Below are 268,576 nucleotides of genomic sequence, written 5' to 3'. Positions count from 1 at the left end.
AAAAACTGGTTATCACGGCCAAGCCAAGTTGACACATAAAATTAACCATCACAGTCAATAAATTGTTTTGACCCTTAAATATTTCCCAGATTGGTTCTTTTCTTTCTGCTACCATTGCCTGACTTTAGGCTTGTGTTCTCATTTAATTAATTCATAAAATATTTACTTTATGGTATTAGATACTGTGCCAAATGGTGGAAATACAACTGTGAATGAAAGATTATTGCACCCTAGGGACCTTGCATTCCAGCCTTTCCCTGCCTTCTGCTAGCCTCCCTCTAATTTAGCTTTATAAAAGGATGACTGTATATCATTGCCTCTCATACTTTAACATGGAGAGTCATCTGAGGACCTTGTTAAAAAGGCAGATTTTGATTCAGTAGGTCTGGGATGGGGTCTGAGATTCTGTACTTCTAACAAGCTCTCCAGATATGGCTGTAGATGAGGAATAAACTAAGAGTAACTGGGCTGTACAAAATCTCTTTAAAGACCATGTTTATAAAATATGTATTTGTAGGGGCGTCTGGCTGGCTCAGTTGTAAAAGTAAGCAACTCTTGGTCTCCAGGTAGTCAGTTGGAGCCCCACATGGGGTGTAGAGATTGCTTATGTAAATAAACTTAAAAAATAAAATAAAATGTGTATTTTTAGACTCCCTGAAAAGATACACAAGAAATAGATAACAACTGTTGCTCCTAGAAAGAACAGAATGGCTGATCATTGTATATACCCTTTTATAACTTGGATTTTATACCAAGTACGTGTATTACATATTCGAAAATAAATTAACCACAAAAGTAAAATAAAAACACCTGAAACTGCTCCTCTTAATACTCTGCAGTGGAGCCCAGTGGCCCAAAGGGCAGAGTGCAGTTTAGCCCATCTTAAACCCTTTATTATGATCAGTTTACTTATTCAGCTTATGTCGAATGTTGCCAGTCAGGTCAGGGACCACAGGCATTCTTTCCACCGGAAATGCAAGTGAGCAAATTTCACTTGGTCTTTCAAACCCCAGGTTCTGCAGAACTTACCCCAGGAAGCCTTTCATGCATCCTCCCGCCCCCCGCCTCCGCCGTTAAATTTACCTTTTTACATTTAACCTCATAATGCTTCTTTTTGTTGCAGTCATCACACTGTGTCGAAATTTTGTTTACATGTCTATCTTTGCTACTTGATTGTGCGCTCCTTGAGGACAAGGCTAGAGAGGACAAGGCCTAGCGCAGACCGACTTCCGAAATTATTCTGCGAAAGAATCATGTACTGGCTGGCCTCAAGGGGCTCACAGGAAGGGACAATCCTCGAGTTCTGGGGCTCTCTTCGATCCCTTCGTGAATAACTCAAGGCAAACGCGCCAAGGGCTGAATTCGAGTACCTTGGCTGAGAAGGCTGCCAAGAATGCGGCCCTGTCCACTTGCTCCTTCCCGGGCGCCCGGTCCACGCCGGCGTCCAGAGCAATCTCCCCTTGTCCAGCGCGCGACGCCTCCTCCGGGGGTCGGGGCCGCGGGTCCGCCGCCCCCACTGGCGGGCGCGGCTTGGAAAGCTTGGGGGTCTCCTTGGTATCCGCCAACAGCTCCGGGCGGTGGCCACAGTGAAGATAGGGAGGGCGCACCCGGCCGGTCGGGGCGGGGCTGCAGTTGTCAGGGAAAGGGTAGCAACGACAGGCGAGCACCAAGCGCCAAGAAAGGCGCCCTTCTAACTTCCTCGCACGTATGTTTCCTCGCCGGGACCCACGCTGGGGCAGCCGTCTCCTGTGCGCTTCCTCTCTCCCCGCCCCACTACCTCCAGGACCACTACCTCCACGCTGTGGGGTAAGGAACACTCAGTCTCACTCTCCCGCCGACTCCCGCGCTGTCGGCCGCATTCCACGCCCCCTTCTCGCCCGCGCGCGCGTCGCCGCTGCCGCCGCCGCCAGAAGAGGCGGGGCCTGGGCCCCGGCGCAGAGTCAGCCACGGTCCCAGCCTGCCCCGCGCCGGCCAACGAGAGCAAAGTCAGTGACTCACCTCCGCCGCGCTAACTCCTCGCTAGCTCTCCCCTCACACACGCTCACACCCGGTTCGAGATGGCGGCGGCAGCAGCGGGGGACTCTGACTCCTGGGGTGAGGGGAAGTTACGAGGGGCAGGGGCTGGGCCGGCGCTGGCCCCAAGCTGAATCGGGCACTAACGCGGCTCGCTCTCTTCCGTAGACGCTGACACGTTCTCCGTGGAAGACCCGGTGCGGAAGGTGGGGGGCGGCGGCACCGCCGGCGGGGACCGCTGGGAAGGCGAGGACGAGGACGAGGACGTCAAGGTGGGTGCGGGCCGGTACTCCGGGCCGCGCGGGAGCGAACTGGCGCTGTCTCGGGCGGGGATGCCCGCCGAGGGGCGAGCTGGTGGACTCTGGGCCCAGGGGCGCCGCCCGAGCCTGCGGTCTACGGGTCCAGACGCGAGCGTAGGGCCCCCCGGTGCCCTCCTCCCCTACGCTCGCCGGCCATTTGGGCCGGAGTCGAGCAGCGTGGCCTTTTGGATTTCCTTGGCGAGGGCGGTGGCGGCCTCGGCCCCAACCCTTCTTTAAGGGTCTGCGTCCCGGCCCGGATCCCACCCACCAATTGGCGACGGGAGGTGACAGCAGCGGCCGGGCCCGGCCCACGTGCAAACTTCGCGGTCTGGAGCCACTCGCCAGAATGATCTGGGAAGTTGGGCATTGAGCCCAATGGTTTATCCCATATGGAAAGTCTTACAACCACCTGCCTGTTTGAGCTCAGGTATCCCTAGGGGCAGTAACTCATTTTTGTTTCTGAAGGCCCATTTGTAGAGTTTGTTAGACCAGTTTGATGAATGAAATATTGTGCTTTAATTTTAGCCTCCCCCCCCCCCCACAAGACAAGTAGAAACAGTAAAGTTTACAAAATAACTTTAGACTACCCTCTCCCCACCCTGTTGTAAAAATATTAACCGAGTACTGAGATAGCCAGCAGTTAAGTTGTCAGAAACCTAGGTAGTCCTGGGAAAACGGAGAGTTGACGGAGTGAGTTATTTATTCGCATACGAACGACGCCTAAGAAAATATTGGCTAGAATAGAGGAGGGGGCCAGTGTTTTTTTCCTATGCCTTGTTGATCTGAACCAGATTTACCCTTGTCGTTTGTTGTTGAAAACTCCTGGGGACTCATATTGGTCCAGATGACATTATGACTAGTACATTCATTTTTTTTGTTTGTTTTTGGTAGTTAACAAACATCTCAAGCCCAGAATGTTAAGATTCTTTCTAACAGAACTCTCAAAATCTTTTTACATTTGTGCAGAGTTTTGTATGAATTGAGAAGATGGTTTCTCTTGGTTTTGATTCACTTAGTGTTTTACTTTCCTGACTTATACCCTTCAACACATATTGGGAGTCCTGTTAAGTCCTTCTGCTTGAGCTGAAAAAATTTAAGCTAGGTATCACTATGAACTTAATACTACTTATGTTTGGATTTTTTTTTTTTTCTCCTGAGTCTGATGAGGTGGATATCTACTTTATTGAACAGCTTGAGGTCCAGAAATAATGTGAGCTTTGCACACATTGGGGTTAATAAATGAGTAGTGCTATTGTGCATAAACTTAGATGCTTCATTTACTTGTTGTATAGACATGGGAATGGATTGTGTATCATTCTCATTGCAAGATATTAGTTACCTTACTACATTGTAACAGATTTTCTATTTTGAGCATTTAGTTCACATTTGTCCTTTCACTTTTTCTGTGCTTACTGGATGCAGCAGTTAGGACATCTGTTCTGACTATTGGGAATAATTCAGCAAATGAGAAGAGAGAGAAATCAGGAAAGAAGTACCAGAAAATGAAGCTTGAAGGGAGTAGTCGGGACTAATGCCATGAAGTAACCTGCCTGTGATTATTGGATCTAAATGGTGTCATTCCTGATAAATATAATTCTCACCACTTGGAACTAATTTTGGAGATTTACAGGTTGTAAGGGACCATAAAGGTCATCTTGTCCAGTCACTCTTTTAGTGCAGAATTTTTCTTTTATGCAAATATCTTATTTCTTTTACATAAACATTGAAGTTGATCTTGGAGAAAAAAGCTGAACTTGTCCATTTTATTTCTCACTTGAAATGTTGGTTTATTTCTATTGAATTTCTTCAAGATTCCCAAGGTATGTTATTCATGGAGTAATTTGATTCCTCTGCTTTAGAATCAGACAGACCTAGGTGTATATTATTGCCTTGACATTTTCTATATTTGTGGCCATAAACAAGTTTTTTTTTCAACGTTTTTTATTTATTTTTGGGACAGAGAGAGACAGAGCATGAACTGGGGAGGGGCAGAGAGAGAGGGAGACACAGAATCGGAAACAGGCTCCAGGCTCTGAGCCATCAGCCCAGAGCCCGACGCGGGGCTCGAACCCACGGACCGCGAGATCGTGACCTGGCTGAAGTCGGACGCTTAACTGACTGCGCCACCCAGGCGCCCCACAAGTTTTTTTACTCTTTCCTTTTAGTTCCCCAATCTAAATTGTCCTTACAGGAGATAACTTCAGGGGGTTGTTTTGCATTTTAAATGATCTAATATGTCTAGCATTAGGCAGAGTTGCCTAGCACTTGGGAGGCACGCAAACGTTAATACTCTCTTACTTCAGGATGTTGCCTTAATTTTTCTGGCTTGTGGGAAATACCCTGTTTAGATCCAGTATCTGGGTTTATTTTGTGCCACATTTTGTGATTTCCTGAGCTCCAGGGGACCCTCCACGATGGCTCTTTACTGTGAATTTTGTGTTTTGAATGGAATGATTAACAAGCAAGTTTTTGCTTGTTCAGTTTACCAGTCTAGAGTTGAATTTTGTCACTTTGGATGGTAATGAGTAGTACCAAATTTCTGAATTTTGATGTTTTAATACATAATCCTTTTGTAAATATATGAAAACAAAGCTTAGTTTTCACAAGATCAAATAATCATAGCCTTTAAATAGTATAATATATGCATTTTTTTAAGTCTTCAAAAGTAAGATGTAGAAACAGAGTAAGTTCTTAGCTTTGTGTTGTCATCTAGTGTTTAACTTTTAAGAATATAGATTTAGTGTCATTTGTAATATCCTGAGAAATGAAAGGAAAACTGAGGTCTTTGTTGCAGTAATTTGCTTCAGTAGTTTACTGTTCTTCAGTAGACATTATAACATTTTGCTGTCCTTGACTTAGTTGTCTGGCAGTGACAGAAATGGATTTAGGAGAAACTATAGAATTGTTAATCATGAGGAGAGAAGCTGTGCTTCTTCCCAATTAAAAACAAGAGAACTAGGTGTGCCTGCTTGGCTCAGTCAGTAGAGCATGAGCCTCTTGATCTCTGGGTTGTAAATTTGAGTCAACTGTTGGGTATAGAGATTACTTAAAAATAAAATCTTAAAAAAAAAAAAAGAAAACAAAAGATGAGAACTAGGAAAATAGTCTCATGTCACGGGCTGGCTTTATTTTACCTTTCTTGCTATCCTGATGTTATGCAGAGGTAGGGAGGAAGTGTTCACTTGGCATATGTCACTGGGCTCCTTCCCCATTGCTGGAGTGATGTGTAGGTTGTGTTAAGGCAATGAGTGCATATCCCCTGCAAGCAGGGACAGTACAACTTTTACTTTATTTTACTAGCCTCCTAGTATTTCAATAGAATAGATTAAAAACCGGATTTATTCAAGTTGTATAGAATTGTTTTGAGAAAACTGGCTGTGTTCAAGCATCTCTGGCATTTGCACATCAAATGTTATTATACAATTCTTTTTAAAAGATCCGAGAATGAACTTAGTTGAAAACTGCCTGACTCATCCTACCCATTCAACTATCTGTTAGGATCGTATCCTGCTTAATAGCTTAAATCTACCAGAGTAAGGACATTTTTCAAGCATTAGAAATAGCATTTCTGAAGAAGAGGAGATTTTTGGGAAATACTCAGAAGGTGGGCATTTTGCCAGGAAATGGGTATCTTGAAGTGTGTAACTTCTCATGAAAAATTCCAAACATAAACAGAACTAAAGAGAAATTTAAATCCATGAGCAATCTTATTTCTTCTGTATCTCCACTTAACTATTCTCCCCTAACCAGATTATTTTGAGGAAAATCTCAATTATATCATTATTTTGAGGAAATCTCAATTATATCAAACTACCCTGGCAGGTTTTATAAACTAGTAAGTTTTTGGTTAGGAAGTGTTTTGTTTTGTTTTGTTTTGTTTTTAACGTTTATTTTTGAGAGAGAGAGGGAGACAGAGGATCCAAAACAGGCTCTGTGCTGTCAGCACAGAGCCCAGTGCGGGGCTCGAATCCACAAACCATGAGATCATGGCCTGAGCCGAAGTGTAACGCTTAACCGACTGAGTCACCCAGGTGCCTCTGTTAGGAAGCATGTTTGGTGTTGAAAATGTGTTTGTCATGCTGGATGACTGAAAATAAATAAGCCATTTGTTTAGTGTTCATTGTCTTGATATTGCTTTAGCCAGGCATTTGAAGTAGGATTGATTAATAATAGTTCCACATGTGAAACTGGTAGGCATTGAGATGGAATTCAACGGAGTGCTTAGCCATAATACATAGTAGGATGTTAAAAACTTAATGAATTGAATGAAATGAAGTAGACTTTAGAGGCAGGTACCTTAGCTTCCAGAAACCAGCATAGTTTTGAGATGATGGAAGAACATTTAGGCTTCTTTTAAGAACTGAACTTTGCTGGGAAGTCTAGACTTGCCAGAAGCCTATTACACAGTTCTGAAGCCTCTTAGAGCACGTCAGTACAGCTTACAGAACATCAGTAAAAGACTCTTTTTCTGCAAAAGGTTATTTATCTAAACCAAATTACTTAAAGGGAAGTAAAAGAGTATATGTTAATTAATGGACTCTTGCTATGGGGCAGAAGAATTTTACTGCTCCTTTGAAGCTACGTCTGTTTGATGATCTATAAATACATCTTGCTTAAGTTGGAAAGCATTTTCAGCCCTAAATGTGTTCTCTGATTGCATGTGACATTCTGTAGTTGTGCATTGTAAAAATGACAGATCAGGCAACTACTGGCTGTATTATTAGAAATGTTTAAAAAGCAGGGTTTAAAAATTTTGTTTTCAGTTCTCAGTCATGTTCAATTGGGAAGTAGGTTTTAAACTTGAAAAGCAGCCATCTCTTTCAGAGCAAAGTATCAAATGATGTTGGGTGTGTATCTGTAGAAGAGTGTAGATTAGCAAGAGATTTATAAACTGCCTGTGTTCTTTTTTTTCTTTTAATTTTTTTTAATGTTTATTTTTGAGAGAGAGAGAGAGAGAGAGAGAGAGAAAGAGAAAGCACAGGTGGGGGAGGGGCAGAAAGGGAGGGAGACAGATTCCAAAGCAGGCTTCAGGCTCTGAGCTGTCAGCACTGTGCCGGATATGGGGCTCGAATCCACAAACCATGAGATCATGACCTGAGACGAAGTTGGACGCTTAACTGACCAAGCCACCCAGGTGCCCCTAAACTGCCTCTGTTCTAAGGAAGGTAGCTAGCCATTTTAGGAGAGCAGCCTGGGTGGCTCAGCCAGTTGGGTGTCCAACTTCAGCTCGGGTCATGATCTCCTGGCTCGTGAGTTCAAGCCCCATGTCAGGCTCCGTGCTGACAGCTCAGAGCCTGGGGCCTGCTTCGGATTCTGTGTCTCCCTCTTTCTCTGCCCCTCCCCTGCTCACGCTCTGTCTCTGTCTCTCCTTCAAGAATAAATAAACATCAGAAAAAAATTTTTTAATTGAATATTACGGTTGGATGATCTATTAGCTACCAAAAATTGGGTAAGGAATTTACTTGGTTATTGATAAGTATTCTCTGGAACCAAATAACCATTTAGAGCTTACTAAATTACAGACTTACTCTCTGTTTAAACGTGTTAAATTTTAGGTGTTTCTCTAAGAACGTTTTTTAAATTTTATCTGAACTTACTGTCAGCATTTACAAAGTCCTAGTGTTTACAGCAAATTGGGCAGATTTTGACCTTACATTTACTTTTTAGGCGCTGGCAAATTTTATAACTAAGGAAACAAAAACTCTAGTTCTTGGGGAAAACTACCTGGCCTTATGCTGTGGGAATTACGTCTATTTGGAAGTCTCTCTGTTGACTTCACTATGCTCCCTTCTTTAGGGACTTGTCCCCAGTCAGGGCAGCCTTGTTTCAAGCACTTTGGGGTGAGGGTGACAGGCAGAGCTTCCCTTCCATGGTCCTTTTATGAACGCAGGAGCAGGTGCCATAGCTGTTCCCAGGACTTGTTGATAGGAACCACTGCTGTTGCTACTAAAATCCATTCTGTGGTGGAATCTAGGTAGCCTCATTATGTCAGCCCTGATGGGACAGTTTAACTTGAGTGTCTGGAATAAGATTTATACTTTGATTTAGGGAAACCAGGAACTGGGATAGGGGTGGTACATAGAGTTGGTATAAATGAGATATTGAGGGCACAGGGATATGGATGGGGGTGGGGTGATGTTTTTACTGGGAAAGGGAACTGAGAAATGCTCCTGATGTATCTGTTTCTCCATGTTGGAGGTATTGGGATGAAGCTGCTCATTTTTAGCTATACCTCTCCCCTCTTGGCCTCCTGGTACCAGAGGCTGCTAGACTTGTTTCTTAAAATTAATAGAAAACCATCACAGGCAATTTGAGGTAGGTAACTGGTATAGTTGTAGCTGGACACATCACTCTGTGCCATACCCTTCCTTTGATGAGCTTTCCTGCAATTCCAGGGGAGCTCATTCCAGAACTGATTGATGGAATGAATTTTAGTGGGGAGGGACCTAGTTCTCAGATAGTTATGGTATACTCCAGGACTCCAGTAAGAAGTTGTTTACTATGACACTTTAAACCTGGTTCCTTCATTGTTTTGTTTTGTTTTGTTTTGTTTTGTTTTTGTTGGTTGGTTTGGTTCATTCATTACTTTTCACTGAGATTTTAGGATAGCTATCTGAGGGCCTAATGTTCTTACCTATAAAATGGAGAAACCACCATCTTACTTACAGGACTTCGTGAGGGTTAACTTCGTGAGGGTTACTACATGTAAGGCCCTTTGCACAGTGTTTGGTGCAAAGTAAACACTTAGTAAATGCTTTATTATCATCATCATCATCATCATCATCACTATTATTAATAGAGAGTGGTGAATATGTACCCCTTTGAAGTAAGCAAATGGTCTTCCTGTCTGGAGCACCACCTAAGCAGGATATCACTCACAGACCCAGCTTTCTATATTATGTGAAGATTAAAACAATAACAAAAAACTCCTAGTAGTTAATTTTTATTTTCAACTCTAGGGTTCCTTTTGTACTGTGGTGTATTGATAACAAGCACTTAAGCAAACCAGTCAGATTATACAAACATTTGCTTTTTAATTTCTAACTCTTGTATCTTAGATGTCCAAATAATGACTAGCAGGTTTGTTTTCAGTCTGTTAACCTTGACCTGTGAGTTAAATTGCCAAGGTGAGGTGATTATAAAAATGTTTTACTTTTATCCAAATTTCTTTCTACTCTGCTTGCAGAGCCTATGATAGCCTTAATCAGGATTTTTTAGTTCTCTGGTGGACTTAGAGAATTTTATTAAAATCGAGGCTTGGTTAGTTTAAATACCTAGACTGATTCATTATGAGCTGTCTTGTTATAAAACAGAAGCTTGGTGTCATAGTTATGGCACATTAGTCAGCCTCTACATCTTCCAGCAGCAGCAGAGCCTCTTGCAATCCTGTGGTTCAGCTTCAAATGGCTGTCCCTATTAAACTTAAACATTCTAAAGTCTCTGGAACCTTTAGAAAATTGTCTGATAATCAGTTTATATTTAGTTCAGTGACTGTGTTAGGTGTAGAAAAGACAAGAGTATAGATGAACCTTAAAGTGCCCTACCCAAGTTAGGGAGTGGGTTCAATAAGCTATTGATCAGCTCTTGACTGCTCTTAAATACTGGGCTTAAATATTATATAGATTTAATTCATTAATCAGGGTTGTGTTGTATACCAATAATTGTGTTGTATAGGTTGTGTTGTATATCAATAATTGAGCCATTGGCTAGAATGTTGGATGCTTTCACATTTGGGAAAGTAAGAAATATAAGGTCCTTTTAATTTTTTATTTAAAACAACTGCAAATTACTTTAAGAGAAGTAGTTTTGGCTTGGTTGTCTTGTGTTAACAGACAAGTTGATATAAAATTTCATACGGAAAAACAAACATGCAAGAATGGCCAGGAGAACACTAAAAAGCCTGAAAACCTATAAGAGAGGGAACCAGCCTTGACCTACATAAAAACATACTATAATTAATTAAAGTAATGAAAGCAGTGTGGTATTGGTGCATGAAGAGACAGTAGACCTGTGGGAAAGCAGAAGTAGACCAAGTACCTGTGAAAATTTAGTATGTGGCAAATCACAGGGCTCAGGTATAGTTTTTAATAACTGATGCTATGACAATTAGGTAACCATTTAGAAAAAGAGTTAGATCCATACTTCATACCACACAAAAGAAAAAACTCCATATGGACTAGAGATCTAAATAAAAAACAATGAAAGCATACATGTTTTAGAAGAAACTGACTTGATGAAATTCACAGGCAATAAAAAGAAAAGACTGATAAATTTTACTGCATAAATGTGGTGGGGTGCATATGCTTCGTAGGGAAACACTAGAAATATTTCCATTAAGAACAACAAGGCAGGGGTGCCTGAGTGGCTCAGTTGGTTAAGCTTCTGACTCTTGGTTTTGGTTCAGGTCATGATCTCAAGTTTTGTGAGTTCAAGCCCTGCATTAGGCTCTGTGCTGACATCCCTGGAGCCTGCTTGGGATTCTGTCTCCCTCTCTCTCTCTGCCCCTCCCCCACTTGCTCTCTATCTCTCAAAAAACAAAAAACAAAATAATGATGCCCATTATCTCTGCCATTATTCACAGTGTACTAGAGGTTTAGCCAGTGCAGTTAGATAAATCAGTTGTGGAAGCATAAGAATTGGTAAAGAAGTAAAGCCATTTTCATTTACAGATGATGTTATAGTACACCTGGAAAACCCTAGAGAATCAATGAAAATGACAAATTAATTAACATGTAAAAACCAATTGTATACACAAATAATAACCAGTTAGAGGACATAACAGGGAAGGAAAAAAAAACCCTCCAATTTACAATGGGAACACATAAGAGAAATACTTAGGAACAAACTTGAAGAGAAATTCACAAAATCTCCAAGAGGGAAACTTTAAAACATTCCTTGAAAGATACAGAAATAGACTTGAACAAATGGAAAAACAGCCCTTTTCCTTGGCTAGGGTGGCTCAACATTATGAAGATGTGCATTTTCCTAACATTAATTTACAGTTTTAATGCAGTACAAAAAAAAATACTTTTTTCTGTGGAGTTAGATAAGTTGCACATGGAAAAGTAAACAGGCAAGAATTATTAATAGAAGTCCTTTTCTTTAGGATAACTGGGATGATGATGATGATGAAAAAAAAGAGGAAGCAGAAGTAAAACCAGGTGAGCCACTGGGGTTCCTTCATTTTTGGTTTTATATCTTGTGAGCATGTAATACTTCTGTTAAGACAAATGACAAAATGCTTGCAAAATTGAAAATTTTTGTGTTGAGAAACCAAACACCCTTCCATTCTCACTTTATTCTCTTCTCCTCCCATCTCTTCTCTCCCCTCAAAACATAATCAGATTGGATACTGCCTGCCACTTTCTGTTTGAGTGCTGCTGTTAGGAGACAGTAGAGGAGGGTGTGATCTCATATTTTAATAATCTAAATCCTGCTGAAAGCACTGGGGAAATATGAAGGGAGATGTTTGGGTCCTAGGGGTCAGATCAGAGAAGAGAAAGGAAGAGTCCCAGAACTTTCCCATTGTTATTCACGAGTAAATCACCATATGAAATTGGAGCTAGGAGAAGTTTGGTCTTTTGAAGTATATTATTGTTATGTCTGTCTCATCCACAAACTGGAAAATATTCAAGGTAACTGTGATTAAAACATTTCTTTCAGAAGTAAAAATTTCAGAAAAGAAAAAAATAGCAGAGAAAATAAAAGAGAAAGAACGGCAGCAGAAAAAAAGGCAAGAAGAAATTAAAAAGAGGGTAAGTAATACTCATTTCCTGAAATACAGAATTCTCACATCAGTAATGCTACATTGTCTTAATAGACAGCAAGTATTACCTAGCAGTCTGACGGGCTTTGTAAAGACTATAAATGGACACTATTAGAGAAGTAAATCCCCAAACTGAATTCTGTGTCTCCCTCTCTCTTTGCCCCTCTGCCTCTTGCGCGTGCTCTCTCTTTCAAAAATAAATATTTAAAAAAGCCCCTCAAAATAAAAGATAAATTATCATAATAATCATGTATGTCACCTAAATTTAACAGTTGCTAATATTTTGCCATATTTGCTTCATCTTTTTTTGTTAAAATCAAGTAAATAAAATGTGCATTTTATCTTTACTTCAGTATGCATCTTTGAAAAATCAAAGCTGTTTCTCACATGATTACGTATCTAATAGAATGAACAGTAATTTTTTAATGTCATTTAATATTCAGTTTATATGGGTTGGTTTTTTTGTTTGTTGTTTTGTTTTATTTTGTTTTTTGAGAGAGAGAGAGTGCACAGACAGGGAAGGGGCAGAGGAAGACAGAATCTCAAGCAGGCTCCACGCTCAGTGTGGAGTCTAATGTTGGGCTTGATCTCATGACCGTGAGTTCGTGACCTGAGCTGAGATTAAGAGTCGTACCCTTAACGAACTGAGCCACCCAGGTACCCCTGTATGTGCCCAATTTCTAATTGTCCCAAGATATCTTTTACATATGGTTTGTTTAAACAAGGACCTTAGATTCATTGCATTAGGTTGTTAACATATCCTAAGTCTCCTAGAGTATCTTTCTCTCTGTCTTAAAATGATAGTAAGGGCACCTGGGTGGCTCAGTTGGTTAAGCATCCAAGTCTTGATCTTGGCTCAGGTCATGATCTCAGGGTTCATGAGTTCAAGGCCTGCATCAGGCTCTGGGCTGATAGCTCAGAACCTGCCTGGAGTTCTGTTTCTTCTTCTGTCTGCCCCTCCCTTGCTTATGCACATGCATGTGCTCTCTCTCTCAAATAAACTTGAAAAAAAAAAGTAAAATGACATTCACTTATTGAACAGAGGAGCCCATTTGTCGTGTAGAATATCCCACCTTTTTGATTTGTCTGATTACTTACAGTTGCAATTTCCTGTAACTTGGCCGGTAAGTCTAAAAGTTTGATTGGATTCAGATTAAACCTTTTTAATTGGAATACTTTAGAGGTCATGCTATGTGCTTCATATTGCATCATATCACATCAAGAGTCACGTAATATCTGTCCTATTATTAGTGATGCTAAAATTGATGACTGGGTTAAGGTGGTAACAGTCTGATCCTTCTATTATAAAATTACATATTCTTGTAAGTAATCCAATTTCACGTCAAGCTCCCACCCATTAGTTTAGTGTTAGTAATGATTGTTGCCTAATTATTTTATTAGGGATTGCAGAATGGTGATTTTTCTCATCCAGTGACTTCTCTTCCATTTGTTACTGGCTGGCTTTTCTTCCTCCTCTTCTACTTGCTTTGCTGTTTGATTACTTTGATATGGTTTGTGCTAGAAAAGCAGAGTAAAAGCTTAGTTGTTTTCTTGTAATCACTAATTTCCAGAGTAAGGAGGGAGTGTAATAGTAACTTCAAAGGGTTGAAAAATGAGGGGGTTGTGGGTTTTTTTCTTTTGAGTAAATTTGTACATGTACAGGTTTTTATAAATTTTACTCAGATACAGTAATTATTCTTTTGACGCTCAAATTTTCCCAACTTTGGCCAGTAGGAAACCCTTTCAGTTGTTCTAATGTTCATCCTTTTGACAGAACCCTATTAGTCTTTGAAAACTTCTGCTTTCTGGCACAATAAGTGCCGGGCTCACCTGGTAAACTCTCTTCTTTAAGCCTGGAATGTGCTACTTCCCTGAGGTTTTTAGTGGAAATGATGTTTAGAAGCCAAATCTAGTTGCTAGTAGTACTCAGCATTATTGAGGTGGCCTTGCCTTCTAGACCCATTTTTATAGGTGAAGCTAGGAAAGAAATAAATGCATGAGTATATGTGTTGTGTATGTCAGCGTTAGTTCATGGATTCTAATAACGTTAACATAATTGTTTATTTGCTTTTCTACAATACCAGTAATACTAACAATGTTTGTAGGATTTCTTTGCAATTCTTTTTGCATTGAGAATATATCCTCTAAGGATGTATAATTATGTTCTGGGTTCTAAAGTCATTTGTATTATTTTGTGTCAGTATGTCTTTTGATACACATTTTAGAGTCATTTGTTACCGTTTCCATTTTTAAAGTTTTATTTTTTATGTAACTTTATTTTTTAAACATGAAATAATGTTCAGAAGGCAAAACCATACAAAAATGGTACACTCAGAAAAGTCTCAAACATCCATTCCTGTCCTGTCCTCTCCGTCCTGTTCCCTGTCACCCCCTATAAGAAAGCATTTTCACTAGTTTTTGGTTTATTCTTTTTTATTTTTTGTTTTTTGTAGCTGTATGGTATTCTGTTGCTACAAATATGTACCATATTTTATTTTACCAGTCTTCTAGTCATGGGCAGCTGGATCTTTTTTCCCCATTCCTGTACTTGAACTAACAGTGCTTCCATGAATAGCCGTATCTGTGTGTCATTTTTAATGGGTATAGTCATATTTGTAGGATAGATTGTCAAATGAGAGATTGATGGGTCAGAGGGCAAATTACATTTGTAGTCTTGCCAAGGGTTCTCAAATTGCCCTCTGTATGGGGTTGTACCAGTTTGCATTTGCCAACAATGTATCAGAGTGTGTTTCCCCAGTCAGGGACATTTTAGATACTTTTAAAATAATTTATACTTGCATATCAAAAATATTTACATGTGTGTTTCTATGATCAGAACAAGCAATAGAAACTTAGACCTCAGTCTAAGAAGCCATCTTGGTTAGATCTTTCTTGGTCATTGAAGTTAGAATTTGTACTTCCTTTGTTGTGTCTTGGTATTTATATCCAACATAAAGAAACCTTATTAGAGTGTGCTCAGTTTGTCTTAAGTAAAATATTGAGTTAAGATGAGTTCAGTTTTGATGCAGGAAATAATAATGTCCAGGTCTACAAAGACAGTTAAGTCAAGATATTTCCTTTTTTCTTTCTAGAAAGTGTTCTGAGATTTCCTAACTTGGCATAATGACATTTCTCATTTTATCCTCTCCATGAGAAACAAAATATGATGTATTTCAGAAGTGGACTTGTGAGTCAGAATCTGCAAGCTGCATAGACATAGTTAACTATGAATAGCACAAGTTCCCTTTACTTTTTTCCCACTTTAATGAATACTGTCATAGATTCTCCTTCATAGTAAAAGTGATACATTTGTTGTAGGAAGTATCACAGTATAAAGAAATGATATTCACTAAACTGTTGACTGTCAGAGAAGTAGAACTGGAAAATAACTGACAACTTCTGTTGTGTGCCTTTAAAATTTGTTAACAATGATAATGTGTTACTTTTATAATAATAATATAAAAATGTAAATAAGAGGAAAACTTTTTTTAAAATTTTTTTATTGTTTATTTACTTTTGAAAGACAGAAATGGAGCATGAGTAGGGGAGGGGCAGAGAGAGAGAGAGACACAGAATCTGAAGCGGGTTCCAGGCTCTGAGCTGTCAGCATAGAGCCCGACATGGGGCTTGACCTCATGAACTGTGAAATCATGACCTGAGCTGGAGTGGGGTGCTTAACCTACTGAGCCACGCAGGTGCCCCAAGAGGAAAACGTTTTTTGGTGGTTTGTTTTGTTTTGTTTTGTTTTACATTTTTATTTATTTTTGAGAGACAGAGACAGAGCACACCTGGGGGACGGGCAGAGAGAATGAGACACAGAATCCGAAGCAGGCTCCAGGCTCCAAGCTGTCAGCACAGAGCCCGATGCAGGGCTCGAACTCACAAACTGTGAGATCATGACCTGAGCCAAAGTCGGACTGAGCCACCCAGGCGCCCCCAATTTTTTTTTTTTTTTTTAATTAGAACGTGTGTGTGCACAAGTGAGGGATGGACAGAGGAAGAGAGAGAGAATATTAAGCAGGCTCCTCACTCAGCATGTAGCCTGATGTGGGGCCCCATCCCATGACCCTGGGGGATCATGACCTGGATGGAAATCAACAAGAGTTGGATGCTCAACTGACTGAGCCACCTGTGTGCCCCCAAAACATTTTTTTTATGTTTGCATAGTACAGTTGGCCTTTGAACAATGTGAGGGCTAGGGGTGCTGACCCCTGCACAGTCAAAAAGCTACATACAACTTTTGACTTCCCCCAAACTTAACTATTAATAGCCTACTATTGACTGGAAACCTTACTGCTAACACAGTCAACACATAATTTTGTAGTTGTGTGTATTATATATCATATTCTTCCAGTAAAGTAAACTAGAGAAAAGAAAATCATGAAGAGAAAAATGCATTTGCTGTACTGTAAATACCAGAAAAAGTCTGAATAAGCGGACCCATGCTTTTCAGACCTGTTTTATTCAAGGGCCATCTGTATTGTCATATGGCTGTGCCATGTTTTATTTATTCTTTTGTTGAACATTTGGGTTATCTCTAAATTTATTGGAAATTATAAGTAATACTCCAATGGACATCCTTGTGGCTAAATGTTAGTGTGCATCTTTGGTTTCTTAAGATAAATACCTCGAAGTGGAATTGAGTCCACATAAAGCATATAAAAGTTATTTTAAGACTTGATGCACATTACCAAGTTGCCCTAGAAAGGTTGTTTCAATCAATATACAGTCTTTAGCAGCAGAATGTGAGTGTGATTTTTCCCTTGTCTACAATCTCAATTCCATATTTTTTAAAAAGGCTGTGGAAATAAACTCAGTCTTCTTGGGTTCTTAACTCAGCTCTCTCACATTAGCAGCTGTGTTAACCTTCTGTTACCATGGACAGGTTGCTTAACCTCTCTGTGCCTCAAATTTTTTTGTGTAAAATCAGGATAAGAACATCTGAGGTGTTTAGAAGGATGCCTGAAATAAAACACTTTATAAGTATTTGCTATTATTTATAATTTTGTGTTTATTAAAAAAAGTTCACAATTCAAAAATGTACTGGTCATTCATAATCCCAGCCGTTTTAAAATTTTCTTTCTGTCTCATTTTAGTTAGAAGAACCTGAAGAACCTAAAGTGCTAACACCAGAAGAACAATTAGCAGATAAACTGCGGCTAAAGAAATTACAGGAAGAGTCAGACCTTGAATTAGCAAAAGAAACTTTTGGTAAGGTGCAGGGAGGGGGTGATTGCATTGAAGTATTGAAGTTCCAAGTGCATGCGGTGGAAGTCTTACTAGTTATGAAAGTTTAGAAAACATCTCCATTTTTGGCATAACAATACTGGCTAACTTAGATATTAGAAAGTAGTTTTTACTTTATATTTGAGGTTTCATTGCTTAAGGCAGAGTGAAATACATTTTCAGATTTTTTAATGATTATGTTCCGAGTATCACATAAAAGGTTATTAAGATAAATCTTTGGACCTTTTCAAATAAAGTTTCCTGCTCCTTTAAATATATCAGCTGGATGAAATTTGGATGAAATGTGAGGTCTGTAGCTTTGAGGTTTAAATATTGAACTGACTATAGGGCTGTCCTATTGTCTTAAATCTGGATAAGAATGTTCCTGTGGGGCATTCACCTTCAGCTGTGCCTCTGCTCAGGATCATTCCTTTCTGTGACCCTTCTTGGCCCTCGCCATACCCAGTCTTTAGAGGGCTTCCATTTCTGTGTGCCATGCTACAGTTGTGAGTGGTACATGAGATAAAAAACATATTCAGGATCCTGTATGTATGGAAGTTCAGAGTGTTCTAGGGGGAGAGTAACATGACATGAAGGGGAAAGTAAGAAACATGGCCAAAGAAATAGTTAAAAGTTCTCCCTTTGTTTAATTAAGCTCATTGTTGTCATTACCTATTGTGTACTTTTCAGAGTAGAAGATTATGTTGAAAGAGTTAAAGAGCTTTGAAACCCATAGCTAATTGTATCCCCATCCTTCCTGTTCTTTAAGGAAGGCTGACAAGTGATCATTGTCCTTTCTGTGGGAGATGTGATTTTCTCACTCCAGGAGTTGCTGGCAACCTGAGGAGTTACTTTGGGTGCTCCTGTGCACTGGCGTGTGCTTGGCAGATCTTAACCTGCAGAGGGCACGCAGCCATTATCCAGTGTCTTCATAGCATGGTAACAGCCAGCCAAGTGTTTATTAAAGAAAAGAGTTTACATGCTACTTAAAAATTCTAAAATGGGACAATTGTGGATTGCAAGGCAAAAACATGGATTCATACAGCCATCATTTAGTTAATAGGGTTTTAATGTTGTATTTCTCATACTAAAATACTAAATCAGTGATACTGTTAACTCAGTTTGCTATTGAGGAAGATACAAAGTGTACTGTCTCTTAGCCTAGAATCCTTTTAGGCCAGATTCTTTCTGTTGGGATTTTTTTTTAATTTTTTTAAATGTTTATTTACTTTTGAGAGCGAGACAGAGCATGAATGGGGGAAGGGCAGAGAAGGAGGGAGACACAGGATCGGAAGCTGGCTTCAGGCTCTGAGCCGTCAGCACAGAGCCTAGCCTGATGGCGGGGCTTGTACCCACAAACTGTGAGACCATGACCTGAGTCGAAGTCAGATGCTTAACCAACTGAGCCACCCAGGTGCCCCTCTGTTGGGATTTTAATACATGGCTTACCCCTCTTAGCTTCTGGAGTCAGCTGCATACTTTGACAGGAGCCATCTGGGTTTTTGTTTTGTTTGCTTTTTCCTTCTCTCCCCATTTTACTGTGGCCTATTTTTTTTTTTTTAAGTTTATTTATTTTGAGAAAGGAACAGGGGAAGAGGGGCAGAGAGAGAGAATCCCAAGCAGGTTCCATGCTCAGCATGGAGCCCGACGTAGGGCTTGATCCCATGACAGTGGGATCATGACCTGATCCAAAAGCAAGAGTCAGCCGCTTAGCTGATCCACCCAGGCCCAGGCTATTCTTAGACATAAACTTTAAAAACATCCTTTTTGTGCCAGGGACGCTTTTGGTGCTGTGGTGAAAACTACAGGTTTCCTCTTAATATGATTTTTTAAATGCAGAAAATAAAATTCATAGAATTTTACTTACTAAGTAAGTCTGTTATATTGAAATAGGTATAATGTTAAAAAGACGAGATACAGTAATAATGTGTTTCATTATTAATGCAGTAAATAAGATCTAGTGGCAGGTCTATCTAATAAGTAATGTAATTTGAAAGTAATGATGACCGAAACAATATTTTAAGAGAACTACAACTGTAATGTGATATGAAAATATCTGATCTTTACTAGTAACAGGTTTTTGCTAGTTATAACCACTGTGATTTATTGCCTATAATCAAAATGGAAGGAAATGCTAAATTAGAGGTTAATGAAAATAAAGTTGTAATCTTTGATCCAAATTTGCAGACCTGCTGAATTCTGTCCAAGAACTCCAGTGGACCCAGGTTAAGAAACTCTGCTTTAGCATGAAATAACAGCGTTGTTCAGATACCGAATTGGTTTATAAACCTAAAAAAAAATCTTTCTGATATTTTTAGTGCTCCCTCTTCTCCTGCAGGTGTTAATAATACAGTTTATGGAATAGATGCTATGAACCCATCTTCAAGAGATGACTTCACAGAGTTTGGAAAGTTACTAAAAGATAAAATTACACAATATGAAAAGTCACTATATTATGCCAGTTTTTTGGAAGCCTTAGTTCGAGATGTGTGTATTTCATGTAAGTAATTCTAATCTCTACTTCTGTAGGTGGATTTTAGTAACAGCCCATCATAGGAGGATGGAGGTTGACTTTTTTTGGGATGCTATAACAGACTTAGGATTTCCTTTTCAGAAGTTACCTTGGGAATGTTCTGCAAATACCCAGTGAGTTTGAGTGGTTTTGTTTTTTGAGGCTTTCTTCTTAATGTTTTTAAAATGGCTTCCCAAAGGGACATCTGGACTTTGCTGATACAAAGCTGATAAAACACTAGCTTATTCTTTTATCTAATTATATCTTAAAAAAAATTTTTTTTTAACGTTTCTTTTGAGACAGAGAGTGCAAGCAGGGTTGGGGCAGAGAGAGAGGGAGACACAGAATCCGATGCAGGCTCTGAGCTGTTGGCTCCCCTTATCTAATTATATCTTAAATGGACGAGGAAGTATCTTTTGGGGAAAACTGTCTCTCACCATACGGAATTTTAGAGCTGAGTGCAACCATAGTAAGTGTTCATTTTACAAACAAAGAAGCCTGTGACTATAGGTTTAAGTTGCTCAACGGAACAGGTACCTATATTCTGGGTCTGTGGGTGTGGTGCCATGCCCTGAAAGGAGTCATACATTTCAGAGACAGGGTGTGTGGGAGTAAAAACCAGGGGTGGTGTGGCACTAATGTGGAAGGGACTGTTTTTGCTAGCACTGCTGTTTTTAAGATCGAGAAAAAGGAATCCTACACGATGAACTTTCAATTGGGATTTCCTTGAGAAATCATTACTAATTTGGGTGTTCTGAATTTGATTAGTGATATACCCATAGTTGGTATTTTATTTACATATACTTTTTTTCTTCTTTTTGAAGGTGCTCTCTAACCAAAACTGAAACTCTTTTTTGGTAGCTAAAAACTGCTGTGTTTCAGCTTGGTATTTTTATAAGGACCAAAGGATGTGTTGTCCACTAATCAGACTTGTCTCCTAGTAGGATACTGAGATTTCTGAGATAACCTGTTTTCATTCTGGTTCCCGTGGTAGAAGTGGTAGGAAATAGAGACCCTAAAGGGTGGGGAGTTGTAATTTGTAGTTTTAAGAATGGTTGTCTCGTGTTCATTCAGCCACTCCTCAGTGTGCATCGAGGATGTGTTGTGGAAAGGCATGGTGATCCTCCATGTGTTTATTTTTTTTTGCCCCCTCACATGTTTAGATTGAGTTAAGGAGGTATGGTAGGGGACAGTATGAGCTCTAAAGACACTTCGGGCTTCTTTTTGAACAATGGTGTCTTGGTTATTTCAGGTCATTATAAAATTTTTGTTGCTGAGTTTTCTATTTTACGTTAAATAGTTCTGATTTGTGAGCCTAGCCATAGACTGAATCGTGATTCTTTACCATCTTATGTTTAACAGGACAAATTCATAGCCTTTTTAAAGTTACTGAAGCTAATGATGGACAAAGTAGAGGTGGTAATTCCTTTTTCTTTTTTTTTTTAGTGGAAATTGATGACTTGAAAAAGATTACCAATTCATTGACTGTGCTTTGCAGTGAAAAACAAAAGCAAGAAAAGGTAAGGGCAAACATGCAAGGGAGATGCCTATCACATTAGGATGGGGGTGTAGGCATAATATTCTCAGTGTACTGGGAGCCTGAACTAAAATTTAAATTGGAAGAGAGCTGGAGCCTGAGTGCCATTACTGTCCTTTTGTTCACAGACATGGTCAGAGTTTTCTTTTGGAACAGAAATTGCTTTGGGTTAGGTCTGAGATCTCCCCTAAAGTTTTTTTGTTGCCAGAGGCTTTAGTGTCTCTGTGAGGGTTTCTGTACCAGAAAAAGGTGCCCACAGTGGACAGTCTCATGAATTAACTCTCTTTTGTCTTTAGCAAAGCAAAGCCAAAAAGAAGAAGAAAGGCGTGGTTCCTGGAGGGGGATTAAAGGCCACCATGAAAGACGATCTGGCAGATTATGGTGGTTATGATGGAGGATATGTACAAGACTATGAAGACTTCATGTGACATTTTATCTTCTCCTGGTGTCTTCTTTCTGTTGCCCACAATCCCTTCAACATGTAGCACAACTTCCTTTCCTTTCAGTTCTGCCAAATGCTACAATCAGAAGTGCAGTATCTTTTGTGCTGGTTATTTAACCCCTTGACACTTAGGTGCTAATGTGCGAATGAGGGAACTTGGATCTTGCTGCCAAGGGGTTAAAATTGGGAACCTCAGTTGCTACTAAATCATAGTTTAAAAAAAACAAGCGTAATAATGTTGTCATTGTTGCTCTCTGATTCCATAGCAGCAGTCACTGAATTGGAAACAAAGGTTGCAACATGACAAAAATTGTGTAGTATTTACCAGCACCATTCAGTAATACAGCCTTAACCATACCTCCTTGAACTACTTCATAACTTGTCAAGAAAAGCAGTTTGCAGCAAGGGCATGCCGTGTGCACCTAGTATTAAAATTGCTTTGTCTTAAAATTGAGCGTGAGGATATTAAAAATATATTGTGAAGAAGACTGCTTATCTCAGAGTGAAGATACAACGGCTGAAAAGCACTAGCTTGATACTTAAAAATCAAATGACCAAAACCCTCCAACTTTGAAGCTGAAGAAGGTAGACCTCCATTATTGTGTTGCATTACAAGTTGTGGAATCTCTTGAATGCATAGACTGTCTAGTTTCTATTTATCAGACTGTTCTGCTGACGGAGTGCTTCAGACGGGGGAGGGAAGCTCTTTACCTGTTTCATTTCCCTGATTTAAGTGTCTGAACAATCCTCCTTTGTTCTCCTGGGCTGCAATGGAACAACTTTAACAGGGTTTTGGCATTTCCTTTCCTTTATAAAACATGCTCAGCAAACTGCACCAGTTGACTACAGTTTGGTAAATTGTTATGTTAACAATTATGACATCTGCAATGTTTTATAAAGCAACTAATTTAATAAAATCACTATTGTGAGGACTTAAATTTTGTGTTAACTCCCAAGAGATATTTTTGGAGAGTATAGAACAACAGCTCTTGGGACTAGAGTTCTCTGTATACTTACAAAGCTATTAATAAATGCCTGATGAGCAGTTAACAGCTTTAAGACAAAAATGATGTGCCAGGCCTGATTAGTGTCACCCTAGAGCGACAAAGGTATAGGGCTGCCTTCCTCTCCTTATTTATTTGGGCAAATTATTTGCTTGTTTAGATAGTAAGGCCTAACTCAGTACGGAGAAGAGCTTATTTATTTGGAGTAATTGAGCTTATTACTCAGGTTACAGCTGTAAAAGCATAGATTGGGTGATCCTCTTTATTATATATTTTAAGCAATTTAACCAAATTTGTGGTTGGAGTCTTTTTGAAACTGTCAGAGAATCAAAAGTAGGGACAACAAAACATGTTTTAAGTTTCTCTTAAATAGGAAATAGGAACCTCAATCAAAGCTCTGTAGACTACTAAGTGTAAGAACTGTCTAGATGATTGGAGGAATTAACAGAAAGCAATGACTACACAGCAATAATTACAGTAAATAAAGATTGTTTTAGGGCAGACAAGGGCTAAGATTTCCTTGGCAGTAATGATGACATACAATGAATTTAAAATCTATTTTATTATAGAGATCAGTTTCTAACAAATGGAAATGTATCATCTGTTCCTTAACTGTGTAAATAATATTAAATTCCTTTGAAACTGGAATCTGCAGGCACAGATATTCTTTAATCAATATTGCATATCTAAATAGAAGCCATCTTCAGGAAGATGGAGCTTTTGATCTTAATACTATACTATCTGAAGTGGTATAGATGAACAATCACTTTTAAGTAAGAATTTCCTTGTGAAAATTCTCTCATTTACCCACTATTCACAGAGGACTGGTTATGGTCAGTCCTGGGGTTTTACAACTTGACAACACATACCCCACCGCATTATTCTGAACAAACATCTGTCAGTACCTCACTTCAGTACAAGAAAACAGGCATCTATGACATCTCGGCAGTAACCACCCTCCTATCATCTGCATCCACCTAACCTGCTAGCATGTCCTTTAGACAGCAGCCAGTTTGAGGGTCCTTCAGAAGCATATTTACAATGTCATAAAATTTGTGTTCATATGCAAGTTTGTAATACAAGTAGACATCTTCACAATAAGTGAGTAACTTCTTCAGGTTTTTCACAGCTGTGTCAGTAGGCTGATGCTGTTTGTATCTAGAAAAGAAACAGAAGAATGTACAGGTTAAGATACTGTATCTTGAGCGAGAGCTGTCTACTCTGACACGGCTACTTACATAGGAGACGATGCTGGAATCTGAGAAATTCTATCTATGGTATTAGGGGTCCTGGATAAACATGAAATTATTTCATTAAAAATGTTATCTTAATGCTCACTTTAATTGCACTAAGTTCAGTACTCCAAAGGAGGCCTCTGAGGTTTAGAGTGTTTGGCACCTTGGGCAAGCTGAACAGCTGTCCTCCCATTTTAAATTCAGCGTGCTGTAAGTAAACTGTTCTCATTCATCTATTTGCATACGTTTGTTAAAAAAAACATCCAGAAGCAAGAGATCTTTTAAGTTGATTTATTTTGAGGGGAAGAGAGAATCACACGCAGGCTCTGCGCTGTCAGTGCAGAGTCTGACGCAGGGCTCTACCTCATGAACTGCGAGATCATGACCTGAGCCGAAACCAAAAGTTCTGATCCTCAACCGGCTGAGCCACCCAGGTGCCCCTGGGGATTCTTGACATCTGTTTGCCATCTCAGAGAGGCAGCTACAGACATGTTCTATTTAGCCATAGCATTCTTAACCCATGCCTTATCTCAAAGCAGAGTCATTTTAATACTTACTTTTTTGAAATCTCTTCGAATACACTAGATCTTAATAACCTTTGCTGCTTAAATTCTTCCAAGTAATTAAAGTCTCCTTTAACAATCACTTGTTGGTATAGAATTTCAGCCCAATCAGGAACAAAGTCATAGGCCTCAGCTACAATAGAAGCCTTATAAAAGGATGGAGGGGAAGAAGGATACCATTAGAACCCTATCTGATATAAAATTGAAGGCAAGGGGTTCTAAAAAACAACTTCCTACTGTTACATTCATGGTGAATGTGACCATCACCAACATGCGGAAAGACTATTAGCATTAGCATTGGGAAGTTTGGTGTTCGTTTGACATTTCTCTTCCCTTAAACCCCAAACATTTTCCTGCGGTATTTTTAATCTTCACAATGAGTTAGTAAAACTACTGAGAAATGGTATTTTTCCCACTAACTCAACTGTGTAAGGAACAGGGAAGGGGCTGATTCCCTGGTAACCTAAGTGCTAAAGCCAGCCTCCCAGCAGCCCTGACTCCCTATGCTAACCCAGGTGTACCATCCTAGAAACAGTGGGGCTAAGAGATACTCAGCCCATTAGCAGGAATGTTTCTCCAAAGGTTGTCTGCCTTTCTGCTGGCCTAACAGCAAGCTCCAACCTCTGTCCAAACAATATGCTAACAAATCCTGCCATGAAAAGCAATTTGGTGTATCGGACAGCTAAAAGTAAAAGCTTACAATTACCCTGATTCTGTCTCTAGTTCTGACATTCCAGGCAAGTGACTCAACCTGTGGGCCCCAGGAGAGGGGTGGCAGGAAGGGGTGCGCTGGCAACAAAGCTGACTTCTAGAGTTTCCTTCCTTGCTTACCTGGTAGAACCGAGGTAGAGCAGTGATGCAGTCCATCAGCCTGTGGCGGCCCAGGTTGATGAGCATTGTGTTCTGGCCAGTGTTCAGAAAGTGAATCTGCAGTGTTATCAACTTGGTGAGCCGGTGACAGTGCAGGGCCTGTCGCACACAGGAGTCCTGAGAGACAAGGGTAGAGGGAGGCACAGGGGACATGTTGGCATGTCCCCTGGGAACCTTCCAGCAACTGAACTCACCCCTTCTGCCCCCCGTTGGCCCAAGACTCCGTCTCCTTTCACTTGGAAGAGCCCAGGGAGATAATTCCTACTGCAGACACCAAGCTCTAAGGCCGTTCTGGAATGAGACTCCACTGTTACCTTGGCATAACTCTCTGCTGCATCCAACATCAGAGTCAGGGCTTTCAGCAGCAGCTGCTTCAGGTGGTGCCCATCCTTGAGGCGGTCCTCTGCAGGAGAGAAGGGGAAACCTGTGGGGTGTGTCTGACTCCGGAGGCTGGCTGCTCCCATCCCACTCAGTGATGGTGGGCTGGACTAGAAACATCCAGCTCACATTCGCTAGGAGGCAGGCATGTCTTACTCAGCTAAAGGCTACTGGACCAGAAGCACACACTTTGGAGCAGGGTTCATCTAGTTCTCAGAAGCATCAAGGCAGGCTTGCCCAGCCTCAGTGTACACATTGCTTCCGGATGGATGTCACCCCGGGTGCATGGGCTACAAGAGGGGCAAATGCCTTCCAAATCCCCTTCCGTCTCTTGTCTGCCCAGCTGGGGCCCCACTGAGTGGCAGTTAATAGCTGAAGTGGGTATTAATCCCCTTCTTAGTCCCAAAAACCTCTCCTGGCTGGCAGCACTGGCCTGAGGGCACTGCTGTGACCTTTCTCACCCCAGGGCTGAGACTCGATCAATTTCAGTTGGATGCAGGCAGCTGCCTCGTGGTTCTCCCCGATCTCCCGGCACATGCTGAAGCACAGAGCAATCATGTTGTGCTTCTCACTGTCTCCTGGGCGACAGCGTTTGATGTAGTCCAGCAGTGCTGTCTTCAGGGTACCACTCTGCCCAGGGAAAAAGGGGAGTACCAAGGTCAACCAGTGACTGCGAGGGGGCATGACTGGCTGAGTCCCTTGGTTCTGAAAGTTCCTTGACAACTCCCAAGAAAAAGGAAAAGATAAGCAAAAATGAACACAAAAGTTTATGCTACCCCAAGAAAACAGGCACATTCTCTCTGCTGGTACAAATGTGAACGGTGAAACCTGTCAGAAGGGAGAAGCCTCAAAAATGTGCACATGTGCATTACTCTAACAGTTCCATTTTTTAGGAATCTATCCCTTAAGAAGCAGAGAAACGTGCTGAGATGGATGTACCACAGGTATTCGATAGCAAACAACTGGAAAGAATCCAGATGTCCAGAATAAGGACGAAGAGAATACCATGTAGCCATTACAGCCAATGTTGGTTTGGGAAATATTCATGACATGCTTATTAAGTGAGAAAAGCAGGCTATTTTATATCTACACACCATGATAAAAGTTTTGCTAAAAAATACGTAACTACGTATGTATATATGTTTCTGGCCACATGTGCAGAGAAAGGGCCTACACCAGACTGTTAGCAGTGGCTGTCTCCTGGTGAGGACTTTTTTCTGTGCATTGTTGTTTTCCAAGTGTCTCTATAGTGAATATGCGTTACTTTTGTTATCAGGAAAAAAACTTACTAAAAGAATATTTCCGTGCACAAACCAAAAGGCCTTGGAAACAATTTTAAAAAAACCCTCTGGGGTATCCTGCAGGTGTACCTCGGCCCAGGACTTGCTCCTCTCCTCACAATTGGACTGGTTTGTCCTGAAACTGGCCCAGCACTGGGGAGAGTTTTTCTGCTTTATCTCTTAGTCCTGATTCGCTGAGCTCAAGTTCCCAGAAGCCAAAAATGTGCCTTGGTTTTCAAATCTTCAGAGGTTAAAGAGGCTGAAGCAATCAATCAGCCAAATGAATGATTTGGGAACAGAGCCTCCGTAAGTGACATGCCTGGGGTCACATGGCATGCCGAAGACAGAGAAGTGCCCGGAGCCTAGAGGGCTGACAGGTCAGGCCTTGGCTTCCAGGCCTCCTTCCTGGTCATCACTGTAAGCTGCCCCACAGCCTTCCAAGCCCAGGCCTGGGCATTCCATTCACTTCCTAGTGGCTCTTGGAAACACGCATTCTCATGGTCCCTTGAAAACTCTCCACTCAAAGCCATCAGACACAGCATTCTGAGCTGGCTAATCTACTTCCACATGGCTCCCAGGAAGGGTTTTTGCTTCCCCGGAGCCAGCATTCAGACAGCCGAGGCAGGTGACAGGCTGACAGGAAGTGCACAAACTTGTTTTCCTCATTATTTAACATCTATTGGGATAATTGCTACCTAGTCTGAACTCTGTAACTTAAAGCTACTGGTTACGGTGTGTGTCCTAGGAAGTTCTTTAATTCTCTCCCTTTGATCCCAGGGGGCCACCCTGATGGGATTGTTCCTGAGAAGTCAGCTGTAAAGTCAACAATATATGCCGTCCTGGAGCTCAAAATACTGTACACCTACCGGATCCAACTTCTTCCTCATCAGCACTTCAAAGTAGTGCTTTTTATGCAGCAAATCAAATATGTAGGTCATCTCATTGTACCTTCCAATGCCAGTGAGCAGGCGCACCTGGAAAGGGTGAGGGCAGCTTGCATCAGTGTCAGCTAGATCGCCACTGCTCTCATCATTTCGGTTGCTTTCAGATGCCAACCTCCAGGGAGCAGAAGGGCTAATGGCAAGGCTGCCATTCTTAGCTCCCTCCCTCCCTTCCCATGTACCCAATGGGACCTCCTCTGGAGGATTCAGAAATGCTCGCCATTGGGCCACCACTGGCTGTTGCCTCCTCAGTCGTCTATAAACCTAAGTGTTGACGTGACATGGTAGGCAGGCACGCTTCCTCTTCCCACCACGCCTTATTACAGGGCCCGGTGGCTTGCTCACCCACACGGGTCAGTTTCAAGCCTGGGGAGATTGGGGAGGCACAGGAGGTGTGAGCTGTCAGCTCATTTCAGTTCAGAGACAACACTGAACCTTGTTTTGGGGGGAAACAGAGCTGTCTCAGCCCTCTAGATAAATGAACTGCCCTGGCAAGGGGGTAGGACAGCCCTGGAGCATGGCACAGACCCTCTTGATATCTGCTCCTTTGGGGCAGTCTCTGCTCTGATTTTGACAGTAAGCCTAACCTACAGCAGAGGGTTGAGCTGCCCAGCCAGCTCCCAAGTAGGCAGTGGTATCCAGAGGAGCAAATGTCCTAAGACCATGTCAGCTCTGAACTGGTCCCCGGACTATCTGTTCTCTCAAAGGTAGCCTCAGAATGGAGGGTGGGGGTTCAGGGGTGACTTACCATCAGCCCATACTCCTCACTGGGGGCCAAGTGTTTGTCTGTAAGCAGCCGGGCAGCCTGCAGGACTCGGCTGATGCCCTCCATGTGGCATGTCAGCGTGAAGCAATGATGGGCCAGGATCAGCAGCTCCGTGGCTGGGTAGTTAAGGCAGTCAGGGTAAGAAAGGATTGCGAACCCTGGCAGCAGGGTGGAGGGGCCTATATAGACAGCCTGTCTGGAGAAGACTCTGAGATCCCTGACCTCACCAGCTTTGGAGTAAAGTGTGGCAATGGACATATAAAGCTTTAAAAATAGGCATACTTTTGAATCAGGAATTTATCTTAGGGAGATAATCATGAATGTGCATATAAATGTGCCTATAAGGATGCTTGTCACGGTGTTGGAAACAGAAAGTTGGAAGCAATCTTATACCAAAGTAAGGTATAAAATGTTTTAATTACATGAGAAATACTGTGTAACCAGTGACAATGATATAGAAGAATATGGTCATGGAAAGATGTTAATGACAGCATGTTCATAAAGTAATTATAAACAGTATACACAGGATAATGCCATTTTTGAAAAAATGCCTATAGACTTCCATAGAGAAAGATCAGATGGACACATACTACCGAATGCCTAGAATGAACTAGATATTGTGGAAAGCGAGCAGGCTTTCAAGTCACAGGGATTGGGTTCAAGTAACACTTCTGACACGTAACAGTTACAAATCAATCAACTTCTCTCAGCTTCAGTTACCTTCTAAAATGGGGACTGTAATATCCCCATTTTAGGGGATAACGTGAGAGTAAGGTAAGGTAAATGTTATATAAATGTTATAAGGTTACCTTCTTGTGTAAATTTTACATTTTGGGCAGCATTCCCATATTTATTTTCTGAATTTTCTTCAATGACTGATGGCTCTCCACCAAGAACTTATAAACTATGCTGGAAGGGAAGGGATCCAGAGCAGGAACAAGGATCCAAGTTGAGTTTTGGAAAGACTAACTTGGGGAGACTTCTTGGAGACCGGCTTGGGCCCAAACATGTAAGAAAACGGCCAAGAACTTACTGCAAGACAACTCCCCATGGGGAACGGAGGAAATCTTGTCTAATAGCTTCATGCCTACCAACGTGCGGTCTTGACACAGAGTGGTCAGCTGAAGAAATGTCTGGCTTTCCTCTGCTGGGGTGAACATCTGCTTAAGTCCTGTATAAAAAGGCGGTGAGAAAGGGGCTGCTTTTAGCCTTGAGAGTTGAGAGAAAGCTAAGAACCCCATGCCAGGCACTCTGCCCAGTAATGCGGAAGGAGCTCCCAGTGCAGCTGTCTGCTTCGCTGAGCTCAGACACGTTGGCCTAGTGGTCACCTTATAGGTCAGCAGGAGTTCGTTAGCTCCGAGAAAGACATAGCTACTCTAAGCATAATCATAAAATAATAAACAAAAAGCAACAATAACAAAATAAATGCAGTGTGTTCTCTCCTCTGACAAGTGCAGCCTGGTAGTCTCAGAGGCAGCATGCACGATGCACATGAACATGACATGCAGATTCCTTATGCTGGCAATGTGGGAATGTGGTCTGAAAGACGTGGAGGCATGTAGGGTGGAGCACCTGTTCCCTCCGATGGGGTCAGCAGCTCCCGGGTTACCTCTTCGGCCACAAGTTCAGCCACTGTGTCTGGCTCGAGGCCCTGGGTGCTGATGAAAGCCTGGGCCCGCTTGCATCGGTCGGGCCGCTGAGAGGCCAAGATCGTCCTGAGCATGGCCTCACCGTCCCGAGCGGCCACATCTGCGTAGGAACAGCCCAACTCCTGAGAGGAAGGCAAAGTTGGTCAAAGCTACTGTTAGGAGCCAGGAAAAAAGCTAGCAAAAGGCATCCCTTTCTGAAATCCCATGTGGACAGACGCCACTATTTTTTCTGAGGTTAAAGATCCCTCACCCTGGGCAGAAACCTTAGAAGAAGGAAGCACTGTTTTCTAGCCCTTTCTTTCTCTTCACCAATGAGCTGAATCCAAGCAAGAGAAAGAAAGGCTTGTCTTCAGAAACCATCAGGTGACTCACCTCTTGTTGAACACTGAGCTTTTCAAATGTTATGAAATGTAAGAAAGTTGAATAAAAGGCAAGAGCCTCCACTCTGCTGTTCCCACAGCAGCAGCAAAACCCTCAATCTCCAAAGAAGCTCTTCCAAAGGGCTTTAGTGCCTGCCATTATTTCTCCTGTGTTCTTCCACTTCTCAGTGTCTATTATTTTCTCCCCTCGATCAGCACAAAGCCACAAACAATTTCTGGCTGCTCTGGTTCCTGTCTTTACAGTCATCACATTCCATTTTATTTTATAACTTATTTTGGGCTCTCCCGCATATGGAGACCTCCAAACAATCCTGAAGCTAACTAAGATATTAGGGCTAGAAGGGACCTTCATGATTAAGTCATTTATAGATGGAGAATCAGGAGCCCAGAAAAGTAAAATTTCTTGCCCTCGCTTCTGGTTGGCTGGGGCACAGCCAGGACTCAAAAGGCCTGGCACTTGGCCTGGAGTCCCCGGTATTCCCAGGGATGGATTTACAGGGGCCGACATCTTGACGAGCCATCTGCTCTCGTGTCATGGTTATCACGTGAAGGGCCAACTTGGCAGCATCCAAAATCTATCTCCATCTTCCTGCTTCCCTCCCTCAGCTGCCCCAGAGGCCCCACCATTGGGCACATACCTTGGCAAGTTCATACAGACACAGGACCTGCCGACAGTAGTTCTTCCCATGGAGGCATTTGCTTGTCAGAGTTTCCAGATTAGTCACTACTTCATCCCTGGGGGGCAGCATCACAAGTGACTGACTATCCAAACTTGAAGCTGGAAGCAGATACAGGTTTGAGGGGGCTTTAAGCTGGCAAGTAAAGGCCTCTCCCAAGCCCCCTATGGCACAATCTGTTTGCTCACACTTTCCTCCCGTTACACCTCCATGACTCCCCCTGGGTCTGGGACCACTTGTGACTGGGCCCACACCCCACTATTTCATTGCCTTCTTCCAGGAAATCCCGGCCAGGAGACTTCCAAGGCCTCGAGAGGCTACACAAGACTCCAAGCCACCCAATGAACACTCTAGGTAATAACCAAAGATGTCTGCTGAACCCTCCTCCACACACCCTCCCAATTTCCTCTCGTACCACCTAAGTCACCAGATCTAGCTGACTGTGTCTCTAAAACATCTCCCTGGTCACTGCCTGAGGTACAGTCTTCACAACCCTGCATCTACGAGGCTGGCACCAGCCCCTGCCGCCAGCCTCCCCCTCCCCAACTCAATCTTCTATGGACTCTGAAGGATTTTTCCAAATCGGAAATGAGAAAAACCAAGGGTCAACCAGATAGAGGCCTGAAGCGCATGATAAAAATTAAAATCCATTCCTGACTTAAAAAAGAAAAAAATCAAAACAACCTCTCAGCCAAAAATAGAAGAAAGTGGTCTTGAATTGAGAAAGGGTTTCTATTAGGAAAAAAAGTAGAAGGGAGAATTTAGATCACAGTGTTCCTAACAGCAAAAACAAAATTGAAGAATTTAAGTATGTATCAATACAGTACTATTGGGGCACCTGGGTGGCTCAGTCGGTTGAGCAGCTGACTTCAGCTCAGGTCATGATCTTGCGGTCCGTGAGTTCAACCCTGTGTCGGGCTCTGTGCTGACAGCTCAGAGCCTGGAGCCTGTTTCAGATTCTGTGTCTCCCTCTCTCTGACCCTCCCCCGTTCATGCTTTGTCTCTCTCTCTCTCAAAAATAAACGTTAAAAAAAAAATTAAAACAAACAAAAATACAGTACTATTAAACAAGAAAGTCTTAAGCAAAATTAGTGTATTCATATAGAATGCTCTGCAGCCATTAAAAAGAATGAGGTCCAGAGGTGCTGGGCGGCTCAATCAGTTAAGTGTCCAACTCTTGATTTTTGGCTCAGGTCATGATCTTGCAGTTGTGGGATCGGGCCCCGTGACAGGCTCTGCACTGACAGCTCAGAGCCTGCTTGGGTTCTCTCTTTGCCCCTCCCCTGCTTTCTAAATACACAAAAATACACCCGGTACTAAAGTGACAAAATATTGGAATTACCATTTACTGAACAAACTATCTTTCAAAGTAGCTATCATACAAATTGTTCCAACAAGCAATTGTAAGTGTTCTTGAGACAAAAAGAAAAACAGAGTCTCAAAGAAACAAGGTATAAAGGATAAAATAGAAATTCTGGAAGTGAAAAATAACTGAAAATTTAAAATCACAGAAATAAACTCAAGAGCAGCATGCAAATGCCAGAGAAAAGAGTCCGTGAAATTGAAAATGGACAGACAGAAATGATCCAATCTGAAAACAAGGAAAGAAAAATGATCCAATCTGAATTGAGACGAAAAAAAATGAAAAAAAATTGAATAAAGTCACAAGAACTTGTGAGACAGTAACAAAAGTTCTATGATTTGCATCACTGGAGTCCCAAAAGGAGAGGACTACGAGGACAGTGTTGAAAAAATATCTGAAAACATAAGGTCTGAAAACTACCTACATTTGGTGAAACACATACACCTAAATGTTCAAGTAATTTCAAGTTGCATCCTGGACATTTTGAATAGTATGAGACTCTGATTCTTGTTTAAATCTTATGAAGAATGTTGGTTTTGTTTTAAGCAGGCAGTTGACCTGGTTAGGTTTCGGCTACGATATCCAACCCACGTTCTGTAGACTGTGTCGGTTTGTTTTTTTTTTTTTTTTTTTTTTAAGGACCATTTTTTTTTAAATGTTATTTATTTATTTATTTTTAATGTTTATTTTTTGAGAGAGAGAGTGTGAGCAGGGGAGGGGCAGAGAGAGAGGGAAACAGAGAATCTGGAGCAGGCTTCAGGCTCCGAGCTGTCACCACAGAGCCGACGCAGGGCTTGAACCCATGAACCGTGAGATCATGACCTGAGCCTAAGTTGGATGCTTAACCAACTGAGCCACCCAGGCACCCCATGTTTTTTACTTATTTTTGAGAGAGAGTGAGAGTGTGAGCAGGGGAGAGGCAGAGAGTGAGGGAGGCAGAAGATCCAAAGCAAGCTCTGCCCTGACAGCAGACAGCCCAATTCAGGGCTTGACCTCAGAACTGCGAGATCATGACCTGAGCCAAAGTCGGATGCTTAACTGACTGAGCCACCCAATGGCTGTGATTTTAATATCAGTTTTCAAATCCTTTGCAGTGCCATTCAGATCTAGCCTGCATGTGTGTAACATCCTATGCTCAGTCTGCAGCCTGGGTAGTGTAGTTGTTAATTCAGTTCTCAGAGTCTTGATATGCTGATTAGGAGCAGGTCTATATAAGCAAAGCCCAGGATTGAGCCCTGGAGTTCATAAACAATTTTATTGTTGGGTTTCCTGAATCTCTCTCCCAAGTATTTTCCGGTTCCCTGAGGCTTCACTTTTCAACCTTCTGGCCAACAGCTGGAATTTTAGCAGCCTCATTCTATCCTGCACTTTCCCTGACTGTGCCTGCATCCTGGGCCAGCAGACAGGATAATGCAAAAGAGAACAGGGGTTCACTGCATTGTCTTGAGACCAGGACACCTCGAATCCAAAAAATAAAGTTCCTCTCTGAGTTTTGGATCTTACCAGCTGCGGCTCCAGCCTCTACTACCACAGCCAAAGGGCTTCTTAGGAGCTGAGATTAGAGAGAAAGGGTGTTAGGAGTTCCCTTTCCTGCTCCTTGAGCCCGTTCTACAGGGCTTCTCCTGGAACACATGTTCTGTCAGGCTTAGTGCTTAGTTTTGGGTTTCAGGCAGCATCACACTCAGGCTGGAGGTGATGGGAGGTGGGGGCGGGGAGGGGGAATCATAATTTGTGTCACTCAGTGCTGCCTGCTGTGTGCCAGGTTTTACGTTGATTTCAACAGGTAGAGCGAGCTCGTTCTGCTTTACCTACAACCACAACCCCAGGGAAGGGTTTTAAGCAGGGGATAACATGGTCTGAGTTGCTATTTACTTTTTTCTTTTTCAGGCATATTTTTAATGTGTAGTATCTTAAATGCAAAAGTATTACATGCTTAGTGTAATGAATCACAGTAGAGAAGTGCATAAAGTAACAAGAGAAAGTCATTTATCCATTCAATACCACCCCCACCAAATTTGCCAGAATAATGTCTCTTACTTGCTTGGTATGCATTATTTTCTGTGGGTGGGTTTGCACAGGTACATGGGCACATGCACACCATTTATTTTTTACAAAAATAAAGTTACGTTGTTGTACATTTTTTCCTGTCAGTACACATATATTGACCTCATTTAAAGAGAGAGAGAGAGAGAGAAAGCATACACACACAAAAAATTCAAAATGGATTAGGGGCGCCTGGGTGGCGCAGTCGGTTGGGCGTCCGACTTCAGCCAGGTCACGATCTCGCGGTCCTTGAGTTCGAGCCCCGCGTCGGGCTCTGGGCTGATGGCTCAGAGCCTGGAGCCTGTTTCCGATTCTGTGTCTCCCTCTCTCTCTGCCCCTCCCCCGTTCATGCTCTGTCTCTCTCTGTCCCAAAAATAAATAAACATTGAAAAAAAAAATTAAAAAAAAAAAGGATTAAAGACTTAAATGTCAGACCTGAAACCATAAAATTCCTAAAAGAAAACATAGGCAGTAATCTCTCTGACATCAGCTGTAGAAACCTCTTTCTACATATGCCTCCTCAGGCAAGGGGAAAAAAAAAGCAAAATTAAACTATTGAGACTAACACCAAAATAAAAAGCTTTTACACAGCAAAAGAAACCACCAACAAACAAAAAAAAAGCCTACTGAATGGGAGAAGATATTTGTGAATAAAATATCCCATTAGGGGGTTAATCTCCAAAATATATAAACAACTCAACACCAAAAAACACAATCCAACTAAAAATATGTAAGACGTGAATAGACATTTTCCCAAAGACATCCAGATGGCCAACAGACACATGAAAAGATGCTCAACATCCCCCTCATCACCAGGGAAATTCAAATCAAAACCACAATGAGATATCACTTTACACCTGTCAGAATGGCTAAAATAAAAAACATAAGAAATAGCAAGTGTTGGTGAGGAAAAGGAACCCTAGTGCACTCCTGCTGGGAATGCAAGGTGATGCAGCCACTGTGGAAGACAGTATGGAGGTTCCTCAAAAAATTAAAAATAGACCTACCATATGATCTAGTATTCCACTATTGGGTATTTACCCAAAGAATACAAAAACACTAATTTGAAAAGATATACGACCCCTATGTTTATAGAAGCATTATGTATAATAACCAAGATATAGAACCAAGCCAAGTGTCCATTCATAGATGGATGGATAAAGAAGATGAGGTATATACACACAATGGAATATTACTCAGCCATAAAAAAAGAACACAATTGGGGTGCCTGGGTGGCTCAGTCGGTTGAGTGCCCGACTTCGACTCAGGTCATGATCTCACAGTTTGTGAGTTCGAGCCTCGCCTCGGGCTCTGTGCTGACGGCTCAGAGCCTGGAGCCTGCTTCAGATTCTGCGTCTCCCTCTCTCTCTGCCCCTTCCCCGCTCATGCTCTGTCTCTGTCTCTCAAAAATGAATAAACATTAAAAAAAAAAAAAACACAATCTGCCCATTTGCAACAATATGGATGGATGTAGAGGGTATAATGCTAAGTAAGTCAGTGAAAGAAATACAATTTCACTCACGTGGAATTTAAGAAACAAAGAATAAAAGAGGCAAAAAAAAAAGACTCTTAACTATAGAGAACAGGGGAGCCTGGGTGGTTCAGTCAGTTAAGCGTCCGAGTCTTGATTTCGGCTCAGGTCATGATCTCACAGTTTGGGGGTCTGAGCCCCAGATTGGGTTCTGTGCTGACAGTGCAGAGCTTATTTGAGATTCTCTCTTTCTCTCTCTCTGCCCCTCCCCAACTTGAACTGTCTCTCTCCAAATAAATAAGTAAACTTAAAAACAAAGTAGAAAAAGAAAAAAACTATAGAGCAAACTGGTAGTTACCACAGGTGAGGTGGGGAGGGGGGATGGGTGAAATAGGTGAAGAGGATTAGGAGTACATTTATTGTGATGAGCACTGAATAACGTATAGAACCGCTGAATCATATTATATACCTGAAACCATGTAACACTGTATATTAATTATATTTGAATTAAAAATAAAAAGACTGAACGCTTTCTCCCCAAGATCAGTAACAAGGCAAGTATGTCCACTCTTACCATTCTTCCCCAATATCACACTGGAAGTCCTAGCCAGTGCAATAAAACAAGAAAAAGAAATAATAGTCATTCAGATTGGAGAGGAAGAAATAAAATGGTCTCTATTCACAGAGATTATTGTCTGTAGAAAATTCCAAGGAATCTATAAGAAATCCACTGGGATGAGCAAGTTTAGCAAGGGCACAGGATACAAGATTAACACAAAAATCAGCCTATGTCTATATACTATCAATGTATAATTAGAAACATGATTACTGGTACAGAAAAATTTCAATGGACTAGCTACAAGTCAGATAGATTCCAACTTTGATACACAGCTAGTTAAAAGACACAAGTGTTGCTATTTCATTGACTAGTTAATTACCTAGTTTATGGATTACCCTGAACTTATGTAACTAGGATGCCAATAGGGACCCTTTCTTTCTGGGAAAGAGTGCCAACAGCTCCATTCAGGACTCAGGGAGGTTTCATCTCTTTCACTTACTGCTCCGGGCTTTCCTTAGTGGCATGCCAGGTTCTTCCTCCTCAGGCAGCTCAGCACTTTGCAGGACAGCATGGACTTCTGGGTGCAGGTCACCCACACTAGCTTCCCCTGAAGCCAGTGCTCTGCAGTGCAACACCAAGGCAACATCTTGGTTATAGAAATGAAAATACCGACATATTCTACTTGCTTCATGCACACAGCCGTCGTCCAATAGGCGCCCGATCAGGAAGTTCAGCGATTCCTGCTCCTTCCGGCCCAGTGTGTTATCACAAGTCTCTTTGGATGGAAGGCCATTAAGTTCTAAGTATTTTGATGTGTTCAGAGTGGCCAACATGGAGATTGAAAACTCACTCGCTACGCTTTCAAAGGAAAGTTCCCCACTAGTTGAGATCTGTTGAGAAAACCTGGGCTCTGTTTCCTCTGGGTTTTCCCTGAGGGTGTGCTGGGCGATGCGGCAGAGCCAGATCCGCTTCTCCAGCTCCTCCAGCTCGTCCACGGGCACCAGGCCCTCCTGAGCAAGCCAGTGTGCAGCCAGTGTCAGCAGCAGATGGGCCTCCTCAATGCTGCTCAGTGCCCCCTCAGCTGGGCACTCACATGCCTCAGGGGCCTGGGCTGAGAAAAAGGAGGAAGCTGCTTTGCTTGAAATGGAATTTCTCTTAAAATTCTCGTGACATTTTTTCCAGAAGCCAATTCTTGCTTGTTTCAGGGACCACTGGTCAATGTGTTTTAAGGTCTGCATTTCCTGTGTTATCTGTGAAATTTAACAAAGCAATTTTTAGTCTTTCCTAGATACAAAAGTGTCATGAATGCGAATGCTCCCAAGAATGCCATACTTGTCAAAACCAAATCAAGTCAGAGAACATGAGACTTGGCTACAGATGATCCTGAATATTTTATCTGGAAAGTTAAAGTATGAAAAGCAATTCTAAATTTACGTAATTGAAGGGGGGTTCAAGATGAAGCCACCCTGTATTTAATTCTATTCAAAGCACAACAGTTGCAGCATATCCTATAAGCTGACCTGAATTTAAAACACACACTCTTTGCTAATGGGCATCCTAGGCTCATCCATTTCTGAAAGTAAGGTGTGTGTCAAAAGTAAAAAAGCCTCTTCTCCTATAAATCATCTATCTCATTTGATTCTGTTTAATGCACGTGTAAAAAGCTAACATTTTAAGTAACTTAAGAGACTAATGATACCTCTTCAATAACCAAGTTGTCCACAGGTAGCTCAGCTAATTCTGCTACCCTCCTGGCCAAAGCAAACTGTCCCTCTGTCTCCAGTTTTTCCAAAATAGATCTGCATTCATGCTGAAAATTCTCAGGGCTGTAGCTGCTAATAACTACAGGATTAATGGCTATGGATGTATCCTTCAAAATTTTGCTAAGGACACAGAGCTTCTTCACATCTGGACCTGTGCCAAAGAGAAAAGGATATATACATTTAATCAGGAAAATGCTGCCATGGCCTTTCCAGAGTAAATATCAGGGGGAAAGCATGTATGTTTAACACAATTATGTAATCAAAGGAAAAACACAAACCTATTTTTCTTCTCTGGTTTGCTAGCAAATGAAGCTATAAGGGCACCTCTTACATCGTAAGAACCACTAAAGATTCGCACAGGGACTCCATCTACACATGTGGCTTTATATACACGGCAGAAGTTGGTGGCCTGCTCTGTAGTAGCAACTCGTCAACCTTGGGAAGATCTGACCAGTCATTCAGGCTAATCCCACCTCTTTCTGGATTCTTCTCCTACCTTGAACAAATCTGTTACTATGATTGCTCACTTGCTCATTCGGTGCAGGCATCATGTGGATTAAGACACAGAACTGGCAGGACAGTTGAAACTGTAGCTGACCAATAGCCAAGCCCCTTAATGCAGCACACCGTATCCAGAATGGAGCGTCACTTTCTCCTTCGCACAACTGTTTAACCCAGGGAAACCCAGCTGAGTTCTTCTTCATATCCCTGGGAAGTCCTTTTCCTCAGTGACATTTGGAATTCTCTGCCCACAACCTATGTGGCTGGGTCTGCTCCCATTCCCACATAGTCTGTGTAGAGCTGATGTGTGCCCTACCATAAAAGAGGGGCATGAAAAATATTCTGTAGGGGCCATCTGCTGGGCTGCGGTCTGATTTAGGTGGTTCTGGGGACAGTGAGACACCTTGCATAATAACCACCAGTATGGGGATGCTGGGTTTCTTTTCTTCATATAAAACACAGGTTTTTTATAAAAACAATTTCTAGGGGCACGTGGGTGGCTTAGTCAGTTAAGCATCTGACTCTTGATTTTGGCTCAGGTCATGATCTCATGGTTCATGAGTTCGAGCCCCGTGTTGGGCTCTGTGCTGGCAGTGAGGAGCCTGCTTGGGATTCTCTCTCCCCGCCACGCCCCATTCTCTCTCTCTGCCCCTCCCCCACTGACACTCTTTCTCTCAAAAATAAACTTAAAAAACATAATTTCTTTTCTCTAAGCACATACATGTTATACACAGAGCACAAATGTTCTATAAAAACAGAAAATGTTTATATGAATCAAAGCATAATAATAGTTAACAACACAATCCTTATAATTTCTCAAGGATACAGTAATTCTGGCAAGAAAACCAGAAATTCATTTCTGAAAAAAATTAAGATTACTACAGATCAATAAAAACACCTATATGTAAAAAGGATCTATTTGGTGTACAAAGTAACTGACAAGTCCCATGTGACATACACTGCATTTTGGAAACACCCCTCTTTATTTCCAGTCGTCAGCCCTGACAGCCTACAATCCAGGCATTGAGCCCAGTATTCTGTCAGTGTTTGGTACAGATGTGAGTTCTCCAGATGAATATCTATGATTTTAAATGTGATAAAATAACCCTAGTAGTGAAAATGTCAGAATCTAGTATAAAAACTTGAAATTATCAAATAGAAAAGAGGGTAAGGCAGTAACTGGTTTCTTTCAATCCATAACAACCTTAGAGACTGCCCGTGTCTGGAGGAGTCTGCAAAAAATAAGCATAATTTGTCTGAAAACTTCAAAATGAATTAGACATTCCTGAAACAGTTTGTGACCCTGAGCAATGATGACATGTTAAGGTGACTTGTCAGAAAAAAGAATGACGGTGACAGGGTGCAGACTAGCCAAGGGGAACGTAGCTGACAAGGACTCAGAAGGAGCAGACAGCTGTATTATTTAGGTTATATCTTGTGCTATGTTTTGAATGCTTTCACCATGATTGAAGATTCCTGCAACCTCTTCTTCATACCTCATTATGGACTATAAATGTAATGTTATATGTATTTTATTTTCCTGAATGCCCTTCTAAAATATTTTCAAGATTAAGAAAGCTAATTTGGGGGTGCCTGGGTGGCTCAGTCGGTTAAGTGTCTGACTCTGTTTTGGCTCCTGTCATAATCTCATGGTTTGTGGGTCCAAGCCCCACATGGGGCTCTACGCTGACAGTGCAGAGCCTGCTTGGAATTCTTGCACTCTCTGCCCCTCCTCTGCTTGCTCTTTCTCTCTCTCAAAATAAATAAACTAAAAAAAAAAAAAAAAAAAAAAAGAAAGCTAATTTCCTAACAACTTTAGTTTAAGGACTGTCTCTTACCATCACAGAAGAGATGTTCTATTCCAACAAATAGCTGTAAAAGCTTCCCCAGTTCATACTGGGTCCCACACTGCTGCAGCATAAGCTTCAAAAGAAAACACACCTGCTCCTTCAGCCATGCAGCAGGGATGGTAGCATGGACCCTTGTGGCTGTTGTTTCAACCTATGAAAATAAAAGGGGGTCAGGAAAGGTGATTTCACAGCAAATCAAAACCTCCAAATTTGGGAACGTCTAAGAAAGCCAAGGTACTACCAAAAGTCATTTCCTGTCACAAAGGGGGACACTTATTCAGGTCCTTTCCACATGACAGGAAATGGAAGTATGCCTCAGAGGAGTGCAAAAATAAGCCCTCCTTGGCAGCTTTGCAGATACTTTCTTTGTGAGATGTTCTGCTGTAGAGAGCTGTGTGTGTTAAAGTCAAAGATGGACTAGAGACCTAAAGACTGAACGCTAACCATGGAGTGAACTGATGCGAATACCCGCAAGTCAGTGACAGCCAAACTAACAATACTGTGAGTGGCTGTGAAATTAACCTGTTTCACCTAACAGCTTTGGAGAGGGATCTAGGGCTGCCCTGGAGTCCAGAAGATCTGAAATTCATATATCAAGACCTCTTAGAAAGATTTAACATTGCCCAACTTGTTCTACCACTTTGCATGTAGTTTATATTATCATTAGAAAAGGATCTCAATTAAGAAGCCTAGACTTATGTCATTACAATCAAATGCTGGCAATATTAATAGGAAGATGATCCCAAGTAGCAGGCTACATTAGTTTGAATCAGAGAACTAGTTCTTAGTCTTTATTTACTTGTTTACCTACTCCTGCTGCTGTTAGAAGAGAGTCTATAGCAGGCAGGTGATGGAACTGGTCAGAAGAAAAGATACATGAAAGTAAAGGGCTGAGGCAAGGATGGAACAGGTGCACTGCCCCTCCACAGGAAACTGGAGCAGGGGCAGTCAAACAAGAATAAGAACCACCTGGGAGGACATAAATATGAAATGAAAAACTATAAAACTCCTAAAAGATTATACAAGAGAAAACTTAGATGACCTTGGATGATAATCTATAAAAACATAATTACCCAGATTGACTTAATTAAAATTAAAAACTTCTGCTCTACAAAACACAATGTCAAGAGCATTAGAAGACTAGCCACAGACTGCAAGAATTTGCAAAAGACAAATCTGATAATGGGATATTATCCAAATACACAAAGAACTCTTAAAATGAAACAATAAAAAAACAACGCCATTAAAAAAATAGGCTGGGGGCACTTGGATGGATCAGTAGGTAGAGCATGCAACTTTTTTTTTAAATGTTTATTTACTTACTTTTGAGAGAGAAAGAGAGAGAGTGAACAGCAGGGGAGGGGCAGAGAGAGAGAGGAGGCACAGAATCTGAAGCAGGTTCCAGGCTCTGAGCTGTGAGCAGACAGCCTGATGCAGGGCTTCAAAACATCAACCGTCATCATGGCCTGAGCCAAAGTTGGACGCTTAACTGACTGAGACACCTAGGTGCCCCATGCATGCAACTCTTGATCTTGGGATTGTGAGTTGAGCCCCATGTTGGACATAGAGTTTACTTAAAAAAAAAAAAAAAAAAAAAAGGCTGAAGACCTTAACAGATACCTCACCAAAGAAGATATATAAATGGCAAATAAACATAGGAAAAGATGCTCTGCATCATATATCAGGGAAATGCAAATTAAAACAGTGACATATCACAACATACCCATTAGAACGGCCAGAATCTGGAACACTGACAACACCAAAGGCTGGCAAGGATGTGGACTCACAAGAACCAGCATACATTGCTAGTGGGAATGCAAAGGATACAGCCACTTCGGAAGAAAGTTTGATGGTTTCTTACAAAACAAAACACACGCTTACCATTTGATCGAGCAATTATGCTCCTTGGTATTTACCCAAAGGAGTTGAAAATTTTGTTTAGAGCACCTCTATTCATAATGGCTAAAACTTGGAAGCAATCAAGATGTCCTTTAGTAGGTGAATGAATAAATGGACTGTGGTATATCCAGACAAGGTAATATTCAGCACTAAAAAAAAATGAGCTATTAAGCCATGAAAAGACATGAAGGAAACTTAAATGTATATTACTAAATGAAAGAAGCCAATCCTAAAAGTCTACATTCTATACAATTCCAATTATACCACATTTTGAAAAAGGCAAAACTATGAAGATAGTAGAAAGATCAGTGGGTGCCTGGGGTTGGGAGTGGGGAGGGATGAATAGGTAGAGAAGATTTTTTAGGGCAATGAGACTTCTATGTAGGATACTGTAACACATATATGTCATTATGCATATCTCCAAATGTATACCTGAGGAATGTATAACACTAAGAGTAAACCCCAAGGTAAACAATTGATTTGGGGTGTTATGTGTCAGTATAGGTTCATCCTTGGTAACAAATGGACCATGCTGGTGTTGTGATGTTGATAATGTGGAGAGTCTAGACAGGTGTGGGGCAGAGGGTATATGGAAAATCTCTGAAACTTCCTCTTAATTTTATGATGAACTAAAACTGCTCTAAAAAATAAATTCCTTTTGAAAAGGTGGTGTGAAGGGAAGAAGCAGAAAGCACCAGCATCTCTCTCTTCACCTAGACAACAACTGCACTGGCAAATCGGTTCAATACAATCATTTTGGAACTCTGCAGTCTGTTGAAGGCTTGCGAGTTTCAGAGGAAGGCCTAATGGCAGGTAAATTGCTGACAATTTTGATCAATTTCAGTCCTTACCACAGTAGCTGCAACCCACTCCTCACCCCTAGCCACAGGGGAGGCAGTTGTGTATGCACATGCTCCTAGAGCAGCTTGCACACAGCTTGCAGGAGTTGTGGGGGCAAAAAGGACCCTGTCCTCCAAATACCAGAAATTGGTGCTCTGATCCCCAGTTGCTGCTTCCAGCCACAGAGGTGTAGACAAAGAGGGGGGCAGTCATTGTTGTTTCACCTCACCCACTGTTGCAAGCTCCACCGAACTCCTCCCCTGACTTCCAGGAGATTTAAAGGGCTAGCACCCTTTTCCTCCCCACTCCCTTCATTTTTTGCTTTTTTCCCTTTTGGGAGCCAGACATAAAGACTGAGACATTTAAAAACAACTGCATATATGAGGAAATTAGAAACTTACTGTGTATGTGCAGGGAAAGGCTAGAAAAGACCCAAGAAGACCTTACTTAGATTTACACTTCGTGCTGATCCTTGGCACAGAAATGACTTCTGGCCACCCAAAACCCAAAATAATAAAACAATAACAAAAAATAACAAACCCTGGGGAAGGGGGAGAATCTGACTTCTAGGGTTACCACATCATTAGATTCAAATGTCCAGAGTTCAACAGAGAATCACAGGGCACACACATAAGCAGGAAAGTAGGGCCCAAAAAGAAAAAAATTTTGACATAACCAGTCCCTAAAATAGACCTAATGGCAGATACACCATTAAAACAACTGTTTTAACTGAGGAAGGTGTGGAGAAAGTCAAGAAAATGATGTGTGAACAAAATGGAAATACCAAGAAAGAGAAAACCTAAAAGGAAACAAATTCTGGAGCTGACAAGGAAAATAACAAATTCACTACATGGATTCAAAGGTAGATGTGAGCAGACAGAAGAAAGAATCAGCAAACTTAAAGGCAGGACAATAGAAATTATCAAGTTTGAGGAAGAGAAAGAAGATTAAAGAAAACCAAACAGAGCCTAAGAGACTGATGGGACATCATCAAGTGGACCAATGTAAGCATCATGTGAGTCCCAGAAGACGACAGAAAGGTGTAGAGAGAATATTTGAAGACACAATGGGTGAAAACTTCCCAAACTTGAGGGAAGACATGAATATAAATATCCAAGAAGCTCAGCAAACTCTAAGCAAGGTGAACTGAAAGAAACCCATAATGAGACACATAATAATTGAACTGTCTTAAGGCAAACAACAACAACAACAACAACAACAACAACAACAACGACAACGACAAGAATCTTGGAAGTAACAGGAGAGAAGGGACTGGTCACATATAAGGGATCCTCAAGAAGATTATCTGCAAGGTTCTTATCAGAAACTGTGGAGGCCAGAGACAGTGGGGTGAGATATACATAGACACACACACACACACACACACACTTAAATGGGTGTTCCTTTTTAAATTTTTCTAATTTTTTTTTAGTTTTATTGTTTTATTAAATTCCTTTGTTTATTTTGAGAGAGAAAGAGAATGACACAGGGGCAGAGAGAGAAGAGGACAGAAAATCCCAAGCAGGCTTCACACTGTCAGTGCAGAGCCCAATGTGGGGCTCGATCCCATGACCTGTGAGATCATGACCTGAGCCAAAGTCAGACACTTAACCGACTGAGCTACCCAGGCACCTCATGGGCTGATATATCCAGCAAAACTATCCTTCAAAAATGAGGGGGAAATTAAGACATTCCCAGGGAAACAAAAGCTGAGGGAGTCTTTGACTAGTAGGCTGTTCCTATAAGTGATGCTCAGGGGAGTCCTGTAAGGTAAATGAAAGGACACTAGACGATACCTCAAAGTAATATGGAGAAATAAAGAACTCAATAAACATAAACACATGGGCCATTATACAAGCCTGTATTACTGTAGCAAGGGGTTTTTACTTTCCATATGATTTAAGAGACTAATGCATTTAAAGAAAAAAAGAACAATTATTAGTATAAAAGCTGGTATTACTGTAACTTTGGTTTGTAACTCCAACTATTGTTTTCTTCATAATTTAAGAGACTAAATGCCCTTAAAGGAATTATTTATGTCTTTGGGCATATAATCTATAAAGACGTAATTTGGTGACATGAACAACTAAAAGGGGTGAGGTTGGAGCTGCAGGCATACTTTTTGTATGTTATTGAAGTTAAGCTGACATAAACTCATTGTAACCACAAAGAAAACAGCTACAGGATAGGCACAAAATGAAATCAGAAAGGAATTTAAACATTTCACTACAAAAATCAACTAAACACAAAAGAAAACAGTAATGAAGGAAATGAGAAACGATAAAGCTACAAATTATAAAGAAAACCAACAGCACAATGGCAGAAGTAAGTTCTTCCTGGTCAGTAATTATTTCAAATATAAATGGATTAAGCTCTCCAATTAAAAGACAGAGATCAGAATAGACAAAAACACACGGTCCAACTATGTGCTGTCTACAAGAGACTCACTTGAGATCCAAAGACATAAACAGGTTGAAAGTGGAAGGATGGAAGAAGGTATTCCATGCAAATAGTAACCAAAAAAGAGTGGAGGTGGCTATACTAATATCAAACTTTTAATCAAAAAAGTTTACAGAGAAGGAGAAGGAGTGTAGATACTCATAAATGGTTTAATACAGCAAGAAAATGTAACAATTATAAACATTTACACACCTAATGATGGATTTCCAAAATACATGAAGCAAAAGCTGATGGAAGTGAATCAAGAAATAATAATAGTTGGAGACTGCAATACCTCACTCACACTAATGGACAGAATAATCAGACAAAAACAATACAGGGCTTGACACAATAAACTGAATAGATTTAACAGACAGGTGCAGAACATTTTACCTAATAACAATAGAAAACATATTCTTCTCAAGTGCACATGAGGTATTTTGGAGGACAGACCATACATTAAGCCACAAGTTTCAAGAGATTTCAAAAGGCAGAGATAATACAAAGTATCTTCTCTGACCACAATAGGATAAAGTTAGAAGTCACTATCAAAAGGAAGACTGAAAAAATAAAATTGTGGTTTTATTATTGAAATTAAACATTTTTTATAGAGAGAGGTCTCAAATTACTAAAATCAGAAATGAACGTGGGGTCATTCTACAGATAAAAAGGAATATTTATTTCTTGAGTGGGGCTCGAGCTCACCCAAAGCGGGGCTCACGCTCTCCCAATGTGGGACTCAAACTCACCAACTGTGAGATCATGACCTGAGCTGAAGTCAGATGCTTAATGACTGGGCCAACCAGCACCCTCAAAATAAATAAACTTAAAAAAAAAAAAAAAAAAGGATTAGAACAGAGTACTATGAACAAAGAAAAGCCCTGGACACGATGGCTTCACTGGTGAGGTCTAAAAACATTTAAAGAAGAACTACTACCAATCTTTTGCAAACTTTTCTAAAAAACTGAAGTAGAAGGAACACTTCCCAATTCATCTTATGAAACCAGCATAATCTTAATACTAAAGACAGATGAAGACACTATAAGAAAATTATAGACCACATCCCTTACAAACACTGATGTAAAAAAAAAATCCTCAAAAAAATACTGGCAAACTGAGGGGCGCCTGGGTGGCTCTGTCGGTTAGGTGTCCGACTTTCACTCAGGTCATGATCTCACAGCTTTTGAGTTTGAGCCCCACACTGGGCTCTGTGCTGACAGTGTGAAGCCTGGAGCCTGTTTCGAATTCTGTACTTCCCTCTCTCTGTCCCTCTCCTGACTTGTGCTCTGTCTCTGTCTCTCTCAAAAATAAGTATTAAAAAACATTTAAAAAAATACTGGCAAACTGAATTCAGCAGCATATTAAAAGGATTATTCACCATTACCAAACAGGATTTATTCCTGGGATGCAAGGATGGTTCGACATACAAAAAACTAATCAATGTATACATCGTATCAACAGAAGATAGGAAAAAAAACCCCACACGACCATTTCAATTGATGTAAAAAAAAGTATTTGGCAAAATTCAACACCATTTCAAGGTTAAAAAAATAAACAACAAACTGGGGATAGGAAGAAACTACCCCACATAATAAAAGCCACATGTGACAAACCCACAGTGAACATTTTACTCAAAGGTGGAAGACTGAAACCATTCTTCTAAGATCAGAAACAAGGCAAGGATGTCTGCTTTCATCACTTCTATTCCACCCAGCACTGACTGAAGGTTCTAGCCAGAACCTTTAGGCAAGGGAAAAAAATGCACCAAATTGGAAAAGAAGAAAATAAAATGATCTTTTCAGAAAGTATGATCTTACATGTAAGAAAACCCTAACAATCACTCACACACACACACACACACACACACACACACACACACACACAACTCGGAATAAGTGAATTCAGCAAAGTAGCAGGATAAAAAGTCAACACCCAAAAATCAGTTGCATTTCTAAACACAAACAACAAACAACCCGGAAAGGAAATTACAGAAACAACTCCATTTCCAAAAGCATCAAAAAGGATAAGTTACTTAGGAATTAACTTAACCAATGAGGTAAAAGCCTTGTACAATGAAAACTACAAAACACTGCTGAAATTAAAGACATAAATAAATGGAAACACATGCCATGCTCATGGGTTGGAAGCCTTAATATTGCTAAAACATCTATACTCTCCAAAGTGATCTTTGGATTCAGTGCAATCCCTATTAAAATCCCAAAGATGCGTTTTGACAGAAATAGAAAAACCATCCTAAAATCATATGGAATTTTAAGAGACCCTCAATAGCCAAAATAATCTTGAAAAAGAACAAAACTGGAGACCTCATTCTCCCTGATTTCAAAACTTACTACAAAGCTATAATAATCAAAACAGTGTGCTACTGGCATAGAGACAGACATAAAGACCAATAGGATAGAACAGAAGGCCCAGAAATACACCCTCACATATATGGTCTAATGATTTTTGACAAGGGTGCCAAGCCATTCAATGAGGAAAGGACAGTATTTTCAACAAATGGTGCTGGGAAAACTGAATATCCACATGCAAAGAACGAAGTTGGATCCTTATACCAGAATTAACTCAAAATGGGCCAAGGACCTAAATATTAGACCTAAACACAATAAAAACTCTTAGAAGAAAACATAGGGCAAAAGTTTCACAACTCTAGATCTGGCAATAATTTCTTGGATAGGACACTAAAGGCACAAGTAACAAGGGAAAAATTAGGCAAATTGAACTTTGTGAAAACTTAAGGAAAGACACTATCGACAGTAAAAAGGCGACCCAGAGAATGGGAGAAAATATTTGCAAATCATATGTCTGATATGGGATTAATATCTCAATTATATACAGGATTCCTAAAACTCAACAACAAAAATAAGCCAATTCAAAAATGGGCCAAAGGCTTAAATAGACATTTTTCCAAAGATGCTATACAGCCAGTAAGCATGAGAAGATGCTCAACATCATTAATCATTAGGGAAATGCAAAAAAACTACAATGAGATACCACCTCACACCCATTAGGATGACTACTATCAGAAAAAACAATAATCCGGGGCGCCTGGGTGGCTCGGTCAGTTAAGCGTCTGACTTTGGCTCAGGTTATGATCTCACAGTTCGTGGGTTCGAGCCCCATGTCGGGCTCTGTGCTGACAGCTCAGATCCTGGAGCCTGCTTTGGATTCTGTGTCTCTCTCTCTCTGGCCCACCCCCACTAATGCTCTCTCTCTCTCTCGCTCTCTCAAAAATAAACGTTAAAAAATAAAAAAAAAGAAAAAAAGAAAAAAAAGAAAAAAACAGAAAACAATGGAGAGGCTGGCTGGCTCAGTTGGTACAGCATGCAGCTCTTGATCTTGGGGTCTCCAGACTGGGCGTAGAGCTTACTTAAAAACAAAAAGGAACAAAAAACAGCTAACAAGCATTGGAGAGGAAGGATGTGGAGAAATTGGAACCCTTGTGCATTGTTGCAGCGATGTAAAATAGTGCAGCTGCTATGGAAAGCAGTATGACAATTCCTCAAAATATTAAAAACAGAGTTACCATATTGTCTGGCAATTCCACTTCTGGGAGGATTCCTCAAAGACTTGAAAGTGGGGTCTCCAAGAGCTATTTGTATACCATGTTCATAGCAGCACAGTGAAAACATAGAAGCCACCCAAATATTCATGGGTAGATGAACAGAGAAGCAAAATGTGGCATATAAAACACAATGGAATTTTATTGCAATTAAAAGGAAGGAAATTCTGCAGTATGCTACAACATGGAGGAACCCTGAGAACGTCATGCTAAGGAAAATAAACCTGTCACAAAAGGGACAAATACTGTATGATTCAAGTTACATGAGGTACTTAAAGTAATCAAATCATAAATACAAAACGTAGAATCATGGTTGCCAGAGGCTGGGGATAAAGGAGAATGGGGAGTTATTGTTTACTGAGTACAGAGTTTCAGTTTCACAACATGAAAAGTGTGATGAGGATGGATGGTGGTGACGGTCGCGCAATAATGGGAATGTATTTAATACCACTAACTATATACTCAATGGTTAAAATCGTAAGTGGTATGTGTATTTTGCTAAAATAAAAAATAATGTCAAAAAAAGAAAAGGAAAGAAAGAAAAGAAAAGAAAAGAAAAGAAAAGAAAAGAAAAGAAAAGAAAAGAAAAGAAAAGATATCTAGCAGAGCCCCAGCCATGGAAAAGTGCTAGACTTGAGGACATTAATGTTCCTATTTGCTGTGATTTTGTAACCTCATGGCATATTTCAATAATTTATTCAATATTTTCAAATAATTTAACTTTTAAATCTTCATTACAGTTATTGATTTAGAGCAAAAGCCTATACTGGTTTCACTGTGATATATTTGTTGGGTAGAATCAGTATATAGTTTTGTGTCGTTTATCATCGAGTTCTTTTGGGGTTAGAGAAAGCAAAAGCGCTAAAACCCCACGGAGGACTAAGGCACATCTCTTTTCCTTCCTTATAACTTCCTCTTTCTTCCATAGGGTTAATTAGCTCCACAGGCCTGAAACAAGTACTGAAACGGTGAATCCTGAAATGGACCACAAGGCTCAGCATCATTTGGACCGGGACTACGAGGACTCTGGATGGAAAAGGCCATTATTTTCTGCCACAGCAAATACAGCAGTATTATGCACCCTTCACGCTCAGTGCTGTTGGCAGTTCTGTTAGAGTGGCAAAGTGTGGCTCACCCACCACCATACTCCTCTCAAGCATCCATAGCAGATCCTGTTAATCCCTTTCCCACTGAGCTTGGCTGCAGCTCGAGACCTTGATTAGAATTAACACATTAGATGAAACCTCTCTGTCATGCCTGGCAACTGAGGTGCTGTAAGCAAGGCCGCTGTGACTCCTGTCCTACCCACCCCCCCCCCCCACCTCTGGAACAGTACAAATGAGCTGGTATGAATTATGACACATACCAGCCATTCGCCTGTCATATCCTGACTACTAACAGATGATGGGCCACGCTACCCAATTGCAGATCAGCCACAAAGAGCAGTATGATTCCAACTTACAGTCTCAAAGCTTTTTTCGAACTCCAGAAGTTTAACTTCAGCTTCCTTATAATTCTTAAAGAACATACATAGTTCATATATCTCCATCATCAACAGTAGTGGGGAATCCTTTAAGACAGAGTTTGAATGAAATTACAAAATCGTGAATTCAATAAATGCTATTTTCTCAATGAACAGTGCCAATCAATATAAGAGGTTAAAGTAAAAACTTAAGTACTAGTAGTAACAGTTTCATCGTAGAATTAAGCCATATATGTTAAAAAGAAAGATTAAATTTATATTTCTTTTACCTTTTAGAAAAAAGATATTCAGGCCAGGTACACCTACTCAACAGTCCACTGCACACGAGCTGGAGATGTTCCACTAGATGGCGCTAGGACACCTCTACATACACTCCTGGAAAATGGGCTCCAGAGAGCTGCCAACCTACAGCTGTCTGGGGCATTTCTATCACTTTGGTGAAAGCTTTTCAGTCAGAAGACAGGAGTTTTGGAATGAGAAAGTATAGATCTGAACTATAAATATACTAATTACTAAAACACTTTGAGACCCTGGGGAAAGATACCTAAGTTCTACAAGCCCAAGCTTGTTACTGTATAAAATGAGGATAATACCATTTCATAACATCTTCATATAATACTGTCTTTGTATTGGATTATTTTGAGAACTGGCTAAAATAAATTTAAAGCTCTTTGCTAAATAAATGGTAGTTCTATTATCATTATTTGTTGTTGGCTAAAAAACCCCAAAAAACCCAGGGTTACAACAATTGAAAAATCCAATGGGAATATTCTGAAGTAACCTTTTTAAACTCAGGAAAGAAATGAAGTGACTATCACTACCTTCAAGAAAAGGTGGAAACCTCTGATGAGAGTTTTGCTCTTCCGCCTTGTTAATAATGTTTTCCAGATGACTGAGAGGTCTTGAAGCTCCCACGTGTGGCCCTCCACTGAGCCCTGAATGTGTCCTGTTGCTTCGGCTGCAACACTCTCCTCCACAGATGTGATGATCCAAACACAGAGACAAGGAATAGTACTGGCACCCTGCCATTGGATAAAAACTTTTCAAAATAAAATAACAATTGTGTCTGAATTACCTGACAGAGGGAGTTGGGAATTGCCAGCAATGCTACAACCATGGATGGATATGTCCTGTTTAGAACAAGTCACCTCACCAACAATAAATTGGTTAAAATAGCTTGAAAAGCCTTCAAACATGAAATAAACACTAATAAACAACAAGGGATTATTATAAACTATTCTGCAGAGTGTAACATGTCAAAGGACCAAGAGACTGAGCAGGTATACATGGAAGTTGTGGAAATACAAAGTATAAGAAAACAAGACAGCCTTCCACAGAAAGGCTGATCAAGGGGCTGGCTACAGCATCCCACTTCTTTGCTCAAGAGGCAGGGTCCCTTCTCTTTGCCAACCAGGAAGCAAGGCTCTGATCACCCGAGTTATTGAGTATCAACGTACAAGAAAGTGTACTATTAGATGGCCTGGAGCCTAAGCTGGAAAAGCACAAAAGTGACAGTGGCCTTGAAAACACAGGCTGGAGCCTCACATCATCACCCCACTTCCTCTCTGATTATCAGCCTTCCCAGTCCCTCTCCACTGTTCCTCTTGCTCTCTGGGTCCTTAATTTAGGTGTTTCATTATCCTCACCTGGAGACATGAGGCCAAGACACTAAGGATAGGGGCCTGTTGTTTCACAGCTTCAGCTAGGAGCCAGGACCCGGAGTTTGGCTCCTCCGAGCACTGGAGCAGAACTTCAAAGAGATCAGTCATCTCTTCTTTGTTTCCCTGGAATTCCTGGGGGGACCTGTTGCAGACTTGATCACTGTCCATCCTGGAGTTGGACACTAAGGGCAAGTTCTCAAAAGCCAATCTTAAGTGGTCTTCAAGGACAGGACTGAAATACTGAAGAAGAGATTTCACCTAGAAAACAGACAATTAAAAAAGACAACTGTCAATTTCACCTGGAGCTGAAAAATGTTAGAGAAAAGCAGAGGCAAATTGTTCTTTCTCACCCTGAACTGCGTGCAGGGGAAGTGACCATGAATTTTACAAAGTAATTTATTGCTTTGGAGTGAATTTCCATATTCAATCTGGAGTCGCAAAAACCTCTTCCTTCAGCTCTTTAATACTAATGATTAGTCCGTTTTTTTTAAAAAAAATTTTAATGTTTATTTATTTTTGAGATAGAGCATGAGGGGGTGGGGCTGCAGAGAGAAAGAGAGAGAGACACAGAATCTGAAGCAGACTCTAAGGTCTGAGCTGTCCGCACAGAGCCCGACGCGGGGCTCGAACCCACGAACCGTGAGATCACAACCTGAGCCGAAGTCGAACACTTAACTGACTGAGTCACCCAGGCACCCCTAATGACTAGTCCTTTAACTGAAGCCAATCCACTGAAATCTTAGTAAAAATAGTAGCATCATATAAAACAAAAGCCTAGGTATACACAACAGAAAGAACACTACTTTTCTTTCCAGAAGTCTTCTAATTTCCTCTTCTTGAATAGTTGGGAACAAATGGTGGCTTACCTCCTCTGGGTGATAGTTATGGAGTTGACTGTGAATAATGAACTGTAACCAATCATTTGCTTTGGCACATTCTCTGAGGTAAGATGTGCTCAGTTTCACATTGTGGATCCTGCAGAACTGTACCGCTAATGCCCACTGGCTGCTAGATTCACTAGATATCCTGTAATTGGGCAGTAGAGGAAAAAACAAACTTGTTAAGATATAGCTTTAATTTTAAACTGGAAAATTAGTAAACACTAAATAAATTTAACCATAGCATATGTTCTAAAAAGCCTTTCAACAAGTATCAATGTTTAGTAGGCTGTTCTGGAAAACAGTGGTGGAAAAAAGAGGACTCCTGTACCCATAACACAAAAGCTTTCTTAGTATACTAGCAGAATTCATTTCTTTTATCAGCCAAGTATCTATCAGTAGATATAGTAGCTATATACCATCTTAAGGAGAACTGCATAAACAGTCAGTCAAGACACTTCCTGAGTGCTTAACTGTTTTTGTATGATTTACAGTATCAGAGTGCAGACAAGTGCATGGGCTTCCTAAGTGGGGAGTACCTGTTCTTAGATCAGGTGCATTCAGAGTGGTATGGCTATAGACAGGGAGTACCTGTTCCTACTGGCAGCAGGAAACTGCAGATAACAGAGCCATTGACAGCAGGTATAGGAGAATAGTGTGCCTCCCCACAGTCTGGGGTCACCCCAGGGTTACCCCAGGTGGCGTAGCACAGAGGAAAGATGGCATAAATGTGTATGTAGAGGGGTTTTTGTGGATAGATGGTCACCTCAACTTTCATTATCAACTAACATACATTAGGAAGAAAAAATTAAGGACATCACTTAGAGTCAAATTTTGTGAGATCCATCCCACATCTTCTTAAATGATTTCAATATGTGACACTTAAGAGATTCCTCTGACCAGCAGGACAGTGGAGGAGACAGAGCACTTTTGCATCTCTTGGAAACTCTATCTCTAAAGAGTGAATAATTATCTTCACCCTCCTTTTACTAATGGCAAGAAGAAATTAAAATCCTTGTCCATTTACCAAGTATCTACTATACGCTGGCTGAGTAAGAAGACTTGAAAGGATTGATAAAAATATGTGAGGCGTTAGAAGAAAGACTAGGCAAACACAGCTTGGAAGATTAAAGTTTGCTGGAAAAAAGACTGAGGTTGCAATTCAACAAACCTATTTATTTCCTGCTGCTGAATGCTGCTCCATATACCTTCTTCTAAAAGAGTAAGCAATTCTTCTATGGTTGCCTTTTCACCCATAGCCAGTTTAGATAGTTTTTCAGCTGTAAGAAATATAAACAATAAAATATGGTGAAGAGAAAGGGTCAGGCACTGGGAATTTCTGTTTGAAGAGTGTGGCCTTGGGCCATTTCAGAACCTAATTAAAAGGCCCAAAAAAGTGAGATAAAGTGCAAACATTCTGCCGGAAAAGAATGAGACAGGAAGGTAACTGTTTCTCCCCCAACCACTCATAATCCAGTGCCTCAGACCTATTCATCCCTTGTCCCCTGAACAAAACAAACCCCAGATAGAAAAGGTGCTGTACCTAGAGACTCTCTGACACAGCTGTACTGAGCATCTTCATTTCTACACTTGTAGCTCAAAATTATATTGGCCACTTTCATATCAACTCTGAGCTTTAGGCTGTCGAGGCCAAGCAGTTCTAAGAAACAAACACACGCAGCTGCTATTGAAGGTATGTAGAAGGAGGAGAGTCCTAAAACATAGGCCTCATCGCCTACTTGCTGGACCCTGAAAAAGGAAGAAATCAGAATCACATCATGATTGAAACAATGAAAATTGTTTCTCAACAGGAAGAGCAGCCAGAATTACACAGTGATACATGGAGCGTCAGACACCTATGATTTTTGCCCCCTGCACACACCCATTTAAGTTCTTGGCAGTTTTTAGTTGTCTCCATAGCTCCCCATTCCTGTACATTTCACCTTCTCCTAAAACACCTGTTTATAAGCCAAATTATTCTTGCTTCCAACTTCATCCAAGGAACACAGAACTTCTGAAAGACTGTCAACTTGTGATCTTATCAATTATGAATATATATACATACTACCAAGAAAATTAATGCCAATTAAACTTGACATATTAGGTTTTAAAATTTCTTTTTAATGTTTATTTTTAGATAGAGAGCACACACACATGGGAGGAGCAGAGAGAGAGGGAGAATCCTAGGCAGGCTCCATGCTGTCAGTACAGACCCTCATACGGGGCTCGATATTAGAACTGTGAGATCATGACCTGAGTTGAAATCAAGAGACACTTAACTGACTGAACCACCCAAGTGTCCCCATTTATATTAGTTTTACAAGCGTAGACAAATTTCAAGGACAGATGCACACAAAAATAACCGTATTAATTTACTATGTAGGATGAAGACAGGAGACTCGGACTTTTATCTTTCATTTTTCACCATTCTGAATTACTTGAACATTTTACCATAAAAATGCATTACTTTGTTAGCTATAAGACAAATCAATAAATAAAGTAAATCTATATTTAGCTGATTATATAAAATACTTCTCCAAATTCTGTACTTTATAAAAGTGAATTATAAAAAATGAAGATCATAAATACAGAATTCACATCTTATTATATATACAATTCCCTCTTTAGAGGAACCACTAATATTTGGCAAGCTCCTGGGTCATTTTTCTGTTTTAAACAGAATTTTAAAAGACATAAAAAGAATCTTTTAATATTATCTTTATTATCTTTTTTCCTATTAACAAAGATACACTAAATTCCCCACACTTGGGATATACAGAAAAGCACAAAGGGGAAAAAAAAGAACACTAAATTACTAGCCAGATATAATTATTTAACTGTGATATATTTTCAGAATTTTTTTTCAAATACATGTGAAAAATACTCAGATATGCCTTTTATTAAGAGTACAAATTATGTTTTAAATACTCACAGCTGCTTGGGAGTCTTGCTCTTGGTTAATTCCTGGACCAGAAAAGTACCAAATGCAAACGAAGGCCGTCCATGTTGTAAATAATAAGCAAAATTCAGACGTTCCACTATAGCATACTTATTAACCAGGTCAGGGCTAGAAAAATGCGGGAGATGACTCCCTGCATCTGGGGGGAAAATAAAGCAATGTTAATCCTCTTCACTTCACCATGATCAATTCCAAATTTGTACGTGGGAAACTTAACTCTGCAATGGTAAAAGAAAACCAGTCGTTATTGTCATTTTGTACCACCGTGTATTACTGTGAACCACCAAAATGTAATAGTTTATTTTATTGTGAAGAAGTAGCCCTCCATTTTACACAAAAATATGTACCTGAGAAGCTGCATAAAAAACTTATAATTTATACTTTTCCTCACAGAACTTATTTTATATGCCGTAATTCTATATTTGATGATCATTTAAGTTCACAATGGCAATAATCCTTTAGCCTGTAAAATCTCTGCCGATGATCTGCAAAAAGAGCTTTACAATTCATTCATGCAGCTCGTAACACAATGAAATCCCTTCATAACGTATTTATATGAGTCCTCTATTCACCAAGGCCAACTCACTATACCTTCCTCCAGTAAACAGTTTTAAGAACATCCTTTTCTTCATATTAATACCGTTCTACAATTTCCGTTTATCACTAGCTATAGTTTCTGATGATGTTTTCATAGAGGACCTTATTAGCTATATGATGATACCATCTTTCTAAGATTAGCAGAGTAGCTCAGTTTAAAGTTACTCTGTGCCCATGAAAATAACAGAAAAAACATTTTTTCCTCTCTAGAGAAATCTGAAGTCAGAAGATGTTTGCGTGTGACAAGTTAGTATGAAATAACCGCTTCTGTCAAGCCCTAATCTTTAATTGCCTCTTAGGCCACTCACTACCTATAAAAAAAAATGAAATAACATTTTTGTTTTCTTCTAAATGTATATTTTTAACATTTATTTATATTTTTGAGAGAGAGAGAGAGATAGAGAGAGAGAGAGAGAACACCTGTGCGTGCAAGCAGGGGAGGGGAGGAGAGAGAGGGAGACAGAGAATCCCAAGGACTCCGTGCTTTCAGTGCAGAGCCAGATGCGGGGTTCAAGCTCATGAACTGTGAGATCATGACCTGAGACAAAATTGACTTGAATGCTCAACTGACTGAGACACCCAGGCACCCCTGAAACCACATTTTGAACTGTTAAGGAGCAAGTTCTTGGAAAACTTCATCTGCTCTTATTTTCAAAGTTCAAAGCCTATTTCTGAAAAAAAAAAAAAATTATCCTGTAAAAAAAATGATTTTTTTATACTGTGACTTGGTTCTTAAAAAAAAGACAGACAGAAAGACTTGAAGCGAGGTGTCTGTCATCTAACAAAGCTATTACTTAAAAGTCTACCACCTTTGAGATTAAAAAATTGTCACATGCCTTATCTATATTCTTTGTGAGAACACAGTGACTTTGGTAACTTGTAATTACACATAAAACTGTTCATTCACTCATTAAATATTTGCTGAATACATGTGAAGTATATAGCACTGCCTGGCACCAAATCAGCTAACTTCAGTTTTTGTTTTTTTTTTTTTTTCAACGTTTTATTTTATTTTTGGGACAGAGAGAGACAGAGCATGAACGGGGTAGGGGCAGAGAGAGAGGGAGACACAGAATCGGAAACAGGCTCCAGGCTCTGAGCCATCAGCCCAGAGCCCGATGCGGGGCTCGAACTCACGGACCGCGAGATTGTGACCTGGCTGAAGTCGGACGCTTAACCGACTGCGCCACCCAGGCGCCCCAACTTCAGTTTTTAATTCAAGTAAGACCGTGATCTTTTAGCAGCTGAGGGCTAGTATGGAGAGGGTACACAAGAAAAAATTCTACCCAAAAGGTAATTTTCTCTGGCCTGACACAGAAGCCAAGTCACCTCGCAGTCACTCTACATCTCTTTTCAGTGGTAAGACCATATGAAAAAAAAAGTATAAACATTCTAATTAAATACAATTCTCCAATCTCATAAATCCACATTATGTTTTTATAATTGTTTCATTTACTTTATGCTTTATTTCTTCAAATATTTCCCAACACCAGGCAGGGAATATGCCTTTAACTTCCTCTCTTTTCCCCAAGTGTACCCAGTACGGTGCTCAGTCTCCAAAAGGGGGTCAGGATTCTGGTGAAGTTGTTGGAATTGGAGGCATTAGAACAGCACAGGGGAATCAGTCTACACTCTAGTAGTAACTTCACTGAGATTAAGTATTTTCATTTGAGAATGCAATACGCACTACTATATTCAGCCATCAACAAATATTTATTGAACATCTATTACAGGTCTGGCACTGCACGAGCTCTGGGCACTAGGTGAGTTAAATATATTGAAATTTGAAATTACAAAATGGACACATTAGAAAATTCATTTTTATGCATGTCCATAAATATTTACAGGGTATACATTATGTGCAAAGTGCTAATCTGAAGCCTAGAGTAATATCGGCAGAGACACCACAAGTACCATGACATTAAAGGCTAACCCTAAATTTAAAAGTAAAAAAGAAAAAGTAGAGTTTAAGCATGGCACCAAAAAAAAAAGAAAAAAAAAAAAATCAGAGAAGTGCTTCTGGTCTAAAAAGAACAACAATGTGTATGCCTCTGGTGCTTACCATGAGCTAGGAGCTCCAAGAGCTTTTTAAATACTTTGTCTCCTGTCATTCTCATGTAATACGTGAGGTGGGCACTGTTATTAACCTTATTTTGTAGGGAACTGAAGAAAGCTTACATCACTTACCCAAGATCGAGCCAGGATTTGTCTAAAGCCAACACCTATGCTCTTAATCTTATTTATAATACTATACTGCAAACAGGGATTTTTGGAAAGGGAGAAATTTAAGCAGATAATACAGATACACTTTAGGATAATATATCTTATATTTCTCGGCAAGAATAGCACTAGTGATGTATTACAATTACTTTTAACTCACGAAATGTTTTCAGTTCAGTCTCCTAGAAAATGTTTTCCATCAGAATGCATCTTTATTTTTGAAATGGAAAGCAGTGAGGGGTGCCTGGCAGCCGTCAGTTAAGCAACCAACTCTTGATTTCACCTCAGGTCATGATCTCATGATGGGTCATGAGATCGAGCTCTACGCTGGGCTCCACACTGGGCATGGTGCCTACTTAAGAGTCTCTCTCTTCCTCTCCATTGTCCCTCCCCCAATTACCCACTCACTCATGCACATGTGCTCTGTCTCAAAAAACAAAACAAAAAAGCAGAGAAAAAAACTGGATTGGCCTTACATAAATTAACTTCTACTGTCAACACTGCTGAAATACTTAACTTCTAAAGCCCTAAATACCTATAATGACTTACCTCCTATAGCCAGTGTGTTGGCAGATTGCCAGCCAAACAATCTGCTAGGATCAAAGGGCAATAATGACTGAAAAAGGGGAGAAGTCAGAATTAAAAGTTAATCGACTCTAAAATAAGTAAACAAAACTGTATGAAAAGACTTCACAGGTAGTCTGCTTCCCTTCTTCAACCTTATCTTTCTGAACATAAATTCTCTGAGCCCAACTTACAAAAAACAAAAAAAAAAGAATGCATGAGACACTTTCCTATGTTAATAAAAAAAGAACTGGCTGTGTTCCTTTTACAGACTCCCCTCACTTCAAACTACATCTGCAAAGTGTACTCTCTTTCGTTTCAAACAACATCAATCATAATGTAAATGGATTTTTGAAATACTTTTGGAATCCAAAAGCAAGAGAAGAGGCTAGAAAATGTTACCATGTAAACAAGACAATGTAAGCTAAGGCAGGACTAGAAAGGAAAGAGGAAAAGTAGATCAAAGGTTAGAGGAATGTGGTGAACGAACCACCACTGCCATCAAAGAAAAAAGAGGGCAGGAAGTTGTTAAGCCAGTCAGAAAAGGTTTGAAAGCTGGGAGCCATAGCTGTTTGAAATTTGTCTAAGCCAAAGATTTAGCAAAGATGATCAACAGATGGTAGAAAAGATAAAGGAGAAAATAAAACTTTTAAGTCAAGATGTGAGTGGCTAAGGAAAAAGCAGCTTTGATTTAAAATTAAATAAGAATTTGTGGTCTGTTAAGGAAGGGCTACTTTTCATAAAGTAATATGACTAAAAAACTGCATCAGTCAACTTGAGAACAGAACAAAGAACAACCTGAATCACTTATGTTCTAGGCTGATTGAATCCACTTTAGGCAGTGCAACTGCTTTGGTATAATCCACTTAAAGTTTATACCAGTGCTACTGGTCTGCAATAAGATAAGAAACTTGCAATAACTTTAAATCCAGCTAAATGCTTCCTGCTTCAAGAGTGTCTTGCTACACAGACCAAACAACAACAAAACAAAAAAACACAACAAAAGCCTGCTGAACTGAACCGTGTACTTAATAACATAGATTTATATAATAGTTCAAGATCCTAATCTCATCACATCCCAGCAACAAGCAGTTCATGGAGTGGCACCCACATGGGGAGTGAGCATTCTGAGCAGGACTACTCTATAAATTAAGGACTGTTGACACTGGAGAAATTTTGTACCTTTATAGATTATAGCATTTATGTTGAATTAAAGACCCTAATGGGAAATATGCGCACCTCAAGAAAAAAAGCAAAAGCCCTCTGAAATGAGAAATGAACAAAAGAATGTGTTCGTAACAGAAGATCCCTGAATAGGTTTCAGGGTATATGAATTCCTCGAAAATATATGCAAACTTATACATATATGTGCAGTTTTTCTGGGTAGAGGACTCCCATTCTTAAAGAGGTTTTGTCCTGAGAATGGTTAAGAAGCACTGATTTAAATAAACAAATAACTCGATTCACTGAGAAGAGAGAGACACAAGTTATCTGTGTAGAATGCTTTCGATGAAAGCAGCAGACAAGTATGCTGGCCAACTATCCGCTCTCAGATCCATTTCCACCTTTCCCCTACAGAGAACTGCATTGCCCAAGCTCACTTGCCCTTTGGCTACCAGTAGGGTTAGCCCAGAGAACAAGATGGATACTAAAGGTGGGAAGAGGGGAGAAACCAGGTATTTTTTTCCTTCTTTGTTTTCTGGGGTATCTCCTCCAAGGTTCCAGCTCCACCTTCTGTTTCCAGCTCTCATTAGACAGCCAGGTTGTCAGATTAGCTCCCAGAGACAGCTCCAGCTTCTGGGTTCTGGTAACACCACTTTCTTGCACTGTTCTTGCAGCCTTAGGAGTGTTGACGGCTTCCTTCTTCATCAGTTTTTGGGTTGTCTCACCAGGGCAAGTTTGGATTCTCCTTTCTGCTGTTACCGTGTAATTTCCTATTTGAAAGACCCAGGGTAGGGGCAGCTGGGTGGCTCAGTCGGTTAAGTGTCTGACTTTGGCTCAGGTCACGATTTTGCGGTTGAGGAGTTTGGGCCCCACATGGGATCTGTGCTTACAGCTCAGAGCCTGGAGCCTGCTTTATTCTGTGTCTCCCTGTCTCTCTGCCCCTCCCCTGCTTGCACTCTGTTTCTCTCAAAAAGAAGTAATAAACATTGAAAGACCTAGAGTAGGTTTCTGTGTTCCTGGCTGAACCTTGACTGATACCCCTCAATACTATCCACCTAAATACTGTACCTGCATAAGGTGGTAAAGTGTAATATCAGGTGGCAGGACATTAGAGGCGGTATACTGTGGGAATAGAGCAGTTTTTAGCTTGGGATAAGGAGTTAATGCCATCTTCAGTAACTGGGGATCTACTTTCTTCAAACAGGTCTCATTTTCATCATTCTGAACAACCTAAATAAAAAGATCACATGGTACAGAGTAAGGGTTTTCTCTTTCCCAAATTTAAGTTTTTTTTTTCACAAGAATGAAACAAGGTTAGCTTGAAAAAATACATGGAAGTGAAAAAACCAATGGTCAAGGAGTTAGAAGCCAAGAGTTCTCATTCTGGTTCTAGGAAAAACTAGCTGGTGACCCTGGGCCAGATATTCAACATCAGGCCTCTGTTTCCTCATCTATAAGATTAGGAAGTTCAACTAGATCAGTGGTTTTCAAATTGTATGTGAAAAAACTGTTTGAAAAAAGGCTCTGCTACTAAAATGTTTAGAGTATTTTTTATTTTTTAAAATTTTATTTAATTTATTTAGAGAGCACATGTGTGAGCAGGGAAGAGGAGCAGAGGAAAAGGGAGTGAGAGAGAGACCATCTTAAGCAGGCTCCACACTCAGCATGGAGCCTGACATGAGGCTCAATCTTATGACCCTGGGATCATGACCTGAAATGAAATCAAGAGTCAGATGCTCAACCAGCTGAGCCACCCTGGCACCCCTTAAAATAGTTAAAGAATAAATAGTAAATATTTTTAAAGGAAAAAGAAAACCACTTGACTAGATGACTCCTACCTAGGTTTTTCTCCCTCAGTGCTCAAGTTATTCTAGGACTATTTTTTGACAGGTGATTATAAACAGAGGAATAGATAACCATATGAATTAAAATACATTGCAATAATCTGGAGGATGTAGTATTATATTAAATTAGCATCAGTAAGAAGCTTTTAAGGATTAGATGTTAAACAGCATCCTTAATTCAGTTCCCTCTAACCAGGCATACTATACTTACAAAGAAGCAGAGATGGGCAAATTTCCACCGGGTCCCTTAAGAGTTTATATGGATAGCTAAAAATTATGATTTCCTTTTTGCTTAAGAGTACAAATAGTAGACAGTAATTCCTAAGCCACATCTAAAATACAGTTACTCCCAGGAGCAATCAGAAACTGACACGCTATCCTTAAAACAAACCTGGAGTTTAAAAAACAAAGGTAGGGGTACCTAGGTGGCTCAGTCAGTTTAGAGTCTGACTCTTGATCGCGGCTCAGGTCATGATCTCACAGTTCATGAGTTGGAGCCCCTCCTAGGGCTCTGCACTGGTGGTGCGGAGCCTGCTTCTGTCTCTCCTTCTCTCTGCTCCTCCCTTGCCTGTGCTCTCTCTCAAAAAAATAAATAAACTTAAAAAAAATAAATAAATACCAGATATACACACACACACACAATTGATTCTGTTTCTCTGGAGAACCCTGACTAATACAAGGCTTCTGAAATCCATAGAGGGAGGGAGGGAGGGAGGGAGGGAGGGAGGGATGGAGGGGGGAAGGAAGGAAGGAAAGAAAAGAAAAAAGAAAAGAAAAGAAAAGAAAAAAAGAAAGAAAGAAAGAAAGAAAGAAAGAAAGAAAGAAAGAAAGAAAGAAAGAAAGAAAGAAAGAAAAGAAAGAAAAGAAAGAAAAGAAAAGAAAGAAAAGAAAGAAAGAAAGAAAGAAGAAAAGAAAGAAAGAAAAGAAAGAAAGAAAAGAAAGAAAGAAAAGAAAGAGAAAAGAAAGAGAAAAGAAAAAGAAAGAGAAAAGAAAGAGAAAAGAAAGAGAAAAGAAAGAAAAGAAAGAAAAGAAAGAAAGAAAGAAAGAAAGAAGAAAGAAAGAAAGAAAGAAAGAAAGAAAGAAAGAAAGAAAGAATGAATGAATCTCTACACCACATATTAGTTCCCTTTCAACTTAAGAGGATATAATATAAAATATAAAACTTCATCCTTTGTTTTATGCTCTTTAATATGAGATACTTATAAGTAGTTATACTTGAATATCACAGGAGGTCTAGAAAATCCATAGATATTTCTGCTAAATTTAAAATCAGTCCTATTTTGCAAGAACAGGTAAAAGTGTTATCCGTACCTGGCTGACACCCCCAGGGGCATACATTGTAGTAGCAAGGGCCAGGAGAGTATGTCCTTCCAACAGCATACTGCTTACACTGGCCTGGTTGCTGGGAATCAGTATCTGAGCATTTGCAAGGCTAGCCTGGAAGATCAATTTGGGATCTGGAAAACAAAAGAGTAGGTTTTTTTCCTTAAGAGAGTTACATAATTCTGAGAAGAAAATTTTCCCTATCCACAGTATGAAGGACTTTCTAAGTTTAAAAGCAATAAGAAAACATCAAAAGGGAAAATGAGAGATTTGTCCAAATAAAAATAAACTTCTATTTAAACAACTGAGACAAACAACTGTTCAAACAAGTGAGATAAACAAAAGAAAACTAAAAGGAAGTAATGAACTGGGGGGGGGGGGGGCGGGGTGTGGAATTTTAACAACAAATTAACAACAAATGATAACCTAAAATTAATGTCTTCAGCAAAGAGCTCATACAAATCAATGCCTGAAATACTGACTCTCACAGATAGACTGTCACGATGTGGGAGCTTAATAAACATTTGTTGGATGAATGCAGGCTATAAAGAAAAAAAAGGATACAGAAAATAACCAGAACAAAATACATGAAGACAGATCAAGAGTTGCCTGTGGATGATTATCTACCTAGGCTATCTACCTGCAGAGTTTTACCTTTTGATAGTTGTCTGTGGCGTCCAATTTTTCTTTACAATAAACATATTATCAACATCAAAAACAAACAAAACAAAACAAAAACCCCAATCCACATTATGAAAAAATTCTTTATATTGGAAAAAAAAAACCCAGAATTACATAAAAGTGAAAGATTGGCTGTTGACATTCCTTGTCTGTGTTAGTGGCTTTGCCTGTCCCCTTTCCCAAGTGGAGTCTCTGGAATAATACCAGCTAAACCCTCAAGGGGGGCGGGGGTTACAGGGCTTTTCTGATTATAACCAGAGCAAAGCTCTCCTTCAGCAGCTCCACTACATAAGACAGAACAATCCAGACATAGTGTGGTTTGTTTTTTTTAAATTCCATCTGGAGTTACTTACTAAAAAATTCAGGGCAGACACCTGGAAGACAGACCACTTCTTCATAGAAAAAGGGTGTCATTACCAGAGAGCAGGAATTCACCCTGTGATAAACTGGTAAGATGAGACATATCCAGAAAGAACAAGCCTGAGGCTGAGGGGGAAGGGAACACTAGCACACATGCTGTCTGGCTTTTCTTGGCTGGCAAGAGGGCAACATTTTTGGTCTTCTGCTTTTTAAACAAAGCTTGAACCTAGGTTATAGTCAGATGTTTGTCTATAGACAAATGATTTATTTAGAGAACACAAATTATGTGCCATTTAACAGACCATTTAGCCAGACCTTATTTTTTTTTTTTGTTAAGAGACAGCATGAGCAAGGAAAGGGCAAAGAGAGAAGGGGACATAGAATCCAAAGCAGGGTCCAGGCTCTGAGCTGTCAGCACAGAGCCCAAAGAGGGGCTTGAACTCATGAACCACGAGATCATGACCTGAACCAAAGTTGGATGCTTGACCGACTGACCCACCCAGGCACCCCGACATTTTTGTATTTAATACGGTACACCCATACCTGTTAAATTACTGGAAACTTGTCGACACTGAACTAAAAATTCAAACCAAGGGTGAGCTTCATATAATTCACTTTTTTCCAAAAAGGGACAATTTGAAGGATTAAGTCTGTATATAAAACAAAGGAACAAACTCTGGTTAGCACACAAAATAAGACGGTTACAATCATGTTTGCCCCAGATGATAACTAGCATTTAAAAAGGAATTTCAGAATTAAAAGTAAATATAATATACTCCAATCTTGCGTTGTGTTTTACTTATTTATCGTCTAGAAATAGAGAAAAATTTAGAGACAGGTAATTTTATTTATAATGTGTTTACTTCCATGATGAAATTTTACCAATTCTGTAAGATTAACAGATACCTTGTCCTGTCATATTTTATTATTTTAAACAACAAAAACTTGTCAGCATTTTCAAACTTCAGAGGCTTTTAAAAACTTCCACAACTACAGAGAAGCTAGGACCGAGGAATTCAGTCTCAGGATAGATCCTTTGAATATATGACTTCTAAATCTTCTCTTACCAGCAGCTTTGGGGAAAACATTTCTGTGTCTAAATAAGCTTCAATGATACGAACCAGAAAAATACCATCTATTTGAATTCTTAGTCTTTAATACACAAAATAAAATAAAAAGGTTCTCATTAGCACCTAAGGGTGGACTCTGGAATCAAATCTAAGTAAATTAAATCTGGCTGTGCCATTTATGAGAGCCATGTGCTGTAAGTAAGGCACTCGGCCTCTCTCAATGCTTCAGTTTCCTCATCTGTGTAATGGAGATTGGAATAACCACCCGATAGGCCTTTTGTGAAAATTAGATGAGATAATGCACGTAAAGTACTTAGTCTAGTGCCAGGAACACTGTAAGTACTCCTATATTAGAGACATAGTCTTGTTAGCACTGACCCAACAGTAATTCAGAGCAGCCAGAGTGATCTTGGGCGGTACACATAGATGTATATCTATCTAAGTATCAATTTAAGAGTATACCTAACATACCTTGCAGTGGTTATGAACTCATAACCTTCTGTTAATCTTACAGAATTGTTTAGCATTCATTTGCCTGGTAATGAAGGTATCAAGTAACTCCAAGTTAACTTTCGGAATCTTCCTCTCTTTTAAACTTTTAAGGCATTTCTTTCATTTTATTCTTTGTAGTTATCTTATAGGTTAACAGACATGTTACAGGATTAACATCACCAAAAAACACATGATAAGCAGTTAGCTGAATGCAGCACTGAACTAAGGTACCAAGTACTGGAGTGAAGGGGCACTATTTCAAAAAGATCAGTATTCCTCAAGGGAGTGTTTAATATTTTCCTAAACGCCACATTCAGAAGTAGTATGGAAAGAGGAAACTGATTTGTGCTGCTCAAGGACAAATCAATTCTCAATACTCACTTGTAATGGTCAAGATAGACATAGAGAAGATACTGCAGACTGTGTTCCAAACAATAGAGAATGAAGTGAGAATGGAAATCCCAACCTTCTTTGGACCTGTAGTTTTGAACAGGTAGAGTATCTTGCATCACACCTCCAATTCGGTTCAGTCTTAGGAGGAAGAGTTCAAAGTCTTCTAGTTCAGACTGAAGAAAAATCCCACTCCTGTTGGGCAGGTTTCAGAGGTGGCAAGTTACCAAGTTGCTAGACTCAGGGCAGACCAAACCACTTCCATTGTGGAAGTCTCAGCTACTTAAAAATAAGGATTTACAAATTAAGACTGACAAGTCTTGTGGTAGGGTCCCCTTCCTAATGTAAGAAAAAACAAACCTCAAAGCAACCTGGCTATATGTGTATGTGACAACATCCCTCACAACCTTGTAACAGGAGACCACTTAACCAGACTACATGTTTGTGTGTTACCATATATAGGAGACAAAGAAGTAAAAAGTATATAGAAAACTACACCACGTGGCATTCAGGGCTCAGTTCTCCAGGTACGAACCCAACTGAGCAATGCTGGCAGGAATAAAGTTACTTCCTGGAAAGAAAAGCCTCAGCGTCACGACTATCTGTCTGAGAATCCTGCTACAGTCTCACTCTATAAATCTGTTCTGACACATATATATTTTGCTAGTTTCTGATGAAGACTGGTGCACCATCTTAGTATTTAAATCACAGTCTAGAGTTATCTTCATTATTTCAAAAACCTAATCTAAGCTATCTCCATTTTCTTTTTTTTTTAATTTTTTTTTTAACGTTTATTTATTTTTGAGACAGAGAGAGACAGAGCATGAACGGGGGAGGGTCAGAGAGAGGGAGACACAGAACCTGAAACAGGCTCCAGGCTCTGAGCTGTCAGCACAGAGCCTGATGCGGGGCTCGAACTCACGGACCGCGAGATCATGACCTGAGCCGAAGTCGGCCGCTTAACCGACTGAGCCACCCAGGCGCCCCGCTATCTCCATTTTCTTATGATTTTAACTAGAATTGCACAATCCACTATGGCAACAGTGGTTAGCTCTTGAAATTAGATGTTTTAAGCACTGGGAATTTCCAAAATTCCCAAACAAAACCATTTAGAAGCTAAAGCAGAATAATTTAAATAGGCCAACAACTAAACAAGAATAGAAATTTGCATTTAAATATTACTTTTTACAAATTTACTGTTAAATTTATATACTATACAGAGGACAATAGGAAATATATAATGTGGCATGTACAGAAACACTATGTAACCATCACCCAAATAATAGAATATTATACCTTGGTGTATTCTTCCCCCATGCATGTCTTTTGCTACCCCCAGAGGTAACCACTATCCTAACTTTGTAATAATTATTTTTAAAAAAAATTTTTGTAATGTTTATTTTTGAGAGAGAGACAGAGACAGAGACAGAGTGCAGGTAGGGGAGGGCAGAGAAAGAGGGAGATAGAGAATCTGGAAGTAGGCTCTAGGCTCTGAGCTGTCCACCCAGAGCCTGATGCTGGCTCAAACTCATGAACCATGAGATCATGACCTGAGCTGAAGTTGGATGCTCAACTGACTGAGTCATCCAGGTGGCCCCCTGCCCATTCCCAACTTTAAAAAAAATTTTTTTTGAAGTTTATCTATTTTTGAGAGAGAGAGAGAGACAGAGTGCAAGCAGGCAAGGGGCAGAGAGAGAGAGGGAGACACAGAATCTGAAGCAGGTTCCAGGCTCCCAGCTGTCAGCACAGAGCCCGATGCGGGGCTTGAACTCACAGACCATGAGACCTGAGCTGAAGTTGGACGCTTAACTGACTGAGCCATCTGGGCACTCTTGGATTTGCCTATTTTAAACTTTATGCATAAATGGTACTATCTGGATATATTATTCTTAGTCTCATTTCTTTTATTGAACATTGTGTGATTTACCCATGTTAATACCTGTGAGTACAGTTTGTTTTCATTATTTTTTTTTAATTTTATTTTTTAAAATTTACATCCAAATTAGTTAGCATATAGTGCAACAATGATTTCAGGAGTGGATTCCTTAGTGCCCCTTACCCATTTAGCCCATCCCCCCTCCCACACCCCCTCCAGTAACCCTCTGTTTATTCTCCATATTTAAGAGTCTCTTCTGTTTTATCCCCCTCCCTGTTTTTATATTATTTTTGTTTCCCTTCCCTTATGTTCATCTGTTTTGTCTCTTAAAGTCCTCATGAGTGAAGTCCTATGATTTTTGTCTTTCTCTAATTTCACTTAGCATAATACCCTCAGTTTGTTTGTTTTCATTGTTATATAGTACTCCACTGTAGGACTGTAACTACATTTTATTTATCTACTCTCTACCTTTGATGGTCAGTGCAGCACTCCTAGATTTTTGGTAAAATAATTTTATATTTCCATGACTACAAATGAGGAAGACCATCTTTTTGTATGTTTATTGGCCATTTGTGTTTCCTCTTTTGTGAAATGCCTATGTATGCTGTTATCTTCCCCTCCAGATCCAAGCTCTACTCTTCTCCTATCCCTGGAGGCTCACCTGCACAGAAGACTCTAGTACCCTCAGGCTTCCATTTTGTTTTGCCTATGGAAGACCCCCATAAGAAGAGAAGAGTCAGAAAGAAGAGAAGATGAGGATACCTCGGCTCTTTCTGTGCTGGGTGACTGCAGGTTGCCTGACACTCTCCACTAAGGGACACAACTCTTGCCAGGCAGCTCTCTAGGTCCCAGTAACCATTCTCCTTGACCCCTTAGGCCGTTTAGAAAGCATACCCTACTCCCAAGGTCATGAAAATATTCTTCCATATCTTCTAAAAGTTTTATAGTTTTACATTTATCATTTGGGTTTTGAAATCTACTTGGAATTGACTGTATGCATGAGAGAAGGCAGAAAGTCCAATTAAAAATAAAAGTCCAATTTAAATCCAACCCCCCCCCCCCACAGCTATCTTGTTACCCCAGCACCCATTTGTCAAAAAAAATGTTCTTTGCCCGCTATTCAGTGCCACCTCTGTCATATACAAAGTGAGCATGCATGTAGAAGTTTGTTTCTATGCTCATTATTCTGTTCTCTGGTCTACTTGTCTATCCTTGAACCAATACTCTCACTGTCTTGGTTGCTAGAGCTTTAGAATAAACTTTTATATCTGGGAGGACAAGTTCTTTTTCAGGGCTATTCTTGACCCTCTGCATTTTCATATAAATATTTATAATCAGCTTGTTAAAATCCACAAGAAAACCTGCTGGGATTTTTATTGAGATTGCATTATATCTAAAGATCAACTTGGGAAGAATCGACAACAGGCTTGTCTTGCTCCAAATCTAAATAGAACGTTTGTGGTGTTTCACCATCAAGCATAACGTTAGCTATAAGATTTCTTTAGATACCCCTTTCACATTAAGGAAATTTGCATCCACTCTTAGTTTGCTAATATGTAGCTTTTATGATAAATAGATGCTGAATTTTATCAAATGCTCTTCTGTATCTAACAGGGTGGTGTGAGTTTTTCCTTTTAATCTCTTACTGTAGACCTAATTCACTAGTGTCATATTCCTGTTGAATCACACACATACTAGCTTTTTAAATAAATAAATATTAAGCCAAATATTTGACAACCATGGAAGTTATATGCAATTTTACTTCTAGTAAATAAGGAAAGGATTTAGTGCAATAGAAGGAACAGCAAATAGAAAGTCAGAGGTAAAAGAATTGAAGTCTGTAAGTAACTGGCTTGGGCAAAGCTCCTAACTTCTCTAGATTTCACTCTCCACATCTTCAAATTGATTAGGACAATACAGCTACACTTCCCTAAAAGTATAAATATAAAATAAAATACATGGGGAATAAGCTTCAGAAACTTAAAAATTAATATATATGTTATTGTCTCATTATATTATTTTTATAGCCTTAGGAAGATAGATTAGGTTTAGCCTGTGAAATTGCTGATATTCAACCATTTTTGACCCACACAAATGGCAAGTTCACATGGTTCAATCTAACAGAATTGTTTTTAGCAATTAATTAAAAATTTCAAGTCTTCACATCACTTCAAGAGCTACTTACCCTTCACTAATTTTTTTCTTTTTTTAAGTTTATTTATTTTGAGAGAGAGAGACAGAGAGAGTGCAGGGCAGAGAGAGAGAGAGAGAGAGAGAGAGAGAGAGAGAGAGAGAGAGAGAATCCCAAACAGGCTCTGCACCATCAGCACAGAGACTGATGCAGGGCTTGAACTCACGAACCACAAGATCATAACCTCAATTGAAATGAAGAGTTAGACACTTAACTAAGCCACCCAGGCATCCCCTCACTGATTTTTTTTTTTAATTTTTAAAATTATTTTCTTAATGTTTGTTTATTTTTGAGAGAGAGAGAGAGAGAGAGAGACAGAACACAAACGAGGTAGAGGCAGAGAAAGAGGGAGACACAGAACCCAAAGCAGGCTTCAGGCTCTGAGCTGTCCACACAGAGCCCGATGCAGGGCTGGAATTCACCAACTGTGAGATTATGACCTGAGCCAAAATCGGGTGCACCCCTCCCCCTCACTAATTTCTTAACAGAACAGTCCTCTTTAGTTAAAATCCACAGGCAGCACACAGGTGCAGTGACAGTAATGAGAAGAGTGGGAGACATTACATGACACTAAGGCATCCTCTTCTCAGCTCTTGCCACTTGGTCCTTGTAGCTCCAATGACAGCTGACCATGTCAGCTACAGTGTGAGAACCTATTCACTAATGCATGGTGTTAAATGCATGTGATCTTAAATATTTTTTTAAAAATTATTTATTTTGAGAGCGAGAGCGAGTGAGCGACCATGAGCAGGGGAGAGGAAGAGAGAGAGAGGGAGAGAGAGAGAATTCCAAACAGGCTCTGCACTGACAGCGTGAAGCCTGACATGGGGCTCAATATCTCACAAACCATTAGACAGATCATGACCTGAGCCAAAATCAAGAGTTAGACACTCAACTGAGCCACCCAGGCACTCCAAAATGCATGTGATTTTAAAACCTCAATATATGGTAACACTTTATAATTTTAAAATACTATGAAACAACATTGCATTGGATTTATGGCATTTCAGAGCAAAATTTACACCATTAGTTTTTTATTGCCCTTCCTTGTATTCATCTCCAGTTACAATACCTGGCCAGCTTATCTAAAATTTCATTCCTCATGTAGTTGTTGCAGCAAGTATTCTGATCAATAACATCAACAGTCAGAAGGGGCCATCTGTTCTGCTGAAGTGAAGCACAACTGTTCTGGGTCTGAAATTCTCCAATCCACAAGATAATGCTTGACCAATCATGGCGAGCTGTGAGGTATCTCCAGAGGGCTTCGGGAGAATATGATTTGTACTCTGCATTAAGAATAAAATACATTTTAAAACAGCAATGAATTATGATTATTGACACAAAACTCAACAATAATTAACTTAATAGATTCTTCTTCCCTTTTCTTAATATAAATAAAAACTTTGGAGGCACATGGGTGGCTCAGTCAGTTAAGTGTCCGACTTCTGATTTCGGCTCAGGGCATGATCTCATGGTTCATGGGATCAAGTCCTATGTTGGGCTCTGCACTAACAGCACAGAGCCTGCTTGGGATTCTTTCTTCCTTTCCCTCTCTCTCTGCCTCTCTCTGGCTCATGCTCTCTCTCTCTCTCTCAAATTAAATAAACAAAATAACTTTGGCTGTAATAGTTAACATGAATTTAACATTCTATACATAACTACTATTACTTGTTCCCCAGAGCCCTCATGTGATACAGATCCTTAGTTTACACAAGAAGAAACTCAAAGACTATTGGAAAAACACAGATGTCACTTTGAGGCTGGCTAGAGAATTCTTAGCCTTGAAATTTCAATTCACTAAACCATATGGCTTTTCTCTTTCACTGTCACATTATAATCTCTTACAAAAACCTTGAGATATCCCAGAGTCGTGGGATTGAGCCCCATGTCGGGCTCCTTGCTGAGCATGGAGCCTGCCTAAGATTCTCATTCTCATTCTCTCTCTCTCCCCCTCTCTCCCCTCTGCCCCTCCCCAGCTCATGCACACACTCTCTAAAAATTAAAATAAAAACCTTGAGATAAGAGGTCTTCATGCAATGACTTGCATTTTAAAGGAACTGAGTATTCTTCCTCCAAAAGGAATTCCAAAATGGAGACTCACCAAAATATTCAAATGCCTAATTTAATTCTCATACAATATGTTTAAATTTTAGGTTCTTTCACACTTGCCTTCTGGACTTATCCTGGGGAGAAGGATGGATTCTTGTGTTAGTTGATTCCACCACTGAGCCCAATTTAACACAACTCTGTGGTCCTGTTTGTTAAATTTATCTTTAGGATCATGTTTCAGGAGTGAGTCCAAAACAGATTTGTGCTTGAAAAAATCCTGTTCCTTCATCCTATACCTGAAACAGTGGTATAAATTTTTTTAATTTTGGAGGGAAAATCTGCTCATGAACTTTAACTCTTTTAGGAAACACATAATTCAATACTATCATTTTTGTATTTATTATCTTAAAAATATGTATGTAATTATACAAATATTGAAATGAGAGGAAATTCCCTGAGTCCCTTCTGGATGATACAAGTTTTATCTTCATAGAGAATGTAAGCTCAGTTCCACATAAAAAAACCTGTGCTCACTAACAATTATAAACAATGTCCACAATATTTTTTCCGTATTATCGAAAGCAGGCTAATAAGACTACCTGGCAAAGGACTGGATCTGCACATTTTCTTGAAAATGTCCTGAATAAAACTTCTCAACTTGATGCACGAAGTCTATAGTTCTCTTTTCATTTTCAGAAAAATAATTTTTTTCTTTTAAAATTTCAACCTTGAATAAAAAGTAATTAAGCAGTGACCTCACAAAAATCCATCACAATTGCAAAACAAATGTCATGAGATTAAATGCCATTTAAGAATTGTACTTTGAATTTTTGAAGTGTATATATATTCACACAAATTTTCTTTTACCACAAATGCAAAATGATCATTAAAAATAAAAGGAATTCTAATACTTTTACTTACTAGACATTAGTTGAATATTAAAATAATTCATTTTGAATTTTCACCAAGGTTTACTAGAAGATGTAAACTACATAGCCTCACCTTTACCTACCAAAAAGTCCCGTATATCTTTATCAGTTGTATAGAAGCAGATCTTGAGCAACTGGTCTTTTACATCAAAGCCCTGTAATAAACAGAAAAATTGAAAAACCTTTACATTTTGTAAAAGGACTATTTTAAACACAAATATATGTTGGATAAAGAAATACTCTATTACAGACATGTACCCTGTTAGAATTCTACAGCTTTTCTGCTCTTGTGAACACTCATACTCTAGATTTACCTTACGTATACACTGCCTATCCCTAAAGTCCTTAGCCATTTTGCCAGAACAAAAGCAGCAGATAGAACAATTTAAGGTAATGCTAGGCTACCATGACCGAAACTGCAGGTATCTGCTATAATGATTCACTTGAAAACAAATGTCAATGCAAATCACAAGGCTTGCATGGTTTCACTCTGTACCTCTAGAAAGTTACCATGGACAAACCACGACCATGCAGATTAGGGCCAGGTCTCAGCTTAGTCCAGGAGGCCTACCTCAGGGACTTCCCCTTCTCAAATGAAGTAAAACCACAGAGCACGAAGTAGAAGTATAAGCCATTAGCTCAAACGGAGACGTAAGGGGTCACACGAACAACCCAGAATGTTTCCCAACAAATGAGGTTCTGTGCACACTTTGACATGTGTGAAGCCTTCTAGGAGAAGCACTGTCTCCTTCTAGTCAAAGTGCCCAGTATAACAGAGAATAAATGATGGAAACTCCCAATAAAAAATTTTCTTCAAAAAAGTTCTCAGTACCAAAGAACATTTCTGACTATTTCCCAGTAAAGGCTATATAAATTTCTTAGTTTCTGACACAACTATGAATACAAATCAATTTTTATATCAACCAGAAATTGCATTCAATATAGAGAACTTTTCTTCCATTAGAGACTTTAAGATCAGACAGTTTATGCAACTCACCATGTTCTTCAAAAGTTCAGAGGCTTCCTTTATGTTGTTCTTTTTCAAATTGTCAAAGACCAAATTTAGGCCTATTCTAATAAGCTCCTCAAGTCTTTGAGCAGAATGACTGTTAATCCTGAAGAAAGCCTGTGCCTCTGGTATTCTGTTGTTCAAAATAGCATCGGCAATAACTTCCTAAGAAAATGAGGAAACATATTTGCCTTTTAAGTTCCTTTTTATTTCCTTATTATGATTATCAACATGGGACTTATATATTTATTGAGCACCTAATAGACTTTTATTGAAAATCAACCACTAGATTTGGTGCTTTGCACAGGAGAGATGAAGTTGACCAAAATACAGGCTATTAGACTAGTGGAAAATATACAAATAAAGTATTGAGTATAGTCCTGTATGATAAAGGCAACGATGCAGGTATCCCAGGGTGCTAGAGAGGAGGGTCCAGAAGAGGAGCATCTAAATAAAAGAGGTAACAACAAAAGAAAAGTCTTCCTAGTAGAGAGGACTAATGAGGTGAAATTTAAAAGGCAAGTAAGCATTACATACATATATTGAGGAAACAGGACAAGTGTCCCAAAAAGAGGGAATATATACCGAGGAATAAAGGCAAGAAACAGTATCACTCTTTAGGAAACTCCAAATTACTCAATTTAACTGGAGAAAAAACTGGACATAGTAGCAGATGAGATTTGAAAGAAAAGCAGAGGTTCCATCATGAAGGGTGTTATATGTAGGAGATGGATTGTATCCTGAAATTTATGTGGAAACACTGAAAGATCTTAAAAGCTAAGGGTGACATAACCAGATACATATTTTAGGAAGAATGTTCAGGTAGCAATGGAGAATAGACTACAAGGGATTCAAGCTCAAGACAGTAAGGCATTAGAAGGTTACAACAAAAATCCTAGTAAGAAGGAATAAAGACCTACACTGAAGACCTATACCCTAGACAGAACAGAAGAGGGACTTTTTTTTTTTTTTTTTGAGAGTGCGCACGTGCACAAGTTGGGAAGGGACAAAGAGAGAGGGAGAGAGAAAGAATCCCAGGCAGGTTCCACACCATTAGTACAAATCCCAATGCCAGGCTCAAACTCACAAACCAGGAGATCATGACCTGAGTTGAAGTTGGATACTTTACCAACTGAGTCACCCAGGTGGCCCAAATAGGGGCATTCTTAACCCGGGGCTTTCAAGGAGTAGGTAAATCCCATGAAGCCTTATGCAAAATTGTATGCATGTGTACATGCACACAATCACATGTATATTTTTGGAGACAGAGTCCACAGCTTTCATCAAAATAGGCTATAACCTTTCAAAAAGTTAAAAATCAATTATTTTGAGCAAAAAGACCAGAGGACCAGGGATGGTACCTTGGAGCATATTAAAGGGTGAAAAATAGGAAGTGAAACCTGCAAAGGAGACTGTAAAAGAGAAGCCAAAAACAACAGAGGGAAAATCAATCAACTTTCGGATACAGAATAAGAGATACAGAAAAAGCAGTCACACCAGCTACTTCCCTGTTCCTCCACCCCAAGAACAGCAGTCTTGCGAACCTGACAGTATGTCAAACTTATCACTTTCACTCCCTACTGAGTTTGATCATCTATCTGGGTTAAGCTATTTTGGTCTTTGTCTTTCCAAAGCCAATACTCGACAGATGGGTGGAGGGATTCTTCCAGTCCCCAGTCATAAAGAGGGCAGCAGCACAGTTTGGTTGTACTAACTTCTATAAAAAGAAAGTCAAGGGGCGCCTGGGTGGCTCAGTCGGTTAAGCGGCCGACTTCGGCTCAGTTCATGATCTCACCATTTGTGAGTTCGAGCCCCGCGTCGGTCTCTGTGCTGACAGCTCGGAGCCTGGAGCCTGTTTCAGATTCTGTGTCTCCCTCTTTCTCTGACCCTCCCCCCGTTCATGCTCTGTCTCTGTCTCAAAAATAAATAAACATTAAAAAAAAAAATTAAAAAAAAAAAAGTCAAGCAGGTGAGGTAGAAAATTTAACTGGCAAGATATCTTAACTGGAATCTGAGCTAGGACTCAAACTGAGTATATGTCCAAGAAATAATGCCATAAAATAAAAGTTTCCTAAGATCAAACTACCAGCAGCAATGCAATTTACCCAAAGGTCAGGCAGAATGCTTAAGTCCAAAGTGCCAGGCCCTAGCCATTGAAGAAATATCGTGAAGAGTGTGCCACTTCACATAGGTTTGGGGTTAGGTGCTTGTCACTGGATCTAAGTGGGCAGATCTGGCATTAAGAATTCAGAGGGAGGGGCGCCTGGGTGGCGCAGTCGGTTAAGCGTCTGACTTCAGCCAGGTCACGATCTCGCGGTCCGTGAGTTCGAGCCCTGCGTCAGGCTCTGGGCGGATTGCTCAGAGCCTGGAGCCTGTTTCCGATTCATGCTCTGTCTCTCTCTGTCCCAAAAAATAAATAAACGTTGAAAAAAAAATTAAAAAAAAAAAAAAAAAGAATTCAGAGGGAACCTCTCTGTGTTCTCAATTACATACACAAGCCTGTAGACATAAATTTGAAGTCATGCCCAGAGATCTCCAAATCTATAAAACCTAAATTCCAAATGTATAAAACCTTGCTAAAGATTCTGAATCACAAATGTACAGATTCTAAATTCTGGTTTTCAAATTGTTTTCTCAGATCCTCTAAATCTGGCAAATAAAAGAAGTAGTAATTACTCATATTTACCTCAACACTGAGTTTCTTCCATATATCGCTTTCTCTTACTTTGGGGACATTTTCATTTACATCATATTCATCTACGGTATCTATTATCTTCCAAGGAAACTTTATCATGAAGGTTCGAAGTTCATTAATGTAGCTGGTCAAAATGTTCACTCCCTGCTGTAGATGTTCATCTAGTTCTGTGGAAAACACCAATTTGCCAATTTCATATATATAAAAATGTACGTGTGCATATACATATAGAGAGAGCAAGAACTAGAGAAAAGGAATAAACCCTAAGCTGTTATAAAGAATTCTAGATAAATGCCAACAATTAAACTCGGTGTTTTCAAATTTCAAACAAAAAAATCTGAGCTTCTTCGTATTTACCAGTAACTCTGTGTTTTAACATAACCCTTTTCACAATAATTAGTCCTTTCTGTCAACTTGGCCAGTATTGGAGCCTATTTCACTCAATCAATTATATACACTGACTCTTCTCAGCTTTAGGAAATAGCAGTCTCTTGGCTTATATTTTCTCGGGCAATAGGACCACTGGGATCTCTGTCCTGACACACGGATAGGGCAGTTGCACCCCTCTTTGCTGCTATCTTACCTTCATTGTGAAGAAAAAGCTCCTTTATTTGTTTGTTAAGAAAAGACAGTGTAAGATTAAGCAACTGTTCTGAAAAGTGTTTGCTTTGGGTTTCAGAATCACTTTCTCTAATTGCTGAGCAAAGTAAATCCAAGGCTGGTGTCAGCTTTTCCACATCTGAGAAAGAACCAAAGAAATTAACATGAACACCAGTATTCTTCTAATAAAACTAACAATCAAAAATATGTTAAAATTTTTTAGGAACATAACAGATATATGTCTATTGGACTACCTGATATAGAGGATAGTGCAGTATGAATGGATACTATGAAAGACACATAATACAAATATATTTATTTTTATTTGAGAGAGAGGGAGTGCATGCGCGCACTCATGCAGCAGAGGAAGGATGGGGGTTGGGGGGGGGGAAGGAGATAGATGGGGGGGGAGTGAGAGAGAGGGAGGGAGAGAGAGAAAAGAATGAATCCTAAGCGGGCTCCACACCCAGCTTAGAATTAACTCAGGGCTCAATCCCACAACGCTGGGATCATGAGCTGAGCCAAAATCAAGAGTTGGAAGCTCAGCCTACTAAGCCACCCAGGCACCCCACAAATATATTTTATTTGAAATAAAAATTCTTCCACAGCTCAACAGCTAACTTAGAAACAAGCTTGTTTGACTGTATTACTGAGCAAAAACAAAGCTGAAGCACAAACACCCTTCTGTTTTGACATGTATTTGGAAATCGGTAGGAAGACACTACTTATTTTAAGAACTGACCTTCCCTTAAGGCCTGGTCATGGAAGTGTAAACAATGTAAATGAATCCACCATTATCAGTTGTCATATCGTATCTATGTCATTCTGAGATCACACATATACCAGCCAGTATACTAGGGAAGGGTTGCTATATCACAGTTACATTTGAGTTCTTGGCAGGCAGGAATGAGAAAGAGGAATCTGCAACAAATTATACATCCTATTTAGAACAAATCAGTAGCATTCCCTTAAATAACAGGTTACAAGAGAAAGATATTGCCTGGAACGTTATCCTTTTTCACTTTGGTTCATTTTTATTTTTTGTTTGTGATTTACATAGTTGTCTGATTCATCTGCTTATAGTATAATCCTGCCACAAAGTATTAAAACACAAGATAACTATTATTCCTTCAACATCTGCATTTTTCAAGTTTTATACCCTACTACATCCCTATTATGTCAGCAGTTCTTGAACAAAAAACAGTAAGTGGGTAAAACTCATCTAAACACACAGATGTTAGGGTGCCTGGGTGGCTCAGTGGGTTAAGCATCCGACTTTGGCTCAGGTCATGATCTTGCAGTCCATAAGTTCGAGCCCTGCATCGGGCTCTGTGCTGACAGCTCAGAGCCTGGAGCCTGCTTCAGATCCTGTGTCTCCCTGTCTCTCTGCCCCTTCCCCACTCATGCTCTGTCTCTGGGTCTCAAAAAATGAATAAATTTTTAAAAATAAAAATAAAAATGCAGATGTCTAGAACTGTATAATGGTGGTAGAGGGGAAGGAGATAATGAGGGAGGAGAAAAACACATTCATGTGCCAATACATTAATGTGCAGGGAATGTGGTTCAACTCTTTGCACTTAAAAACAACTTCCCCAGGGAAGCTGATTATAATGGTATTTCCAGAAAACTTCCTTTGCCCCCAGAAAAGGATCTGAAAAGCCCAATCCAAACTTTTGAACACTACATTTATGAGATGCAGTAAATGATGATCAAAGCAGTCAGAGGGAGAAGGATAAACATGTCTTCCATTCAGCTAGTTTGTAGCATAGCCTCTTTGGCTGCTGGTGCATCAGTAAAAACCACTCAAGTACCGGAAGTGCTTTGAAGGACAGGGGTAGAAAAGTACCGAGCATATTACCTTTCTTTATCAGTAACAGGGCTTCCTGGCTAGGAAAATTTTCTAAACTGTAAAATGACTCCAGGATAGATCTCCTTCTCCATCATTAAATGTGGCAGAATTAAAAAAAATTTTTTTTTACAAGTAGATATAGTGAAAACAAAATTAAAAGGCAGAGAACACAAAAGGATGAAGACAATGCTATAGGTTCAACAGTACTCTATAAGGTTAGAAACCTGCTAACTTTCAAAGCCCTAGCAAAATACCACTTTAAAATTTTTTATTTTTATTCTTAAGTAATCTCTATATTCAACATAGGGCTCCAACTCACAACTGCAAGATCGAGAGTTGTAGGCTCTACTGACTGAGCCAGCCGGGCACCCCAAAACACCACTCTTGTTTAGAAATCACTTATTCATCATATGATCACATGTTGAATCCTTTCTCTCCACATACTGAAAAATCCTACATTCGGCCTTTAAGCATTCCTCATTTCTTAGCCACTCTTGTAGCTGAGTATCTTGTTCCAGTAGATTTTGGTGTGGGTAACTGGAAGCTGCTGGCACAAGGCCTTGAATGTGATGTTTGACACTGTTTGATAGTTTTCACTAATTGCGGTATGATAATTACTTTCTGCATGCTCAATGACTTGGCAATCTGGACTTCGTTTGAAACAATTACTGAATCCTATACATCTTTATGACTAGGCAACTGAACATTGTCATCTTAATAATAGTGAAAATGATTTTTTTTAATTTTTTAAACTTTTTAAAGTTTATTTTGAGAGAGAGAGAGAGAGAGAGAGAGAGAGAGAGAGAGAGAGAGAAAGCAGGGGGAGGGACAGAGAGAGACGGAGAGAATCCCAAGCATGCTCCCTGCCATCAGCACACAGCCTGATGCAGGGCTCGAACCCACAAACTGTGAGATCAGGACTGGGGCCAAAATCAAGAGTTGGATGCTTAACTGAATGAAGCACCCAGGCACCCCATGAACCTGAATCTTAAGTACTCCAATCACCTGGGCTGTAGGTGGTGTGATGGTGAACTTCCACTCTGATCTCTACCATTCCAGAAGTTTTTAGGCTGAAACTGATGGCTTCAATGCATACACTAATGGTCTGTTGCCTGTCTATAGTTTTAGCATAAATCATACAGAAGCCACTGGAATAAAGATCTTTCACATTGGCCCTTAAAGCACTGTCACATGGTTCTGTCCAAGACTTCAGACTTCCATCTACATCCTCTGGCTGGGGGTCACTTGCTTCTTTCCATAAATGATCAGACTTAAAATTTTGTTTCTTGGATCTAAAAATCTATTACCCAGGTGACTGTTCTGTAATGAAGACCCAATCTTCTACCTTCTATCTTCACAGGTGTGAACTGACGCGTGTTATTCTAGGCAAATGCATGTGCTACCCCTTCCCTGAGGAGATCATCAATTAAGTAGTAGCCAGACGTTGTTGAACACCTCATTAAATTCCCCTGGGGGTGCATGAGTGATGAATTTAGCAGCTATGCGTACCTTCTCCTCATCCGACACCCAATCCTCGAAGTTGGGCATCTTGGGCTGCTTGGACAAGCAAAAAACAAGGCCAGTATCCTCCTCTCAAAAAGTTCACAAAAATTTTATGAAGTCTTACCTGCAAACATTAGTGATTCTACTTACTATTAGTCATTGTTTACTGGTATTATTAGTAACCACCATTTTACTGACCACCTATGCTATATCTTAAGTATCAGGCTTGGTGTTTTATAAGTGCTATCTCATTTTTTTTTCATTTTCAACAATGCTGAGAGGTAGGTGCTGCAGCCGTTTTCCCATAGATGAGGAAACTGAGGTTAAGAGGGATTAAAATAATTTGCCCATGCTAATTTGGTAAGTAAATGGCAGAGCCAAAATTTGAACTTCAGCCTGTTTCCAAAACCATTCTCTTCAACATGCAGGTGAAAGCAGGAAGTGCAGGCACCTGAAGCCTCCATTTGCCAGCTGCAGGCCCTAATAAAGGGATTCCTGTTTATCTCAGCATTGGCCCCACCTGCAGAATCGCATGAGCATGATGAGAAACCTAAGATTGCCTTTGAGACAGCTGGTAAGCTATTCCCATGCTGGTTTCCAGACTCATCCCCACCATTTAGGGCAGAGCAGTGCAGGCGAGAGGGGAAGGAGGAGGAATCACTGACCAAGACCAAATGGTAGAAGTGAATAATGACCAGACAACCGCTGAGGGAATTCCACTTACCACAAACCAGGCCTTTTTCTGTAAATTCAAGCAGACTTAAAAAAAGAAATCAGGGGCGCCTGGGTGGCGCAGTCGGTTAAGCGTCCGACTTCGGCCAGGTCACGATCTCGCGGTCCGTGAGTTCGAGCCCCGCGTCGGGCTCTGGGCTGATGATGGCTCAGAGCCTGGAGCCTGTTTCCGATTCTGTGTCTCCCTCTCTCTCTGCCCCTCCCCCGTTCATGCTCTGTCTCTCTCTGTCCCAAAAATAAATAAACGTTGGAAAAAAAAATTAAAAAAAAAAAAAAGAAATCAGATGGGTGCCTGGATGGCTTAGTTGGTTAAGCGTCCAATTTCCACTCAGTTCATGATTTTCCTGCTTGTTTTGTTCAAGCCCCACGTTGGGCTCTTGCTGACCGCTCAGAGCCTGGAGCCTGCTTCAAATTCTGTCTCTGTCTCTCTACCCCTCCCCTGCTCACACTCTCTCTTTCTCTCAAAATTAAACATTAAAAATTGGAAAAAAAAGGGGCGCCTGGGTGGCTCAGTCGGTTAAGCGTCCGACTTCAGCTCAGGTCACGATCTCGCGGTCTGTGAGTTTGAGCCCCGCGACGGGCTCTGGGCTGATGGCTCAGAGCCTGGAGCCTGTTTCCCATTCTGTGTCTCCCTCTCTCTCTGCCCCTCCCCCGTTCATGCTCTGTCTCTGTCTCAAAAATAAATAAACGTTAAAAAAAAATTGGAAAAAAAATTGGAAAAAAAAAAGAAATTGGAGTATTAAAAAAAAACAACAAGTTAGCAATGCAAAAGGAAAGGGCAAACTGGGCAAGCAAGATGAAAGAAAATGTTTTTTAAAAAAGAAAATTTCGAATCCACAGTGTCCGTGAGAACACTACATTGATGGAAAAAAAGCAGGCTGTTGTTTTCTCCATGTAACTAGAGTACAAGTTGATAAAACTTTTCTGGGGGACAATTTCTCAAAGCATTTAAGAATATAAATCATGTGTTTCTTTGACCTGGAAATTTCACATTTACACATTTATCCCAGTAATTGTACATATGTGAAATTATACACACACACACACACACACACACACACACACACACACACACACAGCATTTATAGCACACTACCAACAACAGTAAAAATTGGAATCAATCTAAATGTCTAATAGGAATATGGTTGGGAAAATTATGGCATAGCCCACAGAATGAAATTCTATGCCACCACAATTAAAAGGGGATCTATTAACAAGAAAGAGATCTATACCAGCAAGAGACAAAAAAAAAAAAAAAAAAAAAAAAAAAAAAAAAAGATTATAAAACTGTAAGTGTAAGGAAAAACATACTTTATTACCCTGTACCTCTAAGGAGAGGATGTGCATGGCTACCTGGTTGAAGACTAACAACTAGGTTTCCTGTTTATTAAACACGAAAGCCAAATCTTGAAAAGAAGCGTTGGTAAAGCAGCAAATAAGCAGAAGAGTTAAGCTGAAAAATTTATATATAACAAGTCTCAATCCAAAACTCAGGCATCACTAAATATTTCAGACAGTTGCAAGAGTGAGCAATTTTGCAAATGAATTTTGTTCTCTTTTGAATGAAATTCTCTTGAATTTGAAAGGCCACTTCTTCCTTGTATACTAAAAATACAAAGCATAGCACAGGATATGAACAATAAACAATCCACTTAGAATGAGAACATTTACAGATTCTTACAAGTCTCTCAAAATTCCACGAAATACATAAAATGTCATGATTGACTTTTGGCAAGTCAGTCACCAAAAAGCACAATAATTTGAAAATGACTAAAAAGGTAAAATGATAAATACAAATGCAGAAGACTTTTCTACTTACTTTTTAAATATAAATGAGATGGAAAATGATCCAACTGATCAGGTACAGAAGATTTTGAGGATGGATTCAAAAGATTTTCTTTGCTCTTCAAAAAGAAATCTACTGTGTCCAGCTGACGATTTTCTATCCCAGCCTGAAACAGGAGAAAATCGGGAAAAGTTACAATAGGAAAAAATTAAGGATATAGATTTTTTTTTCAACTTTATAACTTAACATACTGAGACTGCAAGAGACACAAGGCGCTCTACCCTGCAGCAGTACCCCGGTTCTGGTGAGGATTCTGACAATGACTAATCATGCAATCTGCCCAAGTCTCCAACTTTGCTGAACATCAGTTTCTGCTTTGGTAGAAACAGGAGGTTAGATTAGAAAACACTTCCAGCTCTACCGTCTGTAATTCTAATTCCATTCAAAGCCAGGTTCTTGGGGACTATTATTACAGTTCATTTACAGTCCATTTGAATTAAAATGTTAAAGCATTTTATGATATAAACTTTATGATATAAAGTTTACTGAAAAAGCAGGCTAAAGACAGACTCCCAAGGTGCCTGGATGGCTCAGTTGGTTGAGGGTTCAACTCTTGATTTCAGCTCAAGCCATGATCCCAGGGTGATGGGATCAAGCCCCATGTCGGGCCCTGCCCTGAGCATGGAGCCTGCTTAATTAATATATTCTCTCTCTCTCTCTCTCTCTCTCTCTCTCTCTCTGTCCCTCTCCTCTGCTCATGCTCTCTTTATAAAAATAAAAAGATTTTTTTACTAAAAAAATAAAAACAGACTCCCATTTCTGATAAGGCATATTAAGGAAGCTTTCCATACAGTACACTTAAAAATCACAGATTAAAACACACACACACACACACACACACACATTTAAATGCTCAGTTGAACTGCAAACAAAAAAATTTTCCCGGGATAACAATGAGGGGAAAGACAAATCCAGAAAACTGAATGCTCTAAAACCAACTGCTGTCTGAAAGATTCTGCAAATTTCTTTTTCTTTTTTTTCTCGCTAGTGTGCTTTTTCTTTTTTTCTTTTTCAATGTTTATTTATTTTTGAGAAAGAGAGAGAGCATATGCACAGCAGAGGCAGAGAAAGAATGGGAGACACAGAATCTGAAGCAGGCTGTAGGCTCTGAGCTGTCAGCACAGAGCCCAACATGGGGCTTGAACTCACAAACTGAGATCATGACCTGAGCCAAAGTCAGACACTTAACCAACTAAGCCACCCAGGCACCCCAATTCTGCAAATTTCTAACAGCCTAAAGCAGGGATTGGACAACTAAGACCCACCAACCAAATTTAGCCCTTGCCAGTTTTTGTAACTAAAGTTTTATGGGAACATAGCCACAACCATTCACCCATTCATTTACATATTGTCAATGGCTACCAATGGCACCTCTGAGTAGTTGCAATAGAATCCTACCAGCAAACCCTAAAATACTTGCTATCTGGCTCTCTGCAGAAAGTTTGCCACTCTTACCCTAAAGCACTGTGCTTAAGAATGACCCAGAGTAAATTGCTAAACCCTACCCGCAGAGTTTCTGATTCATTAAGTCTGGGGTAGGGCTTGAAAATTTGCACTTCAATAAATCCCTAGGTGATGGTGATGCTGTTAGTCTGGAGACTAACTTTGAAGCTCTGGGTGTAACAGACCAGGCAGGTTGAGTGAGAGGTATTGGTAGAAGTTACACATCCAGGAAAAGAGGATAAACCTAGGGCTCATGACACTGTCCAAAAGTGGATGGACTAGAAAAACAAGTGCCTCCAAAGAGAGACCATAAAAAACTGTCTTTGGTCTGGGTGGTGGGAGGGAAAACTGAATTGTGTACGATTAAATAAGAGAATATTCTTGTTCTTAGAAGATATACGCCAAAGAACTTAAAAAGTTACAAAGTTAGTAACTTTTAAATAGTTTGGCAAAAATAAAAAGTACACAACCAGTCAAGACATATGTGGCAAAATGTTAACAGCTGGTGAATGATGAAGGGTAAATGGATGCTCATTTTACTATTTTATTCAATTTTTCTGTAAATTTGAAAATTCTCTAAATAACATATTTTAAAACAATGACCAAATAGTAATTCTAGGAATAAAAAAATAAAAATTGAAATTAGATACTCGAAGGATGTGTTTAGAACAGATTAGACACAGCTGGCAAGAAAATTGGTGAGCTGGGAGATATAAAGAAATTATCCACAATGTAATAAACACTCATAAAGGTAAAAGAGAAATTGAGGAAAGTATGCAAATTATAATTACTTTTGATTGAACTACCACTGTGATGTCACAGGATGTGGGGGTAAAATGCACATTCAATGTTCAAGTACATGGAACAGTTATGAAAACTGAGTACTTACTAGGCTAGAAAGGAAGTCTCAACAAATTTTAAAGAATTGGTATCAGATAGACCAGTATTTTGGTCTATGATTCATTAGTGAGACATAAAATTGGTCAAACTGCAGAACACTAAAAACAAAAAGATCACAAAAGTAGCCTGAAGGGAGAAAAATAAACTATCCTCAAAGAAACTGATTTCTCAATGACAATGGAATCCAGAATATAGGAGAAAGTGATCAGGAATGTTCTGAAGGAAAACTGCCTACCTAGAATTCCACACCTTCCAAAAATATCTTCCAAAAATGACAGCAAAACAGATGTTATTAGTTAGATAAAAACGGAGAATTTAGCACCAGTCAGATCCTCACTAAAAGAGATTCTTAATGATACACTCCAGGCAGAGTGAAGGCCTAAAATGGGAGAAGAAATGAAGAGCAAAGAAAATATATCATATCTGTGCAAAAAGAGAACTTTGAAGGGCACCTGGTTGGTGCAGTCAGTTAAGCATCTGACTTCGGCTCAGGGCATGATCTCACGGTTTTTGAGTTCGAGCCCCTCGTTGGGCTCTGTGCGGACAGCTCAGAGCCTGGAGCCTGCTTCAGATTCTGTGTCTCCCTCTTTCTCTGTTCCTTCCCCACTCATGCTCGTTCTCTCTCTCTCTCTCAAAAATAAATAAACATTAAAAAAAAATTTTTTAAAGAAATGAACCTAAATACATAATAATGATGTCTACTTTGGTTTAAAAAAATAAAAACAATAGTAACTTAAGTAGGGAGAAAAAGTAAATAAAATTAAAGCATTCAGTGGACCTGTATTATCAAGAAGGGTAAAGTTACTAACTTTAGTTTTGATCATGTAAATATGTACATTTCCTAGAATATCCTCTAAAAGAACATAAACTTAATATTTAATAACCAAACTACTAGAGGTCACAGGAGCTTCTACAGTGCTAGTGATGTTCTATCTTTTGCACTTGGTGGTGGTTACAAGACTTTTTGCTTTGTAATTATTTGTTAAACTGTATGTGTATTCTGTATACTTTTTTATACATGTTATATTTCACAATAAAAGTAAAATTGATTAATGTAGTTTACAGTAAATGAAAGGGGATGACTCATGATTATATCAAGAGATTCAGAACAAATATTCAATAAAATTTCAATACCCATTCATGATTTAAAAAACAAAACAACATCCGGGGTGCCTGGGTGGCTTAGTCAGTTAAACGTCAAACTCTTGGTTTCAGCTCAGGTCATGATCTCATGGTTTGGTGGATTTCAGCCCTGTGTCCAGCTCTACACTATCAGTGCAAAGATTCTCTGTCTCCCTCTCTCGCTGCACCCCCCAACTCACGCTGTCTCAGTCTCTCTCAAAATAAACTTAAAAAAAAAAAAACTCATAGGAAAGAAAAGTCAATCTTATAAAGGTTTTCTTGATATACATGTGTGTGCACAGACTCATGTATATCAATATGGATAGATATTACAGGTATTCTTTTTTAAAATCAGGAATAAATAAGGATGCCCACTGTTACTTCTGAGTGATACTATGCTAGAGGTCCCAGCAACAAAATAAGGAAAAAAAGTTAGAAGAATAAGGATTTGAAGAGAAGAAACAAAACTGTATTATTCTGATGTTATTGTAGCTAAGTATATAAAAAGTTCAATAAAATCTAACAAATTATTAGGATAAGAAAACTTAGCAAATTCACTGGATACAAAACTCAGTATCTACCAGTTAAGAAACGAGAAGATATGAACAGACATTTTTCCAAAGAATACATACAGATGGCTAACAGACACATGAAAAGATGCTCAACATCACTCATCAGGGAAATACAAATCAAACCCACAATGAGATACCACCTCACACCTGTCAGAATGGCTAACATTAACAACACAGGAAACAACATCTGTTGTTGTTGGCAAGGATGTGGAGAAAGGGGAACCTTCTTACACTATAGGTGGGAATGCAAACTGGTGCAGCCACTCTGGAGAATAGTATGGAGGTTCCTCAAAATGTTATAGAACCCAGCAATTGTAAAGATACAACCCAGCAATTACACTATTTACCCAAAGGATACAAAAATACAGATTTGAAAGGGCACATGCACCCCACTGTTTATAGCTGCATCATCAACAATAGCCAAACTACGGAAAGAGCCCAAATGTCCACTAACTGATGAATGGATAAAGAAGATGTGGCATACACACACACACACACACACACACACACACACACACACACACATACAATGGAGTATTACTCAGCAATCAAAAAGAATGAAATCTTGCCATTTGCAACTATGTGGATGGAGCTATAGTGTATTATGCTAAGCAAAATAAGTCAGAGAAAGACAATACCAAGATTTCACTCTTATGTGGAACTTAAGAAACAAAATACATGAACATACAGGAAGGGGGAGGGAAGAGGAGAGAGGGAAACAAACCACAAGAGACTCTAACAATAGAACACAAACTGAGGGTTGATGGAGGGAGGTGAGAGGGAATGGGTTAAATGGGTGATGGGTATTAAGGAGGGCACTTGCTGGGATGCGCGCTGGGTGTTATACCTAAGTGATGAATCACTAAATTCTACACCAGAAACCAACTTTACCATATATGTTAACATATAAATAAAAGATTTAAATAAAAACTTGAAAAAAACCACTATATTAGTGAAAATTATGGAAATCTCTGCACTCTCACCTATTTCCTGTAAGTCATGGAAATTGGAAACGTATTGATTTTCTCCAAGTAACATAAAAGGTACAGAAATAAAGAAAAATTAACATATAAAAGCTCAATGTATTTCTTTATACTGGTAACACAATATAACTTAAAAATATACCATTTACAATATCAATATATAAAAGTTTTTAAATATATGTAAAGATATACTACATTTAAACATACAGTATTTACATATGTATACACATAAATTTAAATATAAGTACATCCAGACCAAAAATAAAGCTAACAAAAGATGTCAAGCTCTTAATGGAAAAATTGCACAAATGATAATGTTTCATTGAAAGACATTAAAGAAGACATGAAAAAATGGGAAAAGAGACTATGTTTATGGATAGGAATATTAAATATCCTAAAGATGTCAATTCTTCCCAACCTGATATACAGATTTAACAGATGGAAAGAGACAGATGGAAGAGGGTTAAGGAAGAAAGAACAATGAATACATCCTGAAAAATAATAAAGTGAGGGATTTACAATTAAGACTAGGTAGAATTGGCCTCGGATAGGCAAAGACCAATGTAACAAAATAGACCCCAGAAACAAACTCATGCATATATGGAGACCTGACACACAGAGATTTTGGGTAGTGGTAAAAGGAAGGAGTTTAGAAAAAAAATGGTTCTGAGACAAATGGTTATCAATACACAGGGGGTAGAAATAGGTCCCCACCTCACACCATGAATAAATACAAGTTCCAAATGATAAAGGACTTAAATGTGAAAATCATAATTTTAACACTTAGGAAAAAATACAAAAACATCTTTATGACTTCAGGATAGGAGAAGGCACAAATTACATGCAAAAAAGACTGATTAATATAAAAATACACTAAAATTTAGAACTACATTAAAGACCCCCACAGAACATAAAAAGTCAAGCCACGCATTAGAATATATTCACCCCACTTAGAAAAAAAGATTAGTATGTAGAATATATCCAACATACAAACTACAAACCAGTAAGAAAAAGACAAACGCCCCAAGAGACAATAGACAAAAGACTTGAACAGTCACTTTACAAAAGAAATCCAAATGTCATATATTTATCAACCTGAATCATCAGGAAAATGCAAATTAAAACCCATTGTAATAGCAGGTTAGCAAAATTTGAAAAATCTACAAATGCCAAGGGTTGGAAAAGACATACAACGAGAACTAACATACATTGCTGGTGAGAACATAAACTGATAAACCAACTTTGGAAAACTAGAGTGTTTACTTAGTAAAGTTAAAGATGCACATGTCCCACGACCCAGCATTTCTACTACCACCACGGAGAAACTCTTGCACACGCGCTACAGTAGATGTGTACTGCTTATAGTGACTTGTCCATAATAGCAAACAACTGGAAAAAACCTAAAGGTGGATAAGTAAAGATGTATTGATACAATGGGATCCTATATGGGAGTGAAACTGAATAAATTACAGTTATACAAATTAACACTGGATGAATCACAAAATATTATGTTTATGTTTAGTGTTAAAAAACAGCCCCAAGGGGCGCCTAGGTGGCGCAGTCGGTTAAGCGTCCGACTTCAGCCAGGTCACGATCTCGCGGTCCGGGAGTTCGAGCCCCGCGTCAGGCTCTGGGCTGATGGCTCAGAGCCTGGAGCCTGTTTCCGATTCTGTGTCTCCCTCTCTCTGCCCCTCCCCCGTTCATGCTCTGTCTCTCTCTGTCCCAAAAATAAACAAACGTTGAAAAAAAAAAAAAAACAAAAAAAAAAAAACAAAAAACAGTCCCAAAAGAATATATACCATGGTACCACTATATGCAATATTCAACAATAGCCATAACTAAATAGCATTATTTGAAGATATATTTATGTGGAGTAAGATAAAGAAAAGCAAGGGCATGGTTAAAATTTTCAGAATGGTAGTTAACTCTGACACTGAGTGAGGTAAGAGAATAGGATGGAGAGGGGCACACATTCAAGAATGTTAACCCAGTTCTTGCTGGGATGGTGGATACAAGATATTTGCTTTATTATTGTTGTTGTTATCACTAAAATCATATATATTTACTCATTTGTATATGGAGTGAGACTAAGGCCAAAACAATGCTCCATTTACCATGCAATCCTTTATTATATGTTTCTAGGAATTTATCCATTTCTTCCAGAGTGCCCAATTTGTTGGCATATGATTTTTCATAATATTCTCTTACAACTGTCTGTATTTCTGTGGTGTTAGTTGTCATCTCTTACATATCATGCAATCCTAATTAAAGTCACACATAGGCATGAACACTATATAAGGACAGAGGCTCAGCAGTCATGCTGCCTAGGTTCAAATCCTGGCTAACTATCACCATTCATGTAATATTGGAAAACACTATTCACGTATATCTGAATTAGATTTCCTAACCTGTGTTCCCTCATGAATAAAATGGGATTAATAACAGTATTTACCTTCAGGGTTGATAAGAATGTTAATGAAATTACACATTATTAACATTAATATTTAAGAAAAATAACCACAAGGAAATAAGTATGATTACTTCTGGATAATGGATTTATAGGTGACAAATTTTCTTTTTTTCCCTATTACTCAAATTTTCTCCATGATATTTTGTAGTGTATAAAAATAAGTTCTTCAACAAATGGTGCTGGAAGAAATGTGTATCCACATACAAAAGAATGAAACTGAATCCCTGGCACAAAAACAGACACATAGACCAATGGAATAGAATAGAAACCCCAGAACTAGACCCACAAACGTATGGCCAACTCATCTTTGACAAAGCAGGAAAGAACATCCAATGGAAAAAAGACAGCCTCTTTAACAAATGGTGCTGGGAGAACTGGACAGCAACATGCAGAAGGATGAAACTAGACCACTTTCTCACACCATTCACAAAAATAAATTCAAAATGGATAAAGGACCTGAATGTGAGACAGGAAACCATCCAAACCCTAGAGGAGAAAGCAGGAAAAGACCTCTCTGACCTCAGCCATAGCAATCTCTTACTCGACACATCCCCAAAGGCAAGGGAATTAAAAGCAAAAGTGAATTACTGGGACCTTATGAAGATAAAAAGCTTCTGCACAGCAAAGGAAACAACCAACAAAACTAAAAGGCAACCAACGGAATGGGAAAAGATATTTGCAAATGACATATCGGACAAAGGGCTAGTATCCAAAATCTATAAAGAGCTCACCAAACTCCACACCCGAAAAACAAATAACCCAGTGAAGAAATGGGCAGAAAACATGAATAGACACTTCTCTAAAGAAGACATCCGGATGGCCAACAGGCACATGAAAAGATGTTCAGCGTCGCTCCTTATCAGGGAAATACAAATCAAAACCACACTCAGGTATCACCTCATGCCAGTCAGAGTGGCCAAAATGAACAAATCAGGAGACTATAGATGCTGGAGAGGATGTGGAGAAACGGGAACCCTCGTGCACTGTTGGTGGGAATGCAAATTGGTGCAGCCGCTCTGGAAAGCAGTGTGGAGGTTCCTCAGAAAATTAAAAATAGACCTACCCTATGACCCAGCAATAGCACTGCTAGGAATTTATCCAAGGGATACAGGAGGACTGATGCATAGGGCCACTTGTACCCCAATGTTCATAGCAGCACTCTCAACAATAGCCAAATTATGGAAAGAGCCTCAATGTCCATCAACTGATGAATGGATAAAGAAATTGTGGTTTATATACACAATGGAATTCTACGTGGCAATGAGAAAAAATGAAATATGGCCTTTTGTAGCAACGTGGATGGAACTGGAGAGTGTGATGCTAAGTGAAATAAGCCATACAGAGAAAGACAGACATATGGTTTCACTCTTATGTGGATCCTGAGAAACTTAATAGGAACCCATGGGGGAGGGGAAGGAAAAAAAAAAAAAAAAGAGGTTAGAGTGCGAGAGAGCCAAAGCATAAGAGACTGTTAAAAAACTGAGAACAAACTGAGGGTTGATGGGGGGTGGGAGGGAGGAGAGGGTGGGTGATGGGTATTGAGGAGGGCACCTTTTGGGATGAGCACTGGGTGTTGTATGGAAACCAATTTGTCAATAAATTTCATATAAAAAAAAAAGAAACTGAATTTCTTGCTAATACAAAAATTAATCACAATGCATCACAGACCTAAACGTAAGAGCTAAAACGATAAAACTCTTATAAAACCGCATTGCCTCAGTTTAGGCAATGATTTCTTAGATATGAACCAAAAGCACTAGAGATTAAAAAAAGTAAATTGACTATCAAAATTAAAAACCTTTGTATTTCAAAGGACATCATCAAGAAGGTAAAAAGAAAACCCACAGAATGGGAGAAAATATTTGAAAGTCATCAGATTCTAGTACCCAGAAAATATAAAGAAATTTTAGAACTCAACGACAGAAAAAAATTTTTAAATGGACAAAGCTTTAAATAGACATTTCTCCAAAGACATATACAAATGGACAATGAGCAAATGAAAACATGTTCAACATCATTACTCATTGGGAAAATGCAAATCAAAACCACAACGAGGGGTCCCTGGCTGGCTCAGTAGGTAGAGCATGTGACTCTCAATTTTGGGGTCATGGATTCAAGCCCCACAGTGAGCATAGAGATTACTTTAAAAAAAAAAAAAAACACAACACAATGACTTAATTTTGACTTTACAACTACTAGGATGGTTATAATAAAAGGTGGACAATAACAAGTGTTGGTGAGGATGTGGAGCTCTTGGAACCCTCGTCACCCACTGCTGGTGGGAATGTAAAATAGTGCAACTGCTGTGAAAAACAATTTTGCGGTTCAAAAAGTTAAATGACCCAGTAATTCCACTGCTAGGTGTATATCCAAGAGAAATGAAAACATATGACACACAACTTGTATACCACTGTTCACAGGATTACTTACAATAGCTAAAAAGTGGAAACAACCCAATGTCCATCAACTGATGAATGGATAAACAAAATGTGGCACATCCATATAATGGAATATTATTCAGCCATACAAAAAAAGAAGTACTGATATATGCTACAACATTGATGACCCTTGAAAATATGCTATGTGAAAGAAGCCAGTCATAAAAGGCTACATATTTTATATTTCCATGTATAGGAAATGTCCAGAATAGGCAAATCCAGAGACAGAAGGCATATCAGTGTTTGGGACTTAGCAGCCATGAGAACTGGTAAATGACTGCTAATGGATACAGAGTTTCTTTTTGAAGTAATGAAAATGTTTGGAATTACATAACAGTGATAGTTGTACAACCCTGAATACACTAAAAATCAGTGGACTGTACTCCTTAGATGGGTGAATTTTATGGTATGTGTGTTATACTTTAATAAAGCTGTCATTAAAAATACAAACTCACATACAACATTATTAACTTTTGGGGTCTGTGTGATCTACAGAAAAGTACCTTGACTTTGATTCTAGCTCCAGTTCTTGTTAGTATTGCTATGGGCCACTCACTCAACCATTCTGAGCCTAAGGTTTTTCATCTGTAAAATGAAATGAATAAAAACTATCCAGGGGCACCCGGGTGGCTCAGTTTAGTCCCAGACTCTGATTTCGGTTCAGGTCATGATCTCTCAGTTTGTGAGTTCAAGTCCCACATTGGGCTCCATGCTTACAGTGCAGAGCCTGCTTAGGATTCTCTCCCCTCCTCCTCTGGTGTGTGTGTCTCTCTCTCTCAAAATAAATAATAAACTTACAAAAAAAAAAAAAAAAAAGACTATCCAAACCATCTCATGTTATTTTAAGACAAAACTAGATAATGCCTATAAAAAAGTGTGAACTACAAAATGCTATACAAATTTTTCAGGTTATGTTGCTTCCACAGTTTGATTAGAAGAGTAGGGACCATAAGGTAGAAATAAAAGGTCACTTTTGTTTGTGATTTCCATAGCTTGCTTTTACTTCATTTAGTCTTACCATCTTATTGTTGCCTCCATTTTTTGCAACTTTTTTTTAGTTTTTACTATAATTTTTTATCTTTTAAGACCAAAAAGGGTAAGCAGAATTCCTAGGCAGAATTAGTGTATTGAAATAACCAGAACTAAGCAAATGGTTGGGTAAAGACTATAGCTCTTTTTGCTGCTAGGTTAAATGAATTCTCCCAAATCTTCAGTCAAGTTAAGAGTCTATGACAGAAAATAATCAAGCAAAGTCATGTAGACATTTAATATTGTTACCTCCAGTGCATGGATGGGGATTGAGCATCTCCCCCAACCATTGAGATGGCAAAGAGAGTCCACAGTACTGGCACTTCCATGGATCATTAGTCTATTTAAAAACTCCTCCTGAGTCAATCCAAACAAAATCAGAGAGAGTCCATTTTCTGCAGGAAAAATAAAAGTTACCTTAAATAAATTAAGGTATTTATTACCTTATTATGGTATTACCTAATTACCTTATTACCTAATTAAGGTATTTATTACCTTATTATATATTACCTCTAATTATGCAATACTTCAGTGCTATAATTACAAATATATGTATTTGGCAGCAGGTACTACTATGACCATGATTAATCCAACATGATTTTTTAATGTTTTTAAAAAAGAGTTTTATTTTTTCAACAATGGACCACAGGGCAAATTCTCGTAAGAACAACACATCCTATGAAATAATACTAAATCTCACTTTTCTCCTTTACATTATCCACACAATCAATGCCTGGAATTTTTAACTATTTACAGAGATGTCATATATCTGATTCACTAAGGTAAAACCAATAGCACGCTCTTGACACACAGAAATATAGGATTTCCAAATCTGGGGTATTAAAAAAAAAAAAACACACATAGTTCAATTGCATCACTCAATAGCTTTGTAGGAGGTTATGGCATAACTGCTGACTGAGAAATACCAAACGGGTAGTGAGACAAGTACAAGACAAAACTAACAAGAAAACAGCCCATCTAAGAGAACCAAAATTCAGCCTCAACCCATAAATTACTACGGAGGAATGCAGGGCTAGTGTTGCCAGATCTAATAATTTTTCAATAACAGCTAGAAATCCTCTAACTTTATATGTTTATAATACAGTCTTCTTTAAAAGCCTAGATAGTGCAAGCCCAATAGAATGAATCTGCGGTGCACATATATATGGCCCAGAAGCAGCCAGCTTACTACTGTTGCTTGCACAGACAAGTCAAGAGGAGACTCCCTGGGATAAAACCAACCTTTACTACTCTGACACTTCTCTGACTTTAGCGTCAGAGCATTGAGCTGAGCAAAAATAACCTTAATTAAAAATCAAATAGATGAGACAACAGTACCAAGAGTAACACCAAGTTTCCCCATGAAAGACTACCACTTAGAGGACAATGTAGGCACTAACATCACCTGAGCAGAAGTAAAATATGTTAAGAAAGCACACCTCTCAGGGCGCCTGGGTGGCTCAGTCGGTTGAGCGTCCAACTTCGGCTCAGGTCATAATCTCGTAGTCCATGGGTTCAAGCCCCGCATCGGACTCTGCTGACAGCTCAGAGCCTGGAGCCTGCTTCAGATTCTGTGTTTCCCACTCTCTCTGCCCCTCCCCCGCTCATGCTCACTCGCTCTCTCTCAAAAACAAATAAACATTAAAAAATTTTTTTAAAAAAGCAAGCACACCTCTTAGCAATGCGTTTCAACCTAACACGAGTTATTCTCACCTGTCAAAACAAGGCAGAGTTGCTGGTCTCCACAACTGTCTATAGGAATACACTTTTGGCCAAGGGAAAAGCACTGCAGGCCCTGGGTCTCCAAATCCCAAAGGACAATGGTGCAGCCCGTCCTTTCCACTGCCCAAGTAAACAGTGCACTGAATCCTGTCACAGACATACATTTAAGCTCAATAGGTTCCTCTTGTTCATGAATGTGCATTGTTTTCCATGATCTTCCTGGATCCCTGGTCTTGGCATGATCTTTCTGTGGAAAATTATACTGGTTGTGCATTATGTCTGGTGGAATGAAGGCCCAGCCTGGCATACTGGTACTGGGGTTACCAGATTCAGGAGACTCCAAATGCAAAATATTCTGGAACCACGGAGCACAATAGGAAACCTCCAGGTTGGAACTCTTTATTGTTTCATTCAATGATGATAGCTGGGCTTTCCAAGACCTGGAAGACAGGGTAGAACTCACACCTGTTACCGTGAAAGGCACTACATAAAACACTGTATCATGAAGAAGATGCATTAAAAAAAAAAAAAGTGTTTACTTCTGTAAAGCCCTTTAGTAAAAAGGTAGAGTATGACAAAAAAAAAAAAAAAAAAAAAAAAAAAAAAGGAATAAAGTAAACCCAAGAGGGAAGTTTCTGTACCTATCAACTTGAAAGGAAAACTTGGTCAGTTTCATGTTGTAGTCAGAATTAACAGGATCATCTTCATCTATCCCCTTAGGGCCTTCAACAGGCATGTCTTCTTGAGTTCTTTCACATAGTAGGTGTCCTGGGTGTTGCCTACATTTTAAAATGATAGCCATGGTCAACAATGATGATTGAATCCAAATCTGTGTTACTACTGTTAAATATTGAGGAGAAGGGGGTGTCACATAGAAGGAACAGTATAGACAGGTTTTTTGAACAGGACTCCTTCTCTCCATTGTTTATAGCAGAATGATAAAGTCAGCCCTAAGAATTTGACCCATTTGTAACCATGTGTGGTAATGGAAGTTAACTAGATTTATTGTGGTGCTCACTTCACAACATATACATATATTGAATCATTATGTTGTACACCTGAAACTAATACAATGTTGCGTGCCGATTATATCTCAATCAAGAAAAAATAATTGGACATTTATAGGCAGTTAACTTTATAAAGAAATAAGAACACTTACTATCTATGATAATGCAGATGTTGTGATTAAAACTTTAAAATACTTTGTTTATTTTTGAGAGAGAGAGACAGAGCGCGAGGGGGGAGGGGCAGAGGGAGAAGGAGACACAGAATCCGAAGCAGGCTCCAGGCTCTGAGCTGTCAGCACAGAGCCCAACATGGGGCTTGAGCCCAGAAGCCGTGAAGACATTTAACTGACTGAGTCACCCAAGTGCCCATAAAACTTTATATAAACTAAGCCTTTCAAAAACCCTATGAGGTAAACATACCCCCATTTTATAGATATGGAAACAAAGGCCCAGAGAAACAGTGGAGCTGTAACCAGGTCAATGTGACCATAAAGCCCAGGCTTTTAACCGTTCACGATACTGTCACCACAAAGTAAGATTTAGGCTGAGATCAGGGGAATGCATACCAACTAGAAAGACAAAATGTAAGTGCAGGTGTAGGTGGAAGAGTATCTGCAGAAAGAGGGTTTTTCTTTTTGTTTTGAGAAACAAAAAAAAAAGGCAAAGGTAGCTAAAGCATAGTGAATGAGAAGCAAGGTGGCCTGAGATGAGACTGGAGAGGTTGGCAGGAGACAGATGGTGCAAGACTCTATGGGCTACTAAGGATTTTTAGTTTATCTTGTGGGGTAGGGAAGCTAAGTAAGGGTTTTAAATAAGAAAAGCAGTATGATCAGATATAGAAGAGTACCTGGGGGAGAAAGAGTGGCACTTAAAGCTTGAGCACTTACACTGCTATTAACCCTTTCAACAATTTGAAGATAATATGTTAACATCAAGGATTGATTTTTAAAAAGCTAGAAAAGGCAGGGGACAGGGAGAAAAGATGATGCATGGAAAAGGCAGTTTCCCATCCCCCCAAATGAAAGGTGGATACCTTGTCCCCAGGTGTTAATATCTGGCTGTTTCTCTGAGAAGATATGCATTTTAACCCATCACTCTGGCTACTTTACAGAGCATGAAGTTGATGGGGTAAAAGCAGACATGGGGAGACCAATTACAAACCATTACCTTACCTTAGTTCAGGTAAGTGATGACAGTGACATGGGTGAGAATAATAACAGAGTTTAGAGTAGTAGACAGATTCAAGCAACACTTAGGAGGTAGAATGATTAGGATCTGGTGACTAATTAGATATACATCTAATGCTTAAAAGAGTTTGGAGGGGCACCTGGGTGGTTCAGTTGGTTAAGTGTCCGACTCTTGATTTCAGCTCAGGTCATGATCTAATGGTTCGTGGGTTAGAGCCCCACATCGGGCTCTGTGCTAGCAGTGTGGAGCCTGCTTGAGATTCTCTCTCTCTCCCCTCACCCTCTCTCTTTTCCCCTCCTCATGTTCTCTCTCTCAAAAATGAAACAAACAAACAAACAAAAAGAGGTTGGAGAAATAAAAAAGAAAGCAAATGGAAAATGGTCCCTGAGAAAGAAGGAAAAAAATGGGATCTGGAGCACAGAGCACAGAGGCCTTCATGGAAGGAGGGGAATCTGTTTTAACAGGAGGGAAGATGAGGAGATGGGCACAGGAAAGTAGGTTTGTAATTGAATGTGAGAAACTGAGGGAGTTCTCATTAGATGGATTCTACTTCCACTATAGAGTAGGAGACAAAGTTACCTAAGAAGACTTGGGGATAAAGAGATGAGCAGAGGTTTGGGGAAAATGGAGGTTTAAAAACACTGTTATAAAAAGATGGGCTCATGAAAAATCATTGTAAAATTTCCAGACAATACTGAGAGACCATTGAAGGCAGCAAATGTGAACTCAACAGTGGTATCAATTTTCCTTTGTGGTTTTCTCACAAGTGCCTGGTTGCTTGGGGGCAGGGACAGAGAAGGCAGAGTGAAAAAGAAAAAAAAAGAAAAAAAAAAAAGATTTTGTCAGACCAAGTGCTACCACAGAGAGGAGCAAGAGTTCAGGGCACATACAAAAAAAAGTGATTGAAATGATGAGTCACAGAATCTATGCTGAGAAGGGAAAGGAGTGGGAGGGAGTAAAGACAGGAGGAGGCTAGAGAGTGAAAAGTCAACGAACTGGAAATTCCAATGAGGTCAGAGGACAAGTAAAGTGGGGGTACTTGAGTAAGTGACACAGAAAATTTGGGAAGCTGTGGTCAGGGAGTGAGAAGTGCAGGTAGTGGTTTGAGGGAGGAACGGTTTCACACAAAGACAAAGCCAGGGTAAGAGTATTGGAAGCAAAGTCACTGACAATGAACTGAAAGAACAGACCCTGAGTTTGGGTCCTCAACTTGCTTACAAACTCTACAGAAAACATGAAAAAATTAGAGAAATAATACAAGACTACATAACTAAGTGCTAAACTGTAGTTCAAAGCAAAAGTGTTACAGAAGTCCACAGGGGAGAAAAATTATAAAATGAATATAAAATTACAAGTCGAAGGGGTTTTAGTAAGTAAAGGCTTCATGAGAGAGGTAGATCTCAAAGGATAAAATGAAAAGGAGAAACCGACATTCTGTATCAGGGGGAAAGAAGAGCTAGAACTAGGAGTCAGGAAAGATAAAAACACTTTTAAACTTCAGAGCACAGGGGCGTCTGACTCTTGACATCAGCTCAGGTCATGACCTCACGGTTGTGAACTAGAGCTCCAAGACAGGCTCTGAGCTGACAGCATGGAGCTTGCTTGGGATTCTTTTTCTCCCTCTCTCTCTGCCCCTCCCCTACTCACACTCTTTCTCTCTCTCTAAATAAATAAATAAACTTTAAAGTAAAATAAAATAAAAAATAAACTTCAGAGCACACTTAGAAAATAAAATATGCAGAAAAACTGAGAGCTTTCCTCCTAAGGTCAGGAACAAAACAGGGATGTCCACTCTTGCCGCTGTTATTCAACATAGTACAGGAAGTCTTAGCCTCAGCAATCAGACAACACAAAGAAATAAAAGGTATCCAAATCAGGCAGGAGGAGGTCAAACTTCCACTCTTGCAGATGACATGATACTCTATACGGAAAATTCAAAACATTCTACCAAAAAACTGCTAGAACTGATCCATGAATTCGGCAAAGTGGCAGGATATAAAATCAATGCACAGAAATCGGTTGCATTCCTATATACCAATAATGAAGTGACAGAGAAATCAAGGAATTAATCCCATTTACAATTGCACCAAAACCATAAAATACCTAGGAATATATCTAAAGAGGTAAAAAATCTATACACTGAAAACTATAGAAAGCTTATGAAAGAAATTGAAGAAGACACAAAAAAATGGAAAAAGATTCCATGCTCCTGGATAGGAAGAACAAATATTGTTAAAATGTCAATACTACCCAAAGCAATCTACACATTCAATGCAATACCTTTCAAAATAACACCAGCATTCTTCACAGAACTAGAACAAACAATCCTAAAATTTGCATGGAGCCAGAAAAACCCTGAATAGTCAAAGCTCTTGAAAAAGAAAACCAAAGCAGGAGGCATCACAATCCTGGACTTCAAACTGTATTACAAAGCTGTAATCATCAAGACAGTATGGTACTGGCACAAGAACAGACACTCAGATCAATGGAACAGAATAGAGAACCCAGAAACAGACCCACAAACGCATAGCCAACTAATCTTTGACAAAGCAGGAAAGGATATCCAATGGAATAAAGACTGTCTCTTCAGCAGTTGGTGCTGGGAAAACTGGATAGCGACATGTAGAAAAATGAACCTGGACCACTTTCTTACACCACACACAAAAATAAACTCAAAATGGATGAAAGACCTAAACCTAAGACAGGAAGCCATCAAAATCCTTGAGGAGAAAGCAGGCAAAAACCTCTTTGCCCTTGGCTGCAGCAACTTCTTACTCAACACATCTCCAGAGGCAAAGGACACAAAAGCAAAATGAACTATTGGGACCTCATCAAAATAAAAGGCTTCTAAACAGCAAAGGAAACAATCAGCAAAACTAAAAGGCAACCGACAGAATGGGAGAATATATTTGCAAACGACATATCAGATAAATGGTTAGTATCCAAAATCTAAAAAGAACTTATCAAACTCAACACCCAAAAAACAAATCATCCAGTGAAGAAATGGGCAAAAGACATGAATAGACACTTCTCTAAAGAAGACATCCAGATGGCCAACTGACACAGGAAAAAATGCTCATCACTCATCATCAGGGAAATACAAATCAAAACCACAATGAGATACCACCTCACACCTGTCAGAATGTCTAACAGTAACAACTCAGGCAACAACAGATGACGAGGATGCGGAGAAAGAGGGTCTCTTTTGCACTGCTGGTGGGAATGCAAACTAGTGCAGCCACTCTGGAAAACAGTATGGAGGTTCCTCAAAAAATTAAAAATAGAACTACCCTACAACTCAGCAATTGCACTACTAGGTATTTATCCAAGGGATATGGGTATGCTGTTTCAAAGGGGCACATGCACCCCCATGTTTATAGCAGCACTATCAACAAGAGCTGAAGTATGGCAAGAGCCCAAATGTCCATCAATGGATGAATGGATAAAGATGTGGTGTACACACACACACACACACACACACACACACACACACACACACAGAGTATTACTTGGCAATCAAAAAGAATGGAATCCTGCAATTTGCAACTACGTGGATAGAACTAGAGGGTATTATGCTAAGCGAAATCAGTCAGTCAGAGAAAGACAAATATCGTATGACTTCACTCATATGAGGACTTTAAGATACAAAACAGATGAACATCAGGTAAGGGAAGCAAAAATAATATACAAACAGGGAGGGGACAAAAACATAAGAGATTCTTAAATATGGAGAACAGAGGGTTACCGGAGGGGTTGTGGAGGCAGGATGGGCTAAATGGGTAAGGGGCATTAAGGAATCCACTCCTGAAATCATCGTTGCACTATATGCTAACTAACTTGGATATAAATTTAAAAAAATAAAAATTTAAAAAAATATGCAGGGGTTTCTGGGTGGCTCAGTCAGTTAAGTGTCTGACTTGGGCTCAGATCATGATCTCACTGATCATGAGTTCAAGCTCTCTGCTGTCAGAGCAGAACCCACTTTGGATCCTCTGTCTCCTTTGCTCTCTGCCCCTCCTCTGCTTGCGAGTTCTCTTTCAAAAAATATAATAAAAATTAAAAAAAAAATTTAGGGATGCCTGGGTGGCTCAGTCGGTTAGGCGTCTGATTTCAGCTCAGGTCATGGTTTCACAACTTATATGAGTTCAAGCCCTGTATCGGGCTGTGTCCTGACAGCTCATAGCCTTGAGCCTGCTTCAGATTCTGTGTCTCCCTCTCTCCCTGCACCCCCTTCCCCACTTGTGCTCTCTCTCTCAAAAATAAATGTTAAGAAAAAGTAATAAAACATTTAATAAAAGTTAAAAAAACAAGAAAATACAGTCTATTCCAGAAATTATACTAATTAAAGAGCATTCATGTAATTAGTAAATAGAGATCATTCATTTAGATTCCTAAATTTACTGGTAAGCAAACACCAGCTCTCTTTGGGTGATGTTAACAGTAGCTGAGTTCAAATGCAATTTGTTCAAACAATGTGCATGGTGCAGTCTTCAGAGTTCTCTTGAAGTGTTACCAAAACATCCACAGGGGGGCACCCGGGTGGCTCAGTCGGTTAAGCAACTGATTTTTCGCTCAGGTCTTTATCTCACAGTTGGTGGGACTGACTGAGCTGACAGTGCAGAGCCTGCTTAGGATTCTCTCTCTCCTCTCTCTCTGCCCTCCCCACTTTTGCTCTCTAAATAAATAAATCAACTTAAAACAAAAACAAAACAAAAAACATCCACAGGAATGTTCCCTATACTCAAGGATCAGAGTGGCTGAGTAGGCTTTCCCTCCTCTTCATCTATCAAATTATTTTCCAAGGTAGATTAGAACGTAATTCTACATACCAGGGTATGTTTTAGTCAGTAAAAATGGCCTATTGTAAACAAGCATATGATCTGAGAAAGTGCAAATCATCTTTATTCAAAGATTTTTTTTTCTTTTTTAAGGTCAAAGCCATTTAAAACAAAAGAAAAAAAACACAGTAGGAAGAGGTTCGGTAGGTATGTGAAAATGAATTTATCCTTTCTTGTGATCCAAACGATAGGCAATAAAACCCATCAAAGTGCCTTCCCAATTACTCAAGGATTTGTTTATCTCATTCATATTAAGTTAGGACCAAAAATCCTAATGGTTTTGAATGGCCCTGAAGGCCACAAGTCATAAATACGGACTAGCCTACTTTTAGATAAGTTGCAATGTACAGGTTGGGGTATTTACATATGCCTCTCACATCATACCTCTCTCAAACATTACAAAATCAGAAGCAACTTAAATATCTAAATCTAAAAGTAACACAAATAAGCCTTCAATTTTTACTAATATATTTAGACAGTAACTGGGGTGGGTCCTTCAAGGGAAACAGCTGAGGAAGTACTTAGCTGGAGAAAGCTACCTTAATATATATTATCAAAGTTCTTTAAGAGAAAAGTAATCCCCAAGGCTCCAGGAACCTAAGCCACATAAGAAGCAATTCTGAAACAGGGTAAATTCCATTTTTCTTCTACTTTAATGTAGGGCAAGGAATAAATAATGTGTAATAGTCAACTGTGCTATACTATACATTATGTACTTATTTTTAAAACAGTGCTTGATTACTTTGTAACTTACATAAGCTATATCTAAAACATATATAAATCAAAATCAAAATCTTGATATAAAGGTAGCCAATGATCATTTGCACAATTTTACAGTAACAACCTATGTAGTTGCTAGAACATGAACTAGCTGAATAGAGAAATTAAACTGGTTTTTAAAAAAGCTAACAAGGGGCACCTGGGTGGCTCAGTCAGTTAAGTGTCCAACTCTTGATTTCCGCTCAGGTCATGATCTCACTCTCCTGAGATCAAGCTCTGAATCAGACTCCACCCTAGCATGGAGCCTGCTTGAGATTCTCTGCCCCTCCCCCACTTGCTCTCTTAGGAAAAAAAAAAAAAAAGCTAGCAAGTACATTTTTTAAATTAAACGTTTTTATTTTATTTTAAAGAGAGAAAGTGTGAGTGGGGGAGAGGGGCAGAGGGAGAGAGAGAACCTCAAGCAGGCTCTAAGCTCAGCATGGATCCCACGACCCTAGGGTAGTGATCCAAGTAGAAATCAAGAGTCCAATGCTCAACTAAGTCACCCAGCTGCCCCCTAACAAGTACTTTTTAACCTCTTAAGGCTTTATTTACCTCAACTTAGAGACGGCAGTAATTTACATACCTGAAATACAAATTTAAGTTAAGAGCAATTGCAGAGTTGGAAGAGCTGATAATCACCACAACATCTAGGTCTTGAGACACTTTCAGCGAAGTAAATGAAGAAACCTTGGCTGGCTCCTGTTGCTGCTCATCACACATATCTTCTTGGTGAAGTGCTAAATCCACATGAGCTACATGTCTACCATCCACAGTGTCAAAAATGTCTTTGAGTTAGAGTTAAAGAAAATGCCAGTCTTAAGTATGCCCCAACACTTAAAATACAGGATGGGATGGAGCTTATGGACTTCATTGCTGCAACCTTATGGGTATAGTAACAAAAGGAAGAGTGGACACTTGAGGCAGCCCTCATCACAGTAACCAGCTGAATGTGAAGTTGGTGGCCCAATAAACAACCTGATACAGAGTTCATTCAGCAATACTTGCTGAAAATCCACTCTGTGACAGGCTCTGATACACTGCTAATATTTCCCACTATTGTTCTACAACAGTGCTTTCCAAGAGAAATGGAATGTGAGCCATATTTGTCATTGCAAATTTTCTAGTAGCCCTATTAAATAAGTAAAAAGAAACCAGTGAAATTAATGTTAGTAATACATTTTATTTAGCCCAATATATCCAAAATATTACCATCTCAACAGGTAATTTACATAAAAAATTGGGATATTTTACACCTTTTCATATAAGTGTTCAAAATCTGGTATTTTACACTTACAGCAAACCACAGTTTAGACACTAAATTTCCATTGGAAATATCTGATCTGTATTTAAACTTCCTAAAATTCACATTTGAGAACTTAGATATACTTAAAAGTTCTCCAATAACTGAATCAAGTATCAGCTTTCAAATTTAAAATAATTAAGTAAAATTAGGAATTCAGTTTCTCAATCACACTAGCCAATTTCAAGTGCACAACAGCCATATAAGCCTAGTGCCTACCATGCTGGACAGCACCACTCTATAATCCAGCAACAAAGATGAAGTTAATGCAACACTTCGACGTTTTTACAAAAGAAATTTTAATAAAGGCTATTTTATATCTAAAATAGACAAACCATCCCTTTAATTCAGAAATAAAAGTTCCAAAATCATATAAGGGGTCATTTTTCAAGTCTTCAAAACAATTTTGCTGATGATCTGATCTACAGATCTGCTGGAAACAAAAACTGTAATGTTTCCAAAACCAAATTAAAAGTAGTTAAGCAAACCATATGATTCACTAATATGATGGAATCATCATATAAGGAGATTATATTCATATATGAAAATGTATGCATCACATCATAAGCAGCCTTCTAAATCCTTTCTGGAATAAGCACATAGTAGATATTTAATAAGCATGTTTTGGATAAATGGGTAATACAGAGCATATATAATTTAAAAAGAACACAAGTTGGAATATTATGACTATGGAAAAAAATGTATATACTAAAAAATATTTGAATGGAATACAAAACAATATAGTTGAGTATTTCAAGTTCATAAAGATCTTTTTCCCTGAATTATACTGAAAATCTAACAATTCTACTTATATACCAGTCCCTAAAACTAAAAGTCTAAAAAAGGCTCATCCTTTAAGGCATTCTCCTCTCCTGCACATCCACCTCTTTACTGCCAAGGATACAGATCCAGCCTAAACTACTCAAAACAAAGAGAATTCCTCTGCAGAGCTGCGTGTCAATAATCCTGTCCACTGCCTGTGCAGGCAAGGGTAATGTAAAACAGCTGCATACTCCAACCTCAGCATCTCTTTCAGGAAATATAAGGTGTACGATGATACATTTGTTGATGAGCAATAGTGAAGTGTTATCGTGAAATGACAGAATTCTCAAAGACAATATGGAAACACCTAGGAAACAAAAGCATAGTATTTCAAACTCACTGGTAACAATTTTACAGTTGGCAATTTTGATCTTGTAAACATATCATAAACAGATCAAATGAAGAAGAAATAGCACTTAGTCCGACTCTAGGCCGTTATTGCTCACACCCACCTAATCAAGTGGTCACTGGTAGGTAGGTAAGGGGATGAATAAAGGTAGCCTACATTATCTCTGTTCCTTCTGTTTATGGTCCGAGTCTGACAGTACACAAGAAGATTAAAGAAAACAAAAACAAAAAAAACCCTACTTATCCTGGGAACCTCACAAGATCACAGATTTTTTTTTTTTTTTTTAACAAGATGGGGAGCACCTGTCTGGCTCAGCTACTAGAGCATGTGGCTCTTCCATTGTAAGTTCGAGCCCCACATTGGGTGTAGAGATTACTTAAAAATAAAAAAATCTAAAAAAGAAAAAGAAGGAACCTTAAAATCAAGTGTGTCAAGTATGCTACTGCTTAAATATAAAGCCTGAATGCTTCATTTCTGCTCTCTGCAGCCTTCAGGATGAAATAAAGTAAACAGCTGGGTAACCAGTCTCGATCAGCACTATCCAATAGAAATATATCAGCCACAAATGCGAACTGCACAAGGAATTTTAAATTTTCTAGTTGCACCAAAAAAAAAAAAAAAAATCAGGTGAAACTAATTTTTATATATTACTTACCCCATAATATCCAAAATAGCATTTCAACGTGTAATGAATACCAAAAACTATGAATGAGATATTTTACTTTCTGATCCTAAGCCTGCAAAACCTGGAACGTATTTAACACTTAGAGGACATCTTAATTCACATTAACCACACTTCAAATGCTCAAAAGCCTCATGTGGGTAGTGGCTACTGCACTTAACAAGGCAAATCTCCCTCCCTGATTTCATCTCTATAAGAAGTTTTCCTGGAATATATAAGATTTCACAGTGATGTCACAGACTGACCACCTGTAAATACTTACTGATATTTTGATCTTCAATGAGCTTTTGCAATGTCTCCTCACTACAGCTATACAAAATGGTTGCATCGCATCTTCCATCTTTCAAATTAAATTCATAGATAAACAGTTCATAATTCTCACTAAGAGCAAGCAGTTTGGGCTTGTCTGTTGGTGAGCTGCTCTTATGAGACTGGTCCCATACAAAGCTAAGGAAAAAGCATAGATTATTATATTCTATTATCCACAGTAATATTTACCCACAATGGTGAGGGTAGAAGGGCAGAATGAGTAAAGAACAATTCTTTAATTCATGGAGTAGTAGCATTAGTCCTATACTGGCTTTAAGGGAATGTAAATTGCTCTGGGACTTTGCCCCTCTTCTACCTGAGCCCCCTTCAGGCTAACAATATAGGAGTGACTGGTGAAAGGGGACATGGAGCAATAAATGATGAATTATCTTCCTAAATCCTGTCTGATGAAATGTTTAAAGGAACAGTCACAAGGATAAGTTTCAGCAACCAAATATGTATACTTTTTATAAGAGGTGATGCTCAAACTTAAAGTAGGTTTTGCTAACTTAAATGTTTTCGATGACTTAAAAAGGGACTGTTAGTATTTATAGACTATGAAGACTCGAAGATGGTATATTATAGAATAGCCCTGACAAAGAGAACTTTCCATTCTGTTGGTCAGAACTATTCTATACATCTGCACTGTCCAATACAGTAGCTAACAGCCACATGTGACTACTGAACAGTTGAAATGTGAATAGTGCAACTGAGGACATTTTTAAAATTCACTAAGTCACATGTAGCTAATGGCTACCATGCTAGACAGCACAGTTACAGAAGTTTTACAGCAGTGTAATGATGGAAAGAGAATAATGAATGATGCGACAGCTTCAAACTAAATTAAAAAAATAAAAGGACCCAACTGTAAAAACAATGGAATGGCAGGAGGCTACCATGCTGATAAAGCTTTATCATTCAAAAAAATCTTTTTTATATACAGAAGTAGTTAAATTTTATTTCTTAAAAAAAAATCAGATGTTTTTTTGTCCTTATTAAAGAAAAATATTGACACATTTTATATTTCTATCTTTATACCTGGACTGATGATTTTTCAGGAACACTCATTTCCTGACTGTTTACACTGAAAATATGGAAAACAATAGGAATGGTCAAATATAAAAAATATTAAATTAAGATATATTTAAAAGGAAGAATACAGTAACACCATTAACATCAGTAGCATATGGACTATACTGTCACATGAAAAGACAGGAAATGTTAAATAAAAATAACTATAGAATGTACAGTGATTTCAACATATAAAAAAGGCCATATACACTTTGAGATTAGTAAGCCCTGAATACTATAGATTTATCTTTATTTTTTACCCTATGAAGTACTTGAATTAAAATTCAATTCAAATAAAAAATAAATCCCTCTTAATCCTTCTTCCTTCTAGTAATTTCATGCAGTTTACAAATGCCTTCATTTCATGTGTGCATGCCTTATCTTCTGTTAAGTCTCAAACACCTAAAGAGTTCGGCTTTTCTCTCATTCCTTTCTTTAGGGGACTGTGACCATAGGTACTTAACGCAGTTGAATAAACTAACTTCCGTTATGGAGAGATTGTTCTTCCTATCAGCTAGAAATCAGGAGTAAAAAATACAAATACCAAACCGAGTAAACCAGTTGCTTTTTTAACAAACATATCTCTACTGTCAGGCACTGTTACAGAACCTGGAGATTCCAAGACAAGACACCTCTTGACTACATTAAGTTTTAAAGAGGAGATCGTTTCCAAAATGTTTTCTGTTATTAAAAAGAGCCCAGGAGTGCCTGGCTGGTTCAGTCAGAAAACATACGATTTTTGACCTTGGGTTGTGAGTTCCAGCCCTATGCTGAGTGTAGAGATCACGTAAATAAAACTTAAGGGTAAAAAGAAAAAAAGCCCTAAGACTCAGAGGATACTCTCAAACTTAATGACATAAACTCTAACTCCTGGCCGGAGAGTTACACAAGTGGAAAGTTAGTACAGGATTATAACTAGGTGTTTTGTTTTGTTTCGGTCTTCCCAAATCACGCAACCTTTGCTATTTTGTTCAACTTCTGGGGCACTGCTCCTATATATCAGTAAGCGTGTAATAAATATTTGTTAAGCAATAAATGAGTGGGCAAACGAGGCTCTATCCTTGAAGAAGGGAGGCAGGCGGGGGGAAGGGTCCATGTGTGAAAGAAGTCGCTGTTTCATGCACAAGAAAAAGGTATCAAGATGATTCAAATTAGAGATTGTCCCCAACTGGTATCTTTAAGGGATTTAACTGAAAGAAAATGGGCACGGTACACAGCACAGTAACGATTAATCAACCTATGCTGAATTTATCAGCGCCCGAGCTGGGATCCACTCCAGGTTCCCTGCGGCCAGCAAAGGAGCTGAATACCTTCTCTGTTCCCACCCCCTATCCCTCCCCGCCCCTCACAAGGGAAGGGAGGGTGGGGCTGCAAAGCGAGAAAAAGGTTCTAAGAGGGCACCTAGATCACCTCTCAGGTGTTTATCACTCGTCTCCCTGCTACCCCCACACCCGGAGGGGAGCACTGCGGCCAGCCGAACTAAGGCTCCGGACTCCTCCCACACTGCCCAGCCTTCCCGCAGCACTTACTGCCGAAAGGGACCATTGAGGCAGCAGGCACCTCGACTCCGGCCGCTCGGCGCCAAGGAAAGCACTTGCAGGCTGCCTGCAGCTGTTAGGCTCCCCAGAACCTCCTGCTCTCTGTGCAACTGTGCCCGGGATCCCAGCCGCCGTGTTGCCTCCGCTGGGACTGGCACCAACAACATAGGTAGAACCCGTTCCATGGCTTTAGAGCTGCAACTGCCCCAGCTGGCAGCCCTGCCGGCTGCTTCTTCTGCAGCCATTTTGGTCCGGCCATTTCTTCCGGTCACCTGAGCCGATCTGCGTCCTGGGCATGCGCAGTGTAGCCGCCTCGCTCGCTGTCTCGTGACTCTGGCATAGACAGCTGAGCTGTCTTGGCTGATTGCATTTCTCGCCTATGGAGGCCGGCACCAACCTGTCCACAAAACTGCCTCTGCCTTTTCCTCAAGCCTGTTTGCTTAACTACCCTGAAAGAATAAAGGACCGCATTTAGCGGCTTAAGGCAGGCTGCAGCAACTTTACTCGCTCTGGGGCATTACCCTCTGTATTTTTACTCTAAATGCTTTCTATCTGTTGGAACCCGGTTTCTGCCTCTCTCTGCCTCTCTCTCTCCTTTGCTTTTACTATCCTACTGTTATTTTCGCTTACAGGACCTGGGTGGTATCACGTCTTTGGTAATGTGGACTGCTCTCTTGTTAGGGAGTTGACCTGAATGTTGAAGTCAAATAATATCCAATGTAAAGGGTAAAGAAATAGGGTAGTAAAGGTGGGGTGGTGGTAGAGTTTCTGTATCATTACTAGTCTTTTATCAAGGAAGTATGATGAAAGATCTTCAGAGCTGGAGCAGAACAGAGAGGGTGAAGAAGAGGTGTGTAATAGGAATTTGGGAAGGTCTAATAAACATCACTATTTTAATACATTCACACACAGGTAACCAAAGGCCAACTCCTCCGTTTGTGCTTTGATTCACATCCTTCTCACATCCTTCTTGTTCTAAGACTTTGAGTGTGTAAAATTTTTTCTTCTGCATTGCTTTCTCCCCCTTTATTGGGGTGTTTGACATTATACCAAGTCCACATGATATTCTCAAAAGAAATCCTCCCTTAATGTACACAGACCACTACCTGCTGTCGTTTTTATATCCCCTTAAGAAAATTCTTAGTTGACTCTTCTTAACCATCCTCCCCAAGCCCTATTTTCCTTGTTTTTCCCCCCACTTCAGTATGGGGCACCCACCATTCACTTTACTTGAAGTCATCCAAGTAACCACGGTTATCAAGCCTATCAACCCCCACTGTTACCAAGCGTATCAGCAATGTCTGCCAACTCTTACTTCCAAGACCTACTCCAAATGTCTTCTCTGCTTTCTCTGCCCCTGCTCTTCAAGTTTTGCTTGAACTGATGGAAGAAACCTCTCAACATTTTTCTCTGCTTTCTCCCTTCTTCCTCTAACAATAAGCAGGCCAGAGTGACCTAAAAATGAAGTCACATCACTTTCCAGTTTAAAATTTGGACTTCCCATTAGTTAAAATTCCAATATTTAAGTCATGGCTTATAAATATATACCTTGCCTCTCTCCAACCTCATCACCCTCCCACCTTCTCTGTGTACTTTAGCCATACTTTTCCTTCTTCTTCTGAAACACATTAAATTCATTCTCACTTGGCAGCTTTGTGCTCAGTAGTTCCTCTGTGTGGAATACTTTCCCTTCTACTTAATTGTAACCACTGTTGACAGTCCTTCCTGGACCATTACACTGCAGTCACTCCTGACACACCAAGGTATTGATCACAACTTGATGTTTTGCATCAGCCCCTGACTAACCAGAATGTAACCTTCAGAAGAGCAGGGAGTTTTCACTGCTGTTACTCTACCACCTAACATGTGCCTGGTCCAAAAAAGGGAGTCCAGTGATTAATTTAACTTGACAAACAAGGTCATGTATTCATCAACAAACATTTCATACCCCAAGGGAGATATTTATAGCCAATCCTATTAGCTTAAAGAGGGCTACTTTCTCTTTATACAAAATGGCAGTAGTGGGGGCACCTGTTTGGCTCAGTCAGGTAAGTGTCATGACTCTTGATTTCAGTTCAGGTCATGACCTCACACTTTGAGTTCTAACCCCACATCAGGCTCCCCACTGGAGCCTGCTTGGGATTCTTTCTCTCCCTCTCTCTTTCTCTGCCCCTTCCCTATTTTCTCTCAAATAAATACACCAGGAAAAAAAAATGGAAACAGTAAAGAAATTTCCAGGTCATACTTTTGTTAGACATAACAAGACCTTGTCCCTTTTATTAAGGACTTTCTTAGGGCATTCACAAGTTGCATCTCCTAACTTATAACAAGTTTGAACACATTATTCTTTTAGCTCTTTGATTATACCTTATCATGTCATTCCATTTTAGGCATATCACACAGGTTTTTAATGCAAGCGTAAGAAAATGTTTTGGTTGGGGTCTTTCAATATATCAAGGCATAAGAAATGTCCTTGGACTCTCTGGATCTCTGAAGACATAGCTCATATAGCTACGTCTGATGATTAAACTTGTCCTACATGTACATGTTCCAGAACAACTGAATCAATAGATCCAAGCAAGCCTACAAAGAGAACAGATGTTAACTGTAAACAATTATATTTTCTAAAATATTTGTGTGATTTGATTAGTATCTGACTCCTTCCAGCAGATGGTAAATTCTGAGGACACAAGTGACCTTTCATGTTGTTCATGCTTTTATCTTAGAGTAGTTGTCCCTCAAATATTTCTTCAATTAACCATTCAGCTTCTATTCATCCTTGCCCTTAAGTAGTTTAGCATAATAAATGAGGAAAGCCCTCTGGGAATAAATTAAAAAGTCTGACTGAAGAAATAGGCCTCACAGCCCTAATATGGACCAACTGGTTACTCAGTAAATGCTGGTATCTGGAACAACTTCTAAAAACAAGGTATCCTTCATATTCTTAGCTTAAAACAAGAACTAAGTGCAGAACCTAGACTGGGCTTGAACAAGGGGCTAGGACCTTGTTTCTGCCATCACTTACTCCATCCTCTCCCCTAGCTGCTGTACCAATTGTTTGTCCACATGGTGACAAAACAGAGAAAGAAGGTTGCTGGGGAAGGCTAAGGGTTCTGCCAGAGAGGCTGTCGGCATATGGGCGATCTCCCAGGCAATAAGAACCACCATGTCTGTCCTGGAGGGCAGAAAAGACAGAAAACCTCAGAGTCTTTGTATTTATGTAGTAAACAGAACTCAAGGCCAAGGTTCCTAGTTATTTTTCCACCACCACTATCAGCTTTTGTGCTTGTAGCAATTAAGGGAACATTTGCAGAATTTCTATGTGCCAAACAATGCTTAGTGCTTTACATATGCTCCTTCTTATATTAAGAACTCTGAAGTTCCTTGCTTCAGATTCTCAGTCGCTCTGCTCCTCCCCTGCTCATGCTCATGCGTGAACAATATTAAAAAAAAAAAAAGAAAAAACAAAAAAAAAGGAGCACCTGGGTGGCTCAGTTGGTTAAGTGTCCCACTTCAGCTCAGGTCATGATCTCACTGGTTATGAGTTTGAGCCCCACGTGGGCTGACAGCTCAGATCCCGGAGCCTGCTTCAGATTCTTTGTCTCCCTCTCTCTGCCCCACCCCCACTCATATTCTGCTTCTCTCAAGTATATAAACATTGAAAAAAGGTGGTGGGGGTGGGGGGTTGTGCCTGGGTGGCTCGGTTAAGCGTCTGACTTCAGCTCAGGTCATGATCTCATGGTTTGTGGGTTTGAGCCCTGCGTCAGGCTCTGTGTTGACAGCCTGGAGCCTGCTTCAGATTCTGTGTACCCCCCCACCCCCCCACCCTCTCCCTGCCCCTCACATGCTCATGCTCTGTCTGTCTTTATACAACTTCCCTTCTCTATACAACTTCCTTCCCAATACTAGAATATACCACTCAGGAAATATCTCATCTGACTCAGCCTATACATCCCAGGGGTACTGACATAGTATTTACAAGGCCATAAGATCTTACCAAGCTGAATTATCACTATTGGACTCCTTAAGAGAAGACTCCAGGGATACCAGCTGCTCCCCATGACTCAGCAGGGCATAGAGCAAAGAAATTCCAAACTGCAAGTGATAGAATATCCAAGGGAAGAGGAGTTACCATAGGCAAGCAGTGCTTTCCTGGCTCTGCCACGTTCCCAATTAAAAGGGAAGGTTCACATGTAAAAATAGAGTACAACACTTGTAAAATGGTCAGGTTTTACAATGGCTGGCCAAAGAACTCTCAGACCTTTAGAAGGAAATCACTGCTTTCAAGTTTCCAGAAGATCCTTGTGGAGAGTTGATTAAATGCACACTTGTGGGTTCTACCGTCAGGAGTCAGAGTGTATACATCAGGAATAGACCCAGGAATCTGATGCAGGTAGTTTGTGGACCCCACCGAATGAAGGAATAGACCCAGGAATCTGATGCAGGTAGTTTGTGGACCCCACCGAATGAAGCATTACTTTAGGCAAAGATCTTCAGAGAGGGGTTCACAAGATATACCATTGGGGTAATTAGAAGGTATCAGAACTTTCACATCTAGAGTCTTCACTTAAGTTTTTCTATCTTTCTATTTACATAATAAAGGTATGTACTTAGTATAGTTTCACATGTGTAGGACCTATAGACAAGCACATGGGAGACATGATTCAGAGCTTTTTACTAAAAGAGATAATAAAGTTTGGTGACGGGGCGCCTGGGTGTCTCAGTCGGTTAAGCGTCCGACTTCAGCTCAGGTCATGATCTGGCAGTCCATGAGTTCGAGCCCCGCGTTGGGCCCTGTGCTGACAGCTCAGAGCCTGGAGCCTGCTTCGGATTCTGTGTCTCCCTCTCTCTCTGCCCCTCCCCCCGCTTATGCTCTGTCTCTCAAAAATGAATAAATGTAAAAAAAAAAAATTAAAGACAAAAACAAACAAAAAAAGTTTGGTGACCTCTGCTCTAGAGGTCCACCTCAGCACCATCAGGGAGCTTGTTAGAAAAACAAATACATGGGCCACACTCCAAGTCTACTAAATGAGACTCTCTAGGGGTGAGACCAAGGAACTGGTGTTCTGTGAGTTTTCCAGGTGATCCTAGTGCTTACTAGATATGGAGGAGCACTGCAGCGAAGATGCAAAGTTAGCACTCCCTTGCTTATTCCTGGCCTGTGATAGCACCTGAAAGCCATCTGTGGCAAGAGAAAAGCCTCCACCCTGTGTTACCTGGTTCTGAAGAATCACAGTGACTGGTCGCTCTGAGGAGCCAGGCGGAAACAGCATTAGCCCCTGAAGTCCTTGGAGGAGTTCATGGAAGGTCAAGTAACTGATACATTTGCTCAGAGGTTTGAATAACATTTGTAGGGCCTGCAAGAAGGTAAGTGCCTCTCTCAGATTTCACTACAACTTCACCTCCTCCTACTTTTCCTCTACCCCCTTTTCTTGCTGACCTGCTTTTGGCACTTTCCTGGTCAGGTTACTTCCCCAGCCTATCATTATTCATGTCTCTCCAACCTGAATACTGGTCCTTCAATACCCACTTATTTAGGATGCCTTCCCTAAGAAAGTTGGACATGGGGCTCCCACTTCTCAGGGAGTCCTTATCTTCTCAAACCTCCACAGCACACTCACACCTGTGCCAACACATGCCTGTATTTTGTTTATTGTACCTAAAGTTCATCAGTTGTTCCTATAGTAGTTTGTTCTGGAACTCACCCACCTGAGGGTGTCAGGTTGACCTCCCCCTGCCCAGCACTTTCTCCAGCATCTCTGGGGGTGGGGGAAAGAATGAAGTGGAAGGATCCCTCACCCATCCACAAAAGTACCCTCTGCTCAGTGCCACAATACCTGATCGGCAACATCCCTTCTGACTAGGAGGGGCAAATGGTGGGTGATAGCTAGAAGAATGCTAACAGCTTGATCCTGGGGCAGGAAAGGGAGCAGCCTTGCCACCAGAGCTTTCCCCTTCCTCACGGAGAGCACCTGCAGGAAGCCATCTGCTGCCTCCCTACATGCGAGAAAGGAGAGTATTTTCAGGGCTCTGTATAGAGGGCTCTGGCTACATGCCAGAAACAAGGGGCAGAAGCAAAGTCAGTGTCTTTGCTCATCTTGCCCTTCCTGGGCTGGAGGTGTGACCCTTCCACACTCACTCCAGATTATTCTGCTCCTGGGTCTTTAAGGCCTGGAAGAGCTTCTCAACCTGGTTGCTCTGCTGTTCGGAGTAGCAGGGCTGTTGAGGCCCATCCTTCTGGCCCTGTTCTAGCTCTAGTAACTGAATGAACATCTGGCAATTTGAGGGTGGGAAAAGAGGAAGAGGTCAATATGAGCAATATTCCATTCTCAAGGGTCAATTAGGAACTCATCCCTAAGGACTTGATAGCTCACCTTCTCAATCCGGGACAACACCTGAAGCCTCTGACTGCTTGCAGCTCCCATCTCCTAGGAGAGAGTCCCAGGCCATCAGCCACACCTCCATAGCAGCAGCCCAGGCCTCAAGTGAGCTACAAATTGAGCCAGAAAGGCTAACACAAAGTCCGGCCACACTTATTTATCACTCTTAGGTCACAATCTGATCTCAAGCATGACAATGCCCCAGTCCTTTCTCCAAAACAGGGGAGACAAAAAGGGTTCTGGAGAGTTAACACTTCTACCTGCTCTTGAGATCCATGGGGTACAGCATCAATAGCTCGACGAGGGCTAAAACATGTTGATACAGCTACCTGGCCCAGGGAACCCTCGATTCGAACCACTGCACAAAAAGGAGTCAAAAAAACACATTCCCTTCCCCTTTCCACCCTCTGTTCATCCGGATGTCTATCCCAACCCACCACATCAGCCCTGGTCCCACCTGACTCATAAGCCTCCGCCTTCTGAATATAAGGTGTTACCAGCTTGAGGGATTCAACCTTGGTCCTTCGCCCAAGTAGTTCTTCCTCTGTCTGCCTCTTCTCTAGTTTCTGATAATATTCCTGAGAGTCCATGGAATAGAAAAATGTATCCTCATCTCAACTTAGAATTAAGGTTCTTAAACGCAACCTCTTAATACATCCTTTCCTACAGCATTCATTTCAGAAATGATCTTGGCACTTTAGGCCTTTCTTCCGACATCTTGAGTTGGGCATCGTGCCATCTGTATTGGGGTCTCCGTAATAAGGACTTGAGGAGCTAGATACCACCACCAGATCTTATGAAAAGGCAGAGAGCAAGGTGGAAATCCAGGAAGCAAACCTGTCCCAACATCTGCAACCTTCTTTCATTCCTTATTCCCAGTATACACATTGCACACATCTTCCGCCCCCAACCCCTGTTTAGTTTTGTGATTGTACCTGTGCTTTCCCAAATTACAGTTATCTGATGGCATGAAGAACCATGAGGAGCTTGCAGTACAGAGATGGCGCTATTGTCAACTGGCCAGTAGCCAATAGCACTCTAGGCCAGTTTTATGCTTCTGAGGAATGGCCCAGCAGCTCTAGTATCTTCTCAAAGAAATCTGTAAAATCCCAAGCTAAATAAAGCCACTGACTGTGAGTCAAACAAGGATTTAAATAAAGTTCTTTCACTTAGAAGCAGTGCCAAAAAGGCAAGAGTATGAAAATATTTTGCTTTCAGTGATCTGGGCAGAAAGAAGAGTTTTTGAAGCATGGTGGAAAGGAAGAAAGAAATTAGTCTAAATAGGAAGGGGTTAAGGGTCGGAAACTTGGTAGGGGGCTCATAGAAGTTGACAAGAAAGTGGAACACAGCTTAGACAACATCCAAAATCAGTAGGTAAGACCTGCCTCATAAATAAAAGGGAGATAGGGAACAGAGGGTAAGGAGTGAAAATTTCTGCTGGCATTTATTCAGTTCAACAAATTGAATCCCACTATTTCAGAGATTCATGTATCTTATCTAAAAAAGCACAAAGTAGGTGAAGGTTTATAACAAGACATTTCTAAGATCCACAAAAGTGTACAAAGGCAGAAAAGTTCTTATTTCAAGGCTGAGTAGGGGAAATTCTTGGCAAAGGATGAAGACAAAATGTCAATGTTTGGGGAATTGTAAATAATCCCATTTGTCTGAAGTGTAGGAGAATAGAGGATAACAATCTTGGGATGTCAGCTTTAGAAATATGGCCCCTATCCTGTAGGGATGGTCTCTCCCACCTGACTGGACATGTCCTCTAAAAGCTGGAAAAATGACCCAAGAGGGCTGATGGAGTCCAGGTCCATTTGACGCCAAGGTCAGAGGCAGAGAAGAGCACCTGAGCTCACCTGGTAGTAATAGTCATCCAGGCAGGGGTTCTCACTCTGCAGCTGAACCATCTGTACTTTTATCACCCAGTCTTTCTCTTTTCGGGTCATGAGGTTAACATAAGGGTCTGGCTGCTGAGACCAAGGCTTCTTGGCTGGGGGACTTTAAGCCAGAAGGAACATTCCTTTAGACCTTCCCACCCCTGCACAGTGAATGTCCCAAGGAGAGTTAAGCAGGGAGTGGAGCCATCTGGGCAGGATGGAACAGAGTGCATAGGTGGGCAACACTGGCAGAGTGTTATTTGTGTAGGGGCTTTGGAGCGATGCCCAATCACATAGGAATACTCAGCATGCATACGAGCTGCCCTCAACCCCGCTGCCCATCCAGGCTTTACCTTGGTGTTCGACTATGTTGCTGCAGCTGCAAGATCCGTTGGTGCTGAGGGTGGAGCTGGGTCAGATGACTAGGAAGACTTAGAAAGAAACTTGGGCTGGGTGAAAGAAAGCACTCAGCTCCCTGCCCTCCCATTCAATTAGCCTCTGGTAACCTCAGTTGGACATCTAAAGCAACTCCATCTGTTCATGTGCCTCCCCCAAAGTCAGCCACACAAAACACCACAACCCTAGCTCAGCAGGGCTCACTTTCCCCTCCAAGATACATTTTCCTGCAATTTGGCTGCGGGAAATCTTGACAAAAGAGAAAACGACTTGGCCTGGTTGTTGGGAGTTCTGTCCTAACTTGAGTTCTGCCATGCCAGCTAACCTCAAGTAAGTTTTTAGTCCTTCTGGGCCTCTATTTCCTCATCTGTGAGGGGAAAATGACTGGACCCTACCACACACTTCTCTTACTAAGTTTCTGTAGGTGTTTTTCTGTGGCAGTTGGTGGAGTGGCTCCACCCCTCCTCAAACCACTACTTTCTGAACCTCTGGAGAAGAGTTCAGCCTGTGGGAGACACTGGGATGCCCAGCTCACTGAGCCAGTACCTGAAACTAGGGGGCCATGAGGTTGGTGGGCTGCAGAAGAGAGTTGGGTCTGGTAGGAGAAGTCGAGGTCCAAAGTGTCGTGCTGGAGAACTGGCACTGGAAAAGGTAGTCCGGAAAGGAACAGGAGAGAGGTAGTCCAGCGTCTGAGAGAGGAATTTGGAGGTCTGGGAAAAGGGCATCTTCAGCAACAAATGCTGCTCTTGCTGCCACATGCCTTTCCCACCTTTATATTGTCACCTGCCTTTTCTCCCATAAGAACCTCACCCAACAGAGTTGGTCACCTCCTAGGGAGCAGCTCCTTAGTCCCTGACAGTGTGGGGGCATGCGCTTTTCCTGTCTGGTGAGTCATCACCGGCCTCGGTCTCTCCTCTCTGTGATGGTCTTCCCTCAGACTCTTGTACCTTCAGCTACTGGGGCAATGCTTCTTTGCCTCTTTTTGGACTCCTCCTCCCCAGAGCTGCAATTGTCTTCTTATTCTCCCTGTAGGCTTTCCTGCAATTCCTCTACCCCATGCCATGTTCTCATTACACAGTTAACCTAAGGGCAGGTGCTCTTTCCAGCCCTAAGCTCAATGCTGCTCATCTGCTGAAACATTGGGAGGTGAAAGGATGGCTCTAGTTAGTCTTTTTCACTTGGATGGCCAGTTGTCCCCTGACCACCTCTACCATTTACCAACCTTCCCTAGACTATAGGTATCTCCTGCCTCCCATACCTGCACCTCACTTGGGGTGCTCCATTTCCAGAGCAAGGTCAAGAACGGACTAAGGTACACTCCACATGCTCCTTCTCCACACACCATTACTTTCTCACAGGATGGATAATGAAGTGACTCACCTGCCACAGAAAGTGCAAGGAAGCAGGTGACATCCCCAACACACCAGAGGCCTTGATTCCAGGGGAGTTGAGAAGACCTCTCTAGAATGGGAGGAAGACTGAGGCTTGAAAGAGCCATGTGGTCATCAGCATCCACTGGGTTTGGGGTGCGGGAAGGCCAACCACTTCCAATATGCAAGACAGTGGAAGCCTGGCCCTCCGTTGTAATCAAAATCAACTGGATCAGGACCTCTCTGCTTCCTTTGAGAGGAGGCAAGACTAGTATCTTAGGAGTGGGTTGAGGGAGAATCTGAGTGATTTCATTTCTGTTTGGGAACCCTGGTCTCTCTCCACTGGTTGTGGGAATCCAGGGGAATAAATACCAGGAATGAACTGCTGAGACATGGGGCCTAGGGTCAAAGAAAACTCACCTTCAGCACCAAGAGCTGGATGAGAACCTATGGGCTATGCACAACCCTTCTAGGACCTGGTTTTTAAGGTGAAGACAGCATCAGAAACTAAGTGGGAAATAGGAAGAAGGAAGGAGAGTGTCTCTACTCAGGTTCAAGCCTAAAATAGAAAGTATTAACCCAGAACTTATCTTAGAAAGGTGTGGAAGTCATGTAGTTATGGCCAAATGATTAAAGCGAGGGACTAGAAAGGAGTGAAGAGAAGGATAGTTAGCAACAGTCTGTAAGCCGCAGATGGTTCAGGACAACAGTTACCCCACCCCCTCCTGTCCTGGTACCTGGGTGTTGTGGACAGCATTGAGGACAGCTGGATCCCCGAGATCACTCTCTTCCTCATCCTCCTCTTCCTCCTCCTCCGGGTCTGGGGTTAGATCTGGATCCAAATCCATCTCCTCCTCCTCCTCCTCGTCTTCCATTTGGGAGGCAGATACTGGCTCCTCCTCAGGAGCCAAGGAGCCACAGCACTTGCTCAGGCCTTGGTTTAAGTGGGGGCCTGAGGAGGGAGTAGATGGGGACTCAGACGTGAAGAGTCTTTTCTAGAAAGGCTGCTTCTCAGTAGCACCTCTGTTTACAAGTCACCTCCAGCACCCTCTTCAAACAATGTCTCCCCCTCGTTACCTGCCCCTAACCACTCCCCTAGCACAAATGGAACCTGACAGGTGTCAACCACTTTTGCTTTCCATATCTCTCCAATTGCCTAAGTATTACCCCAGGTTTCTCTACTTGCTCTCCCCCACATAACAGCCCTGAGTGCCTCCTTAACCAATCAAGTTCCAACTACCAGGACCCACTGCAATTTAAGCCTACTATGCACCAGATACCTTACATGTATGTGTCCTTTTAATGCTGAGCAGTCCTGCAAGGCTGTTATTGATAATTTCACAATGGAACAGAGGAAAATAGGGCTCAGAAAAGTGACCTCAGTCACCAGTGTGATGTAGCTAGCAAGTCAAAGAGTTTGGAAGTCACTGCCAATAATTCTGGACACCCAGGCCCATATCCATCCACTGAACCAGACCATCAAGTCTCTGTACCCCAAGCCTTTTCATCCAGATATCACAGCCTAATTGTCAATACCTTCAAGACATGTCATCTTTGCAGGCTTGCAGACTTCGGCCATGGCTGTTTCCTCTGGTAAGATAACACCATCCGCCTCTGGAAGGTAAACCTGAGACAGGAAACAAACCCAGAGAGACCCTCCTTCTCAGTAAGGATGTCATGGCATCCATCCTCAAAGAGCCATGATCTCCCCCTGGCAAGGTTGTCAGAGGAGTATTGGGCCCAGCGTCTTGAAGCAGGACCCTGGGCTTTCAGACTGTTTTAAAGCCCCATGCTGTGCCCTCACCAGTCCAGCTGCAGGGAGCAAAGGGTCAGAAATGAGGAACAGAGTTTGGAATTGGAGAAGCACTTCCACACAGATACACACTTGGCCTGGAGACCTCACAGCTGCCTTGTTGTTGACACCCACCACTGGACTGTTGCTGTTCTTTCCACTTAGTTTAGCCATGGCAGCCTAGGCCTGGCTTGCTTGCTGCCCTGGCTTTAAGAGTCCCAGCCCCTCCTTTGCTGCCCCCTTAAAGGGCCAGCATCCTCCCAACCACTGCACCTTGATAGAAGTATGAGAATATAATCTAATAATAGAGAAAACTCTTGAAATGGCAAGAGACATAAATTCCATTTTTAACCACCAAGTTTGTGAGTACAGATTATGGGGATTGATATTTGGGAGTAGGTATTTGTTAAAAGGATCCCTGTTTTCCACACCCTTTATAGGAGCGTTATGAGGTTATGTTCCCTTCAGTCCCTAGGTTTTGATTCATCAAAATTGGATTGGAAAGCCCTGGGGGGATCCTGAGGAGATTTGCCAGGAACCAAGATCTCAGCGCTTGGGCAGTGCACTTGTAGATCCTAACAGTGCACCTGATAATGCTTGCCTTTCACTGGGTGTTGTGAGTTAAAATCTGCCACCTAGCTCTAACTGATGAGGGACCCCTGTGAATTTAGAAGCCAGATCTTCAAGGTTAAAACCCATTTGCATGAGTTACCCAGACAATCTTGTATCTTCTTGGCTACGCCAGCGGAAAACAGGTTCAAAAGCTCAGGAGTAATAAGAAAACAAGACAACAACAAAAATGAACACATCAGTACAGCTGGTAGGCAAAAACCTAAGACCCACCTGAGCCTCATCTAACACCTGAGTGAGCTGGGCTCTGTGCCCATATCCTGTATTTATTATGTTTTCTAAATTTTAGTTACTTAACATACAGTGCAATATTGATTTCAGGAGTAGAATTCAGTGATTCATCACTTACATACAATACCCAGTGCTCATCACAACAAGTACCCTCCTTAATACCCCTCACACATCTAACCCATCCCCCACCCACCTCGTTCCATCAACCCTCGGTTTGTTCTCTATTATTAAGAGTCTCTTGTTGTTTCCCTTTCTCCTCTCCCCCTCTCTCTGTTCATTTGTTTTGTTACTTAAGTTCCACATATGAGTGAAATCACATATTATTTTTCTCTCCCTGATTGACATTTCGCTTAGCATAATGCATTCTAGCTCCATTGACACCATTGCGAATGGCAAGATTTCATTCTTTTTGATGGCTGAGTAATATTCCATTGTGTGTGTGTGTGTGTGTGTGTGTGTGTGTGTGTGTGTGTGTATACCCCATTTTATTTATCCATTCATACATTGATGGACATTTGGGCTCTTTCCATACTTTGGCTATTGTCAATAATGCTGCTATAAACATTGGGGTGCATGTTCCCCTTTGAAACAACACACCTATATCCGTTGGATAAATACCTAGTAGTGCAATTGCTGGGTCACAGAGTAGTTCTGCTTTTAATTTTTTTAGGAACCTTCATATTGTTTTCCAGAGTGGCTACACCAGTTTGCATTCTCACCAGCAGTGCAAAAGAGATCCTCTTTCTCTGCATCCTCGCCAAAATCTGTTGTTGCCTGTAGCCATTCTAACAGGTGTGAGTTGGTATCTCATTGTGGTTTTGATTTGTATTTCCCAGATGATGAGTGATGTTGAGCATCTTTTCATGTGTCTTTTAGCCATCTGGATGTCTCCTTTGGAGAAGTGTCTATTCATGTCTTCTGCCCATTTCTTTAAAAAAAATTTTTTTAACGTTTATTTTTGAGAGAGACAAAGCCTGAGTGGGGGAGGGGCAGAGAGAGAGAGAGAGAGAGAGAGAGAGAGAGAGAGAGAGAGAGAGAGAGAGAGAGAATCTGAAACAGGCTCTAGGCTCTGAACTGTCAGCACAGAGCCCAATTCAGGACTTGAACTCGGGAACAGCGAGATCATGACCTAGGCTGAAGTTGGATGCTTAACCAACTGAGACACCTGGGCATCCCTCTTCTGCCCATTTCATAACTGGGTTATTTGTTTTTTGGATGTTGAGCTTGATGTTCTTTATAGATTTTGGATACTAACCGTTTATCTGATATGTCGTTTGCAAGTATCTTCTCCCATTCTGTTGGTTGCCTTTTAGTTTTGCTGATTGTTTCCTTTGCTGTTTAGAAGCCTTTTATTTTGATGAGGTCCCAATAGTTCATTTTGCTTTTGTGTCCTTTGCCTCTGGAGATGTGTTAAGAAGTTGCTGCAGCCAAGGGCAAAGAGGTTTTTGCCTGCTTTCTCCTCAAGGATTTTGATGGCTTCCTGTCTTACATTTAGGTCTTTCATCCATTTTGAATTTATTTCTGTGTATGGTGTAAGAAAGTGGTCCAGTTTCATTCTTCTGCAAGTTGCTGTACAGTTTTCCCGGCACCACTGCTAAAGAGACTGTCTTTTTTCCACTGGAAACTCTTTCCTTATTTGTCAAAGATTAGTTGGCCATATGTTTGTGGGTCTATTTCTGGGTCCTCTATTCTGTTCCATTGATCTATGTGTCTGTTTTTGTGTCATTACTGTACTGTGTTGATGATAACAGTTTTGTAATACAGCTTGAAGTCTGGAATTGTGATGCCTCCAGCTTTGGTTTTCTTTTTCAGGATTTCTTTGGCTATTCAGGTCTTTTGCGATTCCATGCAAATTTTAGGATTGTTTATTCTAGCTCTGTGAAAAATGCTGGTGGTATTTTTTAAAGTTTATTTATTTATTTTGAGAGAGAGAGAGCACGAGCAGGGGAGAGACAGAGAGAGGGAAAATCCTAAGCAGGCTCCGCACTGTCAGTGTAGAGCCTGATGTGGGGCTTATAGTCATGAACCATGATATCATGACCTGAGGTGTAATTAAGAGTTGGACCCTTAACTGACTGAGCCACCCAGGCATCCCGATGCTGGTGGTATTTTGATAGGGATTGCATTAACTGTGTAGATTGCTTTGGGTGGTACAGACATTTTAACAGTGTTTGGTCTTCCAATCCATGAGCATGGAATGCTTTTCCATTTCTTTGTATCCTCTTCAATTTCTTTCTAAGGGTTCTACAGTTTTCAGAGTAGAGATCTTTTACCTCTTTAGTTAGGTTTATTCGTTAGGTATCTTACTGTTTTTGGTGCAATTGCAAATGGGATTGATTGCTTGATTTCTTTTTCTGCTGCTTCATTATTGGTATATAGAAATGCAACAGATTTCTGCACATTAATTTTATATCCTGGAACTTTGCTGAATTCATATATCCACAGCCTGTGTTTAAATGAACCGCATGTGACTTTGTAGAATTTCTGAATAAAAATGAAAATGAAACTAACTTCTCTACATCAAAACCGCTAGATAAGTCCTGTTATCATGGTTTATAGGACCGTGATTCTTGGCTCCTCTAAAGAAAAATTTTGTTGCAGAAGTTTTGCTGTATGTTAGAATGATAAAAGTGAGGGGGGGCATTAAGTAGCTTAGTTAAGTTTAAGTTACTGAAACTTTTCAAATATCCAAATTGGGATCAGGCCTTTTTGGTAATGTCATTCAGCTGTTTCTGTCAAGAATTTCCTAATAGCTCACTTTGGTATTAAAAATAAAAGGGCCAGTGGTGAATGTCAGTGTTCCAGAAGTGATTTATTAGGTTGTTGTAGAGACCAGGTCTTATGAAGAGCCACCTGCTGCGTGCATAGTGTAAAAATAACAGGATGTGTTCATTTTTAGAAACAAAAATCCCTTTCTTGTTTTTGTTTCTCATTTTAACTGCCACTTATCTCTCTCCTACCGATGAACCAAATTTCTGCATTTCCTCAACTCCCATCATTCCTTCAATCATTGCTCTCTGGCTTTTGACTCCATCATAATGAGGGCACCAAGGGACAGATGAACAATTCCACAAGCTTCCCAACCCTTCCTATGGCCAGTTGACAGTTTTTCAACCCTATGTTAGTACTCTGCAAACACACTATCAAGACAAATCCCCTACCCTCACTTCTACCCAGTCACCACCCCTAAACACTACTTGAATGACCCAAAATCTGGAACTACCATTGCCCATCACCCCTCAGAAACTATCCACAGTTACCAATGATTTCTTAACTCTAAGTGCAAATGACGGGTTTCAACTCTTACCTTGGCTCAAGTCTTGACAGCATTTGACACTATTGACCATGCCCTCCTTATATCTCTATTCTCCCAACACTTTATTCTTCCTAACACTTTAGTCTCCTGGTTCTTCTTGTATGCCTTGTGTTATCTTTCCTTTCTGCTGCTTGTATGCCTTTTTCCTGCTCTCCTCATCACCATCCAAATATCCTCTTCTTCATGCCTCTCCTCTTTCCCTTCTATGTCACATATTCTTAATTTGACAGTTGCCTCAAACTGTGTAGGTTTGTGTGATTTTTAACATGTACGTTTTTCTAGACAGACAGTCCAGAGCTTTCCTCACATTCTCAAAGGGATCAAGAATACCCCCATGCCCTGAATTGAGTCCTCTGCAACTTGGTATTCCTGGGCAATCTCATCCACTCATGTCTTCCTACCCACTACATGCTAGTGACTTCCAAATCCTTTCATCAGATCTGACACTTTCCAATTAAGCATCTCAGTGATTTTTATCTTCTGTCCATTACAGAAGGCATAAGATCCTTAAAATCTGCCTCTCTAGCCTCCAGTCTTCAAGTTCTCTGCCTTCTAGTTTGGGTTTCAGAAATTATAAGCTATATTTGGCTGTGTGGGGAGAGTGGAATTCTGATGGAGCCCTCTCTCATAATCAGTGTACACCAGGATCTCTCTCCCTGGCCTAGGGGCCTCTCTCCTTTTGTCTGGGAGTTGTATTCAGTTGTTGATCAAAGCAGCTTCCTGTCCCAGTTCTTTCTGTCTTTCTTTTCAATGATATTAAACATGTATCTTAACAGGCAATATGCTCTTCATTGCCCTTGCAAAATGAATTTGCAAAGGAAGTTATTTTTTTTTAATTTTTTTTTCAACGTTTTATTTATTTTTGGGACAGAGAGAGACAGAGCATGAACGGGGGAGAAGCAGAGAGAGAGGGAGACACAGAATCGGAAACAGGCTCCAGGCTCTGAGCCATCAGCCCAGAGCCCGACGCGGGGCTCGAACTCACGGACCGCGAGATCGTGACCTGGCTGAAGTCGGACGCTTAACCGACTGCACCACCCAGGCGCCCCAGCAAAGGAAGTTATTTTAACTGGAGGGTAATTTCAGATGTTTCATTAAATGGTCTTATTCTAATTTTCTAAATATTCAAATGGGGCTGAAAAACTTAGCTCTGGCTTCACTTCCTCCAGGAAGACTTCTCGGACACCCACCTCCCTTCCAGGCTGGATGAGATGCCCCTCTTTTGTGCACTCATTGGTTCTTACACTATTTTCTCATAGCACCTACCACGCTGAGTTGTAATTCTGTTTCTGTATTTGTCACCCCCATTTGAGAAAAGAGCTGTGTCTTCATCTTTGTGCTTCCAGCACTTAACACAGTATCTACAACAGGATAGGTCCTCAGTCTCCTTCCCCTTGGAGACTTTGTCAGATGCGGTTTCTAGCCTGCCACCTGGGTCTGTCTATTCCAGCCCACTTTCCACGTTGCTTCCAAGAAATGTCATTCTAAGAAAACAAACTTTATAATATCTAAGCCAAAAGTCCAAAAAGACATAAAGATTTGACTAAAAAAAGTATAACTTCTATACTGAAGACATATTTATGCCAGCATAAATTCTTATAGAACAAAGATTTAAATATTAAAAAAAAATTAAACCTCAAGAATACTCAAAGTGTGAGTTTCTTTAAAAATGTGAGGGGCGCCTGGGTGGCTCAGTCGGTTAAGCATCTGACTCCGGCTCAGGTCATGATCTCGCAGTCCATGAGTTTGAGCCCCGCGTCGGGCTCTGTGCTGACAGCTCAGAGCCTGGAGCCTGTTTCAGATTCTGTATCTCCCTCTCTCTTTGCCCCTCCCCTGCTCATTCTCTGTCTCTCTCTGTCTCAAAAATAAATAAACATTAAAATAAAAAATTAAAAAAAAAAAGTGAAGTAGAGAAGGTCCTTGTAACCATGACCTCAAATCCATAAACCATGAAAGGTGACTGGTAAATTTGTCTATGTAAAAATGTAAGGCTTCTGAATGGCAAACAAAATAAATTTATTTTTATCCGGTAATCTTAAATTTATCTTTAAAAATTATTTATTATTATTTTTTTAATGTTTATTTTTGAGGAGAGAGAGACAGAGAGAGACAGAGTGTGAGCAGGGGAGGGGCAGAGAGAAAGGGAGACACAGAATCTGAAGCAGGCTCCAGGCTCTGAGCTGTCAGCACAGAGCTCGACTTGGGGCTCGAATTCACAAACTGTGAGATCGTGACCTGAGCCAAAGTTGAATGCTCAATCAACTGAGCCACCCAGGTGCCCCTGCCTTTAAAAATTATTTAAAATAACTTTTTATTGTGTCTGAAGATTTTGAGGGCTCAGGAAAGGAGAATTTATGCTAAGTCCAGATCCTTTTAGAAATACTTCCTTTACAACTCCTGATAATATTATCCAGTCTGCAACCATATCAAAATTAATGTAACACTGTTGATGGGTAATATAAACATAAGATTGCTATTTTCTCTCATATTTACTTTAAAAAAATTTTTTTTCAACGTTTATTTATTTTTGGGACAGAGAGAGACAGAGCATGAACAGGGGAGGGGCAGAGAGACAGGGAGACACAGAGTCGGAAACAGGCTCCAGGCTCTGAGCCATCAGCCCAGAGCCTGACGCGGGGCTCGAACTCACGGACCGCGAGATCGTGACCTGGCTGAAGTCGGACGCTTAACCGACTGCGCCACCCAGGCGCCCCTCATATTTACTTTTAAAATCCTATAACTTTAGGTAAGTGCTGGATGTCTGTTAACACAGAACATCTAATCCTTATGGAGACTAAGAAATCTTGGACCATACTATTCACTTCTTCTAAAAAAATAAAAGTCCTAATTTAAATAAGAAAAGTATGACTTTGTCCTAGTCCATTTGAGCTGCTGTAACAAAATAACAGAGACTGGGTAGCTTATAAACAACAGAAAAAAAATTTTTTCACAGTTCTAGTGCTGCAAGTCCAAGATCAAGGTGCTGGCAGACACAGTGTCTGATGAGAGCCCACTTTCTTTTCTTTTCTCTGTGAGAGCTCACAGATGATGCCTTTCACTGTGTCCACAATGGTAGAAGGGAGGGGTGAGGGAGCTCCTCAGAATCTCTTTTATAAATTCATGATTCCCATTCATAAGGGCTCTACCCTCATGACTGAATCATCTCCCAAAGGTTCCTCCTCCTAATACCATCACCTTGGGGATAGGATTTCAATATCTGAATTTAGGGGTGGACACAAATATTCAGTCCATAGCCATGACCTTGGGGGATATAAGTTAAGTATATAAAACTACTATGTTTTTACCGGAATTTTACATTGAAATATAATATTTAGTTATTAAAGTCTCAAAATGGTTATTTTTTCTCAAAACTATGCTTCCATTTACATTATAGGAGAGGTGCAGGTGCAGACAAAAAAAAAAAAAAAGCTGAGACTTTGTCTTCCAAAATCTATATTCAATCCATAATCAGGTAAATCAACTTTCTGGGATTAATCTGTAATTGCCACATTTACATAGAAACTCCTGGTTAAAAGAAACTTTTCAAAACAGATTGTTTGGTGTTGCATTTAGGCACAATGTTCATTTATTTAATTCACCTATGACATTTGGAAAAATTTTTTCAAACTTAGGAAAATGCAGGGCTTCACTGAATTATACATAAAGGCTGCAAAATATTTTTGTTACACAACTAAGTACAATTGAATAAATGCGATCAGACAAAAGTAAAGACTTTCCTTTCACATTTAAATTATATTTGTTTGGGGTGTCTGGGTGGCTCAGTGGGTTAAGCTCACACTTCAGCTCAGGTTATGATCTCACTGCTTGTGGGTTCAAGCCCAGTTCGAGCTATGCTGACAGCTCAGAGCCTGGAGCCTACTTCAGATTCTGTGTCTCCATCTCTCTCTTCCCCTCCCCTCCTCTCAAAAATAAATAAACATTAAAAAAAATTTTTTTAATTATATTTGTTTCACACATTACTGCCTGAAAACAAGTTGGAAGAGACTATTACTCATCTTGACTATGACAATTTGTTGCATAGTTTGGCCTCTCTTTTTAATGTTAAATAGTCTGAGTTTCAAGTTCTTCTTTTCTTTCTCTTTTAATTTTTTTTAATGTTTATTTATTTTTGAGAGAGACAGAGACAGGATGCAAGTGGGTTAGGAGCAGAGAGAGAGAGGGAGGCACAGAATCTGAAGCAGGCTCCAGGCTCTGAGCTGTCAGCACAGAGCCAGATGTGGGGCTCAAACTCACAAGCTGTGAGATCATGACCTGAGCCGAAGTTGGACGCTCAACCGACTGAGCCACCCAGGTGCCCCTCAAGTTCTATTTTTCTATTAATCTTTAAACAGGTGGCTTAGTGCAAAACTTGAATAGCTGACACCATTGACCACCAAATTGTTTGTGGACCAGAAATCAACTCTACCAAAGTTGCTTCCTTGTACATTTCCTTCTACTATGAGCTTCAAATGCTCTAAGCAGAATTTGGATATCACTACATTTGCTTAACCCTGATTTGATGATGATAATAGTTCCATTGTGCTCCAGGATCTAGATCTTCTGGTTTCAGATCCAACACATCTGTGCCTAAAATATATATCCTCTTATTCTTGGCCCTGTTCTCCAGGATTAATTCCAAAAAAGTCATCTGTTAGGGTGCTGAATATAGAGTCACCGACTTCAGTCTCCATCGTGTGTACTTCACCTGGTTTTTTTCTGTTCAAGAACTGAGGTTTTACTTCCTGTAGAGGCAAGATGAAAGTCAGTATCCTACTTTGTCTGAAACTTGTTAGTTGATTTCTAGTAAGGCCATCAGGGATATGGTCTGGTGGAAGTCGCTGTCCTGGAGGGCTGAGGCTGGCCAAAGAGCTGCCTGGCTCTTGTCACCTATGACGTGGGGCTGAAAGAGATAGACTCACTCATTCAAGATGGCTGAGAATCTCCAGGTGGCAGTGGCAACTGTCCTCAGAGCAGGGAGCAGAGTCTGAGAAAGAGAGGGATCTAGGACAGACTGTGGTTACTTCTCAAACCCTCTGCCTTTTCCCCCTCAGGGCTCTCTTCCTTCTAACATTTTATTCTGAGAAAACTTCAATCCCACACACAAAGTCCAGATGATGATAAATTATCTTCTGTGTATCCTTCACCTAGCAGTTGGTAACATTTGCCTAATAAATATTCTTTAAACAAACTCCTCTGTTCCATCAGGCAGTGTTTGTTCCCAGTGACTGGGGATTTTGGCTGACAGAATCATGAATAGGAAACTCATAGAACAAGGAACACAAATAGTAAGTAAACATGTGAAAAACCGTTCAACCTAACTGCCTTTTAAAAATATGAAGTCGGGGCACCTGGGTGGCTTAGTCAATTAAGCATCCGATTTCGGCTCAGGTCATGATCTCACAGTTTGTAGGTTCGAGTCCCATATCGGGCTCTGTGCTGACTGCTTTCTCAGAGCCTGGAGCCTGTTTCAGATTCTGTGTCTCTGCTCCTCCTCCACTCATACTCTCAATCTCTCTCAAAAAATAAATAAACATTAAAAACTTTTTTTAAGGGGCGCCTGGGTGGCTCAGTCGGTTGAGCGTCCGACTTCAGCCAGGTCATGATCTCACGGTCTGTGAGTTCGAGCCCCGCGTCGGGCTCTGTGCTGACAGCTCGGAGCCTGGAGCCTGTTTCGGCTTCTGTGTCTCCCTCTCTCTGCCCCTCCCCTGTTCATGCTCTGTCTCTCTGTCTCAAAAATAAATAAACGTTAAAAAAAAATTTTTTTTTAAATAAAAAAAACTTTTTTAAAAAAATTAGGTCAAACAAGGAGATGCAATTTTTCAACGATAATAACCTGCTTAGGAAAGGATGTGGGAAGATGAGCACTCTTTTTATTGGGCAGTTGAGGGTAACCTCATACAAAGTCTCTAGAGGGCAATTTCACAGTGTATAGCATGTGTTAGAATAGGGAAAAACTGGAAATGTCGCCAGTCCAGGGTTGGGTAAAAAAGTATGGTATATTCATATAAGGAAACACAGTTAACCCTTGAACAATATGGGTTTGAACTGTGTGGGTCCAGGTATAGGTGGATTTTTTTCCCCCCATAAATATAGTACAGTACTGTAAATGTGTTTTCCTTATGATGTTTTTAACACTTTCTTTTCTCTTAACTTTATTGTAAGAATACAGTATATAATACATATAACATACAAAATATGTGTTAATCGTCTGTTTATAGTATTGGTAAGGCTACCAGTCAGCAAAAGGCTATTAGTGGTTAACCTTTTGAAGAATCAAAAGTTACATGCAGATTTTCAGCTGCAGACAGGGTGGGGCTGTGTAAGGGTCAATTGTACTATGAAAGCATGAAAAACCTACATAGATCTCTATTATGATAGAAATGGATATATTATCCATGATATATAGTTAAATTAAAAAAAGCTATTTGCAAAGAAATATATGCAGAATAATTACATCTTTGTAAACATGTATATCCGTATGTATATCTGTATATGAATAGACAAAGTCTGGGAACAAACATCAATTCATTAGCAATAGTTATCTTTGGGTGGTAGGTTAACAGAGAATTTAAATGTTTTTCTTTATTCTTACCTATATTGTCTGAACTTTTCTTTTTATTTTTTTTTAAACATTTATTTATTTTCGGGAAAGCACAAGTGGGGGAGGGGCAGACAGAGGGGGACAGAGGATCTGAACCGGGCTCTATGCTAATAGGCTGACAGCAGTGAGCCCTGCACGAGGTTCCAACTCACAAACTGAACGGCAAGATCATGACCTGGGCTGAAGTCGGAACCTCAATTGACTGGGCTACCCAGGCACCCCATGGCCGAACGTTTCATAATGAATATGAATTTTATAAGTAGAAAAAACATGAAGCTATGTGGAAAAGCTTTTTAAAATATCAAAGAAAAAAAAAGCCCCACAGACAAGTTAAGAAAACAAAAACAAAAAACAGCTTCACAGCACCTGTGTCATGATCTAAGGGATAAAGTCCACATTCTTTCCTTGGCACCAAAGTCCTCTGCAGGCTCTTTCACCCTCCAGGTGGAGTTAAACTGCTTTCTTGGATTATAATTTATTCATACACCTATAAACTAGAGTCTCTGAGCCTTTGAGGAAAGATGTTCCCCCAGTGCCAATCCAGTGCCTAGCACCTAGCAAGGTGCTCAGTAAAGGTTAGTTGAATGACTGAAGGATGGCGATGCACACTGAGACCTGATGGATAGATTGGGGCCAGGCTGAGAAAAAAGAAGGCAAAGCTTTGGGAGACCTTTGTCCTGGGGACTAGAAGGCTCTTCCTGTTCCTCTCATTTTCTGTTTAACACCGGCAACAGCAGGTAGGGCAGAAGTGGTTTGGCCCATTTGGTGTGTGGTGTCTGCGAAATAGTCCAGAAAAGTGACAGCTGGGGCTGAGCCAAGTCGGTGAGGGTGATGATGGGAAGGGGAAGAAGAGCCAAAGCTCCTGACCAATGCAAGTTTCAGTACAACTTCTACCCCATCAGCTGTTGAACTGACAATAGCCCTCCCTCAAACATGAGTATACCAAAAATGTTCTATTTGACCAGAATCTGGTTAACTAACAGGTAAACTTGACTTTGAAAGGCAAATATTTTTACTGAACTAGGTTCCTGGCAACCAAGACCCAAATATCCATGATTCTGAAAAAGGGGCATAGATTGGTTTTTTCTTGCTGCTGTGACAAATTACCACTCACTTGGTGGCTTAAAACAATACAGTTTATCATCTAACAGTTCTGTAAGTCAGAAATCTAACCTGAGTTTCAGGGGGTTAACATTAAGGCAAGGCTACTTTCCTTTCTAGAGGCTCTAGAGGAGAATCTGTGTTCCCTGATAATCTCCCTATGGCAAGGTGCTTAATCATTACCACACCTGCAAAGTCCCTTATACCATTCACATTAATTAGGATGTGAACATCTGAGTGGATGGAAGAGTAGGGCGTTATTCTCCCTACCACAAGGTGTGATATGGAGAAAAGTATAAAATTGTTAGTAATAAGAAACCAGTTCTGTATATAATGACATAGAAAATAGCTACATTATTAAATGAAAATAATCAAGCCCAGTTAATATGTATAGAATGGTCCAAATTTTGTGGAACCTCCCCTACTTCCTCTCACTAAACTCTGGGTGTAAGCTCAATGAACCTCCTTCCACCTGTCATGGCCTGGTTTTTTGGGGTAGATGGTGGAGCCCATCTCATCCACTCACACCCTCAGGGCATCGAGTGGCCAGATAGGCTAGTCCCACCTCAGGTTTTGATGTCATCAGTCATTGAATAAATAGATTTTTGGCTAGCTTTACAAACGGTAAACTGTCTTTTGGCAAACCATTTGTGGCAAGGTGATCTACAGTTAAAACAATAATAGTAACAAGGATAACGAAAGTAATGAAATAAAGAAAAATATCACAAACACAAATCTTTAATTTTCTGACTTCCTCCTTTGTACCTTGACTGCTTCTATGGTGTGTATGTGTATGGTGGCTCCTTCACCTTTTTATATTTTTTGTTTTGAATTACTGATTCTTTACTAAAAATTTCTTCCTGGTTTCTTTGCAGTTCTCTTTTAGGAGAAGAGTTTAGAAAAGTCTAAGGAACCAGAGTGTAGAGAGCATATAGTCAAATGCAGGTCCCACATAGCAGGGGACAGCCAGAAGGGACCATGTACACTAACTGGCCAGAGGCAAGTATCAGCTAAGCAAGCTGGAAAGTGGGAAGCTGGGGTTTAGAAAAACTTGCCAAAAGGGAAAAAGGGCATTTGAAGGAGACTCCTGACTTTTTTAAGGGGGCTTCACGCCCAGTGCGGAGCCTGAACTCATGACCCTGAGATCAAAACCCAAGCTGAGATCAAGAGTTGGACATTTAATGAACTGAGCCACCCATGTGCCCCGAGAGTCTTGATTTTTAATAATGCTGCATGGAATCTAAGGCAGGATGGAAAATCCAAGTTAGAATTCTATAGTTTTAAACCAGAAACTGAGATGCAGACCCAAGGATCTATGAGGGGAAATCACTGATGAAAAGAGACTATGCCAGTAAGTTAGTTTCTGGGTGTAATATCCCTAGGGATGGTGCCCAATTCTTGGCTCCTGAGGTTGTCCTGTTGCCCCCACACTGTTAGGGGGTTTTGACTTCTGCATTTACTTAACCCTTCTCTCCATCCAAGTTGACAACTAATGATGCCTCTAATCCCTTTTATAGTGGGTGCTGTGTTCCAAACTATAATAATAGTCTTTGTAGTCATTATTTTAAAATTCCTCACTTTCCAAACTGTGTACGATATATAGCCGTGAAAGGATAAACACTAAACTTTAACCACGGTTTCTTAGGGGAGGAAAATGAGATGAGAGGCAGACAAGGGAACTTTCACTTTCACTCTAATTGCTTGTATTTTTCCAATGTGCATACATTCATGTGTTGGGCTTGTAATTTAAAATAAAAAGTCCCTTAAATACCGTGCTTACTACTGGGAAGAGGATTTGAGAGAAATTGGAATTTCATAGGTCTGTACTATGGGTTTTTTTTAAATTTTTAATGTTTATTTTTGAGCGGGATAGAAAGACAGAGTCTGGTCAGGGGAGGGGCAGAGAGAGTGGGAAACAGAGAATCCGAAGCAGGCTCCAGGCTCTGAGCTGTTAGCACAAAGCCCGATGCAGAGCTAGAATTCACAAACCACGGGATCATGACCTGAGCTGAAGTGCGACACTTAACAGACTAAGCCACCCAGGTGCCCCTGCTTGATGTTTTCAGTACCAAATTTGTATGGCTTTCCCAGTAAAAACAAATTGGCAACTGAGAGAGCATGGTGGTTACACACAAACCTGAGGCCGATTCCCCACCAACCAGATATCTCCACTCTCTCATCTTGAATTTTCTCATGTAGTCTCCCTCAAACAGATATCATAGTACTTACGATGTATGGACTTTGTCAGGTTTTTCCCCCCTCCCATGAATGGTGTCTGACTTGGTAACTATCAATAAGAAAAAGACCTCACTATGTGCTCCATTTGCTTTGGACCTGTTGCCCATTGTGTAGTAGCTTTCAAATCTGAGGATTCAATCAGCCCAGACACCTTAGGAGGGTGCTAATAAATTAATCATTGTACTGATTTTAACTCCAGATTGGAATCTCCTGGTTGGCAGAGTCTGTTATCCCCTTCTGCTTTATTGTTACAGTATTTACATTTTCCACAAAGCCTGCAGTCAACTGACATTTGCTCAACTTAGTGGAATTTAACACAAAAGACTGAGGATTTCCAATTCCCCAGACAGACTAACCAGGCTGTACTTTTGAGCAGGCAACAATCTTCAGCTTCCTCATATTAAACCATTTACCAATACGCATCTTTGGGTTGGAGGACTGCCTGTTTTAATATTTTTTATAGTTTTTAGTATGTTCCAATTTTCTGTCATGTGCATATATTACTTTTGCGGGCAGAAAAAAAGTGTCAGTTAAAAAAATAATCCTACACATGTTGGTGCTGGTTCCTGTTTATCTACTTCCCCTTATCTTCTCATACGCTTTTAATCCTTGCCCTGATCTCTAAGACAGGCAATGAATTGTTCCCATGAACCCTTTCTCAGAAAGTGATTTTCTAGTGGAAATTATGGGGCGTTTGGAATCAGATGGTCCAGTGTCTGAATTTCAGCTCAGTATGAATGTGGGCAAGTATCTTACCTCTCTATCTCCTTATCTGTAAATGAAAGTAACACCTCCGTTCTAGATTGTTGTGTAGTTTGGGTCAACAGCTTCACAAACTTTAATTTGTATATGGATCACCTGGGGTGTTGTTAAAACGCAGACTCTGGTTTAGTAGGTCTGGGTTGGGCCCAAGAATCTGCATTTCTTTCTTTTTTTTTTAATGTTTGTTTATTTTTGAGACAGAGAGAGCCAGAGCGTGAATGGGGGAGGGGCAGAGGGAGAGGGAGGCACTGAATCCGAAGCAGGCTCCAGGCTCTGAGCTGTCAGCACAGAGCTCAACAAGGGGCTCGAACTCACAGACCATGAGATCATGACCTGAACTTAACAGACTGAGCCACCCAGGTGCCCCCCAAAGTCTGCATTTCTAAGAATTCCTAGGTGTTGCTGATGCCAGTGATGTATAGACCACACTTTCAATTACAACAGAGGGATTAATGACATAACATTTGAAAAAGCCCAGGCACAAAAGTCCTATGCTTATTCCTCTCTGCTTGAGTGGGCCTGGCTTTTCTAGCTGTTTGGATGGGCCCATCTCAGAAAACTGCTGACTGAGATCCACTCACGTGCAACCCAACCTATTTGCATTTTAAGCTATTCCTATTTTCTCCCCACTTCAGTTATCATTCTTTTTCTTTCTGTTCAAGCACTCCATTCTTCTTTTGTCTAACAAAAATACAGGTGTTTTTTTTCTAACAGCTTTATTGAGGTATAATTGACATACAATAAATTACATTTAAAGTGTACAATTTAATAAATTGTAATATATGTATATATCTATGAAATCATTGTCAAATTCAAAATAAACTAATATCCATCAACCCCAAAGTTTCCTTATGTTCCTGACTCTCTCCTCTCAAACCAACCCCCCACCCCAAACCACTCATCTACTTTCTGTTGCATAGATTAGTTTGCCCTTTCTAGAGTTTTATATAAACAGAATTGTACAGTATATACTCTTTCTTGTCTGGCTTCTTTCACTCAGCATAATTATTTCATCTATGTTGTTATGTGCACCAATCCTTCATTCCCTGCTTATTGCTGATGGTATTCCACTCTATGGATATATTCCACAATTTGTTTATCCAGTCACCTGTTGACATTCGAATTGCTTTTAGCTTTTGGCTATTACAAATAAAGCTGCTATGAATATTTGTGTACAGGTCTTTGTATAGACAAATGCTTTTGTTTTCTCTTGGGTAGATACTTAGAGTGCCTGGACAGTACATGTTTAACTTTTTAAAAAAATTGTCAAATTGTTTTTCTTTTTTTAAAAAATATTTTAATGTTTATTTATTTTTGAGAGAACAGGACAGAGCACGAATGGGGGAAAGGCAGAGATAGAAGGAGACACAGAATCTGAAGCAGGCTCCAGGCTCTGAGCTGTCAGCACAGAGCCCGATGCGGGGCTTGAACTCACGAACCATGAGATCATGACCCAAGCCCAAGTCTGACTCTAAACTGACTGAGCCCACCCAGGCACCCAAATTGTTTTCCAAAATAATTATATCATTTAACATTCCCACCATGAGGACATGAGAGTTCCAGTTCTTGCACATTCTTGAAAATATTTACTGTTTTGAATTTTTTTTAATGTTGTTTATTTTTGAGAGAAAGTGTGAGTGGGGGAGGGGCAGAGAGAAAGAGAGGGGGTAACAGAGGATCCGAAGCAGGCTGTGTGCTGACAGCATACAGTCTAATGCGAGGCTTGAACTCACAAACCATGAGATCGTGACCTGAACCAAGGTTGGACACTTAATGAAGTGAGCTACCCAGGTGCCCCAAAATATTTACTATCTTGAATTAATATTCATTGTAAAAAAATTTTTAGGAGAATCCTATAGGCAAAAAAAAAAAAAAAAAAAAAAAAAAAAGTAGAGCTGCTATACCCACGACTGGGAAATAACACTATTAAATTGCCATGTTTGTGATTTCTACAAGCTTACCCTCCTAGACAAACGATCTCAATAAAACAAACAAACTTTATATCTCATTTTCATTCTCACTACTCAAAGCATGTCATAAATGGAAATTCAAGGAAAATACAGGAGTTCCCCAAACACAGAAAACTGGAAGATATACTTTTCTGTCTTAATTGCATTTTATTTTTTTTAATTGTTATCTTTTTGTCTTTGCTGCATTTTAAAATTGCTTTTTAAATTGGTTTTCTAAGTGAATACGTCAGAATCTATCTATAATGAATTTTAAGTATAGTATTTCTCTATGATGTAGTAAACAGGGAATTTAGAGGTAAAAAATAGCCATGAGTCTTCCTATACTCTCAGGGCACTAGAAAACACTTCAACACTAACATTTCAGGCCTTAAGAGCCTTAAATGAGTTAAACACACACACACACACACACACACACACACACACACACACACAAATGGGAGAAGCAAGAATTGGTTTACTTGTAACTTTATGCATGACAATTATTCTTGTACCACAAGAGAGTTATAGATTGAGCTGGTAGGAAAACTAGGTATGTAACAACAATAATCATAGTACATTTGTTAAACATTATAAAACACTCCGCTAGGAACTGTGTGAGGCTCTCTGTGCATTATCTCATTTCATTAGATCTGTGGAGAGTATTCTTTTTCTAATTCAGACGTGGCTTCCACATTAGGGGTTATTACGAGGTCTAAAAATACATAAAAGAAATCTATAACATAACATATTTGTTGGCTTTTTGGGGAATCACAACCCAACTCCCTTTAACTGAAAACCATGGTGATTTCCAAGATCTCCTTCTCTCCCGCCCCCATGGTTGAGAAAAGACTGCTGGACTGAGTTGTCATGTGATGTCAGCATCTTTTTTATGGTATGTCTGGAGTGTAAGTTTTCTTAGTGGGTCTGTCCAACATTGTTAAGCTCTTACAGTCAGTAGGTCTGACTTCTTTGGCTGGACCTATGGCCCATGCAATCCAAATTCTCACTAAAATTTCAGAGCCCTTATTTTCCAAGAGTCTAACGCATGAATGGCAATAGCATCAGGCAAGTTTGAATCCTAGTCTCAGCTTTTGTTATCCCTTATTCATAAAAATTAATGGGGTGATTCCTATTTCCTACTGTTTATTCACACATTTACCGGTTTGTTCATTCATTCATTCATTCATTCATTCATTCATTCATTCATTCATTCCACTTACGGAATACCTGCTATGTATCAGGCGCCATTCCAGTGTGGTAATTCCCAGGGAATGATGTACCTAAAGGGGTCTGTAAACTCTAAAGCTCTAGGCAGTTACTGCTTTGGCAGTGGTTGTTTTTCTCACAAATCAACAAAACTAAGAAAATTACCTAAACAACAGCAGGAAGATACAGGGAAAATTTTCTTGGCACAGGGCTTTACAAAAGCAAACTTTGGCCTGAAGGAATTCAGGAAGCAATATGGTCCTTGTCCATTCTGGACAGTTCTCTGAGCTGTCCTCAGGAGACCGCGAGGCTTGGGGACTGTTTTTCTTACTCAGAGAACCCGTAACCCTACATTATATTTCCGGGGCCATAGTTATTAATCGAAGTTCTTATTCTGCCCCGCAGCATTCATTCTTTGTCCACGCTCTTAATCTTTCTGGGCTTCAGTTTTCTTGAATGAAAACCACATGTCCTCAGGTCCTGCTAGGGACATGGTAAGCAAGTCACTCTGAGGCTGGCTGGTTCTCAGAGAGGGGCTGGACCAGAGTACTTCCAGCCTGAAGTTCTAGGATAGGAGGCCCTCCGCACAAGCTCTGGCGTGCACCCCAAATCGAAGGGCGCGGGTTTATAGACAGCGAAAACTACTCGGCCCAGCCCAAGCCTTTCTAAGCACCAAGGGACTTTATAGGAAAATGAAACTGAAAACGGGAAAGTCCCCCTCTCTAACCTGGCCCGGCACCGCGCGCTAGGAGACAAGTGACGGCCCCTGCAGTAAGCGTTCTGATTGGCTGTGCGCGCGTGGCATATAAGTAGAGGCGCAGGGCGGGTTGGCCAGTCCTACTTCTGGCGCTGCTCTGCTAGCAATGGCGCGTTTTGTGGTCTTGGTCCTGCTCGGACTGCTCTATCTGTCCCACCTGGATGCCGTCCAGCGTGAGTGTCCCCTCTTGTTCTAGCCCTTCCTCTTCTGTACCCCGATCTGTTTGGCTCTCTCAGCTTTAACTCTGTAAGTCACCCACTCCTTCTCCTCCCTGGGGACTAGCCGCGGGCTTGGTCTCCGGGCCGGGTAGCGGTGGGGTGGCCGGGCAGTGGGGAGGGGTGTGAGCCCAGGACACAAGTCTCCTTTTTCTTCTTCGGGAGAGAGGGACGGGGGACGCCTTCGGCGTGCCCGTGCCAGGTGGGTCAGGACAAAGTTTCGGGGTGATGACAGACTTCGGAACGACCGAGGTGGGGGAGGGTTTCTCTTCCGCGTAACCTCTAGCTTCCCGAGCGCAGCTGCCTGCGAGGGCTGGAAGGCGGGTCCTAAGGACGCGGGATCCCAGGCTGTGAATGGGTGGAGACATCCGACTGGGCTTGCGGGAGGCACCGCGCAGGTACTTCGGTCCCCTGCAACTCTACTCCACTCTGATCGCGGATTTCTCCGGCACGCCGGGCGGGTTCACGCGCCCAACAAACAGGGGAGGAATCCGCACGTGGCATTTGTAGACTGCTTTGAGGTGTTACAAAGCGCTTTCACATCATTTAATTCACTTGTTGCCATTACATGTCGCTTTTAATAATCATAAGAGCTACTAGTTAATGGTAAGGAGCGTGCCGGGGACATTTTGTGTTTTATGTCACTTGATTTTGAGATAAGCTTACGAATGTAAATATAATGGTTATCAACAGCATCTCACAGATAAAGGGAGATACCGAGCGTTTAACTTAAACACACAACGTGGGAGAAATGGCAGACAGTCGAGGGGGACTAGAACATTTTTGGGGGGGGAATGGCTCAACTTTGGCTCTACTGCCTGTGGTTTTCCAGTACCTCCTTGTCACCTTCGGGTGTGAGATTCTTGCTAGCAAGCTGGAGAGCATTCGGGCCTTGTTGCCTTTTCTTCACAGAGGGCTTCCTCTTCGGCTCTTTGCCTGGTTCTTTCCAATAAAAACTAAGCCTCTACTTTCTGTTTTGAAAAATCGAAGGTTTACAAGTCAGGGAGATTGTAAAACCAGTGATAAGGATAATCAACCTTGTTGGCCAGGTTGTCTGTCATGGACACTCTAGATCCTGAGCACGGTCTAAATACCTTTCAATATACCAGACCCTCTCACATTTTCCCCTCACAAAAGCCTCTGTGAAGCTGGATCTCTTGATCATGAGATAAAGGTATTTATAATCTGTTTACAAAGTAAAGCACAATTACTATTATTGATATTTGCTGGCAACTATAGAAATCTTAAAAAAAAATAAGCTGACATTAAAAGAAAAATCTTACTTTGAAAATTTCTAGGGTAATACGTGCCATGAATAGATCACTTCTAGAAGATACATAAGAAATGGGTAATGATGATTGCTGTTGTGGGGGAGGTCTATTTTTTGCTCTGTCCCTGTGTGGGTTTTGTTTCACTGTGCACATAAGTTGATTTTTCAATTAAGCTTCAGAAGAGCTGTCCAAAAGTCACAGACCCAGTAAGTGGCTGAGCCCAGAAACAAACCAAGGCTTATCTGATACTCATCTTCCTCTCAGAAGAGATTATTGTGGTGTTCTTGCAGAACCCTGCCTGGCTCCCTCAGAGAGAGAATTCTAGGCCTGATGAACTTGTGCTGTGATTCTTGTGGTATTTATTATGTTCTAATTATTAGAAGCTCCAATATAAAAAGCTTTCTGATTTGTCCTCACTTTAACTTAATGAAAAAAAATCAAAGCTTCATTGGGATCCCCAGTGTAGCTCCTATTGGGGCTGGTGATCTTTCCTTTGATAATGGGGTGTTTGTAGACAGATATATTTGGTCAGAATATCCTGGCACTCCTCCCTATCACATCCTGGACATGGAGGAGTTGCCTTTTAGTGATCTTGTACCCTGCATGTGTGTGTATTTAAAAGTGAATTATACACAGGAATTAGTGTCAGTCTGTGTGCTTAGTAGCAGTAATACTTCATTGGATGAAAAATGTGGAAGTAGAGTTTTTGATAGTTTCTTTCCATATCCCCAGGGTAGATCTAGTTATGCATCTCATTTTGGAAAAACATATTCTATAGCAGCAATGTATTTCCAACATGGCTAGTTGTAGCAATCACTTGAGGGTTCTAATTAAAAATGCAAATCCCACTCTTATACACATTACTCCACTTAGTCAAAATGGAGAATATGTTCTTTCCCTTTTGCCACGGTCTTCACCCTTCCATAATGTTCTTACCAAGCCCATATCACTCATTTATGGTATCTTCTGACTTCTGTAGGCATTTAAGTTTTGTTTGGGGTAATACTAATAACAACATGTGCCACTTACAGAGCAATTGGTATGTGCCAGGCACTATTCTAGACACTTAATACATATTGAGAAGTCAGATGGGTGTGGGTCTAGGCAGGAGCATGAACCAAAAAAGAAAGTAGTAAACATTAAAAAAAAAAAAAAAAAAAAGGCTGAAACAAAGTACAGTAACATGAGGTTTTTTTTGTTTTTTTTTTAATATTTTTAAAAATTTTTTAACGTTTATTTATTTTTGAGACAGAGAGAGACAGAGCATGAACGGGGGAGGGTCAGAGAGAGAGGGAGACACAGAATCCGAAACAGGCTCCAGGCTCTGAGCGGTAAGCACAGAGCCCGACGCGGGGCTCGAATTCACGGACCGTGAGATCATGACCTGAGCCGAAGTCGGATGCCCAACGACCGAGCCACCCAGGCGCCCCAACATGAGTTTTTTGATGTGGCTATTATGGAGAGTGTATGAAATGAGACATGAAGTTTGAAAAGGAGGGTGGGGCCAAATCATGAGGACTCTTGAGACATGTGTTGAGGAATTATATGGGTGTTGAGAAGCCATCAAAAGTTCTTGAGAGTCTCCACATAAAGGTCTTAAAGATTTGGCACAAACTCCAGTGACAGAAGACAATACTACTAGAAATCTGTAGAAAAAAACCAAAAAGCCACGAGTAGAGAAAGTATGTGAAAAAGATACTAAATCATGGTTTATTCCTCAAAATGGGTAGCTTTTGGGAAAAGTAGACAGAGTGGAAATGGAATTGGGAGAAATCAGTGATCAAATTTAAACATTTGTTGCCCAATCTAGCTTTAGACCAAGGTGGCCCCAAGTGAAATACCGTGCAACTTTCATTTGTCTTTCCTTGATGTCCCTCAGATTCTCCAAAGGTTCAGGTTTACTCCCGTCACCCAGCAGAGAATGGAAAGCCAAATTTTCTGAACTGCTACGTTTCGGGGTTCCACCCACCACAAATTGATATCACCTTGATGAAGAATGGAAAGAAGATGGAAGCGGAACAGACAGATCTGTCCTTCAACAGGGACTGGACTTTCTATCTTCTGGTCCACACCGAATTTACTCCCACTGTCGAAGATGAGTATAGCTGCCAGGTGAATCATACTACTCTCAGTGAGCCCAAGGTCGTTATGTGGGGTAAGTTTTTAAGTTCTTTACTTAGCTACTGACAGTTGTATCTGAGAATAGGCACAGCTTAAAGACGCTTTGATATAAAAAAAAAATCTGCATACTGCAATTGACAGGGAACATTGTAAAGCTCTGATTAGTGGCACCTTGAGAGACCTCTGCACAGCATGATCCCTAAAACAGTAGTTTCCCTGTAGCAAAAACAGGGAGCAGCAGTAACCAGCAATTGCACAAATGCACACAAACTCCTAATGTTTCTTACCTGCTAGCTTCTTTGGGCTTTCCTGACAGCCTCATGGATATGTAGAACCATCAAAAGTCTCAGGGAGGCACAGGCCTTTGTGAGACCTGCTATCCTAGTTCCTTACCCAGTACTCCCTTGATGGGTTGGGATCTGAGCCTAGTAGGCAAGGTTGGGCCCTACTGAGTATTCATTGTTAGGGACAGCAGGCTATTCTAACAGCCTCATTTGTAACAGTTTAAGACATTTGTTAGCATATGGTATTTTAAAAGTAAAGCTTACTGTCTTTCTCCATTTTCTTTTTTGTAGAGCGAGATAAGTAACCAGCATCATGGAGGTAGGTGAAAATACTTTCTTGTTTCACTGTCCTGGGGACTAAAGACAACTCTAATAAGATAACCCTCGTTATAGGAAATATATTAATCAGGATAGCATTTCAGCAGGCAAGAAATAATCCTACACGGAATACATTTTCTTTTCCTGTGGAGTGGCATGAGAAAGGTATGTAGCCCTAGTCTAATGCTGCAGGTGTCCCTAGCCCTCTAAACAAAGTCAGAGGAGCTGTTGGAGTGGTGTAACAGGATAGGGTCAGCCAGTTTACCTACATTTCCTGCGAAGGTTTGATCTTTCTTCTTCCACTTCTACAGTGTGCATCTCTGGGCCTTCAGAAATGAATTGTTCTCTTCCTTTGCATAGCAGTTGCTTTGTTATTCAGCCGGAAGAGAGGAGTGACATGATTCTGCAGACATCCTGTTCCTTCAGTCTCTTGTTCAGCCTTAGTGTGTGGGTGCTGTGTTTGCCTTCTAGAGGCTCCAGTCCAATAGAGGAGAGAAATGGAGGGGCGCCTGGGTGGCTCAGTTGGTTAAGTGTCCGACTTTGGCTCAGGTCATGACCTCACAGTTCATGGGTTTGAGCCCTGCATCAGGCTCTGTGCTGACAGCTCAGAGGCTGGAGCCTGCTTCAGATTCTGTGTCTCCCTGTCTTTCTCTCTGCCCCTCTCTGCTCACTCTCTGTCTCTTGCTCTCTCTCTCTCTCTCAAAAAAAATTATTTTTAAATACAAGAAATGGAAACATGATGCAATGTAAAGATACTATAATATATGTATCTACAGAAACTTCTAGCAGCGTGAGAGAGGGAGGAATTGGACTTCTCTGCATTGTTGGTTGGAATACAGAGATAGAAAATACAGCTTTTCAGTGAAATTCTACTTCATAGGGTACCATCATAGCGAAAACCTATTCAAATTTCCCATTATGTTCTAGCACAGGGAAATCGATTTGGGTGACCTGCCCAGAGTCACACAGTTACTAAATGGGAGAGCCAGGACCCTACCTCTAATACCAGCATTCTTTCCTCTAAGGTTATAGGAACACCAATGGGATAAATTAATGGGATATGCTCTTGGTAATGGGTTTGGATAATTGTCTGCAGCTATTTCTTTTACAAACAGTGACTTACACAGAAGTTAGACAAGTGTGTTGATGTGATCTGTAATCCAAATAAAATAAATGCATTTGCTAACAAGACTTTTTTCTTTTTTTTTTCAGGTTTGAAGATGGTGCATTTAAATTGGACTATTCCCAAATCCTGCATTCTTTTTAATGCTGTTAGCCTTTTATGTTCCATTATACAAATCATAAAGTTATATTGATGATAATACAAGTATAATCTACTTGATAATTCTCTAATGGGCACTGTCTGGCATATTTGACCTGTCTGGGCATATAGATGTATGTTTCAGGGCTGGAAGCTTAGAGGTGGGGTGGGGAGGAGAGCATCCTTATGTTCACCATTAGTATCTTTGCCAGATCTGAACTCTCCAGTCTCTTCACACAAAACTCAATAAGAATATAGCTATGCATGTTTAGAATTAACTTCCAATTTGCATACTCTGCTGGGAATTGGGAAATGTTTTGAAAGATAACTGTCAAATTATTGGTAATCTGTTATAGTGCATAAGGCATTTCCTACATAAAATTCCTATTGACTTCTTGCATGTTAGAGCCATTGTTGCATATAATTTGACTTCTGTTGATTTTGTTTTACTAATTAAAACAATGGTAAAAACTTGATGTGTTCAGTTTCTTATATTTTACTCCCTCTGTTACCCCTTTGTTTTAAAACAGGAAAACAGGGGGCGCCTGGGTGGCTCAGTTGGTTGAGTGTCCGACTTCAGCTCAGGTCACGATCTCACAGTTTTTTGAGTTTGAGCCCCGCGTTGGGCTCTGTGCTGACAGCTCAGAGCCTGGAGCCTGCTTCTGATTCTGTGTCTCCCTCTCTTTCTCTCTGCCCCTCCACTGCTCATGCTCTGTCTCTTGCTCTCTCTCTCAAAAATAAATAAACATTAAAAAAAATTATAAAACAGGAAAACAGTCTTCAAGAGTCAACTCGGAGAAGAGTGTAAACCACTGTTACTTAGGGCTTAACTCAGAGTGCACAGGGCCTCAGTGATCTGCATTGTACAAATGAGGAATGGGATCCCAGGCAAATTAAATGACAGGGTGACACAGTGCTCTGCTGGCATAAAAAACATGCCTCTGTCTTTTAGCCAGTGTTCTGTTCCTTTTTTTTTTTTAATTTTTTTTTAACATTCATTTTTGAGAGACAGAGACAGAGTGTGAGTGGGGGAGGAGCAGAGAGAGAGGGAGACACAGAATCTGAAGCAGGCTCCAGGCTCTAAGCTGTCAGCACAGGGCCCGACGCAGGGCTCGAACCCACAAACTGTGAGATCATGACCTGAGCTGAAGTCAGACGCTCAACCGACAACCACCCAGGCTCCCTGCTGCAATCTCTTATGACAGAGATTACTACATTTTGGACCCCACTGGGTTCTTTCAGTGTGTAACCATCACTCTCCAATTCATGTAATGGCTTTTTAAAATTTTTAGTTTTTATTAAATAGTTCTCTTGCATTTTCTTATAATTCTCCCTTTAAGAAAAATTTAGAAGGGCCCAAGAAACCAGAAAAAGACAGTATATGATATGATGCAGGTTCTAGACCTGCAGGGTCTAGACCTGCAGGCCCAAGAGGATCCCATACCTTAAATGACCAAAGCAAGTGACAGTGAGAAAAAGCTCTCAGGTGGGAGCCATGGACTAAGGCAATTCATCAAGGTCATGTAGGGAAAAACATCTGGAAGAGAGAATCCAAAGGAATACAGAAATTTGAATCAGAATTCAGCAATTTTAACCTGAAACTTCTCTGTTGACCCAAAGACCTACAAGGAACATCGAGACAAGGCTGTGACTGTAGCTTAGTGGTTTGTGTGTAATATTCCTTAAGAATGGTGATCAGAGTTTGGCAGCTATGGCAGAAATCCTGCTCACCCCTTGTTCAGAGCATCAGCATTTGCCTATCTCAGGTGTCCCAAGCTGAGGTGGTACTTCTGATCTCTCTCTCTCTCTCTCTCTCTCTCTCTCTCTCTATATATATATATATATATATATATATATATATTTAAGTTATTTATTTTCATATGGTATTTGTCTTTGTCTGGTTGGCTTATTTACCTTAGCATTGTACTCTTCTAGAGCCATCCATGTTGTTACAAATGGCAAGATTTTATCCTTTTTTTTTTTTTTTTGGCTGAATAATATTCCATTGTATATGTACTTATACCCCTCTTTATCCATTCATCTATCAGTGGACACTTGAACTGTGGGTTTTTCCCATTCAGCACTTTAAATATATTATGCCCACTTACTTCTGACCTGCCAAGTTTCTGTTGAATAATCTGCTGATAGACTTCTGGCATTTCCATTGTATGTGTTTTCTTTCCTCTTGCTGCTTTTAAGATTCTTTATCACTGCTTTTTGACATTTCAATTACTATGTGTCTTCTGTGGACCTCCTCGGTTGATTTTGTTGGGAGAGCTCTGTGCCTACTGGATCTACATTTCTGTTTCCTGCCGCAAATTTGCAAAGTTTTTAGCCCTTATTTCTTCAAATAAATTTTCTTCTCCCTTTTCTCTCTCTTATTCTTCTCTGGGATCCCTAATGTGAATGTTATTACAGTTGATGGAGTCACTGAGTTCCCCGAGTCTATTCTAATTTCGCATATTTTTTCTTCTCTCACTTGCTCAGCTTAATTACTTCCCAATACTCTGTCCTCCAGATTGGTGATTCATTCTTCTGCTTCTTCTAACCTGTTATTTATTCCATCTAGTGTATTTAATTTTTTTTTAATGTTTATTTATTTATTTATTTTGAGAGACAGAGAGTTAGTGGGGGAGAGGCAGAGAGAGAGGGAAACAGAATCCCAAGCAGGCTCTGTGATGTCAGCACAGAACTCTATGTGGGGCTCAAATTCACAAACCCTGAGATCATGACCTGAGCTGAAATCAAGAGTCAGATACTTAATCGACTGAGCCACCCAGGTGACCCTAGTATATTTTTTATTTCAATTATTGTGTTATTTATCTTTGGTTGGTTCTTTTTTATCTGTTTGTTAAGGGTCTCAGGCTGTCCTCCAGTCTTTTTTCAAGTCTAGTGAGTATCTTTATGCTCAGCTCATTATTTTAAATTCTCTATCAAGCATATTACCTATCTCCATTTCGTTTAGGTCTTTTGCTGTAATTTTGTCCTGTTCTTTCATTTGTGACATATTCATCTGTCTCATGTTGTCTAACTCTCTGTGTCTGTTTCTGTGTGCCCTGCCCACTACTTTCAACAAGGTGATGCCAATCCTTTTCCACAGGGGATAAGCAGCTGCCACAGAGACCAGGGCTGGTTGGGGCTGCTCCACAAAGCACAAGTAGGTGGGGCCACAGTGCCCACAAATTGTTCGCACTCGTCCTTTTCCACAGGAGATGCACAGCTGCTACCAAGACTGGGGCCAGCTGAGGCAAGCAGTTTTAATAAGGTGCGTGCGTCCTCCGTGGGAGGTGACCTGCCACTGTCACTGCCAGGAATAAGGTCCCACAGAGTGCGCAGTCTGGATACCCAGTGTTGGCAAGGTTTGCACCAGTCTTCCAGGGGAGGGGACCTACAACTCTAAGACTGAGGCAGGCCCAGCTGGAGGGCACAGGGTGTGGCATAAGCAGTTAGGTAGCGAAAACCAACAGCTGTGCTGGTTTCCGCAGGTGGCCCTGTGTTTATGCTGGGGGGTGGGGGAGGGACTTCCTGGAGAAGTCCTTCACCAAACTTAAGAGATTTAGTAAATAATTCTCCCTCGCATATGCCCCAGGAGGTTTTTTGACAGCTGCTTCTATGCCTTATCTCTATGGGCTATTTGTTGTGCTATCTCTTTAAGGACACAGACTCAGTTTCCTATTGCTCTCCTAAGGGTTGCTGATTTTTAAAGTTCTAGGCTTTAAGTCCTGCTGGTTGTAAGAACTCACAAAATTCAGCGTCTCTGTTTTTCAAAGCCAAATGTTATGAGGATTCCTCTTCCTCATGCAGGCTACCCGGTGTGATAGTCTATTTTTCTCCCCTTACACACCCACAACTCTCTCCCTCCAGCAACCAGACATTCGGGGTTTAGCTCCCCAGCTCATCTCTGCCCTTCCTACCCTCTTCATTGTGGCTTCTGTACATTTCGTTGTAGGGTTTGTTTTGCCAGTCTTCAGGTATTTTTCTTGGTTATTTACACTGATGTGAGTGTTATCTATAGTTGTGTCCATGGGACAAGGTGAGTTTAGGGTCCTCCTACTTAGCCATCTTTCCCAAAAGTCCAGAACAATTGAAAGTAGACTTTTTAAAAAATACATCATTCTGCATACTGCTGTATGATTCGAATTTTTACAGCTTTTATTATTTGAGCATAGTTCATTTGTTTTTAAAAAGTAAGATGTTTATACAGGCAGAAAAGAAAAAAAAAATCTTGTTAGTTTCACCACTCAGAGATGATCACTTATGACTGTTCAATGTGGCATGGTTAGCTTTTCAGGAGATTTTTATTAAAAGAAAAAAAGTCATTGTTGAAACTGAAGATGACACAAATAAATAGAAAGATAGTCCATGTTCATGGTGGATTGGGAGAAACAACATTGTTGAAATGTCCATACCATCAAAAGCAATCTACACATTTACTGTAATTCCTATCAAAATTCCAAAAGCATTTTCCAGAACTAGAACAAATTGTCCTAAAATTTGTATGGAGTAAGAAAGACCCCAAATAGCCAGAGAAATCTTGAGAAAGAAGAACAGAATTGGAGGTATCACAATCCCAGATTTCAAGATATACTGCAAAGCTGTAGTAATCAAAATTGTATGGAACTGGCACAAAAATAGGCATATATTTCAATGGAACTGAATACAGAACCCAGAAATAAACCCACATTTACATGGCCAATTAATCTATGGCAAGGAAAGCAAGAATATGCACTGGGAAAAAGACAGTGTCTTCAACAAATGGTGTTGGGAAAACCGGACAGCCCCATGAAAAGAAAACGACTGGATCATTTTCTTACACCACACACAAAAATAAACTCAAAACAGATTAAGGACCTAAATGTGAAACTATAAAAATCCTAAAAGAGAGCATAAGCAGTAATTTGTCTGACATCAGCCATAACATCTTTCTTCATACGTCTCCTGAGGCAAGGGAAACAAAAACAAAAATAAACTTTTGGGACTACATCAAAACAAAAAGCTTCTGCACAGCAGTGGAAACAACCAACAAAACTAAAAGATAGCCTACTGAATGGGAGAAGATATTTGCAAATGACATATCCGATAAAGAGTTAATATCCAAGAATTTATACAACCCATCACACACAAAAAAACAAATAATCCAATTAAAAATGGGCAGGAGACATGAACAAACATTTCTTCAAAGAAGATATACAATGGCCAAAAGACATGAAAAGATGCTCAACATCACTCGTCATCAGGGAAACGCAAATCAAAACCACAATGAGATATCACTTCACACCTATCAGAATGGCTAACATCAAAAATGCAAGAACAAACGTTGTTGGCCAGGATGTGGAGAAAAAGGGACATTTGTGTACTGTTGGTGGGAATACAAGCTGGTGCAGCCACTATGGAAAACGGTATGGAAGTTCTTCAAAAAGTTAAAAACAGAATTATTGTATAATCCAGTAATTCCAGTACTGGGTATTTTCCGAAAGAATATAAGAACACTAATTTGGAGGGATACATGTGTCCCTATGTTGGTTTACAATAGCCAAATTATGGAAGCAAACAACATATTCATAATATGAATGGATAAAGAAGATGTGGTATATATATAATAGAATATTACTTAGCCATAAAATAGAATGAAATCTTGCCATTTGCAACAACATAGATGGATCTAAAGGGTATAAAGCTAAGTAAAAGAAGTCAGAGAAAGACGAATACCATATGATTTCACTCATGTAGAATTTAAGAAACAAAACAAATGAACAAAGAAAAATAAGACAAACAAAAAAGACTCTTAACTAGAGAGAACAAACTGGTGGGTGGGGAGGTGGGTAAAATAGGTGAAGGGAATTAAGACTACATGTCTTGTGATGAGCACTGAGTATTGTATAGAATTGTCAAATCACTATACTGTACACCTGAAACTAATATAACATTGTGTGTTAATTACACTGGAATTTAAAAACAAACAAATAGACAAAGAGAAGCAGCATTGCACTGGGTGTACATCTTCCCAAGAACATCGCTTGGGAAAAATATTATTTAATTTAATGTTCAGGTTTTTCAAATTATATTTTGACAACGTTAAAAGAAATAAAACATTAGGAAATGGTCATTGTTATTATTATGATGTTTATTTTAAGAAATTTATATGTTATATCTCATTTTTATTTATATGTTATATCTCATTTTTTCCCCACTATCCCTAATGAAAACATGGCATAAATGGAAACAATATAGGAACTGGTAAATGTTGTCTTTGCTAGTTTTTGTCTTCTGTCACTCTCCCAATATCTTTGGGCTGTTGCTTTTTACTTTATTTCTTATACTCTAAGCTCTTGAGGAAAAATTCAAGGTCTTTCCTTAATATAATAAATATTTTGTCTGTGATATAGCCATTAAGGTTTTAGGGGCAAAAATTTGCGTTATCTCTCCTTGGACTCTTGGCTTCTAGGTTTTTTGTTTTTTGTTTTTGTTTTTTAATTTTCATTTTCTAATTCATTGAAGTTTAGTTTCCAACTTCATAATTTTGGTTTCTAGCATTATCCACTTTCAATTCATTACCTTTTTTCTAATTTTAGCCAAATGCTTGTTATTAGGTTTACTTTTTGGTAAAGAACAGCCTAGTCTTCTAGCATCATAATATCCCATGGAATCTCGCTGAAGATCAGAAACAGAGATTTTAGAGGTCTCAGACCTTCTCTTTTAACCTTCAAAAAGGTAGTGTCCTACTGGCCTCTTTACTATCCCTATAGAATATACTGGAGTTCTCAACTTGCTGGTTCCTTTTCTGAGTGAACAGAACTTTTTTCAGAATTGTGATATGCATCGAGAATTCATAGTCCCTATTTTGATCTAATTGTCTTTTAATATCTGAGTTCTTGCTCTTCTGTTTATAATTCATTTCTGACCTTTGGACAAATCTCTCCAGTCCTCTCTTTAGGTCCTGCTTTAAACTCATGTGGTCAGGGGACTTTCTCAGTTTGGCTCTTGGTAGATATGCTACCTTAGGCAGGGTGCTGGACCTTGATGGGCATCCTACAGTTATAGCAAGAAATGCTTCACAAATCGTATCTGATATGGTCTAGTTAAGACTGATCTTAACTATAGTCTAATTAAGATTAATTAATAAAAATTCATTGCTTAGAAATAATTATCCATTGACCTAAAGTCAACAAAAGTCTTTTTTTTCTAATATGAAAACAAATAATTGTTTGGAGGGGAGGGGGAACAACTTGAAATAAATTAGAAAACACTTCCACATTAATCATTCTTTGCATATACTTCAAATTTGTACTCAATGCCTTTCTCCTCCTGGACATCAGAAAGAATACCTGGGTATACTGGGGGAAGTTTATATTTCTCCAAATCAAAGTCTGGAAAAAGTGTGTCACTTTCAAATTTCTGCATAATCCTTGTCACAAATAGTCTAAGGTGGCCTGGTTTCTTCGTGGTTTCCTTATAAACAGAACTGCCTCCCACTATCCAAACCATGTTCACTTTATTTGCTAATTCCAATTGCTCAATAACTTTTAAGGCATTGACCAGACTTTTGGCAAGAAAAATGAGCTTCTTGGGGAGGTTCTTTAAGGTCTCAACTGAGAACTAAATTAATTCTTTTCCTTTAAAGGCTGATTCTTCTTGGGAATAGAGAACCATGTCTTCCTACCCATAATCACTAAAGTTTGCTTACGTTCTATGAGGAAGATGTGGTCATTCTTGGGAAATAGTGTACTTGAATTCATTCCTGAGCGGGGGCTACAGCACGCCCCCGTTCTTGCAGATGCCCTTGTTCTGGGACACAGCGACAATGCAGTTTAGGGGAAGAACCGTGACAGCGCTGTAAACACCTCTGAGCTGGCTCACCATCCTGGGATTCCCCACCCTTTGTCAAGCTTGGCACAAAATTGTCTCCTTGGACTCTAGGCTTTTAGAAAAAAATCAAAGGGTAACCAATTTGGATCCTAGATATTTTAAGAGAAATAAAGTATCTGTGAATATTTTGATTGGAAGTTTCATGCATTAAAAACAATCTTGACGCTTTGGAAAGCTATAAGAAGGACTGATAGAAAAAAAAAAAAGAACAACCCTGGTAAATAGAATTAAAAAAAATGTTCAATCATGTATCAAGCACTTACTATGCACTAAATTTCATACATCTTCTCTCATTAGTTGGATTCAGAATTATTTGTTCTCTTTGGTCCTCTAAAACACAGATGATTTAAAAGTCTATGAAAGGAAGGAGATATTTCTATCTTTATAGCACAGGCCTAACTGAAGGCAGTAATGTGAGATTTCCCCACCCCCATGGGCCACTTCCTCTTTTTATTGTTTTCACATAGAAAAAAACAGAGGACTCTTGCTGCTACACAATGCTATAGTGCTATCTGAAAGGGTTTTCTAGGTATCCTTACTGTCTGAAAGTGTGCATGCAATTTTCATCATCTGCAGAGTCAGTGAGCTTGTTGGGTTGAGTTCTTGCAGAAGTATGCCCCGAATCCAGCATTTGGATGCTATGACTTATAAAGAAAGGGCTTCCAGGAGAAACCAATAAGCAAAAAAGGAGGGGGGTAGGGGGGAAGGGAGGATGAAGAATAGGGAACGGGAAGAAGCCAAGTGAAGGGGTGATTTCAGAAATCCCACACTCAGCCTGGTCCCATGGGAGCTCTAGAACAAAAGAATACCCCTCAAAGTTAGTTCTGTCTTGAAGCAAAGGAGCTGGGCTTTGGTACCTCACAGGAGCCTGTCTCTGGCTATAAGCTATAGAGTGTGTAGTTGGATGAAACATTAAACTCCCCGGTACTTCCAGCTCACTCCAGTGCCTGAGGGTAATCTGCAGGGCTGGGATAACGTGCAGGTGCTAGCTGTTAGCAGAAAAATATGAAAAAGCTGGGTATGGACTCATTGAGTCTGGGTGAGGCATCAGTCTGCTACTGCGTGTTTCCTGTTAGGTTTCTCTACAGGGCCCATAAGGCATGCAGTCCCAAACTTTCATTAAAAGTTCAAAGCTTTGGGGCACCTGGGTGGCTCAGTTGGTTGAGTGTCCAACTTTGGCTCAGGTCATGATCTCATGGTTCATGACATTTGAGCCCCCTTTGGGCTCACTGCTGTCAGCCTGTCACAGCAGAGCCCACTTCAGATCCTCTGCCCCCATCGCTCTGCCCCTCCCCACCTTGTGCTCTCCCGAAAATAAATATTTTTTGCAAAGTTCAAAGTTTCGGGGTGACTAGGTGGCTCAGTTGGTTGAGCGTCCAATTCTTGATTTCAGCTCAGGTCATGATCCCGGGGTCTTGGGATCAGCCTTTTTATCAGGCTCCAGGGTGAGCAAGGAGTCTGCTTAAGATTTTCTCTCTCTCTCTCTCTCTCTCTCTCTCTCTCTCTCTCTCTCTCTCTCCCTCCCTCTCTCCTCCCTGGCTCATGCTCTCTCTCTCAAAAAAAAAAAAAAAAAAAAAGTGTGAATGCCATTGAAATCAGACCTGAGTTTGAATCCTAATTCCACAAAAGAAATTGGAGAAATCATTATTACTGGCTTGACTCTTTTTTTAACGTTGCTTTTTTTTTTTTTTTTTTTTTTTTTTTGAGAGAGAGGGAGAGAGAAAGTGAGCACACATGTGAGCAGGGAGTGACAAAGAGAGAAGGAGAGAGAGAGATTCCCAAGCAGGCTCTGGCTGTCTGCCTGGAGTCAGTCAAATGTGGAATTTGATCTCAGGAACCATAAGATCATGACCTGAGCTGAAATCAAGGCTTGGAATCTTAACCGAGTGAGTCACCCAGGTGCCCCCCCCCCCCAAGCTTGACTCTTTGTCACCAAATCCATAAAATGAGATAATTATTCTTATATCATAAAGTTTATTCACTTATTTGATCGATCATTCATTCAATAAATATGGAGTATTTACCCCATACCAGACACTGTTCAAGGGTTGTTCTCAGGAAATGGTGGTAAGAACTCTAAATGTAAAGCTTCAGGCGATGGCTTTTACTTGCAGTGGTTACTTTCATAGCTTACAAGAGCAAGTAAAATTACCTAAAACCATAGCAAAGAGATAAAAGGGAAAACTTTTTGGCTCTGAGCTGGTGAAAAAAAGAAAGTATGCCTCTACTCCTTTCCACGAAGGGTTTTAGGTAAACGTCTTCATTCCTTCTGGACAGTGCCCCACAAAGGGAAACTTGCTGTCTTCTGGCATTCTCAGGATTTCTGGGAATGATCTTGCTTGGAGAATTTACAAACTGAATTCTCAGGAGCTTCTAGCCCTGCCTCTGTCACAGTTCACCCTCTTTCAAATCTCTTAATTTTTCCTGGCCTCAATTTTCTTACCTGTAAAATGAAGGGTTCTGCCACTAACGTGTTAGCACAGTAAGCAGGTCACTTGAATATACTGGAACCTTATTTGCTATATTTCTATGGTGGGGAGTCAGTACTAAAGCTAAGGCTTGGTAGACTGAGGTGAGTACAGGCCCAGGACTCCACTGCAGATGAGAAGTTTTAACTCCAATCAGATCCAACACCTCCTTTTTATAACTCTTTACTGTTACCCTTTAGTAATTTGATTATGAAGGTTAAGCAATTTAGTAATTGAATACTCTAACCTGGCTGTACTGGCTGTTGTAAGAGGTGCCGGATGCTTGTAACTTGGCCTAGGGTCTCTGTAAACTGTGACATAGAAGACTGAGAGTTACACTATAACTGAATCTGATGGCTCAGATTCAGATACCGTGTAAGATTCAGATACGGCGTAAGGGTTAAATTGTAGTGTAGGGCTAAGGAGTAGCTTGAAAAATAACAGCTTTGTTCTGACACTGAAGGTCAAGAGATAACAGCCTTGCTTTACTCTTGTAAATTGCGCTTCATACTCTTGTAAATCAGGCTTTACCAATGAAGGAAACAAAAGCTCAAAGAGCATCAGAGGCAAGGTCTAGGAGACCCACCGGTTGCAACTTAGCGGCAGAAAGTCTAAAATAATCACCTCATTCCTCAACTGTTTCTAACTCATCTGGCAACTGTTTCTAACTCATCTGGCAACTGTTTCTAACTCATCTGGGAACTGTTTCTAACTCATCTGGGAACTGTTTCTCTGTTCTGTTCCCAGGTAATGATAAAACGATGTGATCGGCTTTAAAAACTCTGTGCCCCGGCTTTTCAGGGCCTCACTCTTATCAAGAGTGTTGGTCCCGATCTGTCGGCCTTGCCTCTGATTGTAATAAACTTTGTTGTGACTGTCACTGGTGCCCATAGCATTCTGTTTCAGGAGTCGTGTGGATGCAACGATGGTATTTTTGGCTGTGGTGTGATCCTCTAAAATGGTTAGAATATCTAGGTAAAATTCCAAGTATAAGAACAAAACAAAACAAAAAACCTGAAACACATCTTCCTTCTAGTTGTCTGGTAGTTCGCATTCCTGGAAAATTCAGTGTATATAGTCTTGGCCTAATCCCCTGAACTAAGAAAATCTCTAGTAGAAACTTCTGTTCAGTTGTCAATTTTACCTTATAGGAACTAAACTCCTAGAAGCTTCTGTCTAGCTGTCAATCTTACCTTTTAGAAACAAACTAACAAACTGCTGGTACTGAAAAAGAAACATTTGAGGAGGATGCCTACCCAGATGATTCAGAAAGGGCCTAGCTGTTACCTCAGCCTCATTACAATGTTAAAAATCCCCTTCTGGATATTTATCCCACACTTAAATTAAAGGAGCCTGCTTTCCCTGGATCAGGGAGACACAGCTTTGGAAATGATTCCCCATGACCTCCTTGTTTGTACAAATAAAGTTTACCTTGTGGGGCAACTCCATTTGGTGTAGTTGCTGCCTGTAACTCAGCAAGAACTGGGCCCACTTTGGTTCAGTAACTGTTCTGGCATAGTAAATAGTCAATATATACCAAGAAATAATTGAAAAATAAAACACATTTTTACATGTGCTTGTAAAGCCCAGATTATAAAGCAAATTTTTCATATATTGAGAGATAGATAGAGACAATGTGTGCGTGTGGGAGGGGGGGTGGTGGTGCCGGGGCCCCTTGCCCTCGGCCCCTATATACCTGTAGCGACCACTAAAAACAGCCTTGTAAATTTCCAAAACTTTTAGAGAGGCTACTGCCTCTACTGAGAACCACTTTTCTAGAGGGTGGGAAGTTGGTGATCTAACAATAAGAGGAGATAAAAGGGAAACAACAATCCGGTGCCTCCTTTTTATCAGTAAACAGGAGCCTGGAGAAAGATGATAAGGACAGGAAAGTCCCCTTTTCTAACCTGGAACACCAGCTTTCCACCTAGAGACTGGTGACAAGCTACCATGGGCTCGGGTTTTGATTGGGCAGTTGAGAAACTAAAACAGCAGCTTAAAAGGAGGGAAAACCCCAGTGCTTTCCGCCGTCCTGTGGATAACTCGCGCGGAGACCCCTTGCTTGTGACCTTGGGTGTGTTCGCCGAATGCCACCACCTGCCGGTGCAAGTTCACGGTGAGCACCCCGTCCCGTGACGTCCCCTCCCTCTGCTTCTCCTTATCCACTGGCTCTCCCTGGCCCTGCGGCCTCTGGGTGCTTCTTCCCAGCCCAGTGTAGCCAGGCACCCGGGTTCGGCTCGCCCAGACTCAGTCCAGACGCCCCAGGGAAGCAGCCCAGAGGCTGGAAAGTGGCGGGCGGCTGGAACTCACTCTTCCTGTTCTATTCTCCCAGGAGAGCTGCCTCAGCAGGACTGGGCTGGACAGGACAAAATAGCTAAATCATTAATGGGATACGTGGGTGGGGGTCAGTGGTGGTGGGCAGGCCCGTTGTGAAAGGCAAACACTTGAGGGTGGTGATCTGGCGGAAAGCAGGTGTCTGTGGGGTCTAAGAGAACAATTGCCTGGGTAAGCAGGTCGGCGCTTCCGGTGGAGACCTGAGCACTGTGCCTTCCTCAGGGTGCCCTCTTTCCATTTTCCTTTCGGGTTCCACACTTTCCCACCAGGTTCTAGGGCTTGTGTCTAAATCCAGATTGTATCACATTGTTTTGTGTAACATTCCTATGGCAGCTTAGGTGTTTGTTTTGGTAAAATCTTTACTGAGAAATTATTCACAAACCGTACAATTCATCAATTTAAAGTATACAATTCGGTGGGTTTTAGTATATTCACAGAGTTGTGCAAACATCACCTCAATTTTAGAATATTATGCTCAAAAGAAACCCTGCACCCATTAGCAGCCACTTCCTATTTCTCCTCAACACCCCAGGCCTAACGATCCACTCATCTTTCTGTCTTTTTAGATTTGCCTGTTCTTGACATTTCATATAAATGGAATCATACAGTTTGTGGTCTTTTGCGATTGGCTTCTACTGCTTAATATGTTTTCAAAGATTATCCAGATTATAGCAAGTATCTGTACCTTACTCTTTTTTATTGCTTAATAATAAATACTCCATTGTATGGATATACCACATTTTGTTTATCCATTCATCAGTTAATGGGCATTTGGCTTGTTTCCACTTTGGGGCTATTATGAATAATATTATCAACATTCATGTATAAATTTTTTATTTGGACATAAGTTTTCAATTCTCTTGAGTATATACCTAGGAGTGGAGTTGCTGAGCCATATGGCAACTCTATTTTTAATCTTTTGAGGAACTGCCAGACTGTTTTCTAAAGCTGCTGCACCATTTTACATTCCCACCGGCACTATATGAGAATCCCAATTTTTCTACATCCTCACCAACACTTTTTATTATTTATTTTTAAATCTTAGTCATCCTCGTGAGTGTGAAATGGTATCTCATGGCTTTAATTTGCATTTTCCTAATGATGACTGAGGATGCATTACTTTTAAATTACAAAATAATTTTTAGAAAGGATTTACATGCTGAGGTTTTGAGAACTTTAACTGTCTACGTTGTGTGCCCAGTGTCACAGAGCCTAGACTCAAACCAAGTCTCCCTATGCAAATGCTTGAACTCTATCCCTTCTTCCCTAAAACAGAATCTGGGATGAAATGCTTCAAGAAAACTCCTCTCGCTGTCTCTGTTAGAAAGGGAACACTGGGCATGATGAACCTCTGCATGGACTAACTGGTTCATTTCTTATTTGCTGCTAGAAACCCACATGTGCAGGGTACCTGGGTGGCTCAGTCAGTTAAGCATCCAACTCTTCGTTTGGGCTCAGGTCATGATCTCAGAGTTCATGAGATGGAACCCCACATCAGGCTCTGTGCTGACGGGGCAGAGCCTGCTTGGGTTTCCCTCTCTCCCTCTCTCTCTGCCCCTCCTCCATGCTCTTTCTCTCTCACTCTCAAAATAAATGAACATTAAAAAAAAGAAAGAAAGGGGGCGCCTGGGTGGCTCAGTCGGTTGAGCGTCTGACTTCAGCTCAGGTCATGATCTTACAGTTCGTGGATTCAAGCCCCATGTCAGTCTCTGTGCTGACAGCTCAGGGCCTGGAGCCTGCTTCGGATTCTGTGTCTCCCTCTTTTTCTGCCCCTCCCCTGCTCACATTCTGTCTCTCTCAAAAATAAGTGAACATAAAAGAAAGAAAGAAAGAAAGAAAGAAAGAAAGAAAGAAAGAAAGAAAGAAAGAAAGAAAGAAAGAAAGAAAGACCTAAATGTGCAAAGAACTTATTGGTCTCCATTTTTGCTTTGTAAAAACTAAGTGTTTCCTTGCGATTTTGACACTGCATCTTGGATGAAATAGTGACCCTTTCTTGGTATGCAGCACTTCTGTGCTTCTCTTCATGTAAGTGCCCCTTGGGCTTCTCCTGCTTCCCATTAGGACATGGAATAAGGAAAGATACAAAGTTGAAACCTTGTTTAAATGCATAACTACTAAAGTATTTTGAAAACACATTTTTTTCTTTAGATATCTATCCATTTTACACTATCAATCTTATTTAGATATTACCAAAACTTAATTTCTCTCTCTTTTTTTTTTTAGTTAAAAATTAAGATTGAGTTGTCTTAAAAGTGGCTCCCAGAAGCCTCACAAACCCACCCACCCACGTGGGAACACAGCACTTGTGGAGGTGGAGACAGGACTGGAACCAGAATCAGAGTTCAAATACACCAGAAAATCTGGGCTCTAAATTCTTATGTAAGTCGGAGAGTGACTGACCAACAGCTGGGGACTTTACCATTCACTGTAAACTTTGGGACAGATCACTTATTTCCCTGAAGACTGGATCCAACAAGCACAATGAATACAAGAATGTGCTGCAGTAGCATGGTGAATTCCAGACAAACCCGAGAATTCCGTACAGCTGGGGAAGGAGGCCCTACTCCTGAGATGGTCTTAGAAACAGAACTGATAGATCTCAGGGAAAGTGATGAAATAGTTGACCTCACCTGTGAATCCCTAGAACCTGCAGTGATTGACCTAACTTGCCACGACTCTGTTGTGATTACTGAAGAAAGGAGGAGGCCAAGGGGAAACAAAAGGTCACTCCAAAGGCAAACTGGCAACTGTGTGGTGAGCAGTGATAAGGAGGGGCTGAGGAGAAACAGAGATGTGTATGTGACCAACAGGACCTCCCATAATGCCCTGGAAGAAGAAGCTTTAAGTTGCACACTACCTGGTTATATCCGGTGTCGAATTTGTATGGACGGGTACTCGGAGATTGAACTGAGTAGGCGACATGTTTACTCTACAGAATGTGGCCACATCTTCTGTAGTTGCTGCCTCTGCACTTCCCTTAAATATAGTAAAAATTGCCCAGTTTGTTTGAAAAAAATCAGCTATCATCAGTACCACCGTATTTATATATGAGGTATACCGTATCATTCAGGACAGACAAAACTTGGGTGGATTTTTCCATGTCCTCATGCAGAAACTGCAGGTTGTTGCCATCCTATACACTGGACTCAAAAAGGCTGCTTTAAAAATTGTTTCCTGGGGTGCCTGGGTGGCTCAGTCAGTTAGCGTCTGGCTCTTGGTTTTGGTTCAGGTCATGATCTCACAGTTGGTGAGTTCAAGCCCTGCATTGGGCTCTGTGCTGACAGTGCACAGCCTGCTTGGAATTCTCTCTCTCTCTCTGCCTTTCTCAAAATAAATAAATAAAAATGTAAAAAATTATTTTCTGGAGTATATAAAAAACTTTTTTAATTTCTCACACACTATGTATGAGACTACTTTTTGATTCCTTTCGTTTCATGCTTTAAGGCTGGACTTTGGTTGTCATCATATGCCAGAAGACTAGTGGTTGTCCTCAAAACAATTTTTCTTTTTTTTTCTCATAGTAATCACTTTTTAATTGACCACATATGGGCATTCTGGATCATGTAAACAAGGGCAACATCCTAGAGATGGTGGAGCAAGTAGATGGAAAGAGACTGGGAGACTGACAACTTTGCAGGTCAGAGCCACCATACAAATTTGGACTTGTACTTGAGAGACAAATAAACTTTATTCTTATTTAAGCAACCATATACTAGGTCTTATTTAGAGCAATGGAAACTTTATTTTAATTAATGGACCAGGTAGGGTGCTGTCTCTGGGTTTCTCTGGATTTCCTGATTCCATTGGAGTGGAAGGAAGTCAGTCCTTTCTGACCACTTCTCCACTCAGCAGGGCAGAGGTGGGTACATGGGCAGGCACCATGTCCTCTGAGACTCCTGCTGGCCTTTGAGGCCAGTTGGAGGAGTTGCCTAGGCACATGGGAATCTAGAGTTGTGGCTCTGTGCTTTCTGACCTGCCAGAACACAGAGGAGACACCGTCACTCTGGCTTTACAGGTGTGGCTGTGTCCACCACACTGGTCAGCTAATCAACAAGTTGGCACGCTTCTCTGTTAACAAACACATCACTGAACCACCATCCCAGCTGCTCCAGGGCCACTGCCCACCCTCTACCTCCCAGCCAAACACAGACTAGTTCCTTTTTCTTTTGCAGAGGATCATATAGCACTCACAGTTCAGACTGCACTTTAGAACTGGAGAGAATGAGATTTCTACAGTGCTCCCTCCTTTTTCCTCAGAATGAAATGGGCAGTAAAGTTTGTTCCTTACTTACTATGGCTGTAGCAATGCTGCTCTCCTCCATGGAGGCTCGGTCGTGCTGATGGAACAGTGCCCATCCCTGTGTCATGTCTGTCTACACAATGCATTCTCTGAAATGTTCCATACCCCAGGCTTCAGTTGCTTGACGTGGCACAGGATATGCAAGATAAATGTGGTATACTCTCTTCTGTGTGTTCCTTTGTATGTTCTAACGTGAAAAGAGGAAGAAAAACAACAGGAAAATGAAAAAAAATTGAAAAAAGTTCTACATATTATCTTCCTACATTTCAATAGATCATTTTATGTACCCCACTTTGGAAACTATTAATTGCTCTGTGACCTAGCACACAGTGTATCAGAAAACTGGCTAATGACTGAAACATCTGAGGTGCCTATTAAATGCAGATTCTGCTTTTATGCATCTTGTCCATGTGATCAGGGTAAAGAGCAGAGTCTCTCCAGCTTGTCAGCAGCCCTCAACCCTCCCTATCGTATCCTGCCTAACCCACTACACATTTTCGTTACCTGCCAAGCTCATGTAGACATTTGAGTTTTTGGCTCTGCTTTCTTAGGAAAAAATAGAGGAGATTCTGAATTTTTCAAAAAAAAAAATCAAGATAAATTTTATAGACAACAAAATGCATTGATCTTAAGTGCATAATTAGATGAGTTTGGGCAAATATATACATTCATAATGACCAACACCCCAATCAAAATACAGAACAATTCTGTCATTCCAGGAAGTTCCCTTATATCTCCTTCTAGTCAATCCCCCCCCACCCCCCCATCCCCTTCAACCCCCACTCCCCCACCCCCCCACCAACAACCACTGTTCTGATTACTGTCACCAAATACATGCTTGGGAACACTGACTTTTATCACTTCATTGTCTAGTTCACCTCATCATCAAGGAAAATATGACAGGGATTTGGAGTATAAGCAATAGGCAGGGATCAAATATTTGTTTTAGTGGGAGCATGACTAATATTACCTCTTTTAAGAATTGAAGCAAGAAATAAGTCAGTCAGAGAAAGACAAATACCATATGATTTTACTCATGTGGAATTTAAGGAACAAAACAGATGAACATATTTATTCAAAAATAGAGAGGCAAACCAGGAAACAGACTGTTAATGATAAAGAACGAACAGGGTTAGTGGATGGAAGTAGGTTGGGGATGAGCTAGATGGGTGCTGGGTTAAGGAGGGCACTTGTAGGGATGCACACTGGGTGTTGCATGTAAGTGATGAATCACTAAACTCTCTGCCTGAAATTATATTACACTGTATGTTAACTAACTGGAATTTAAATAAGAACTTGAATAAAATAAAATAAAATGTTAGTTCAAAACAAAACAAAAAAGAAGAAAAGCCTTTTGTGTGGACAGTTAAGGGTACAGCAACTATTAATAAGCATTAATTGAATGCAAAAAATAGAAGGAAGAAAGTGTCATTGATAATGACACCTGCCATTCATTAAGTAATAGCTGTGTTCCAGGCATAGTACTAGGCACTTCACACATCACAGGCAGTCAATGCATAAACCTAGGCAAGAGCAGGGACCCAATAGGATGTAAGAGCAGAAGCTGAATGGAGGTGCCACAGGGCATACTAACTTGAATAATTTGGCTGACTATTGTACATAGCTGTGGAAAGAAGTGAGAAATAAAGAAAAGAAGAATTAAGGCCACATTATGCATAGAGCATTGTTTGCTGTGTTATGGAGTTTAGAGTTTATTTTACAGGTGCTAAGGAGCCCTTAAAAGGCCTGGAAAAAAGCCTCCAGAGAAAGATTCTTAAGGATTCAGCACAATCTTCAGTGAAGGCCAAAGATGCTGTTTGAAAAGTTGAGGGAAAAATACGGTAGTGGAATTAGGAAGGGAAGATCCTGCTGTTGACTTTCCTCTCAAAATAGAACTGAATTTCATGAAGTGTATAAGAAAAGGATGAAGTAATCTCGGTCTGAGGAATTTGGTAGTCCACTGTACTCTCTTGCCTTCGGATGTCTAGCAGTTCCATTTTAGAACAGCCAGCAGAGCTATGCAAACCTTTTGAGCTGTGGCAACTCCTAGGAGATGGTGTTTGTTCAAAGGTGGCAATGATAGGACTCCAGGGGAGTAGCTGTGGAAGTTTGGATTTAGCTTTCAGGTACCTTTTTGGAAAAGTAGAAGCTCATTTGGCCAGAGTGGAAATGGAATTAGGAGAGATGGACATTCAAATTTACTCACTTGAAGCTTGATCTAGCTTTAGACCAAGTTAGCCCCACAGTGAGATAATCTGGCAATGTACATCTATCATTTCCCGATGTTCACTGAAGTTATAGCAGAGAATGAAAACCACATTTCTTGAGCTGTAATACAGCTGGATTTCATCAACCACAGATTGAAATTGAACTATTCAAGAAAGGGGTTAAGAGAGACAGAGGAGAGAAGTCAGACTCAAGTTTCAGCAAGGTCCGGTGTTTTCCAATTCTCTAGTCCACACTGAATTCATCCCTATTGTAAATATTAAATACACCTGGCAAGAGAAACAAGTTACTCTCCAAGAACCTAAAATTGTTACAAAGGATAAACTTTTAGGTTCTTTCCTTAGTTACATCAACTAGATCCCACTGATATGCTATTAAAATCTGTGTACTGGGATGACTATCCCAGGGAGTATTAATAAAGTAAAATAGGTTTCAATGACATCATTAGCTCAGTGTCTATCTCTAAAATAGTAGTCTCCCTGTAGCAAGAGCCAGGGAGCAACAGCAGCCAACACTTGAACAAATGCACACAAACTCCTAAGGTTTCTCACCTACTGGCCTCCTTGGGCTTTCCTGACAGCCTCATGGGTACTTAGAACTGACAAAAGTCTCAGGGAGGTACAGGCCTTTGTCTGCGGGCCCTGCTATCCTAGTGCCCTATCCAGTATTCCCTGGCTGTGTTGAGATCTGAGGCTAACAGACAAAGTTGGGCCCTACTGGGTAATTCACGGTTAGGGACAGCAGGCTATTCTGCCAGCCTTATTTATAAATAGTTTTAGGGGCACCTGGGTGGCTCAGTTGGTTGAGCATCTGACTTCAGCTCAGGTCATGATTTCACAGTTCGTGAGTTCGAGCCCCGCACTGGGCTCTGTGCTGACCGCACGGAGCCTGCTTCAGATCCTTTGTCTACCTCTCTCTCTGCCCTTACCCTGAGCGTGCTCTCTCTCTCTCTCTTGCTCTCTCTCTCTCAAAAATAAATAAACACTAAGAAAATATATTTAAAAATATTTAAAAAATAGTTTTGGACATTTTTAATACATAGTATTAGAAGTAAAACACACGGTTTTCTTCTATCTCCAATTCCATAGTTCAATTTCATGGTATTATGCAGGTAGGTTTCTGACTTTGAGAAAATCTTTTTCTGTTTCACTATCCAGTGACTATTCACTGACAGTTCTAGCATGATCACTCTCACTGTATGGGAGACATTAATGAGGGTAACATTTGATATGGGCCCTTCCCTTACCCCCTTAGCAGTCAGCAGGCATAAAGATCCTACAGGGCATATTCCCTTTTCCTGTGGTGTGGCATGAAAAGGCATATGGCCTCAGATGTGGCTCTGCCAGGAGCACCCACACTCTAAAGGGAAGACAGAGGGGCTGCTAGTGTGGTATGACAGGATAGAGGTGGTAGTTACTCATACCACTTGGCTCCCTTGTTGATGAAAGTGCCTTCAGAGATTGAACTTCTCTCTGCCTTTCCTCTGAACAAGCCCAACCTACAGAGACAACAGCTGTTCTATTCTCCAACCAGAAGAGAGAAGGTTCACTGCATTGCTGGGCATGGGCCATTCATTAATTCATTCATTCATCTGCTCATTTACCTGGTATTTATTAAATTTTGATAGCGTGGTAGGCCTATGTGGTTAAAAAGATATTCATCTTTTTAAAAGTCCTTTCCTCCAAGTAGCTCACAGCTAGTGGAGAATAGATGTGAAAAATATTTATAATACAATGAAAGAAATAATGCAGTGTAATAAAAGCTATGATAGAAATATCTGCCAGGTCCTAGCTGAAGCATAAAAGCAGATATAACTCTGACTTATCAGTAACTTCCTTGGAGTCTAGAAGATAGAAAATTGAATTTTTGATTTGTATTCAGCTTTGTTGGAGTCCCTGAAGATTAATATCTACTTATATCTCTTGTTACATTTCAAGACAGAAAGTTAATTTGAGGGAGAGGATTTGTAAACAATTTACTATACCAGTGTCAGTACAATGACAATAATAATAGCTAGTACCATTTATTGGGTGCCTCCCATGTGCCAGGTGCTGTTAAGCCCATTACATACGTCATCTCATTTAATCCTCACAACAATCCTATGAGGTAAGTATTACCGTCTCTTTTATACATGTTAAGATTGAGGCTTGGAAAAAGACAAGTAACTTTGCTTTATAACTTTGTTTTTGTTTTACTCTTTCCCCTACATGGCAAAATCTGGTATGTGTAGTTTCTTAGATATCACCGCCCGCTGCCTAACCCCAACTTTGTTTTTAAAATAGTGAAATAGGGGCGCCTGGGTGGCTCGGTCGGTTAAGCGTCCGACTTCGGCTCAGGTCATGATCTCGCAGTCCGTGAGTTAGAGCCCTGCGTCGGGCTCTGTGCTGACAGCTCAGAGCCTGGAGCCTGTTTCAGATTCTGTGTCTCTCTCTCTCTGACCATCCCCCGTTCATGCTCTGTCTCTCTCTGTCTCAAAAATAAATAAACGTTAAAAAAAATTTTTTTTTAAATAGTGAAATAAAAACCTGAAGTGCCCCTTTGTGAGATTTGGGACCTCATGCAATATAGGTTTTGGCATCACAAACTTTAGAGGCAGAAGGGGAGTCTTAGGAAGTCACATTTTATAGGAGGAACTGATACCCAGAGGAGTTCAACATTTCAGCCGTTATTCAGTTCTCTGGGTTCCTTAGTGGGAGAAAAGGCGTTTGTCTTCTAGGCCAGTAAGTATTACTGCCCCAAAGCTACAGGCTCAAGGATGTGCAAACTCTAGGATTTAGTACAATCATCTTTACTAAATGCTGTTAAACATTTCAGCCAACACCAAAAATATTCAAGATGGAGGCACCTGGGTGGCTCAGTCGGTTAAGCATCTGACATCAGCTCAGGACATGATCTCACAGCTTGTGAATTTGAGCCCTGTATAGGGCTCTGTGCTGACAGCTCAGAGCCTGGAGCCTGCTTCAGATTCTGTGTCTCCCTCTCTCTCTCTCTCTCTGCCCCTCCCCTGCTCGTGCTCTGTCTCTGTCTCTCAAGAACAAATAAAAAATGTTAAAAAAATATTCAAGATGTAACAAAATTAATTTTTTAAAGTTAGGAACACAGTTCCTAGCTCAATATCAGAATTTCATAGCTGATTAGTTGATAAGGTGCTTTATCCCACAAATGCCATGTACTGTCATGGTGAACAAGATAGCACTACCCGTAGTTGTTTACAATTTAGTAAACAAGGGGCAGACATGAAATCGAACAAAATAACTATGAACAGGTATGTACAAAGATCTAGAGAGTTATAGAAAGGTGTAAAGCACTGATTCTCAACTGGGAGTTAGTTCCACCCCCATACACCTAGCAGACATTTGACAATGTCTGGAGACAATTTTGACTGTCACAACTAGGGGAGAGGGTGCTACCAGCATTTGGAGAGCTGAGGCCAGAAATGCTGCTCACTGTCCTAAAATTCACAGGACAGCCTCCCATAAGAAAAACTTAGCTAGCTCAAAATGTCCACAGGGCTTACGTTGAGAAACTCCAGTATAGAGCCAGCAAAATATATTCTACAAGGGATGGGGGAGGAGAGTAAAGCTTAGGGGGTTGGTTATGGAAGAGTTTACTAAAGAGATAATGATTGGGGTTGGGAGAGAGGATCCTCAGCAGAAGGGACATGTGCAAAGCCACATATTGGCATATTTGGGCAATCCCAAACACCAGAGGAATTGTTGTGGGCATTAAGACTGGACAGCAGGCATTCCATAGGAGCTAGACATTCAATGAAATCTATTGAGTTAGAGAAAATCTGGTTCTGTGATGGCTCTTTATATGTTGGTCACTCAAGAGCACAATCTAGGTACAGATCTCTTTGAACTAAAACTGCCCAAGAAAGCTGTTTGAAATAAGGCTTTTCTCATCTTGCTTCCTTAGGTCCTAGGGTTTTCCAGGCATTTGTCACTTTCTCAGAAATAGAGTTGGGGCTGTTTCAATGGAATGTGAACTCTGAGAGGTGGGATAGGTCTCTATTAAAGCCACTCAGGTGGGGTCTCAATACTGGGATCACGAGAAGAGATGATGTGGTTATTTCTCATGCATTATGCTTATAGGCAGATGATGATGTTTATTTATTTCCTCTTTCATAGAGAATCCCAGTCCAGAAATGGGAATATGTGAACCTTAAGATTAGACTGCCACCTTGAATCTAATTGGGTTGCCTTCCCTCTCCCCTCCCCCCACAAAAAATGGGGGTGAGTGGGTAGGCCATTCCAATCAGGCTTTCTCTCTCTCTTAAGCTAATGATGATCAAGGCAACTGACAAACTGCCACGGAATCTGCTAGAACTCACTCTGGCCTTGCCCTATCCCCAGCTGCTGAACTTTTCTTCCTTCTGTCATGCTCTGAGCCCATTCTTAGCAAACTACCAGGCACCTGATTCCTGGTCTGCAGCTACCCTCGTCCTGTTGTGGTTTCATTCAAGTGCCTGCCTCTGTTCCCTGGTGGCCCAATGATAGAGCTTAATGGAGGTGAGTGACCCTACCTTAACTCAGCTAATTTTCTAGGCATAGTGTGGAAAACAAGATCACAGAAGGGGGTATGGATCTTACAGCATGAAAGGAAATTCAGGGAACTATTTAATTTATGGCAGCTTATAGCTGCTATACTCTCTTCAGGTTTACTCTACTTGGTAGGCAAGTAATGATACCTACATAAACTTTTGAGAAAAATTAAAATAAATGCTATACAAAAATTTACTTTCTTTATTAACTAATCCCTTAATTTAATTCATTCATTTTTTTTTATAGTCTAAAGATTGTTTTATTTCAGTATGCATGGATCTGTTCCATCCTTTTCCTTTTAAGTTTTAATTCTGGTATAGTCAACATACAGTGTTATATTAGCTTCAGGTGTGCAATATAGTGATTCAATAATTCTATGTTACTCAGTGCTTATCAAGATATGTGTACTGTTAATTTCCTTTACCTATTTCACTCATACTAATCACTTTTATTTTATTTTGTTTTACTTTATTTTATGTTTATTTATTTATTGAGGGGGGGCAGAGAGATAGGGGAGCAAGAATCCCAATCAGGCTCTGTACTACAATGTGGGTCTCGAACTCACAAACCATGATATCATGACCTGAGCTGAAATGAACCGAGCTGAAATCAACAGTCAGACGCTTAACCAACTGAGCCACTCAGGCACCCCTAATCACTTTATTTTAGATTGAAAAAATTTATTATGTATAACTTGGTTTGCTAGTTATACTATTACATGTGGTATTTTATATTTAGAACTAAACTGATTCTCACAGGGATTAAACATTTTCTTTTTTATCTTCCAGTTATTTTATTTTAGCTTTAGCTGCATCTTCCAAAATTGATGAATTAAATCTCTTTTTTTTTTTTTTCACTACAGCGAGGTCTGGAGTTATTTATGCCTATTAGAATTCTGAAAAGTTATAAACGGAATTAGCATTAGCTACAATATCATTTAAAAAATTTTTAATTCCAGTATAGTTAACATACAGTGTTATATTGGTTTCAGGTGTACAATATGGTGATATGCCAATTCTGTACATTACTCGGTGCTCGTCACAATAAGTGTACTCTCTGGGGCGCCTGGGTGGCTCAATCGGTTGAGCGTCAGACTTCGGCTCAGGTTATGATCTGGTGGTCCGTGAGTTCGAGCCCTGTGTCGGGCTCTGTGTTGACAGCTCAGAGCCTGGAGCCTGTTTCAGATTCTGTGTCTCCCTCTCTCTCTGACTCTCCCCTGTTCATGCTCTGTCTCTCTCTATCTCAAAAATAAATAAACGTTAAAAAAAAAATTTAAAAAAAAGTGTACTCTCAACCCCCTTTGCCCTTTTTCCGCCCATCCCCCAATCCACCTCCTCTCTGGTAACCACCAGTTTATTCTCTGTAGTTAAGAGTCTGGTTTTTAGTTTGTCTCCTTTTTCTTTGTTAATTTATTTAGTTTCTTAAATTCCACATATGAGTGAAACCATATGGTATTTGTCTTTCTCTGACTGACTTCTTTCGCTCAGCATTGTACCCTCTAGATCCCATCCATGTTGTTGCAAATGGCAAGATTTCATTCTGTTTTATGGCTAAGTAATAACCCACTGCATATATTATACATACTACATCTTCTTTATCCATTCATCTGTCGATGAACACTTGGGCTGTTTCCATAATTTGGCTATTGTAAATAACACTGCAATAAATAATACTGCAGTGCATGTATCTTTTCAAATCAGTGTTTTTATTTTCTTTAAGTAAATATCCAGTAGTAGAATTACTGGATCATATATGGTAGTTCTATTTTTAATTTTTTGAGGAGCCTCCATACTGTTTTCCACAGTGGCTGCACCAGTTTGCATTCCCACCAACAGTGCACAGGGTTCCTTTTTCTCTCGCCAAGTATCCTTGCCAACACTTGTGTTTTTTATTTTAGTCATTCTGACAGGTGTGAGGTGATATTGTAGTTTTGATTTGTATTTCCCTATTGATGAATGATGCTGAGCATCTTTCATGTGTCTATTGGCCATCTGCGTATCTTCTTTGGGGAAATGTCTATTCATGACTTCTCACTTTAAATTAGATTATTTGGTGTTTTGGTGTGGAGTTGTGTAAGTTCTTTATATATTTTGGATATTAACCCTTTATTGGATATATCATTTGCAAATATCCTCTCCTATTCAGTAGGTTGTGTTTTAATTTTGTTGAGGAGTTAAACATTTTTAATTGAATTCCTTTAAGATCTCTTCAGAGCTAAAATTAAGGACGTTATATTCATTTGAACCATGTGTTTTCCTGACAGACAAAAGAAAATGTGTATTTACAGAAAGAAAGCTGAAAAAAACTCACTGAAATTCATCAACAAGAAATTTTGACACCTGAATCATGTTCTGATATATCATATCTATCAGCTTCTACTTCTTATAAAGTTTAATTAAACATATATTAAGCATTAAGATAAGATTCCTCAGTTATGGAACCTTTAGGTTTGCTCTTAGTCTTATCTGTTCTTAGCTGTTGAAACAGAGTTATACCTATTTTGTTTATAATTTCTAGAGGGAAAAGTAAACAATACCGTCTACTCCTACTACTATACTCTTATTACTATTGTCTCTTCCCACCACATTCTTATTAAGGGGAAGTTAGTAAAAGTAGACACTTTTTCATAACAGTTAAAAATTTGTGTAATAGTGAGCTTCCCATGATTTCAAATGTTCAGGGAGTAGCTAGAAAGGAGTTAATTAAATGACTTATGATCTCTTTCAACCCTGACAAACTGGTTAAATGAACGAGTTCATAATCTTTCTTTCTTATGTGAAAGTGACAGGGCACACGAAGCATGCATATATTTTGCTCTGGTGCTTGAGCTGTTTGTGCCACATAGTTTGTTTTAGATGAATTATGTTTCTCTGCACTTAATTCTCTGCTCTGCTAATTTTTCAGCAATCTGCCCATCAGAGTTTTTAAAAATTACTTTGAAGAAATGAAAGCTGAAAAGCAACTAATGCCCTTTAAAAAAGGCAACAAATCCCTTTAAATATTTTGCTCATCCTGATTTCAAAAGTTCACAATCTAAAACTTTTCAGGAAGAAAAAAAAAAACCCTGTGAAAAATTAAGCATTTTTTTCTGCAAGTTTCCAGTAATTTCACTGCTCTACTTCGTCCTTGCCTTTTCTCTCCTTATAAGAATATGCAAGGTGAGTAGAAGGAGGTGGATATGCTTTCTTAAAAGTGATTGCTGCCATCCAGGAGCTTTCTAAGGATGAATTCTTATCCTGGACTTGAATTTCTTGCCTTCTGCCTTAAGGTTAGGCTTCCTCTAAGGAGCTGGCAGTAGGTGTGATTTCCTAAGATTTCCAGGTAGAGAAATTTCAGAATCTCCTTTGTTTTTCAATTCTATTTTTCCCTCTAGAGCAGTGGGAAATTGTTCCAGCTGTTTTGCCTCACAGGTTTGATCCACTTAATGAATTAAATTGCACAAAACATTGATTTGCCCTCTGCTGACTCAATGGTTAGGAAAATGGGCTTTGGGGTCAGATAATCAGTTCAAATCCAGGCTCCACCACTTAATTACTGTGTGATCTTGGCAAGTTATTTAACCTCTCTAAGTTTCAATTTCCTTAAAAATGGAAGAATAATACTGATCTCATATGGTTGTTATGAGGATTAAATGAAATAATGTGCATAAAGCATTTCACACAGCAAATGGTCAGTAAATATTAGTTAATATGATTAAAATAACCTTATTTTATAGCAGAGGCTATATTCTTGAAAGTCAGAGTAATTGGCAAAACATCAATTGGAAAGATATTAATAATAAAATAACAGGGTCATGTAGATGGCTCAGTTGGTTAAGCATCTGATTTCGGTTCAGGTCATGATCTCGTGGTCTGTGAGTTTGAGCCCCACGTAGGGCTCTGTGTTGACAGCTCAGAGCCTGGAGCCTGCTTTGGATTCTGTGTCTCCCTCTCTCTCTACCCCTCCCCTGCTCATGCTCTGTCTCTCAAAAGTAAAATAAGACATTAAATAATTAAAATAGTAATAATAAAATAACAAAAAATCATATAATGTCAACAATAACATTAAATATATATTTTCATATCATAAAATTCACCCTTCTAAAGTTTACGATTCAGTGTTTTCTCACAGTCAGAAAGTTGTACAACCATCACCACTATCTAATTCTAGAATATTTTCGTCACCACATAAAGAAATTCCATACCCATTAGCAATCACTCCTCATTCCCCGCCTTGTCCTAGCCCTGGAAACCACTAGTCTACTTTAAATGTATTTTTAAAACACATGTAATAAAAATTCCTAAATGGCATCCATTTCCAAAAGATACTGCATTCACTAGGATTAAAAACTAGCTCTGGTAGAGACAATCTTTCTCTTAAATTTCCAACTGGCCAGGTTCTCCCACAAGTTCTATCATATTCAGAATGCATCTAATTTTAAGTTTTCCAGAGAGACTGATTAGCTTAAAATGCAATGTTGTTTTTGCTTGCATATTCCCTGAGGGGCATATTTTTATGAGTTTTGTCTTCTAAGCACATACTGAGAGGGTGGAGAATAACAGATTTTTTCCTCTTTATTTCCATAGAATTGCCCACACAGTCTAGTACAAAAAAAGGGAATAAACTTAAAAACTTTTTTTGTTATCTAATGGTTAATGGAACTTAAATGAATCATTAATATATGAAAGGATGGTAAATTAAAAAATTTTACTGTACAACAAAACCATGGGAGATAAGACTAGAAATATGAGTTTGCAACATGTAGAGAATTCTGAAATCTGCCTTTTTAATAAAAATAAAAACACCACATAACTTATTTTGGTATGCTATGGAAAGCAAAAGAAGATATTTGAGGCAGGGAAGGGTTAGCAATTATTAGTTCTATTATTATTAACTAAACTTTATAATTGATTAGATGATGGGGGAAAAAAGAGAACACCCAAAGATGACTCATATTTCAAAACTGGGATATTGGTGGTGCAACAGAAATAGGGAAGCCAAGAGCAGGAACTGATGAGGGAGAAAGAGGAGTTATGTTTCAGGCTTATTGAGTTTCAGGGACCCTGTTGCGAGCTCAAAGATATGGGCTCAGAGACACAGATTTGGGGGGCTCACCTTTATAGCAGTTGTACACAAAGTTTGGAATGAATGGCTTCCTTGGGAAGAAGAGAGTACAGAGCTAGAAGAGAGCTGAAGATAGACCATAGTGATTGTTTACACTTAAGAAAGTGGAAAGAGGAAGAGAAACCAACCAAGGCAGAGGAGTGGTCAGAGAAAGGAGAATTAGAACAGAATCATATCAGAATTTTAACTGGGTTAACTTCTTAACCCAGTAAGTTAAGAAGGATGAAGATTGAGAGTAGGTCATTAAATGAGTGTTTAGCAAACTCCATGGCAAGCTTTCAGAAAACAGTTTTTATAGCATGCTGGGGTAGAGAGTTTGTTACAAGAGCAGAGATTCAGACAAGTTATTTTAAGTAAGAGGTAACCAAGAGGTAACCACACTGACCATGAGGATAAACATCCATGACTCCAACTCTTTTGCTGAGCCCCTACTATAGCAAGGCATTGTGTAGGCATACGAATCCAAGAAGAGTCCTATAACAGTGCTGTGGTTAATGTAACCCAGTTACTCTCCACATTTGTTTCTCTCTATAATTCTTGTCTCTAAGAGCTTACTGACTCCACCCTACATCTCTCCATGTCTTCTATTTAAAATTTAGCTCCTGGGGCACCTGGGTGGCTCAGATGGTTGAGGGTCTGGCTCTTGATTTTGGCTCAGGTCATGATCTCACAGTTTGGGAGATTGAGCCCCATGTCGGGCCCCATGCTGACAACAGCTACTTGGATTCTTTCTCTCTGCCCCTCCCCTGCTCATGCTGTCTCTCTCAAAATAAGTAAACTTAAAATAAGTAATTAAAATTTAGCTCCTAGATTCTGTTTCCTTTATGAGTCTTCATGCCATGACCTTTCATGTTTCAAATTTTTAGGATTTGCTTCAACTGCCAATTTCCTGATTTTATTTCCAAAGTTAAATTCGCAAGAGGTTCTATTTTGCCCAGATCATCTTTTCCATTAGGTCACACCTTGGGTTGTTGAACAGCCTATGAAATGGGTCAGAATCCTACCTGTATTTTATTTACCTGTGGCTTGGGAGAGAGAGTAAAGGCCACATGATGAATGTAGTCTTGACCTTTAGCATGGACTATAGGAATGTCAGCAACTACAATTAACACATCTAGTAGGTATTGGGAATGCATCTTGGTTTAAAAATCCAAGTATGCAAAGAATAGTGCATAACCCTTTCCATAACACTGCTTAATATTGACTTTGAGTCTCCATTCCTGTGGGCTGGAGAGAAATTCAACTTGTAATCTTTGGGGACAGACATGTGCACTGATTACCACTGGTCAAGGTGGTGTATGAAGGACATACTGAAATATCTCTATCCCCCCCCTCCCCCAACCAAATACATAGAAATGTTGGTTAAAGTGCCAAAAACAATTTAAGCTTAGGTTTTCAAATGGTAGAATAAAAATAGTGGTTTTATTTCTTTTTTGCTCAGAAACTCATCCTTCTTTAACTCAAAACTACAAGGAGAATGAAAACTAGACCAACTCTATTTGCAATACAACTAGAGACATCTGTAAGCCTAGACCACAACCCTTTGAGGAAGTATGCTTCCTTTTTTTTTTCCAGAAGAAACAGAAAACAGGAGGACTAGGGGTAAGGTGGCAGACCTTTGACAGAATAAGGCAGCATAATTCTCCAAGATAATTGGGCTTACATGCAGTATGCCTAGAGAACAGCTTTAAATGCCTTTATGACCACAGTAAATGGTGTGTGTACCTGGCAAGAATGCAAAGAATTATGTACCTGGCAAGAATGCAAAGCCAGGTACATAAAACAAGAACCACACAAGTAACAATTATATATATGTGCTGGGTCCCAATAAACTGAAAGCACTTTTTATATTCCCCATCATATCTTTAACACACCTTTTTTGGTTACCTTTGAGAAGGAAGTAGCCACATTCAAATGCGTTAAGGTATAAGAAATAAAAAGGACCACAAACTTTATTAAAAGTAAATAAACATAACATACAATATGTACAGATGGCACATGGTGCCAATTTTATTTGTAGTTATTATAGTACTCCAGCTCAGGTTTACAAGTTAAACCTTTGTCACGCCCTTGGCTAAATCTTGAACTAGTGCAGAATTTAGTTGTGCTAGAGTGCTGATCTTAGCATGCTTAGATGTGGCATACTTGTTCTTGATAGTCATGTGCTTTGTAAGCCCACGATTCACCATGACTATATTCTTAGCCAGGTGTTGCATAATATTTAGAAGGGATTCTTCAGTGTATGACAGGTAATGCTGTAAAGTTGGTGTCCATTCACCATTGTCGAGAATTTTTAGTGCCAGGCAAAAAGTTCCTGCTGCAATCTGAGAAGGAGGAAAGTGTACCATATCGTAATCCAGCATAGTTAGTTCCATCAGGTATTTGGCCAAAGTATGTTGCTCAACACCAACCTCTCCAATCTTAGATGCTCTCCAAAGGAAATGCAGGGGTAGAGGGCGGCCCAGACCAAAATGTAAAGATCTTAGAATCTTCATTTCCATCTGTCTGATTTGGTGCTTGGTGTAAGAGTCGTCAGTCACAAAGGCAAAGTTACCAATTTCTGGAGGGTACATTTCTTCGTATTTACTTGCAATAAACATGGCAGTGACACCAACCAGCTACATCATCTTCTTGGGTACACAATTATTCTGCATGAGCCGATCAATAAGGGAAACAGTCATGTACATGGTCTCCTGCAGTAACCTGAATTTCATTTGAACCTGCACTAGCCAGTCAATTAGGATGGCTCTCATATTTCCAGTGACTTCACGACCCAGTAGGTATTTTGGTCTTACTGCTTGCTCTTCCTCAAGTTGTCTCAGATAAGCATAAATATCTTTCACATATTCACTACAAAGGTTTGGATCAGCTCCATTTTCTGCATCCACATCATTCACTGTAAGAATTACATCAGAGAGAGACTGACACAGATATTCTTCTGCAGGAGCACATCCAGACATTTCCACTGGGCTTGGAGATGGAGTATCAACCAAAATAGGCTCCGGAGAAAGTTTTTCTTCTTTAACAGGCTCATGTTCTGGCTCTAGTTGGGGCACAGGTACAGACACAGGCTCAGGTGCTTTGAAGTTTTGATATTTTTTTTAGCAATAACTTTTCCAGGAGCCAAAGTTTTTGCTTCCTTTTTCAGAGGCAATTTGGCTTGTGGCTGTTCACTGACTTTGTTACCAAGCATGTGATAATGGATGCTTACGAATGTAGATTTTGTACAAAACAAGAGTGATACAGCTCTCCAAAGGAAGTGCCAAGATCCACAAGCACTTGTAGGGAACAATGAGAACAGGCAAGCAGGCTAAAGCAGGAGCTTTTAAATACCCTTTTGTCACCAAAACTGGAAATATAGGAAGGTGAAATTGAACAAGGACAAATAAGCCATATTTATGGAAAGCAGTCTGTTGGTGAGGAAGAGTGGAGGGGACAGACTGTAAGCAACTCTGCAGTGCTGATGGTGGGGGAAAGTGAGGGCTATACAAACTCATACACACATTGTTTCATAAAGAAAATAGCCTCAAATATGGCCCTGTCCCCAACCTCTTGCAAATTTCATATAAATAGCTGATTTTGGAAAAACTCACCTTATTCAAAGATGTTTAAAGAAACAAAAAATAAACAGCACCTATAAAAAAGAATGGGAGAAAATGTCCAGAGCAAAGCACAGAGAGCTAGAAAATGTCGTTGGAAAGTAAGAAAAGGAAATTAAGAGGAATGGAGGCTGAGTAAGAAGCTCCAATGTTTGTCTGATAGAAGTTTCAGAAAAAGAGACTGGAGAGAATGGTGGAGAGCTAATATTCAAAGAGAAAATGGTTATATTAGGTCCAAGCAGGCAAGATCCAAGTTTGGAGAGATCAAGTGTTAGGGATAGGGAACATAGGTGGAGTGTGAAACTAGGGAACAAAGGCCTAGGAAGCCAAAGCACTTGGACCAAAAGAGGTGAAAATCTAGGTATGGGAAGCGAGCAACAGAGTCATCAATGAATGGAATTTGATGATGAGTTAAATAATTTTTACCCATGTTCCCCTGACAAGAATAGATATGAATATGAGTGAAACTAAATCCACAGATAAAAGTAAATACAAACTTCTAACTGGGAATGGGAGGCTAAAAATGAGAAAGCAGTTCTGGATACTCAAATTTTCAAGGGGGTGTACAGCAGATGGAGAGAACTCTGGTTCTAGAATTCTTTGGATTCCCTTGATTCTACCACTAACTTGAGTATCACAGCAAGTTCTGAGTTCTAGTTTCCCTTTCAAGAGCATGAGACGTAACCCATGGGCCAATCCTCAGGGATTCTGCCTCAGATAAAATCTTCTGTCTATAAGTTTTTCATCCTTCAGAGGACATAATATACAAGTTGAAAAATAGTATACATACATTTAACATTTTTTTCTCCCATAATAATCTTCCTCACTTTTGTCTGTCTAAGGTATAATCTTTCAAGTCCCATCTTAGAGATCCTAGATGTTTCCCTTGACCAACCTCCTAGTCAAGTGCCAGGGACCCATCCATTATGCTCCCCTAAAACATTCTTATCTTCATCATGCACATTATCATCCTACGTTGAGGAGGTCTCATCTCAGTCCCCATTTTAATCCTGAATCATAGCCTTTCAGCTTTAGCATTTATTTAGGAAAGAGTAAGAATACACAGAGCTGGCCATGGTACATGCTGGGAGCAATGGGTGCTTGTATTTGAAAGTCTGGGGTCGGCAAGGTCATTTTAGGACTTCTGGTAGAAAACTTCATAGGAAGCAGAGTCCAGAATTCTGAAATCTCAGCAGTCAATAGTTATAACTATGTCTTGCCACAGTTAGTCAGACAAGCCCCACTGGGCACCTGAGATCCCAGGAATTCAATTCTGGTAAAGATGTGGCCTGTGAGATGAAACTACAGCCCCTCCTTGCACAGACAGGCCCAACCCATGGCTGGTGAGATAGGATATAGATGAGTGGAATGGAACAGAAAAACAGTACCCACCTAGACCTGGGCAATACTGGTCCTTTCCTGGGCCTTACTTTGAGGCTCCTAGTCTGAGCCTTCTCCAGCAATGTTCCTCTTCACAAGACAAGGAGCCCATGAGACTAAGGAGCTTATGCCCTCTCCTACTTTGAATCACATACCGTGTGTCCAGGACTCCAAAATTCTCTGCCCAAAAGATTCTGAGCCCACTTCTAGGGCCTCCATAGCTCCCACAGGCAGCTGTGTGCCCAAAGGGCACCTGTGTGTTGGTGTGTGTGTGTGTGTGTGTGTGTGTGTGTGTGTGTGTGTGTGTGTATGAAGCTTGGTTGTGTGGACTGGGCTTTCCACACATGTGATTATGAGGTATATGGGACAGGGTAAGGGGTTCCCTGAGAAGTGAAAAGAAGAATGGGCCAGGGGCTTCTAGTTGTACTTTATCCTCACCTATAAATGTTAGTGGAGACCCAGACGTGAGCAGCTTATGGGCAGAGCCTCTCTCTAGTTTACGCATTTTAATGCCCTAGCAAGTATGGGCATTAGGACAGAGGTAGCATTATTGAATACTTACCTCATCAGACTCTTAGGAATTGAGATCGAAGGCATTTCTGGTGGTTACACATGAAATAGTAGTTATAATATAGCATTCAACAAGATAGGATACTGTTCAGTATAAAAATTTTGGCTCTGGAATCAGTTATGGCTTCAATTTTTTTAAACTGAGGAAAAATTTACATGACAAAATTAACCATTTGAAAGTGTACAATTCAGTGAGTGACATTTAGCATATTCACAATATTCTGTAACTATTGCCTCCATCTAGTTCCAAAATATTTTTAAAAATTGTTTTTAACATTTATTTATTTTTGAGACACAGAGACAGAGCATGAGTGTGGGAGGGGCAGAGAAAGAAGGAGACACAGAATCTGAAACAGGCTCCAGGCTCTGAGCAAGCTGTCAGCACAGAGCCGGATGTGGGGCTTGAACAGTTTTGCAGTTCAATAGTTGTTTATGGAGTTCTCCCTGGAGAACTTAGTGACGTCAGTCCTGAATTCAATTTTTTCAATTTTAAGTACTAAACTCAATTTAGTACTTAAAATTAAAAGTTGGGGATTAAGCGTATTTGGTGTAGGTGAGAAAATAAAATGAATCTAGCAGCTGCTAAGGGCTCATTGCAACGTTACTCTGTAGAAAAGTGTGTGATGGTTACCATTTCAATCAATAGAAAGGGTTGGGCTCCTTTTCCAGTTTAATCCTTTTCCTGACTACTCCTGTTTCACTGATTTTTTTTTTAATGTTTACTTATTTTTTGAGAGAGAGAGAGAGAGAGAGCGTGCAGGGGAGGGGCAGAGAGAGAGGGAGACAGAGGATCAAAGCAGGCTCCACGCTGACCTCAGAGAGCCCGATGCAGGGCTTGAACTCATGAACTGTGAGATCATGACCCAGCTAAAGCTGAACACTTAACCAATTGAGCCACTCAGGTACCCCATACTGATTGATGTTCTTAAAGTCTTATCTAGAGCCTCTACTGAGTCCCAAAACCAAAATCCCAAAAGTGTTTAGAACTACAGAGAAAAAAAGAAGTTTTTTCCTGAGTACTCTTCTCAAAATGAAAGGTGGGAAATACTAGGTAATTATAGCACCTGCTCGGTTCATTGAGTTCCAACTTGGACACCCAAGTCTATCTAGAATAAATAAGAGTAGATTTGCTGGCTTGAGATGTCTGCTTGATTAATACAAAGAATGGATTATGGAAATCATTCAGAAATGATGTGTTGCTTCTCTACAATTGCTTCTCTTTTGGAAAATAATCTTTCCTAACCTTCTCACTTTTTTTTTTTTCTGTTTGTTTTTTACAACTTCCTTTTGGGTACACAGTCATACATAGACAGAGGTGGTCACGTAGGTGATATGATTAGAGCAGAGCCAGGAAAGCAACATGTAAAAGAAATTTTGCATACACAAGTCTGAAATTCTGTGATTTAAGATGTATTACTTTGGGGCTGCCTGGGTGGCTCAGTTGGTTAGGCATCCAACTTTGGCTCAGGTCATGACCTTGTGGTTTGTGGGTTTGAGCCCTGCATCAGGCTCTGTGCTGACAGCTCAGAGCCTGGAGCCTGCTTTGGATTCTGTGTCTCCCTTTCTCTCTGCCCCTCCTCAGCTTGTACTCTGTCTCTCCCTGTCTCTCAAAAATGAATGAATGTTAAAAAAAATTTAATGTATTACTTTGGGATTGGAGGGAAAGATCACAGAGTAGGAAAATCCTGAGCCCACCAACTTCCATGGACATATCAAGGCTGCAAGCACATACAGAGCAACTCTCTCAGAGAATGACCTGGAGACTAGCAGCCAAAGATATAATTAAAGAGCCACACTGAGAAGGGCAGGAGGGAAAGTGATGCAGTCTGGTTGGAAACCAAACGTTGGTGTGGTGACCTGCAAGGAAGAAGGATAACACGGGCACTGAAGTCCTTCCAGAGAAGTGAGGGGTTCAAGTCCCATATCGGGCACCCTGTGAATCTGCACTGGGGAGATAAGTCCCCATAACATCTGGCTTTGAAAGTAAGTGGGGCTTAACTCTGGGAGAGTTGGAGGGTTATAGGAAACTGAAACTCCACTCTTAAAGGGCCCACAAACAATCTCTCTTGCTCCAAGACGCAGCACAGAGATAGCTGTTTGAAAATCATGTAGCGTGTACGTGAAGGATATTTATTGATTAATTTTAGGTGTGTGCTCACAGGGCAAGGATCTGTAGGAACCTTGTCCAGGAAAAGAAGCACAGATGGCACCATTTTTCTTGCCCTGCTTCAGCCTATTTGGCTTGATGCTGGCAGGTGCCAGTTCTGACACTCTCCATCTACCTTGCTAGTACAAATTGCCTGTCCCTGTGTTCCCCCGCAGACCCACAATGCCCAATCTGCCTCACCAGGTGTTCCCCCCAAGTGGCTGCACCCTCAATCACCACACCAAGCAGGCAGCCTCAGCTGGGACTGGTGCCTTGAAAAGTGACTCCTGTCCTGGGAGGCAGGGGGGCCAGCCCTGCCCACCAACACATCTGCAATGGTCACAGCCAGGCCTTGCAGCCAGCTACACCCAGGACCAGCCACACTCACCAGCATGCTCAAAGCAGTTGCAGCCCAAGCAACAGGAGGGCGCATGCAGCCCACACAGAAAATACCCCGGCAGTGTCTGATTCTGATGACCAGGAGGGACTGCATTTCTGGGCCCCACAAGATGACTTCTATATAAGACTACTACCTTCAAGAATAGGAAGTATAGCTGATAACAGACAGACAAAATGAGAAGACAAAGAAATATGTTCCAATGAAAGAACAAGATGAAACCTGAGAAAGAGAACTAAACAAAATGGAGATAAGCAATCTACCTGATAAAGAGTTCAAAGTAATGGTCATAAAGATGTTCAATGAACTTAGAAGAAGAGTGGATGAACTCTGTAAGAACTTCAACAAAGAGATGGAAAATATCAAAGATAGATAGAACCAATCAGAGCTAAAGAATACAATAAATGAGAGTGCTGCCAACACCCTGGAGGAGAAGCAGAGGTCATTACTGAATTTGAAATATTTAAAGTGGATACAAAATTGAATTTGAAATATTTAAAGTGGATACAAAACTGTTTCAGCAATGCAGACAATTAAGTGTGTCGTTGTGGGCAATGGTGCCTTTGCTAAAACATGTCTCCTGATATCCTACACAGCAAATTACCATCAGAGTATGTACCGACTGTTTTTGACAACTATGCAATCACAGTTATGACTGGTGGAGAGCCATATACTCTCGGACTTTTTGATACTATAGGGCAAGAGGATTATGACAGATTACGACCGCTGAGTTATCCACAAACAGATGTATTTCTAGTCTGTTTTTCAGGGGTCTCTCCATCCTCATTTGAAAATGTGAAGGAGAATTGGGTGCCTAAGATAACTCACCACTGTCCGAAGGCTCCTTTCTCGCTTGTTGGGACCCAAATTGATCTCTGAGATGACCCCTCTTCGATTGAGAAACTTGTCAAAAGCAAACAGAAGCCTACCACTCCAGAGACTGCTGAAAAGCTGGCCCGTGACCTAAAGGCGGTCAAGTATGTGCAGTGTTCTGCACTCACACAGAAAGGCCTAAAGAATGTATTTGATGAAGCAATATTGGCTACACTGGAGCCTCCAGAACCGAAGAAGACCCACGCGTGTGTGCTGCTATGAACATCTCCAGAGCCCTTTCCACGCAGCTGGTGTCAGCACTGTACTAAAAGCAATGTTAAATCAAACTAAAGATTAAAAATTAAAATTCGTTTTTGCAATAATGACAAGTGCCCTGCACCTACCCACATGCACTCGTGTGAGACAAGGCCCATAGGTATGGTCCCCTTCCCCCTCTCAGTACTAGTTAATTTGAATAATTGTGTATTGTTAGAAAAGTGGTTAGTACTAGTTTTTGTTTTGTTGTTTCAAAAAAAAATTTTTTTTTTTTGTTTAAAAGCAAGGCATGCTTGTGATGACTCTGTAAAAGACTAATTTGGTTGTTGGGAGCTGCTTCCAGGGCTCCATCCACTCTGCAGAATAATCTGGGACATTTAGGGTTTTTTTATTTTTGTTTTGGCGGGGGAGTATGTGTGGGGTTTGTTTTCATTTAGTCATGTTTTTTTAAATTCAGTAACCATTTTACAGCCCTTAAGGGGAAGAGGACAGAATGACTCCACATTCCACTTCCTAGATCTAGTTTAGAACACTTGTCCCCCACCTGGTGCTCTTAGGAAGGAGTATAGTAAATAACTCATTTAATAACATACTACTTTTGAAAGTTGCCTTTTCTCTCTACCCTTTTTTTTTTTAAGGGCAGGTAAGCTAGTTTATTAAATGTTATATGGACACACATACTTGTACATTGATTCTTATATGACACTAACTTATGATGAAATTCTTATTCTATATATCAGTATAATTTGTGATGTGTTAGTAACATTGAAGTGGAGACTATAACACTGTTTATCAGTACTTGAATTTGCTATAACATTTTTCATTACTCTTTTCCCTTATCTTCTTTTTTTTTAATATGAAGTTTATTGTCAAATTGGTTTTGATACAACACCCACTGCTCATCCCAAGAGGTGCCCTCCTCAATACCCATCACCCACCCTCCCCTCTCTCCCACCCCCCATCAACCCTCAGTTTATTCTCAGTTTTTAAGAGTCTCTTATGGTTTGGCTCTCTCCCTCTCTAAATTTTTTTTCCCTTCCCCTCCCCCATGGTCTTCTGTTAAGTTTCTCAGGATCCACACAAGAGTGAAAATACATGGTATCTGTCTTTCTCTGTATGACTTAATTCACTTAGTATAACACTCTCCAGTTCCATCCACGTTGCTACAAAAGGCCATATTTCATTCTTTCTCATTGCCAAGTAGTATTCCATTGTGTATATAAACCACAATTTCTTTATCCATTCATCAGTTGATGGACATTTAGGCTCTTACCATAATTTAGCTATTGTTGAAAGTGCTGCTATAAACATTGGGGTACAAGTGCCCCTATGCATCAGCACTCCTGTATCCCTTGGGTAAATTCCTAGCAGTGCTATTGCTGGGTCATAGGGTAGATCTATTTTTAATTTTTTGAGGAAACTCCACACTGTTTTCCAGAGAGGCTGCACCAGTTTGCATTCCTACCAATAGTGAAAGAGGGTTCCCGTTTCTCCACATCCTCTCCAGCATCTATAGTCTCCGGATTTGTTCATTTTGGCCACTCTGACTGGTGTGAGGTGATAGCTCAGTGTGGTTTTGATTTGTATTTCCCTGATGAGCAGTGACATTGAGCATCTTTTCATGTGCCTGTTGGCCATATGGATGTCTTCTTTAGAGAAGTGTCTATTCATGTCTTCTGCCCATTTCTTCACTGGATTCTTTGTTTTTTGGGTGTGGAGTTTGGTGAGTTCTTTATAGATTTTGGATACTAGCCCTTTATCCGATATGTCATTTGCAAATATCTTTTCCCATTCCGTCGGTTGCCTTTTAGTTTTGTTGATTGTTTCCTTTGCAGTGCAGAAGCTTTTTATCTTCATGAGGTCCCAATAGTTCATTCTTGCTTTTAATTCCCCTGCCTTTGGAGATGTGTCAAGTAAGAAATTGCTGCGGCTGAGGTCAGAGAGTTTTTTCCTGCTTCTCCTCTAGGGTTTTGATGGTTTCCTGTCTCACATTCAGGTTCTTCATCCATTTTGAGTTTATTTTTGTGTATGGTGTAAGAAAGTGGTCTAGTTTCATTCTTCTGGATGTTGCTGTTCAGTTCTCCCAGCACCTCTTTAGAGACTGTCTTTTTCCATTGGATATTCTTTCCTGCTTTGTCAAAGATTAGTTGGCCATACTTTTGTGGGACCAATTCTGGAGTCTCTATTCTATTCCATTGGTCTATGTGTCTGTTTTTGTGCCAAAACTGTACCATGCTGTCTTGATGATTACAGCTTTGTAGTAGAGGCCAAAGTCTGGGATTGTGATGCCTCCCACTTTGGTCTTCTTCTTCAATATTACTTTGGCTATTTGGGTCTTCTGTGGTTCCATACAAATTTTAGGATTGTTTGTTCTAGCTTCGAGAAGAATGCTGGTGCAGTTTTGGTTGGGATTGCACTGAATGTGTAGATTGCTTTGGGTAGTATTGACATTTTAACAATATTTATTCTACCAATCCATGAACACGGAATGTTTTTCCATTTCTTTGTATCTTCTTCAATTTCCTTCATAAGCTTTCTATAGTTTTCAGCATACAGATCTTTTACATCTTTGGTTAGGTTTATTCCTAGGTATTTTATGCTTCTTGGTGCAATTGTGAATGGGATCAGTTTCTATATTTGTCTTTCTGTTGCTTCATTATTAGTGTATAAGAATGCAACTGATTTCTGTACATTGATTTTGTATCCTGCGACTTTGCTGAATTCATGTATCTGTTCTAGCAGACTTTTGGTGGAGTGTATCGGGTTTTCCATGTATAATATCATGTCATCTACAAAAAGTGAAAGCTTGACTTCTCTTTGCCAATTTTGATGCCTTTGACTTCCTTTTATTGTCTGATAGTTGATGCTAGAACTTCCAACCCTATGTTAAGCAACAGGGGTGAGAGTGGACATCCCTGTCATGTTCCTGATCTCAGGGGGAAAGCTCTCAGTTTTTCCCCATAAAGGATGATATTAGCTATGGGCTCTTCATAAATGGCTTTTATGATGTTTAAGTATCTTCCTTCTATCCCGACTTTCTTGAGGGTTTTTATTGAGAAAGGATGTTGAATTTTGTCAAATGCTTTTTCTGCATTGATTGACAGGATCATATGGTTCTTTTCTTTTATTAATGTGATGTATCACATTTATTGATTTGCGAATGTTGAACCAGCCCTGCTGCCCAGGAATGAATCCCACTTGATCATGGTGAATAATTCTTTTTATATGCTGTTGAATTCGATTTGCTAGTATCTTGTTGAGAATTTTTGCATCCATATTCATCAGGGATATTGGCCTGTAGTTCTCTTTTTTTGCTGGGTCTCTGTCTGGTTTGGGAATCAAAGTAAGTCTGGCTTCATAGAATGAGTCTGGAAGTTTTCTTCCCTTTCTATTTTTTGGAACAGCTTGAGAACGATAGGTATTATCTATGTTTTAAATGTCTGGTAGAATTCCCCAGGAAAGCCATCTGGTCCTGGACTCTTATTTGTTGGGAGATTTTTGATAACTGATTCAATTTATTCGCTGGTTATGGGTCTGTTCAAATTTTCTATTTCTTCCTGTTTGAGTTTTGGAAGTGCGTGGGTGCTTAGGAATTTGTCCATTTCTTCGAGGTTGTCCAGTTTGTTGGCATATAATTTTTCATAGTATTCCCTGATAATGGCTTGTGTTTCTGAAGGACGGGTTGTAATAATTACATTTTCATTCATGATTTTATCTATTTGGGTCATCTCCTTTTTCTTTTTGAGAAGCCTGGCTAGAGGTTTATCCATTTTGTTTATTTTTTCAAAACACCAACTCTTGGTTTCATTGATCTGCTCTACAGTTTTTTTAGATTCCATATTGTTTATTTCTGCTCTGATCTTTATTATTTCTCTTCTTCTGCTGGGTTTGGGGTGTCTTTTTGCTGTTCTGCTTCTATTTCCTTTAGGTGTGCTGTTAGATTTTGTATTTGGGATTTTTCTTATTTCTTGAGATAGGCCTGGATTGCAATGTATTTTCCTCTCAGGATTGCCTTTGCTGCATCCCAAAGTGTTTGGATTGTTGTATTTTCATTTTAATTTGTTTCATATATTTTTAAATTTCTTCTCTAATTGCCTGGTTGACCCATTCATTCTTTTTTTTTTATTTTTTTTATTTAAAAAAAAATTTTTTTTTCAACGTTTATTTATTTTTCGGACAGAGAGAGACAGAGCATGAACGGGGGAGGGTCAGAGAGAGAGGGAGACACAGAACCAGAAACAGGCTCCAGGCTCTGAGCCATCAGCCCAGAGCCCGACATGGGGCTCGAACTCCCGGACCGCGAGATCGTGACCTGGCTGAAGTCGGAAGCTTAACCGACTGCGCCACCCAGGCGCCCCAACCATTCATTCTTTAGTAGGGTGTTCTTTAACCTCCCTGCTTTTGGAGGTTTTCCAGACTTTTTCCTGTGGTTGATTTCAAGTTTCATAGCATTGTGGTCTGAAAGTGTGCATGGTATGATCTCAATTCTTTTATACTTATGAAGGGCTGTTTTGTGACCCAGTATGTGATCTATCTTGGAGAATGTTCCATGTGCACTTGAGAAGAAAGTATATTCTGTTGCCTTGGGATGCAGAATTCTAAATATATCTGTCAAGTCCATCTGATCCAATGTCTCATTCAGGGCCCTTGTTTCTTTATTGATCCTGTGTCTAGATGATCTATCCATCGTTGTAAGTGGGGTATTAAAGTCTTCTACAATTACTACATTCTTATCAATAAGGTTGCTTATGTGTGTGAGTAATTGTTTTATATATTTGGGGGCTTCCGTATTTGGTGCATAGACATTTATAATTGTTAGCTCTTCCTGATGGATAGACCCTATAATTATTATATAATGCCCTTCTTCATCTCTTGTTACAGCCTTTAAAGTCTAGTTTGTGTGATATAAGTATGGCTACTCCAGCTTTCTTTTGACTTCTAGTAGCATGATAGATAGTTCTCCATCCCCTCACTTTCAATCTGAAGGTGTCCTCAGGTCTAAAATGAGTCTCTTGTAGACAGCAAATAGATGGGTCTTGTTTTTGTTTTTGTTTTTGTTTTAATCCATTCTGATACCCTATGTCTTTTGGTTGGAGCATTTAGTCCATTTACATTCAGTACTATTATTGAAATATACGGGTTTAGAGTCATTGTGATACCTTTAGGTTTCATTCTTGTAGTGACATCTCTGGTACTTTGTGGTCCTTGCAACATTTCACTCACAGAATCCCCCTTAGGATCTCTTGTAGGGCTGGTTTAGTGGTGATGAATTCCTTCAGTTTTTGTTTGTTTGGGAAAACCTTTATCTCTCCTTCTATTCTGAATGACAGATTTGCTGGATAAAGGATTATCAGCTGCATATTTTTCCTGTTTATCACATTGAAGATTTCCTGCCATTCCTTTCTGGCCTGCCAAGTTTCAGCAGATAGGTCTGTAGATAGTATACTATAGTATACTATAGTAGATAGTATACTAGATACTCTTATGTGTCTACCTTTGTAAGTTAAAGCCTGTTTATCCCTAGCTACTTTCAGAATTTTCTCTTTATCCTTGTATTTTGCCAGTTTCATATGATATGTCATGCAGAAGATCGATTCAAGTTACATCTGAAGGAAGGTCTCTGTGCCTCTTGGATTTTAATGCCTTTTTCCTTCCCCAGATCAGGGAAGTTCTCAGCTATGATTTGTTCAAGTACACCTTCAGTCCCTTTCTCTCTCTCTTCTTCTTCTGGAATACCTATGATACTGATATTGTTCTGTTTGATTGTATCAGTTAGTTCTCTAATTCTCCCCTCATACTCCTGGATTTTTTTATCTCTCTTTTTCTCAGCTTTTTTTTTTCTATAATTTTTTATTGTTTTTTCTATAATTTTTTTCTTTAATTTTATCTTCTTTTTTGACATTTTCCATAATTTTATCTTCTAATTCACCTATTCTCTCCTTTGCCTCTTCAATCTCTGCTATGGCTGCCTCCATTTTATTTTGCACCTCATTTATAGCATTTTTTAGTTCCTCATGACTATTTCTTAGTCCCTTGATCTCTGTAGCAATAGATTCTCTGCTGTCTTCTATGCTTTTTTCAAGACCAGCGATTAATTTTATGACTATTAGTCTAAATTCTTGTTCCATTATATTGCTTAAATCATTTTTGATCAATTCATTAGCTGTCGCTGCTTCCTGGGGTTTCTTTTGAGGAGAATTCTTCTGTTTTGTCATTTTAGGTAGTCCCTGTGGTAGCTCCAAACTGCAGGACACTTCCCCTGTGCCATCCAGAATAACTTGTGTTGGTGGGCAGGACCACAGTCAGACCCAATGTCTTCCCCTAGTTTACCACTGGGGCCACAGTCAGACTGGTGTACCTTAACTTCCTCTCTCCCAGGGGCAGGACTCACTGTGGAGTGGTGTAGCCCCTGTCTGGGCTACTTGCTCACTGCCAGGCTTGTGGTGCTGCTTCGATGGGATCTGGCCAAGGGAATATTAGGTGGGGTGGATCTGCAAGGTGCACAGGAACGGGAGGGGCAGGCTTAGCTCACTTTGCTGTACGTGGTCCCCTGCAGGAGGGGCCCTGTAGCACTGGGAGGAAGGCAGGCCCATCGGAGGGATGGATCTACAGAAAACAGCATTGGGCATTTGTGCAGTGCAATCAAGTTGGGTGAGGGGAGCTGGGTCTCTTTGGAATTTCGGCTGGGGGATGGGAGAGGGTAATGGCGCTTGCCAGTGCCTTTGTTCCCTGCCGAGCTGAGGTCTGCCTTCCAGGGCTCATCAACTCTCCTTTCCGGTGTCCTCTCGCCCTCCCCGCTCTCCAAGAGCAGAGCTGTTGACTTTTAACATTCCAGATATTAAGTCCTGCTGGCTGTCAGAACTCATGGAGTCTGGCCCCTTCGCTTTTGCAAGCCAGACTTCAGGGGCTCTGCCATGCCAGGCAGGCTGCCCCTCCACCACCCTGGCTCCCTCCCGCCAGTCTGTGTATTGCACACCACCTCTCCGCCCTTCCTATCCTCTTCCGTGGGCCTCTTGTCTATGCTTGGCTGCGGACAGTCTGTTCTGCTAGTCTTCTGGTGGTTTTCTGGGTTATTTAGACAGATGTGGATGGAATCTAAGTGATCAGCAGGAAGAGGTGAGCCCAGCATCCTCCTATGCTGCCATCTTCCACCATCTCTCTCTCCACCCTTGAGTAGGTCCAGTACTTGATGAAACTCATGAAAGCGGGTGGAACCTGTGTTACCCCTCCTCTTTTCTAGGATGCACTCTATATGTGACTGTGACTTTCAGGGAAATTTGTTTGTCATTTTCTGATTTTTTTTGAAATTAATTTCTAACTTCTTTCACTGATAAATGAAGAAAAGTATTACACCTTTTGAAATACACCCAGTGGATTGATTATGTAATTAAAAAACATTTTTTTCCCTGTCACTGTCTTATATGCTTAGCATAGATGTCCAGCTTAATAGCATATGACAAGGTGTTCCTAGAACACAATCAGAAACCTAGTAAATTGAGGAAATGTGAGTGGTGGTGCTAGAAGACAGATGTCTATGGAATGATGCACATCCTCTTTCAAGTTGGGAGGATGAAGACCTGCTTAAAGAAAGTAGGGGTGGGAGTGGAGGTGGGGAGAACATTTAACAACATGGGACAAGTCAGAGAAATCCCCTTATTTCTGTTTTGCGTATGAAGAACCCTAGAGTAGCTAGGTAAGGCTCTCTAGTTTAATTAAAAAAAAAAATCATGGAGTCTTATGAAGACTCTTCATAAGTATTTTTTTTAATTTTTTTTAATGTTTATTTATTTTTGAGACAGAGAGAGACAGAGCATGAACGGGGGAGGGGCAGAGAGAGAGGGAGACACAGAATCAGAAGCAGGCTCCAGGCTCTGAGCCATCAGCCCAGAGCCCGACGCGGGGCTTGAACCCACGGACCACGAGATTGTGACCTGAGCTGAAGTCGGACGCTTAACCGACTGAGCCACCCAGACGCCCCTCTTCATAAGTGTTAATAGGGATTTTATCTGCTTATTTTGGTTGCAGTTCCCAATTTTTAAAAATGTTTAGGTAATCTTCTCCACCTTTCCCAAATCCTAATTCTTATAGATTCTGTTGAACCAATGCTTTCACATGTCTCAATTCTTTGTATATGCATTCTTTTCAGATGTATTAAACAAACAAAAACCCTTCACACACAAAAAGAATACAATAACTGAAATGAAAATACACCAGAGAGAAGCAACAGCAAATTAGAAGATGCAAAATGAATCAGTGATCAGGAGGAAAAGGTGATCAGTGGAAAACACCGAGACTGAACAAAAAAGGGAAAAAACATTAAAAACAAATTTTTAATGTTTATTCACTTTTGAGAGAGACAGAGCATGAGCAGGCGAGAGGCAGAGAGAGAGAGGGAGACACAGAATCTGAAGCAGGCTCCAGGCTCTCAGCTGTCAGCACAGCGCCTGATGTGAGGCTTGAACCTACGAACCATGCATGAAATTATGACCTGAGATGAAGTCAGACACTTAACTGACTGAGCCACCCCAGAGCCCCAAAGAAAAAAAAATTTTTTAAAAATTAGGATAGGTTAAGAGACCTCTGGGACAACATCAAGTGTACTAACATATTCTAGGGGTCCCAGAACAGAAAGAAGAGAGAGAAAGGGGCAGATAACTTACTTAAAGAACCAATTGCTGAAAACAATTCCTTCCCTAAACTGGGGAAGGAAACAGATTTCCAGGACTAGGAATCACAGAGCACTAAACAAGATGAACCCAAAGAGGTCTATAGATAGACATAATAATTAAAATGTCAAAAATTACAGCTAAAGAGATCATCTTAAAAGTAGCAATAGAAAAGCAATTAGTTACATACAAAAAAGCACCCGTAAAACTAATAGCTGATTTTTCACAGAAACTTTGCAGCTCAGAAGGGAGTGTCTTGATACACTCAGAGTGCTGAAAGAAAGAAAGAAAAAAAAAAAAACCTACAACCAATAACACCGTATCCCAGCAAGGTTATCATACAGATTTGAAGGAGAAATAAAAAGTTTCCTGGACAAAATTTAAAGGAGTTCATCCTACCACTAAACTGGCCTTAAAGGGACTTCTTTAAGCAGAAAAGAATAGGCCATAACTAGAAGTAAGAAAATTATGAAAGAAAAAATTTCACTGGTGAGAGAAAACATACAATAAAGGTAGTAGATCAATCACTGATAAAGCTAATATGAGGATTAAAAGAAAAAAATGTAAAATCAAGTATATATACAGTACTTAGTTAAGGGATATAGAAAGTAAAAAAGATGTCAAATATGACATCAAACACATAAAACATGGAGGAAGTGAGTAAAAATGTAGTGCTTTTAGAATGTGTTCAAATTTAAGTGACCATCAACTTAAAATAGATTGCTGTGTACATAGGGTATTATATATGAACCTTATGGTAATTACAAACCAAAAACCTATAATGGACATGTATACACAAAAAAATAAAGAGAAAGGAATCCAAACATAAAACTAAAAAAAAGTCATCAATTCATAAGGGAAGAGAGCAAGAGAAGAAAGGAACAGAGAAGACCTATAACAACATCAGAAAACAATGAACAAGATGGCAATACATACATATCTATCAATAATTACTTTAAATACAAATGGGCTAAATGCTGCAATCAAAAGATATAGAGTGACTGAATAGATAAAGAACAGGACCCAACTATATGCTGCCTACAAGATACTCACTTTAGACCTAAAGATACACACAGACTGAAAATGAAGGAACAGAAAAATATATTCCATGCAAATGGAAAAAAAAGAAGCTGGGGTAGCAATACATATGTCAGACAAAGTAGACTTTAAAACAAAACTGTAACAAGAGACAAAAAGGGAAATACATAATGATAAAGTGATCAATCCAATAAGAAGATATAACAATTGTAAATATCTATTCCCCCAATATATATATTCAGGGGTAACTAAATATATAAAGCAAAAATTAACAGACATAAAGGGAAAGGTTGACAGTAATACAATAACAGTAGGGGACTTTAACATCCCACTCACATCAATACATAGATCATCCAGGCAGAAAAACAATAAGGAAACAATGGCTTGAATAACAGACCAGATGGACTTAACAGATATGTATAGAATATTCCACCCCAAAATAACAGAATACACATTATTTTCAAGTGCACATGGAACATTCTCCAAGACAGCTCATATATTAGGCTACAAAACAAATCTCAATAAGTTTAAGAAGAGTGAAATCATATCAAGCGTCTTTCTTTACTATAACAGTATGAAACTAGAAATAGTTATAAGAAAACCTGGAAAAAACACAAAGACTTGGAGGCTAAACAACCTGCTACTAAGCAACCAATGGGTCAACAAAGAAATCAAAGCTAAATTAAAAAATACTTTGACACAAATGAAAATGTAAACCCAACATTCCAAAACCTTTGGGATGTAGCAAAATAGTTTTAAGAGCGATTTTTATAGTGACACAGGTCTCCCTCAGGAAACAAGAAAAGCCTCAAATAAACAATCTAACCTTACACCTAAAGGAACTAGAAAAGAACAATAAACAAAGTCCAAAGTTAGTAGAAGGAAGGAAATAATAAAGATAAGAGTGGAAATAAATGAAATAGAAACTAAAAATAATAATAGAAAAGATCCATCAAATCAAAAGCTGGTTCTTTGAAAAGATAAACAAAATTGATAAACCTTTAGCCAGGCTCATCAAGAAAACGAACAGAAAACTCAAATAACTAAAATCAGAAGTGAAGGAGAAGTAACAACCAACATCACAGAAACACAAAGGATTAAGAGACTACTAGAAAAATTATATGCCAACAAACTGAACAACCTATAAGAGATATAGATAAATTGCTAGAAACACACAATCTTCTAAGACTGAATCAGGAAGAAGTTGAAAGTCTGACTGAGCTGTTTACTAGTACTCAAACTGAATAAAAACAAAACAGAAAACTTCCAACAAACAAAAATCCAGAACTATGTAGTTTCATAGATAAATGCTACCAAACATTTAAAGAAGAGTTAATACCTATTATTCTCAAACTATTCCAAAAAATTGAAGAGGAAGAAATGCTTTCAAATTCATTACATGAGGCCAACATTACTCTCATACCAAAACCAGATAAGGATGTTATGTAAAAAGAAAATTACAAGCCAACATTCCTGATGAACATAAACACAAAAATACTCAACAAAATGGTAGCAAACCAAATTCAATAATACATTAAAAAGACCATTCACCAAGATCAAGTGTGTTTTATTTCAGGGATGCAAGAATATCCACCAATCAATCAATGTGATACTTTACATTAATAAAGTGAAGGATAAAAATCATATGATCATCTCAACAAGTACAGAAAAAGCATTTGACAAAATTCCACATCCATTCCCCATAAAAACTCTCAACAAAACAAGTATTGAGGGAACATAACTCAACATAATAAACATAACTCAACATAATAAATTATGTCATTTGCAGATGACATAATACTATGCATAGAAAACCCAAAAGACCCCTCCAAAAACTATGAGAACTAATAAATGAATTCAGTAAAGTTACAGGCTACAAAATTATATACAGAAATCTATTGTGTTTCTATACATTAATAATGAAGTAGCAGAAAGATAAATTTAGAAAACAATCCCATTTACAACTGCACCAAAAAGAATAAAATATAAAATACCTAGGAATAAGTTTAACCGAGGAGGTGAAATACCTATCCTCTGAAAATTATAAGACACCGATGAAAGAAATTGAAGATGACACAAATAGAAAGATATATTGTGCTCATAATTCAAAGAATTAATATTGTTAAAATATCCATACTACCCAAAGCAATCTATAGATTCAATGCAATATCTATCAAAATACCAATAGCATTTTTTATAGAACTAGAACAAATAATCCTAAAATTTGCATGGAACTACAAAAGATCCTGAATAGCCAAAGAAATCTTGAGAAAGAACAAAGCTGGAGGTATCACAATCCCAGTTTTCAAACTATACTACAAAGCTACATTAATCAAAACAGTATGATACTGGCACAGAAAATAGACATAGAGATCAATGGAACAGAATAGAGAGTCCAGAGATAAACCCTGGCATATGTGGTCAATTAATCTATGATGATTAATTGAAGGCAAGCATATACAATGGAGAAAAGATAGTCTCTTCAATAAATGGTGCTCGGAAAACTAGACAGCTAACATGCAAAAGACTGAAACTGGGCTATACCATACACAGATAAGGTCAAAATGGATTAAAGACCTAAATGTAATACCTGAAACCATAAAACTCCTCAAACAAAAAATAGGCAGTAAACTCTTGAACATCAGTCTTAGCAATATATTTTTTTTATCTGTCTTCTCAGGCAAGGGCAATAAAAGCAAAAATAAACAATTGGGACTATATCCAACTAAAAAGCTTCACAGTGAAGGAAACCATCACGAAAATGAAACAAAAACCTGTTAAATGGGAGAAGATATTTGCAAATGATACGAGGTTACTATCCAAAATATATGAAGAACTCATATAACTCAACACCAAAAAGAAAAAAGAAAAAACAAGTAATCGAATTAAAAAATGGACATAGAAGCTGAATAGACATTCTTCCAAAGAAGACATACAGATGGACTACAGACACATGAAGAGATGCTCAATATCACTGGGGCACTTGGGTGGCTCAGTTGGTTGGGCATTTGACTTCGGCTCAGGTCACGATCTCACGGTTCATGAGTTTAAGCCCTGCATCAGGCTCTGTGCTGACAGCTTGGAGCCCGGAGCCTGCTTCAGATTCTGTGTCTCCCTCTCTCTCTGCCCCTACCCTGCTCATGCTCTGTCTCTCTCTCTTCAAAAATAAATAAACATTAAATTTTTTAAAAAAGATGCTCAATATCATTAATCACCAGAGGAATCCAAATCAAAACCTCAATGAGATATCACTCCACACCTGTCAGAATGACTAGTACAAAAAGACAAGAAATAACAAGTGTTGGTGAAGAAGTGGATAAAAGGAAACGCTCATGCACTACTGGTGATAATGTGAATTGGCGCAGCAACACCAGTATGGAGGTTCTTTAAAATATTGAAAATAGAAACACCACATGATCCAGCAATTCCACTTTTGAGCATTTACCCAAACAAAACAAAAACAGTAAACATTTATTATTGTTTTTGAGAGAGAGAGAGCATGCACAAGCAGGGGAGGGGCAAAGAGAGAGGGAGAGAGAGAATCCTAAGCAGGCCTTGTACTGTTAGCATGGAGCCTGCTGCGGGGCCAAACCCATGAACTCAGATATCATGACCTGAGCTGAAACCAAGAGTCGGATGCTTAACTGACTGAGCCACCCAGGCACCCCACAAAAAGATTAATTTTATTAAAAAGATATGTTCACTCTTATGTTCAGTGGAGCATTACTTACAAAGCCAAGATATGGAAGCAACCCAAGAGTCCATTAATAGATTAATGGATAAAGAAGATGTGATATCTATCTATATCTATATCTATATCTATATCTATATCTATATCTATATCTATATCTATATCTATATCTATTTATGTGTATATACATACATACACTATGGAATAAAAATGACTGAAATCTTGCCATCTGTGACAACATGAATGAACTTAGAGGGTATTATGCTAAATGAAAAAATCAGACAGAGAAAGACAAACAATGTATGATTTCACTTATATGTGGAATCTAAAAAATTAAATGAACAAACAGGGGTGCTTGGGTGGCTCAGTGGTTGAAAGTCCAACTCTTGATTTCACGTCAGGTCATGATCCCAGAGTTCTGGGATTGAGCCCTGTCTCCGGCCACACTAACTGTGGAGCCTGCTTAAGGTTCTCTCTGTCTCCTTCTACCCTGCTCTCCCCTATTTGTGTGCACTCTTTCTCTTTAAAATATTTAAAAAAGAAAAAAAAAACCCGAACAAACAAAACAAAATAGAAACAGACTTATAGATACAGAAAATCATCTGGTGGTTGCTAGAGGGGAGAAAGATGAAGGGATGGGTAAAATAGAGGAAAGGGATTAAAAGGTACAAACTTCCATTTATAAAATAAGTAAGATATGGGGATGCAATGTACAGCACAGGAAATACAGTTAATAGTATGTAACAACTTTGTATGGTGACAGATGGTAGCCAGATTTACCGTGATCACTTTACAATGTATACAAATATTGAATCACTATGTTGTATACCTGAACCTAATATAATATGTATGTCAACTATATTCCAATTAAAAAAACATGTTTTAATGTATTACTTTGGGCTACCAGCTCAAAATGGCAGGCTGCACCTACTTGTCCACCTTGTCAAAATCCTAATTTTATAAAATGGGGTGCCTGGGTGGCTCAGTCAGTTAAGTGTCTGACCTTGGCTCAGGTCACGATCTCACAGTTCATGAGTTCGAGCCCCGCATCGGGCTCTGTACTGTCAGTGCAAAGCCTGCTTCGGATCCTCTGCCCGCCTCTCTCTCTGTCCCTCCCCCACTCGCACTCTGTTTCTCTCTCTCAGAAATATATAAACATTAAAATAATTTTCATAAAGTATATATACCAAAGAATAAATCCATAACTGTGCTATAACATAGGGAATAGCTAGCAGTGGACCAAAAACATTAGGGAGTTTTGCATGATAATAAAGAAAATGGGATTTAGTGGTATAGAAACCAAACAGCTGAAAAATCTATAGTGCAACAGTAGAAAAACAGAAGATTGCTGAAGTGTTCAGTCTTGACAAAATTCTGTAATGACTCTAAATTTAAAGTCACTTATACTCACAGAAGAATGAGGCTAAAGAAAGGTCAGTTGAGTATCAATTGAGAGATTGGCAAAGATGGACCAATTCAGGCTTATTTTTCACTCAGACCCCAGGTCAAGGTAGTTAGCATTCTTTATTGTCTTCCTTTGCCACTCCTTCACTGAAATTGTAGTTCTTCAAATACCCCAACTTTATTGAAAAGTCTCAGGTCCAACTCCTTACGTTGGTGCAGGTCTAAGGATTGTTAAATCTGAGTTTTCCTGAGTCTCAGTAACTCTAACCTACCTCAATGCTTTTCTGTTCTATATTCTTTTTTTTGACTTAGGCATTTCTCTTTACTTTCTTGTACACTCAGGTATGCATTTCAAAGGATGTCTGTTACATCTTAATTGGCATTTCTGTGTTTTATAGTGGTGGGTTTTCCAGGATAAATGGTTCACAGTATTGCCAGAAATGAAACTTAAAAGTATATCTTTAAGCATTTTTTTTTTAAAGAAAGGCTGAATAGGGAGTATATTCCATTGGAATAATTTCGCTTCCAGGAATAATGGCCCTATTTTGTCCTGACATTTGAATAAAAGTTTGTGTAGACTTCAAATTTTAGGTTCCAAACATTTTCCGCTCAGTACTTTATGGACATTTCCTATTATTTGCATTTAGTGTTGCAGAAGAGAAATCCAATGCCAGTTTGATTCTCATTTCTTTTAGGAAATCTAAATGATCATATAACTATTCAAGAAGTAAGTCAGTACTTCCAGATAATACAAAATCAGAAAATAAAGCATCAATTCTAGAAGGTACACTGGTGAGTTTCACCAAATTACTCAAGGAACAGATAATTCTATTATTTTTTCACAGTCTCAGAGAAGAGATAAAGAAGGCACACTCCCCAATTAATTTTATGCAGTTAGAATTACTTAAATAAGAAAACCAGACAAGGATAGCTTAAGGGGGAAAAAAAAAAAAAAAGAAAAGCAATCTCAGTCATGAACACAGAGGTTGAATCCTAAATAAAATATTACCAAACCAAATCTAGCAGTACATAATTAATATATCATGATCAAGATGGATTAGTTGCAGGAAAAGAAGGTTGGTTTAACATTAAATAACCTAGAAAAATCCTTGCACGTGTGTACTAGGAAACATGTGAAAGAATGTTCATAGTAGCATTGGTTGTATGGCAAAACACCAAAACAGTCCAATTGGCTATCAATAGTAAAATGGGTAAATAAATTTTCATCAATAGAATATTACAGAAGTTAAAACAAATAATCTTTAGTTCTGTGTATCAACATAGATGAATCTCAAAAATTATGCTGACCAAAGAAAGCAAGTCATAAATACATAAAATATAATTTTGTTCATATAAACATCAAGATAGGCCACAAAGGAAATGATTAACACAAAATTCAGGATAGTAATCATCTCAGGAATATCGGGAGGGGCACATAGGTGGTAGAGTGTATGTATATAGATGATTTCTGGGGTAGCTGGCAAGGTTCTCCTTTCATGGCTCTTCATCTATTAAATCAATATGCTATACATTTATTTCATGCTGCTTTCTGTATGTTATGCTTAAAAACTTTTTAAGTTTTAAAAAATTAAGAAATTTTGCTCATTAAAAGATATCATTAAGAAAGTGAAAAGGTGGGGTGCTTGGGTGGCTCAGTAGATTAAACATCCAACTCTTGGTTTTGGCTCAGGTCATGATCTCATGGTTTGTGGAATCAAGCCACACGTTGGGCTTTGCACTGCACTGACAGTGTGGAGCCTGCATGGGATTCTCTGTCTCCCTCTCTCTCTCTCTCTGCCCCTCCCTAACTTGTACTCTCTCTCTCAAAATAAATAAACAATAAAAAAAATCCTTTAAGAAGAAAGAAAGTGAAAAGGCAAGCCACAGAGTGGAAACAGATATGTGTGATGTATGTATCTAATGAGGAACTCACATTTATAATATGTGAAGAATTCTTATGAATAAATAAAAAAGACACTAAATACACACTTCACCAAAAGGGGAGATGAAAATGGACAATTAATATTTGAAAATGGGCCCAATATCCATAGTCATAAGGCAAATATAGATTAAAGCCACAGTGTAATACAGGTACATACCCACCAGAATGGCTAAAGTGAATATGCTAAGTCTTCACAGCACTGGTGGCCATGTAAATCGATACTTCCATTTAGAAAACAGTGTGGCAGTATCTACTAAGGTGAATGTATGCCAATCCTATGACCCACTCCCACTCTTAGGTATATAACAAGAAAAAATATATGTATGTATATATATATATATATATATATATGTGTATATATATATATATATATATATATATATATGTATATTTACATATGAGCAGGAATGTTCTCAGCAACACTGTTTATAATAGCCTCAAACTGGTAACTACCCAAAGGTCTATCAACAGTACAATGGAGGAATAAATTATGGTATATTCATACAATGTAGTACTATACAGCCATGAGGATGGATGGACTACAATTACATAGAACAATACGTATAAATCTCACAAATGTAAGGTTGACAAAAGAAGTCAACAACAAAAGAGTACATAGTACATGGTTGCATTTGTATAAAATTCAAAAACAGGAAAAACTAATGAATAGTGTTGGAAGTCAAGACAGGGGTCAACCTTGATGAGGGATAGTACTTGAAGCAGGCCTCTGGGGGACCTCTGAAATGGTGGTAGTTTTCTGTTTCCTGGTCAGGGCCATGATTACACAGATGTGCTCATTTTGTGAAAAGTCACTGAGTTTTATGCATGATTCTGCATTTTTCTGTATATATGTTATTTCTATAATGTGTTCTTTAAAAAGGAGGGGAAAGGCCTGGATGATATTATGGTTGATGATATTATGTCACTGAGGAATCTGATTGACCTTCCAATTCTTTGTGCATGACTTGTAAAAAACAAAACAAAACAAAACAAAAAGGAAGTAACTAGTAGAATGGAAATTGAAAGTAAAACTTTTAAACAATACATGGGGAAAGTGGGTGGAAGGGTATATAAGTAGAAACATTCTTTGGTTCAATACTCTTGATTTTTCTGCCTTAGTTCTCTATTATATTTTAAATAGAGCTGGGAGTAGGAATAAATGATAATGTTTGAAACCAATGAATTTATCAGATCACTTTCAAAGAGGAGGCTGGTGCTTTTATTCTGGCTGCACCAATTCTCAGCTCCTTTAGGAATACAGCCCACTAGGGGTACGTGGGTGGCTCAGTTGGTTAAGCGTTTGACTTAGGCTCAGGTCATGATCTCACAGCTCAGCAAGTGGGTTCCATCCCTGCATTGGGCTCTGCAGACAGCTCAAAGCCTGGAGCCTGTTTCAGATTCTGTGTCTCCCTCTTGCTCTCTGCCCCTCCCTCACTCACACTCTGTCTATCTCTCAAAAATAAACATTAAAAAAAAAAAAAAAAAGGAATGGAGCCCACTCTCCTGGAGTGCTGAAATGGGCAGCAAGAAAGATAAATTCATTTTAGCTGTTTTTTTTTTTTTCCAAAGGTATCTTCCAGCCCCTCCTCCAACATCGACCCAGGCAACTATGGTGAAGTGCATGATCTGATCACCCAGATACCCTCTCAAGTGCAGATACAAGATATTACTAAGGAGCTACACTGCCCACTGTGTAATGATTGGTTCCGTGATCCATTGATGCTAAGCTGTGGCCACAACTTCTGCCAGGCTTGTATCCAAAACTTTTGGAAGCAGCAAGCAAAGGAAACATTCTGTCCTGAGTGTAAGATGCTATGTCAATATAGCAACTGTACATTCAACCTTGTGCTAGAGAAGCTGGTAGAGAAGATTAAGAAGCTACCCTTACTCAAGGGCCATCCACAGTGCCCAGAGCATGGAGAGAACCTGAAACTATTCAGTAAGCCAGATGGGAAACTGATCTGCTTTCAATGCAAAGATGCTCGGTTGTCTGTGGGGCAGTCTAAAGATTTCCTGCAGATCTCTGATGCTGTCACTTTCTTCATGGTGGGTGAGCCCTGGGCCTTGAATAATGCCTTAGGAGAGCTGGGAAAAATCTTTTGTAGGGTTTCTTCTTTCTTTCAGCCGCACCCCTCTATTCAGATGATTATTAGTAAGCTTAGAAAATACAACATATCTTGCAACGTTCTTTCTCTAGAGTTGCTGATGATAGGAAAGAACAGTGGAGTAGCTCTAAGCCTACTCCCCCCTCCCCCAATCAAATATTTACTTACACTCTGCAATGACAGCACTCTACTAGACACTGGGTAGAATGTGGATGTACAAGATATTGCTCTTGTTATAAAAGTCTTGAAATTTAGGCAAGTTCAAAATGAATAAAACAACAGAAGCAAGACATTCTACTATTGAGAGCTAAATTTCATCACATTTGTAATATTCATAAATATTTAGAATTTCAGAGAAGATTAGAGAAAACTGAAATAGGGGATGTGTGGTGAAGGAAAGCTTGAATTGGGAAATCATTTGCATTTTAATGGGCAGAAATAGGAAATGAGTGCTCTAAGTGATAATAATGTAAGTAAAAGTAGAGACAGTGAGAACAGTATAACTTCTAGAGTAGAAGATGTAGAGTTCTATTACCTTCTTCAACCCCCTACAATAAGCTAATAAGAGCATAAAACTAAATTTTTCTGCTGCTTGTTATATTCTTCACAATTCTTAGAAGAGACAGGAATTGTAGTTCAGGGTAAAGGAAAGATTTTTGCAGCAAGAGCTTGCTTTTTTTTTTTTTTTTTTTCTTCTCACACTCTGGGGCTTTAGGAGAGATGTCCCTATGGTCCTTCATCTCCCAAGTTAGTGTGGATTAAGTCTGTGTGGTATTCCCAGGAGGAGCTTACCATCCACCAGGGTCAACTGGAGACAACACTGAAGGAACTTCAGTCTCTGAAGAATATGCAGAAAGATGCTATTGCTGCTTACAAGGTGAGAAGCAGGGCAGAGGGGCTATGAGATAGACCTGGAACACTTTCCTTGTAACTTCAGCCATGTGAGTGTAAAGGATACACTAAATGGCACCTGGGCTATAGCATTAGAAAATGGACACTGTAGGATGGAAGGAAATACAGCAGTGAAGTAAGTTCTCAATGGTTCTTCAACAGAGAGAACACACTGAACTTTCCCATTATATGCTGATCCTTCTTATGTCCCCATCACTAGGTGATTGTTCTGGGTTTGTGATGTGTCTGGTCTTTCCCTTTATATATGGCAAAATAAGGAATTTATCAGAAAAATGCACTAAGGATTGCTATGTCCAAAGAAATACCTTTCTTTTGAGTTTACAATCAGGCTACCTCTGATTGAAGGTCTCCTGGATTGCTGGTTTTTATCATCTGATTTGATCTTTCCTAGCTCCCCTCAAACTAAATAAATAAACTATTGCTGTTTTATATATACAGGGGATCTAGGACAATTAATAGAAACTTGGCAAAGCAGTCCCTGGGTTATGGGGCTAAACTGGGAGTTCTGTTTCTTCATTAATTATTCTATGGAGGAGGGTATTCTCTGGCATTTGGCATTGTACAAAAATATGCACGAGAGAAAGAAGAAGGATAGATGGAAATAATGTCTCCAGAGAATGTTGTTTCTGTTGTAGGAGCTCCTAGTTCAGCTATTACAGTCAACATTCATTCATTAAAAAAAAAAATTATTGAGTGGGTAAGGCATTATACTAGATACTATATTACACTAGGGTGGGAAACAGATTAATGGGATTGAGTGATCCCATCAATAGCAATAAAACGACAACTGTGATAATTACTATGAATGAAGGTAAAGCGTGCTACAAGAGCATATACATGAAGAACTAATTTAGGCTAGGGAAAGGGTATTCTCTGAAGAAATCACCTATTAAAAACTGAGAACCAGGGGCACCTGGGTGGCTCAGTCAGTTAAGTGTCCGACTTCAGCTCAGGTCATGAGCTCACTATTTGTGAGTTTGAGCCCCACATTGGGCTCTGTGCTGACAGCTCAGGGCCTGGAGCCTCCTTCAGATTCTGTGTCTCCCCCTCTCTCTGCCCCTCCCATGCTCATGCTCTGTCTTTCTCTGTCTCTCAATAATAAATGAACATTAAAAAAATTTTTTAATTGAGAACTGAAGGATAAGTAACTTAGCCAAGGGAACTGATTGAGAGGAATATGAAGGAAGTGGCCTGGAGAAGAATGTTCTATGAAGAGCAAAGAACATATGGAAAAGTCCTGACAGGAAACTAGTTGCTATATTAAATAGAGAGAAGCTAATAAAATTAGATCATGGTAAGCAAAATGAGATTGAAGAGGTGGATATGGGCCCAATTATGTGGGCCCTTGGAGATAAATTAGGAATTTTGAACTTCATCCTATGAATAATGAGAAGGCATTAAAGGGTTTAGATAGGACATGATTTCATCTTATTTTGAAAATATCAGTCCAGTGGCTGTGAGAAGAGAGACAATGACAGGATAATGGTTAGAAGGCTACTGCAGTAATCCCAGAGAATAGTGAGAGTGGCTTGGACAAGAGAAGCAGTGGAGATAGAAATAAACGGCTTTGGCATATACTTTGGAGATTGAAAAAAAAAAAAAAACCTGGATGTGGTGACTGATTAGATGTGAGGGGTGAGTGGAAATGTCAAATAGGTAGTTGGATACAGGAATCTAGACCTTGGAAGTTGGTCTAGGATGGAAATAAGAAGTCAGCATACAGACTGATTTAAATCTGTGTGAGAAGAGGAGATTACCTAGAAAGAGAATGTAGAATGAGAAGGGGAAAGAGCCCAGGAAAAAAAATCAAATAACTCTAATATTCAGAGCTTGGTTAGAAGATACAAAACCAACAAATAAGACTGAGAATAGTAGTGAAATAGGCAAAAGGGAGACTGGAGATGTGTGAGCTAGAGGATAGAGTGAATTTTAAGTGTGCCATTATAATGATGGACCATAGAATCCAACCTGGACAAAAGGGGACATGGAGACAGAGAAGATGAACAGAAATGGAGGGGGTCAATGAATAAGAGGTTTCAATGATACCCAATAATTGTTTCTATAGAGGTATCTGACTTAAGAGAGCATAAGTTAATTTTGGGGTTCCTGGGTATCTCAGTTGGTTAAGCGTCTACTCTTGATTTTGGCTCAGGTCATGACCTCATGGTTTGTGAGCTGAAGCCCCACATTAGGCTTTGTGCTGCCAGCATGTGGAGCCTGCTTGGAATTCTCTCTCTCCTCTCTCTCTGTCCCTTCCCCTGCTCGTGATCGTGCACGCGCTTTCTCTCTCAAAATAAATAAATCAACTTAAAAAAAATTTTTTTTCAAGAGTTAATTTTGGAGGTAGTGAAATGGCTGGGGATGATAAAGTCCTGTGTGATTAAAAGAATGAGTAGATACAGGGGAGATCACTAGAAATGATGAGGATAAGGATCTGAGAAGCCTGGATGTCAGATGGTTCACCGCTCAGGATGTTGCAGTTACCTGAGAAAAAGGGTGTTAAGTGTAGCAGTTATCAATTTCAGTGCTTCAGACATTGTCCATCTCCTGCTTCTTCTATATTGTCTTGGTAGCAGAAGTGGCATCCACCCTCCCCCCAGCTCTGATTTCTAGATAAGAATAGTTCTTTCAGCCTCGTTATGGCCCCAGTCTGACAGCATCACTTGGTAGACACTGGTTTGTACTTCTGGGTAGGAAAGTACTATCATTCATTGCAGGATGTTTAATTAATTAACCCCACAGCCTTATATGGCATTGGTTACCACCTCAGTACTGTAATAGGAACCTAAAGACCACTTTTGATGATTTCCTTCCTAAACTATTAAACTGACAGAAAAACAAAGTAAATCTCCCAAAGGATTCTTATTAGTATGGTTAAGTGATGATACTCAAGAGTCATTTTTATGCATTTTCCTGTTATGGTATTTCCCGCATTGTGTGAGTATTGATGGTGTGGGCCCCCATCCCCAAGAGCTAGTCTCAGTAATTACCATGGTGATGATCATGGAGGTTTCCAGGAAAACAAGCTACATCTGCAGCAACACATCTCCTTGGAGTTTCTAAAGCTACATCAGTTCCTGCACAGCAAAGAAAAGAACATTTTAAATGAGCTCCGAGAAGAGGGGAAAGCCTTGAATGAGGAGATGGAGCTGAATCTGAACCAGCTTCAGGAACAGTGTCTCCTAGCCAAGGAGATGTTGGTGAGCATCCAGACACGGATGGAACAGCAGGATCCCTTTGACTTTCTCAAAGTAAGACCCCATATTAACATAATTATGGGTACACCAGTTAGGGGAAAAAAAAGAACTGCTGTAGTGCTTTTAAGATTTTCTGGGAGAAATGCAGAAGGCTACTTTTGCCTTACACTCAGTAGAAAGCTTTGCCTTCACCCTCCTAAAAAAAGATAATAAATGCCCTTAGTAATGGTATCTATTAATATTTTAATGTTTCTTCATAAAGAATTTTGAAGATTTGTTTCTCAAAAATAAGAATGTTGAAACTTAGATTGGCTTTCAATTGACCTGTTTGAAAGGTGTTTGCCAATATTTACTATCTGAAGCTTCACCTCCGAAGTGTCATTGATTATCACCTTAGCACTCGGAAGTTTACTTAGCCAGAGTAAGAGAAAGTGGCTTTGGGTCTGGAACACCTACACTATTTTTCTCCTGAGACCATTTGGCAGTATAGGTAGAAATAGCCTAGCTATTAATTTCTCCCCTTGTTTCATGTAAAAGGCAACACTAGAAAATCAGAATAAGATAAGGCCAGTTTATCCTGGGTTAGATGAAGGATACCGATCAGAAAAGATATATGGAGGTTGGGATGAATTGGAATGGCAACATCTGCACAGAATCTCAGTATTGATGATAAAATTCTGGTGGTGGCCAGTATCACCAAAGAAATTTCTGGAGTTGATGAGCAGGCATCTAATTTCTTTATTGCTCCTTTTCTCTTCTAGGATATCACATCTCTCTTGGATAGGTAAGTGTTTCTATATGGTATTAATATCCTTCCTCCAGTTCCTGGAGGATGTCTAAGAATAAGTGATTTATGTCCCCTGCAGCTTGGAACAAGGAACAAAGGTGCTGATACCCAGAGAGCTTATCTCCAGAAAGTTGAACCCAGGCCTGTACAAAGGTCCCATCCAGTACATGATGTGGAGGGAAATGCAATCCTCTCTCTCTCCAGGTATCAGAGGGTCGTAGCTATTGGTTCCTGGGTCTCCTAATCTCTGTTTCTTCTGTGGGAACTCTTCTGTGGCCCTAATTAGTACAGTAAAACCTTGGATTGCAAGTAACTTGTTCAGTGAGTATTCTGCAAGACAAGCAAACATTTCTAATAAATTTTAACTTGATAAACAAGTGATGTCTTGCAATATGAGTAGTACGTGACACCAAATGTCACATGATCATAACTAAACCAATGGTTTCTCTCTCTCTCCTGTGTCTCTCTCTCTGTGGGATTGTGAGCAATTGTCAGTGCAATGCCACATTTCCATGAAATCCTCAAAAGGAGGCAAAAGCAAGTGTTATTGAATAGGTTCCTTGTTAAAGTTGCACGAAAAGAAAGACTCCATTGAGCGAATAGATAGCAGTGATTCTGTTAGTGATAGTGAAAGTCCTCCTACACAATAACCCTCCCCTTGTTTCCCTCACACCAGCCATGAAGGTTTTCAAAGGTAAATGAGGGTTAATTTGTTTGTCTTTATGTTTTGTATTTTTAAAGTTTATTTATTTTTCAGAGAGACAGAGACAGTGTGACTGGGGGAGAGATAGAGAGAGAGGGGGGAGAAAGAATCCCAAGCAGGCTCTGCACTGCAAAACAGAGCCCAAAGGGAGAGAGAGAGAGAGAGAGAAAATTCCAAGCAGGCTCCTCCCTGTCAGCACAGAGCCCAATGTGGGGCCCCAACCCACAAACCATGAGATGATGACCTGAGCTGAAGTCAGATGCTTAACTGACTGAGCCACCCAGGCGTCTCCCCACTGGGGTATTTTTAAATTTCAGTTATTGAGTTCTTCATCTCTGATTTTTTATATTTTCTATGTCTTTGTTGAAAGTCTCACTGAGATTCTCCACTCTTAAGTCCAATGAGTATCTTATGACCATTACTTTGAATTCTTTGCCAGGCATATTGTTTATCTCCATTTAATTTAGCTCTTTTGTGGTGATTTTGTCCTGTTCTTTCTTCTTCTTTTTTTCTTTTTAAGTTTTATTAATTTTTTTTATTATTTTTTTAATACATTGTCATCTTTATTATATTCAACTTTTACTTTTCCAGCTGTTTGTAATAATCCCTCACAATCCCAGACTTGCTTGTGCTTGTACATACAAACTCATATTTTTAAATTTTTTTTTGTGTTCTTTTTTTTTCTTGTTTTTTTTTAATTTTTTTATATGAAATTTATTGACAAATTGGTTTCCATACAACACCCAGTGCTCATCCCAAAAGGTGCCCTCCTCAATACCCATCACCCACCCTCTCCTCCCTCCCACCCCCCATCAACCCTCAGTTTGTTCTCAGTTTTTAACAGTCTCTTATGCTTTGGCTCTCTCCCACTCTAACCTGTTTTTTTTTTTTCCTTCCCCTCCCCCATGGGTTCCTGTTAAGTTTCTCAGGGTCCACATAAGAGTGAAACCATATGGTATCTGTCTTTCTCTGTATGGCTTATTTCACTTAGCATCACACTCTCCAGTTCCATCCACGTTGCTACAAAAGGCCATATTTCATTTTTTCTCATTGCCACGTAATATTCCATTGTGTATATAAACCACAATTTCTTTATCCATTCATCAGTTGATGGACATTTAGGCTCTTTCCATAATTTGGCTATTGTTGAGAGTGCTGCTATGAACATTGGGGTACAAGTGGCCCTATGCATCAGTACTCCTGTATCCCTTGGATAAATTCCTAGCAGTGCTAGTGCTGGGTCATAGGGTAGGTCTATTTTTAATTTTCTGAGGAACCTCCACACTGCTTTCCAGAGCGGCTGCACCAATTTGCATTCCCACCAACAGTGCAAGAGGGTTCCCGTTTCTCCACATCCTCTCCAGCATCTATAGTCTCCTGATTTGTTCATTTTGGCCACTCTGACTGGCGTGAGGTGATACCCTGAGTGTGGTTTTGATTTGTATTTCCCTGATAAGGAGCGACGCTGAACATCTTTTCATGTGCCTGTTGGCCATCCGGATGTCTTCTTTAGAGAAGTGTCTATTCATGTTTTCTGCCCATTTCTTCACTGGGTTATTTGTTTTTCGGGTGTGGAGTTTGGTGAGCTCTTTATAGATTTTGGATACTAGCCCTTTGTCCGATATGTCATTTGCGAATATCTTTTCCCATTCCGTTGGTTGCCTTTTAGTTTTGTTGGTTGTTTCCTTTGCTGTGCAGAAGCTTTTTATCTTCATAAGGTCCCAGTAATTCACTTTTGCTTTTAATTCCCTTGTCTTTGGGGATGTGTCGAGTAAGAGATTGCTACGGCTGAGGTCAGAGAGGTCTTTTCCTGCTTTCTCCTCTAAGGTTTTGATGGTTTCCTGTCTCACATTTAGGTCCTTTATCCATTTTGAGTTTATTTTTGTGAATGGTGTGAGAAAGTGGTCTAGTTTCAACCTTCTGCATGTTGCTGCCCAGTTCTCCCAGCACCATTTGTTAAAGAGGCTGTCTTTTTTCCATTGGATGTTCTTTCCTGCTTTGTCAAAGATGAGTTGGCCATACGTTTGTGGGTCTAGTTCTGGGGTTTCTATTCTATTCCATTGGTCTATGTGTCTGTTTTTGTGCCAATACCATGCTGTCTTGATGATGACAGCTTTGTAGTAGAGGCTAAAGTCTGGGATTGTGATGCCTCCTGCTTTGGTCTTCTTCAAAATTCCTTTGGCTATTCGGGGCCTTTTGTGGTTCCATATGAATTTTAGGATTGCTTGTTCTAGTTTCGAGAAGAATGCTGGTGCAATTTTGATTGGGATTGCATTGAATGTGTAGATAGCTTTGGGTAGTATTGACATTTTGACAATATTTATTTTTCCATTCCATGAGCAGGGAATGTCTTTCCATTTCTTTGTATCTTCTTCAATTTCCTTCATAAGCTTTCTATAGTTTTCAGCATACAGATCCTTTACATCTTTGGTTAGATTTATTCCTAGGTATTTTATGCTTCTTGGTGCAATTGTGAATGGGATCAGTTTCTTTATTTGTCTTTCTGTTGCTTCATTGTTAGTGTATAAGAATGCAACTGATTTCTGTACATTGATTTTGTATCCTGCAACTTTGCTGAATTCCTGTATCAGTTCTAGTAGGCTTTTGGTGGAGTCTATAGGATTTTCCATGTATAATATCATGTCATCTGCAAAAAGCGAAAGCTTGACTTCATCTTTGCCAATTTTGATGCCTTTGATTTCCTTTTGTTGTCTGATTGCTGATGCTAGAACTTCCAGCACTATGTTAAACAGCAGCGGTGAGAGTGGGCATCCCTGTCGTGTTCCTGATCTCAGGGAAAAAGCTCTCAGTTTTTCCCCGTTGAGGATGATGTTAGCTGTGGGCTTTTCATAAATGGCTTTTATGATCTTTAAGTATGTTCCTTCTATCCCGACTTTCTCAAGGGTTTCTATTAAGAAAGGGTGCTGGATTTTGTCAAAGGCCTTTTCTGCATCGATTGACAGGATCATATGGTTCTTCTCTTTTTTTTTGTTAATGTGATGTATCACGTTGATTGATTTGCGAATGTTGAACCAGCCCTGCATCCCAGGAATGAATCCCACTTGATCATGGTGAATAATTCTTTTTATATGCCGTTGAATTCGATTTGCTAGTATCTTATTGAGAATGTTTGCATCCATATTCATCAGGGATATTGGCCTGTAGTTCTCTTTTTTCACTGGGTCTCTGTCTGGTTTAGGAATCAAAGTAATACTGGCTTCATAGAATGAGTCTGGAAGTTTTCCTTCCCTTTCTATTTCTTGGACTAGCTTGAGAAGGATAGGTATTATCTCTGCTTTAAACGTCTGGTAGAACTCCCCTGGGAAGCCATCTGGTCCTGGACTCTTATTTGTTGGGAGATTTTTGATAACTGATTCAATTTCTTCTCTGGTTATGGGTGTGTTCAAGCTTTCTATTTCCTCCTGATTGAGTTTTGGAAGAGTGTGGGTGTTCAGGAATTTTTCCATTTCTTCCAGGTTGTCCAATTTGTTGGCATATAATTTTTCATAGTATTCCCTGATAATTGTTTGTATCTCTGAGGGATTGGTTGTAATCATTCCATTTTCATTCATGATGTTATCTATTTGGGTCATCTCCCTTTTCTTTTTGAGAAGCCTGGCTAGAGGTTTGTCAATTTTGTTTATTTTTTCAAAAAACCAACGCTTGGTTTCGTTGATCTGCTCTACAGTTTTTTTAGATTCTATATTGTTTATTTCTGCTCTGATCTTTATTATTTCTCTTCTTCTGCTGGGTTTAGGCTGCCTTTGCTGTTCTGCTTCTAGTTCCTTTAGGTGTGCTGTTAGATTTTGTATTTGGGATTTTTCTTGTTTCTTGAGATAGGCCTGGATTGCAATGTATTTTCCTCTCAGGACTGCCTTCGCTGCGTCCCAAAGCGTTTGGATTGTTGTATTTTCATTTTCGTTTGTTTCCATATATTTTTTAATTTCTTCTCTAATTGCCTGGTTGACCCACTCATTCGTTAGTAGGGTGTTCTTTAACCTCCATGCCTTTGGAGGTTTTCCAGACTTTTTCCTGTGGTTGATTTCAAGCTTCATAGCATTGTGGTCTGAAAGTATGCATGGTATAATTTCAATTCTTGTAAACTTATGAAGGGCTGTTTTGTGACCCAGTATATGATCTATCTTGGAGAATGTTCCATGTGCACTCGAGAAGAAAGTATATTCTGTTGCTTTGGGATGCAGAGTTCTAAATATATCTGTCAAGTCCATCTGATCCAATGTCTCATTCAGGGCCCTTGTTTCTTTATTGACCGTGTGTCTAGATGATCTGTCCATTTCTGTAAGTGGGGTGTTAAAGTCCCCTGCAATTACCACATTCTTATCAATAAGGTTGCTTATGTTTATGAGTAATTGTTTTATATATTTGGGGGCTCCGGTATTCGGCGCATAGACATTTATAATTGTTAGCTCTTCCTGATGGATAGACCCTGTAACTATTATATAATGTCCTTCTTCATCTCTTGTTACAGCCTTTACTTTAAAGTCTAGTTTGTCTGATATAAGTATGGCTACTCCAGCTTTCTTTTGGCTTCCAGTCGCATGATAAATAGTTCTCCATCCCCTCACTCTCAATCTAAAGGTGTCCTCAGGTCTAAAATGAGTCTCTTGTAGACAGCAAATAGATGGGTCTTGTTTTTTTATCCATTCTGATACCCTATGTCTTTTGGTTGGCGCATTTAATCCATTTACATTCAGTGTTATTATAGAAAGATATGGGTTTAGAGTCATTGTGATGTCTGTATGTTTTATGCTTGTAGTGATGTCTCTGGGACTTTGTCTCACTGGGTCCCCCTTAGGATCTCTTGTAGGGCTGGTTTAGTGGTGACAAATTCCTTCAGTTTTTGTTTGTTTGGGAAGACCTTTATCTCTCCTTCTATTCTAAATGACAGACTTGCTGGATAAAGGATTCTCGGCTGCATATTTTTTCTGTCTAGCACCCTGAAAATCTCGTGCCAATTCTTTCTGGCCTGCCACGTTTCAAAAGAGAGATCAGTCACGAGTCTTATAGGTCTCCCTTTATATGTGAGGGCATGTTTACCCCTTGCTGCTTTCAGAATTTTCTCTTTATCCTTGTATTTTGCCAGTTTCACTATGATATGTCGTGCAGAAGATCGATTCAAGTTACGTCTGAAGGGAGTTCTCTGTGCCTCTTGGATTTCAGTGCCTTTTTCCTTCCCCAGTTCAGGGAAGTTCTCAGCTATTATTTCTTCAAGTACCCCTTCAGCACCTTTCCCTCTCTCTTCCTCCTCTGGGATACCAATTATGCGTATATTATTTCTTTTTAGTGTATCACTTAGTTCTCTAATTTTCCCCTCATACTCCTGGATTTTTTTATCTCTCTTTTTCTCAGCTTCCTCTTTTTCCATAACTTTATCTTCTAGTTCACCTATTCTCTCCTCTGCCTCTTCAAGCCGAGCTGTGGTGGTTTCCATTTTGTTATGCATTTCGTTTAAAGCGTTTTTCAGCTCCTCGTGACTGTTCCTTAGTCCCTTGATCTCTGTAGCAAGAGATTCTCTGCTGTCCTCTATACTGTTTTCAAGCCCAGCGATTAATTTTATGACTATTATTCTAAATTCACTTTCTGTTATATTATTTAAATCCTTTTTGGTCAGCTCATTAGCTGTTGTTATTTTCTGGAGATTCTTCTGAGGGGAATTCTTCCGCTTGGTCATTTTGGATAGTCCCTGGCGTGGTGAGGACCCGCAGGGCCCTTCCCCTGTGCTGTGGTGTATAACTGGAGTCGGTGGGCGGGGCCGCAGTCAGACCTGATGTCTGCCCCCAGCCCACCGCTGGGGCCACAGTCAGACTGGTGTATGCCTTCTCTTCCCCTCTCCTAGGGGCGGGATTCACTGTGGGGTGGTGTGGCCCGTCTGGGCTACTTGCACACTGCCAGGCTTGTGATGCTGGGGCTCTGGCGTATTAGCTGGGGTGGGTAGGCAAGGTGCACGGGGGCAGGAGGGGCAGGCTTAGATCGCTTCTCCTTAGGTGATCCTCTTCAGGAGGGGCCCTGTGGCAGCAGGAGGGAGTCAGATCCGCTGCTGAGGTTTGGCTCCGCAGAAGCAGAGTTGGGTGTTTGCACGGAGCAAGCAAGTTCCCTGGCAGGAACTGGTTCTCTTTGGGATTTTGGCTGGGGGATGGGCAGGGGAGATGGCGCTGGCGAGCGCCTTTGTTCCCCACCAAACTGAGCTCTGTTGTCAGGGGGCTCAGCAGCTCTCCCTCCCTTTGTCCTCCAGCCTTCCCACTTTCGGAGCAGAGCTGTTAACTTATGACCTCCCAGACGCTAAGTCGCGCTTGTTGTGGGAACACAGTCCGTCAGGCCCCTCAGCTTTTGCAAGCCAGACTCGGGGGCTCTGCTTGGCCGGCGAGCCGCCCCTCCGCCCCGGCTCCCTCCCGCCAGTCCGTGGAGCACGCACCGCCTCGCCGCCCTTCCTACCCTCTTCCGTGGGCCTCTCGTCTGCGTTTGGCTCCAGCGACTCCGTTCTGCTAATCCTCTGGCAGTTTTCTGGGTTATTTAGGCAGGTGTAGGTGGAATCTAAGTGATCAGCAGGACGCGTGGTGAGCCCAGCGTCCTCCTAAGCCACCATCTTGCCGCTTCTCCTAAGTTTTATTTATTTAAGTAATCTCCACACCCAACACAGAGCTTGAGCTCATGACTCCAAGATGAAGAATTGTACATTCTTCTGAATGAGCCAGCCAGGCACCGCTGTCCTATTCTTTCATTTGGGACACATTCCTCTGTCTCCTCATTTTGTCTAACTTTCTGTGTTTGTTTCTATGTATTAGTAAAGTCAGTTATGTCTCCTGATCTTGAAAGTAGAGGTCTTCTTCTTAGAAGTCCTGTGGTGGCTGTAGCACAATATCCCCTGTTTACCAGAAGCAGGAGCTTCAGGGGTGTCTCCTATGGGGGTGTACCCCATTATTGTGGCTGAGCCTCATTTGCTTTCAGTTCAGTTGTCTTCATAGGCCCACTTTGCCCATTGTGGGCTGGGTTTGGCCCCTGTGATGTTAAGAGGCCAGTCTGGGGCCATCATGGGCTTGTAGTTGGGCAATGTCAGCAGTCAGATCAGATGCCTGCCTTCAGCCTGTTTGCCAGGGCTGTGGTTGCACTGAATTTTAGGGTGCTCTCCCTGCCTTGTCCCCTGAGAGGCTTTTGTTTGTGGGTGAAGCCTGCAGTCAGGCTAGATGTCTTCTGGGGCTATAGACACACTGATTGACAGGGCATTCTCTGTACTGCCAGTTACAAGGTTTGGCTGCTGGGACTGTAAGTTTACTGGTGTGTGTTGTTATCTTCCAATAAGGGCAATTTTAAATGAGTGGAATTTGGAGCGGGGGTGCCTGGGTGGCTCAGTCAGTTAAGCCTCTGACTCTTAACTTTGGCTTAGGTCATGATCTCATGGTTCATGAATTCGAGCCCTGCATTGGGCTCTGCACTGACAGCGGGGAGCCTGCTTGGGATTCTCTGTCTCCTCTTTCTCTGCCCCTCCCCAATTTATGCACATGCTCTCTCTCTCTCTCTCTCTCTCTCTCTCTCAAAAAGAAATAAACAAAACAAAAAAAAAAGGAAGAAAGAAAAAGAAATAACCTGAAACTTAAAAAAATAAGTAAATAAAAGGGTGGAATGGGTAAAAGTTATACTGTGAAGGGTTCAGGAGGGATTTGGAATGAGGCAGTAGTGAAGGGAATAGATCACTCACTTGCAAAGGTTCACTAAGAAGGGAGGATGTGAACATGGCAGCAGAGTTAAAAGAGGACTTAAAAAAAATTATTTATTTTAAGTAGTCTCTACACCCAACGTGAGGCTTGAACCCATGACCCTGAGATCAAGAGTTGCATGCTCTTCTGACTGAATCAGCCAGGCACCCCAAAAGAAGACATTTATAAAAAAATTTTTTTAATGTTTATTTATTTTTGAGAGACACAGTAACAGAGTGAGAGCAGGGGAGGGGCAGAGAGAGAGGGAGACACAGAATCTAAAGCAGGCTCCAGGCACTGGGCTATCAGCACAGAGCCCAACATGGGGCTTGAACCCACCAACTGTGAGATCATGACCTGAGCCAAAGCTGGACGCTTAACCGACTGAGCCACCCAGGCGCCCCAAAAGAGGGCTTTCTAAAACAGACTGAGGGAAAACAGCCTAAAGAAAGGCAGAAACCAATGGTATAAGACTGTGGATAACTGGTGGTAGTAGGGAAGAGTGAGTGAAATCTAGAAAGAGAAGTACTGACTTTCCTCAGTTTCCTCTGAAAATGGAGAGGAGATAAAATAGTAAAGGCAAACAATTTTCATCAGATGGAACTTGCAGTAGACATGGGACGAAATGAGGGATCCCTATAAGATGTACTATAATTTTTCTATGAAGCAGGAGAAGGAGTCATCTGCTGGCAGTGAGGAAGGAACAGATGTTTGAGGAGAGAGCCAAAAGTCTGAAATTGCTGTGAGAAACTGGAGAGAGTTTGATTTAGGAAATACAGTAGGGGTGACGGTCGAGCACAGAGTGGAAATAATGAATCTGTAATAATATCTACACATGTACAATTTTGTGATTTTCCTCCAGCAGTGGTCAGGAATTGGCATTTGAATTTTGACTGCTGGATAGATCCAGAGTTGGAGAGTTACATGACAAATGCTGCAGATACAAGGTTAAAAATGATAAGGTTATTGGCAATAAAGCTGCCAATACTAAGCAGTTTAGGGAAGGATTTTAAGCCAGAAGGCAGACAGATCAGGATAGTAAGGAGAAATGAGGCACTAGAGTTGTTAATGAAGTCAAGTAATGGTTGTAGGGGGAGATGAGAGTGAGAAAATAAAATATAAGAGAATGGGATATCTGAGTTTAAGATTTTAGAGAATGGAGTCAGAAATCACTAGCAGTAAAGCCAAGGACGTACAAGAATGGAAAAATGGCTATATCCAAAGGATAGTGAAATCCCTTGAGATGATGAGCTGGAGTTGGGATAGTGGTGTACAGTTAATCCAAAGCGCAGAGAATATAATCAGGAAGTCTGTACATAACAACATCAAATAGAGATAGAGAGTAATATGAGACGTAATGACAAGAGCCTCAAAAGAAGAGTGATTTTTACATGAGGATAAGGATTAGAGTAAGGGTCTAGAAGTGGGGGTGGTGGCTCCTGGATCTCTGGCTCTGAATTTAGAAAACTAATAGTTTCATGGACTTTTCAAGTTGTATTTTTTGGAGAAGAAATAGGTTTCTGTTAAAGTAAGGAGGTGATAAGAGAATTATGTAGAGTGGGGATACTGGAGAGTTACTTAGGGAGGGAGTTCTGAAGGGCAGAGTAGAAAGGGTTTGGGAGGAGCAATGGGAGGATGGGTGAAGGTACAGGAAGCAAAGAACAGAATAATGGGGATAAGAGTACATGGAGGGTAAATCATTGAATGGGTCTACATTATGGGTTTTGGCCAAGGATAACAGGAATATGAAACGTGGTGGAATTAGTTAATGTCAAGGATTCAAATGGAACTTTGAAGTTTGTTTATTTATTTAACAAATAGTTACTTGAATGCCCAGGAACAGTTCCCAATTTTGAAGGTATGTAAGGAAATAAAACAGATGAAGTCCCATCCTGTCAGAGATTACAGTCTAATGGAGGAAATGGACAATGGTAACAGTAAGTAATGTCACACAGTGATAACCATTGTCAAGAAAGTCAAGTAAGGTACATTCAGTAAGTATTTATGAGCAAAAAGTAAGATAGGGTACAGACAGTGATGAATAGATGAACATGCTATTTTACTTCAACGTTTTTATTTATTTTTGGGACAGAGAGAGACAGAGCATGAACGGGGGAGAGGCAGAGAGAGAGGGAGACACAGAATCGGAAACAGGCTCCAGGCTCTGAGCCATCAGCCCAGAGCCCGACGCGGGGCTCGAACTCACGGACCACGAGATCGTGACCTGGCTGAAGTCGGACGCTTAACCGACTGCGCCACCCAGGCGCCCCTGAACATGCTATTTTAGACAGAAGGGCCAGAAAAAAACCTCTTTGAAGAGGTAACTCCCCCTCCCTATGTTTCACTGTGGATATTTCCAAACATACAGAAAAGCTTAAAGAATTTTATAGTGAACATCACTATACCTACCTAGATTCTATCACTAACATCTTACTGAACTTGCATTAACAAAGGCTGGAATAAGGTGAAGGAGTGAACCACATGGGGAAAGAGTGTTTTAGGACAAGGAAAGAAAGTGTAAAGGCCCTAAAATCTGAATGAGTTTGATACATTCAAGGAACAGCCAAAAACAAAAGTGATTGGATCAAAGTAAATAAGGGAGATGTGTATTAGGAGATGAGGTCACAGAGGTAGGTAAATCATGTAGGTCCTATTTGCTCTGTAAGGACTCTGGATTTTATCTTGGGAGTGATGGAAAGGGTAAGAGTTGAGTAGGAGAACTGGATGATCTCATTCATGTTATGGCAGAATAGGTTGCGGATGGGCAAGAGTGGAGACAGGACAGTTAAAAAGCTATTGCAAATAGTTCCAGGCCAGCAGTATTTAAGAAATCATCTGTCTCTATATTATGAGTAGGCTCAGATTACATTTTAAAGGTGGAGCTGACACAGAATTTACTGTTGGGTTGAATATGGTATGAGAAGAAAATAGTGAAGGCAAAGCTGACTCCTAGGAATCTTCAGAGCTATGGCAGGTTGAGTTAGCTGGAGGTGTCAGAGGCTTGATGACAAAAGCAGACTAGGTTCTAAAAAGGTTGGTAAGAAGTCTGGATGATACTTCCAAAGAAATCCAGTCCTTGCATTGGAAAGAGCAACAACTTAAGGTAAATGGGGATATGGGAGGGAGGGAAGATTCAGCCTATATGAAAAAAGTCAGGATTCTACAAAGTCCCTTGTTGGAAGAGAAATCCTTGGGATGATAAAAAAATAAGACTCTGGCTTTTCTGGGAAGAGAGAGCTGGACTGGATTGATCTCACTTCCAAGGATAAATAAATCCATTAACAACAAATGTATGCATGTATGTATCTATGTCCCTTATGTGAACATATTGTCGTTATGTTTCCTTTATCAAATTTTGTGCCAAGGTTTGATTATCTTACAACTAAAATTTGTGTTTTCTTGCTGACATGCTTCCAACATCTCTTCATTTAGAAATTCCTTTTTAGGGGCGCCTGGGTGGCGCAGTCGGTTAAGCATCTGACTTCAGCCAGGTCACGATCTCGTGGTCCGTGAGTTCGAGCCCCGCGTCGGGCTCTGGGCTGATGGCTCAGAGCCTGGAGCCTGTTTCCGATTCTGTGTCTCCCTCTCTCTCTGCCCCTCCCCCGTTCATGCTCTGTCTCTCTCTGTCCCAAAAATAAATAAACGTTGAAAAAAAAAATAGAAATTCCTTTTTATACTGCTGTCCACTTACTTGTCTAAACCAATGCTTATCAAATGGCCTGTGATGAGGACCAGTTTTTTTAATGTTTATTTATTTTTGAGAGAGAGAGAGAGAGAGAGAGAGAGCAAGTGGAGGAGAGACCACGAGGATGGGGAACAGAGGATCTGAAGTGGGGTCTGCGCTGACAGCTTCAGCACTGACAGCAACGAGTCCAGGGCTCAAAATCACAAAATGCCAGATCACAACCTTAGTCGAAGTTGGAAACTCAGTCGATTGAGCCAGGTGCCCCAGGTGCCCCAAGGACCAGGTTTTAAAATCTCAACCTGTCATAGACTGATGTGTTTGTGGAACAGAGTATAAATTAATTACCTGAAAAAGTGGAATTTAAGAAAATTACGAAGTACAAGACTGGTTGTTTAATTATTAGATTCAACTGACATAAAATTACTGTCAGATTGCTATGAAAATTTCTAAGAGCTTAACTCTTAATTTCTGTACTATTTTGTCCCAGACTGGTAACCAAACACTCTGAATAGAAGTCCACTCCACATCTCAAAAGTCCCATTATCTATTAAGCCAAATGTAAACTTCTCACCACTGTCCTCTAAACCCTTACCAGTTAGCTCAGAGTTACCTGCCTGTAACAGGCAAGCCCTTACCTTCCCTCCCTCCCACATAAGCTAGTGTTTTTATTCCTTTCTTGCCTTTGTTTACTCAATGCATCCAGAATACATCTCACAGATGTTATATCATAACTGAAATGTTTTTTGTCCTTAGAAAGTTCTCCCAGGACAAACTTACCTAATTTTTATCCCATCAGCATTTGTATTTTCTTACATTTGGTCGAACATATTAATATTTGTATTGTTTTCTTTGTTACAGCATAAATTGGTTCAGAGTAAAGTCAGATTTTTTACCACAAATTAAAAGATATCTAGAATACAGCCACATGGGTATAAAACAATAAAAAGTATTTAAGTGATTACCTGCCTACGAGTATATGTACATGGGAAGATAAATTACTGGTGTCTGTGTAAATACTGTCTTTTACTTGGGGAATTTATATTCATCCATTTTCTCCCTATCCCTGCTTTATTTTCTTACAAGGCCTATCTCCATTAACTCTGGACCCTAAAACAGCTCACCCAAATCTGATGCTCTCCAAAAATCAAACCAGTGTGTGGCATGATGACATTAAGCAGGTAATGCCTGATGATCCAGAGAGGTTTGACTCAAGTGTGGCTGTGCTGGGCTCAAAAGGCTTCACATCTGGGAAGTGGTACTGGGAAGTGGATGTGTCAAAGAAGACAAAGTGGACCGTTGGAGTCGTCAGAGAATCCATCATTCGGAAGGGCAGCTGTCCTCTAACTCCTGAGCAAGGATTCTGGCTTTTAAGACTAAGGAACCAAACTGATCTAAAGGCTCTAGATTTGCCTTCATGCAGTCTGAAACTGACTAACAACCTCAACAAGGTGGGAATATACCTGGATTATGAAGGAGGACAGGTGTCCTTCTACAATGCTAAAACCATGACCCACATTTACACCTTCAGTAGCACTTTCATGGAGAAACTTTATCCCTACTTCTGTCCTTGCCTTAATGATGGTGGAGAGAATAAAGAACCATTGCATATCTTACATCCACAGTAATTACTCACACTATTGTGTAAATTCAGAGCGTTATTAAAGAGGTATTGAAATAGTTTACCAGTCTCACTGGTTTCTCTTCCCAATTTATGGGGAACTCTGGAATAATGAAGGAAAGATTCACAAACTAAATTCCATTCTCAGTGTCTTAAGTGGATTTCACTGGAGCTTTTCAAGATGTCATTCTAATTCTCTGGGGTCTTCTATGACAGGAGCCACTCTTCACGAGAATGATCATCACACTATTGTTACTGGAGCAAATCGTAACTTGAGTTTTGATGCTTGGGAACCCTTTTCAAACATGCCCAGAAATTCTATTATGCTGTCATTATTCTCAGCACAAGACTCTTAGTAGATAAATTTTCAGATGTGTACTCTTCTTCCTATTTAATTATCTTTTAATATACAATTTGCAATACAGTTCTTTTCTAGAACTTGTTACCGTAGTTTTTAAAAAACTGCTCCAGAAATTTATAGAAAAAATAGGAAACGGTTTATAATCTTGTCTCGAATTCTCTCAAGATAGTTTTTGGTCCAATGAGCCTGACTCTCTTGGTCTCTTTTTCTTGCTTTAATCTACCTTCGGGAGTACTTGTTCCATACTCAAATACATTTAAGTATTTCAGAGTACTTTTGACTATGTCCTTTTCATCATTCCTGCCTATAATTTATTTATTTATTATGATTTTTTAATGTTTATTTACTTATTTTGAGAGAGAGCGAGCAAGTGGGAGAAGGAGCAGAAAGAGAGGAGAGAGAAAAAAAAGAGGTTCATCTAAGGATGAATCCTAATCAGGCTCTGCATTAACAGCATGGATCCCGATGCGGGGTCTGATCCCACAAACCACGAGATCATGACCAGAGCCAAAATCAAGAGTTGGACGCTCAAATGACTGAACCCGCCAGACTCCCCTCATCATTCCTGCCTATAATTTAAATATTAATACTTTTTATCTTATTTTCTCTAGTATATTCATCCTCCAGTGTGTTCCTTCTAAGTCTAAAGCTCTTAGCATCACTCATCTCAGCAGTACTCTTGATGAACCATCCCTTCTTTTCCTTTGAAGTCCCATCTAACTGGGCTCCATCCTCTATATCTAAAAGGCTTTTTTTGGGGGGGAGGGAGGTTATTTAGGACCTGCAGTACTGGCCCTTTAAAATTACAATTAGCACAGCTCTTTGGCAGGGTAAAAGCCCCCTGTCTTATCAATCACATTGGGAAGGACACACACATGCCATAGGTAATATTCCTGCAGTGTTGGCAATACATATACAATATAATCATATTATAGCTGCTGATTTGGGTAAACAGTCATGACATTATGATGGTTATTTTTAAGAAATTACTTTAAAAAAATAAGTCCCTTTCAATCAGAATGTAATAAGGACTTGTTTTGTGCCTGAAACCTCACTAGATTTTTTGAAGCATGAACCCCAATGTTTATAGCAGTGCTATCAACAATAGCCAAATTATGGAAAGAACCCAAATGTCCCTTAACTGATGGATGGATAAAGCAGATGTGATAAATACACACACAGACACACACAATGGAATAGTACTCAGCGATGAAAAAGAATGAAATCTTGCCATTTGCAACAACATGGATGGGACCAGAGGGTATTATGCTAAGCAAAACAGTCAGAGAAAGACAGATATCATATATTTCACTCATATGTGGAATTTGAGAAATCAACAAATGAATATAGGGGAAGGGAAGGAAAAATAAGATAAAAACAGGGAGGCAAACCATAAGAGACTCTCAAATACAGAGAACAAACTGAGGGTTGATAGAGGGGAGGTGGATGGAGGGATGGGTTGAATGTGTGATGGGCATTAAGGAGGGCACTTTTGGGGATGAGCACTGGGTGTCATATGTAAGAGATATATCGCTGGGTTCTATCCCTGAAGCTAAGACTATCCTGTATGTTAAGTAACTTGAATTTAAATTAAAAAAAAAAAAAAAGGAAGCATAAAAAAAAAAGTTCATTTAAGGAGACTTAAATTCAGAAGCTTGGACCCCACCCAAGACCAACTAAATCAAAATCTCTAGCAGGTGGAGTCTGAGCATTTATAGATCTAAAAGATCTCAGATAAAGAGCACCTGGCTGGCTCAGTTGATGGAGTGTATGACTCTTGATTTCAGGGTTGTAAGTTCAAGACCCACATTGGCTGTAGAGATTACTTAAAGATAAAATCTTTTAAAAATGAAAATAAAGGGGCGCCTGGATGGCTCAGTCGGTTGGGCATCTGACTTTGGGTCAGGTCATGATCTCGCGGTCGGTGAGTTCGGGCCCCGCATTGGGCTCTGGGCTGACAGCTCAGAGCCTGGAGCCCGTTTCGGATTCTGTGTCTCCCTCTCTCTCTGACCCTCCCCCGTTCATGCTCTGTCTCTGTCCCAAAAATAAATAAATGTCAAAAAAAAAAGTTTAAAAAAAAGTAAATAAAAATAAAAGCTCTCAGGTGATTTTAATGTCAGCTAGGACAGAGAACTATTGAACTAACGAAACTTTTTTTCATCTTTATTTAGAAAAATTCATGGCGAGTGGTGGGGGGCACCTGGGTGGCTCAGTCGGTTGAGCGTCCGACTTTGGCTCAGGTCATGATCTCGTGGTCTGTGGGTTCCAGCCCCGCGTCAGGCTCTGTGCTGACAGCTCAGAGCCTGGAGGCCTGCTTTGGATTCTGTGTCTCCTTCTCTCTCTGCCCCTCCCCCACTCATGCTCGCTCTCTCTCGCTCTCTCTGTCAAAAATAAATAAACATTAAAAAAATTTTTGTAAAGAAAAATTCATGGGGGGCACCTGGGTGGTTCAGTTGGTTGAATGTCTGACTTCGGCTCAGATCATGATCTCACAGTTTGTGAGTTTGAGCCCCACATTAGGCTCCTGCTGTCAGTATGGAGTCCACTTTGGATCCTCTGTCCCCCTCTCTTTCTGCCCCTCCCCCACTTGCACACACACACACACACACACACACACACACACACACACACTCTCTCTCTCTCTCTCTCTCTCTCTCTCTCTCTCAAAAATAAACATTAAAAAAATTAAAAAAAAAGAAAAATTCAAACTTATAGAAAAACTGCACATTTGTATGATAAACTCTCCTATATTCTCCACCCAGATTTATCAATTATTAGTATTTTGCCACATTTTCTTATTCACTCTCCCTCACATCCATCCCATATGATTTTGGGTGTATAGTGTATAGTATGGCTAATGTTATTATTGCTGAGCAACTTCAGATTAAGTTACAGGCATTAGGACTCTTATTCCTAAATACTTCAGCAAGTATCTCCTACAAACCAAGACACTCTCTTTTTTTTTTTTTTAAAGTAAGCTCTTTGCCCAATGTGGGGCTTGAACTCACAATCCCGAGACCAAGAGTCACATACTCTAACTAAGACAGCCAGGTGTCCCCAAGGTACTCTTTTACATAAACACAGTACTAAATTATCATATTCAGAAAATTTAACATTGACCTGGCACTACTTACTAGCTAATATATAGTCCATATTCAAGAAGTAAATATTTCCTTTTTTAAAAAGTAATTCTTTTTAAAATTTTATTTATTTATTTATTTATTTATTTATTTATTTATTTATTTATTTATTTATTTAGAGAGGAAGGGAGGGAGGGAGAATCCCAAACAGGCTCCATGCTGTCGGAACAGAGCCTGACTTAGGGTTCCAACTCACAAACCATGAGATCATGACCCGAGCTGAAATCAAGAGTCTGATGCTTAACTGACTGGGCTACCCAGGTGCCCAAGAAGTAAAGTTTTCTAATGATAGGATTTTAGACACAGTGGTAGAGAATTTCAATTAGTATGACAAAGAGTTTGAGGGATAAAATGGGGCCTAGCTCGTATCCATTAAGTCATATATAGAGTTCTAGATCATTGGTATCTGAAGTCTGTCCTTGGGGATAGACAAGTACTATAGAATTCGGGGAAAGGGAAGGTCAATATTTACCAAAATAGAAGGAGAAAATTCTAAAGAAAAGTTACACTTACGTTGGAGATAATAAAAGATGACTAGGAATGAATTAAAATTCTAACCTGAATTTGGAAAATATATTTCTTAAAAATGTTTTTTTTTGTGGTGATGGTAGCATAGTTATATAAATATACTAGAAATTAGTGAACAGTACACTAATAATGGGCAGATTTTATGGAATGTATATTATACCACAATAAAATAAAGCTGTTTTTTAAAAAAGAGAAAGAAAAAAATGAATATTTTTTTTCAAAGGATAGACCACAGGTGTGTACATATTTTCCACTATCTGTAAGTATTCACTTTAATACTTTTTCTAACATACTACCTCAACTCTCCAGCATTTATCTTAACATAGATAACACAAATTTATTTTCCCAGTTTCCCCAGACAATTGGTTATTCTGTACTGAATAATTTGAACAATCCTTCTATGTAGAACTCAGATTATAATTAAAACCTTCTATGAGTATGAATCATAAAACACCAATATGAGACTTCCCTGCTAGAAAGAGATTCTGAATGTTATTCACTGAGAAGTGTGATTAGGGCTATATTGTTTTATTGCAGGCTACAAATGAGACTGCTAGTAACAAAATATGAAGTAGAAGGTAAAGTAGAAGGTAAAGTCAGTATGTTAGGATTCACTGAGGTGAGAACCTTAAAAGGAGAACACCTTGCACTTTTCTGTGACTAACTGACTTTTAAAATAGCAGTGGCGATATCATTGCACAGTTGTATAATGTAGTTATGATAAAGGAGAAGAAAAAGTTAGTAATACTGGATTACCAAGTATTTCCAAGGAAAAGATGCTCTGGACAAACTTATTTTTCAGATGAATAAATGTGATTTACTTAATGCCAAGTATCTGTTTAACTACTTTAGATAAAATCCTCCTGGGGCGCCTGGGTGGCTCAGTTGGTTAAGTGGCCGACTTCCGCTCGGGTCATGATCTCGCGGTCTGTGAGTTCGAGCCCTGCGTTGGGCTCTGTGCTGACAGCTCAGAGCCTGGAGCCTGTTTCAGATTCTGTGTCTCCCTCTCTCTGACCCTCCCCAGTTCATGCTCTGTCTCTCTGTCTCAAAAATAAATAAACGTTAAAAAAAAATCCTCCTAAGTTGACTTACTTTCTTGATTTTTAAAAATTAAATTATAAAATACACACAAGAGAGTGTATATAACATATGCGTAATTTAGAGAATAATAATTAAAAAAAAACCTCCCACTAATTGACCATCTAGTTTTGGAAATAGAATAGCATCAAAACCTTTTAAGGCCCCCTGTGTGCCTCTCTTGGCTCTGGGGTAATCATTATCCTACATTTTGTATCTGGTTTTTTACTTTTTGAAAATAATTCATAGCTATATTTTCAACAAATGTACTATTTAGTTCTTTCTATATACTACATATAAATGTATCCCTAAAAAGGAAGTTTCATTATGCCTGTTTTTTGTACTTTAAATGAATGGAATCATGTTGTATGTATTCCTTATCTTTTTCAAAATTCAAAATTATGTTGTATTCCATTTTATGAAACTACAACAGTTTAAATACCCTAGCTACTGTTGATAAATAAGTGGTTGTTTCTAGTTTTGTTTTTGGTTGTTGCTGTTACTTTAGTAACAATGTCGCCATAAACATTGTACAAAGTATAAGGGTAAACAGCAACAAGAGTTTCTCAAGGCACATATCTAATAAATGCTAACATAGGGTATGCACATCTTCAAGTAAGGAGTGCTGAATTGTTGGTCAAAGTGACTGCCAATTTACATTCCCACTCCAAGTGGGAGTTCCCATTACTATATGTCTTTGCTAACTCAATTTTTATCAGTAAAGTGGGTACATAATGGTATCTTGTAGTTTTAGTTTGCATTTCCCTAATTATCCCCGTGGTTGAGAATATTTTTCTAAGTTTACTGGCCACTTAATTTTCTTCTATGAAATGTCTATTCAGGTGTTTGCCCATATTTTCCATTGTGCTGTTTCTCTCTTATTGATTCATAGGGTTATGTTTGTGTTCTAGATACCCATCCTTTGTTGGTTATTCATACTGCAAATATCTTCTTTTTATTTGTTGTAATTTTTTTAAATGTGTATTTGAGAGAGAGAGAGCACGAGTGGAGGAGGGGCAGAGAGAGAGGGAGACACAGAATCCGAAGCAGGCTCCAGGCTCTGAGCTGTCAGCACAGAGCGTGACCGGGGCCGGAACTCACAAACCACGAGATCTTGACCTAAGCTGAAGCCAGATGCTTAACCGACTAGGCCACCCAGCCACCCCAATTATACTGCAAATATCTTCTAATGGTTAATACTTGTGTCTGTTAAAAAATTATTCTTGGGGCGCCTGGGTGGCTCAGTCGGTTAAGCGTCCGACTTCAGCCAGGTCACGATCTCGCGCTCCATGAGTTCGAGCCCCGCGTCAGGCTCTGGGCTGATGGCTCAGAGCCTGGAGCCTGTTTCCGATTCTGTGTCTCCCTCTCTCTCTCTGCCTCTCGCCCGTTCATGCTCTGTCTCTCTCTGTCCCCAAAATAAATAAACGTTGGAAAAAAAAAATTAAAAAAAATTATTCTCAAAAAAAAAATTATTCTCTACTCAGAGGACCAAGAGATATTCTCCCCTGTTTTATTCATATGTTTTAAAAAGTTTTGCCTTTCCTATTTAAGTGCTTAATAGTTCAGTCAACTAGAAAGTACCAAGTAAACATTACCATGCGCCTAACACCATGATTTCAATATATATAAAGAAAAAATTAACAAGAAATCCATAAATCCACAAAGGAGATTTGAATATGCTCCATTTAGTAATTGGCAGAAAAATGTGACAATATGATGAATAAACTTGACCCAATGAACATATGCAGAATGCTGTACCCAACACTCAGATAGAATATTCTTTGCAAACACAAACATAACGCTGACCATACACTTCAATCATAAGGGAAATTTCAACAAATTTCAAGGATTATAAGCATATAGGCCATATTCTTTTTATCTTAATGCATTTAAACCAGAAATCATTAACAATAGCTAACTAAATAAATAATCACGTGTTTGGAAACTTTAAAGTATTTTAAATAACCCATGGATCAGATAACATATTAGAAGGCTGAAAATATGTTGAATTGAACAATAAAAATGACATCTTGAAAACTGTGGCACGGCACACAGGTTCAAGGAAATTTATAGCCTTATCTGCACATATTAGGAAATAAAAGAATGAAAATCACTCCTCTTTCAAGAAATTAATAGAACAGCAATTTAAAACCAAAGAAATTATAAAACCAGAAATTAATGGCATAGAGAAGAAACACATAAAAGAGTATCAACAAAGAGCCACAAGTTTGTTCTTTGAAAAGGCTAATAAAATTGACAAACTTCTGGTGAGACTAAGAAATAAAAAGGCACAAATAGCTAATAACAGAAATGAATAAGGAACCATTGTTACAGAACCTGCAGGCATTAAAAAAGATAGTAAAATGTTTTATAGGCTTTATATCAGTATTTTTGAGAGTTTCGATTTAATGGACCCAACACCAGGAAAATAGACTTTATCAAAAGTGATGCAAGGAAGCGAAGTGTGGTGGTGGTGGAAACTGTAAAAGAAAAACATAATTTTGAAAAAAACCGGAAATTTCGGCACCGGTGAAATTTGACAATATTAAAGAATTAGTATTTTTAAGTGTGATCAATGGTATTGTGGTTTTGCTGTTTTGAAACTCCTTATCTTTAGAGATTGTAACTGAAACACTTATAAATGAAATGATACAATGAGTTTTGCTGAAAAATAACGCTTGATGCCACAGAACCTGTGCCCGTGCCCGTAACAATAGCACAATAACTTGAATACCGAGGGTTTAAAACTCACCAACGTGACTAGGCGCTCTCCGCAACGTCAGGGGAAAGCTGAACGGTCTCTCCACAGCCCCAGAGCGGGTCAGCTCTCCAGCAGTGCCAGCCAGACTCCTCACCTTCTTGCCGCAGGCTTTTCCCGCCCATTACTCTGAGAACCAATCATTGAGCGTGGCTTTGCACCTCGGACCAATCAGCGATCCCCAGTAGGTCCCCGCCCCCACATCCCCGAAAGCAGCCGGACGCCATGTTTCAGGGGCAGCGGGGTTGGTTCTGCCGCAGCGTCGGCGGAGAACTGAGGCAGTTCTGGGGTAGGCAGCTGGGCGGAAGGGGTGGGTGAGGTGGTGAACTGAGCATCCCTTCTCGCTCTGGTGCTTTGGTCCCAGAGTAGTTGCGAGGCTCACCTTGTGCTCTTACCTCCACAGTGGCCGAAGGGGGCTCCATCAGCGACCCGAGGGGCGCCGACTTCCTGTTCAGCTGTGATGCCTCCCACCCAGACACGCTGAGGTACCTGAAGGCCACCTGGCAGTGCCTGTTGGGTCACGATGAGTCAGCAGCTGGCGTTGGAAGTTGCAGGCCCCTAATAAATATCGATCACAGGAATAGACTGGAAATGAGCAAGTTTTCAGCCCTAGACGGGAAGCGGGGAGGGATATAAATGACTTTCTCTTCTTTCCGACGCATCGACATGGCCTCCTACTTGGTTCACGAGTCCGCCCAAGTTCCAGGGTTACGTTTCCAGCTGTCTGTCCCACAAGTTTACGTGGTGCCTTGAAGGCCCATCACATTCAATATGTTTAAACCAAATCTCCTGATTGTCCCCTCACACCTGCGCCAAGTCCTGTGCTCTCAAACTGAAAACCACAGGAGTTTCTTGGAAATAACAACTCCACCCCATTAATCGGTCAGTGGCCAAACACGTACCCTGTGGTCACATACCCTGTAAAAGTCCTTCGTACTCACTGCAACCACCTTCGCACACTTCCTCATTACCTCTGGCACGGAATGTAACAGTAGCCTTCAGACCGGTTGCTCTGCCTCCAATCTGCCCACCTACGACCCCCCTTCACATTGCTGTTCCATTATGTTTACAAAGCAGAAGTCTGGTCACCACCCTGGCTCCCCCCCACCCCACTCTCTTATTCCCCAGTGTCCTAATTGCCCACACCTAATTATCCCTACTTTCACTCATTTATTCTTTCTTTTGAAAGGTTGAATACATTCTTCTTTTTTTTTTTAATTTTTTTTAACGTTTTTTTATTTATTTTTGAGACAGAGAGAGACAGAGCATGAACGGGGGAGGGGCAGAGAGAGAGAGGGAGACACAGAATCAGAAACAGGCTCCTGGCTCCGAGCCATCAGCCCAGAGCCCTACGCGGGGCTCGAACTCACGGACTGCGAGATCGTGACCTGAGCCGAAGTCGGCGGCTTAACTGACTGAGCCACCCAGGCGCCCCAATTCTTCTTTATTTTATAACCTAAAATATCTCCCTTTCTTTCTCCTAGGATATATCAGAGCCTTGATTACATAGAAGATAATGCTACAGTTTTTCATGCCTACTATCTCTCTGCAGTAGCTAATGCTGAAGTAAAAAATTCGGTGGCTTTAGGTCACTTCATTCTTCCTCCTGCATGCCTGCAAAAAGGTTAGCAAAGATCAGTCATCCAATCTCTGTTAGCCAAATCCAGCCAGGTCACCCAACTTTACTGAGCTTTGTTCTCAGGGATTTTTGTGTTTTGTATCATTTAATGTAAGTGGAAAGGGACTTGGGATCACATTTCCTTGGGTGTATATTCTAGCTTTCTTTATTGTTCATTCACACATTCACTAAACTCCTACTGTGTGTCCGGTTTCAACCCAGATACTGGGGATTCAGTGGAGAATATGACAAAAAGCAGATCTTGCCCTCACAGTGCCTACTGGCTAGGATCCAATACTTACTAGTTTTGTGAACTTCAGCAAGTTCCAATTCACGAACCATGAGATCATGACCTGCACTAAAGCCAAGAATCGGATGCTTAAGCGACTGAGCCACCTAGGTGCCCCCGTTCTTTACACTTTTAAAAGTACTGGAGCGCCTGGGTGGCTCAGTCGGTTAAGCGTCCAACTTTGGCTCAGGTCATGATCTCGCGGTCCGTGAGTTCCAGCCCCACGTCGGGCTCTGTGCTGACAGCTCAGAGTCCAGAGCCTGTTTCAGATTCTGTGTCTCCCTCTCTCTCTGACCCTCCCACATTCATGCTCTGTCTTTCTCTGTCTCAAAAATAAATAAACATTTAAAAAAAATGAAAAAAATAAAAGTACTTTCATGTTAATTATTTCAGCAATCCTATAAAGGGCAAGTTAATAAACTGCTTCTGAGATTGGTTCTTTTAGTACTCCCTGCTTGGAACATCATTTCCCTATCTTTTGTGGGGTAACCTTAAATATTCCATTTTAGGTCTTGCATTATTACCCAATTCTTGATATATGTGTGTCTGTCCTTAGAAAGACAGACTGAAGCTAGAACAAAGTCCCAGTAAACAGACTATTTAAAACAAAGCACAAAACAAAACAAAACAACTCGAAAAAGATTTCTATAGAAGAGCTTTAGAAACCCCAAAGATTGGATTCCTTCCACAGTTGATGTCCTTGTGAGAGCTGGTTATAACAATAAATTGTTCCAAAATAATTTATTTATATAAATAAATTAATGACTGGATAGGCAAACTAATTTACTCAAAAACTGTGCAAATCAGTGAATATCCACCTTCATGGGGCTTATATTATAGAATGACTATCTGACCTGGTTTTAAATTATTACTCCTGTCTTTGAGTTTAGCATCTTACATTAAAATGTATTTAAATTAAAGAAATCTGTTTTCAGTGAAAACATGCTCCTTTTTAAGATTGAAAAGTATACATTATTATCTACCTAGCCCAGAATTGTCTAGTAGAAGTGTGAGATGCAAGTGTGAGCCACATATTGATTTTAAATTCTCTAGTATAAATAAGAAGTCAGTGAATAAAAATAGATGAAATTAATAGGTGAAATTAATTTTAATATATTTATTTAACCTAATGTATCTAAAATATTATTTCAATATATAACAAATAAAAAATCATTGGGATATTTACATTCTTTTTTTGATGCTAAATCTTTGAAATCCAGACTTTATTTTACACTTTTAGTACATCTCAATCTGGACTAGCCATACATTTCAATATGGTAGCGATATATAGCTAGTACAGTGGCAACTATATTGGACGACATAGGTCTAGAGGGATGTTACCTTTTTGTCTGCAAGTGGGCTACTATGGAAACTTTTGAGATCATTAAGAATGTGACCTAGGGGCACTTGAGTGGCTCAGTCGGTTAAGCATCCAACTCTTGGCTTTGACTCATGTCATGATCTCATGGTTTGTGGGTTTGAGCCCCATGTTGGGCTCTGCGTTGACAGTGCAGAGCCTGCTTGAGCTTCTCTCTCTCTTCCTCTCTCTCTGCCCCTCCCCCCTCAAAATAAATAAACTTTAAACACACACACACACACACACACACACACACACACACACACACACACTACTATGCCCACTAGACATGTTTCTCTTCCACTCCTCTTTTACCAAATTATTGAATTCTTGAGGACCTCTACTCTACAAATTTAGGAATTTTATACCTTTTATTTTGACTGTAGATTGTCTTCTTTATTAATGGTTGGCCTAAAGATACAAACATCTAATGAAGACCTATACTCCAGCAGAAAAAGTTTACAATAATGATTCTTATAATGCTTTGGAACCATCTGGGGAGTTTGTTAGAAATGCAAATTCCTGAGCTCCTCCTCATTCATCTGATTCAATAGGAATCTGCATTTTAAACAACTATCTTAGGTGAGTTTGATGCAAGTGGAATAATGCTGGCTTAGAAATTTCAGACTTCAAGTAAATTTCAGAAAATTCTACAAAGTTACTTTAAAAAATAGTATTGGATTTTTTTTTCTTACCACAGAAATAAGAAGAAAACTTGGTAATTTTATTTGGGAACAAGATCAACATTTTCAGATAGAAAAGGTAAGAGTAAATAAAGGTATTTGGTTAGAATCTACAGTTTCAAAAATTTTTGAAAGCAATGTAATCTTAAAAATGTTTACTTGTGCTGGGGCGCCTGGGTGGTGCAGTCGGTTAAGCGTCCGACTTCAGCCAGGTCACGATCTCGCGGTCCGTGAGTTCGAGCCCCGCGTCGGGGCTCTGGGCTGATGGTTCAGAGCCTGGAGCCTGTTTCCGATTCTGTGTCTCCCTCTCTCTCTGCCCCTTCCCCGTTCATGCTCTGTCTCTCTCTGTCCCAAAAATAAATAAACGTTGAAAAAAAAATTAAAAAAAAAAAGTTTACTTGTGATATATTAATGTCAATGATCCAGATTATAGAATTTAAAGGACATGCTTTTATTGAATATAATCTAGTCTGACATTGTTTTTACACTGGCACATTGATGAAATTGAGATATTTTTATTGTATTATTCACGTAAAAAATTTGAAAATTTGCTTCTATCACTAATATTAAGGGAGTAATAGGTGCACAGTATTTACCCAGTTTTTTATGGCCAGAATAGATAATTCTTCCTTTTAATTTTTTTTAAGATTTTATTTTATTTTATTAAGTAATCTCTACACCCAACACACGGCTTGAACTCACAACCCCAAGATCAAGAGTGGTACACTCCACTGACTGAACCATCTAGGCACCCTTACTGCCAGCATAGATTCTGATTTACTAATCCCTCTGTTGTGTCATTTCTTAAATATCTTCAATAACACCTGTCAATAAATGTGTACAAAACTGAAAATTGACTGTTTTATAGCTTTTGCTATTCTGCTTCAAATTTGCCTATGCTTTTGACTTACTTCAAAATTTTTATGCAATAGCTAAATTTGGGGTAATTTGAGCATCAAAAAGACTGACAGGAATGAATTAAATTTAAAAGAATCCATGATTCAGTAGTGATGCTCCAAAGGAATAAAGAAAAGAAAATAAGAACAGAAGGAAGAGAGGAAATGAGGTGGGAAGAGGAATAAAGGAAGGAAGGAAGGAGTGATGGAAGGAAGGATAGAAAACATGGAATAAGACAAACTTCTTTATGAAATAGCAACTAATAAATACACGGACGCCTGGGCGACTCAGTTGGTTGAGTGTCTGACTATTGGTTTTGGTTCAGATCATGATCTCATGGTTCATGGCTTTGAGCCTAATGTCTGGCTCCTTGCTGGCAGCACAGAGCCTGTTTGGGATTCTCTCTCTCCCTCTCTCTTTGCCCTTCCCTTGCTTGTACTGTCTCTGTCTCTCTCAAAAAAAAAAAAAAAAAAAAAAAAACAACAACAAAAAACAAAACCCAAAAAACAAACAAAAAAAAAACCCAAAAAACAAATAAAACTTTAAAAAATTTAAATATAGAAACATCGGTAGAATATAAAAATCCCCATTTTACCACCCCCAGTAAAATAATTGATTTAGGCAGGGTCATTAATGGATGTTAAAACCATGATCTCAAATTATCACCCCACAGATTACTTAGTAGTTACAAAGGTAAGCGATATGCCTTCACAATGGAGAGATCTGGCAGATACCACCTTAAACAACTGGTCAAATTTAGCATCACCAATATTGGAATAACCTCTCATTATGTTCAGCTCGAGGTGATATAATAAAAGTATACAATATTTTCTATAAAGTGTTCTTATTCAAAATGTTTAACCTAATTAACCTTAATCCAATTATGAGTAAACACTCAGAGAATTCCAGAATGTGAGACATATCACAAAATAACTAACTGGCTTAGACTCTTTAAAACAATGCCATAAAAAATAAAAAAGCAGGAACACTGTTCTAGATCAAGAGATATACAGCCAAGTGTGATGTATAAACCTTGATTGGATTCTGGGTATTTTAAAAAATAAATATTTATTTATTTTGAGAGAGAGTGAACACGAGCAGGGGAGGAGCAGAGAGAGATGGAGAGAGAGAATCCCAAGCAGGCTTTGCACTATCAGCACAGAGCCTGATGCATGGCTCGAACTGATGAACCTCAGGATCGTGACCTGAGTTGAAATCAAGAGTTGTAAGCTTAACCAACTGAGCCACCCAAGCACCCCGATTCTGGATATTTTTAAAATAAAAAGTAAAAAAGACATTTTGAGAACAATCAGAAAAATTTAAAGATGGACTAGTAGGTAATATTTAATTAATGTTAATTGTCTTAATTGTGATGGTGGCATTATAAAAATAAAAGAATGCTTTTTAAAGCCAAGGCAAGCTAGGAGCACCTAGTGGTTCAGTTGTCAGACTTTGGGTCAGTTGTCAGACTTTGGCTCAGGTCATGATCTCACAGTTCATAAGTTCAAGCCATGCATTGGGCTTACTTCTGTCAGCACAGAGCCCACTTCGGATTCTGTCCCCTTCTCTCTGCCCCTCCCACGTTTCCACTCTCTCTCTCTCTCTCTCTCTCAAAAATAAATAAACATTAAAAAAACCCAACAACACAAGTTAAAGATTAAGGAGTGAAATGTCATATTATCTGCAAGTATTTTCAAATGGACCAGCAGAGTGATAAAAATGTTAATGCTTTGCGAATCTAGGTGAAAGGTATATACTACTTACTGTATTATTTAACTTTTCGGTGTTTGGAATTTTTCAGAAATCTTTATATTTCTGGAGCCAAGCAATTAACTTATATGTTTTGTATTCCTTTTATTAAATTGTTTTTTTTCCCCCAAGTTGTCATCATCTGAAAATAACCGTTATTTTAATGTCTTTGGCTATGTTGTACTAAGGATCAAAATATCCAATCCTTGGCTTGTCATATTGTTTTCAGGGACGTGAGTGGTGATAGAATGGTTGTTATTTGACAGTTATTATTGAGTAAGCCAGAACTTTAGAGCTAAAAGCTCCTTAAAGCTCATTAATTTAATCATTCAGTTTTAGAAATGAGAGACCTGAGGTAAAGAGAAGGTAAAAACCTGTTTTAGTTCACATACTAGATATTAGCAAAACGGAACCAAATTTTCTCTGCTCCAATCCAATCCAATATTTTTTCTATGAAAAAATTAGTAGAACATGCCTGTATTGATGACTGGCTCTAGAAATTATATGATTTTATGATAAGTGACTTGTTCTTTCAAGATATTGATTGATATTGAATATTAGGCAATTATAATAATGTAACCATAGAATATATAAGTAGAAGGTACTTCATCGAATGGCAACAACATGCATAAATCTGGTAAGTAATTTGAGGAGTGTTATGTTATTGTTTGGACATTTGTGACATAAACAGATATTTCCCAAAGGCATATTAAGTAAATATATTATGTGATAGGTACCAGTATCTGAGTCACTTTCACATAATCTTTTTGAAAAGCTTAATACATGTTTGATTCTTCCATAACTCCATGCTAAATACTCCATTTTAATTTTGAAGGGAAAACACAATTTGTTCAGCTTACTTCATAGTTTTGGTCTATAATTTATAGGAAGCCTAGGAATCTTCAAGTCAAGAATTTTAAGTTTAAGTTAATAAATTTTTTTCCTTATCTTTTAAATATTTATTTATTTTTGAGAAAGAGAGAGAGAACATGTGTGGGGGTGGGTGGGCAGAGAGAGAGGAAAACAGAATCCCATGCATGTTCTGCACTAACAGTGCAAAAGCGAGGCTTAAACTCATGAACCATATCATGATCTGAGCTGAAATCAAGAGTCTGACACTTAACCGAATGAGCCACCCAGGCACTAAACTAAAAAGTAATATGGCCACATTAGGGAAAATTTCCAAAGTTGATAGGAGAATAAAATTAGTTCACATTTTACTATCTACTACAACCACAGCTGATATTTTAACAATTCTGGTCTTCATCACATATCCCTAAAAACAAATAGTATAATTGTGTGTGTGTACAAAATTTTGTAAGTTTTTGACACCAAACTAGATTGAATGTACCTAAGTGTATAAAAATGTTAAGACCCTCGGTATATATTGCTAATTTACTTTTTTGCTTTCTGAAAAAACATTTGATCGGATCATTGATGTGATTTTTAAAAATGTGATTTCTTTTGCTATCCACAGCGTGATGAAGTAACACCAAAGGAAATTGAGGACCTTAAGGAAAGCAGTGAACTAGCAATATATCACAAAAAAGAACTATCCAAAAGGTATTGAATTCATCTACTTCATTGAGATTCAATTCAATGTAGGCATCTTGGAGCACTAACTGTGTTTATCTCATTTAATTTTCACTGTCTTCTTTTCTTTAAAAAAATTTTTTTAACGTTTATTTTTGAAAGACAGAGAGACCGAACATGGGTCGGGTAGGGGCAGAGAGAGAGGGAGACACAGAATCTGCAGCAGGCTCCAGGCTCAGAGCTGTCAGCACAGAGCCCAATTCAGGGCTTGAATCCACGATCTGGGAGATCATGACCTGAGACAAAATGGAACGCTTAACTGACTGAGCCACCCAAGTGCCTCTAATTTTTACCATCTTCTTACAAGATTGATACTATAATTATTACCATTGCCATTTTACAGAAAAATAAATCTATGGTTAGATAGATTAATTTGCCCAAAGCCATATAAACTTTTATTATTAAGTGGGGAAAAGTTGGATTTGAACTGGGTCAGTCTAATTCCAGAGCCAACCACTATGCTAGACTATTCTTGCAGAAAAGAAACAAGAATTTATGTATGAGTAGTGCTGTTATATTACTTTTTAAATATTTTCTAAATAGGGAAATATACTATATATTAGCAGTAATTTTATTAGGATGGGAAGTTCTAAGTGATTTTCCCCCTTCCTTTCTAAATTGTTTGTGATGTAGTCACTTTGGTTCAAGAAATTAAAAATACAATCATGGACTTGCCATTGTGTTAGAACCAATCTACAAGAGGCCCCTTTTGTTTCAGTCTTATTCGTAATCTAGTCCTAATTCTGTATTTTCCAGTTCCATGGCTTTCAAATACTCACAGAGAGTACTGGCTTTTCAAAGGTCTGGTATTTGATTGCTGAAATAAAAATGATCCAATAGTAGCTGTCTCTCTTCAATATAAAAACGGGTTTATTTTATATAGTTTTTTCAATTTTAAGTTTTTCTTCCATAATTTTTTCTTATACCTTTTGTACCTACTATTTGATTTGTTATAATTTAAAGTTAGTTGTTATCTAATTTACCCAAAGTTTTGTATTTAATTAAGTTTAATAAAACATTGTTTCATGGTCGACTTCTAGATATTCTACCACTTAAGTCTGAGAATCAATATTTTAAGGCTTGGGATATCTATGTATAGCACTCCTTTGAATTTACTTGTTATGCTTTTTGAGACAAGAAACTGGTAAAGAGAGGCAGAAAAATAAAAATAGAGGAGGTAAGACCATGAAGATATTCTTAAGGGCCTTGTAAGAGAAGGCTGGGAAATCAAAAATAAAAGGTAACTCCCAGTGATTCACTTGACTAGAAAAGATATCAGATGCATAAATTCTTCAAGAAATGGTTGTCCTGCAAAACACAGAAGCCATAGAGGAAAAGATTAAGTTTGACTACCACACATATTTTAAACTTGTATGTGGCAATAAAAATACCATAAATCAAGTCAAAAGAAAAATATACACTGGGGAAAAACATCTGACAAAAACTAGTTTCTTTAAAAAATACAAAGGAGGCTTACAAATCTGGGGAAAATATGTCCAATCTAAAAACAATAACAATAGACAAAAGATATGAATAGATAGATACCTTAGGTAGGTATCTAACCTAGAGCCTTTTCTTTGTGGAACCACCAGAGGGTGCAGTGTGAACATAGATAAAATACTTTGAACCTACTCAGCATATATTTTTGTTGGCATACTACTAGTGATACTGAATACTAAGTGATGAACCTGTTATTAAACACTTGCTAAAAACAAGACACCTGTGAGCTAATCAGTTCATTTGATTCTCATAACCTTATAAGATAAATACTCTTAGCCTCATTTTACAATTGAGGAAACAGGTTCAGAGAGCTGTCACCCAACATTACTTACATAATGAAACTGAATTTGAAGCTAAGTCTAGCTGATCCAGAATCCAAACTCTTAATCACTATGCTATTTTCACTTCTCAATATGTTCCCAAAATCTTCTGAAAATTGCATGAATTTAATTATTCTGTTGGAAACTTAATGCATGTGATTTGTCAAAATAGAAAATAAAATAAAGAAAATTTAAATTATAAACAACCACACCACTTGGAGATAACCACTAACATTAGTACATTTCTTGCTATTTTATACGAATACATTTTGTTTTAATTTTTATTTTTCTTTGATTACTAATGGCTTTGAGCCTTTTTGAATTTGTTTATTAGCATTTTATATTTCCTTTTCTGTGGTTAGTTTTTATTCTTTCTCCCTTTTTTTGTGTGTGTGGGGTCTCATTGTTTTTCTTATCAACTTGTCTGACAACTTTATATAATAGCTATATTATCCTTTTGCCAGTTTGTCACATTTTATCCTCAGTTTGTTGTCTGGCTTATACTATTTTAGAGATACAAGTTTAAATTTTTGTACCATTAAACTGATCACTTTTCCTTTATAATTTCTTCTATTGCTTTTATACTTGGAAAAGTTCTTGCCCATTCAAATGTAAAATCAGTTTTAAATTCTGCAGATATTTATTTTGGTTTATGGTAGTAGGAGATCAAAATTGATTTTGTTTTACAAATAAGGAATTTCCACGGGGTTTTTTGAATAATAAATCTATTTCTAATTGATGGGTAATTTCCCTTTGTCATAGGTTGTTTTTACGTATATGGAGATCTATTTTTAGACTGTTTTATTCCATTAATCTGTGGATCTATTTCTCTCTCAATATAATATTCTTTTAAATTATATAACTTTATTTACGTATCTTAATACCTGACAAGGCAAGTCCCAAACTGATTATTCTCCTTTTAAAAATCTTTTCCTCAGTTCTTCATGCCTACATATTATTCTATTTTCAAATTTTAATTATCAAAATCTAATATATACAAAAGGGGACACTATGAAAATACTGGTCCCTAGCAAGCCAATTGCTCTCTCAGAAGCAACCATTATTACTAGTTTCTTATATGTGCATATACTAGCAAATTAATATGAATATTTTCATTTCTCCTTTTTCTCACAAATAGTGATAGACTATAAGCCCTGTTCAGTCCCTTGCCTTCTTTCACTCAATCATTTTACCTTAGAGATCATTCCATATTATTACATAAAGAGCTTTTTCATTTTTGTACTGTATAGTATTCCACGGTATGAATTTGTCATAATTTATTTACCTAGTCCCTTATTTCAGTGGACTGTTAGGTCATTTCTAGTTTGCTATTAAAAGTAGTGCTTCAGTGGATGATCATGTAATGTCATTTTGTATGTGTGCAAGTATCTGTAGGGTAATTCTTAGGAGGTGAATTGCTAGGTCAAAAGGTATGCAGATTTGTATCCTTGATAGGTCTTATCAAATTACTTTCCATATAGGTAAAACCAATTTATGCTCCTACTGGTTATATTTAAAAGTGCCTTTCTCAGGTTTGTTTACCAACAAACATCCAGGTTTGCTAAGGATTGTCTTGGTTTTAACATTGAAAGGCTCTGTCTCCTGAGCAACCCCTAAATCCAGGGTAAACTGGGATAGTTAGTCACCCTTCTTTCACCTGCACCTTCTCCAATACAGTGTGCTATCATATATTTTGGTCTTTGCCAATCTAATAGGTATACAATGGTATCCCACTCTAGTTTTGTTTGTATTGCTATTATTATGAATGAGGCTGAGTGTCTTCAGATGTTTGAGAATCACTTGTATCTCCTTTTCTGTGAACTGTTTGTTCATATCCTTTGCACATTTTCCTATCGATTGAGTTTTATTTTTATTTTTTGATAAGAACCCTTTACCTTTTAGGAGAATTACTTCTTTGTGAAATAAATTACAATTAATAATTCGTAGCCTATTGTCTTTTGACTTTATTTTTTATGTGTTTATTTATTTGAGAGAGACAGAGACAGTGCAAGTTGGGGAGGGGCAGAGAGAGAGGGAGAGCGAGAATCCTAAGCAGGCTCCACACAGTCAGCGCAGAGCCCAACTTGGGGCTAGAACCCACAAAGCTGTGAGGTCAACACACAAAGCTGTGAGATCATGACCTGAGCTAAAACCAAGAGCTGGACACTTAAACGACTGAGCCACTCAGGCGTCCCCGTCTTTGACTTTAAAAATGTTAAGTTTTGAGGGTGCCTGGGTGGCTCAATTGGTTAAGCGTCCAGCTTCGGCTCAGGACATGGTCTCATGGTTTGTGGGTTCAAGCCCTGCACTGGGATCTCTGCTGTCAGCACAGAGCCCACTTCCTATCTTCTGTCTTCCTCTCTCTCTCTCTGCCTCTCCCCTGCTCCCTCTCTCTCTCTCAAATATAAACATTAAAAAAAAGTTAGGTTTTGTCATGCAGAAATGTTTTACTGTATACATTCATACTTATTAACATTTTCTTTAATGGCTTTCTGGGTTTTGTATTGTACTTAGGAGAGTCTTCCTACTCTTAAGGTTATTATCATCAGTGGAGTGCCTGGGTGGCTCAGTCCGTTAAGTGTCCAACTTCGGCTCAGGTCATGATCTCACGGCTTGTGAGTTCAAGCCCTGCGTTGGGTTCTGTGCTGACAGCTCAGAGCCTGGAGCCTGCTTCAGAATCTGCATCTCCCTCTCTCTCTGCCCCTCCCCTGCTCACGCTCTGTCTCTCTCTCAAAAATAAATAATCATTTAAAAAATTTTAAAAAGATTATTATCATCATTATTTTTTGCTATGGTTTCTTCTTAATGATGACTTTATCTTCCAATTTAAATCTGTGACACATTTGGAGTATATCTTGACATAAGATATGAGGTGGGGATGTACTTTCTTTTTCTTTTTTTCCTGCAGATAGCTACGCTACTTGTGGCTATTGATTCAATAATTCATCTTTTCCCTCACTGTCTTAAAATGCCACCTTTATTATAGGTTAGTTCCCTGTAAGTATTTGGGTCTATTTCTGGATTTTATATTTTTATATTCCATTCACTTGTCATACAACAGCACCACTCTGTTTTAGTTAGTTATAATATGATTTAATATCTAGTGCTAGTTTCTCTTCTTTACTCTTTTTTCAGATTTTCTTAGCTATTCTTTTTGTTTTTACAGAAGACTTTTATTTTTATTTTATTTTTTATAATTAATTAAATCCATAGTTTATTTGTACTTACTTAGTTTTTACCTAATGCTTAGCTATTCTTTCTGGTTTATTTTTCTATTTGAATTTTAGAACCCCCTTGTTAATATTTTTAAAAATTATTATTTTTAGTGACATTACAAAAAAAATTTATAGATTAAATTAAGGAGACTATCTTTGATACCAAATCTTTCTATCTAAGAAAATGGTATTTTTTCCCCCACTTGTTTAAATTTTCTTTTGGGCCCTTAAGGAACACTTTCATATTTTTTTCATACAAATCTTGTATGTCTTTTAAGATTATTGCTAGGTATTTTTTTTTCATTCTATTATACATTCGGTCTGCCTATTTGATTTTCTAATATGTTGTTGTTCAGGTAAATTTTAGAATTATTTTTTCTTAACCTCTAAAATCCCTTTGGGATTTTATTGAGAATTGTGTTAAACTTAAATTTGAGAATCCCTAGGCCTTTATAATTTTCAGTATTCCTATCCAGGAGAATGTTTTCTGTTTTTCTTTATTTTTCTTTTCTTTATTTAAAAAAAATTTTTTTAATGTTTATTTACTTTTGACAGAAAGCAACAGAGCATGAGCGGGGAGGGGCAGACAGAGCAGGAGACATAGAATCTGAAGCAGGCTCCATGCTGCCAGCTGTCAGCACAGAGTCCAATAGAGGGCTAGAACTCGCCAGCGGTGAGGTCATGACCTGAGCCAAAGTGGGACGCTTAACCAACTGAGCCACCCAGGCACCCCTACTTTTCTTTTCTGTATCTGAGTAAAGTTTCCTACTTTCCTACATATAGAATCATATATTTCTTGTGTTGGTTATTATAGATTTTTATGAATTTTGCTGCTGCTGTGGATTGGATCAGTTTTTTTTTTCATTTTATTTTTTATTAGTTATTACTATTATAAAGTAAAGTGATTGATTTGGCAGTATTCGTCTTATAACTACCCACTTGGAATCTTTAAGATTCTAGAAATATTTCAGTTGATTCTCTTGGCTTTTCAGGGTAATTTGTTAATATGAAAGATTGCTTCTTCCTTTTAACTAGATATGTCTTCCATTTCTTTCCCTCTCCTCCTCCATCTCATTGCTTAGCCAAAAATTTTAGAGCCTTGATAAATAATAATAAAGGTTATCCCTTTTCAGTTTCTGATTCTTTTGGGAATATTATTTTGCTTTATTTGAAGGATCTTATCCTAAGTGAGCCGTAGTTTCTTTTAGAAGAGTTCAGATGAAAAAAGAAGAAGAAGAAGAAGAAGACTTCAGATGAAATCTAATTTTTAAACAAATTGAAAATAAAGTTTTTACTATACTAACTGTAATTTTAGATTTTTAAAGGAAAATAATAAAGGATGACCCCAATTTTTAATTATTGAGGTTTTTGTTTCCATAATTATATTAGCTATTAATTATATACAGGCTAAATATAGCAAACATTGTTATTTGGCATAGTTAAAAAATAAGATCTTTTAGTTGAAAACTACTTAGCTCTTAAAAGTTAGAATGTAATTAATTATACTATACAACCACACTCGGAATAATTTAACTTTTTTTCTTTTTAACTCAGAAGTTACTTCAGAATCTTAGTATACCTCATGATTTTCCCAGATATCATTTTTTATTTATTACAGTATTGAAGTACTAGTTGACAGAGTTTCAGTTATTTAAACACTGAATAACAAAAATGCTGTGATTATTTAAAATAGAACCCACTCTGCTTTTTTTAGCATATTTAAGATTACATATGTATATATGTATTTTATCTAATTATAAAGTATTACTGAATTATTATGCTTTTCAGAATATTGAAAAAAAAGACTTAGATTTCTACATTAAAAATTTGCTTTGTCAAGTGGCCAGGAAAACTGAATGGGCCCTTGTATTACTTAGAAGCACAAAAGTTCACATTTAACATTTTCACCCAAAAACTGAAATCTGATCAATAGCAAATAGATTATTGGGGTGCCAGGGCAGTTCAGTCAGTTGATCATCTGACTCTTGATTTCGGCTCAGGTCATGATCTCATGGTTTGTGGGTTCGAGCCCCGCATCAGGCTCCTCACTGACATTGCAGAGCCTGCTTAGGATTCTCTTTCTCTCCCTCTCTTTCTGTCCCTCCCTTGCCCCTCCCTTGCCCCTCCCTTGCATAAACTTTAAAAAAATTTTTTTTTTTAAATTTTTTTTTCAGCGTTTATTTATTTTTGGGACAGAGAGAGAGAGACAGAGCATGAACGGGCGAGGGGCAGAGAGAGAGGGAGACACAGACTCGGAAACAGGCTCCAGGCTCTGAGCCATCAGCCCAGAGCCTGACGCGGGGCTTGAACTCACGGACCGTGAGATCGTGACCTGGCTGAAGTCGGACGCTTAACCGACTGCGCCACCCAGGCGCCCCAAAAAATTTTTTTTAAAAAAGAGCAAATAGATTACATACTGCCTGGAATAATTTTTCAGGAAAAAAACCCAAATATAAATATGACTTTCTGTATGTTTTGTTTTATAGCACAGAAAAGCATTTTATAAGGACTCCAGTTATGGAAAAGCAGATGTACTTCCCTCTTCAGAATTATCCAGTGAACAACATGGTAACAGGTAATTTAAAATAAAATTTAGAGAAAACCCAAGTAGGGAAGAAACAAAAGAATATTTTGTACAGTAAAGCTGCTGTTGTACTAGCCTGGCAAGTAGAGTCCCTTCTGTTACATATACTAATAGAAGAGATATCATTTACATTAAATAAATCTGTAGAATTGACCCAAAGATAGGCCCCATATTTTCTGTTAAAACACTGGTCTATTGGTAGTGTGAATATACATCCATGTTTTTACATAAGACAGTCCGAGTTTATGCCTGTTGTCCTGGCATCAGTTTTTTACTCTCAGGCATACCAATTTGGAAGACAAATTATATGGACCACTCTAATCATAGTTTCCTTTGAGAATCTGATGAAACATAGACCCCTTTCCCTAGCATACACACACACACAAACATAATACACAAACTTCACATATAATTTAGAGAGGTTCTCAGGTGTCCGTGGACTCCATATTTGGCTTTTCTAGTGCCCGATGTAAAGAAAAAATGGCTTACTAAGGCTGATGTGAGAGGATGGAACTTAGGGAACCAGTTGAAAAGTGGCCTCTGGGACTTAGATAGTGCTAAATGAGGTGGATGGTTAGATACTTTGATCTGGGTGGTATTCAGTAATGTCATTGATCTTTTTTTTAAAATAGAGATTTAAAAAAAAATTGTCTTTAAAATACAGCAACTTAAAAAATACAGGTTTTTGAAATTTCATTTTAAAAATCATTTGTATTTTTCTCACACTTTCTTTACGAGTGTCAAAACTACCTCTTGCAAGTAGTCCACAGATTCCTAGATGTCTTCTTTCATAGTATTATTCCTTCTTACCATTTTGTCTAGCCATTTGTTTCATTTTTTTTTTCCTCCTGTTCGTCTGAGTAATAAATTGGCCTTTAGAAAAACACTTTGAAAATAACTTTTCTTTTTTTTTTTTTTTTAAAGAGAGTTTTTTTTTTTTTTTAATTTTTAAATTTTTTTTTTCAACGTTTATTTATTTTTGGGACAGAGAGAGACAGAGCATGAACGGGGGAGGGGCAGAGAGAGAGGGAGACACAGAATCGGAAACAGGCTCCAGGCTCCGAGCCATCAGCCCAGAGCCTGACGCGGGGCTCGAACTCACGGACCGCGAGATTGTGACCTGGCTAAAGTCGGACGCTTAACCGAATGCGCCACCCAGGTGCCCCTGAAAATAACTTTTAATGTGTAGGTTGAGACTGAATCTTAGGAACATCAAAGAAAACTGCTACCCAGCTTTGATAGCGGAGAAGTCAGTTCTGGGGCTTTGAGGAGTAAATGTGGACTGCAAAGGACAATGAACTATATAGAAGTACTTAAGTTCTAATATTGGGAATAGTGACTGCTACCCTGACTTATCCCTATACCTAAACATTCAGATAAAATGCAAGTACCCCTTAAACCATGGTTGTGGCATGTTACTGGTATTGATTTTTTTTCAGGCAACTCTACCACCAGTTAGTAAATGTCCCATGTTCATTTGGATATATCAAACATTTGATAACATTTTTAAAAAATCAATGATAAATGTTAAAATCAGCACAATAAAGACAAATGCTTAGATTTGGACACGTAACAATGCTGCTCTATGTTTCATTGCTGTCTGACTATTCAAAAGACATGATAGTGTTATATTAAAAACAAACTGAAAAAGAACTGTAGAAATAATCATTAGTCAGGGTGCCTGGGTGGCTCAGTCAGTTGAGCATCTGACTCTTGACTTCAGCTCAGGCTGTGATCCCAGGGTCATGGGATTGACTCCTGTGTCAGACTATGCACTGAGTGCAGTGCCTGCTCGGGATTCTCTTTCTCTCTCTGTCTCTCTCCTCCCTCTGTCCCTCTCCCCACCCCCTGCCTCTCTCTCTAAAATAAAAAATAAAAATAAAATAATAAAAAAAATATAAAAAATAATCATTAGCCAGAATTTTTATTTATTTATTTTATTTTATTTTATTTTTTTCAACGTTTATTTATTTTTGGGACAGAGAGAGACAGAGCATGAGCAGGGGAGGGGCAGAGAGAGAGGGAGACACAGAATCAGAAACAGGCTCCAGGCTCTGAGCCATCAGCCCAGAGCCTGACGCGGGGCTCGAACTCACGGACTGCGAGATCGTGACCTGGCTGAAGTCGGATGCTTAATCGACTGCGCCACCCAGGCGCCCCTAGCCAGAATTTTTAAAGTAAAATTTTAACTTGTGATAGTCTTTTTTTAATTTTATAGGTAGAACAATAGTAAAATTTTCTGATTTTTAAAAATTTTCTTACTAATTATTTTCTTTCTTTAAATTTCTACATTAAAATTTTATTTTTAAAAATTTATTTATTTGTTGCCCTCAACAAGTACAAAAAGATCAAGATCATGCCATGCGTATTTTCAGACCACAACACTATGAAACACTAAACATTTGGAAAGATAGCAAATACTTGGAGACTAAAGAACATCCTACTAAAGAACGAATTGGCTAACCAAGAAGTTAAAGAGGAAATTAAAAAGTACATGGAAGCCAATGAAAATGATAACACTACAGCCCAAAACCTCTGGGGCGCAGCAAAGGCGGTCATAAGAAGGAAGTATATAGCAATCCAGGCCTTCCTAAAGAAGGAAGAAAGGCCACAGATACACAACCTAACCTTGCACCTTAAAGAGCTAGAAAAAGAACAGAAAAGAAAAAAAAAAAAAACTAGCAGAAGACAGGAAATAAAGATTACAGCAGAAATCAATGCTATCGAAACAAAAAAACCCAGGATAACAGATCAATGAAACCAGAAGCTGGTTCTTTGAAAGAATTAACAAAATTGATAAACCACTAGACAGTTTGATCAAAAAGAAAAAGGAAAGGACCCAAATAAATAAAATCAAGAATGAAAGGGAGAGATCACTACCAACACAGCAGAAATAAAAACAATTATAAGAGAATATTATAAGCAATTATATGCCAATAAAATGGGCAATCTGGAAGAAATGGACAAATTCCTAGAAACATATACACTATCAAAACTGAAACAGGAAGAAATAGAAAATTTGAACAGACCCATAACCAGTAAAGAAATCAAATTAGTAATCAAAAATCTCCCAAAAAACAAGAGTCCAGAGCCAGATGGCTCTCCAGGGCATTCTACCAAACATTTAAGGAGGAGTTAACACCTATTCTCTTGAAGCTGTTCCAAAAAATAGAAATGGAAGAAAAACTTCCAAACTCTTTCTATGAAGCCAGCATTACCTTGATTCCAAAACCAAAGACCCCACTAAAAAGGAGAACTATAGACCAAATACCTTGATGAACATGGATGAAAAAATACTCAAGATATTAGCCAACCAGATCCAATAATATATTTAAAAAATTATTCACCACGACCAAGTGGGATTTATACCTGGGATGCAGGGCTGGTTCAATATCCACAAAACAATCAATGTGGTTCATCACATTAATAAAAGAAAGGACAAGAACCACATGAACCTCTCAATAGATGCAGAGAAAGCATTTGACCAAATACAGCATCCCATCTTGATAAAAACTTGTAAGAAAGTAGGGATAGAAGGATTATACCTCAAGATCATAACAGCCATATATGAAAGACCCACCCCTAATATCATCCCCAATGGGGAAAAACTGAGAGCTTTCCCCCCAAGGTCAAGGTCAAGACAGGGATGTCCACTCTCACCACTGTTATTCAACATAGTATTGGAAGTCTTAGCCTCAGCAATCAGACATGATTGAGAAATAAAAAGAAATAAAAGGCATCCAAATTGGCCAGGAGGAGGTGAAACTTTCACTCTTCGCAGATGACATGGTACTCTATATGGAGAACCCAAAAGATTCCACCAAAAACTGCTAGAACTGATCCATGAATTCAGCAAAAGGCAGAATATAAAATCAATGCAAAGAAATTGGTTGCATTCCTATACACCAACAATGAAGAAACAGAAAGAGAAATCAAGGAATCGATCCCATTTACTATTGCACCAAAAACCATAAAATACCTAGGAATAAATCTAACCAAAGACGTGAAAAATCTATACACCAAAAACTATAGAAAGCTTGTGAAAGAAATTGAAGAAGACACACACAAAAAAATGGAAAAAGATTCCATGCTTCTGGATAGGAAGAACAAATATTGTTAAAATGTCAATACTACCCAAAGCAATCTACATATCCAATGCAATCCCTATCAAAATAATACCAGCATTCTTCACAGAGCTAGAACAAACAATCCTAAAATTTGTATGGAATCAGAAAAGACCCAGAATTGCCAAAGCAATCTTGAAAAAGAAAACCAAAGCTGTTTTCACAATCCCGGACTTCAAGCTGTATCACAAAGCTGTAATCATCAAGACAGTATCGTACTGGCACAAGAACAGACACTCAGATCAATGGAACAGAATAGAGAACCCAGAAATGGACCCACAAATGTATGGCCAACTATCTTTGACAAAGCAGGAAAGCATATCCAATGGAATAAAGACAGTCTCTTCAGCAAGTGGTGCTGGGAAAACTGGACGGCGACATGCAGAAGAATGAACCTGGACCACTTTCTTACACCATACACAAAAATAAACTCAAAATGGATGAAAGACCTCAATGTAAGACAGGAAGCCATCAAAATCCTCAAGGAGAAAGCAGACAAAAACCTCTTTGACCTTGGCCACAGCAACTTCTTACTCAACACGTCTCTGGAGGCAAGGGACACAAAAGCAAAATAAACTATTGGGACCTTATCAAAATAAAAGGCTTCTAAACAGCAAAGGAAACAATCAACAAAACTAAAAGGCAACCTGTGGAATGGGAGAAGATATTTGCAAATGACATATCAGATAAAGGGTTAGTATCCAAAATCTATAAAGAACTTACCAAACTCAACACCCAGAAAACAAATCATCCAGTGAAGAAATGGGCAAAAGACATGAGTAGACACTTCTCCAAAGAACACATCCAGATGGTCAACCGACACAGGAAAAAATGCTCAACATCACTCATCATCAGGGAAATACAACTCAAAACCACAATGAGATACCACTTCACACCTGTCAGAATGGCTAACAAGTCAGGCACCAACAGATTTTGTCGAGGATGCAGAGAAAGAGGATTTCTTTTGCACTGCTGGTGGGAATGCAAACTGGTGCAGCCACTCTGGAAAACAGTATGGAGGTTCCTCAAAAAAATTAAAAATAGAACTACCCTATACCCAGCAATAGCACTAATATGTATTTATCCAAGGGATACAGGTGTGCTGTTTCGAAAGGGGCTTATACACCCCAATGTTTATAGTAGCACTACCAACAATAGCCAAAGTATGGGAAGAGCCCAAATGTCCATCGATGGATGAATGGATAAAGAAGATGTGGTATATACATATACAATGGAGTATTACTCGGCAATCAAAAAGAATGAAATATTGCCAATTGCAACTATGTGGATGGAACTAGAGGGTAGTCAGTCAGAAAAAGACAAATATCATGACTTCACTCATATGAGGACTTTAAGATACAAAACAGATGAACATAAGGGAAGTGAAGCAAAAATAATATAAAAACAGGGAAGGGAATGAAAACATAAGAGACTCATAAATATGGAGAACAAACAGAGGGTTGCTGGAGGGGTTGTGGGAGGGGGATGGGCTAAAGGGGTAAGGGGCATTAAGGAATCTACTCGTAAAATCATTGTTGCACTACATGCTAACTAAATTGGATGTAAATTAAAAGATTAAATTAAATAAAAATTACAAAAAATTTTATTTATTTTTCTTAAGTAATCTTTACACCCATCGTGGGGCTCAAATTCATGACCCCAAGATCAAGAGTCACATGCTTTTCCAATAGAGCCATCTAGGCGCCCCTATGTTAAAATTTTATAGCACTTTCTTGGAAGAAAGTTTCAATTTTTAGAGATAATTCATTTGTCTTTAATTTTGATATAAAATGACAAGTACTTCCTTTTTTAAAATCATGCCCATCTGCTTGTACAGGAAGGAATAACTTGTTGGAATGTAGTGAATGACAGTTCTAATTTAGGCAGTGGTAGTAATTTCTGTGACTATAACTTAATTGTCTCTTCCTCAAAACGGGTTAGATTTAGCTCAATGAATGTTAAATCTCTTAAAATAGAACTAATTAGATGTTAGGTTGCAGAAAATACAAATTGGAGCTATGCCCTAGAACCCAGTGGCCCCAAATTGTGACAACGAAAAATGTCTTCAGATAGTGCCAAATGTCCTATAAAATATCAAGGGATTTTTTTTTTTTTTGGTCTGTTTTTTGTTTGGTTTTTGCTTTTGACTGGAATTAAATTCTTTCAGTCTGATATCACTGGTTATCAGAAGAAGTTCTGATTGATAGCTACATGTGTTATTAATAAAAAAAATAGTAAATATCTTGCAGGCAAAATTTTCAAACCAAAAATTTCTGATAATTAAAAATTTGGGAACCTATCATAGGTACTTTATTAGTTATCTATTACTGTGTAACAAATTGCTCTAAAAGTTAGCAGTTTAAAACAATGAACATTTATTACTTGATAGTTTCTGAGGGCCAAGAATCCAGGAGCATCTTAGATATTTCCGTCTCAGAGTCTTTCACAAGGTTACAGTCAAGTTGTTAGCCAGGCTACAGTTACTCCAAGGCACAACTAGAACTGGTAAATACATTTCAAAGCTCACTCATGTGGTTGTTGACAGGCTTGGGTCTTTGCTGATTTTCGGCTCAAGGCCCTACTCCTCATCAAGTGGGCCTATCCATAAGGACTGTTCACATCATGGTAGCTTGCTTTCCTCAGAGAGAGAACTGCAAGAGGAAAAGAGCCTACCCAAGACAGAAGCCACTGTGCTTTTTATATCCTACTCTTAGAAGTGACAAACCATCACTTCGGCCATGTGCTATTGGTCACAAAGACCAACCCAAATACAGAATCTCCTTCCAGAGACTACAGAAACTTGTGAACACTAAGAGATAGGGATCATTTAGGGCCATTTGGGAGGCTGGTTACCACAGACACTTATGGAATCCTCCACCAAGAATACCTTTCCTAGGAACTCTCTTCTCTTGCCCCCCCGCCCCACCCCCCAGTTCATCTGGGTTACACAGAAACAGTCATTTTCTAAAACATGAGCTTGCTCTTCGCCTCTAACAGTTGCTTTGGGAACGATTACCTGATTTAAGTTGGGCCAGTCACAGCTTTTCTCTAGATTTTTTGACATGGAATGCAGCCAGTCAAATCATTCTCATTCAGGTAACCATAGCTCTAAGATACAAAACCTGGGAGCAATGGGGGCCCATGTTTTCTACTAAAGCCAACTTGCCTCAAGAAAGGAAAATGAAATTAACATGTAGAGAAAAACTGGATAGCAGTAAGAGACAACAATGAGAGCTAGTTACTTCTGAGGCCCAGCAACATGTCTGCCTTCTTCACAAGCTTGGTTGATATGGCAATGTCTTTCTAGTACACTCCCTTTTTGTTTAAGCTAGTATAAATTGGGCATCAGTTGACTTCAGCCAAAAGTCTTAATTACTTCAAAACTGCTACAATAATCTATTTCTGATGCATAAATGTCCTTCCTATAATTATAGGAATATTTTTATCAATGTAATAATTATTTTTAAAACTCCTATCCTCATACATATCTTTAGAAACTTCACATACTGTGTATATGTACAGTTAACTAAATGTTAATATTTTTCTGCACTAGTTTATTTCATACAGAACCTAGTCATTAGGCAAAAATCATGAACCACGTAGAGTGTAGTGATAGTACTTCAAGAGATTTTCTGAAGTAAATGATTATGATTAAAATATCTTTAAAAGCACTACTCAATTTTATATTATTGAATTCATAGTTAATTTATTAGCTGTGAATTTATTATCTATTATTAGAAGCAATCAAATTATATGCATATGTACCACATGTTGATGGTGGTGTTTTAAACTCAATCATCTTTGAGCTCTATCAGAGTTTTTCCCATACAGTATTTACTTTTAAACTAGGTTTCAGTTTTAATATAAACTACAAACACAATACACTTAAAATATAATCACTCAGATAAGCAGTTGCTATCAAGGTAATATTGCTTAATGTTATTGAGTCCTTAAGCTCTCTGCTTTCTAGGTGGGTGTTTTTTGATACTCTTATCAATTTCAGATTATTAATGACATCAAAATTACTCACACCCAAAACCCTTGTTGACTAAGCAGTAATACTGGCTTTCCTTAATTTCTTATTAAACAATGTTATCCCAGTGTTAGCCATGCAGGAAAGTGTTCCCAGCTCTGCTGGTGAAGATGAGCTGTTGATGCTGTTAGTAGCTAGTTGGATAGATAGTTCTGAGTGATTAACACTCTAAGCCAGACACATTTCCCAGTTATTTTAGTGTAAGTACTTTATGTTTTATCCCCAACCTGGACATTACACTCTCAGTAGTCAAAGTGGGTAATCAAAATTTGTGTTTTGTTTATTATTTAAAAAAATATTTTTACATTTATTCATTTTTGAGAGACAGAGAGAGACGGAGTGTGAGCAGGGGAGGGGCAGAGAAAGAGGGAGATGCAGAATCCAAAGCAGGCTCCAGGCTCTCAGCTGTTGGCACAGAGCCCAATGCAGGGCTTGAGCCCACGAACTGCAAGATCATGACATGAGTCAAAGTTGTACATTTAACCTACTGAACCACCCAGGCATCCCGAAATATTTGTGTTTTAAAAGGAGGTAGAGGCGCCTGAGTGGCTCAGTTGTTTGGGCGACCGACTTGGACTCAGGTCATGATCTCACAGTTTGTGAGTTTGAGCCCCGTGTCCTGTGCTGACAGCTCAGAGCCTGGAGCCTACTTCAGATTCTGTGTCTCCCCCTCTATCCACCCCTCCCCTGCTCACGCTCTGTGTCTCTCTGTCTCTCAATAATACATAAACATTTAAAATAAAATAAAAGGAGGTAGAAGGTTGGATGGAGTGGGGAGTTGGGAAGAAAGGTGTTCCCTAATAATTATCAAGTTTCATGGAGAATCTTCTCACTGGTATTATTTCTTCTTTTTACTTCTTTCTAAAAACATTATTTAAAAATCTTAATTCTAATAAATCAAAGACATTGAAAAACAAATAGTGTAATAGTACGATGGGATTTCAAATGTATACATATTTTTAATTTTGTAGGTTATATATCAATTGATTCCATGAAGAAATTCCTTGGGGAGCTACGTGACTTTATTCCTGGAAGCTCAGGATATTTGGCATACCATGTTCAAAATGAAATTAACATGTCAGCTATAAAAAGCAAATTGAAGAGAAAATAATAAGTTAAATTGTACTTATATCTAGTTATTTGTTTTTTATAAAATATTAGCAAAGATGTACATAATTTTACACTCTCCCCTTGGGACAAGGGGATTGGGGAAATGGGGAAGAATTTTTCTCTTTCCTTCTCAAAATGTGTTTTTAAGGAAATTCAGAATCATTTTGGCTCTGTGTTTTGACATTTGGTCTGGATTTTCTCCCCAGTTTGTAATGTTATGTCCACAAATCCTGAGTACACAGTTGTTATAGAGTAAATGTCATAAAAACACTTTATAAGAAGTCTCAGTCTTTCTCTCTCTCCCTCTCTGCCAGATGCTCTTTTGGCTTTAACATTCAATTAATTATATATGTTTTTCTAGATTCAACGTTAAGTTTTATGATTCTGATCATATTATTTTAATTAAAAAATTAGAATGTTATTGTTTAGTTCTGAATTACTGTTTCTGGCTTGAAAAATACAGAGTAAAGTACTTTAATGATTCAGACTTCATGTGTGGACAGTTCCTGATAACATGTACCAGTAGGAATTTAATGTAAATTAGTGTTGTATCCTCTGAAATGAATCCTCAAGTCACCTTAGAATGACAGTGCTGGAAAGGACCTTGGAGAACAATGAGGAAGTGAAGGCCTTGAGAGGATGTCTTGTCTAGGGTGACTAGCTGGTTGCCAAAACAGGACTAGAACACAACTGTCTTGATTTTCCAAGCCAGGGCTTTCCCACTGTTTCACAATGGTATATGCTGTAGCCTGTGACAGATATAAGTGACAGTAGATCTGCAAAGAGAACCCAGAAACAAGCCAACATGCTTGGCTTGTTTTCTAAAAAAGCTAAAATAGTAATGAGATATAATGATTTCAAGAGAGCAACTTCTTATCTTTATTCATATGGTCATACTGTGTCGAATCTGTTGGGTTTAGTACTTTTTGAAGATTTGTAAATGATATATATTTTTTGTGAAGCTATCATCTTTTTAAAACTGTACTTTCTCCAGGGCACCTGGGTGGCTCAGTCAGTTGAGTGTCTGACTCTTGATCTCAACTCAGGTCATGATCTCATAGTTTGTGAGATTGAGCCCCACATTGGGCTCTGTACTGACGGCACAGAGCCTGCTTGGGATTCTCTCTATAAAGCAGTCCAAACTTGAAAAAAATAAAATAAAACAAAACTATACTTTCACCTAGGAAGTACATATCAACTGTACAATTAACTAAAGAAAATGTGGTTTTTTTTTTTAAATTTTTTTTTTTTCAACGTTTATTTATTTTTGGGACAGAGAGAGACAGAGCATGAACGGGGGAGGGGCAGAGAGAGAGGGAGACACAGAATCGGAAACAGGCTCCAGGCTCTGAGCCATCAGCCCAGAGCCCAACGCGGGGCTCGAACTCAAGGACCGCGAGATCGTGACCTGGCTGAAGTCGGACGCTTAACCGACTGCGCCACCCAGGCGCCCCGAAAATGTGCTTTTTTTAAGTGTTTGGATCGTTTGGGTGTATGTGGGCCCTGGTCTGTCTTCATGACTCAAATTTCATAATACAAAATTTTAACACTAATCTCAGCATTAGCATTTGAAAGTTCTGTTTTTCCCATATGGTAACTTCTCCTTATTTATATTTATATTTGTATTTGTGGTTAAACTCTTCTGAACTTGTAAATTAAAAAAAAATCTAAACTAAATGTTAATGACCTTTTCCTGAAGCATATTAAATATTATTGCTCTTGAACATTTTATCTCAGTCACATTCAGTTAAATATTTCTTGCATAGAAACCAAGCCTGTCTATGCATCTTAAATTACTTATTACAAGGATTAAGTAAATTTACACTAAGTTGTGTACATTGGGATTTCTTGGGAGTGTTCAAGTATTTTTTCTGATATACGTAGTATGCATGTGTTAACATAGTAGAGAAAAAACTACAACCAAAATGATTTCCAAACAAAAGTAATTATATCTTTAGGAGTATATGGAAAAGGCCAGATGCAATGTATATGCTTGACATACTACCAGAAGCAATAAAATCAGTTGATAACATGAGCCTTTCAGGAATTAGAAACATATGAACAAATAAAGTAGGCAACAATAAACTGTTTTGTTAAGTCTACTGTCTTAATGGGAAGTGAAAGGCAGTATGATTTTACTTATTGCTCATTTAAGCTGTTTCTTTTTATGTGCCTAGTGTATCTGATGGATATTGCCTTGGCTCACATCTTATAAAAATGCTCTCCCCACTTTAGTACTTTTGGTTATTTCTCTATGCTTTTGCAAACATGTCTCCTCTAATGCTTTTCACTATTAGGCATAGTCTTTCCTCATACTGCTTAATTTAGTGTGTAGTTCTTAGTTCATCTTATTTCTTTTATCCTTTGTAACCAGACCATTTTTCTCTCTAGCTTTTGTAGGGTCTTATGACATTAGATAAATTATGAGTTATTGGCAGAGTCTGCTTGTTATTTCTGAATGTATGTGTCCTTTTCTTTCATGATGATAGAACCCCTAATTTCTATCTGGACACATGCTACCTAGAATAAAGACCATATTGTCAGTCTCACTTGAAGTAAAGTATGGCTATGTCACAATGTTTTGGTCAATGGATGGATGCACAGCAGAAAGGGCATCTGAGAGCTTTTCTTAAAGTCCTCTGACATATACACTTTGTCCCCTTTCCTTCCTCCCCCACTCATTTGGTTTCTTTCATCTTGTTGCTTGGAATGGGGATGTGATAGCTATCATTTAAACCATAATAGCAAGAACTATACCCCATTGTTGACAGAGCAAGAGACTGAGCCTGGGGCCTAGAGCGGGATCCTGGGATCCCGAGGACATTTTGGAGACATCTGCCATCTTAGCTCTGGGTTGCCTATCTCTAGACTTTTATGTGACAGACAAATAAACTTCTGTTTTGTTTAAGGCACTATATTTTGTGTCTCTTACTGCTAAGCTATTCATAAGTTAGGCTTAAGGACAGGCCACTGACCTCATCCTATGGGAGAGAACTGTGTGGAAGATACTAATTCTTTACACCTGTAAACTCTTGACAGATTTGTGATGTTGCAAATATATGGGTGACCTTAGGCATATCACATATCTTTCAGTTTTTAAAAACTTTTACTTAAAAAAAATTTTTTTTAAACGTTTATTCATCTTTGAGAGACAGAGAGAGACAGAGCATGAGCCGGGAAGGGGCAGAGAGAGAGGGAGACACAGAATCCGAAGCAGGCTCCAGGCTCTGAGGGGTCAGCACAGAGCCTGACGTGGGGCTCGAACTCATGAACTGTGAGATAATGACCTGAGCTGAAGTCGGACGTTCAACCGACTGAGCCACCCAGGTGCACCACATATTGTTTAGATTTATAGCAGTTTTGGTAAAAAATATTTCTTTCAAATGGAGTATTTGGTTACACCATTAGTTAGCAATGTGAAAAACTGAAAATAATCTCACTGCTTAATAATGAATGAATAGAATGTCCCCTTAAATCATATTGCATCAATTTAATGGAATAGCCATTTTTCATTCCTAACAGCTTTATTAAGATATAATCACATGCTGTACAGTTCACACATTTAATGGGTACAAGTCAATGGCTTTCAGTATCATGACAGAGATGGGCAACTACCACCACAATCTGATTTAAAACATGGTCACCACCCCAAAAAGAAACCCTTTACCCATTGTAGTCATCGCCCATGTCCCACCTCCCCATCCCCACTTCCAGCCTTAGGCAGCCATTAATCTTTCTGTCTCCATAGATTTGCCCATTCTGGAATGTATGGATGGAATGAATGTATCTATGGAATCATATAAAATGCCCTTTTGTGACAAGCTTCTTTCACTTAGCATAATGTATTCCGAGTTCATCCATGTTATATCATTCCTTCTTATTGCCAAGTAGTATTCCATTGTATGGAAAATACTGCACTTTATTCATCAATTGATAGACACTTGGGTTGTTTCTACTTTTTGGCTATTATGAATAATGCTGCTATGAACATTTCAGGTACAAGTTTTTCTGTGAATGTATGCTTCTGTTTCTCTTTTGTATAGAAGAGTGGAATTGCTGGATCACATGGTAGCTATGTTTAACATTTTGAGGACTGCCAAACTGCTTTCCAAAGTGACTGCATCATTTACATATTCACCAGCAATGTATGTGGGTTCCAATTTCTCCACATCCTCACCAACACTTGTTATTATCTGTTTTTTTTTTTTTTTAAATATGGCCATCTTGGTGTGAAATTGTATCTCGTGATTTTGATTTGCATTTCCCTGTGGCTAATGACGAACATTTTTTTCACACATTTATTGGCTATTTTTATATCTTCTTTGGAGGAATGTCTCATTGTCAGAGGAAGTTATGGAAAGGATGTGACCACTGATTGACCCACAACCTCACCCGGGCAATTGGAGCCTCCTCATCGTTTCCCATGTCCCTGAAATGTGTTTTCTGCCCACTGTTCCCACAGTGAGAGCCATTTTCAAGGATGCAGACTTGAGAGAGTAATGTGGTATTAAGATCATCTGGTCAATATATGTACTGAAATCAGTTAAAGCCTCTATATAAATTTTTAAGATTCTGGCAGGCAGGTGCAGGGATCTACTCATCTTTCAGCTGCCTAAGACAAGCCTTGTACGTAAGTTCCCTTGCTTATTAAATCTGCCCCCTACCAATCTGGAGTGGTCTTACTCTTTCTTTGCCTTTTCCTTACTCTTTTCCTTGCCCTCTGTAATTTAGGCCATTTAAAGTTTTCACTTGCAAAGCTCCTGAGTTCGAAAATCAACATCTATTCAAGTTCTTTGCCCGTTTTTAATTTGGGTTGTCTTTTTATTATTGAGCTATAATAGTTTTTAAAATATATTTTGGATATAAGTTCCTTATCATATATATGATTTATAAGTATTCTCTCCCATTCTATGGGTTGTCTTTCACTGTCTTGATGGCATTGTTTGCAGCACAGAAGTTTTTAATTTTGATGAAGTCCAATATTTATATTTTTCTTTTGGTTTTGTATCTAAGAAATCTTTGCCTAACCCAAGATCATGAACATTTAAGCTATGTTTTCTTCTAAGACTTTTATAGTTTTAATTCCTACATTTAGTTCTGTGATTCATTTTGAGTTAATTTTTGTGTATGGTATGAGGTAAGGGTACAATTTCATTCTTTTTCATGTGGATATCCAGTTGATCCAGCACCTTTTGTTGAAAAGACTATTCTTTTCCCTATTAAATTGTCTTAGCAGGAATAACCATTTTATTTTTCTGATTATGTGTGGTGTGTTCTTATAAAAAATAAACAGCATAGAAATAAATAATATAAAATGTAAAAGTCCCTTAAAATGCCACCTTCAGAGATAATGGCTGTTAGTACTATAAATAAGTGTTCTGGAATAATTGATCCCTGAGGGACCTTCCAGACCTATGAGTCTATAATGTTTTACCAGGTACAAATTATTCCCAGAAATACTATTTAGCACAAATTCCTATTTAGTATGAATGATTCCCTGAAATACTCAAATGAAAGGCCTAGCTAGTGACCCAGTGACATATCTATCATCCTGTTACTACTGTATACCAGAAGAACCCACTTGAAGCTATTAATAATTAATATATACAGACCTTTCCTGGAGTACCTTATCTGGTGTTTTTCTATTCACTTTGCATTCTGCAGTATGTCAAAGCAAACATGCTCATAAATGACACCTGGACTCACATCTTCTGCCTTAGAAAGGGCGGCACATCTCAGTAGCAGTAGGAAGGAGTAGCTAAGAGCACAGAGTCAAACTGTCTTGGTTTAAATTCCAATATAGTGCATATCTAGTTGAGTGACCTTAGACCAGTTATTTAATCTGTCTGTGGTAAATGGGGATCATAATGCCAAAATTATAGGGAAATTGTGAGGATCAAGGAAGTAATACATGTAAAGTACCTAGTACAACACCAGGTACTTAGTAGGTGCTCAGTGAAAAAGTTATATAGTTGCATTACTATTATTACTAGCATATTCTAGTTCCTGTAATAAAACAGATGAGGAAAGATCACTAAATTAGTACTTTATAAAAAAGTCTTTATTTTTGAGAGAGAGAGAGAGAGAGAGACAGAATCTGAAGCAGGCTCCAGGCTCCAAGCTATCAGCACAGAGTCTGACACTGGGCCCAAACTCACGAGCTGTGAGATCATGACCTGAGCTGAAGTTGGATGCTCAACCAACTGAGCCACCCAGGCACCCCACCAAATTAGTACTTTCTAAACTCAACTTAGTGGATATGGAGGAATTAAGTAGACTTAGGGAGCTCTGTAAGACACAACGACCCAGTAACTTAGCCTCAAATAAGAGGAGAAATAGGCAAATACAGAAATTATAGCAAGAGATTATTTTTTTAATTTTTAATTTTTGTTAGAGAGAGAGTGAGTGAGCGGGGGGGGGGGTAGGGACAGAGTGGGAGAGAGAGAGAGAGAGAGAGAGAGAGAGAGAGAGAGAGAGAGAATCCCAAGCAGGCTCCATGCTCAGTGCAGAACCCACCATGGGGCTTGATCCCATGGCTCTGGGATCATGATCTGAGCTGAAATCAAGAGTCAGATGTTTAACTGACTGAGCCACCCAGGTGCCCCGAGAGATTGTTAATATATCTCCCTCAGAAATTCATAGAAAGCAAACCAAATCATTAGGGATATAATGGGTTAAATAAAACACATTATAAAAATAAGTTTCACCCATGTCCTTTTACTTTTGTCACATGACTATTTGACAAGTTAAAATTAGATATAGGGCTCCCTATGAAAATAACACCAGCATTCTTCACAGAGCTAGAACAAACAAGCCTAAAATTTGTGTGGAACTAGAAACGACCCTGAGTAGCCAAAGCAATCCCGAAAAAGAAAACCAAAGCTAGAAGCCTCACAATCCCAGACTACAAGATGTATTACAAAGCTGTAATCATCAATACAGTATGGCACTGGCACAAAAACAGATGCATAGATCAATAGAACAGAACAGAGAACCCAGAAACATACAGCCAACTAGTCTTTGACAAAGCAGGAAAGAATATCTAATGGGAAAAAAGACAGTTTCTTCAGCAAGTGGTGCTGGGAAAACTGGACAACAACATGCAGAAGAATGAACCTGGACCACTTTATTACACCATACACAAAAACTCAAAATGGATGAAAGACCTCGATGTAAGACAGGAAGCCATCAAAATCCTCAAGGAGAAAGCAGGCAAAAACCTCTTTGACCTCGGCCACAGCAACTTCTTACTTGACATGTCTCCAGAGACAAGGGAAACAGAAGCAAAAATAAATGATCAAGATAAAAAATGTCTGCACAGTGAAGGAAACAATCAGCAAAACTAAAGGTCAACCAACAGAATGGGAGAAGATATTTGCAAATGACAGATAAAGGGTTAGTGTACAAAATCTATAAAGAACTTATCAAACTCAACACCTAAAAAACAAATAATGTAGTGAAGAAATGGGCAAAAGACAGGAATAGACACTTTTCCAAAGAAGACATCTAAATGGCTAACAGAAATGCTCAACATCACTCATCATCAGGGAAATACAACTCAAAACCACAATGAGATACCACCTCACACATGTCAAAATGGCTAAAATTAACAACTCAGTCAACAATAGATGTTGGAAAAGATGCGGAGAAAGAGGAACCCTTTTGCACTGCTGGTGGGAATGCAAACTAATGCAGCCACTCTAGAAAACAGTATGGAGGTTCCTCAAAAAATTAAAAATAGAACTAAAAAATTAAAAATAGAATTTCACTACTAGGTATTTATGCAAAGGATACAGGAGTGTTGCTTCAAAGGGGCACATGCACCCCCATGTTTATAATAGTGCTAGCAACAGTAGCCAAAAGGAACCCAAATGTCCACTGACTGATGAAAGGATAAAGAAGATGTGGTATGTATATATATATATATATATATATGTATATAAAAACATACACAATGGAATATGTGTGTGTGTATTTATAATACACACACACACACACACACACACACACACACACACTGGAATATTACTTGGTGATGAAAAAGAATGAAATCTTGTAATTTGCAACAATGTGGATGGAACTAGAGTATATTATGCTAAACAAAATAAGTCAGAGAAAGACAAATATCATATGACTTCACTCATATGTGAAATTTAAGATACAAAACAGATGAACATAAAGGAAGGGAAGCAATAATAATATAAAATCAGAGAAATATAGAATATAAAAAAATAATATAAAAACCATAACAGACTCTTAAACACAGAGAATGACCAAGGGTTGCTGGAAGGGTTTTGGGTGGGGGATGGGCTAAACAAGTGAGGGGCTTTAAGGAGGATACTTGGGACGAGCACTGGGTGTTATATATAAGTGATGAATCACTAAATTCTATTCTTGAAATCATTATTACACTATATGTTAACTAACTTGGATGTAAATTAAAAAAAAAAAAGTCAGACGCTCAACTCACTGAGCCACCCAGGTGCCCCAGGAAACAAATATTAAAATAGCAGATTTAAATTCAAATTCAAATAACTCAGTAATAACATTAAATGTAAATGGATTAAATACTTCAATTATAAGATAATAAGGACACAGAAAGGTTGAAAATAAAGGTATGGAAAAAATACACCATCAAAACACTAATCAAAGTTGGTGTAGCTTTACCTAATACCAGATAAAGTAGAATTTAACACAAGAAGTATTATTAGATAAAAAGTAACACTTCATAATGATAAAAGGATTCAGGTTCAGCAGGAAAATAAAAATTATACTCATGTAATTGTATAGCCCCAAAATATATAAGGCAAAATTTTCTAGAACTAAAAGAAAAAATAGACAAGTACATGATCATAGGTGATGTTAACATCTCCATAACCATTCTCATATCAAATTGAGCATGCAGATTAAAATTAGTAAGGATATATCTATAGAGAGATGGTTTGTGTAACATGATTAAAAACTCAGTTGACATTTATAGAACACTATATCCAACAACTGTAGAATACAAGTTCTTTTCAAGGGCACATGGAATATTCATTAAAATAGACCATACCAGGAGCACCTGGGTGGCTCAGTAGGTTAAGCATCCAACTTCGGCTCAGGTCATGATCTCGTGGTTCATGGGTTTTAGCCCTGCATTGGGCTCAGAGCCTGGAGCCTGCTTCGGATTCTGTGTCTCCCTTTCTCTGTGCCCCTCCTCCACGTTGTCTGTCTGTCTGTCTCTCTCTCTCAAAAATAAGATAAACATTAAATTTCTTAAAATAATAAAATTAGATATAAGCTTGTATTATACTACTATTGAGCAACACTGTTCTAAAGTCTGTTTCTCAGCTTCAGAGAGCCTAAAAAATTTGGAAAACACTTGAGGGAAACAGATTTTGATACTGTATCAGGACCCAGGACCAATGGTATTTACCAGTCCTGACCTGTATCTAAACTCCCAGGGACTTCAGTCATCACTAAAGTCTGGGCTGGGGCAGAGTCAGTCCATAGATAGGAAACTTGTTTCTATCCTGTCTGCATTTCCCTGTGACTCAGCCCACAGGGATAAATGTGACAGGGAGTTGGTTTGTTTTCTGTGTTTCTTTCAAGCAGCTTCCTTGACGACACAAACAGCTTTTGAATAGCAAAGATAAGGGACCGGTCTGGCTGAATCTTCCATAATAACAACTAGGTTTTTGGTCATTAATCAAGTTCCTACACTTCTTGCCTGAGAGAATTTATAACAAATTGTTGACTGATCTTTAAGATGTTAAAAATGATATGTATTAATAAAATAAAACCCTGAGGGTGTGAGAATCATAGAGCCTTTGGCAGAGGAGCTCCAGCTTCTGACAACATAGTAAAGTTGTCCATTTTGGGCATCAAGGTTCCCAACTACCCTACTCTACACTACTACCCTTACCTTTGTGAGAGATCACAATCCCCTGACTATTTTTCTGAGATTCTGCCTATCCACCAACATCTTTAATATTCTCTCACCTCCAAACCTGACTCCTGAATATTTCCTTTGCCGGGAATATTCTGCTTCCCTCATGCCCCACTGTTTCAAGGTCCATTTTAAAAAATGACACAGAACTACCACTTGGATTCTTTTTGTTTTAGTTAACCTCTTTTGCAAGAAATAAGGATCAATAGACAAACTCAAGTAATAGGAATTCATTTTAAGATGGTATGTGGCAATAAGGAAGATAGGCAAATGATGGAAATCTAACATCAGGAACTCTTCTGAATCCAAGATGGCACTAGGAATCTCAGTGGCAGAAGTTAATGAATCTTCACTCTACTGTTCTGCCATTTATGTGACTCAGCTACTGAGACTTTGCTTATTGGGAGAGTTCTCCACTTTTGGCTTCCTTAGCATCCATTCTATGTCTTTTCTCACCTCACTACTTTTGCATACTCCTAGTTTCTGTTTCCTCAGTAACTCAGCCCTCCTCAAAAACTATATTAACCTTAAAAATAAAACTCCAGTTATTTTACCAGTAAAAATGGGTTTATTTGGGAATAGTAGACAAGCAAGCTACAGCAAAACCATAGGCAAGACCAGACAAAGAGGAAGAAGCCTCTTGTATAGAGGAAAGGGGGAAGTTGGAAGGGCTTTGATAAACAAAAAGTCCATTGCAGTAAATTGGAAGTTCAAAGTAGCTTCTTCTTGGTTAAAGTTGTGACAGTCTCACTGGCTAGGATGTTGCCAGGGGAGGAGGAAAAACTTTCTCCCTCCTGCTGGGATAGTAAAGAAATACTGGTCTGCAACGTCTTTCTCTTCCAGTAGGGTCTGCAATTCACAAGTAGTAGGGTGTGAGAGCCCCTTCTGCTGGCCTCTCGAATCCCTTCTACATGAGGTTTCCTTTTTATTAATTGTCACAATTACAACTTGCTTTTGGCCCTGCCTCTTCCTTCTTTACATTTTTTTAGCTTCAGTTCTTGTCCCTGATTGCCCGATTCCCTCTTTATTTTCTATTTCAGGTTTTAGAGAGCCACCTGCTGTTATCCTTCTTTTTAGACAGAACTTTCTCCATTAAACTGCATCGTTAGTATCTGGTCAGCCTGTGGATCTGCCTGACTTGGGGGTATCAGATACCCACACACGGTGCAATCAACTGTGGACCAAGGTGGCTGCCCAAGTTCTCTTTCAGCAAAGGCTGTGAGCATGCCAGTCACCATGACTGCCATGTCCAGGACACTTTCACTTGTATCATTTTAGTCCTTATAACAACCCTACAAATAGATATCATCCTATTTTCTATAGGTGAAGAAACTGGGGAACGGGGAGGTTACTCAAGGCAAAGCCATGCAAAGCCAGCATACAGCCCTAAATCTACCATCAGAAATCACCACACAGTCGCCCCAATGGAGCATGTTAAGTGAATTCTCTTGAAATAAAACTACCAGGCAGAGAGGTGTCAGAAGTAGGACAACACTGCTGCTGCTCTCCATTCCTCCTACAACTGCAGAAAGGACAGGTTCTCCTAGGAGAACCCACCTATGGTTTATGAGTGTGAATGTGTGTGTGTGTGTGTGTGTGTGTGTGTGTGTGTGTGTGTGACTGTTCTGTGGAATCAAACCAAGGACAATACTTAGAATAGAGCCTGATAGATGAAGCCAAAGACAGATGCATCTTGTACCGTAATTCACCTTAAGGTAAATACAGATGCATCATCCTAACGTAATACAAAAAGCCAGATTTACAAAACAAGCCAATGAAAATGTAATTATTTTTTGCCCTGTTGCTATTTCTTTCCATCTTACTCTGGACCCTGAGTTATGGGATTTGTGTGGGAGTGGTTTGAGGGAAATCACTAGGATCTTCAGAGTCCTCCCTGTTCAAAAATAAAGTAGGTGAGGAAGATTCTTACATGTGGGCACAGGGTGGGTGTGGTGGCACCAACTGAGGATGGTAGATTAGTAAGTATCTGCTTACTAACACACTTCTCCATGATTAATGAGGAGATGGGAAAAGGTGAGAGTTGAATGAAGTAATATAAGGGACGTCTTTAGAATAATGTCTAGCTCATTTACCAAGGTTGCTATAATAAATTACCACAAACTCAGTAGCTTAAAGCAATACACATTTGGGAGTGACATTACCAAGATGGCAGAGTAGGACACCCCTCCATCTCCTCATGAAGATCAACCATTAGACAGTTATACACAAATAAAAACAGCTCTGTAATCCACTTAATAAATGTCAGCAATGCAGTTAAAAACCTTAAGAATAACCGCACAAAAAGGGAAGGAAGAATAGCTTTGTTCTGCTGCATCAACCCATCCCCTACAGCTAGCATTGCTCAGCACCAAGAGGGAACTCCCAAGTTAGAAAGAGCTCCCCTCCCAGGAAAGGAAGAGCGGGTGAGCAACCAGCACCTAATGAGGACCACGTAGTTGTCGATGTAGTAGACCCCAACAGCCTGAGCTGACAAGTTGCTATGACCCCCAGACCTGGTGCCACCAAAGGCTCTTCATCCTCACTAGACTTACTTTACAAAAAATGCTGAAAAGAGTTCTTCAAGCTGAAACAAGAGGATGCTACTCAGTAATGTAAAAACATGTGAAAACAACGTACTGGTAAGGCAAGTATACAGTCAGATTGAGAAGACTCTACTAATGTAATATAGTGGTGTGTTTACCACTTACCTCTAATATAAAGCTTGAGGAACAAAAGTATTAGAAACTGCTATAACTACAATAATTTATTATTAATTATACACAATATAAACA

General features: G+C 39.6%; 8 protein-coding genes and 2 pseudogenes across 23 annotated transcripts; 6 read left to right on the top strand and 4 right to left on the bottom strand.

Moving 5' to 3' along the window:
• The first annotated feature begins 1,932 nt into the window (after nt 1-1,932).
• On the top strand, nt 1,933-22,733 carry EIF3J (eukaryotic translation initiation factor 3 subunit J). Its single transcript, XM_003987207.6, has 8 exons — nt 1,933-2,094; nt 2,182-2,285; nt 11,419-11,473; nt 11,976-12,067; nt 17,175-17,289; nt 19,643-19,804; nt 21,263-21,336; nt 21,650-22,733. The coding sequence occupies exons 1-8, from the start codon at nt 2,058-2,060 to the stop codon at nt 21,779-21,781; spliced, it is 771 nt and encodes a 256-aa protein (XP_003987256.1). The 5' UTR covers nt 1,933-2,057; the 3' UTR covers nt 21,782-22,733.
• A 609-nt stretch (nt 22,734-23,342) lies between these two features.
• Nucleotides 23,343-111,644, bottom strand: SPG11 (SPG11 vesicle trafficking associated, spatacsin). Of its 2 annotated transcripts, XM_003987209.6 has the most exons (40): nt 111,348-111,644; nt 108,701-108,885; nt 107,490-107,714; nt 105,869-106,070; nt 98,132-98,269; nt 97,482-97,930; nt 96,018-96,163; nt 84,785-84,917; nt 78,865-79,020; nt 78,273-78,448; nt 75,575-75,751; nt 74,661-74,732; nt 74,248-74,375; nt 73,769-73,944; nt 72,672-72,885; nt 67,524-67,727; nt 66,124-66,230; nt 64,528-64,673; nt 62,441-62,602; nt 60,194-60,260; nt 56,801-56,966; nt 55,412-55,617; nt 55,040-55,148; nt 53,857-54,016; nt 52,976-53,248; nt 52,151-52,351; nt 51,309-51,416; nt 41,077-41,239; nt 38,674-38,888; nt 37,474-38,224; nt 31,500-31,639; nt 30,405-30,603; nt 29,866-30,003; nt 28,815-28,948; nt 27,992-28,099; nt 26,307-26,475; nt 25,782-25,870; nt 25,429-25,584; nt 24,592-24,743; nt 23,343-23,957 (listed from the first exon to the last, which is right to left on the bottom strand). In XM_003987209.6, the coding sequence occupies exons 1-40, from the start codon at nt 111,599-111,601 to the stop codon at nt 23,777-23,779; spliced, it is 7,335 nt and encodes a 2,444-aa protein (XP_003987258.3). In that variant the 5' UTR covers nt 111,602-111,644; the 3' UTR covers nt 23,343-23,776. The 2 variants fall into 2 exon arrangements, with proteins under 2 accessions (XP_003987258.3, XP_044915340.1); XM_045059405.1 differs by lacking the exon at nt 108,701-108,885 and having other exon boundaries at nt 111,348-111,516.
• A 1,954-nt stretch (nt 111,645-113,598) lies between these two features.
• PATL2 (PAT1 homolog 2) lies at nt 113,599-123,414 on the bottom strand. Of its 6 annotated transcripts, none has more exons than XM_045059407.1 (16): nt 123,268-123,413; nt 122,919-123,009; nt 122,120-122,334; nt 121,393-121,473; nt 120,559-120,722; nt 119,970-120,047; nt 119,596-119,737; nt 118,194-118,314; nt 117,997-118,094; nt 117,731-117,784; nt 117,496-117,629; nt 117,194-117,353; nt 116,573-116,713; nt 115,354-115,451; nt 114,382-114,531; nt 113,599-113,939 (listed from the first exon to the last, which is right to left on the bottom strand). In XM_045059407.1, the coding sequence occupies exons 1-16, from the start codon at nt 123,346-123,348 to the stop codon at nt 113,921-113,923; spliced, it is 1,827 nt and encodes a 608-aa protein (XP_044915342.1). In that variant the 5' UTR covers nt 123,349-123,413; the 3' UTR covers nt 113,599-113,920. The 6 variants fall into 6 exon arrangements, with proteins under 6 accessions (XP_044915342.1, XP_044915343.1, XP_044915344.1 ...); XM_045059408.1 differs by having other exon boundaries at nt 120,559-120,701; XM_045059409.1 differs by having other exon boundaries at nt 123,310-123,362.
• Nucleotides 123,415-142,071: 18,657 nt separating this feature from the next.
• B2M (beta-2-microglobulin) lies at nt 142,072-145,606 on the top strand (the record flags this gene model as incomplete). The annotated part of the gene is given in 2 exon segments (NM_001009876.1): nt 142,072-142,138; nt 145,331-145,606. Coding segments are annotated over 2 exon segments (343 nt in total), but the record flags the coding sequence as incomplete, so codon positions are not given.
• Nucleotides 145,607-153,289: 7,683 nt separating this feature from the next.
• LOC101094854 lies at nt 153,290-156,517 on the bottom strand (annotated as a pseudogene).
• A 3,103-nt stretch (nt 156,518-159,620) lies between these two features.
• LOC105260615 (E3 ubiquitin-protein ligase RNF4-like) lies at nt 159,621-163,349 on the top strand. Its single transcript, XM_045059404.1, has 2 exons — nt 159,621-159,885; nt 162,327-163,349. The coding sequence occupies exon 2, from the start codon at nt 162,585-162,587 to the stop codon at nt 163,152-163,154; it is 570 nt and encodes a 189-aa protein (XP_044915339.1). The 5' UTR covers nt 159,621-159,885; nt 162,327-162,584; the 3' UTR covers nt 163,155-163,349.
• Nucleotides 163,350-163,550: 201 nt separating this feature from the next.
• On the top strand, nt 163,551-222,979 carry TRIM69 (tripartite motif containing 69). Of its 9 annotated transcripts, none has more exons than XM_045059400.1 (7): nt 163,551-163,740; nt 203,768-204,244; nt 205,019-205,180; nt 208,233-208,466; nt 209,174-209,196; nt 209,279-209,403; nt 222,383-222,979. In XM_045059400.1, exons 2-7 carry the CDS (start codon nt 203,918-203,920, stop codon nt 222,922-222,924), a joined length of 1,413 nt encoding a protein of 470 aa, XP_044915335.1. In that variant the 5' UTR covers nt 163,551-163,740; nt 203,768-203,917; the 3' UTR covers nt 222,925-222,979. The 9 variants fall into 9 exon arrangements, with proteins under 9 accessions (XP_044915335.1, XP_019688085.3, XP_019688082.3 ...); XM_019832526.3 differs by lacking the exon at nt 163,551-163,740 and adding an exon at nt 170,929-171,140 and having other exon boundaries at nt 203,768-204,137; nt 205,085-205,180; nt 208,225-208,466; XM_019832523.3 differs by lacking the exon at nt 163,551-163,740 and adding an exon at nt 170,929-171,140 and having other exon boundaries at nt 208,290-208,466.
• Nucleotides 178,263-230,903, bottom strand: LOC102900567 (G2/mitotic-specific cyclin-B1-like). The gene is given in 3 exon segments (XM_045059402.1): nt 178,263-179,364; nt 179,367-181,965; nt 230,776-230,903. Coding segments are annotated over 2 exon segments (1,140 nt in total). The 5' UTR covers nt 179,470-181,965; nt 230,776-230,903; the 3' UTR covers nt 178,263-178,327.
• LOC123385965 lies at nt 183,440-186,381 on the top strand (annotated as a pseudogene).
• Nucleotides 230,904-230,983: 80 nt separating the features above from the next.
• TERB2 (telomere repeat binding bouquet formation protein 2) lies at nt 230,984-266,895 on the top strand. 2 transcript variants are annotated; one of them, XM_023255426.2, is made up of 7 exons: nt 230,984-231,070; nt 231,185-231,266; nt 232,266-232,405; nt 234,746-234,807; nt 238,852-238,937; nt 246,489-246,577; nt 266,825-266,895. In XM_023255426.2, the coding sequence occupies exons 1-7, from the start codon at nt 231,007-231,009 to the stop codon at nt 266,878-266,880; spliced, it is 579 nt and encodes a 192-aa protein (XP_023111194.1). In that variant the 5' UTR covers nt 230,984-231,006; the 3' UTR covers nt 266,881-266,895. The 2 variants fall into 2 exon arrangements, with proteins under 2 accessions (XP_023111194.1, XP_003987247.2); XM_003987198.4 differs by lacking the exon at nt 266,825-266,895 and adding an exon at nt 255,715-256,338.
• The last annotated feature ends 1,681 nt before the right edge of the window (nt 266,896-268,576 follow it).

Source organism: Felis catus, chromosome B3 (assembly GCF_018350175.1).
Source record: "Felis catus isolate Fca126 chromosome B3, F.catus_Fca126_mat1.0, whole genome shotgun sequence".
Classification (NCBI taxonomy): Eukaryota; Metazoa; Chordata; class Mammalia; order Carnivora; family Felidae; genus Felis; species Felis catus.
Note: the sequence above shows the minus strand (reverse complement) of the source record. Positions and strands in the feature narration are given on the sequence as shown.

Coding starts and splice junctions, on each gene's coding strand:
- EIF3J (XM_003987207.6), top strand. CDS start 2,058: ATGGCGGCGGCAGCAGCGGGGGACTCTGACTCCTGGG. Junction 11,474..11,975: donor GGAAGCAGAAGTAAAACCAG/GTGAGCCACTGG, acceptor CATTTCTTTCAG/AAGTAAAAATTTCAGAAAAG. Junction 19,805..21,262: donor TCGAGATGTGTGTATTTCAT/GTAAGTAATTCT, acceptor TTTTTTTTTTAG/TGGAAATTGATGACTTGAAA.
- SPG11 (XM_003987209.6), bottom strand. CDS start 111,601: ATGGCTGCAGAAGAAGCAGCCGGCAGGGCTGCCAGCTGGGGCAGTTGC. Junction 73,945..74,247: donor CAGATCCAGTCCTTTGCCAG/GTAGTCTTATTA, acceptor CCACTGTTTCAG/GTATAGGATGAAGGAACAGG. Junction 26,476..27,991: donor TGAGGAAGAAGTTGGATCCG/GTAGGTGTACAG, acceptor TTCCCTGGGCAG/AGTGGTACCCTGAAGACAGC.
- PATL2 (XM_045059407.1), bottom strand. CDS start 123,348: ATGGCTAAACTAAGTGGAAAGAACAGCAACAGTCCAGTGGTGGGTGTC. Junction 120,723..121,392: donor CCTTGCACTTTCTGTGGCAG/GTGAGTCACTTC, acceptor CCCTTTTCCCAG/ACCTCCAAATTCCTCTCTCA. Junction 119,738..119,969: donor CAACATAGTCGAACACCAAG/GTAAAGCCTGGA, acceptor TCTGGCTTAAAG/TCCCCCAGCCAAGAAGCCTT.
- LOC105260615 (XM_045059404.1), top strand. CDS start 162,585: ATGAATACAAGAATGTGCTGCAGTAGCATGGTGAATTCCAGACAAACC.
- TRIM69 (XM_019832522.3), top strand. Junction 208,467..209,173: donor ATCCCTTTGACTTTCTCAAA/GTAAGACCCCAT, acceptor TTTCTCTTCTAG/GATATCACATCTCTCTTGGA. Junction 209,404..222,382: donor GCAATCCTCTCTCTCTCCAG/GTATCAGAGGGT, acceptor TTTTCTTACAAG/GCCTATCTCCATTAACTCTG.
- TERB2 (XM_003987198.4), top strand. CDS start 231,007: ATGTTTCAGGGGCAGCGGGGTTGGTTCTGCCGCAGCGTCGGCGGAGAA. Junction 231,071..231,184: donor AGAACTGAGGCAGTTCTGGG/GTAGGCAGCTGG, acceptor TTACCTCCACAG/TGGCCGAAGGGGGCTCCATC. Junction 246,578..255,714: donor AGTGAACAACATGGTAACAG/GTAATTTAAAAT, acceptor TTAATTTTGTAG/GTTATATATCAATTGATTCC.